At 46.1% G+C, this 247,595-nt stretch overlaps 1 protein-coding gene across 2 annotated transcripts; it reads left to right on the forward strand.

Moving 5' to 3' along the window:
* The first annotated feature begins 57,225 nt into the window (after nt 1-57,225).
* Nucleotides 57,226-239,644, forward strand: TMEM132D (transmembrane protein 132D). Of its 2 annotated transcripts, none has more exons than XM_064726457.1 (9): nt 57,226-57,939; nt 98,924-99,812; nt 129,650-129,793; nt 170,520-170,703; nt 208,910-209,053; nt 230,695-230,900; nt 231,861-232,134; nt 233,732-233,923; nt 236,617-239,644. In XM_064726457.1, exons 1-9 carry the CDS (start codon nt 57,861-57,863, stop codon nt 237,769-237,771), a joined length of 3,267 nt encoding a protein of 1,088 aa, XP_064582527.1. In that variant the 5' UTR covers nt 57,226-57,860; the 3' UTR covers nt 237,772-239,644. The 2 variants fall into 2 exon arrangements, with proteins under 2 accessions (XP_064582527.1, XP_064582528.1); XM_064726458.1 differs by lacking the exon at nt 57,226-57,939 and adding an exon at nt 87,881-87,985.
* Nucleotides 239,645-247,595: the final 7,951 nt, after the last annotated feature.

Here is a 247,595-nt window from a genome sequence, read left to right on the forward strand (position 1 = left end):
CGAGACACACATGGTATTCTTAACTGACACCCATAAAACTGAAATTAGTCAAAACACATTCTTCACCAAAGCTTGGGGCTTGGAGCATTTACTGCACACTGAATAAAAATCCCCACTGATGAGACTAAACTTTTGGTCTCCAGAGCAAAAAGAATTGAATTCGTCCTATCTTTAACATCTGTACTTCTTTGCCATAAGGTACAGACAGAATCTTGTAAAATAATTTTGTGCAAGTACTTGGGCTTGGTTATTTTTAGACCTGTAAAGCTGTGATTGTACAGGAAAATCCCCATAAATATCTATTTCTATACCAGGGATTGAATACCTGTTGATAGTCAAGGCTCAGACAGTGACAGAGCACAAAATCCCCTCTCTGGAATAACCTCAGGGCTGAGCTGAGGGACAGGCTTGGGCTGTGAAGTCAGAATTACCCAGAGCTTGGGCTCGGCGCTCGGGCATGAGCAGGAGGGTGCAGGAGGTGCTCAGCTTGCACTGAGCAGGTGGTGCTGCACAGGCCACGATGGATGTTCAGCAGAGCTGCTGCTCTTCAGACCCCCTTGCTCCCACCTGGGCACCTCCCAGCTGAGCTCCGACCTTGTGACAGCAGCACAATGCTTACAGCACTTAGAAATGAACATCCATTTTCTTACAAGCTCCCCTGACAGCATTGTGCTCAGGTAGAAGCTGGAGGGCTGCAGCCGTGTGCCAGTAAAAGTTTGTTTTCTCCTGCCAAGGAAAGTGCTGTTTTCAAGGCAGATTCAATTAAAGGCAGAGGATGTTACCTTGAGGAGCCACTCTGTTTACATTTCAAAGGGCCAGTCCTCTTCTTAGAGAGATCCTGTGTCATGCAGATCCTTAATGAAAAGCATTTGTTTGGCATTATACCTCAACAGCAAAGTAGATTCTCCCAGGACAGTTTGGCTGTGTGAGAAAGCTTTTGTGACTGCCCAGACTTTGCAGGGTCATTGAGATAACGACCCTCACATCTGCACTTTGCAGTGCCCTTCTCAAGGAAAACACAAAAAATACTCAGATCTATTACAAACTTACAGGATTTATCACCGCAGCTTGATTTTGATAACTTATTTTCCCTCTAAATTCCTGAACTCAACCTGAAATAAATTACAGGACTGAACATTTTGGTAGTTCCTCTTACCCAGTAACTTGAAGCAATGTCCCTTTCAGACACTGGCAGTGTCTGACTCTGGCCAGCAGCAGTGGCAGCTTTGCTCAGAGAGTTTTGGAAGGGTTCTCACCACACCAAGAAATGAAAACAATGGAAAAGTGACAAGGAAAATGACTGCAATCATGTTACATATTTCCTGGCTCTCGCTTCTCTTGTATGAGCATTTAAAATAAGGTACTCTTTGCCTCTACTGAACATTTCCCCTACAAGTTACATTTGAAGAATTTTTGTGATAAGAACCAGAGAAAGCTACAAGAATTTCATGTATTTAGAGAAGCCAACTCCCCTGCAATGTAAAATAGCTATAAAATTGCTATATATATATATATATATATATATATGTATATAAAGCTAGTGAAGCATTTTAGTACCCATCACTTTGATGCCTAGAAAATAACTGTAATTTCTTTGTTGAGAGATCTATACAGTCAGTTCTGTTCTGGAGTACATACCAATCCAAACCCCCTTCATCTAAAGGATCACTAAAATCTAAAAGCCATGCTTCTCTTGTTTTGTTCCTGGGATGCTGCTGCAGCCTGGTTTGGAGTGCTTGCTGAGCGAAATGTGGAAGATCCATCCCAAAACCCCGAGAGTATTTAGAAGGAAACACCGTAATTGAGGTTTATTTCTCTTCCCATCTCAGACCCCTCCAGAAGGGTTTGTCACACACAGACCCAGAGCTGCCAGCTCCACACTCAGTGCCTGGGCTGGCTCAACCAGGTGATTTTGGCTGTGCCAAACAAAGCTGGAAATGCTGTATCCTCAACCAGATGAGCTTGAATGACAAGTGACTCGTATTAGGAATTCCTTCTGTTCAATCAGCTCCCCTTGATGTGAGATAAAGAGACTTGATGAAAACAGACAGAATCCAGTTCCAGTCTCCTCTTGGGAGGAGTGAAGACCTTTTTTACATAGGGACAAATTCATTCCTGGCATAAGGCTTTTTACTGGAGTGGAATTATAGCAGGGATGAAAACAGGTCATCTTGTTTTGTACTACATGCTTCACATCAGTGATGAAATAAACTGGGTCTCAAAGGAGAGGTGATAAAAAGTCAGCCCTTGTGCTTTTTGTGATTTCTTTTAAACTATAAAACATCCTTATGCTTAGTTTTTAAAATATATTAGTTTGATTTATCACTGACTTATGCAACACTCCGTGCAATGACAACCAAAAGCTTTTTGTGGAAAATAGAACACACTCTGAAATCACCCAGAGCCAGCAAAGCACATGGACCAGCGTTCTCACAAAGAAAGCCAAAATCACCTGCTTTAAGCAGCCAACTGGAAGGAGAAAAAAGACCAAAGCAATAAAACCCAGCAAAGGCTTCTAATCATTCTTTGTACCTCCCTTTTGGTGTGCTTGATTTGAGATGCTTTAATGAATCCTCATTCTCCAACAAGTGCTGGGTACCTGTTCACTGGGAATCAGGCACATCACAGCAGTCACCCACAGGCATTTAGGGGAATATTCAAGGACCTCAAGCACAGCTGAATATTTATTTTATGATTCTATCCTGGTCTGAACTGCAGTTCTTGTAACCTGAATATCTCTTTTGTAGTACTCTGAATATATTTACAGTACTCCATAGTAATGGTTGCAAATGCTGCAGTCACACTCTCATGCAGAGCCGGCTGCACTGCTTTGATCATCCCATTATTTGGGTTATTTTACGACAGTTTTAAATGGCTGAGAACTGCACAGAGATGACTCCATTGTATCATTAGCCATGAACAGCAAGTCCATGTTAACAAGCTGTAACTACCCCTGAACAATGTAAACAGGAAGCCTGGTGCTGGAAATTCATTCTGATGATTTCCACTCTTCTCGCAGGTCACAAAGAGAGTCACAAATTAAAAAATGTCTTCACAAAGTGCCAGCTAGGAGTTTAACTATTGCTGGACCTAAGGAATAGAAATTTTCAGCCATTCTGAAAGGTATTTTATGTCGCCATTCACAACAGAATTATGTGAAAAGTGTCTTAGCATTTGAATTTAGTTATTTCATAAAAAGCTGCCCGTGATATGTGTGACATAATGCACAAAAATAAATAAATATTAAAAAACCACTTCAAAATCTTTAGGACTTTCTTGAATGTGGTTATAAGCATAACAGCCTTGGTTCTGTATTTCCATGAGTTCAGAGGGAAGTGCTGTGACTGAAATGCTGCCAGGAGATTCCTCTCTGCTACCCAGTTTATTCAGCACAGTAAGTATGTGGCCTAAACTCTTCTATAATAAGGATATTCTGGAAAAAACTAAATCTCAAATTCTGGCTATTTAGGCTATATATGGAGTGTTGTAAAATGCTATGTGTTGGCAGTGTTTGGGTGTTTGGTTCATTTGGGGTTTTTTGTTTGCTTCTTTTGTTGCTGTTCTGACTTATCCCAGAAATCTTCCCAATAAGTTCCTGGGAGCAGCACCTCAGGCAACATAAAAACCCAATTTTCTACTGTATGTCCCAGGCACATTGATATAATCTGTAGTGCAGAACAAATTGTGCCAATAATTATACTTGATTTTACGTAAAAACAACCTCTATAGAAACAAGAGAACAAATCAAATGAAAACACAGTTATCTGAACAAATGTTTTCAGTACTAGAAAGTGTAAGGTGAGCAAATTGCTGCCCTAAGGACAAGGTGAAAATCCCCAGCCCCCCTTTCCAAAGCAAACAAACAGCAGTGAAACGTAACCTGACGCTGGTTTCCACCAAGGGAGAACATTCTGCCCTCCACCTTTTCTCTGAGGTTGCCTTGGGTTGGTTTTTGTGCAAGCTGATGCTCGCGGGAGCTGCCCCGTGGCTCTCAGCTGGTGTGGGCGAGGCCGAGCTCTCCCGTGCCCATCAGTGCCCACCTTGCTCACAGCGCTCCCACCACTCGGCAATACCGACTCACAGACATTGTACACGTGGATCAAGTGTAAAAGGCACCAGTTCCAAGGGGCTCAGTCTTTAAGAGCCCTCTGGAAGCTGCAGGTTTTCAGTGAGCGAAGGTGTTTCTCCCCAGGTAACCCACATTTTAAAGCAGCAGACATTGAGAACTTTTAAAAAGCTGGGCATAATTGATTTCTTGACACTCACATACAAATCAATAATGTAACTAGAAACACAATCCAGAAAATTTAAAATGTAGTACTTTGTACCATCCAGGTTAACAATGACCAACTGAGACACTGCAAATTTGTGTGTTAAGGACTGGCTCTGGTATGGATTTAAGTGGGCTGAAAAACACAGCAAAGCACCACCAAAGCTTGTACCAAAGTTGTAGTTGGATTTTGTTTTGCTTTGATGAAAAACTATTTCACTTTGATTTTAGAGTTTCTTTATAGCTTTTGAGTGGCAGGCAGCCCTTTACATTATTAATAAATATTTTGAATTTAAAGTCTTTAAACTAAAAAGTTTTTTTGGGGAGGAGCTTTGAAAAACCAAGAAATAAAGGAACTCATCATAACACTTATAAGATAAAGCTGCTTATTTCACACTGAACTTTGGTTTAATGTGTCAGAGTCATGATTTTAATAACAAATTCTATCTAATGTTGAAATAAATGCCAAGGATGATGACTAGAGGAGCTCTGTCTTTATAAATCTCCCATCAAGCAAAGTGGGGGGTGAAAGTCTGAGGAGTGTAAAGGAGGGATCACTTCATTGCCTCAGAACAAAAGTCAGTCCTGTAGAGAGGCCGAGCCCAGACAGAGCTTGTGCCCTGAGCACTGGAGAGGAGGAACCTGCTCCAGCCTCCAGCAGCAGAGGGAAAGCTCTTCTGGAGGTGCCAGAAGCAAATCAGTGTGCAAGGATGGGAGATGCTGCCTCTGGCCCTGGGGAATCCCTCCAGATCTGCTGCTATTTTCTTTTATTGATCTGGATCCTTTACTCATTAAATAGGCTCAGTGCAGGGAAGAGTTTTCTGTTCCCCAGAGGTCAGAAGCAGCAAAAGGTCTGCTTGTGCTCCAAGCCCTGAGCACAGCCAGAGCCCAGGCAGCTGCGCTGGTCCAGAGCTGAGGCCTGGTGCCCATGCACATGAAATCCTCTCTCCAGGCACACTGACAGCACACACAGACATAAAACCATCCTCTTGTTGATCACGCCCCAAGGTTCAGTAGAACTGCCTTCAGAGAGCAGGAAATTGGGAATGTTTGCCAGCCAATAACCAGCTGGGGGCTGCAGGAAGGGCCACAGGAGGCAGCTCCATGGAGTGAGAGAACATGGGGACTCAGGAGGATGAGCCACTTCTGAGCCAAGGCAGGGGTGAGCCACTTCTGTCCCTAGGAGGGACCAAAAGCCCTTCCTTGCCTAATGGTGGCTCTACTCCTGCAGCTGCTAAAAGATGGGGCTGACAGATGCTGCAGAGACGGCTCCTGATCACTCTCCTCCCCAAATCCACACCCACCTACCCCAGCAGCTCCTTTGGCTGCAGCAAAAGCAACGGAGGGAACAAATGGTGCTTGAGCAGCTGGTGTCCTCCTGCCCAGGGGGACAATCTGTCACCTGCATGTCTGAATCTGCCTGAAGCACCCTCTGCCCTGGACAGGGACTAACTGGAATGTCATACTGGATACCAGCATGGTGTTTAAGGCTCCGCAAGCAGAGGTTTTCAGTAACTGGATGGCAGAAAGCACAGAGGTGTGTCACCCATCACCTGCAGAGGCCTTTGGAAGAGGACCCATATTTCCCAATTGCTCCAGTCTCACAGGAAGGGGAGGCATTACCCACCACCCCTGCCCATCACCTGGTGTGGGACCATACACTGTGAACTCTTCAGTGAAGCACAGTTTCATCTGGCAGAGATTTCTGCTTGGAAAACACCTGCCAGCTGTCACTCCCATTCATGGGGTCACTGGGAAAACTCAGGGATGTGCAGCAAAATTTTTAAGTCTCTTGCATGGCAGCAGAATGTCAGCAGAAACCGAAGGCCCCAGCCCACTGCAAAGCCCTTCATGACAGCCAGTACAAGTCAAGTTTCATGATTCCACTCAAGCAACACATGGCAGAAACAGCAGCATTGCTGTTAGAACCTGGGCTGGTGTTCGACATGCAGCAAGTTCACATTGTGGTAACATAAAATCTTAATGCACGGTAATAAATACCCTGGAAATAATTTAATAATATGCTTTGTTTCATCATAAATTGACAGGAACCAGTGAATTAAACAGCCCTCTCTAGGTCTTTTCACATGATAACTCTCTTAATAACTGTGGAGTATTCCACAGTTCACAACATAAGGGTTTTGTAAAGTACATTTTAACTTAAAAGAGCCTCAGTGTTTCTGCAGGGTTTATACAGATTGATCTGCAGTAATCTATCTAGAGTTCTTTGCCTTGATGAGAGATATTTGAAGTGGTCCTTACTGTATTCTGAAGCTTCACCCACTGCATAAAGAGCTACTTCTGAAAAAGCCCATGATGTACTGGGTAAAACATCAAGAGCAATTAGATTTAGCGAAATTATTCAGAAGAGGGCCAAGATCAAATAAACATTGCTTTTCCACAGCAGAGGGGAGCAGTCTCTCACTTTTTGCCTAACAACAAGGTACTGACGGCGGTGCTGCAACAGGATGGGGCCAGGCTTTGATCTCTGCAGGGGGCTCGTGTTAACCACCACTGCGGGCTGTCTGCAGGCCCACAGGTCAAGCAGGTATTTTTAGTTCTATTTCCAAGACACAGAAACATACTTTCTCTCATTTCAACAGCACAACTATTCATTTTGGGCCGGGGAGGGAGGGGGAGCTGCAGACAGATATATTGTTGAGATAAATCAAAACAAAGGAGACATTCGATATTTAGCCATTAAGAAAATACAGAATACTTCCTGTGTGACAGAATCCCTCCCACCCATTTCAATGGCTGTATCCCTCATAAAAGTTAACAGGGAAGAATTAAGGAACAACATTCCACAGCAACAGTCCTAAACACTGCAATGACACTAAATGGAGCATTTTGGATGTTGCTGCAGAGCATTTCAGCGGTCAGTGAAAGAAATTAAAGAGAATAATTCAAAATGTATAATACTGCAAGGACCAGAACAAGCTATTGTTTAATCCAACAGATAAAGATAGAATAAAAACAGGAATGGAGACATTAATTCTTGGCTGTTACTGTAGCTAAGCACGATTTGAGTTCATCAAGGCAACCTAATGACCAAGCAAGAATGAATCCCATCTCATCTCCTCTCCTGCCTTTTCCCCAAGGACACTGAGCAGGGCAGACAGAGGCTCCACCTGTTTCCTCCTTTCCTCCCCTGCAAAGGTCTGGGTGAAAGGGTTCTGGTGAAAGCTCTACTGGAAATAGCCTGTGTGTGGTTATGCCCCCGAGCCTGCAAAACTTGCACACATGAGATTCCCACCGACTTGGATGGGAATTTTGTGCATAATCATTTCAGTGTCTGACCACAAAAACCATAATTGGAATTAAAACATCAGCGGAATTGTTAAAAATCCAGAACCTTGGCACCAAGATAATATGGTTTTGCTTTAGACTGAATATATGACATTTACATTTATATGCCATTGTATGTGATCCTGGGCATTTTAGTAGATTTTCATGTACTTCACAGAAAGAATACATTAAATGCTGCCCTAAATGATGTAGTAAGGATATTACAAACACATACCTTAAATCAAAGCAAATTGCCCCCCCAACACCCACTCACCCATGAAAATGATTTTTAAAAGTACAGTGCAAGCCACAACTGTTTCCTCGTATTTATTATAAAAGCTTTCTCTCCCTTAATGTTTGATCTAACTATAAAAGGCAAAATCTGTTTTGTTAGTAAAGCTCAACCTTTGGCAGCCAGCAAAGTGACTGAATTTCCTACAAACAATTTCAGTTACTCTTGTGTTTACCACTGTGCTCGTTTCCCACAATCCCTCTGGGAGGAGACAATGTCCCTGTGCAGATGTTCAATGTTATAATTGGGCAGCATTCAGCAGAAATGTCATCAGTGACACAACACTTTAACAATAAAAGAAAATGAAACACACATCACAGGGGACTCCCATTTCAAAGCAAACCTTCAAGGATCTGAACAGGAAGCATATTTTCCATATTACAAGTTCTCATTTAAATTACAAAAGTACATTGGCATTTATTTCCTTAACAGATGAGTTTATCACCACTTTAGCAATGAGTATCAATGGCAACTGAAATTACAGTTCCTTTCATACTGTGCTTCTTTTGATAAGTCCTTTCCTTTACTTACAGCCTCTTACAGATTTCTTTTCTTCTGACTGTAACATCCAATGTTTTGCAAAAATACAGATTTTCATTGTACCAAACTGCTGCCGTAACACCTTTTCTTTTGCAGGACAGCAAGAACATCCCATTGCAGTGGCCCTGTGCCAAGTGCCCCTTTCCAGTCAGCTGCAGCTGAGTGCCTGCTCAGGGTCTAAGAGAGACAGGGAAGGGCAGACGTGGCTGCACCATTCCTGTGCTTGCTGAAGCTGAGGTGCCAGGGCTGCAGCCCAGGCGCAGGGCCCTGCGCTGAGATGTTTTCTGTGCCTGAATGATTCTGTTCACCTGCCAGCAGCACACACAGCTAACAGCAGTTGTTCCTTTCTAACCACTGAGCACCCACTCAGAAATCTCAGGCTCCCCAGGGATGTCTCCTCTGAGTCCTCTCACTAATAACCAGCCCTGTGGAGACCCAATGTGCTGGAAAAGCTGGGAAAAGTAATCCCACAAACTAATACTGGGGAAAAAGTCTAGAGGTTTGTCTAAAGCATTATGATTCAGGTTTTGTTCTCAGATACACATTGGGTAACTCTTACTATCTTTATTCACATAAGAATTCTGAGAAATTCAGAAACTGGGCAAAACTCAGCCCTATCCCATCAGCTTCATCCAGAAGACAAGTGACACTGGCTTTTCCACATTCTCTCCCAGGAATTACAGAGTGCTGCTTCCTGCCCTGCTCACTGAACATTACCAGGAGTGTATTTAGGTGGTACCACAGCAGCCTGCAGGGAGGCTGTGGGGCACACACTGAGGATACTGCCACCATGCACAGCACAATCCTGGGCCATTGGAGGCTGCCAGGATGCACTGACTGACTCAGTATTGATGAAGCAATACCCAGTTATTGTCAGATGCCAGGCAAACCCAGTGTGTAACAACAGCTACTATGTCTCACCTCTTATCCCCATGTGCAGCAGGGCACAATGTCAGTCCCAGATGTCAGCAGGTCCAGAAGGATGAGCCTCAGTTAAACCTGCCTCGGCTGGAGAAGGTTTTGCATTTGGCTGCAGAACAAACAAACAAATCTAGTTCAGTGCATAAAAGAAAACTTTGAAGTAACTTTCTTATGCAGTCTGAGGTACAATGTGCTAAAGGCTCAAATGAAGAATTGCAGGAGTCTGTACCTGAGGGGGAAAGGAGGGAGAATAAATTGGAGCAAGGAATTCACACAGTACACTTCCCTTCAAAGCATCATGTACATTTGCAAGCCTTGCAGCTGTCATTTGCATTTTTGTCATAAACATTTTGGTAACACAGTGGAAAAACCCCAGAGTATCCAGAGTGCATCCCAGCCACCACAGTTTGCTGCACCGTGTGTGTCATAGGGCCGGAGCCTGGCACCCTCCACAAAGCCCAGAGGGGTTTGGAGGATATTCTTACTAACTCAATGCACCCACAGCTGCCACCACTCTGGGGCACCTTCAGCTACTGTAACAGTTTTCTCCAGAATCAGAAGAATTTCCTTAGAATTTCCCTAAGTTTCCCCAGCCCTATCTGTGCTTTGCCCCTCTGGAAGTGTATAACCAAGTAAATGCTGATAAAAATTACAAATTTATCAAATGAACAACATACATAGGAGGAAGAACTCTTTCCATCTGCAGAGCTTCAGTCACCAAACTAACACCCTTTATGCTGCACTCCCACAGAGTAACAGCAGAATAAAAAAACCCTAAAGCAAACGCCTATCCTGTCTTTTCCCAGCAGAGCTTCGACCCTTCCAAAGGAGACATTCCTGAGATTTTATGAAGTCCAGCAGGAATGTGGTTTTCTTATTGATCTTACGTGGAAGTTGCACAAGTGCTACCAGCCAAGGATGATGGTTTGAAAAAAGCTGTGAGAGAAATGCCATTACATGCACACACATGACCTGTAATGACAGGGAAGGAATAAATATAGAGCTGCTGCCACCTCCTCTGCCCTCCTCAACCCAAACCACCTGCAGACGTGGCTGCTTTCTTAAGCTCCTGCTGCTCTCACTGGGTCTTTGCCCACCTTCTCCAATCCTTTCATCCAATTGCATTTTCCTCTGCACTAAAATCAAATACTTGTTCAGGGCTCTGTGTAGGTGAGGGCAAAATTCCATCTCTTACTTCATTTTTTCTTTGCTTCTCCAGTCTGTCTCCTGAAGGTTCCCTTAATCTCAGCTCAGGCTCCGTGCCTTCTCTCCTGCTAAGCTCTTACACTGACAGTAAGGTCAGAGTTTTGTCATGCCCTGTTCCTCTTTCCTGTACAAATGCAATCTGCAGACTCTGCAGCGCTCCCCATATGCTGTGCCTGTATTTTCCCTTTTAACCACTGGCACAATTGTCATGATGCGTGTTTTAGTGCCACTAGCCTGTTTCAGCACCACTGAGTGCACGGTCCTGGTTCCTCCTGTTTGCAGCAAACCCCACAAATTCAGTCCCTTTGGTGTGTGACATTTGTGTGACAGTGGGGCACAGCTGGGGGCTGAGGAGGAAATTATCCCATGTGGATCCAAAATAAATCATACAAATCCTGAGAGGAAAGGAAAGGGGGAAAATCGGAAAATGGCAGTAGGGAAAGGTGAGAAATCGTAAATAGGAGAAATTTTGTGTGGAAATTCTGATCATTACCAGATACTACATCCAGTACCTACTCCTAAAAGAGCTGACCCTGACACTGAAAATCTTTACATTGTGAAATAGAAAGTGATGGGAAGTGGATAAGATAGGATAACACTTTCAGGAAAGCAGTTATAGCCAGTGTTTTCCCTGGCTAACAGTATGAGATCCTGAGCTATACTCTGAATTTAACAGTGGAATTCCATAAGCAATGAACACTTTTTAGAAGTTACATTGCAGTGCTTATATAATGCATCAGATCTCAGTGTGCTCATATACTTCAGTATCTTAACAAGAACACAGCAGCTGGACATAAGGAATTCAAGAGCCTACCTAACTAATTCTTCTGTCATAATCCACAAACTAAGATTTGGCGTTTATATACTTTCAAATAAAATATCAAGGACAGTGAAAGGTGTTGAGAACAGCTTCAGAAATTTGTCTTAATTCCCCTACCATACTACAATGCATGTACATCTGTGCTGGCTCCAGCAGATGTTGGAAAGTTTGATTTATTTTTTTTTTTTAGCTGAAAAAGAGACAACCAGGCCTCTAACAGACCCTCTTTGATCTCACCTGGAAGGAAAGTTCTAATCTGGCCCTGAGAATCTCCACAGTTCAGGCTTAAAAGACAAAAGAGAGGAGAATGTGAAAAGAGCAGGAAGCAGCACATAAAGCAAATGGGCTTAGAAACGCAGCCTGGTTCCCGGGAATGGCACTGAGTGGAGTTATGTCCTTGGAAGGTTGTTTTTGAAAAAAAAGCTGTCTCAGAGATGTGCCAAACGCCCTGCTTTTGATTTGGGTGGCAGCAAATGGGACACGACAAGTAGAGCAGAGCAGAGCTGTTGCACTGCCCACAGCAAAGCAAGTCCCACTTAGGGGAGAGCAGGAAAAGGAAAGGTGATAACCCCCAAAATTGCCCACCCACAACAGAGGGTTTACAGAAAACATTCCTGGGAAGCTGCATCTTAGAGCACTTTGAGAACATTTATCCACACCTATAATATAAAAAAATCAGTGTCTCTCTGACTCTGTATTTTTGGGTTTTTTGCACACACAACAGAATTTTTTACATATTTATTTGTTGTAGTTCTTAAATCACAGTCAGAGATAAATGTAAGAAGTTAATAGGTACTGAACATCTGTAATAGAAAGTAACAGTAGCTGCTGTGCATTGGAATCTGTCCATTAATTGGATTGTTCTGTACAGAATGTTATCAACAGAACTTGTGCTTGATGAATGAAATGTGGGGTGGCAGGGACTGTCTTTAAGTGGGGTATTTGCCTGTAGCAATAGATTCATTCAGTTACCAGAGGTTTCTGTATTTACTTTTCAATTTTCCCAAGTTCCTCTTAATTTGCCCTTTTCCTCACAGACTGAGGACCTGGCAAACACCCCAGGTGTCCCCCAGAGGCCCCTGAACAGAAGGCATGAGCTCTCCAAGGCAGAATCAGCTGCTCCAAGGAACCTGTGCTGTTGTGCTGTGTACCAGCCCCCCCAGGAAAGGACAGTGACACTGACACCGGCTGTGCTCTGTGACAGCACAGCAATAACCAACATTTTGTGTGCATGGTCTGAAGCCAGCATTGCAGCCCTGGAGGCTGCAGCCTTCCCTGGGGATGTGGCGCTGGTGGAACGCGTGTGCTGCTCCAGCACAGGGCTCACCAGGCTGCACCCTCAGTCTTACAGCATTGCTCCTCCTCACTGCATGCATCAGGGAAGGAACTCCACCAAGTTATCTTTTGGGAAGCTTTTTAGTCCTTTCTTCCAGCTTTATTAACGAGCTGATAGCCAGGGTACAGCAGTAAATCCCTGCACCTTTCAAAAGTAGGTTAGCAGCCTGGCTAGGAGTGATTCCTCTCCAGCAATCCTGCCTCCTCCCCCTGCACACACCCTTTTTAATTGCACATTTTCTAAAATAGTCTGAGATCAAGATCAACAAATGTTCTTTCTGGTGCCAGCACAGAAACAGGAGTATGTCAAAATGCCCTGCACAAACTGGCATACAGTGTGTATCACTGACGGGATGTTTACACGCCTGCCTTTAACAAACGTGTTTCCAAGCACACCTTCAGAGCACAACAAGCTGCTCAAGTTTTTACCACACAATCTTTTTTTCTTTCTTTACTTTCTTTTTGGGTGGGGTTTTTTGGGGTTTCTTTTTTTGTGTGTGTGCTTTTGCTTTTGAATTGAAGTTGCTTGGGTTTTTTTCACTCTTTATTAACAAAGCAAATCCTGTTTTACTTGTTTACCCTCGAGGAATTCTGCTATTACGGTGATTTTCATAATTTTAATTGTAGTGCAAATGTATGGAAAAGTCTTTCTAAAACACGAGCTGTCTTACAATAGCACAGTGGTCCATGCTTGGGACCTGTTGTATTATTACTTGTAGAGTTCTTGGATTACTCCATGCATAACAAGCACTGCCAGAACACACAGTAAGTTTCACTTCAGAGGAGTCTGCCAGCTAAATCAAATGTTCAAAAATCAAAATTAAAAGATGTTGTCAGTGTTCTGAGTGGTTCTGATACTCCAGGCTCTGGGAATGTCCTCCCAGCAGCTCGGTGCCTGTGGTTCCACCCTCCTGCACCCTGGACAATGGGGCTGCACGAGGAGAGCTGAGGGCACAGAATGTGGATGAACGGCATGGGAAGGTAGACAAAAGGTTCTACAGTTTGCCAGGCTTTCCACAGCTTGCTTGTGGAAATTTTTGACACTTCAGATCACAATTGAGATACTTAAGCTTATTAAAAAAATTAAATATATATGTAACATACCAGTCTTAAATTTTTGCTTCTGGCTACACTGAAAATTTAAGTTATGGAGTCATTAACTAAAGAAAGGCATATCAGTTACATCAACATACATTGTATTTTTCTCACTAGAGGGAAAAGCTTTGTCATAAAAATATAAATCTTGCAGTTTCACATGTGAAACAGAAGGCAAATTAAACTGATAATATACACAAGATCTACTATATGTATGAACTGAGAGGCATTAAATAAACAGTCTCTTGTTAGCCAAAAGATTGTTTCAGTTAGTCAGATGTCAACACAAACTTTTGTACTACCCCTAAACTGACCTCCTGTAGACAGGAAGAGAAATCAAATTTGCATCAGGATAGTAAACATTAAACTAATCTTGACTTCCAGAGCTCAAATTTATATTTTTATTTTGACTTACTGGATATCAAGTGTCAGTGCAAAGTGAATGTCAAAGAACATTAGTTTTCAAACTCCTGAAAAGATGAAGAAAGCCCCTGGAGCAGTGAGCAGCACAGATCATGTTTCCTGTTCCAAGAGATTCTCGTTATAGAACTTTGATGGTAAAATAAAACTCTTTAATCTGGAGCATAATCCTGAAGATAGCATGCTAAAACTTGAAGGACACCAGCATGCAGATGTTCTGATGTTTTTAACCCTGGGCTACCTTGCTTGCCAAGAAAATTTAATCTCCTGACATGTACCTTCATGAAGAGTCTGCTGCTAATGGTGTCTGGGGGACAGCGAGGCTTCCTGCAGTCTGACCTGGAGCTGCTGCTGGGGATGGAGGAGAACGGAGCACTGGGACTCCTCTGGGGCTTGGCAAAGACGGGAGCCTGGCCTGTGGAAGTTTTCAGAAAGCCTTTCTTGAGAAACCTCCAGTCTCACATATATTGAATAAACAAGGTAAGGAAATGTTCTAGATTTGTGCACCTGACATGCAGCGAGCAGCTCTGGTGGGGGTAATCAGCCTGAAAGCAAGAGATGCCACTTGCCGGGTAAATGAAGCACACACAGAAGGTTTTACAGAGCTGAAGCCTATTAATGAAAACCTCACTTTTATAAAAACCTCCTGGGCTGTATCCAATCCTTCCTTTAAAACAAGGAAAAACTGTGAAAATTGGCCGTTAAGCAAAAAGCAAGGTATCATTGAATGAAGCAAACATGCTTTGTAGAGTGATCATAGCAGAGATTTCTGTATGTAAGCTCTAAAGCTCCAACAGCAGTGCAGAGTGAAGCACACCTGAAAACCCCACAGAAGGGGTGAACTGGGGAAGGATTTGTGCTGGCACTGTGCTGAAGGTAGAAATAACCTGTTTGTGGTTTAAATTGGTTAAGAACCACTGGGCCCTGCTTTAGGTAAGGTTCACTGGATGCTGCCCTGTGGGAAGGATGGGCAGTCACGGCTCCCAGCTCCAGTCTGCACTGTCATTCCCTGTGGAGATCACCAGAGCCAGCTCTGAATGAGGAGATGTGTGCAGGGCTGACCTCAGTGCCTGTGGGAGCTGGAGGAATTCTCCTCTGCTCATTCCACAAGAACACCAAAGAAAGTGAAGGCAGCAATCCTACCAACTGCACTTGTAAGCAGCTCATTTGATTAAGATCTCAGTTGAGCAAATGCAGTTTCCAACATAATCAATAAATCCATCCATGAAGTTTTCAAAAACCCAGCCTACCTGAGAGAATGGAACCAAAGCCAGCAAAAGTCTCTCATTCCACTCTCAAACTCTGGGATGTGGCCATGGGACTCAGTCTGGATCCACCCATTAGACCTGTACAGCAGGTCAGACCCACCCAAGTACTTCATGTGAAAGCCACCTTTCAGGATTTCACCATTTTCTGTTGGGGAGGGTTGCCTGTTGGTAATTTCTTTTAAAAGGCCATATTTCACGTTATTCCGTTCAGAGTGAGAAAGGGATGGACTGTATGGATTTTGGGAGGTAAATGTTACAATGGTTACAGATGCCAGCTACAGCAATGAAATCGGTCGGAAAGCCGACTGCCGGAGATGCTCGAATTCCTCTGTAATTAGCACATCGGGAACATCCAAATGCCAAACCCTGGCAACCCCGAGGAGCGTGCAAAGAAGCTGAGGAACACAGCAAAGATGTGACATCAACGTGACCCTGGCTTTTTACACAGTATCAGGCAGCTGGAAGGCTGGTGCTCCTGGAGGGGAGCAGGGGGAAAAAGGGAGCAAGAATAGCCCAAGTTATTGCTTGGAAATTTTAGCATTTTTATAACTGGGACTTTCTCAGGGTATTCTCAGTTCTCATTTATTCTACACTCCAACAAAAAGTGGGCTTAAAATGCAGCCCATCAAGCAATGTTACTCTCTTAGCTGATTTTCTGCTTCTGTGTTGTTGTTCTAGTAAATCTAAAAGCAAGGACAATGTACACTGCATAAATCCTTGTGGAATGCCAAATTAGAGAGGATAAGGAATACAAGAAGGCTGTTGTACTTAAAGAAAAGTAAAAAATCAAGAAAGCAGTAAAGCAGGGGTCAGGAATTCAGTTGGCCCGATTCTCTTCACAGGTATTTTTGTGTCTGTGTGTGTTTTGCCCTTCCACAATGGAGCTGTAATAATTTAGCCCTTTATTTGGCTGTGCAGAGCGCCGAGGGATGCTCAGTAAATCAAACAGGTGTGAAGTGGTTGCAATCAGCCTAACCCTTACTTTCCCCATACAGAGGTTTTGTACAAAGAAACTGTGGCTGAAATGTAGGTGTTTAAAATTAGATTTATTTTAGAGACTGAAGGGAAAAAACCCTCAAAGGATGTGAAGTGTTTTCTGCTAAGTCTAGATGTCACTGTCAGATTTCTCTGAATTAGAGGATTTCTTGGGGAATGTAGATACTGCTGTAAGGGTGCAGAAAAGCCAAACATGTATCTGCACCATTCACAAGGCAGCTTCTGATTCCAATCAAAGCGAGCCAGGACTAACACAAATGGATGATATATAACAAATGGAGAAATCAAAAGGTGGCAAAGCTTCTTGCTCCTTTCCCTGGCTCTGTGCAGCTAGCCACAGGCATTGTGACACCTTAATGCCATTCAGCAGCTAGAGGTAAGTGATCTTCCTTTCCTGCAGGCTTGCTGTGCACTGTGGTTCTGTAGTTTCTTCTCCATCTTTCACATTATTGCAGTGTGGGGTTTTTTTCCAAAAAAGGCATTTGATTTCTCTTTTGGTTGATCTTGTCTCAAATTAGATTCTGAAACTGTACTTTAGCAAGCCATCTATTCCCAGGTGTCTGATCAGCGCTGTGTCCTGGTCCCACCAGGAGCTGCTGCTAGGAATGTATCAGCAGTGTCCATTGGCAGCAATCACAGCCTGTGCCAGGGGGCTGCGTTGATCCAGGACCATTCCTGAACCGCTGGCTTATCAGTGCTAACTAGACACAGCTCAGTGACTTCCATTCAGCTCTGCAAAGCAGAACCATAATGCAGGTTCTGATTCATTGTACGCCTAGGTCTGCAATGATTTCCTGGTTTCAATTGCTCCTAGGTTTCCAAAAGATTTATAATTTAAATGGAAATGTTCTTACTCCAGATAAGCAGGGTGATTGTTCCCTGTTTGTTATAAGAGGATATAATTCCTAAATACAGGGAAGATGGAGCTCGTGTTTTATAAGGAGAGAACACTTGTTTGTGCTTGGCTGAAACTCTATTACACATCATTAGGGCTTAGTGCGGCACAGATGCTGAATGGATGTGGGAGGATATTCTTATTAAAAACGGTTTCACATGCCCCAACCAGAGCAGCTGCAGCTGTGAATTGCTGGCCCTTCTCTCTGTGATAACCCAGCCCAGGGTCCATTTCCCTGCAGGTTGGGGCAGTGTGACTCTGGGTGCCCCAAACCCTGCGTCACCTGCCCGGGAAGGGTTCTGCTTGACAGGCAGGGCAAACCAGCGAGCTGCTGGTTGTTTATAACAGTAACGTATAAACAAACATTCAAACAGGCACTACGAAAAAGAGATAACATAAATGGGTACTTCCAAACAGGCAGTGGTGTATCACTGCTTTCTCACAGGCAAGTTCTTGCTGACTCGTTCCCAGTCCTGCCCGAGCTGTAATCCCCAGGAGCCAGCACTGAACACAGGCTTTGCAGGGAGCAGTATCTGTGATTGGATCTGCTGACTAGAAAATATGTAAGGGCCGTGGTCCTTTCATCAGTTCTGACAACAAAGCTGCTAAAACAGGTTTAACCTAATTATGATAATCAACCAGACAATTTAAAAGAAAAAAGTAAGTAAGTGTGGAACAGAGTAAATGCCAGCAAAGAAAGAGGTGAAAGTTCCTGAAAGAAATTTAAAATATCTGTCTAAAAATATCAAACCATACCAAGTTTCTGGGCTCCTAAGAATGCCTGCCAACATTTCCACTAAGTAATTAATTTTGCCATACCACATCTTTATTAAAGAATAAAAAAAACCCAACAAATATCACCAATAAGCCTCTCTTTTCTATTTGTCTCTCTGCCTTTGTCTTTAGAGTCATTGATAAGGGCAGCTGAAGAGAAATAAAGTGCTATGATTTGTGGAACTCCCTCTTCCTGCTGATTTGCTGCTACTTCTGTGGTGGAACCAACAAAAAATTACTCCCCTACTATCTTTTTAACAAGGCCAGTGGAAAATAACCTTTGATCTAAAATAATCATCACTGGAGGAACATTTGGCATATAGGCTGAATGACAACAAAATGAGCTCCATCAAAGGAAGGGCAGCAGGAAAAGGAACGTGGGAGAAGGGCAGGGAGAATCGTTATAAATACAATGACAATAAACTCCATAGTTTAGGGCAGAAGGGCTGATACAGCCATGAGAACCAGCTGAATGTGATAAAAACTTCTCTTTTTAAAAGGATCATGCTATTTGTTTCTAAAAAAATAATCTGTGAACTGGCCTATCAGCACAAAATATGGATTAGGGCAGGTTTGGCTGGATTATTAAGTATCTAATTTACATCAGCTTTATCTGAAATCGTGTCCCTGACACACCACAGGAGAGAATTTGCAAATTCGCTGATGGGAGAGGGAGCTTTCACTTTTTAATTTACACAGTACATTTTCACTTCCTGGAGTCAGCCTGGCATTTCTATCCCTAAGTGCAGTGGCTTTGGAGTGCTCGAGTGCTCTCAGATGGAGTTCTCCGAGGTGTGTTCAGGTCCTACAGATAGCAAGGAATGTAAGGGAAGGAACAATTTTATATACATCTTTTTACAGTTGTTTTTAAATCAACCTTGTAGAAAGCATCCGTGTGGCAGGGTCCAGCACGGGAGAAATGCTCCAGCGTTGGGGAATGTGGGGATGCTCACACTGCCCCTCTGAGGCCACGCTGCAGCACGAAACAGGGATGGATTCAACAGCCCCGGCTCCTGCATTGCGTGCAAGGTAACTGCGAGGGAAAACAGCTCAGGGCCTTACAGGTGGTCAGGGAAGCTGAAAGTAGTGTAAACACTTCTTAAAAAGTCCTGTTCTTTCCAAAAACATCTTAGGCCTTTTTAGAAATCCTGCTTCTCTGTTGAACACTGAATAGACCAAGGAAATACAGTCTCCATACATATTTCTGTAAGTAAATCCTTAGTTTTGTAGCTTTCATGTGTACTGACATAGGGGATACAGAGACGATTGAGACAGAACTCCTGGGTGCAAAGATGAAGAACAGGTACCTGTGCTCACTCATGTCAATCCCATCACTTTTGCAGATAAACTGCAAGTTTGCTGATAATTCAGTATTTTTACAGACAGTGTATAAGCTTGTCAAACATCTCAAATTCCCAAATGGCCACTGAAATGAGCAGAGAAATATCTGTATGCTGCAGAATTGACCTGCAAATGTGTAGCAAGTTTGATAATGTGAGGACTGTTTAAAGACCTGAAAACAAAATGCACTTTTCCAGAGGGTCTTCTGCTACGAGAATCCAAAGGGGGTTTGGGCAGTTTTGGAAATGCAAAGCTTTGAACGTGTAACCCCCTTTTCAGCTGATTGCACAGTTGGCAGAGTGATTTTGTTTACTCCCATTTCCCCAGCCATTTTGAGGATTAATGTTTTCCAGAGAAAGATAGCCACTAGCAGATAGAAGGCTTTATTCTTCCACAGAGTTCAGTGAGCTGGGCATTTAACTTGTCTCAAAATTTACCCTTCTTAGTTACAACTTCAAAAAAAATCTTAATCTGCAGAAGAGGAATAATGGAAGTGTTCGACTTGAAAGAGGCACTGGGAAGATGTCTCCTCTGGGGAATGCTGGTGCTGCCTGACGAGACCAAAGGAATAGGAATGAACAGAGCAAAGGAGTGGAAGTCCCCAGTGCTGGAGACACCCGTGACACGAGGCAGGGCAGCAGCACGTTCGCCATGGCAGGGTGCTGCGTTTGCGAGGGCAGACACGACGTGGGCACACAAGCCGGACTGAGCTGGCCGCAGTTCCAAAGGCTGCTGCCCACGGGCAGAGCTGTTCTGGGGGGATGTTCCCTTTGCAGGGCAAGGAACACGGGAGCACCCAAACCTGCAGCCATTTCACCCTGCACCGGGGGGACGGAGCAGACACGGGGTGAGCTAACACATGTATCTGAGCCCCATGGAACAAATGAATGCACAAAGGGCTTCATGTGCTACAGCTCATTTCCATTTCAATATCCCACAGATATCCCCTCTGCTGATTGTGCCCAAAGGATGTGCTTTCAACTTAGTTACAATCTCTTCTATTCTGTTACACATTCAATTTCTATTAGTTTTTATATCTGCAGACTCCTATGTAACTTTCAGAATCAGGGAGGATTACCACACTGCCAGGGGGTGCTTAGCTGAAATGGAGCATATGGCTATTAATATAATTATGAATCTGTTGCTTTAGGCTACATTAGATTGCCTTTGGGGTTCTGATTCTTAAGAAGAAAGGATTGAACTATAGTCACCCTCCTTTGGTGCAGAAGATGTGGAATAAATAATCACTTTTTTTTTTAAATTATTATTTACATGCTTCATTGAGGTAACTTTAACATAGCAAAAATTTAGACAGGGTGCTGACTCATCACGTTATCTGTGGCACATTTAGCTTTAAGCATTTGTTTTTGTTTGCCTTCCTTTGTTAGAAAAAAGTTCATAATACCTTTCTAAGGCTTTGCAATTTTAATTCATTGTAATAAAATTCATATTTGTCTTTAGAATTGCCTGCTTTTCTTCAGTCCAGTGTCTGGATGCATTCATGCCCTTTTGTTCCCTGTTGCAGCAAAGGTGAGTTACTTTCTCGAAATAACATATTTCAAACTATTGTATCTTGGGTAAGAATAAACCGAAAAGCACTGGCCTGCAAAGAGAAGCTAAATTAACATTTTATAAGCTGGGTAACTTGAATTGCTGAGAGCCAATTACATCAAGCATCATTTGAAATCAAAGCTTCAAGTTCTCTCTCCAACACACTAACTAGCTTGAATTTAAAGCATCAGATAAACGGGGCTGGAGATTTGCATGTGTGAATAAGAGCTGAGTTAGAAACAAGTCTGAAGGGTTCCAGTGTACCGAAGATAAGCCCCAGATTTTCACCTGACACCTCCATCGAGCTCGGGAACAGGACACAGAGTAACCAAATTGTGTCGGGGTCTGGAAAGTGTCAAAGGGTTTTTAGGGCGAATGGAAAAGTGCTATTTGGAGGGATAGATTTACACAGAATTACAGAACTGGGTTTTCTAACTTTTGTCTCCACTGACAATCCCCCTTTCTCTTCTCAGTAAAATGAGAATAAAGGAATTTTCAGGGAAAGGGAGAGAACTGAGATTGCTTAGTACTTTAAGTCCCACAGCACGAAAAAACAAACCCTCCTTTACAAGTGAGAAAGAAAAAGAGTTTGAATGAAAAGATAGATTTACTAGAATAAGAGAATGTAAGCAGATACTGAAGTTCTGGAGTGGCTCTGATTTTTGAGGAATTAAAACAATCCCAAAAGAAGACGCTGTGGAGCCATTTTTTATTTAAGACCTCACGTTATGATGATTACTCGATATCTTTCCTCAAACAAGAATAACAACCTAATGTGACTGAGCTTAACTGGGAGCCAGGAAGGGAAGGTGAGTGATGGAGTTGGAGTATGTAGCCACCTGAAAATGAACTGTCAGCAGATCCAGATGACAAGAGGGAGATTAAAATCAAGCCTTATCTCGTACCTGGCCCTGTCCTCAGGGAGTTGCTCCCGAATGTGGGGTTGATCTTGTTTTACAGTTTGGCAGTGCTCAGCGGGGACTGAAACCACTGTGATATTATATAAACAACCCATTGAGCTCACACAGGGCTGAACATCCCAGGCAATAATACCCACTGAAAATACAGAAGTCATCAGCTAATTGCAAACTGCAGAGCTGCGTGTCTGAGCAGGCCCTGGAGAGTGCTAATATTAATCTGCAAGTGCAGGAAATAATTCTGCACAATGAACTCTGCTGTCTCCTAAGGCAAGCTGTTCATTTCACAGGTACCAGTTTGCAAACTGAGAATCCAGGCACTACTATTTATAAATATCTCAGGTGTAACCTCACTGCAGGAGACTCGCAGAGCACCTTAGGTAGTTTATGGCTCATCTTGTACAATATTTCACAAAGCTCACGCACATTTCCAAGGTCTCCTTCAAACTGCCACAGCCTGAGCGCCTTGTCCCACATACAGCAGATTTTCAAAGAACATTGAATCACACCCATGATTTCCCCTTCCTCTCCCTCCCAAAACCAGAGGCACATTTTCCCTGGAAGCGACACTTTGTCATAGGATTTTATTTTGATATGTCTTTTTGTCCTGCAATGTTTCACCAACCAGCAGCACTCTGCTCATCTGCACTTCAATGGCAGAATTCACCAGAGGTACAGGTTTAAATAGCACATCTTGAGATGGGAACAATGAGGGAGAGGGGGAATGGCCCTGCAATAAATAAATAAATAAATAAATGAAGTCCTATCACACACTTAAAGCCAAATGCCTGCTGGGACTTAGGTTCAAAAGCACATTTGGAAACTGATCCCTTGAGAAGATATGTTTGTTACGGTGTTTGGCCTCAGGATTTAAAAGGATTTGCTTTTAAGCTGTTACTTTACTGCAAGTATGTGACTGGAGGCCTCAGGTGTGAAAGTCCTTTGATAAAAGGGACCCCTGTGTGCCAGATAGAGCGAGTGAAAAGCATTAACACTCGCAGGAGCGGGAAGGGGAAAGCAGGGGAAGGTTGGGACAAAGTACATCAAGTTTAAGGCAAGCAAATGCTTGGAATGCAAGAGGGATGAGAAACCACAAAAGCCCTTGAACTTCTCGCTTTGCATACGAAAGTGATTATGGAGCAAACTCTCAAGGAACTGAACACCAAAGTTGCAAGAAGGGTCATTTCCAGTCAGTCGGGTGAAGCCCATCTGGAACCTGAGCACAAAGCCCTCCATAAAATATTATGGCTGGAAGGAAGGCCAGGGGTCACCCAGGCCCTTTGCTAAGCTCTGCTTAGGCCACTCCAGACAGACAAATGTTTATCTACCTGCACTTAAAGACCTTTAGCGGTGGAGACACTGCAGTTTCACCGCAGGAAACGTGTTCCAGTGCTTAATCTATTTCCATCAGAAAGTGTTTCTAAATGTGTGACTTGGGTGCTTTGTGCTGCAGCCCAGCCTGTTGCTGTCTGGAGGGGACAAAGAGAGGAGCCTCACCCCCTTCTCTTTGCCAGTCTTTCATGTGTTTGATGATCCTTTGGTGCCTGAGCTGTGTCGCTCTTATCACGCTGTGCTCCTCTCACACTGCTCGGGTTCCACAGTAAAACTGCATCTGCTCTCTTATCAGAGAATCTCTGCAGCATTTGCATTTTAGAAGTCAGGTGCACCATTTTTCCCAACCTCAAGATAATTCTACATTGTTTTCTCAACCACTCCCATGTAACAGAGAAACTTTTCTTGCATCTCAAAATCTGCTCTGAGAAAAACTACAGTAAGCACAGAAATATGTAAAACTCACACTTCCCCACAATCTGCTTGGCAGTGGAATTGAGCACTGTTGATTCAGTGCATTTTTAGTGCTCCAAAATGGTTACAACTGCCAAATCTGTGGGCTGCACTTCCAGTCTGCCAGACACTGGACACATTCATGGTGATTCAGCATCAAAAGCTTATGCTGGATAGTATAGTAAATATATTTATTGGTTTGTTTCCATTTGAAAATCCTGAAGAACATCTGAAACTAGAACTAGGCACATGAAGAAAAAAAAAGGCAGTTCACGTTGCATCTGAATTTGACCTAATCTGGAGTAACTACATGCAGTCCTAGAACAGAACCCTTCATTTCTCTACTGAAATAGCAAGAAATAATAGCACTACAACTTCTGAACTACCTCAGGTCATTCAACCACATATTTTTTTGTCAGGACCCATCAATTTCAGACTAACAAAGAATTCTCAGTTATCACAGCTACACTTATCTGTTGGTGCAACCACAAATAAGTTACAGGTGCACGGCTTCCATGGAAAATCAGGCTATTGACCTTCTGCGTGAGAATGTTCTCAGGGGCACTACTATAACAGGCTGTCAAACCATGTCGATGTCTTCCTCTGGAATGCTACACATGCATTACACTGACGGCAGGAAAAAGAACATTACAATTGGGTGACATTGTGTATTCTCTAGCAACTAATTCAGAGCTGCCTTGCCAAATAAACACTGCCTATCCCGTTACACGTTGCCCTGCAATCAAGTCCAAAGCCAGAATTCTTTTTGCAAAGTGCAGGCTGGTTCAGCTTTGGTGAGCCGATGCGCTGTCAGTGTTTGAGGTGCGAGTGAGGAGGGCATCACTCCGCCAGCCCGAGCACCGCCGTGTGCGCCCGACGGGTAGCGGTCCGGTGCCTTCCCACCCAGCTGTTCCAGGCTGTCCCGTTGAGTCCGGGATGCATTTGGGTCTCTCCGCCGTGCCGCTCGCACCCGTTCCAGCTGTCCCGGTTTGAGGTCCGGGATGAATTTGGGGTCTCTCCCGGCCGGCGCCGCTCGCAGCCGCTCCAAGCGTTGTGCGCAGCGCCGCCCCGTGGCCGCGGCCGCGCCCTGCAGCCGCTGGGAAGCCAAGCCCCAGTTTTTTATGTCAGCATCAAGTTATTCCATTTATGACAGGGAACAGGAGCACATACACATAATCTCACTGCTCACAAACTGTTTCCCTCTGTTGAATTCCCATTAGGGCCTCAGACATTTACTGAGGCCTCAGACATTTACTGGTGTCTGGATATGGGCTGTACTGGACTTCACGGGGGAAAAAAATGCAATCGGAACTTTCTTTTCAGTTTGAGAGGAAGCTCTCACATCTGATCATGGTCTGGGTCTGACTGTAATTGTGTAAAGCAGCTGCAGATCTTACTTTTCAGACAATTTAAATTTAATATTAGAAAACTGAAATGGCATTCAGCAACAGAGAAGGTAGAGCTCATTTAGAAAACTTTTATGTGTGCTGAAAATGCTGAACCACAATTTTTTCAGACCATCCTGTTCCAACAACATGTCACAGAGAATTTTGCAATTTCCAGACCTAGGTCATTCACTATAACCAGTTTCAAATAAAAATGCAATTCAGTTGCGTCTGGGATCCAAGTTGGAAAAATTGAAGTGATCCATGTAATCATACCAACAGAAATAATGACTCATTTTGCTTGAAGACAACACAGCAAACACTGATAAAAGCTGGCAAACACAGGACTGCTGTAAGATGATGTCCCTGCTCTGAAACAGGGCATAGCAGAGTGGATTAAGTGCTTTAAACATGAAGGAATACAGGTGGCTGACATCCCTTCTGATAGAGCAGCAACAGATCTAAAATCCTGGCAAAATTATATGATGAAGACAGAGGTAGAGGTGAGGTGCCTGATTTTTGGCACCTCTTGACCCTAAAACATTGCAGTATTTAATATTGGTGTTTTCAGTTTTGGCTAGCTGAGATCCTGTGCACAACAACATTAAATGCTAAAGGGAGCATCTCAACATTCTCTGTATTCCCTTTTTCCATTGATCTCTTTCCAAAGAAGGAAATTAAGCAGACATAATACAAGCGATAGAATACAGATGAAGAAAATGCTTAATCACATCAGACACAATTTTGAAATCAGCAGCCCATGCCTGCCGGGAAATATGGATTTATGTGGCATTTCAAATGCAACACAATCTTTTGCCTTTCTCTATGTTGGGACACTTTTTAGATTTTTATTCATTAGATAGACTTGCAAAGTACATCTCTAAAACATGATTCAAATCAAATCAGCTCACTGAAAGCAACAAAATGGGACAAGATAGTTGTGATACTTAGTTAAGGATGTTACAACATAGAAAACATAAAATGTTATTCCCCTAACCCTAAAGAATGATTCCCTAGGTCTCACCAAAGGTGCAGTAGCCCTGTCTGGTCACAGCCCCAGCAAAAGCACGAGGACAAGGCACAGAGATTGTGATGCTCCTCAGTCATCACCAGCTTCCAAAAATTTCGGACTCAGGATCTTTGAAACCAGTAAATATGCTTGAATTGAACAGTTTTTGGCAGTTGTTTCCTGCATGATTTTGTCCAGTCACTTTTAAACTATTAGCACTACTGGCTGACAAAATCCCAAATTCATATAGTGCCAGGATTGCTTTTGGCAACACAATGGACATTCTCAACATCCTGTTCTGAAATGGATTTCAAAGTTTTGCCTTGGTACCTTGAAACACAATGATCCAACAATTGTTCAGGGCTGAAAGCTTTTTATGTGGTCTCTATAGCACCATTCTGGTTCTGCATAAAACAATTTCATGACCATTTAAAGGTTGTTTTACTGCACTCAGTTTAGACATACACCGCATTAACGTGCCGAACTGACACCAAGGCGAAAGTATTTTCTTTTGCTGAGAGTTTAGACCACAGGCTGTTGAGGTGAGCCACAAAGAGAAATGTGAGAATAATTGCACAACCGGGCACGACAGAGGTGCTGCAGGTGAGGAGTGGGGACTGAAGGAGCTGCAGTTTGCAAAGCAAGGTTTATTCTGCGCTGAAGTCCCGGCTCTCCGGGGCCAGCCGTGCTGGAGGAGAGCGCAGGTGCCCAGCGCCGGTAGGTGTCAGCAGCCGCCTCTCCTCGCTCTGCCATCCTCTCCAACCTCTCATTGCTTCCACAGGCAGCAGCTCAGGCCCCAACACTTACAGCAGCTTCAGGCTTCTGTGGCAGAGACACCCTCAGCTCAGCCAATGCCAAAGGAGGAATTATCTCTGCAACTCGCATGAAAAGTGCTCCAGCCAGATATGTCCTAATCTGTTGTGTTGTTTTATGTGGTGTTTCAGAAATCATATTCATAGATCAATGAATTCAGTTACTTTAGTTCTGTGGATTTTACACTGAGGCTGAACCCAACATAAAATAGATTGGCAGATCGAGGCAAAACGAATTCCTGTATTCTACAAGCTGTGAACATTATATCACATCACCTCAGCATCCAAGGGCTGATTAATGATCCTGGCATTTCTGAACTTAGCAATTCTTCCTTGCTCAGATATGAGGCATTGCAGAAGCTGTGACAAGTGTCCAAAGTTCTGTCCACTTAATCTCATTAAATTATGGCCCACTCATTTATCTTTCAGCTGTGTTATTTAAGAAAGGCTGCATTTTCAGGCAGCAACCTGAGCAATGGCATCTCGGTAGGCAGGTGGGACATGCCTGAGTTATGGAACACTTCCTCCCAGAATGAATGCAAGATTACCTCGCAGAAGGTGCCATCGCTTTTCTTGGTGCCACAGCTCTGCCAGTGCTGATTCTCGTTATCCCCAAGGTCACAGAAGGGGCCTGGCAGGAATTGCAGGCCTTGTTTACACTGGGTTTCCCGTTCCCATCCTGCTCTCCATGACCAGAGCACTCCTGCAGCCCAGCCAGAGGCACTCCTGGATTACACAGGCCACTGGCACTTTACAGAAAGTTTTTGAATTTGGGCCATCTGCCATGTCCCATTAACTTCCACAAAGCCTAACTCCACCACGAGGCTTTGAAATCTCAAATCCTAACACTTGTTTCTTCTTGACCTCTTTTGATCTTTCTTTCTCCTGCCATTAGCTGTGAGTTCAGAACCACAGCCAGAACAATCATAGTTAAAATGACTGCAGTACTTCCTGAAAATGTAACGAAAAGGGATAAATAGGGAAATTTCATTTGGCTGGCTTGAGTACTGTACAAACTCCTGATACCTGGGCATTTGAGCATTAGGATCTACACCTACATCCAGAACAAAGAACTCTTATCAGAAATCTTGGAACAAAAAATTAGTGGATAGAATATTTGCTATTGAAAGTAGTAAAATAAGTGAAGTACTCAGGAAGTTCTGTTTGGTGAATTAAAGATTTTTTTTTTCTTATTTTTCTTTTTTCACAATTTTAAACTTAGGTGTAATATCACATTATTTACCTAAAAAAGTTAATGCTGCAAATGAGAGCACATGCATGGAAAACTCTGCTTGCTACTGTTAAAATTCTCTATCTCCTTTGCATTGCCCCATTGTAGCTTTTTTCTTCCATTTTGCCCATCCTTGTGACTTTTTTTCCATAGGAAAACTCTCGCTGATTTTTACAAGTGCAGTACAGGTTTCCTCATGGCCAAGGCTGCAGTCATTCAAAAGGAATTATCCAAACATCAGCATGTTCTTTAACACTGCCACCAGCCTGTAACATGTGAATATATTCTGGCCACAGAAACAATGAACTACAGCTCCTTTTTTTTTTTCTTTTTTCCCCCTACTCACTGGTTTCTTTGTTTCTACATCCCATAATCTTTTCACTCTTCTTTGGCATGTCCAATTTAGAGGAACCAGCACTCTTCCTCTTCTCATTAAATATGCTCAGAACACTTTGTATAAAATAAATAAAAATACTGACTTGTTTGAAAAGTGTGTATTTTTGATGGGAGGAGGTTTAAAGCCAAGGCACTAATTAGCCAGCACAGATGCAGGAAGTTAGATTTTGATGATGTGATCAGATGTAAAAGAAGAAAATACACAGTCAAAGAGGGGAAAATGATGCATTATACCCTCAAGAAAAGGATTTGATTTGTTTGGCTTTTAAAGTCAAGTGCTGAAGCCGAATGAGCTGAAGCCCAATTTTAATGCATGGAAAGAAACATCTGTGATGGGGATGGTCCAGAATACGCAACATATGGAATGATGAGGCAAAACCCCAGCTCAACTTCAGAGGGAACAGCACAGCCCTCCCCTGCAAGTGCAGATCCTGCAGAAGATGCCGTGCAGAGGGAGGGTCAGCGGCAGGCAGCGCACAGAGAGGTTTCAGATGTCAGGAGCACACCTGGGCAACATCTGGAATCTCGCCGGGCCCTGTGCTGAAGCTGCTCTTCTCCCTCCTGCAGCAGAAGCAGCCTCACTTGCTCTGGGAGCAGGGAAGGAGAAAGGCATGGCTCACAGCAGAGCTGTGAAGGGGCTCCTGCCCTCTGCAATTCCCCCTGTGCTGCCCGGGAGGGTTTGCTGGTGGTGCTCTGCCCACCGACCACCAGGCTCACTGAAGGCTGCTAAAGGCAGGAGGATCAGCACTCAGAGCGGGTCAGACTCTGTGCTGCTACTGATCTGCACACCCACCAACAGCAGCACTCTCAGTCTTCCCACTTACCCTGATTTACCCAGGGATTCATGTACTGAGCACTGCTCAAAGCCCTTCCATAACAACTTGGTTTTTTGCAAATATTCACCATAATCATTCTATTCTTCTAGATTCTGTTAGGACTGAGAGACAGGCAAAGAGCCTGCAGACACAGGCAAAAAGCAAATTTCTACTTCAGCCTTGTTTTCCTTTGCTTCCTAAGCTGCTGGACTTTGAAATTGCAAATTTCAGTCACAGCAGAAGTTTGCTAGAATCCATCACTACATAAACTGACAAAGTGCAAGGCAACTTCATTTTTAGCAATGATTTAGGCTGCTGCCAAAGCTTTATGCTTCCCAACAAAATGAGTGACAAATGTTGCATGCATAGCTCTTTCCTAATAATACAGTGTTCAAGCTTTTATCATGAATAGCAAAGGAAGCAGATATTTATTAGAAATCTAAAAGACTTTAAAGATAATTAAATTTGTTTACTCAACCACCCAGCTGGTTTGGCAGAAAAAGTAAATATTTCTTCGAATTTCCAAAATATTGTTCACCAATGAGAAGTTACTTCTGAAAACACCATTAAGAGGATTTTTACAAGGGGAAAAAGTGATAGGCAACATGACCAAAAGACCTTCTTAGGCTGAAGATCAGAAATGTCAGATGTTCTGCATTGGTTTTAGGCAAAGACATGTCAATCCAAATTCTGGTTTCTTGCATGTGGTATTTAAGCATGTGAAAAATATAAGACCATCTCCAAAAACTGTTTAATAAATATGTAAAGAGCCTTTTGGTAAAAGCAACTCTTACCTTTTCACAGAAGTTTGAAAATGTTTTTCCTTGACTTCCCTTGTACTTCTAAAAGCGGTTCTATGAGAGAAAGAAGTTAAATATGAATATCTTCTTATGTTTCTATAGTGATTTTCAAATAAATTTAATTGTCAGATCAGAGGAAGTAAATCTCCCATCATTCTTTTTTCCCCATGAATTTTGAGGGACAGTTCTTTGGTTTCAGAAGAAAAGCCAGTGAGGCATCCCAACTGCATATCTAGTTGATATTAAAAAGTCTTTCAAAGCCTTGGATAAAACTTTGCAAGGCAGGCCAGTATCATTACACCAGTTTTCCAGGTGCAGACTGACAATACCCAAACTCCTGGGTTTTTTTTAAAGTATGTATGTATATTCAGAACTTTTAAACATTACCCCTTATGTGTCCTGCTCAGGGCTGCCCAGTATCAGACACCAACTGAGTCTGGTTATTCTGATTTCCCAGTTTGTGATTACGATTTTCCCCTTGGCAATCACACATGAATATTGCTATTTACTCAATTATGCTTTTTGGATACCAAAGTGACAAACACTTCATTTAGTAAATAGCTACCATTAGTTGATACTCCTTGTAAAGCAGCGCAAACCACTCGGAATTAGATGTCAGAGGATCTTGAAGCAGGGCTAGAGGCCTGCCAGGAGCAGGGAGGAGGCTGGCACTCAGCAGTATTTACAGCTGCCATTTCCCACCACTAAGAGAGGAATGTGCTTTGGAGCTCCCCTGCACTCCTGCCTTTCCCCAGCCTCCTTTTAATGCCTTCTGATTGACGAGTACACAGCTGTGAATACAGCACGCTAAATCTGCGTGAATCACAGGGGCTGTGTGAGGTACAGCACTAACGTGCAAATGACACGGCAGCACTTAAGGCAGCTCTCACATGAAATATCCTTTTAAAGCTCTGAATATGGAACCAGGCAATGCTGTAATGGCTGGAGTGGAAAATCAGATCCATGCCTGTCAAAAACTAAAATAATTGCACCAGAAATAAAGGCAGACTCACAAGGGCTATTAAGGAAAACAGAAAAGAAGCTTTCTTTTAATTACTGAAGTGAGATATCCAAATTAATACAAGACTACATCTCTGTAATTGAAAACTCTACCACATAATATAATGTGTGCTAAAATAAAAGGCAATAAAGCATTAAAGTTCATGTGACATTTTAATCAGAAAGCCAAATAAATGCATTAGTAAACAGAATTGACTCAGGCAATTATTTTAGGTTTTAAAAATTAATTTGTTTACCATTACTTCATCCTTGAACTTGTAGCATTAATATCAAACGCTGTTTTCCAGCATGTCCATGAGAATATTCTCAGGGTATTTGAAAGCAGCTGAGAGGTAAGTGCTTACGAGATGCATGCTTATGAAAAATAACTGGCACCACTGCAATGTAACCGTGCTCACACAGAGAACAGGAGGAGGCACACCAGCAGACTTTACAGCCTCTGTGTAGCACCCCAAGGGCTGTACCCACGCTGTGACTCTGAATCCCAGCTGCTGGAACCCCAGAGAGCCCTCCCAGCCCTCACCTCACACACGGGGAGGCTCCAGCTCCTCTTTGTGAGCTGATGTTTGCGCATGGGAAGCAGCAGGGTTTGACTGGCCTCCTTTGCTGAGCTGTCAGCTGCTGGGCACAGCTGTGTTACCCCCACAGACCCTCACTTTTGGGACACCCGCAGATATTAGCTTAAAAGGACAGGTGGTATTTGGCTCTGACATCTAAACATTGGATCTTTGCAGAAATTGGACAGAGCTTCTCCAAAGGGAAATCCAAGAGTAACTTTCTCTAAGTCCACTAAGCCCTCAGCTTTCCATACTAAGGAAATCAAGTTAAGCTTTTGATTTACCAGAGCTTTGCACTTTGGTGTAACTGCTCATACCCACTTAAATCCAATATAATGGCCATGTTTGCCCCAAATTGTACACTTCTGATTTCTAGAGAGCCTTCAGTGCTACTGTGAGAAGGCTTGAGTCTTTACTTGAGTGCAATTAATTAATAAAGAAAACATACATGTACACAAAAAGCAGAATGATGGATCACAAGTTTTATAGATCCTGCTCTGCAGGATGCAGTCAATAGTGAAAAATGTCATTATTTCCTGGTTATGAAAAGTTGCCTGTAGATATTTATCATTAATATGCCAACTATTTGTTTTCATCTGGAACTGCCAATTTGCAAGCTGGGACATACAAAAAACTGATTCCTGACAACTGAGACCTAAGTTTATTGCAAAAAGTTGCTTAAATTTTCCTAACTATAAAAAATGACGGTCCATCTTGTGTGCCATGCAGGAGGCTATCACTGCTCATATTTTCTAGCTCAGCTGAAAACCTTGTCTGAACTCAGCTTCTTTCTGTGCCTTGCACTGGTCAGTGATGACAGGGCAGCCCCAGAACTGTTTCCATTCATGTCCTAGCAAAGCACATTAAGATTGTATTCATTATTTTCAGTGTTCCACTGGTCACACTACTGTTAGTTAATCAAGCAGTGTGCATTAACTTGCTTTGTGAAAAAGCAGAACAAACCTGCTGGAAACATCCCATTCCCACACCAAATCCACACACTGCTTATACACTCATTCATTATTTATTCATTTTGAAATACACTATTGAGATAGTCAAGATTTCCTAAGTTGTAGTAAGTATTTAAAAGAAAGTGCAAAGCTATTTTAGGACATGAAGAACAAAACATTTACTGTTCCTGTACTTTTTTCCCTAGAGTCCCTTGTATGTCAAAAAATATTTCTTCAGACAAAGGAAAGTATTATTCTTAGAAGACATCCCTAGGAAAAGAAAAACTCGTGTTCTCAGTCTTGGAGCTAAACTCCAAAAAGCCAGAATAAGCTGGAAATATCTGGTTTCATTACTTATTTAGGGGAAATTAGATCTCAAAATTCACCTACAGCCTCTTAGCACTGTCTTAGAGCTGCAGAGTAGACAAGGTAAGAATAGTTCATTTTCCTTTCAAAGATGATGTTAATCCTACTCTGTGCACATCTACCCTGACTAAGCACAGGGAAGAACAAGAGGAGACAAATGCTTCATTTGTTCTACCCTAGAACAGCAAAATATTTCAGAACAGAGAGGTCAGATAAAGAACAGATCCATTCTTTCTCTAAACAACTTTAAACCCAAGATTTACCATGACAATCAGCTTTCAAGACTTCATGTACAAAAAATGCAGTCTCAGAAGGCAGGCCTATTTCTTATAACCTTTGGTCAATAAGAAAAAAATCACCTTTTGTTTTGATCCAACAGAACCTGTTCTACAGCTGTTGTTTATCAGCTCAAGCACACTTTTATGAACCAAAATGCAATATCAAAGTGTCTGATGTGTTTTAGAGAACGAGGCATTATTGACATTTCCATATATTAGAAGCTGAGGGAAAATTGCATATTGATGATAGCAGAGTTGTTCCAGAAAAGAAGGAATAAGAAACCGTTTAAGATTTTATTAGATATTTTCTGGGTGTTGAACTACCCAACTTTAACACTGGCATAAGGAAAGCATTTCCTGGCTTTGGTATTTTTTGCCTGCCATTTACTGCAGATGCACATTTTACCAGGCAAGATGGTTTGGCTGCTTCCACAAATGGTCAAACCCTTCCAAAAACTCTCCTGATGAAATCTTAAGCCCAAACAGATGAACAGCAGGTTGTATCTTAGTTTCAATGCAGATAGATTTAATTTTTGTTAATATACCAGTCTTTCACTACCAGGCAGATATGTAAAAGTTCATAAAGTGAGCAAATCATCATAGAATTACAAATTGCATGGGTTGGAAGGGTTGAAGCTCATCCAGTGCCACCCTTGCCATGGCAGGGACACCTTCCACTGTCCCTGGTGCTCCAAGCTCAGTCAAACCTGGCCTGGGATCCAGGGGCAGCCACAGCTTCTCTGGGCACCCTGTGCCAGGGCCTGCCCACCCTCACAGTAAAAAAATTCTTTATAATATCTAATCTAAACCTACTCTCTTTCATGTTCTGTGTGATTTATTTCCCCAAAAGATAACTTTGCATTAACAAAATTAAAGCTGCTTTCCAATCACTACTGCTTCTTTTAAAATCAGGATTAAATGGCAATTACTTAGGAAGAAGCACTATGCTTAATTTGCTCATTTGCAGTGCTGCCAAGCAGCACACTAACTAGATAGTTATCAGCTGTAAAAACCTTATTGAGCAGAAACAGGAATTAATTAAGGTTGCACGTCTAGAATCAGAGGGTCAGCATCCCAAGGCTGCCTGAGGACTTTTTGTCCTGGAGGTGATTGCACTCAAGGTGCTCTCAGGAAGTTCTCTCAGTGGGGAATCTTTTATTTACCACTTACAGCCACCATACGACTAAATAGCATGATTGCAAATCAGGTTAAAACTGCTTATTTATTAGAAGACCTTAAGTTTTGAGTCCAGACATTCCTGTTGTGTAATACATAAAAACTGTCTGTGATGCCAGCAGTCTAAAAACAAACACTAGGGCAGCTGGAGCTTTTTATTTCTATTGTACAGGCAGTACCAAGCCATATCTGTAAGGGCTGTCTGCTAAGAGATCTCACAGAGTAGTAGTTACACACTTGAAGAAAGAGAACAGTTTTGAAGTTTCACACCATTTTGACATCATCCACTCAAATACAGCCTTCTCTTCTGGGATGCTTACATGGTATATTACTAAAAACATGTCTCAGAACTTGCTAATTACCCAGCTACTCAGGAAGAAAGCCTTGGCACACCAGTAAGAAATGGTCATACCAGTAAGAACTGCTCTTAGAATGTCAAAGTAGAAGGAAAACAGAAATGATAATTTAATTCCCATTTTAATTGAAATCTACTTTGGCAAAGAAGAATTAGAACCAGTACCCTAAAATGTGACCCTACCAACAGGCCAAAGGATGTTTTAAAGACAAATGAAGGCCACCCATGATGGAACCATGAGCTGACTGCAGTGCTTGCCCTTGCAGGGTAAGGTCAAACTGGTACCAAAGAAGAAGTAGAACCAGTACCATAAAACATGACCCTACCAACAGGCCAAAAGGACGTTTTAAAGACAAACAAAGCCCACCCAAGACAGAACCACAAGCTGATTGCAGTGCTTGCCCTTGCAGGGTAAGGCCACACCAGTACCAACCAACAGGCGCCATGTGGGCCTCGCCGGGCTGGCTCCCCCACATGCGGGCGCACAGTCTGCCCCGCCACTCATGCTCATCTGGCAGGTCAAATGAAGGAAAAGATTCCCTCCTGCTGCCCACCCAGCAGAGCAGGCTCATGGTTACCTGGAGAAGGCAAACTGGAGGAGCCATCCTGCTGTCGGGGGGTACTGTGGCCGTGACCCCTCACGCCCGTCAGGCCCTGTCCGGGCGCGGCCCTCACGGCCCTCACGGCCCTCACGGCCCTCATGGCCCCTCACGGCTCTCGGCCGGCCAGGGGTCTGGGCACCCATGGGCAGTGCCAGGGCTCAGGCAGGCTGAGGAACACAGTGCCAGGGCTCAGGACAGACTGAAGGACACTGTGCCAGGTGTGAGATGAGCTCCTGGCGTGGACCCTGCTCACCTGGAGCAGCCGGACTGAGCCGCGGATCCATGAGGGAGGCAGCGACATGGCGGCCACTTGGACAGAGGCATGAGGTGAGCTGGGATCTCCACAGGGACCTTGGGCTGGGAGCTGGAAGCATCCCATTCCCTTGGGAGGAGGGCTGCAGGTGGGGCTGCCCCTCACACCTGTGTGGGAGGACGGAGGAGGTCTGGAGCAGGGATGGTGGTACCCCTGGGGATACCCATGAGTACCTGCCCAGCTTGGCATTGGCATTTCCATAGACTAGAAGCTGAGGGAAAATTGCATATTGATGATAGCAGAGCTATGCCAGAAAAGGAGTAAGAAACCATTTAAGATTTTATTAGATATGTTCTGGATGTTGAATGACCCAACTTTAACACTGTCATAAGGAAAGCATTTCCTTGGTATCTTCTGCCTGGCAGAAGGTGCTGGCACTGCCAAGGTGAGTGACCTGTGGGGCAAGGAGCAGAGCTCAGAACAGTGAGCAGGCTTTGTAGAGAAGGAAAACTACACCAGGCTGCCAGAAATAGCTGCTCCGAACAATGCTGAGAAAATGCCTGCACTCCTTCTGCATATGTATGGGTGTGCTTGCATTGGGGTTTGAACTGACTGTGGGTTCTGTTTGAGGCATATCCCTCAAAACCAGCATTACACTGAATATCATTATTTATCAGCTTTATCCCCATTCTGATTTTGTAGAGTTGTTTCTATTTGCTGTTGGACCTGTGTGCTGAAGAATAGCCATAGCACAACCTAAATGTATATTTCACTTACCTGTTTAACAGACCGTGAAATAACACAGGCCACATAAGAATTTCACTTATATTAGGCTAGACCTTTTGTTTTCTTGTTATATACAGTGGTAGATTTATCTATGGTGTAATACAAACAGTAATTTATTGTAAATTTATGAGGAAGTCTGTAGAGGATCCAACTTTATCACAACAAACCTGATGAAACAAGGCGAGCTGATGCCTTGTGCTGAGGTGACTGAGGCTGAAAGTGCACAGCAGCACTGATGCTTGGTACACAGAGACCAGGAATGTCACATCTGTGTCACATCTGTGGCACTGCTGGCCTCTCAAACAAACCCTGCAAAGGCTGAAGGAAGGCGAGAGAGCTGGCTATAAGCATTTGTTTCCTCTTGGCCTTTTCTTCTGTTAGTTTGCCTATTAACAGAATACTCTGTCCCATCCCTGGATTTTTTGTCTGTCTTTCTTTTTTTCATTTCAGTGGTTTTGTTGAAGTTAGCATTCACTTCAAATATCACACACACAGCTGACATTGATTTCTAACCAGCAGTGCGGTTACATTTAGATGAAGGTGGAAGAGCCTTGGCTGGGAAGAGAAACCATGACATTTATCACAGATGCATGGAATGGTTTGGGTTGGAAGGGATCTTAAATCCCATCCAGGGCCACCCCTGCCATGGCAGGGACACCTCCCACTGTCCCAGGTGCTCCCAGCCCCAATGTCCAGCCTGGCCTTGGGCACTGCCAGGGATCCAGGGGCAGCCCCAGCTGCTCTGGGCACCTGTGCCAGGGCTGCCCACCCTCCCAGGGAAGGATTTCTTCCTAATGTCTGATCTAAATCTGCCCTCTTTCAGTTTAAAACCATTGCATCTCACTCTGTCACTACCTCATTTTCTGAAAGACTGATTACCTCCTCTTCTCAGCCACAGTGGTGCTGATCCCTAGAAATCCATGATGTATGCTTCTGACAGAAGGAATTAGATTTATCTGATCTCTGCTCCAAAAACCTATGGGAAATCGGTTTTCTTTCAGCATGCCACTATTTAGCAGTGTAACTGTTGAATGAGGCAGATCTTGCATCACTAAGAAAAACATAAGAATTTAACTTCTTGGAGAGTAACAGACTTTTTCCACACCCTTAAACTGAACTATTTTACTATTAAAATGAACTGTTTTGCTAATAAATTTTCTTCCAAAAATACCAAGCACACAATTTCAAAAAGGAGCAAATCCTCCCCATCACATCAACTGTTGATCAAACCGCTTTTGTATTGGGAGATAGATTTGGAATATTTTTTTCCCAGAAATTCATTGTACTGCAATAGACTTCTGAGGCATAATTAAAGGTAATAACTTCAAATGCACTGAAACTCCTGAGTGTTTGCTGCACACTCTCAGTTTTCCATAATTGAATAAGCAGTTAAGATTTTAGTCAATTTGTCTGGAAGTCTTTCAGTTCATTGGCTTTAGAAAATCTCCTGGGCTCATCAGGAAGTGCTGCACACCTCCCCTCATCCTTTCATTTTCTGGTTAATGCTCCAGCCTGTTTCCATGCAAAGGGCTGCTGCTTGAGACAGGAACAAAGTGCATCTTGGTTTACTTGCATACATTTACATCCCAATGAAAACCATCATGTTGAAAACATCTGAGTTAATTTTAGGCATTAAATTCAGCAGGAATATTCATATGAGTAAATATTTTCACAATTACTTCTGTCCCAGAGGATAGACATGAAATGAAATTTGAAGCCTAATCTACTACTTTTTTCTGTGAATAAAAATTTCATAGGAGAACATTGGTTTTTTCACTCTTTGCTTTTAAAAGATTAGTTCAAATGATTAGGTTTATTAAAGGGACTCTATCAAGGCTTAATTTAGGAATTGATGAGGTAACAATATAAAAAATCAAATCCATGCTTCCTTTGTGTTGCTAATCTATGATTTTCTGTAAGACTGAAGTTGAGCGTGTGTAAAATACAGTTTTGTATTTGGAATTTTTTATTCTCATGAGCTAGAAAATGTAGCAATGTGGTTTTTATTACTATTCTTTCTTTCATGCTTCTGTTTTTTTCTTCTACCCCATAAAGGTTTTTTGCATGTCTTAGCCTGAATGAATGTGTAGGTTCTTCAAGTGAAAAAATAAAAATGTCCATGGTCTGTATTTGAAAAAAAAAAGAAAATAACATTAAAAGAGGGAAGGACTAATTGTTCATATAGTGCTTACACAAATCCAGTCCTTCAGTTCACTTTTATATCCACATGGAATTGAACAGAGATTGTTATTCTCAGCGTCCATGCATAGATGTAGGTTTGAAAGTAATGCAGTTAAAGGCTGTGGAACTCAAGCTTTTGTCCTTTTTTGAAGTTCACATGATTGATGTAGATTATACTGTAATTTGTCCAGGAGGTACCGATGCAAAATTATCTGGAATTTATTAGATGACAGTTAAATCAGCCCCAGCGTGCCCTTTTGCCTTGCGGCCCAGCCTCCTTCCCAGGCTTTTGTTACTTTGCCATCACGAAGGGGGAGTCATCTGCTTTCTGCAGCTTTTTGGTTGAAGTGATCTTTTCATGTTAAATCAAATGAAAAGTATTCAACACTTAACTGCTGTTGTTGTTTTGCTACCTGAAGCACTTACCTGACAAAAAAATAATCACTGCAATATCCCGTAAGGCTTCCTCCATTATCAGATTGACAGCAGCATGCTGTTTTGATTCAGATTAGTGGCTCATGATGGCTGCTGTTAAAACTCTTGCTTTTCCTAAAAACTCTATTTTGATCTTCTTTTTGTTTTGGTGCGAAGGTGAAGGAGCTGGTCCTTCACAGAAGCTACCTAATAATTTTGCAGAGAAGAATTGTTTCAAAGACAGGATAATTCAAGTGAGCTGAATAAACCTTGCAAAATTAGGATGCATTTATTGACCAAAGATGTTTCCTTCACTTCTGTGGTTCTGCTGGCTGCAGGAGCTGCCCAAGGCCTGCAGCAGTGTCTCCCAGCACCCAGCCGTGCTCCTGGATTAGCTGTGCTCCGTCTGAGCTCCCTTCAGCCTTCCCTGCACACCTTCCACTGCGTGCTCCTGCTCTTCCTCCACACCTTCCTGGGCTTTGGGATGGAAGGAACAACAGGCTGAGCAACCAGAGCAGAGCTAGGCACAAATGTGAGTGCTTTTAGAGCTGAATGGAACAGAAATATTCCCATTCCTGCTGTACCAGTTGGAATTGTGTCCTACAATTAACAAAGCTGTGCTGATTTACCAGTGTGATAGTCCTGCTTAGAGGGGAGCTATAAACTCAGAGCTTGATCGATTTCTCCAAACATTAAAAAAACAGAGGTGAAAACACTGCTACCTCAATTTATCAAACTTCCAGCAAACATCAATTAAAAAAATAAATTTACACAGCATGTACTGAAATCATTGGCACAGAGAAAGATAAAATGGAAGCAAACTGCTGCAAAGAACCTCAGTGTCTTTTTCTGGTGACCAACATGGCAGTAGGGACAATGCCCTGGAATTGCTGTCCTGGGAGGCCACATGGCACTCTCCAAAGGGTCCAGCCCTAGAGCACCACAAGAATATCTGCCAGGAATGACCAGTATGTCTTACCTTGCAGAAGGCAGATATATTAACCAGCTTCTTTATCTTTATAATTTTAATATACAGTAAATCCTTGAGATGAATTCATAACAGATGTCAAAAAAGGGTTTATCCATGTGTTGAATTAACTGGGAAAATAACAGGAGAAAAAAAGGGTTTTTTTGTTTTATTCTTTATATCCTAACCAGTCACCATCTCTCCAGACTAACCTAGAACTTTTCAAAGCAAATTATTATCATATTACTTTTCCAAAAAAAGAGTTTCCCTATAGGCTTTTTTAAAAATTCAGCTCAGTCAAAGTGCTGGAGCCTTCCCTTTATTTTGTGCAGTCTGAAGCCACGTGCTCTCAGCACCCCCAGGGCAATAACTGCAGCCATGTGTGTGCTCTAGCGCAGGTTTTGCTATCAGCAGAGGAGAGCAGGGCTGGCTGCTGGAGCTCAGCAGAATTTCGCTCTGTGCTGACATCTGGGCTGGATTTTTGGTAAATGAGTGCCAAAAGGGTGACTGACAGCAAAAGCAGCAGCTGTCTGAGTGCAGGAAATGCTTGGGAAAGGATGCTCAGATATTTATTATGTGGCAGCAGGAGGACAAATAATTCCACCCAGTTACCTTAACGGATTCTGGGATACCAGAACCTCAACCAGGCTCTAAAAATTACTTAATATGAATAAAATATTTATGTTTTCCTTGTATAATGGATGAGTTACCTTAAAATAGTGCCATGTGAATAAACCCCTCTAGCTCAACAGCAAAATGCTCAAGTTGTCATCACGTTTCTGCCTATGAGACATGACTGAATCAGTTCTGCTTAATTCAACCATAAAAACAAAATCATGAGACCTGGGGATTTCAGTTACCCCCAGGAAGGGCACCCCAGCATGTGCAGAACTATTGTCTGTGCAGGACACTGCAGCTTAGGCCTGAATTATCACAGAGGTGCGATTTGGGTGTTGCCCTCAGAGACAGACCCGAAATATTTTTCTGCAGGATGTTTGCAGATGCATTGTGTGAATAAGTGAAAGGGACATTGAGCTGTGTATTAGTACTGGCAGTGGAACTGAGCAGCACCAAGTCTAGACCCTGTATTAAAGCAAATAATAATCAAAGACACGGCCAGTGAATATTTTGATACCAAGATTAGGGAGGAAATTACTTTTTTAACTGTTCAGCAAGCACACACTGAACAATTGAACAAAGAAGCAGTAAATTGTTATCAGCAACTCCAGCTTAAAAAGATTTAGGCCTGAGATCTGATTTGCTAATTTCTGAGGCTGAGGCCATCTCCTAATATTTTTTCCAATAAGCATTTCTAGTCAGGTTTTAGTCATCAAGAACTCCGTTCAGTTTAAGTTTACACTGGTCTTTCTTCCACTGGTCAAGTTTCCTTGACTTCTACTCAACTTGTGGGAATTTTGATTTAGAGACCAGTTCAAGAAGTAAATATCAGAAGTTGATGAGAAAATGCTTCTTTGTGCACTGCATAAAGGCATCATAACTTACATCCCCTCATTCTTCATTAATATGCAGTTACACAATTTATATACCACTTTAGTCATTAGCATATAAATTGCCACCAATATACTGCATTCCCAGTGCAAAAACAAACCAGTGTGAGGAAAGGAAAAGCTACCACAAAATGCCTTGTATTTTTATATCTATAGCTGCTTCAGTGAATAATAACCCTAGAGAGTCAAACTGATACACTTGGCTTCGTTATGTAGGAATGTTGCCGTGATCACTTCCTCACTACTATCAATGCCTTAAAATTTCAAATATCAAAATATTTTCCTGTCTGGGAAGCAACCAATATTTTTGTAGGACATTCTAAAGAAAAATCTAAAATCATGTTGATATTGTTTTACAATGTCACTCAAGCTCCAGACTGGAAAGCATTTTCTTCCCCACTTAGAAGAATGGTAAATTTGTAATTGTCTCTATCAATGACCTGCTTGCTGGTCTTGATGCCTTGGGTTAACACAAAAGTAGCTTTGAGGGCAGGAGCCAAAAGTTGTGGCAACAGGACTGAAGTGAGGACCCTTTTGAGATGGCTTGCTGCAGAGACATCTAGGTGTGCCAGCAGGCAGCCTCCATCAGGACATGCTGACATAGGTGGCAACTTTCCATTAAATTTTTGGGGGGTTTAAGCACAGCTGGAGATGTTTCTGTTACGTGGCAGATTCACAGTGGAAGATGGTAGTGGAAGTCCATGAAGCTCAGATGGAGATGAGCAAGCCATCACAAAAAACTCCAAAACAAACTGTAAAAAAATCCGTGATTCACTAAGTGAATTAGCCTAACTTTATAAAAGACACTTTATTTGAATTGCAATAAAAACACCAGCTTGCATCCTTTTCTGGTTTAGAGATGCATTATTAGCTTCTCGAGATCACAGTTTCAGGTAGTTCAATTGTTCCTCAAGAACGCTCTTTGTTTTACAAGAGCAGAGCTTTTTGACAGTCTTGTTCACGACATAATTAGAACAATTAAGTCATTTTAGGTTAACTTCAGCAGCAAAGAATCCCATAGACTTTAATAGGAGGAGGACTGGCTTTGAACTAAGCTTAGGCATGATTTTTTCTTATGCCTTTGAAGACACAAATAAAATAATCTCTCTCACATGGCTGGATTTGCTGGTTAATTATCCACAGCATCTGCAGCACAGAATCCAGTCGTGGTCTATTTCAGGTTTGGCAAGACAAATCTATGGCTCTGCAGTCAGAAAACTGCATCCTTGCTAAAATCACTGACATCTGGAATTGCCAAGAGCCAGGGGCTGGCCAGCGTTGGTGACTTTCCTTAGGTAAAAATGTATTGCAGGGTGACTGCACATTCATCACCATTCATGGCTGGGCTTCCCATCGCATTTGTTCTTGAAAATATCAGAAGTCTTTTATTTCTTCTAGAGATGGCATCTGATATCCTGTGAAAATGTGGAGGTTTTCCTACAATAAAATAGCAAAAAGATTTTGTGCTTTTTATGGAGTGTGAATGGCAAAATTCTCATTTGGAACCATAACTCACCACAGTTTTCAGAGTGCTCAGAAATAAAATCAGAGTCCTGTAATAGAGGCTGTCACAATGTATGTGTCAGATGAAGTGCAAAATGTAGATACAAATTGTAACTGTGGTGTCATTTCCCTCTCTATGGACAGATCTTTTTTCACAATCACCTATGAATACACATAAAAGTGACAGGAACTTCTCCCTTCTGGTCATCTCTGAGAGCTGGAAGGAACACTTTGAACATACCAAACGATGTCCCAGCCACAGTTTCCTTATGAAGTGGTTAAAATGAGCAATGGTTCTCTCTGATAAAATGTCTGTGTCATTTCTAGTATAAATATTGTCAATGATTATTTGCCAGTCTTTAAATACTCTGAGTATTATTTCCCCTGAAACTTGGCTTTCTGATTCCTTGGTACCATCCATCCTGGTGCAGAGCTGTTCATGGGAATGCTGGAAGTGCAACAGGGCCCACTTTGTCAGTGTTATCTCTGCAGGTCTCTCATTGAGATGGAGGCTACTTGGAGAAGGAGGATATTTCTCACCATTTTGGGAAGTGTTACTGATCCCTGAGGAAATGTGAACATCCCACACTCAGTTACTTTATTCAAGTGTAATTTAAAACCGGCTCTCAAGCATAATGGGATGTTACAGCCAATATTTATTTTTCTTTCATTAGATAAATAGTATTAAATTGCAATCCTTGAGAAAATTGTACAGACTGTATCACATTTGAATGTGTTTGAGCTTGAGTCTCGCTCAGGCAAATTCTCATCATATTCAAATAACCATCATTATGCAAATAAGAAGATCCTCATTGCCAAGCAAGTTTAAAATGGATGGTTGTTTTTTATCGTGATGGATTATCTTCCTCCTGGTAGCAGCTACATGCAGCTCAAAGGAGCTGTACAGGTCCTGGTTATTCTTCAGATTCCTTTTGCCAGTTGCAAGCTATGGTTTTTGCCAGGAAGGATGGACTTTGACTGTTCTTCTTCCCATGTATGCTGCTTGAAAAACAGCACAACCAAGCTTTGCTTATCACCAGGGATTTTGGTTTCTTGATTGTACTGAATTTTCATGTAACAAATAAGGTTATTCTGTGATAGCCATTTTATTATATCAGTACTGCCTCAAGGTAAAAATTAATTATAATTACAGTTCTGAAAACTGTAAATATAAGGCTGCAAAAGTCATCTTTGTGTTTTCTCTCTGATATACATGTTGTGGAAAAAGAATGGTAGCTGCAGTAAGTTACAGCATTTAGCCCAAACATAGGATCTCTACTATCAGAATACTTTTAAATACTTAAGAAATGGATTGTTATGGAGATGACAGTGTCACAAAGATATCTTACTCAGTTTGTCAGACTGTTAGCAGATTCTTCTACAAGCTGTGCAGAAAATGGCTAAATTTCAGTCCAATTACAGATACTGCAGATGAAAGGCAATGCTTCAGCTATTTATGACAAACAGAGGAGCACAGTGAAACATGACTCTACAGCCAATATCTGTTGCAGGACAATTTTTGCAGATGATGTTCCATTTAACTTAAGAAACATGAGTTCTATAAAATCAAAGAAATAAATTCATTAGAGCCCCAACATTTTCACATGGTACAGGATTCACTGCAAATTTACCAGTGCCATCTATATCGAAACGTACAAACTTCGAATTCTTCACTCAAAGCAAATGTCTACAATCTACCACATTAAATGATTTTTCATTTTTGTTTCTATAATATTTAGAAGACAAAAGGTCTGCAGCAGAAATAATTATTTCTGTCCTAACTTTACAAAGTTCAATTAATGCAAAAAACAATAAATAACAAAACTAATCCCCCTCATATTTGGATTAACTGCAACCCTCCAGGACCTTTCTCTGTTCTGTTCTCTTGGTTTTTCTGCCAAGCATAGTGAGGATAAAGAATTCAAAATAGGCACCTGGAAAAGAAATGCTTCATTCTCTGCAGAGCCATGAGAGAATGTGGAAGTGAGTTACAGGCCAGGCAGGCTTGCTCTGATAACAACATTGCTCTTATTTCTATTTACTGTCAATGTTATAGCTTCTGTAAATTAAAAATGCCACCAAACTACTTGAAAAGGAATTAGAATCTATAAATAGCTACTTTATGCACACTGTATCATTTCCAGTTCTGTTAAGCAAATTCATTTTCATCCTTTAGTGGAGCAGCTCATCCTAAGCAGTAATGTCTGCATGCAAGTATGTGCTACAGGCCAAAATCTGCTTCCATTTACTGCTCCCTTTTTAAGATCACTATCTTAAAGAAGTGCAACAGGATATTTTCTATGACCAGATTCTATCCCTGGCCATTTGTGTGTAATCCTGAAATAACAATCAGTTCCTGAGCATGACTGATCATAAGCAGTTGTCAGGGTGGGTTATTTATTAAAAGACTGATTTTTGTGCATTCTCTCATGTACATTTCAATTTCTTTGAAACTATTCTTTCAGTAAAGTTAAATGTCCCTCAGATTTCTAAATGAATGGAAGGTTTGTTTTAGAGCAGGTCTTCACAGACACATGAAATCATGAGATTTAAACTACTTTTCTAAGTGCTAAGGGATAGGGGTGCTGTTGACATATTAGGCTTTTTATCTTTAAAGAAAAGAACAAAATATCTGTGATAGGAGGATTCTTGTAGATACCTAATGCCAGAGGGAAAGGGCTTGGCAAGGGATATTACATTTGTTGTAGCCTTTCCCAACAGCACTGGCTTGGAACTCTTGCTCCCATCAACCACGGAGCAGATAATCAAAGTTGTACTTTTAGTCTTACACAGAGCTAATCCTGGAGTGCTGGAAGTGGCTTTGTTTGGAAGGATCAAAGATGTGCCCAAGTCTGTGTGCAGCACGCTGCACTTTGATTCAATTAGGAGAGGTGATCAGCTTTTGCAGCACTCCAGGGGTCACTGGATGGAGTTAATGAAGAAACAAAGGGTGCAATAAGGCAGAGGGGGCAGCTCTGGGAGGAGCAGCTCCAGGGGAAGGAAAACACCCCCAGTCTGCCCCAAGCCTTTTTTGTCATCCTAGGGATATGGAAAAGACTTGGCAAATGCTCACTGCAATAAAAATATACAGATTTAAAATTCAAAATTCCTTGTCCTGGGCTTGGAAAGAGAACTTAATGACAATAAACTGTTGCAGTCTACATTTTTTTAAAAAGCACAGCTGCATTACAAAAATATAGACAGAGTAGGATGCTGAGCAGGTGTGTTATAACTCCTGTTTATACCCAATGAAACTTTCCATGAGAAAGACACATCTAGCCCATCTTGCAGGAGAAGGGATGTACATGCACCTGCCATGATATTTCACATAAGGCAGGAATGTATTGTTACATTTTAAAAGGCAAAAACCCCCATACCAGATAAATAATTGTTTTGGGTTTTTTCCTTTATTTTTAAGGAAGGAACATGGTATTGTATTGTAAGAACCCTCTAACAGTTTGGATTTTTTATTGGGTTGGTTTTTTAAGGCACTGGCAATTATAGAAGCTTGGAGTATTTTCTAAACACAGAAGAAAACCCCATTGAAAAGCCGTCCAGTTTTGTTTCCATAACTGATTCTATTGGGGAATTGGTGGTGTTAAGGGAAAAGAAACAACTATTTTAGAAAATGAGGCTGCACCCCTTAGATGAAATAAATGAGCTAGAGCCTCTTTGTCATGATAGAGTTCAATTCAGCTTGGAAAATTCTGTGTATTTCCCTTCTTTTACCAGTGTGTTGTACTTCACCATATAACTCTACAAAACAGGAATTGAGACACCTCTCATGCCATCATCTTTCCTCTAAAAAAACTTTCTTGCACAGACTGGGATTAAAATTATTTTTCCTTTGGCTAATATGAAGGTTGTTAATTCCCATAATGCAAGTGTTGTTTATCTAACACAGGCAAATAATTTACTTATTAATGGCACATTTAATTGAATAGCTTTGCTTCTTAGTGTGTGCAGAGTGCATTGTTTGTGTCCTTCTTAAATAGCAAATAATTTCTTCACTGTCATCATTTCCACTGGCTGGAATGGATGTGTTTATTAACTGTTCATGCTGTTTGCTTTGCTGCATTTTTGGATAGCCAATAACCCCCTTTGCTGAGAAGTGCACGGCTTTCTTTCCTGTCATTAACTACAAGGACGTTAGAGAGAAATCACTTTTCCCTGACCAGACCATTTGCAAAGTTAACTCAATCCAAACTACCCTGTAGTGCTCTAAAATGGAATGCAGGGATGTTTCCCCCAGTGCTGCTCTCCCAGCTGTAATTCTGGCTGAGCACAGTGACTGCTCCTGTCCTGCAGCAGCAGAGTTACAGCAGCACCTCAGCACATTCTTCAGTTCAAATGTTGTGCCAAGCTCACAGAGAGAGAACAAATAATGAAAATGAAATCAGCTGCTCTTAAACAAAATAAGAATTGCAGAAGGATGTAGCTTACCTTGTGAGCTCCATTTCATAATGACAGCTGGTTTATTGCACCTTTTACAGGCCATGTGTTTAATCAATATAAAACTCTAATAATCTAACAAGATCCCCCAATGTTTTCTGACAAGTACTTGTAAATTTTTCTGGAATACTTCTTGTTAAACAAAGATTAAATGTGGCTATTAAAAGCGGGCGATAATGTTCCAGGAAGAGAGCTTTATTTCCACACATGAAATGGGTACTGGGAAAGGATTGGTAGGCTCTGTAAACTTAAAAAAATGAGGTAGTGACAGAATAGCTATTACTTTATATAAACAGTCAAATAAGCAAGGCTGCACTTGCCTTGGACTCCATGACTGAGATTCGCAGCAGTACAGAAAGCAAACAAAATTGTGTTCATTCCTACAGATCAGCACTTCAGGTAAAATAATCTGAATTGCATCAATTCCATGATATTAATTGATACTGTTTAATTAAATCATCTCAACATGCACTGCTGAGAGAATTACTCACTCTGTAATGGTGTCACTAACCTGGCAATTGTCACTTTAATTTTCTGGGTACAAAATAACTTGAAAGGGTGCTGGAGAAAAAAACCCTGCAATGATGCTGAACAAAATTGAGGTTTTAATTTGCTGTCTGATCAATAAGTGCCAGATCACAGACTCCCACAGATGATCAGCTGTGCATGGAAAGTCCTCCTGACCTGTTGTAACCAGCTCTATCTGCTGACGTTCATCACAGAAGAGAGCTCCAGTTTTTAACCTTCCAACCAGAGTTAGGAGGTCTCAGTGCTGCAGAGTAACTCCCTAATCCTTAAATAAATGCAAAAAGCACACCCAAAGCTTAGGTTTCTTTTAGGAAAGGAAGTGAAGCTGATGCCCATGAGCAAGAAGATCATCTGCATGATAGAAATTGAGCAGTGTGTCAGCAATTTGCAGTCACTGTTAACTTTGTGGGTGAAACAGAATTCTGTGGGATAGAAAAGCATTTCCTGGGTTTTCCTAGACAGATTTTGTGGCTCAGACTCCATAAAAAGCCTGATTTTGCTGAGCTTTGAGGGGTCTGATACCCACGTGCTGCTTTTCCTCTTGTAGATGAGTCCTAGCACAACAAAGGCTGAAAAGCACTTGGGTCTGGAAGGAGACAAAATAGAGCTGAAGTGTCCTGGAGTGTTTGGACAAGTTGAGAATCCTGCTTGTGTAATTCTGGTGAGTGTTGAATATAAAACTGAAAATCACTCCCTGTTAGCCCTCAGGTAAATGTCTTCACCACTAGGTTCAAGTGTCACTACAGTGTCATACCCCTGACAGAGACCCCTGATGGAAAAATGTGATTTTGCATTGCCATTGAAGACCATTCCAGACCTGCTCGGGCAAGATCTCAATGTTTACTGCACATTGCCAGTTATGTAATTCAGTGTTAAATCTAGATTTATGTGATTTTGAGATAAAGATTGCATTTGCTCTAATCCTGGGATAATCCTCGCTTATTTTTGGAGATCCTTGAAAACAAACTCTGTGACAAGATCTACCCATAGGTATTCTTAAAAACTTAAGATGATCAATTAACAGCAGCTCTCTTTTTTGGCAATTCTCTGGGCCAAATAAAGTCTTTTGATGCTCATCCAAAAATGTAAGAGGTTGCATTTTTCTCCTTGTGCAAATCACAAGCCAGACTTTTGAAGTTAATCATGTCTTAATGATATGTACCAATATGAGTTGGATGAGAATTGGGTGAAGTGCTTAAAACCAAGTATTGAAAGAATTCCCTCATAGAAACCACCAGCTAACTTCTTTGTTCCTGTTCTCCTGTGCATTCTCTCTAATGCACTGCAGCTGAAGGTTGCTGTGGGAAGGCCTCTCCTTACAAACAACAAACTGCTTCCAATGAGATATCTATGGATTGATGTGTAATTGATTATTTGGAAACTTTGTGCTTCTATAGGAAAAGGTGTCACTGGGACAGACCTTCATCATAGGTGATGTTTTCATCCTGGGGAAGGATGCAACCAGAGTGTTTTGGAGGACAGAGGTTGAGCTCCTTCCCTGGTGTTGTGGGGTGGCATTAATGTGTATTCTGGTGGCTGCAGAATTGTGAGCTGTGACTGCTCCTGGCAGCCCCTGTGTCACACTGCATGCCCCCTGAACTCAGTGCCGTGCATTTCAACATTTACATTCTGCTTTCCTGGGAGAAACTGAAAGAGAAATCCAAACTTTCATCTCCTCCACGTGGCTTTCAGTGGGCTCTTGGTTTTGCTGGCTAGCTTTTATTCATAAAACAAACGTAACAGCCAGCAAACTTGTGCCTCTTCTGTGGCTTGGGGACAGATAATTACAACAGCAGTGCTGTGGGACCGAAGGACAGCAGCTCCCTTCAGTGGAGTGTTAAGCATGCTAGGTAGTTCCTGGTAACCCTGGTTTAAAGTTAATCCATAAAAAGAAAAAAAATAAAATCAATCTTCTTCTTAAATTCCCAAACCATCTTATTCTCTCCATTAATTTTTTCTTCCAGCTTTGCTATAGTACATTCATTGCTGGTTCTAATCCCTCAGCTTCCCAATTTTGCATGCAAATTTGTTTCTTTTGCACAGGATCTTGTTCTCAGAGTTGTTGGTTTGGGGGTTTTTTTGTCACGCATTCACAAAGCTAGTGTAATTTTCCCCTCCCCAATTTCTTCTCCAGCAGCTCCAACTGCAAGGACAGCCAATGTTTATAGTGAGAAGGTTAAAATATTCTGGATATCTTCCGTTGCTTCCTCCCGTTTACTGACACTGCAGTTTCAATATGAAATCTACTATAGTGTGGAAGCTGTTTGCAATATAGTGTAAGGGCTTCCTACCATATGCTCTCCCATCTGTGATAAGAATGAGGCCTTTGGAAAAAAAGGCAACAATTTCAGTGTGACTGGAGTTGAACTGCATGCAATTTCTGCCTGCTTTGAGGAAATCTTGAAAAGTAAATATGTGCATTATACATGTCATGAATTCTTCTTCCTCCTGTTCATTCCCCACTGCTGATCAAGCATTTTCTGTGTAAAAACCAGTGGCTAAGATCCCTGGAGAATGAGTGGAACTGAATAGACCTCAGGAGCTTAGTTCAGTAATCAGTTTGCAGACACTTTAATTGCTCTCAGCCCTTCAGTGCTGACTGACACTTTGGAGAGGGCAGGTACAGATGTTAAACTTACACACAAGTGTCCCTGGGAGTCCTTCAAGACCTTTTTTGGAACCTGCTTGCCCTGGTTGCCTCTAGTATTTGCAATGTAAGGGAGGAAGAGGACTATGGCTATACTAGACAGCTTAAACACCCCCAAAACCACCAAAAAACCACAGAAGAAAGCAAAAGGAGGAACTGTTTAATTTAAAATGTCTTTATGGAAATTACTTTTAAATCTTACATGTTTCTGTATTGCAAATCTTTCCTCCTGATGTGTTTGATGTTCCTATCTCTTATCATTCTGCAATGGAGTTAGAAAATCTGGATTTGGAGGTTAAAGGTTGATTGTCTTCTACAGTAGGTTTGAATTTGGCTCTATGTAACTATTATGTAATATTGGCTCTATGTAACTACTCATTTTGCTACACTGGATCTTCCACTAATCAATATTTTATAAAGAGCCAATAAATTATTAACCTCTAATAGCATTACAACATGGATATAATAGTAAAAAATGTAATAATCACGTTACTGTTGGGTATTTCCTATAAGCAAATAACAGACTTAATTAGAGCTTACAAACATTTAACCTCCATTAAAAATCGATTAGACTTACACTTTATAGACCAACCCTAAATACACAGTGTGATCTAAAACACACAGAATTTGGTATGCAAATTATTGCAGAAAAACATACCCAATATTTTGGGCAACAACAATTCTTCAGTAGCCAACAGACATCTGAGATGGGAACCAGACAAATATTTCCTGTATAATTCAGCAATTTAAGTAATCCCATTCTTTCTGAAACCATATTAAGCAAGACGAACAGTCAGTGTGTTTTAAGGGACCCGGCTAACTATTCTTCGATATCAAGAAATTGAAAAGTTTAAAAAATAGAAATTTTGCTTTTTCCTCTAATACTCTTGGTTTACTGTTTCCTCATGCCATTGATTTCACTATAATTTATACATTTATGACGCACGTTCAGTTCAGACGCCAGTTCTTGTCTCGTTTTGAGGAGAAAACCCGTCCTGCTTTGGCGCCGGGAGCCTCGTGAGTAACTGCAGCACTAGGGGTCACTGGCACTCCATCGGCGGCCGCCGTCTGTGGCACACAGGGCTGCGTTGTGGCGCAGCAACGAGCCCATTTCCCTGGCAATTTCGGGAACACTGCTGCTGCCAAGCGGGCGCCTGCTCTAAGGTCTAACGTGTGCGCACCCGTCGGCACCATACGTGTTTATTCCCCGGGTTTTTGGGTTTCTCGTTCCCCCAGATTCCTGGGCTGTGCTCTTTATGTATTTCAGCCTAACCCACGGTCAGCTGTAAGCTCGTGTTCCACGGGGGCTGGGAAACTGCAGACCTGTGGATCCAGGTCACAGGAATCAGCCTGGGGCACTAAAATGCTTTCCCTGCGAGGTTTGTGCAGCACTGGGCTCCTTCTTTCCAAGAGATGTTGTGCATAGAACATCAGCTGGTTCTCAGAAAAAACAATTCTAATCACTAAAGATTGGGCCTCTACTCGCAGTATTGTGTTCTAGATTATATTTAGTGTGCTTAATGACCCTTCTACTAAAACATGTCAGTTGGTTTGGCATAAAAGTTGCATTTTTAATCCTGTTTATAGAATTGTTGTAATTTCAGTATTTTTTCATATTGAAAATGAAGATCTAAATGATGAATTAAGGAATCTCTTGGTTTTCCAGAAAAGGAAGCAGGCAGTACATGCAGGCGAGGTTTTCATATCTCCAGAGTAATTTTAAATGGGCTTTGCCTTCCTTGATTGCATCACATCCACTTGTCTTTAGTTACATCTCAGGTCAGGCAGGGTAACATCTGTTCTGCTGTTTCACGTTATCTGCTCCTACAAACCAGTGCGTTTCAGCTGCTCCCCTGGGAATGCTATCAGATTTCCAGTTGGACGCTGCCTGTGAGCACTGACATTCCAGCCACTTGGATCACTCTGCCTGTGGTAACTTGGCAGGTACTGGTGCTTTTGTACCTGTTCATTTTCTCACAATATTCAGATATTTCTTCTCATACTGACTTTTCCCTGAGGTGCACACATACTGGTTTGTTTATTTATTGAGTTTTCTCTGAGCTGGCCTCTACATCTTGTGTGATTTGTTCCTTATAAATCATTGTGCTTTATTGTGATGAGTGCAGTAACTTGCAGCCACAGCAGCTTTTAAAATCCTACTGTCAGATGAAGCAGGTTAATATATTAGTTCATTAATTCAAATCAAAAAGCCCTTTTAGATACACCTTTGCCTATTAGAGTGCTGTTGATTTGGCTGATAAGAGCCTAGCTGTGTTGATAAGGTCCTTTGTCACTTTTAGAATGACAAAGGAAATCATTTGGAACTGAGATATTTCTGAGTTTTCATTGGAAACAAGTGAAGGAGAGTGGAGATTCTGACATCATCTCCTTTCCAGCCGTTGTGCACTGACAGCAAGGCCAGCACCACAGAGCAGAGCTGTAGGAACGCTGCTCCCCACTGAGGCTGCTGTTTGATCATTTAGGAGATGGCACTCAAGGGGCACTGCCACAGCCAGCAGAAATACAGGCTGTCAAACAGATCTTGCTTTCAGCCTGGCCAAGATTTTTCAGTGACTCTGCTTTTCTCATAAACAGAAGCATTATAAGGAAATCAAGTGATTTCATGTTTTATTTCCCTATGTGGTTTGAGTGAACAGATGAGAATTAGTTTTAGTCAAATTAACAAAGATTTAATGCTTCATCCTGCTGTCACTGAAACAAAAATCTAAGTGCTGGTTAATGTCAAAAAAGCGTAAGATGCAGAAATTAAGAGGCAACTGAAGCGTGTGACTCAGTGTGGTCTTTGTGGCATCTCCCATTAAGCTGTTCTGATTTTCAGAGCATTTCTGTGGGAGCATCACAGCTGTGGCTGTGGCGCAGCTGGCCCAGATGTGGGGTACACGAGGACCCAAAGGAAGTCCCTTCCCCCAAAACTCTGCATTGCACAAACAGACAACAGAGCACAGGTAGATGTGCTGAGGAAACAAGGGATAGAAACATGAAATAGTAATGGAACAACTTGCACTGTGCAGTCACAGTACACCTGCTGCCTCATCGCTGCTCAGTGTTTTGGAGACAACACATGAAATTGTATAAAATTGCTGGGAGGTCAAGCTGATCATGCTGATGCCCTTTCATCTTCTAAATCTCTGACTCTAATTGTTCCTCTCTTTGAGTGTTGTGCAGTTGCAAACCCAGAGAATACATTTCAATGCCCTTTGTGCAATCCCAGGCAAAGGAGAAAAAAATAGGAGTAAAAATCTGTCTCTGTAAAAATCAATGGCAAGGCATGCACTGACTTCAGCAGCACCAGGATTTTTCCCTCAGAGTTTAATTGAAAGTGAAAAATATTTTTGGAGAAAAATGTCTAACTGCTCAGGTTAAAAGACTCAATAACATGCTCAGTTTTTCCAGTCTGTGGGCACTGAGAGACGAGTTTTAAATGCAACTGGCTTTTGGAATGAATTGTTTGCTTTCAGATCACTAGGCATATTCTCTATTTCCATGTCTGTTTATCTATCTCTATGGACTTATTTATTGAGATATCTGTATCTATCTGTCTGTCTCTCTATATGTGAAATACTGGGCAGAGGAACATTTTTGCTCATGTACCTGGCTCCAGTTTTCCCTTGTGCAGCTCTTTGCCATGTCAGTGGGGCTTCCCCCAGCCTTGTGCTTTTAGCCTGTCAAAGAGTGGACTTTGCTGCTTAAAAAAAACCAACCTCAAACAAAAATGGGAATTAATAAACTGATCAGAACAATTAGCAATTTTAATGACATAAAGTTGAGGTAACACACTGCAGATGAACCAAGAAGTCTCAGGGTGAGGATGGATCTTTTCATTACCTTGTTGGGTGCGGATTAATCAGTTTGCTCCCTTTTCCATTAGGTTTGGGTTTTCAGGTCTCCCCACTCTCTCATGTTTTCCTAATGCCAGTTCTTACTTCACAATTAGTTGTGTTAATCACCCAGAAGAGATGAGGCATTCTTGCCAAAATAACATATTGCTAATGAAACAGGAAGATGTTCTCTCATTATGAGTTGTATGAATTGCTGTGATTTCCACGAGCAGAGCGCAGGAAAGGTTTTCATCCCAGAAGCGTTGGCCAGGACAGAGTTTGCACAGCTGATGTGCTGCCACCTGCACTCGTGGGCACAAACTGGAACTGGGACACACTCTCTGCAGGGGCAAATTTCAGTGGCCTGACCTTCAGCTGGCACTTCAGTAAAATGCCCACTAAACCAAACGGGAGATTATTTCTGGGCAGGGCAAGAAATGGGTGCACTTGTTCATCTCTGAAGGGACTGAAGACAACAGTTTATTCAAAAGTCACTTGGCTTTGAGAGAGACTCGAGACCCATATCTGTTTTGTGAGGATCACAGGATGGCGGAAGATGAAGAGGAGGCTGTTGATGAAATATTAAGTGTCCATTACTACCTACTAGAAGTATAAGGTCTGTGGAGTGCTCTGGAGGGGAAGAGTATTGATGCATAAAATTTAATAATTAGTTAGTGACCTTTCAGAATTACTTTAAAAAACCTTAAGGAAAAGTAATAACTTAGATTAATTTTTTGCCTCTCACAAGATCAAATTAAAAAATCAGTCTGTTCAGTGAGTAGCAGCATCCTAGGCGAAGGATCCTAGGTTCCATAGTTTCCATATTTGGGCTGAAAAATGAAGTAAATGCTTCCAAGCCTATTGTTTCAACAACGATGTTGCAAAATATGAAGAGAAGGGAAATAAGCTAATTTTTCAAACATAGTATGTCTGGCATTAAAACTCTCTCTCACTCTGCATTTCTGTAGTGACTTCTGCCCTTCCTTCATTGAATGACTGCAAGGCCTTAAAAAAGCCAATGCACAAAACATCTCCAAATGGTGCACAAAAGAACTGAATGTAAAGGCATAGGGGCAGAAACTGTAGAAGTAAAAGAAGAGAATCTTGGTTTGGTTTTCTTATTATTCCAGTATCTTTTTTTCTTAAATTATTTTGGTGACTAAACTGCCCACACCTGTATCTGGAGAGAAAGCTCTTCCTTTGCACTTTTCACTTCTTTTGAAGCTTCTTCACGAGAACACAGATTAACTGGGTTGTTATTCTGGCACATTCCACCCTGAATGAAGCTGGACGCTGACTTCCTCCTCCAGAGCATGGCTGCTGTATCTGGGATAGAGTGTTGTTTAATAATGATTCTCCTATGTTGTACAACACTGCAAGGTTTGGCCACAACATCTGTCAATAACAGTTCTTTATCCTCTGTCAGGTGGGGGATATTCTGAGCTGGTACATTTCAGTGCAATGCCAGTTCTAGAGATTTGCTTCATTTCTGCTCTGGGGAGCCTCTCAGGAGCTGGGAATCCTTCCAAAGCTGACATGAACCTCTAAAATGACTTCACACCACCACACAAAATGCAGCCTTTTCTCACTGCATGGGTAATCGTGTACTTCTCAGTGTTGGCAAACAGAAAGTGTGCAAAGTTTATTTTGATAGACTATTTACAGCTTCAGTGTTGTGGATGTTGATATACAGACAAATGTTTTTATTGCTCCCAGACATGTACTCCGCGAAGGAAGAAAATGACTATAAATTCTTGTAGCTACTTCTTGTTTTGTTTTGCTCTGTTTTGTTTCGGCTCTGGTAAATTACATTTTGCTGCAATTCTATCTGCCAAGAGTAATATAGATCTCATTTTTAAGTTTGACCAAATGTTTGGGTTAGTATTGATACCCTCTGTAATGGAAAACCTGCGGTCAGTTATTTTCCCCCAACGCATCTGGAGACTATTTTAGACCAAATGTCGGTATTTTTGCTGCTGTTTTTGCAGCATGTACGAAGTATTCCATTACACGCTCCTCACATTATTTCGCTATTCCGCCTGCACCGCACTTGATTTGGCTCACGACAGTTGCAGTGGCTTGGGGAGAGCTGAAAGCACGGCAAAGTGGGCCGAGGGAAGGAGCCCAAGGCTCGCCACGTGCAGCAGCACGCTCATGCCAGCGCGTCGCTGCTGGCAGCCGCAGGGATGCCGCGGGTGTTTGGGTGCGTGTCCGTCCGTCCGTCCGGGCCGCTCGGGGATGCTGCCGGAGCGCCTCGGGATGCTGGGGATGCTCTGCCTGCCCGTGTTCCCGGAGCCGCCGCTGCCCTGCCCTGCCCGCCGAAAATGAGCCGGGTTCCAGCCCGGGGATCGCCGCTGCCATCTCCCGCCGCGCCCGGGAGGAGCGGCCAGGAGCGGGCAGGAACCGGGCAGGGGCCGGGCAGGAGCCGGGCAGGGGCCGGGCAGGGGCCGGTCCGCGCATCCCCGGCCCGCCCCGCTCCGCCCCGCTCCGCGCCCCGCTGCCCGGGGATTGGGGCTGCCGGGCCGCCGGGGGTGAGGCGGGGCTTGGCTCGGCCCGGTTATTTATTTATTTGTTTGGCCGCGCCGCGTTGTTGTTCTCGGCGGCGGCGGCTCAGCCGGTACCCGAGCAGCCCCCGGGATGCGGCGGGGCCGGCGCGGGCGGGCGGGCCGGGCCGCGGGGGCGGGAGGTGCGCGCCGGCCGCCGCCGCCGGCCCCGGCAGCCCCGAGCGCCGTCACCTCCTCCCGGTGATGTCCCTGTCGCGCGGAGAGTCAGACAGGTCAATGAGGAAACTGAGAACTTGAAAAAGAGCGAAAGGAAAAAAGAGCGCGCACCGCCGAGCCCCGCGCGCGTGGATGATTGCAGGGCGGATCGGCATCGCCTGAAGGAAAACTTTGGTGCCGCCCGGCAGCCGCCGCGCTGCTCCCCGCGATGCGGGCGCTGCCCGTGTGAAGCGAGCGCATCCCGCGGCGGGCGCTGCCCCGAGCCCGGCACGGACACGGACACGGACACGGCGCTGCCGGGCACCGCGCTGCTCGCCCGCCTCGGGCAGCTGCGGCTCCGCGCCGGCATCCGAACCCAAACTGACTCCTTATTTATTGCGGGAGAGGGGGGCTTTTCCACAGCATCCTCTGTTTGGAAGAAAGGAGGGAGGAAGGGGGAGGGTTAACGCTAAAGAAGTAAGTCTTCTCTGCGAAGGAAATCCCTTTTGCGCTTTCCAGATGACCTTTTCTGAAAATGTAGCTTCTCCAGCTGAACGGTTTTGATTTTGACTACCAAGTGTGTGAAACTGATCCCTAAGTGCTCCACAAACCGTAGGATGTGTGCTTCCGGGATTAGCAATATGGGGCATCTGTTGTCGCCTCTCCTCTTGAGCCTGGCAGCAGTTTTTTCCAAAGGTAAGTCTTAATCTCTTCTGTTTCACTGCATCTCGTTCCTTATTTTGCACAGCCAGCCCTTCTCCCCTCTCTCTGTAGTGCCTTGAGCGCTGATACGATTCGAGACGGAAAGACTTGGGGGAAGCCATGTGCTAGTCAAACCCGCAGAGGATGCGATGGGAAAGCCTGAATGGAAGGATCTTTCCTTGGCTGACCATGACAAACAGTCTGGCAGTTTCCTGAGGCATCTGTTACCTCCTTACTGTACTTTTGGTGGGGTGGAAGATGCTGCTGCTGAGCATAGCTCTGCTTTGGATTATGAAGGGTTTGTGGTATGGAAGTCTGAAATCCCCAGAGGTACAGGCTATTGGACTTGGTTGCCCCACCGTCACCTTCTGTGCCATTTTTCAGATTAAAATTCCTGTATCTCAGACTGGCTGGCAGTGTTTTACTGGACAAAAGAAACAGGTACACTGTGAAACATTTCAAAGCTTTGATGAGATGCTGTAGCAGGTGTCTGATATCCTGCATGCTGAACAGAGTTGGAATGTCCTGATGGCATCACTTCACGCAACTCAGTGATTCCTTCTTGGAGCCCTCGAGCTTGTTTACAGTTCAAATCAGAAAACCAGCACACAGGCAGTGCACATATTTTTGTGTGCATTTAAAGCTTCCTCGGAACTTAAAAGTTTCCATCGATGGCATCAGCCAAAAGGTGAATGCACTTTTTGCAATACTTAATTTAGATGATTCTGAGCATTCCTGTGAAATATAAATTAGGAGAAGTATACATATCCACTGAGCAGACACTGTGCATCAGCAGTTATATTTTGGCAGGAAAACAAAGTTTTCATGTGGATTAGTCTTCAGAGGGGAATCAAAGCATATGCATTTAATCTGTGATTCTGCAAACATACTGGTAAAGAGTCCTGCTTATAAATATCCCTATTAAAAAATATATTACTTATTCTTAATGCCCTTTTACACTTCCAGAGATCAGCACTTTTCTTTTTCATTAAGTGAGTTATTTTTACTAATTAGTTTGTATCCACAACTGAGCTCACTGACGGAAGGCAGAGTAACTAGCTCTCTATTTCTGTGATGCTTCCCTGTATCAAATTCCATTCTCCTCCTTTTTGCCTTAGAACAGGTGAAGAAAGAAAGGAACAAAATTATAAGTCTTCTCAAATGTTCCTAAATGCAGTGCCTACGTAAGTCCTGTTCTAAAGTTGCAATTGGAAATGCATTAGCAGCAGGGATTAGAATTCAGAGTCTTTTCAAGAGATTGCTTCATTCACATTGCACACCAGTAGCTTGTGATTGCCCAGCTAGGCTGTAAATGATGTATTTTGTTATAAGCAATATCATCAGTACTTTGGATAGGCTCACAGTGCAGTAAGAGTATGAACTTCATTTCATTCCCTGGCTTTTGCTGTGTTTGAGTTTGCTGCCCTAACACTGTATTCACATAATGTTGGACTGAGATTGCAGTTTATTCCAGGGTGGGAATAAATGGCATTTCAGTTTTACAAATACAGCATTTCTTTTATTGCCAACTCAGCAATTATAGCATTCATATGTGATTTCATTCTGACCTGTTACTTGCATCTCTTTTGAAAGATGTATTAGGAAAAATTGCTTCTCCCAAGGGGCTGTCAAGCCCTGGCACAGCTGCCCAGAGCAGTGGTGGAGTCCCCATGCCTGGGGGGATTTAAGGGGCTGTAGATGGGGTGCCTGGGGATGTGGTCCGGGGTGAACGGGGCAGTGCTGGCTTAGCAGGGGCATTCGATGGTTTTGGGGGCTTTCCAGCCTAAAGAATTGTGTGATTCCATGAAACCTGAGATCAGGAGATCCCTGCAGCAGCACTGGTGTTAGCTGTGCTGTGGATCTTGTACCTCGGGTATCCAAGACACCACTGCTGTGGGAGTGCCAGGGCTCTGCTGTTCAGTGACACAGATATCTGTCCTTAATGCAATTGTTTATTTTCTCTTTGGTGACAGCCTCCATCTGCACTGCTATGCCTTAACACACTGGAAAGACCAGAGTGTTCCAGAGATTTATAGTATGAACTTCACAGTGTAAAAGGTTGATTCCCACCCCCTCCACGCAGTACGATGAACAGACAAAAAACACATCAGGCATGATTACTACTACAGGGCATGTTTCTTTGATGCTTTTCTGCTGCTAATAGAAAAACTCTCTCATTTATGACACGATGACAAAGTTTTCCTAAGGAGATACAAAAGCTTTTAACATGCAACAGCAATCAGCTCTCTATTGTGTATAGGGCTGCTGCTTATTACTCAGAACCATGGCAACACACCTTGTACTGCACCGTTTCCAAATCTTTCAGGTAATAATGTTGAAGACTTGAGAATACTATTGTGATTTTGCTTTGCTTTTATCTTGTAAAACGCAGAGCTCCAGCCTGAGAAATGAAATGTTGTTTTCAATAAGGAGCTAAAGATCCTCTCAGGCCATCTTGTCAGTGATGACAGAATCCACGCGTGTTGATGCACTGTCAGTCTCACAGTAGGTGGATGTGTCAGGGCAGAGGTGATCATGCTCTGGAACTGCAGTTCACAGCTTTGTCCTCAGCAGAGTTTTCCTGAGTCAGTCCTAGGGGGCCAGTGCTGTCCCTCAGTCAGTTCAGTGTTTGCTGTCAAAGGTGGGAAGAAGTTCTTGGGAAGTCTTCAGTCAAAAAATAACCAGGTCCAGCTGATGTTAATGAAAACAAACTATATGCAACAGGCACAATAATGTGGGTGTTTTGTTCTCTTGCTTAAATGGAAATTCATCTGTTGCACTGGAGTACAATAGGAACTTCAATACTTTATTTGAGCTCCAGGTTCCATGCCTGGCTTAAGTCTAGAATAAAACCAGCATCTCCCATAAGATGCCAAACACTTCTGGCATGTATATTGCGAAACTAAAGATTGAGGAGCCTTTTTAATTATGAATGTCTCCATATAAAACCCGATTTCATTGATTTCAAATTTCAAGTTTAAGTTGACAGTAAAAACCAAATGAACATTTTAGTGACTTGTTCTGCTTGTCTTCTGCTGAGCATTTTGTGTTCTTCTGTGTCATCCTGGGCAGAAATCTTCCTGCAAGATGCTCTCTAATGATATTTCAGGCCATGGAGCTGCTGGTTTGATTTTCTTTTTCTCTCAATTTAATTGAAATGGAGGCTTGGCAAGTGTATTAGGCAGGATTTCCTTGTATCCCCTCAGGGTGTTCCCCATAGCTAGAGATGTGCAGAGACGCAGATCTCCTGTTACAGCAAAGTGACTGAAAAGTGGGAAAACAAGGAAACCAAACCCCCAAATGGCTAGTTTTCGTTCATTCCTCTAGGAAAGTGGTAGTATATTAGTAATGGGTTATAATTCTGTATATGGGATTAAAATCAAAGATTGTTTGATTTATGAGATGTATTTTTTTCCACTCCTTCTTGGTGGTGGCTAGACAAGAGTTCAGGGTTGAATTACAGTTCATGTTGACTGATTGTGATTGTGATGACGAGGGACACATTCTTCTTCTCAAAGTAACAGTGCTGGTGTTTCTTGTGGACAGAGCCATTCCTGGCATCAGCTCCAGCTGTGCAGTTGGTCTGGATGGGAAATGTGGTGCTTGCTGCTTTCACGTGAGCATAAAGTACACGTGTGGTCAGTAGGAGCTTTTCCTGTGAGCTCTGCTTACGGCCAAAAACCCCAAAGTTTTCTGTAAAACCCCCAAAATAAATTAAATCTTTCCAGCTTAAAGTTCAAGAAGTTTCCTTAAACCCAGAGTTTTTGTGCTTTGTCCCAGCTGCACTGAATTTGAAGTTGTTTGATACACTAAAAGGGAAGGGGAACACCATTTCCACTTTTTCACTCTTGCTGTGTTTCTTGCCACAGAGTATTTGTGGGAAAAACTCCATTCTGATTCCTTTTCTTTCAGTAAAAATAATAAATTCAGACTGAACAAAAAATTCCACAGCTAGACCCGTGTTTTATTTGTCAGCTGCAATACTGGCTTAATGTGATTTGGTTTCTAATATTTCCCTGTAATGTTCTCATTTTTTTACTTCTGTCTTTTCTTTTATTAGTTCCTTAGGACAGGCAGGCTCTGTGACACCAACCAATGTTTTAGATATTAATAAAAGCAGCTTTATTCAATAAAGATCAGTTTTATTTAATAAAGGAGAGAATCAAAAGATAATCTGATTTTTCATGCTGCATTCACATTAAATCAAGCTCCTGAGGTGGTTGTGGATGCCAAGTCTAGTGGCAGTCTATCACGGGTCCTAGGATACATAAACATGACTGCAGACAGATTGATTGCAGGGAAGCTGAAGAGGCAGCTGAGATTCATCACAAGTTTGGTTTATAAAGTGGTACATTAAATTACTTGATTTTCACCAGTCTTTGTAGTATTGCCTGCTGCATTATTAATGGCAGCTCCAAATGAAGTGGATTTTAAGTAGGTCCGAGACATGTAGATAACACTAATTATCATGAGCAGTTTAAAGTACATATTTGAGGATCTTAGGCTACTTTGCCCCGGGGTTGAAATGTGGGCACAGTTCACTGCAGAATGAGGATTGGCCCTTTCATGTCCCTTATTTCTTTTATTGAATAGACTTAATTCTGGTGTAAGGTGTTGGTCTGATGGTCCCACAGAGCCAAGGGATTGAAACTGTTTATCTTCCAAAGCACAGCCTGTGTGGTACCAATGCAAACTTCCATTTGCTGCTTTAGTGCTGTGCCTAAACTGGACCCAGGGGAGGCTGTAACTCAGAGCTCTGCGATGGAAGGAGTTACACCCTGCTACTGAGCCCACTGCAGTCCGTCAGGGCGTTTCAGTGCCTTCAGCAGGCTTCAATTCAGACTAGACAGAGTTTTCTGGAGTGGTATTTTTCAGCCTGTAGCCCACACACCGGTGGTGATTCATAGAACATCTGAGCAGTGTTGTGAAACCAGTGCCAGAAACCTTCTGCGTGCATGGGAGAAAAAACCGAGGGGAGGAAATGGAAGTAACAAGGCTGCTTTCAGACTGCATCCCAGTTTGTGCCTGCTTGTAAACAAAGACCTTTGTGACAATACCAAAACCAGGGCACTGTGTAAGATGCTCTGCATTTCTGTTGGGAGGTCAGATGGCTTTTTTCCTTGAAAGAGAAAACCAGTGTAGTGAGACTGACTGTGGTTACTCGGAAGCGTTGCTGTGGGCAGTGTGGTGTTGCCTGAGTGCTCCAGCCACAGGCACTGCTGAGTGTTTGTGATCCAGTGCAGCACAGGCTGGTTAAATCACCGCTGAGCAGGAGAACCCTGCCAGTCACTTATGGCATCTGCACCCTGGGGTCAATTCACTGCCTCGGAGCTTCCGCTCTGCACACAGAGAACGCTTGTTTGTTCTCACACCCTCGCTGCTGGGCTGTTTTCATCAAGAGAGAATCCTTGAGGGAGTTTCTGTGCTGCAGACCATTGTCTCCCTGGAAGTGGCTCAGCAAAATGCACTTTGGTTTCTTGTACAAGCAGTGTATAAAAGGTTGGTAGGAGAGTCATCAATGTTGCCATATTTTCCTGGATTTACAAAACAGAAGGCTTCTTTCCTCCTCCTCTAGTCACTCCACCTTCTCTTAGGCCCATCTGTCTCTGGTTTTAAAGTTACTTTGAATTGGTTTGTTTAGTTATTTGGGGTTTTATTTGCAAATAAAGACTTTGCTACAAGGATGTTTTGGTAGAAGTGTCTCAGAAATTGACTGCGGTAATGGTTTGTAAGCAAAACAGACCCACATCTGAAAATGACCATGTAGATTCTAAACTGTGGGAAGGGGAAGGATATTGAATAAGGTAGTTCTTATAAAAACAACGGAGGCAATCAGTTAGCTGGGTATGTATAAAAAAGCAGCAGGGGTAATAATAACAAGCACCACAAGCAGAGATGTGGAAAGATGTCAACACACTCTTTACCCTTGGGGGACACAGCTTTGAGATGGACTAAGGAGCAACAGGAGCTCCTCTCCAGCTGCACCAGGATGCTCCACATCTTGTCCTTTGAAGCGTTTGCTTTCAAGAGAGGCAGGCTGTGGAGCAGACAGTCTGCAGATCTCTTGCTGAGGAGCAAGGCAGATGTCCAGATAATCACACAGATGACTCTGCATGTCCTACATGCTAAAAAAATCCTCCAAGTCACAGAGTGTAGTCTCATCTAATGCTGAATGGTCTCAAAACCTTGAATTTTGTGGGCCCTCCACATCACTTGCTTTTAATTTATATTTTTAAAAGTGTAGTTTTATGTTTTCAGTAAACATTATGTAAATTGATTGTGCAAGAGGAGGAACCCAAAGCTGGCAGAGGTAACTAGTAGTGTCTGTGAATATTGACCTAATCCACAATATAGGGAAGAAGCAATCCCACTTAGTGTTCAAACCACTCCTGTACTAAAGATTCTGGATTAGCACATAATTGTATCCTCCATTTTCTGCTGAGCCATGGTGACTCATTCTACTTGTCTTCATGAAAATAATGGTGATTTGCATCTGCTTACAGTTGCAATATCTGTATTTATCCTTTAGCGTTGCATCTCTGTCCTAATGTAATCAGCCTTGCTTGGTTAATTTTGATTTGCTGGTACACATGGGGTAGTTATCTTTCTTGTCTGTGTGTGTCAGATTCCTACATTTAACTTCCTACTTTGCTGCCAGCACTGGGTATATTGTCAGGTTTTCCTGCTTGATGTTGTTTCTGTAGATTGTGTTTTGAGCTACTGTTGAAAGAACTATTCAGCTCTGCAAAACTTTGCAGTGTGATAAATCTGTAAATACACCATGTACCTGCAGTTACACTCCTGTCATCCTTACCTTGTTCTCAGACATAAGAATAGGATCTAGTTTGCTCAGGGTCACAGGTCTGTAGCTCTGGAGATGAAGAAGGATCTCTTTATGTGGTTCTCAGTGCAGGACTTGGGGCAGCATCGAGCAGCTGATTGTGCCCACACACTGCAAGTTCACTGCCACCCGTGGTGCAGAGTACAGGGAATACTTTTACACTCATTTTCCATGTGTGTGTTCTGTTTAGGATCTGTTAACGCAGGGTTTGTTAGGTGCTGTGCTCACCTGCAGAATTAGCCACTGAAACACTGAGCACACCTGTCCCTCCTTCTCTGGAAGGAGCACATGCAGAAGGGGCCAGAAAGGTTCTGCAGCTCATGCTCCCTTGTTCCATGTCCTTTGCACATTTCTGGGTTGTGAGCCTCCCCTGCCTTTGCTGTGCTCGGCTCTCCTCTGTGGCTGCCTGTGTCCCCTGCAGCACTGTCTGATAGGAGATGATTTCTTGCATACTGAACACTTGTGCACAGTGGGATTCTGTTCTGTGCTCCTGACTCTCTGACACCATCTGCCCAGCAAAGTGGTTTTAATGGGTTTCCACTGAGCCAGCCTGTACTACAGCCCTGGCAGCATGCTCAGTGTTTTTAAAAATAAACAAAATCTCTTCAGACAAGCCACACACGAACATTGGCATCTCCCACAAAATTGAGGATTTCATGCTGTTTGATATTTTGTGGAGCAGAAATATCTCTGTTTGATAGGCTCTGAAGTGGGAAAATGACTGATAGCTTGGAGTGGCCTTCTAATAGTACTGGTTTATTATTGTAAATGACCTTATAAAGCATTATTTTCCAGCCCATTTTTTTAAAGTCAGGCATTATTATCCTTTTACAAAAATACAATCATTTTACCTTGTTAGAGTTCTCTTCTTTATGAGAGCAGGGGAATGTAGTGGTTCGTGATGGTGATTTAGGAGTGAGGGTATCCATTGGCTTTCTGTAACCTTTGAAAAACCACTCCAGTTCCCTGCTTTCCCTTTTTTAAAACTCAGAATACAAGGTGTTCAGAGCAGAATCTGGTTTACTTGCAGCTCTGCAGCATCTGCTGTACATGTTACCACATGATAAGAATTAATTTCTAGCATCTGTGTTAAATATTGGGATGTGACATTCTGATTGCTGGACAACATGAGCTGCTCAGAGGCCTGTGAGAATAGAAAAGAAGAGTGGGGTAAGGAAAAAATAAAGATCTGATGAAAGCATGTGTGTGATTAAAATATTCTAAGGGATTGAGTAGATGCCATCCGCTGATGTTACAATGAATATGCTATCTAAGCCTTTTCAAACAGCAGCATGGTAAAGGGAACATAAAAAGGCTTTTATAAGAAGATGTAATAAAGATGGTTTTGTATTTATTTCCGTTGTATTCTGTTACATTTTCTATTAAAGAAAATATTTTCAATGTCTGTATTACCAATGCAACAAACCACTTATGAAAGAGTAAGTTTTTTTGGCAGATGGTACAGATCTTAGAAATATTTCATTCCTTCTTTGCCCCTTTAAGTCTTTGGCGTTTATTTTAGGCTCCTTCAGTCTGGTAAGTTGTGAACATATTGGGGAGTGGGGGTAATGAGATGGTGAAAGAGACTCTTGGCTGGTCCCTGTGTTATTGATGGGACATGGAAGTTGAAAGAGTCAAAAGGAATGGATTCTTCTGACTGGTGAGCTAACTTGTATGAACACACAGCGAACCAGACACAATCCTGTTCGTTAGCCTTTAGGTTCTTTCATTCTAAATTAGGTGGAGTCTGACTTGGAACCAATTTCATGTTATAAAAAACACAAAGAAAATATCACTGTGAATTCCCTTGACAAAGAAGGTGGCATTTCCTTGTCAATGCTGTCCACCAGGCTGATGTTTTGAGTGGTATCTCAGTGCCTTTATTGTTCTTATTTATTCATTTGTGTAAAGCTAACTAAGGTAAATACTTAAGATCTGTGATCTTCCACAGGTGTGTGCTGCTGCTGTTACCTTTTTTCCCTATTTGTCCTGTCATAACTTTGGATATTGCTGAAGATGCTCCCTGCTGTTTCAGCTGCAGCAGTTTACAATACAAGTATCAGCATCTACTGGGGCTTTGCCTGCCTTTTTATTTAGCCTCTTTATGAGAGCAGCAGTAGATCAGAGTAATGGTACAATAATCACTGGTGAAGCATGTATTTGTTTGGTTTTGTTCTATTTCTATGCAGTCATGTGCTGCTTTCATCCTTTCATCTATTCCTGTCAGAATTATGAGTTTGGTTTGGATCAGACCCTGAAGAAAGAGAAATGCTTGTAAGTGGAGAATACTAAATATAGCAGACCTTTGTTCCTGTATTTATAGTTTGGTGCTCAGAATGTCTGCGTGTGCATTATAGGTTCTCATCAAATAATCAAATGGCATCAATAATAATAAAACGACGGTTCATGAGGAGATTCTCTTCAACTGTTCTCCTTTCAGCAGCTCCAGAGGAGAAGGATGACTTTGGCAGCATATCTGCAGTGCTGCCAGCCCTGGGCGTTGGCGGCCCGAGTGAGGAGCAGGGAATTCAGATGGAGGTGCAGAGGGGGGCATTCCCAGACCTTGTAGGATTTCAGCAGTTTCCGTGGGTCAGATGACCATTTCTCAGGTAGTTAACTCTCCCAGCCCTTGGGTACTTATGGCCTGCAGCTAGTCTGGAAAGTTGTTGGGAGACAGTGAAGATCGAGGGATGATCAAATGCTGACAGAGTCCTGCAGGATGTTACTTGGTGTAAGAGGGCTTTTCCAGTGTCTCAGTTCATCCTGTGAAGTGCTAAAGCCATCCTTTGTTTCATAACAAGGAGATTCTCGTTGGTTTTCCGCCTGAGAAGAGCAGCCCTGTAATCCTCACATCTGTGCTGACTCTGCAGCGTTCCCTTTTGGGCCTCTCTCTGACTTGTTGCAGATGTTTGCTGCCACTTTGATCAATTTGTCACAAGAACTACACATTCTCTCCCTTGTTCTATCTTCTTCCTACAAACAGGCACGATCAAAACCTCCTCTGTGGAATTGTTGTGGCAGTCTCAGTTATCTTTTGTCCTTCTCTGACATCTGTCTTAGGAAGAGCTGATCGTTGTGTTCCTTCCAATCTAAATCTGACCGGTCCTTAGCAAATGTCACTTCCAGCGCCTCGTCATTTTCTTCTCCAATTTCTGAATCAATGTTTCTCTCAGACACTCAGCAAGTGAATCCCTCCATAATTCCTGCACTTTCTCCTGCCCCTTTATTTATGGGTCAGTGCTGCTGCTCTTCTCCTTCCAATACCAAGCCTTGTTTTCAGCAGTGGGATGAACAGAAGGAATCACGGAGGAAAACAGACCATATATAATCTTAGATTTAGAGATGACATTGAACTTTAGTACTGACCTATACGAGTTATCAGAAAATAATTGAAACTCTAGGCTGGGAGCCCAGAAAATTAAGATTGAGGGCAAGCAAGAAGAAATTTATGGAAGTTGGAAGACAAGAAGAAGAAATAATGATCCAACTCTGTGTTGTGGTGGTACTCTGCAGAGTAAGAACTGATAGTGAAGATGGGATTGTGAAAGTTGTGTGCTGGAGAAAATCAGAATAGCTGTGCTCTGTGAGCTGCTGCAGGCACACAGGGTGTGCACAGCCCCTCACCAGAGCCATCCCAGGAGGCCTGATGGGTTCAGTTACACAAATACTTAATCTTATCCAATGAAACTTGTATTCTACCAAACTGCAGAGTTGCCCTCAGAGTTGCCCTTAATTTAAATGAAGAAGACACAATCCCTTCTTTACACTTAAGTTTCAGACTAATACAAATATAAACTACCATAAATTTTCATGGAATAAATAAATAGTTATTTTGCTTATGCTGAATGCAAGTTGCAGCAGCTAAGATAGTTTTGCTAATTTTCTCAACAATCTCATGTGAAATGGTTTGTACTTTATTTCACCCCTCTGAAAGGAAAACCAGAACAACTGATGCTCAGGTACTCCTTTGCATTCAGTGGTTGAAACTAACTCTTTTGTCTCTGCAGTAAAATATTCTCACATGCATGCAAGCTTCGTCATTCTCACCTCTTCTTTCCAGTAGTAAAAAGTCTCTCTGCACATTCTGGCCTTTGCATAATGGAAGCTCTCACACTTTGCAGATCCTCTGAGTGTGTTCCCTTGACCTGCTGGCCGAGGGTGACACTGGGAAGGGTTTTGTTTCGTTCTCAGCTCTCACAATAGAACTTGTCTTCTGCCCTGCACAAGGAGGCATCAGCTGGGCCAGGGGAACGCTGCATTGTGTGCTCCTGGAGATGCCATGCAGCTCCAGAGGGGATCATGAAACCACACTGCATTGCTGGGAAAACTCTGCTAAGTGCTGTGAAAACACAGCTGGGAACAATAAGCCTTCAGGAGTCAAGGCCTACCTTCACAGAAACAATGTTCAGAATTTTTGTAATTTGGCTGTAGAAAATGGTTCTGACAGACCTTTTCCTGGAAATTAAAAAACCCCACTTTACAGGGATAGTGCAGGTGCAGTAGTTGACCAGTGGTGCTTTCCTGTATTTTGTGTGTTGGATTTGGTTCACTTAAACCTAGACTGTAAGCTGGAGACAGAAAAAAAATTATAATATTCTTTAGTGGGCTGAATCTGCTCTGAAAAGGAGCATGGATGGTAGAGCTGCTCACAGCAGCGTCAGCCTCAGCTGGGGCTGCTGCAATCTCTTTCCTGTGTGGCATTGGCATTTCTGCAGTTGAGTAATGAGCCATGCAGGGAGCTCGCAGAGACAGCTGAAAACTAATAATTTCTCCTCATTTATAGAGGTTGGGGTTTTTCGTTGCAGGCACCAGCTCCAGTAGTACTGCAGTTGCCTACTGAGGTGGTTGAGCTCCTTGATCTGCTGGAAAACTAACGGAGCAAAAAGAAAAGCTTTCCAACAGAGATGGGACTGTGAACAATCTCACCCCGAGGCCACACGCTCACCAGATCTCAGATGAAAAAGGGCTGAGTGCCTTCATAGGCTGCAATGAATGTTTTCTGTTTGTAGCATCTAACTGTACATCCAGTAATCTGTTCCCAGGCCTTCATTCTCACTCCCTTGCAGAGAGCATGATTATAGAGCCAGGTGATGTTCAATCTTAGCTGTTGTTCAAGCACAGAAACCAGGCCAGATGGAAGGAAGCTCGACAGCGATCACTTGGTGTATTTCTAATTGCCTTTGCAGCTGATAGGCCTCAGCAAGCTGACATCCCATTGCAGCCACAGAGCAGAGACGCCGGCTCTCAGTGCTGTGTTCAGCACTACAGACTGCTGTGGGATGGGACCCTCACACCTGCCTGTCACCCAGACACTGCCCAGCTCTTCATCACTTGGTTGGTGCCTCCTGAACTGAACCGAACTGGTTAAGCCCTAATTCTCCTCAGATCTGGTGTGGGCTTCCTGCCTCTGTCCCACCCCCAGCATCACTCCCAGCAGACACATTCCATGTGGGAGCTGTAGCTGTGCCACAGGTCCCACTGCTGCTCAGAGTGTGCAGTAAGGTGCCAGGACCCTTACAATGCTCACTGATCTGCAGCACAGTTACCTTTTCTGTCCATCTGGACTCTTAAGGCACTCAGCCTTTGGGTCCAGCTGCGAGCTCACAGGAGGGTTTTATTCCATTACAGCGGAATGGTGAGACCAGCATGAGGGCAAGTGGCTGTTTGAGTCATGGCCCAATTCCTAATTACACCTGTGTGCTTCCTTAATGGAATTCAAAGCAATGACGATGTTGTGTGAAAGCAGTGATATTGTATTTATTTTTAAATTCATTCGAAGGTGTCAGCATGTAGCCCTGAGGATGTAAAAGAAAGGCAGAACTTGTCAGCCTCCCTGGCTGCTCTGAATTACCCTGAACCTATTGGAAATGAAAGGTTCAGAGAGCACAGATGGAATAGATTGAAGCTTTGAGTGAATTGAAAGGGCAAGTTTGCTGGCTAATCATGATCTCTGTGGAGAGAGGGGTAGCTAATAGATTGGAATTGTCAGACATTGTGAAGTCCTCCAAAGAACTGCTTAAGGCATTTCACTTGCCAGCTCTAGCTTGTGTAGCTGCCTTCTCTTTAATTAAAATAGCTTTTGTTTCCATGTAGTTAAAATAAAACATGGAAGCATGTAGTAATTAGTGAATATGTGATGTAGGAACGTCCTTATCTTGGCTGATTGTTTTCCTGCTTTTAAGACAACATTGCATTAATACATCTGTTTAGCAACACATTTCTTCCCTCTTTAGATGAAGGCTGGATTTTTGGAAGCATCTGGTTTTAAATTTAGGAACCAAAATGCTCCCAGCTCAGTGGATAGGATCTTGTCTGGAGTTTAGGGATGCTGATGTTACTATTACAACAGAAATGGATGAAATTGATTAATTCAGAATTTCTGTTCCCCTGTATATATTCAATTTCTCTGTGTTATCTTCTGATGGCAGAACTTCTTTGTCTTGAAATGCAAAGTCAGTTGTGAATATCTGCAAGTTCTTCACTCCAAACCCATGTCCACGATGCAGAACTTAAGACTGCTTTAAAACTATCCTGAAACAGTTTTACAGATATTAGGTTCTTTCACATTTTTGTATGTTAGAGCCCAGCCTGAATTTTGTTGAAAGAGCAAAGAAGCCCCATAAAACCCTAGGAAATAGGGTGGCAGTCCTGAGTGCAGCAGGAGTTTCATATCAGAAGGCGAAGATTGGATTAGGGCATCAGGAATTTCAGGGGTTTGTGGAGAAGCAGCCAAATCAGGCCACCCTTTCCCTGAGACAAATGAACAACAAACATGTCCTGATGTCCTTTCCAAAGAGATTCCCATTGACTGGATTGTTAAGATTTTCACTGATCACAGCACTGAGCTGCATTCTCCCTTCCCCAGGACTACACAAAGAGTGCCGTCTTGAAAGACAGTTTTGTATGATTCCCAAATAATGCTTTCATGCTTCCTGTATACACAGAACAGTCCATATCTGCCTTCTAAAATTAAATTCCTCTTGCATTGTTTCAGAGCTGGATAATATCACAATATTCACTCTCCAGAAGATGATATGCAGGGCGTTCTGTTAAATCAGACATATTCCAAGCAGGCCAAACTTCCATTTTTTGGAAAACAATCCCTTTTCACATTAAGAAGTCTACATGTAGCTGTTCATTTCATGTGCTCTTACAGGCTTTGGGCAGGTGAGCTGATTGGATATCATTTTCGACACGCTGGCTACTGAGGCTTGAGTTAAACATCCAAGTAATTCAACATTTATTTCCCTTGGGACTTTCCTGGGAGTATCTGGTGGGCATCTTGTTCAGAGGCAGTTCTCCCTGGGAGGCTGCCTGTGTGAGGAGCTCCACAGTTACCATGACAAAGACCTCTTTTATTTATTTCTCCGGAGGGGAAGGCAGGAGCGGAAAGCAATCCCCAGAGGTGAACCTGGCCACTGCTTTGGAACCCAGCAGCACACCCTGGCAGGTGTGCATGGAGCTGGGTGTGCCTTGGCTGGGTCCTGCCTTTGTTTCCCTGCCCAGGACACACAGGCAGGTGACAATGCTGTCCAGAGTTCAGGTCTTAAAGCCACTAACCAAATTTACTGTTGTTACAGCCTGTAAGGCCCTCTAGTCTCTCCATTTATAATATAAACATGCAATTAGACCTTTTTCCATGGTTTCACCTTTGTACTGAGTTGGGTGTTGCACATTCTCCTTCTTTTGATCACCTTTCAAAGGGCAAAGCTTGTTTTTGTTGACTGTCACCTTGGTAATGAAATCTGCTGCTTTCCAGTTTGAATTTTCTGGTTTTCTGTTAAGCAGGTCCTGTTTTACCTTGATAAGGGTCCCTGTCTGTTTAGGTTAAGGACATCTTTAGTGCCCAGTACTGGGGCCTTTTTAATGCACCAAAATCCTGTCTGAGCCCTTCTGTGACACTGAAAAAGGACTTTATAGCTTTATACAGCCCAGTGCCTCTTCTGGCCAGAGGCAGCTCTGATGGAAACAGCTGTAACACTGGTAGCATTCCAATCAAATTCAATTGGGGTTGTGCAGCCACAATCAAAATCAAAACTTGCCCCTCAGTTTGAGGGACAGCAAGTCAGCTTTTGTGGTTCCCTGGGAATGGTATCACTGCCCCAGCATCCCTCTGCTGCTCACCTGCTCTAAATGTCTGTGTCAGTAACAAATGAGAGAGGCCTGGGCATAAAGGAGAATATTTAAAAGATCAGAAATTAAGTGCTTTAATAAAGTGTAGGGAGGCGCTGGGATACAATTCGATTTTGTTGTTATTATTAATTCAAGGGGGGAAAAATACTGTAAAATGAACACAACCTCAGCTGAAGTTTATGGCTTTGAAGGAAATGGTGCCTCAGAGGAGTGGTAGGACTCAGGCTTGATTAAACTGGGATTTCAGAAATTCTCTGCACTGAACAAAATAAAAAGGCATTCAATCTAATTAGATAGAATTGTGGAGGGAGAGGAGGAAGAGAGGTATTTCTGACCTGTTGGCTTTTTATATAACCTTTAATCCATGGAATGTGTTTGCAGGTATTTTGGTAGATTTATTTTTCTTCTCAAGGGAATTTGGCCTCAAATTGTAACCTTTTGATAACTTTGCTTAGGAAAATCTGAGGAGAAAACCTTCTCATGGTCCTGTTAATATATACAGTCTTTCAGGAGGCCTATTCTGTATTTTTTCCTGATGAAGGTTCATATTTTGGCCAGATCCTGTGCCTCTACAATTTCTTTTGGGTTAAATGGCTTTCCTGCAGTTTTGATTTCTGGAATATGCATCTCATCCTTATATACTTTTGAGGAGCTAATTGGTACTCACTTGGCAGTTGCCTATTAAGGCATGAGTATAAAAAGATGCAGAGATATGTTTAGAGATAGCTAACATAATGCTTTTTAAAATACTTTATAGGCACAGCTTTAGAAATGCCAGATAATATTTTTGGAAAATCTCTACTACATTGTGAATGTCCTCAAGAAACAGAAGAGGTTGCAATTATGTGCTTTGAAATGGAATTAATCCTTGACCCTTCAGAGAAGCAAAATGCTATTTGTGCTTAGAGACTGACACAGATTAATTTTGATCATTTACCAGTCATTCCACTCTTTCCATCTTCTCATTTACTTTAAGTTATCAGGCTTCAGAATTCCCCCTGGACTCTGTGATAAACAGACCTAGGCCAGGGAAATACTGTTCCCAGGGGGAGGATTTGGAGTGACCCAGGGACATTGCAGAACAGTTTCCAGTGCTGGTGTTCTTTGTCCTTTTGGTGTAAATGTATGTTCATTTAATCCCTGAAGGCCTGAGAAGCCAAAGATGTGCTTTTAGTACCAAATTTCAGTTTGTATGGACAGCTTGGCAATCAGTGAAAATACCAGCTAAGGAGCTGTCCACATTTCAGGTAAAGCCTGCAGGGAAGGCATTCTATGAAACATTGCTTAGGCAAGGAATTCCTGGTGCCATGCTGTGTCACAAGGTTAAACAAGGGTGACTTATCTTTCCTTTTCACAGCATTTTATTTCTAATATTGAATTGTGACGATTTCAGATCTGCAGCCTACGACAAAGGCTCAAAGCAGAGTTTGATTTATGGTGGTTGCAGCTTGTGTTAAAGCTCCTTTGCTGGTCTCACGTTTGCTGCTGTTCCATTAACGCTCCCTTCGCTTGCTGCTCATGCTGAGCGGAGCTGTTGCAGAGCACATACACTCTTTGTAGCTCATTAGTTCGGTGTCTGGGAGAATTTGGAAGGAGGAGAAGCCAGTGCTCAGCTCATGCAGAGCGGCTCGTGCTCCAGATGACGTGCAGTCACTTTGGATTCACATCTCTGCACTGGGGGCAGAATTGACCTCTCTCTGAGGAATTTCACCATTCCTTTAGCTCCTGAGGAGCCTGATTAAATTCCATTCAGTATGGATTGTTTTATTTCCAAAATTGTGAGGGTTTCCTTGAAAGCAAAATTCGTGGTTGGGACTGCTTCCTATTTCATTTGTGATTGGCTTGTATGAACAATTAACACAATGAACAATGACAATTTAAACAATGAGATAATTGTTACACTTTGTGACTGATATGGAGACATGATTTGATGTTTTCCAGTATGTAAAGCCGCCATGTGTTTGTTTCTTTTACAATACTTGATTCTGTTATGTCTAAATATTTAGTTACATCTATGTAACAGTGACAGAAACCACAGCAGAACATTCTGAAATAAATATGTTTTAGTAAAAGAAGCATCTGTATCCCTGCATTAATAACAGCCCACGTAGTAGCTCCAAAATTCAATCACTACAGCAGCTTCAGTTGAGGATTTGGCTGCAGCAATTTGTGTAATGGAGAAAACACCTGTTACTGAGCAGTGGTGAATGACTGGATTTTATTGGTTCATAACCAAACTCGGAGGTTAATATCTTTGTTTTGTGAAACAGATGTTTAATTCTGAGCCTGGGCAATTGGCTCTTTTCTGTCTGAAGAGGGAAAAACAATGGATGTGTTGGATTACTGCAGACTCTGTAATTGAGTGTGACAGTTGTAATGAATTAGCCTTTCCCAAAGCTTTTGGTGTTTGCCTCTCTGAACTGTGAATTTTACTGGACTTTCTCCCTGCAGGTGGCATGGCAACATTCTGTGCATGTTTCCTGTTTCTCCGATAGGACAGAATATCCAGGGTTTGCTGTAAAGTCACAGCCCCTTCCATGGGGGTAAAAGACTGATTCTCTGGGGTTCATCCCTCAGACTGTAACGTGAGAGGATGACAGGGAGGAGCCCCCAAAAAGAAATGCTGCAAATGCTTTTGGTTTTCCCAAATGCAGAAACAGAGCAGTGTCCAGGTGAGTGTCCCAGCGTGTGCCACAGCCCTGGGAGCACCAGGGCACTCTGGGGCTGGTTAATGACCCAGACACTGGTAAAGGCTCATTAACTGTGCCCAGCCTTCATCTCAGCCCCTCATCGTCCTCTGCTGATTAAAGCAGATGAACCCGTTACACAAAGGGGATGCTCTCTGGCTGCAGGTAGCACTTGCAGGGCTTCATTTTAATCTGATTTTCAAGAGCCCTGACTAAATTCAGCTACTTGTTACCTTGATATAACCGTGGAGCAGTTTCTGGGGGATTACTCTGGATTTACTTTGCTTTAACAGGAGACAGAATTTATCTCTTTAGATTTCAGCAGGAGGAGAAACTTTCTAATTAGAGTAATTTCTGCTTTCCCAGCACATGTATTTGATACATGTGCTTTCCCTGATCTTATTCACTTATATGGCAAGCCTTTATGGGATCTTGAAAAATTGATACCTGTTTTGTTTTAAAAATTACCTTAAGAAAACTTTGCATTTGGGTTCCTTGTTTTATGATTTAGCTTTTTGTTGTATCAAAAAAGAGATTTATCACTCCCATGGCATTTGGGGCTTTTGAGAAGTTTCGAGGATTTAGCTATAAACCTCTCATTTATTACAAAAACTTCACATTTCTGTGGTTTTGGAGGAACCCTTGAACATATTTGGGTCTTTAAGGTTTATGTCTAAAGACAAATAAAAAGAAATCCATAAAATTTCTGTGGAAGTTATTGCAATGACTTCTTTCTGAGACACCAGAAGAACAGACTGAGACTACAGTTATGAGAAGTATTAACTCTTAATCCCATAAGTGCAGGCTGAAAGATTAGAACTGTAATTGTTTTCTGTGTTGTTTTTTTCTTTGGTGATTTGAGTGGAAGGAGAAATTCAAGCAGGGCAAGGAAAATAGTTTGTTTAAATCCTTGTTATATATATATATATTTGTGAAGTTTATTGGAACGATAATATTTATTATAATGCCTTCAGCATCCTTAAATAAGGCATGTTACAAGAATGGGAAATAAGGTTATATTGGTTAATTACTGACTTTATTTCTGGTCTGTGTAGCCAAGAAAACAGGTGAAATATAGCTGCAAACTTGAAATTACAGACATGTTTGCATTTCCATCTCAGGCTCAACTAATAAAGCTCCCCAGTATTTTTAGAATGCTCTGCTGCTGGTAAAGTCAACAAAATCTCTGGAGTCCTGCTGGGGACTTGACCCTAATATCTTCCCTTCTGCTGCTTCCCCGAATTGGGGCTTTAGCTGCATTTGGCTCGTCCTTGCATCTCTGCTGCAGATCAGAACAAAGCTGTGTGACCCCAAGGGAGCTGGGGGAGAAGGGAGGCCCACAGATCACGTATTCCTTATAGGCCTGGCATAAATATGGATCTCTCCTTCCTCCACAAACCTCCAGTGGGAGGCCAGTGTGTCACTGAAGAGCAGGCACTGGAATCCCCAGATCCCACTGGATAAATGGATTTTACATGCAGCTCCAAGTGCAGTGGCTTGCAGTGGCTCAGTTACACTCACTGACGTTTTCATTCAGGCTCATTTCTTAATTCCAGTAGTATTTTTTGGCCTTTCTAACAATGTAGAAGCATTTTATGACAGAATGGGGAAAATTTATTCTCTTGATGCCTATTTCTTCCAAGGTGATGAAAAAATGATAAAACTGGAGTTTTGCTCTAAGTCCAGCTCCAGTTTTTCCCTGCTGAGAAAGGAGCTCCTGCACCAGGGCTGATGGATGGCTGGAGATGAGCTGTACACTGTTTTTGCAATGAACAGATTTTGCTTTTGAGTAACTTTGTCTGGAAGACATCCTTCTCCATAGCAAGGCAGGTTTGGAGGAGTGATCTCTGAGACAGAAAAGCTGTTCCAGTCCTGCTGTGTTTTCCTTACTTCATCTGAAGCACTGAGGCCATTTACCCAGCCTCCTTCAATGCATGTTGCTATAATCCATGTTTCTGTGGAGTAAAGCTCACCACAAATCTCTGCTCTCCTTTATAAAGCTGAGCTGGAAAATGCTGTGTTGAAGAGGTATGAAGTGCTGTATTGAGAAGCCCAGCACAAAAGTAATTTTTCCATTTGTTTTCTTTGCTAGATACCTCTCACTACTGAAATGCCTGCAGAAGTTGCAGCAGTATTAGCAAAAGGAAAGGGAGATGATGAGGAGGAATTAGAAGAGGAGTGGGAGTTCTGGCTAGCAGCTTGTCAGCTCAGATTCGTGTGTAGAGCTGGGAACAGCAGGATTGGCCCTCTGCACTCCCAGCAGCTACAGAACATTAGGGGAGAAGCTTTTGAGAAAAAAGGAGAAACTGCAGGGATGCAGAAGAGTGATGGTGCCTCTGGGTGTCAAAGACAAACAGGGATGCGCTCTGTGCAAATCCTCCACTGGGGGTTTGGGAAGAACACTGCAGGTGTTTGGGTTTTGCTGTTGCTGTCTGTGTGGATACACATGAAACTTCAGTGGCATTTTGCAGCCTGTTTTCCCTCATGCTTCCTGAGGCCATACCTTGGCTTTCCAGAATTATTTCATTCTATTTATTACTAACCCAGTTGTGACTTCAGCTCTTTAAGTGCTATAAATAAATGCAAAAATACCATCTCTTCTGGAGGAGGAGAATAGAAGGTGCTTTTCATTTACATGCTTATTTTTCATTCATTTTCGATATGTCTCAGTTCTCTGGGCTTCTGGAGCACAGTGATTATGTACATGTCTGTACTGAGGCTGAAATTACTGATTTCTTTTAGAGCTTCTCTGCAGTAGGTCCTGCAGACAGTTGAAGCTAATTTGATTGTGTCTTGCTGAGAACTCTCTCCAATGGCAGACTGAAACGTAAAGGATACAAATGTCATCTGTATTAGGGGTGTAAAACATCCAGCTGTGAGTGGGGAATGGCAAAGCTGTTATGGAACAGACACATTAAAGATTTTTAAACTGTAATCCGTGCCCAGGAAGTGACAGCTAACACAGAATCACTCCCCCAGACACCTCCATGGAAAACTTCTCCCTGGTCTTGGCTCATCTCCAGGGCAGGGGTTTGATGGGCACAGGAAACTCTCCTTGGAAATGCCTCAGGTCCTGGAAGCCAAGTAAGATTTGACCCTTGCATTAGGCAGAGCTCTGCTCTAAGCCCCAGGAATTACCACACTCCATACCTGGTTTATAACACAGGTGCCTGCTCTGCCTCCTGCTCTTAGAACTGCCTTGAAAACCCAGTGGTTTCAGAGGAAACCGCTCCTGCCACAGCCTTTCAAATGCTTGATGTTAAGTGTTGTAATTCTGCAGAGTAACACTGTTGTACCAGATCATTTCTATGTTCTTTGCTCCATTGCTTCCTTAAGGCACTGAGTTTTCTTGTTAATAATCCTGGTCAGGTGAAATATGGAAGAAATGCTGGATGTGACCCTTAATATTCAGTTCTCTAATGTTTTTATTGGCAAACTGAATTTCTAAAGGCTCAGAGCTACAATATTTTCTATACTGGAAGCAGCAATTTCCCTTCTACTGTATATTAACAGCCATATAGTAACATTTTTATTCTGTGCTAGGGGATAAAATGACTTGGACATTTTAATAACATCTGGCAAATCATTTTCATTTTCCCTCTTATATGATTAATAATGGTCTAGATAGATATGTAGATCTACTCTTTACTTACTATGTGGGTTCATGCATATATAATGTATAATATGGAGATGGGATGGATATAGAAAATAAGCAACAGTATAATGGGTTATAGTCAAAAACTCTAATCTGGGCAGTTAAAAAACTTTGAATGAAATATTCTGGGATTGGAATGTGAGATCAGTTCTGAAATGTTACAGTTCCAGTTAATCACACCTGCTCATCCAGCTCCCAGTGCCACGTCCAGGGCTTTCCTGAGCTCCCCAGGGATGGGGGGACTCCACTCCAGTCCTTGACAGCCCTTTCACTGCAGAAATTCCTCCTGATGCGCCCCCTGAGCGAGTGTGAGTCTTTTGGGACACTGGGCTGGGGCTTACCAGGGGTCAGGAGCACTGGCTTGGCCAAGGGGAGCTGCTGTTTGTGCTCAGTGAGGACTCGTGGAAATTCACACCCATCACAGCAATGATACCCATGGGCAGAGCTGTACAGCTGTGGTTACTCAGGTTGGTGTAGCACTCAGTACTGCTGCACAGAATGCAGCCTCTTGTATGATGGTGCTGATTTGTCTTGAAAATCTCCTTCAATAGATTTGCCTTGCAGCTGTGTTTCAGCATGGAATGATTTTCAGTGGTAATAATGGAATTATTACAGATTTGTACATCTGGATTTGCACCTTTTGATTCATTCCTGCTCCCACCTTTGCTCCTGTTTTTCCTAATGGAAACAGAACCTGTTTCACTTAATAGGATTTTTCTTAGTGCACGATTGCATGACTTGAACCTACTTGTGTAGCAGTGGCTGATGGTTTGTCCCTAGACAGATGCTCTCTCTCCCACTGTCCTCTGATGTTTGCATCTCATTTTGCTCTTTCTTCATGGTAGCTTTTTTCATAGTTTTTGTCAAACTGCACCCTTGTGATAAAGTGGGGATCTCTGCTTCCATGTGGGGAACAAGAGCAGCTCACAAAATGCTCCCCCCTTGCCTGTGGAGGATTATTTTCCAGTGCCAGTCTGCAAGCACGACATTACAAATGTACCCTAAGTCTCTGTTCATCACAGGTCTGCCAAATCCAAGATTTGAAATCAACTTGGTAAATATCAGTGCTTTGTTTTTGTTCCTGTGCTCCTTCCAAAGGCCAGCTGAGGAGTTCAAGCTGCCTGCCTTCACAGGCAGCCCTTCTCCAGTATTTATTTAGTGAGAGCTGCAGCCTGTACAGAGTAATCCCAGTGCAATATCAACTCGCAAACAATTTTCTAAAGCATCTTTAATGTACAGTGTTACTGTACCCAGAGGTGCAGGGGAGCAGTATTAATGCAGGCATGATAGTTCTGAGTGTTCATATGAGTCCTCCAGGAATAATAAACAGCTTGAAATAACAACCAACAAATTCTCCAGATGCTTTTTATCCATGTGTTGGCAACTGTGTTGATTCCAGATCAATGCAGGGTATTAAGACATTTATATGATTGAGCTAAAAAGCTGCCAGGTTGTGCAAGCATTGGGCTCATAAAAAATAGGAGAGCTGAGTAAAGGCAGTGGTGATCTGTTCATAAACTGCAGAACGGAACTCCCTGGTAACAGAGCAGATAGTGGCACTGGGAGCACGTGGGGTTTCATTGGGCAGGTGTGCTGGGAAACCCAGGGTGCGTGAAAGTCACTTGAGTACCTGATCCCAATATTGCAATATTCTGCATTTATAAAATGAGGCTCCTGGTAGGAGGGTCCAAGTCATTCCTTAGACAAAGCACACAAAGCCTTTGTTTGAGATGGAATCCCAGCAGAGCTCAGAGCTGGGCTTGCCTCTCTGGTTCCTGGGCCAGCAGAGCTTTGGTACTCGTGGATGGGCACCATGGAAGGCCTGGGGAAAGCAGAGAACATCCAGAGTACTCCTGGGGCAGCCAGCTGGTGCCTGGGCTGCTGCCATGGCCCCAAACTGGGACAAATAAACTGATCTGAAGATGATGGAGGCCTTTGGAGCCTTGCATAACTGGCTGTGTGGATATTTGGATCCGACTGTATTTTTTATTGCATGTATCAAAACCACATATGGTTGGATAAAATGAAGTTACAGCCAGTTTTTCTTTGAAATAATTTAATAATACGAAATTCCCATGGCAGCGTAAACCAAGGTAAGATATTGATGTAAATGCCTGTGAGGTGAAATGGGTTCTGTTCGGGTCTTGTACCAACCTTTTATGGCAAGAAAATTACACAGAAAGCTCCAAGCTTTCAAACGGTTTTGAAATATTTGAGATGCAAACTGTTTTCCTGCAGATGTGTCTGTAGCTGTGGGGGTTTAGAAGCTGAAAATCTTGGCTTCAGACCATTTGTTTTGGAAAGTGGCTTTATGTACTTCTTGGGCAAAACATTGTGAAAAACAGGAGGGGTTTTGTTTCTTTCCATTTGTATTTAATCTTGCATGTATTTCAGAATATTCTGGAAACACAAGTGCTGTCAGGTGTTTGAATTTCCTTGTTTTGCTTCAAGGACTGTTTTGTGTGAAAGCATGTTATTTGTTAGCTGTCATCTACTCCACAAAAAGTTTGTCAGCAAGTTAGGAGATCTAAAAGTATTTCTTTCATTTTATTGACCTAATTTCATTTTTAATTGCTTTTTCAGTTGACATCAAAATGAGGTAATATTCATCAAATAGAGAGACAAAACAAGCAAAAAGAATAGAGACTTTACTTTTTGGCTTTTATGCTCGAATCGTGATCAGTATAAAATATTTTTAAAGTGGATATTAACTTCTTCAGAACTCCCAGGCTTTCATGTCAATCACACCGTCTCTTCACAGGGATGCATTGCACAGTTTTAGCTGGATACTGAACAAAGAAAAGCTTTCTAAACATCATCACCTCAGGAATGTCCTGGAGTGACTTTATGATGCTCGTACGCTGGGTGTTTGTGTGCTTATGGTGCTGTGTGCTGCTGGGACAACGTCCCAGGGCTCATTTCTGCAGCCTTACTCCTCTGACAGATTTACTCACATGAGTAATCTCATGGGCTTAAATTGAATCCTGGCAGGAGTAACAACTGGGTGAGTAAACTAGTGATTATTTTTATCCCTTCTTCAGAAAACTGTATTAGAATTCTTCCCTCTTAAATATCTTCCCAGTGTCTCTTGCATCATTCAAGTTACACAGCACTACATAAAATTCATTACAACTCAATTATGAGGCTCATTAGGTAGGTAGTGGCATTTTGGCTATCGTACCAAGTTGTGAAACATATTCATTTATTATCCATGGTATTGTTAGAATCAGAATGGAACAATGAAACCAAACATAACATAGAAGATGGTTCAGAACATAAAACTGTGGATTTTTGCCAAGAGCAGGTTTTATGTAACCTGCTTTGAAACCTCCCTGTGCTGCGTTCATGGCTGGAGCACAGGGAGAACTGTCCTTTGGAGGTGATAATGAACTCAGAGCACCTTTGACAGAGTGCCACTGCATGCTGGCTGCTGCTGGGCTGTATCCTTTTCATCTCCTGAATCTATCCAGCAGCTAGAAAGTATATTTATCTGCCTGTACATCTTTAAATATGATCCAGCTCTTGCTTTCTGTGTTAATTAGCCCTGGTTTCCTCGGCAGAGTGCTAGCAACAGCAGAATCTGTGACAGGGACTCAAACTTCCCAAGCACTGCACAGAGCCAGCAGAGTAATTTGTCCTGTTTCAAGCAGGCAGGGACAGTGTCCCCAGCCAGGCTGGCATTTCCAGCATCCAGGAATTTCTTTACTTAGGGGCTCGTTAAGGCCAGTGCCTGCTGATCGTTCTCAGCGCTGACTCTGCTGCAAGGATGCTCCCAGGTGTGAGCTGTAACAGCTGGGTTAGGGTCTGGATTGAAGTGTTCTGCCTAGAACCGGGCGTTTCTCTTGGGTCTGGGGCTCCCTGTGCCTGTAAATGTTGTGTGTGGCTCCCCTGTGTGCCGATCCCTGCAGCTGACCATGGCTACCCTGAGGTGTCCATTTCACTGTGGTGGCACAGCAAATGCTTTGGGATGGAAGGGAGCTTGAAGATCATCCAGTTCCACCCCCCCTGCCATGGCAGGGAGCCTTCCACTATCCCAGGCTGCTCAGAGCCCCATCCTACCTGGCCTTGGTATCCTCATGTTAACAGAAGAAACTGTTCAAGCTTTTTCCTTATCCTGTTGTTTCTTGAGTCAGTTTGTCCTGAATCCCACCTTTTAATCCAATGAAATTCAGCAATCTCATACCTTGCTGTTATTTATTGAGTCCCAACATCAGGAAGTTGAAACTCCTTTAGGCTGCACCTCCTTTACACCGAGCCTGTGTCTCAGTTTGTATTGTTTGTATTTTGATGAGTTGTCCTATCATAAAACAGCAGATGGGAAGTGACAGCCTTGAGCTGTTCAGGAACAGGCACATCCCCGTTGATGACTGAAGGCCTCCTGAGGAATGCATCACAGGGAGCCCTGACTCATGCTCCTGTTGCAAAGGTGAAACCCAAAGCTGAGCTCGTCACGGAGGGCTGGATGTTGATTGCCCATGACGTGTGTGCTGCTGGGATGAAGCGAGGGCTGTGTCAGCCTGCACACTTCATCCCCACACTGAGTGCAGAGGCTCCCAGCGCCCACAGGAGAGAACAGCGCCGCTGAGCTGTGAGGAAATCAGAAGAGACTGCTCCCTTCCTTCTCAGGCAGCATCTCCTCCCAGACTCCCTGCTCTGGGACTTCCCTCTCCCAGTACAGTGGTCACAATCTGATCCCAGTTCAAGCCTGCCCTTGAGGGTCAGGGAAATGTGTGCTCACCTGCCAGCAGAGCACAGCACAGCACAGCACAGCACGGCACAGCACAGCACGGCACAGCACAGCACAGCACGGCACAGCACAGCACAGCACAGCACAGCACAGCACAGCACAGCACGGCACGGCACAGCACGGCACAGCACAGCACAGCACAGCACAGCACAGCACAGCACAGCACAGCACAGCAGAGCACAGCACAGCACGGCACAGCACAGCTCGGCACAGCACAGCTCGGCACAGCACAGCACAGCACAGCAGAGCACAACACAGCACGGCACAGCACAGCACGGCACAGCACAGCACAGCACAGCAGAGCACAACAAGCACGGCACGGCACAGCACGGCACAGCACAGCTCGGCACAGCACGGCACAGCACAGCACGGCACAGCACAGCACAGCACAGCAGAGCACAGCACAGCACAGCACGGCACAGCACAGCACGGCACAGCACAGCACAGCACAGCACGGCACGGCACAGCACAGCACAGCACAGCACAGCACAGCACGGCACAGCACAGCACGGCACAGCACAGCACAGCACAGCACAGCACAGCACAGCACAGCACGGCACAGCACGGCACGGCACAGCACGGCACAGCACGGCACAGCACAGCACAGCACAGCACAGCACAGCACGGCACAGCACGGCACAGCACGGCACAGCACAGCACAGCACGGCACGGCACAGCACGGCACAGCACAGCACAGCACAGCACAGCACGGCACAGCACAGCACGGCACAGCACAGCACGGCACAGCACAGCACAGCACGGCACGGCACAGCACAGCACGGCACAGCACAGCACAGCACAGCACAGCACAGCACAGCACAGCAGAGTACGGCACGGCACAGCTGGGCACTGCCAGGGTTTGCTCACTGTCAGGGTTTGCTCCTTGCCAGGGGTTGCTCCCTCCCCTGCACGCTGCCAGCCCCAGATAAGGAGTGTGGTGTTTGTTCTTTCCTCTCTCCGTGCTCTGGCAGTGTGTGTGTCCTGTCCCCCGCTCAGAGACACTAAGCAAGGGAAATGGTGCTGTGTAAGGAGTGTGCAGGAATTCCACTCAGGGTTTGTCCATGTGGGCAGGGCAGCTCTGGGAGTTACCCACCATTGTCTGCAGATCCTCCTGCAGCAGGGGTTCAGACTTAGCTTTTGGTGTTTAAACTGGAGCCCTAGTCCCACAAATCTCAGATTAAGTGAAGTCTTTTATAACGTGCTTTCTTGCATGATCACTTCTTGTGCTTCCTATTTGAGAAGATAATGGACTCTGTAAATTCTGCTATACGAGCACCTGTGTCAGTGAGAAACCATGCCCCAGAAAATGAAATTCTTCTGCTGTATTAAATGCTTGGATTCCAAGCTAAAGAAACCTTCTGAGTAAAAGCTACTCAGTGCACAGTTTCTCTATTAGCAAAGTGCTGTATACACTAAATTATATTGTGTGGCTGCCTCCAGTTTAGATAAGTACATAAATGAGATGTGCTGAATCTACTCTTTTCACGGGCAGCAGTTCAAACTGGGTGTTGCACTGCAGCTGAAAACGTAAAATGGACATTATTCATTTGAATGGCAGTAGTTACCAGTTAATGCTCACACCTTGATCAGGAAAGGAGCTCTGCCAGAAAAGTCAAAATTCCAGCAGCCTCCTGAAATTTCTGCCTGAATTGAGTGATGCAAAGTTTTGAGAAAAGTATTAAAATAATATGAGGAGGACATTGATTATTCCTTTGCCAAACTGTAGTACATTCCCCTCCTTTAGCTCTCTTCCCTTCAGTGTTACTGGCAGACAGAAGGGTGTACTCTGCACCAGTAAGCGCTGCTCTGCCTCTGACAGGATCCTTTCACACCTGTGTCCGGAGTTTGTGTGGGGTGTGTGTGACCTCTGGGCAGGCCTAGCCCTCGCACAGCCCGATGAGCACAGGGTAACAGCTTTACTGAAACCTGACCTCAGCATGGAACCGTGATGAGCTGCTTGAGCTGCACTATAAAGACTGAAAATCTCTGGTACTCGAGGCAGTGATGTGAACTCAGCCGGATTTTTGTCAACAGACAACAGACACTATCCATGAGACAAAGTCCTTGTGGTTTGTAGTTTGATTTGGTCTTCAGACATCGTTTTCTTTTAGTTCACTGGCTTCTTATGAATGCAAAATACTAATGCCAGGGGACCATCCCAGTTAGGGCTGAAGCAGAGAGGGGGGTTGTTTGTTTCTGGATTTTGACTGTGCTTGCCCATAGTTCAAGGTTTGAGATGAAAAAAAAGCAGATTTGATTTGAAATTAAATTTCTTAGGTTCTACTGAGATGCTAAAATCAAACATGGGCAATCCTAGAAGAATTCTTTTGTTTGGAGCTTCACTTAAATCAGAACAAATTAAAAAGTAGTTTAAGATGCGGAGAAATGGACTCTGAGTACAACCATGGAGCCTGTCAGCTCTAAGGTTCTGCTTGTCTGATTTTGAGCTTCCCTTATGCCAACTAAACCTAGTTTAGTGGATTACTCTGGGCTTTCTTGGAATAATTTAACCACAGCCAAGCTGCACTACACTGAAATCTCTTGTTACCGAAGTCCCAGGCAGGACACAGAGCCTCAAAAGCTGCATAATTAAAGGAACTGTGCTTTGCTTTACTTTCAACACTATTCTAACAAAAAGCAGATTTGCTGCTCACGTAGGTAAGACAGTTATGGCCACAGGCTTGGATTTCTTTTCTGTGCAGAATTCTGGGGTGGTGAGGGCAGTGATAGAATTCTGTGGTTGGCAGGGGTGGGGCAGGAGCGTCCCTGTGGGTTTGTGTCTGTGCACAGCCCAGGAACAGGCACTCAGCACATCCACACTGCAGAGATGAATGGTCTGATGTTTGCCGTGGTGGTGAACCCATGGAATTAGTTGTAAAGGAAACATAAATGCTCTCCACTACATCCCCAGAGCCTTTTAATTGCCTGTCACCGCACCATTCACAGGCATGGGGCAGTATTAGAACTCCTGTGGTCCAAAATGTGGGGTCTGGACTGCTGGTGCTGGAAGGCAAACAGTGCCTGGTACTGCAGCTCCTACACCTGTCCTGATGGAGCTGAACACCTTTACAGCTGATAGCAGAGCTGCAGCTAACACCAAATGTACCACATTCTATTTTCAGACTGCTCTAATGGAATCATAGAGACAGCTGAAAATTGTGATTAGTCTAGCACTTGGTCTGGGACTCAGCGAGCTACAGCTGAAACCAATCTTCAAAGAGTTTATTCTTTTCAAATGCTTGGAGAGTTGTTACTTCATCGTGAGCTAATGCTCATGAAGTCAAATGCTTCCTCTCGTCCTCGTCCTCTTAGAAAGTTTATGAGAATTTTTGGTCTTTGCTTCTTTCTTTCCTCGCTTTAAGTAATAAGAAACCTCTCCTGCTCAGGTCTCAATCAGACTGCTCGCCAATTAAGCTAATTGGCAACACATTTGAAACACTCCCTAATTACAGCTGCAGAAATTTTCAGAGAACAACCTTTCTGCAATTTTTCCTTCAATCAAAATGTAAAAAGCAATAAACCCCCTGCAACTCCTAACTCTTCCCTGATAAGACTCTTGAAATGCTTCCAGAAGATGTTGGCCAAGTGAGCCCTGGGCTGTGTGGCTGCCGTGGCTGCCGGAGGTGCCATGAGGAGTTCCCAGTGACTTTCCTGGCAGGAAATCTCCCTGTGCGTGCCTGTGTGCAGGCAGGGGTGTCAGGGAAGGCACTGCTGGACACAGCTGGTGCCACTCCGAGTGCTGAGCAGCACCAAAGCTGCAGAAGGCTCTCACAAATGAATCTAACTAGGAGCAGCTGTGGGGTTTTGCTAAGTCATGCAATCAGCCAAACCATCCCCAGGTGTGCCTTCTAATTAAATGCAGAGTTCTCCCTCAGTCCCCTTCATTTACAGAGCAGCTCCTGCTCACCTTCCTGCCTGCTGCAGATTTGAAAGGACAGCGTGTTGCACAAGGCCTGCAGATCCTGGTTTTAAACAAAGTGAGTAGTTTGGGGTTCTTTGGGTGGCTTTTTACCTTTGGTTGTGTTTTAGTGGCAGAGAATTCCATCTATCCAAATTAAGACATTAGTAATAACTGATGCTATCTCATTTGATATTACAAAAAATGGCTGAGCTACTTTGGTTTCTAAATGAGGCTGATGACCCTACCAGGGGAAAAAGGTGCATCTTCTCTTTAATTTTTGTATTTCCTGTGGGTTGCTGTTTTTGTGTTACTCCTTTCTATCCTGCATTATTTCTACTGAACTGCCTTGCCTTGTTTTCTGTCTCGGGAGCCTTTCCCAGCTCCAGCCTGCCCACAGAGGAGTAATTTGTTGTGTGAAGGGAGCACTGCTGAAGCAGGAATGGCACATGGGGGGAAGCCAGTGGCTCCTGGCACTGGGGAAATGCCAGCCTGTGACCTTCAGAGGGGCTGGAGGGCACCGGCCCTACGGGTGCTGTGCTGAGTGAGGGGCGCTGCCTGCCTTGGCTGTGGCAATGGTGCTGTATGGGGCCAGCCTGGGCAGCTCCCTGCTCTGTCCCTCATGGTGACACTCTGCACCTATTACAGATTTCCTCCCAAGGTATTGCCAGTGAATCTGCTCTGGCTCCTCCTGCAGGTGGAGTGGTTGGGTTCGAGATCCCTTCCCATGTGTGGAGTTCCTCACTTTCAGTGGCTGTGGGATCACTAATGCTCCTTGCTATTTGTACAATTTAAAGTGCTCAAGTCTTAAATTTTATATGTGGCACCTCTGTGAACCATATGTAATTTGGCAGAACACTTTTAATATGTCATCTTAATGCTTCTGATTTCCTTCACTTCCAGTGGTTTGTCTTGGTTGATTTATTCCTGGATATTTCCTAAAGTGCCAGGCAGTAAATGTCTGTACATTGTGTGATTTGTTCCATCAAGTCAAACCATTTCTCAGGGAAAGGGGTCTGAGGTACTTACAGACTGTGTACATGGGTATGTAAAGAAGCTTATCTTAATTTGTAAAACAAGAGATAATAATGTAAGTTAGATTAAGTAATCAGTACTTTCTGTTTGGTCTTAATTATATATTTGTTGTCTTCCAAATACAGGTTTAATCCTTCTTTTTGTTATGTAATAAAACAACAGTTGGTAGTGATTTGTGGATTATGATAAATAAGCATAGAAATATTTGCTCAACTGTTTATTCCATTTATCCAATGATTTGATTTTATCCAGCTAGGAGAAGGAGAGGTAGCTGCTATGTTCAGGAACAGCCACTCATAGGGAAGCAATGTCAAGCTTTAAAGGAGCTGCCTTTGTTACGAATGCACCAAATTAAGAAAATTAAAAATTCCAGTAGCTCTTGCACATGCCAGTGTAGTAGAAAGGTTGTGGATTAAAATGGAGATGTAGAATTACTTTTCTGAGAAAGGAATATTCAAAAAGTAGGAAGGAACTTAAGAAGACAGGTTGGAAGCTTTAAATTTTTTCTTTTCAATTTTAAAATGGTAACATTATCCTTTCCTATGCCTTTATTATGGGTTTTCTTTCCCTTTTGTAGTGCTGGGGTGCTGAAGGTATTTCACTTTGGATTGACCTGAGAGAATTGTTTTTAGGTTTTGATTAGTTTGGCTTGGCAGCTGAAAAATCAGTTATTCACACAGACTTAGAGCAGAATCTATAAAGTGCAGCAGCAGTTCTGTAAATGAACCCAGCAGAACCAAATGCAGTGGCCAGGGCAGGTTCCAAGTGGAGCTGAAGTGGGGTAATGCCTTTCTGCTGGGCTGCTCTTGCACACAAATCCCACCATCTGTCCTGCTCCACCTGGCACAAACTGCTCCTTATTCTGGAGACTTCAATTAGAGAACTTCAGCTTTTCATCTGTTATTTACAAGCAGTGATGTGAAGCATCAGTCAATTACACAATTGTACAATCAATTTGGTGCAGACTTGATATACACAACTTAATATGTTTGCTTGCAGCAGGGTTTGCACTCAGCTACACACAAACAGTGACATGAAATCTGAATTGAGCTGTTTCAGCTGTGCACATGCATTCATACATGCAGACACTCCCAGACATGGTGAGGATAATTGGCTGGAATGTGTGGAGAACCAGCCTTTAAGAGCTGCCTGTGACAGGGGCTTCTGTAAATGTGGAGACCTGCTTGGCAGAAAGTGCATCTGTAATTTGTTTTAAATGTGCTGTAATTGTTTCTGGGCTTTCCACTGTGTGTTTTCCACCACTGCTTCTGAAATCTCCTGGTGAAAGCTGCTCAGTGGGACTAGAATGCAGAGCTATTCATGTCCAAGGAGCAGGGATTTTAAGTATCCAAGGTAATTGCAGGGTCGGGGAAAATAACCTGAGCTGCTGAATATCAGAAATCCTCCACGCTCTCCAGGAGGAGCTGTCCTGCCCCTAAAGCACCAGAGCAGGCAGCTCCATGCAGTGGCATCCTCCTGGGGGGGTTCTGACTGGGACACCCAGCTAAACATTCCAGTTTCTGCTCAGCCTTCAGGAAAACAAGGTGTGTGTATCTTCTCTGGTGCCCTCCAATTTCCACACTCCTCAGGTATGAAAGGTGCCTGAACAGGGACCCATTTCTATCTTCAGCTCTTTCTGAGAGCACACTCAAGTATTTTTAAGCTGCACTTTCTTTATTGAATGTAAAATGTGTGACAGTAAAGTATTTAATGAAATATTGCTGGGTTTATTGAAATTCCTGGAAATTTACTGCATATGCCAGCGCTGTGGTGTTATTTAAATAAGACTTTAAAAGATTTTCTTAATTTTTTTTGTTCTTGTTAGTGAATGTAGCCATTGAAGATCAATATTGTAATTGTTGGTTGTACAAATTCAGTATTAGGCACAGAGCCTGCAGCAAGATGTAGAGTCACGATATGGATTAATAAAATGAAAATGAATTTAAAACCCCCCATACTCTGCAGAGGAAGAAGGCTCAGGCAGCAGCCACAAACACTCTGTGCTGCAGTTCCCAGAGCAGGGCTTGGCTTAGGGTGCACAGACATGGGTGCCTTAGGAAAGGGCAGCTCGGGACCTGCTCTGCTCCTTCTGCTGACTTGGGTCTTCATGCAATGCTTAGGATTCTTGTTTCCTCCCGTCAGTAACGGCCTGGTAGCAGAACTGCAGCCTCTGCACAGCCCTGGGGTCCCTGCAGAAAATGAGGAGGGGATTCTGCAGGCACACGAGGCAGAATTGATTGTCTGGTGAGCAGCGTAAGGCTGTTCTGCCAGTCCTGTACTTCTGCCTGTCGTGAGGAATTGTTCAGTTGATGTTGGATTCCTGGCACTCTGCACTCCTGTTACTCAGCCTTGCTTTTCTTTCTATTGGTTCCCAAACATAAGTGCATGAAGAAACGGTGTTTAAGTCAGGATATTCTTGGCAAGTATTTCAGCTTTCTAATTTTGTGGGTGTTCTTTTGCTCATATGTTTGACTATGTTTTGTTCTTTACACCTTTGCAATCTTCATGTATTGCTTTCTCTGGAAGCAGAGCCATAAGTGAGGAGGGGGCAGGGCAGAAATGGAGACACACGGAGTGGTGCTGCTGAAAGCCTCAGACATCTCAGTCTGCTGGACACAGCAGCTCTGGTCTGTCCTTTTGCTGTTAGAGTTCTTCAGCTTGAAGTGGCTCTCTCCTGTCCCTGTGTTCTTCATTGCATTCTCCTCTCCTGGCTCATTAAACACCTGCCCCAGAGGTGCAGGAGCAGGATGCTGTGTGTCAGGAGGGGGAGGCAGGGAGCAGAGCTCTGTGCCTGCTGGAGCAGTGGCACGCAGGAGGTGTGGTGCCTCTCACCTGTGTGGCACCTGAGCCCTGCAGCCTCTCACCTGTGTGGTACCAAATCAGCTGCAGCTGAAGCCCTCTGTGCCTACTGGGGCCCTGTGCCTGCACTGTCAGTTATCCTCCTCTGCCCCTCTTTCCCTGTTCCCCAGTGGTTAGTGTGGCTGTGAGTTTGGTTTATTTACTGTTTGCTTTTTTTTTTTTCCTGATTTTTCTCACTGTAAACTTTGTAGTGTCCATCACTGCTTTGCCCTTTCATGTTCAGGCTGACATCATTTTGTGAAACAGTGTCATATCCTTTTATCTAAATACTTTTCTCTGTAATTATTACTTTGCTGCCTTTTCAGGTGGGAGCTTGCCTTTGTTATAAGATCTTTCTCTGATCATTTTTGTATCACTTGGTAATATAAAGGTGTATGTGTTCCTTGGAGGCCTTTTTATTTAAATTATTTCTTTATCTGTCTGTCAGTGTGAATAATAAAACACCTTCAGGATTGCTCATCTCTGTCCTAATGAATGATGAGGTGTCATGTGTTCTAATATCAATCATTAATTTACAAAAGTTCGAATAAACTTCAGTAAAATGCGATATTCAAAGAAAATATTGTGTCATGAGCTGAGTGCTGTTGTCAGAAGGCTTTGTGTGCCTGTTGGTGAGGCCCATGAAGGCAGCCGGGGTTGCAGTGTGTGTGTGTGTGTGAGGGATCCCTGCCCAGCCCAGGCACGAGAGGGGCAGCAGCAGTGAGGGACCAGGGCTCTGGGGCTGTGCCAGCACTGCCTGCTCTCACTCTCCTGTGTGGGCTGGAAACCCCTTGGTGCTGACACTGAGCTGCCACAATGGCCCTTTAGGGCAGCCCCAAGAGCTGCTGGGGTCACTGCCTGCTCTCACTCTCCTGCGCGGGCTGGAAACCCCTTGGTGCTGACACTGAGCTGCCACAATGCCCTTTAGGGCAGCCCCAAGGGCTCCTGATGGTCAGGCTTGTGAGAATGATGCATTCCTGTTGGCTTTGGTTTATTGTCCTGCTTTGGGCAATCAGAGAGTGGCTCATGCCAGGGCTGGGGATTGTTTCTGTGCTGCTGGCTCTTCTCTGGTGGAGCAAGAGCTCCCTTTGCAGAAAACCTTCAGAATGTAACAGAACAAAGCTCAGATGTGCTTTGCTGGGCAGGCTGTGATGTTTCCTCTTGCAAAGGCCTCTGTTCAAACACATCAATAATGACTTGTCTTTCTGGTCAGGCAGATCCTCATGAAGTTTAAGCATCTTGGCTCAGAGGACTTCCTTCTTTGTCTGACTCAACACTGACAAATTCTTGGTTTCTCACTGCAGAGGTGATGCTTGGTAGTGTTCACAAAAAGAATGGTTTGAAAATGTGCAGTCCTTTTAGAAGTGATGGTGCAGGTGATTTGTCTGCATCTTTGAGAAGTTCAATTTGCTTTATTCAGCATCTGCTGTTGCTAAGTGTGTATTTTACTCTTTGAAATACTTGTTTGACATTATCTTACAAGAAATGAAGAGTCACCTTTTCACCAAGAAGCTTTTCAGTGTGGTCTGCAGCCTTGATGTCTAAATCATCTTTCCCTGACTTTCTAAAAAGGTCTGCAGAGAGACGCAGAACTGGAATGAGAGTTGGAGTAGCTGGGGAAAGAGGGAGAAGTTGGCAGGTTGGGAACAGCATTGCTCTTGGAGAAGAATGATAATTTCCCAAGGATGAAACAGTCACAGGCAATGTTATAAAGTGAAGCAGGCAGAGCAGTCTGAAATGCTAATAAGGAGAGGACTTAAAAAGAAATTGGCGATTTTGGGCCTTGAAGCCATTTTTCTTTTTAATTTGTTACAGATAAATGCATGACTCTTGGGTTGCAGGGTTCTATTTTTGCCTCCCTCTTTGTGACACATCGATTTGGCCTTATCACTGCTCTCTGGGTACTTGCCCTTTAGAATGCTGCTGGCTCCCAAAAGCAGGAGGCTTTTTTGGGAACTGTTCTTCAGTGGTGCCACAGCACAGGGAGGAGAGATCAGGGTTCTTGCTGCAGATAGGCTGCATTCTTTGATTGCTGATTATGCTGATTTTCCTCTTCCAAGCAAGTGGGTGAAGAATAATGGGAAATCAGTGTGAATAGTGACAGTTACTGGCTAGTGATCAATTGCTGTTTCAGCCTTGTGTTGCACAGCTGGGTAGGGAATGTTGGGATCACTGGAGAAGTCTAAATGCAGTCATGCATCCATAAGGAGAGGCTCCTTTGGAAGAACGCGTTCACCTGCAGGGCAGAAACACCCTTGGGCTGTAGCTGGGGCAGGGGGTGACCCTCACACTGTGTCTGTGCTGGGCTGGGATGGCTCAGCCTCCTCACCTGCCTGTGCCAGGTGTTCAGCAGGAGGGTGGGCTGGTTTGGTGGAGGTTTGGTTTTGTGTATTTATTGTGGGTTTGGGGTTTTTTAATTTTATATGGCAAAGCAGGGGAAGTCTACAGGAAAATCAGGCCGGTTTAGTCCTCAGCCTCCCCTTACTTCTTGCCACTGTCACAAAGCTGGTGGCAGTAAAGCAAAGCAAGCCTTAATCCAGAAGTGCAAAGTGCACTGCTGAGGAAGCTGAAGCTGCCACAAGGCTGGCAAAAGAAGGAAGATGGGGAATCATCCTTGGGAAGCTCCAGTGTGGCTGTGGAGGATGCTGGAACAGGAGGATGGAACAGGACAAGCAGCCTACAAACCCTTCAGGATGGAAATGATCCCACTCAGATCTTCAGTCTGAACCCTCTGTCTGTTGTGACTCAAAGGGGCAGAGCAGATCATCCCCCTGGTAAAAACTGGCTGAGCTGCACCTGGGGAGGGACTCACTGTGCTCATAGCATGGCTTTAAAATGCCTCCCTTCTGAGCATCAGCAGGTTCAGCCACTTAACTGGGTTAAAGCTGAAATACCTTAATTTTTCAGAAGTGAGCATGAAGCTTCATTGGAGCAGACATCTCCCACAACATTACTTTCCAGAGCTGAAAATATATCAGGCTAGCAGATTTTTTTTTCTCTATACTTTTGCTGAAATGATTTCAATTCATAACAAACCTATAAGAGCAGAAGTGTTCAGAAGATTCAAGGAGAGCAGCTGAAATGAACTAAAAAGGTAAAATTTCTGGCCTTGCTGAAAAGAACCACTTATCTCAATCCCCAAGATACAGCAACAAATTCCATCTACTGCATTACCAGCCTGAGCCTGCAGCTGGGAAGGCAATTTCCCTAAGAAGTTGTTCCCTTCAATTTACAAGAAAAAGACAATTTACTTTTTTTTAATAGTAGCATTATATAATTGATTGGAAGAGTTTTATATCTCATGAATGCTGGATGATTGTGGATTGAACTGTTTTAAAAATAAAGTAACTGTGAGGGCTGAAATCCCAAGGATCTGGCAATGGAGAATGGAGTTAGTGGGCCGGCAGATTCCTTCAATTTTCTGAAGCCATGGTCAATAACTGCAGTAGAGCTGAGCTGTGAGGAGTGGTTTGAGAGCTGCTGTTCCGTGACACTGCAGAAATAGAGGGGAGGCTTTTAGCCAGGGTGCAGTACGGAACGAGTGCCCTCAAGAGGAAGGCAGTGTGACTGAAGGGTGGGTGCAGCAGGGGCACAGGTGGTGCTGAGGGATTTGTGCACAGGCTTTGGCTGTGCAGGAGCAAATTGAGCGTGCTGCCTTTGCCTCAGATGCTTTCAGACTCACTGACCTACAAATGGTTTGCTTCTTCCATCAATGGCAAGTGTTTTTTAAACTGCATCAGCCAGAGGAAGGTTTACTAAGGACAGAGGACAGAAAACCATCCTGTGGTAACATTTCAGGTGGGCACAGACTGGAACCCTGAGCAGGAGGAGTCAGACAGTCCCTGTGGCACTGAGGAATGGTCACTGCTGGCACGAGCAGGGCACCAACATCAGCGCTGGCTGGTTTCCTTACCCTGCTGGATCCTCTCCTGGAAGCAGCGCTGCTGCTTCTGCAGCCAAGGTCTCTGTGTGGAGACATTTCCAGACACAGTGGCACAGCAAAGGTCAATGGCAGTTCTTGAATTTATCTTTTCTCTTGATGCTGTTTCCTTAAGAGCGCTTCAGTTCCCCGTCCTCTGTTTTGTTTGATGTACTTACAGTGAGAGCGTCACTGTGTCACTGTTGACTTAACATCCAGGTGGGTTATTCCAGTGGAACGTGGGTTATGAGGGTGTACATGGAATGTAATATTTAGGATAGATTATATAATTTAAATCTTTAAAACATTGCTTTTCTGCTGAGTCTCACTCAATAACAAACAAAATGGTAATCTTCTGCAATTCTGCCTTTGTAAAAACATGCATAATTTTTACAAAAATAGTCATGCTTGTAATTAAGGACGCTGATAGTTGTTTTTGTTTTTAATTTCCTATCCTTCTGAATCCTTAATAAACTTTCACGGTCAAAATCCAGATGGTACAGCAGAGCTCAGTGTTGTTTTTGAGACTTTTTTTTGTTTGTGCCAATTATAACTCTCCCCAGATAAAAGTTTAAAATGGTTTGGGTTTTTGGCCTTTGGCTGTTTGGAAAGCTGCTGTCGGCTTCCAGCACAAACCAGTTCAAATTCGGTGTGCATTCCCAGCTGGTGCTGGGGGAAGGGCACTTTGAGGGGGCCAGTTTGCCCCTGCCCAGAAATGGAAAGCCAGTGCCCTTATTCCAGCTGTGAGGGTGGTTCCTATTTTCATATGCTTTCAATTCACTTCTCTTCCTTTATTTTCCCTGTTTGTGTTGCTCTCCTGTTCTGAAGAGTCACTGATTTTCAGAATCTGAGGAACATTGTCCTGTGGGGATGGGGAATGCAGAGGAGAAGTTTTTAATTCCTCAGATAATTAAGCACTAAAATAAATGATAAAAAAATTATGAGGCGAAACACTCTGTTAATTTTAATATAAAAATAATGTACTTTTCCCTGTGGACCACAAGGGAGGGAGCTGCAATCAAAATCAGGGGAATAAAAAATTGAGTACTCGGAGATTTTTGCTCTTCAAGTTGCTTCTTTGATGCCTTGCTGTGCTTTGCCAAGATGTTGGGAGGAGAATGCAATGAGTGTGGAATTTATAAATGGGGAAGGATGCTGTGGGCTGGGTGAGCTGAGGAGCACACAGAGCAGAGCTCCAGCCCTGCCGCTCACGGCCCCAGAGCCAGCAGGGCAGGCAGGAATCTCTGCTGGGGGATTGTCCAGAAAAGGGGCTTGAGAAGCTGCACTTGCTGTCAGTCAGTGTCTAGAGAAAGAGTGGGAGCTCAGTGCTCAAAAGGCTAAAATGAAAGTGGTTTTGTGTGTGAGAAAGCTCTGCAGTTACTCTTTATTAAAAATGATCTTTGTAGCAGATCTCGGATGAATTTGCCCCCTCTGGGGGGTCACAGGATTTCAGTGCTCCTGCAGTTCACAGTCCCAGAGCTGCTGTGTACTGGGGCCATTTTCCTGGTCCTTCAGATAGGCTTGATTCACAGTGCTTTGGGGTTTGAGTGGACCTTCATTAAACTTTGTAATGTAAGGTTTTATTGCAGTTGTTTATTGGAAGAAGAGTTCCTCATTTTCAAGATGTAGAGAGGGATTTTGTGATGCTCTGAAACTCTTGTGTAATCTTTCTTCCTGGCCTCTTCCATTCTGAAATGGGTTCCTTCTGAGTGGAACCCTTATCTAGGGTTAGTTGGTTTCGGTTTGTTGCTGATTTTTAGGGGATTTTGTGGATTATCTTCTTTTAAGAAGCCAGATAGATTTGCTTTTTCATCTAGAAAGTCTTTTGCTCTTTTTTTTTTTTAAACTTCACTTTGTTTTGCCTTGTGTTAGGTCTGGAGACCCTAACCAAAATCACAGCTTTGGCATTTTAAGTGCTGCTCCTACATAAATAGTAAGATAAGTTGGTTATGTTTGCAGTCTATAGACAAAGGGTAAGGGGAAAGAAACACTTTAATTTTTGGACAGCAGCCCAGGAAAAGTGGCTTGTCTGAGGTTGGACAGAGTGGGCTGCAGCACCTAAATGGAGGATTAATGGTTAGGAGGAGTAAGTGGCATCAGTTTAGGCCACCACAGCACTCGTGAGCAGATAAATATTTAGGTCAGATGCTGAACAGAAAAATAAAGACTACTGAAGCATTTGTGAATTAGAGCTTGAGAAACTGGGTTGTCTTTGGATGCCTTTGTCCCCTTTCTGAATAAGGGTAAGGATTTGAATTTGCTGTGGGGAAAATAAAAAGGCAATTTATTTCATAATTAGGGTAGAGAATGTGAGCACAAAGGTCAGCTGTTCAAATGGGAACGGTGACACTGTATTTGCATCTGTATTTTTAAAGTTTCTGTATTCTTTGGGACTGCCAGTTCCTAGAAAGAATGCAGAGCTTGCCTGCCTCAGGTAATTGCTGGCTGGCAGAGTTAAAATAGGTGCCCTGCAGTGGGAGAGGCTCGGGGCCATTGGAAATGTTCTTTGTGTGCAGTGATGTACAGCCTCCAGATAATGCAGCTGGATGAGGGGACAGTGGAGGGTTAGGCAACAATGAATCCTGATGGTGACTTACAGAAAAACCCTTTATTCATGTGTAAAGTGAAATAGAGGGGACTCTAAATTGGATGCAAATACAACTCCTTTTGAAATCCTCCCAGAATGATGTAAAGGAGCTGTTGTGTAAATGGCTGTCGTGCCAAATATTTTTAAAGTGAAATTCAGCCTTGTGGAGGCAACCATTGCTTGAGAGTGCTGAGAAGGTTGAAGTGAACTCTGGGCAGTCCATTTGCAGCATTTGATGTAAAATCATTGCATTGGATTCCTGCACAGGTGGAGCTTGCTGTAATGATCAGATTTTTCAGATGTGCCTGTGCGGTGATCTGGGGTTGCAGGTGCTGACGGGGTCATTTTGTCTCTGATGATAAATGTTCATTGCAGTGGAGATGTGACCTTTGGCACATGGAAACCTCCACAAGCTACTTCTTTTGATCTGGCTGTCATGCAGAATGTACCATAAAGCATTGTTCTCCAAGCTGATTGGATAAATCATGTCAGCCTAGGCCACCTCCGCATGGACTGATGGAGTTTATTGCCACTAATCCCAGCTGCAGCACTGTCCAGCCCCTCAGTAAAGTCAGCCTGGTTGTGTCACAGTATGACCTGGAGATCTGATCTCTTAAACTCTGCTTTCCTTCCAACAGTGACCGAGAGTCGAGGGATCCTGGAGAGCATCCAGAGGTTTTCTTTGCTGCCCACGTACTTGCCGGTGACCTATCGCATCCACAATGCCGATGTTTCCTTCTTCCTTAAGGAAGCCAACCAGGATATTATGAGGAACTCCAGCTTGCAGTCCCGGGTGGAATCCTTTCTGATCTACAAATCCAAGAGCCCCCCCGTGTTAAACGCCAGCTATGGGCCTTTTTCCATTGAACAGCCAGTGCCCCAGGACTTAATGCTGCCCTCAAATCCCTTTGGATCCGCCAACAAGTTCACGTACAACTGGAAGCTGCAGGCCTACATCCTGAGCAGCAAGATCTACCTGAGCAAGCCGCGGGTGCAGGTGCTGTTCTACATCGTGGGCAGGGACTGGGACGAGTACAGCCCCGCGGAGCGGCTGCCCTGCCTGCGCGTGTTCGCCTTCCGCGAGACGCGCGAGGTGCGCGGCAGCTGCCGCCTGCGCGGGGACCTGGGGCTCTGCGTGGCGCAGCTGGAGCTGCTGCCCAGCTGGTTCAGCCCCCCCACCGTGGTGGCTGGCCGCAAGAAACAGCTGGAGAGGTCTGAGGGGAGCCCCGTGGAGCTCTACTACTCCATCCAGGCGGGGGATGAGAGAGGGGAGTGCGCCAAGGAGGACGTCAGGAAAAGCAGCGGCATCCGCTCAGGGCGCAACGACATCGACGAGTCGGGACCTCCCCTGCAGAGGATCGGAAGTGTTTTCCTTTACCAGACACATGCTGCCCCTTCTTTAACTGAAATGAGATTGGATAATAATATTGTCATCCAGTACGCACCAAAGACCGTCAAGCAAGGGGACATTCTGACTTTCCTTGTATCTGTTGCTAAAAACTGCACAGAGGATCAGTTCACACTGAGGTAAGGCTGCTTTGTGTTTCTTGGTACCTTACTTTTAGTTTCTCTGCTCTTGGAAGTCACTTTCTCTGTGTGAATGGCCTAACAGTCCATCAGTTGCTGCTCTCCAGTTCTCACGTTGCTCATGCTGATGCTGTATGAATTGTCTGAGGTGTATCTCACGGAGTGGAGGCCTTTTGCTGAAGTTCTCCTTTGAGGAATGCTTACAAAAATTGAAATTATAGAGCTGGGACAGATCTATGTACTAAGAGGCGATAACATCTAAATTCTTGAGAGCTGGAGTTTGCACTTCTCCTAATCTCCCACTGGACTCATGTTGAGATTAATGAAGCTTAAATCCACAGAGTTATTTACAGGAAATCAGCAAGAATTGGGCATTTAGGTAGGAGTCACATGTTTCAGCATCTCTCCCCAGCTTGTTGTGAGCTCTGTTCTGTATTGCAGGATGTTTGAGGCTCCTAAAGGTTATTGATCTACCAAAACAATTTCTGGAAGTGAGAAACTGCCCTGGGGGTGGTGGTTGGTGTTTGGATGTGACATCAGGTGCCACATAGGTTCATCTCATTCTGTGCAAGCACTGAGCTGTCCAGGGGCAGCTCCCTGTAAGCACCAGTACAATCCAAGCCAGACCAGCAAGGACTGGGCTGGAGCACAGGGCAGGTGTGTGTGCCTGCAAGGGGAACTGTCCAGTGTCTTTTCTTTCCAAGCTTGCCCCTGTGTTCAGCGCTGTAAACTGTGGGGCTGATGTGTGGGAAATGCATGTCTGCAGAGAACGTTCCAATTTTGATCCCTTACCAATGACTCGTGCCGCCTCCTCCTGAGCTGAAGGTCAGTGTCACACTCTGGCTTCTGGGGCGAGCCTGATTTGTCTCAGGTGTTTGTCCTAGATGTGGTGGGTGTGCCAAAGCTCCCAGAACGTTCCTAACGCAGCAGGTGCATCCTAGAGGGAGCAGTGCCACAGGCTGGGAACTGCACTCATACCCAGCTGTGCTGAGCACCAGGGACACTTCGGAGCTGCCACCTAAGAAATCCTGAGAGGACACTCCTTTCTCTGGTGGTTACACATCTCCCATGCCAGGCTGGAAATGGAACATTGGTGGGCTCACACGTCTGCCTTGGCTGGAGTAAGGATAACTCAGATCGGGCACCACTGGCCTCAGTACTAAGAGCTCAACCCAGTAACTTTTCCCCTTCCCCCAGGGAGATTTGTGGGGAAATGGTTTGCCCTAAAATCAGGACAATTTCCCTTTGCAGATGTGTGATGTATAAACTGAATAACCACAGCACTTGTGGTTATTCAGCACTTGCTGACTCAAGGGCAATTATTTCTTTTTCATCTGGGGGAGAGCAAGCACATGTCCTCACCATATCAGTTGCTCATCTTGTGAGTCAATCCAAGATTTAAATTGTGTCCTGAGTACTGATTTCAAGCAGACAATCCAAGTTCCTCATAGCAAGTGTTCAGGGATGGCTTTGTCTTTATTCTCTGCACCAATGACTTAATCACAGCAGCAGACATGGCAACTTGTACATTTGAAAATAGCTTTAAATATAAACATTAAAAGCAATTAAGGTAAAAAATGTTTATTGTTTTTACTTTGTAAATGTAGAGTCTTAGAGATCTCACTTCAAAGCTTCTCTGTTTCCATGAGCTGTAATCCATTAAAAGTGGAGCTAGTTACAACTATGATAATTGTTACATATGGGCTTATAAAATTTTCAAAAACCTTGCTTTGTTTAAATTAGGATGAAAATGCAGCACCTGAACTTTTTAAGGAATACTTCTAAAATGAATTTTCTGGAACAAAAAGGAAAAGATGTGTTTGAATTGTAGCTTTTTATTCAGAGATCTAAGGTAACATAAAACAAAAAATAAGCTAAAAATAGGGAGTGAATATCAGTTCAAAATGAAAAGTGTGGCATTCTTGTCTTAAAAACAGCGCTTTGGTGTTACCTTTTAAAAGCAGACTTTTGTAACAACTTGCTGTTGGTTTCTTGAGTTTTGATTTCTCGTGACCTCGTTTTCTGAGAGCACCTGGCTTTCAGCCTGTAAGCTGCTGCAGTGTCAGAGTGGGTATAATATTGTTTAATTGTGCTTCTAGGGAGCCACTCCTCCCTTGGATCTGGGTACAGCATCTCTGAGGGGTTTTGGGTTGGGTTTTTTTGGTCAGAATTGTGATTTCTGTGTTCATCCCTCCGTGGCATGTTCTCCATCTGTCTGGTCTCATTCTGATCATCTCTGATAGAGGAAAAGATCTCTTCCCCCCTCCCCCAATGTAATTGCTTTATGAGAAAAAATTGTATTAATTTTTATTTCAAACCAGTCCATTATTTTCCAAAGTTCTGCCTTGAGTGGCAGCAAGATTTGGAACTGTATTCATGAAGTGAGGCCAAGGGCTGCTGGCAAAATGCTTTTACCATTGCTTTTGCTCCAGTGGACTGGAAACTATGGCTTGAACAGATGGAAAATATAGGATATACAGGTCAAAAATGAAGAAACAGACATGCAAAACAGCCAAAAGTAAAAAATTACTCATCACTACTGAGTCTTTTCTGGTTCAGAACTATTGCGCCTAGAGTAAACCCCATCCCCTTTCTAACAGGAAATTGTCTTCAAGGGGAGCCTTCTAGAAACTTCTGAATACTAAAAGATTTAGGGAAAAGTACCCTTGGTTTTTATTTTGTGCTGTTCTGCACAAGGGAAGATTTAGAGGTGTCAATGTGGAACTGATGGACTGTTTTTAATTTTGGGAAGGAGTTGGCCCATAAGAGCCATGGCCTAGGTTTTGTTTTTTAATGAGCTCAGGAAATTAAAAATATTTGTCTTGACTCCATATGAGTGTGAGAGATGGAGGAAAGGAAGGAGATAAAATATAGATGATGGGTAAATATGGAATATTGCTGTAGCTTGAAAGCTTCAGCTGAGCCTTAGGAAACTGAGGGATTTCTCAGCCTCATTCAATGCTTGCTTCCCCTTTTCCCCCTTCTTTTCCCATGCTGCTGGCCAGGGCAGGCTGAAGGCTCTTCTTCCTTCCCATCATGGGTGCTGAAAGTTTCCTGGTGTTCATAGAAAATATTCCAGTCTGCCTTGTTTTGCTGTTTTTCTGCAGTCTCATGGTGCAAGTATTGGAAACTGAAGTGAGATCTTTATTGGAAGTGTTTTTGCTGAGAAAGGAAAACATGAAGTATAATTTCATGTCAGTCCTTCCAAATGCTCTCAGCAATTGCAGCCTGAAAGCTGTGGTGTGCCACAATTCCAGCTCCTGTTTGCAGCAAGCCCCAGTTGTGCTGGGATAGCCCTGTGCTGGCAATCTGTGTGTGCAGGGACACAGGGCTTTGCTGAATGCACCCTGCACATGCAAGTCTTTGCTTATTCGCTTTTGTTTGTATTGCTGGGCCTAATAAACATAACCTTCTGATTTGTTTTAAAGTCATCAGGATTGATACTTTCTGCTCGCAGCCTTTTAAATTTGTTTTCCTATTTCTGGAGATGAATCAGCAAAGAAATTAGAGAGTGAGAATTGCCTTAAGCTACTGAGTGTGAGGCCTGGATGCATTCATGAGTGGAAAAAAACAGCAGCTTTTTTTCTTTTTACATTTATTCAATTTCTAATTATACTTCATGAGTCCCGTGTGAGGGAATGATTGAAGGTTGAAATAGAAACTTGTAAACCTCCAATACTGGAGAAAAGTAAAGGGTTTTTTATAAACTATCAATGCTATTTCTGCATTTGTAAACCCAAATGGGGGTTGGACATCTGTAGGTACCAGTTTTATAAACTCTTGGGAAGCTTTGTGCCTTCCCTCTGGTATTTTTAATGATGATAATTGTGGGAATACAGGGACTGGTGTGGAATTGTTGTGGTGAATAAGCAGTGCTTATTGATAATTGGGAAGGTTTTCCCCAAAAGGCCCCAAGAGTTTGTTACATGAGCTTCTTATTCTGTTTTATCTGACAATCAATGGACAATAATCCAGCAAACATGAAAAGGGCTGCATAAATACATGAGGGGAGCAGAGTCCAGATCATTAGCACTCAATTTACACAGCAAGAACATTTGAACAAGACTGGCATTTTATCAAATTGCTTGTGTGCTCTTCTTGTGCTGGGCTAAATCAAATCTTATTCTTCGTGCTGAGCTGAATCACATTTAAATAACAGAAACAAGTGGTGATCAGGAAGGTTACCAGCACATAAAACTGAGATGGGCTTTTCTCTAGGCCTTGGATTATGTGGCTATTTCATGGAACCCCAGCCCTGAACTTGTACCTCCTCTGCCAGATTGAAAAGAATCCTATTGTACACTTTTTATTCCTTGTTCCTTAGCTCTGGTTCTGTCAGTTAAAACATCCTCTTCCACATTCTGGTTTAAACAGCTTCTAAAATCTTCTCATAACTGATTTTTTCCCCTCTCTTCTAACTGTGAGAGAAAAGGGATTAAAAAGAACCAAACAAAACCTAAATTATCTCTTCTTTTGAAATCCAACCTCTGCGTTTCAGCTTTTTCACTGCTCAGTCCTGATGTAAAAATAAGATTGAGGTAGGCAGGAGTTGGACACTGACCTAAGAAGATGAGAGTCCTGTGTCTTTAGTGTTTTGTGGCAATAACTGGTAATTTCTGTATTGTTTTGTGACAATAACTGTTCTTTCCCAGCACGAGCTGGTCAGAGGTGTTTGTGCAGCAGGGCTGGGTGGAATCACCCTGTGCCCCTGCCTGGGGAGGGGCTGCTCCAGCTGCCCCTGGGGGTTTCTGCTGTCTTCAGCACACTGTGCCAGTAGGAATTAACTTTCATAGCCTGTTTATCAGCTAGTCAAGCAAATATAATTTTTTCCATCTTCTGGATGGCAAAATAGCTTTCCTGCACTGCTAAGTGACTTGCTAATGGCCCAAAATTGTCAGTGGCACTGTGGAGACAAGTGCTTCAGAACTATTGACTTCCAGGGCACTCTATTACCTCCTGTTGCACTTGCAGATTATATTAAGAAGAAAATAGTTCCTTCTGTTAAAATTATTCCAGTTAACATCCTCTGCCTTGAGAATCAGCTCACATTGCCTGAGCAGGTGTCAGAAAACCGAGAGACAGATCCAGCAAAGCATTACCCACATGAGTGGCCTTTGCAGCCATCTGTTATTTCAGGTTTGCTGCACTCACGGCCTGTTCTCCTCCTGTCAGAGCCATCCCAGAGCCTGGCCCAGGTGTGCCTGGAGCTGTGGGAGCAGCGTGCGGGGGACACTGGGGCAGCCTGGGGTCCCTGGCCCAGGCAGGCTGCGAGGTGTGTCCTGCTGCAGGGGCTCTGCCTGCCTCCCCTCCTCATCATCGCTTGGAGACTGCAAACATCAGGGAGCTCTTGGCCCTGGAGCTGCACTCTCTGGGGTTGCACTGCTGCCTTGCTGATCGTGCACTCCAGAGTTCTGGTTCTGCTGCACTCTGTCGGATTTGGCTGGGGAAAGTAGCTTCCAATGTAACTCATTAATTTAGGGAGCTGAAGAACATTAGCAGAAATCAACTGAAGGTGGTTGTAGCTGGGAAATACAGGTTTGGGTTGTTTTGTGGGTGGTTTATTTAGAAAAGGGGAGGTTTGGGGTCCTACAAATCCCCTGGTTCGTGGAACAGGTGTCAGAAGTGTTGTTTTCTCCCCCAGAGCTGCTCAGTTCTCTGTGCAGAACACGTTAGCAGCTCCTTTGTGTCAGAAATGAACCAATATGAGAGGGGCTGTCAGGGCTGTGCTGGTAAAGGCAAGACAGATGGAGAGGGTGATTGGCACTGACAGGGTGTGAGCTGCCAGGCTGCAGCTGCTGCTCCTGCCATCCATCACACTTGGGGACGTGTCACACCTGGGATGTGCTCAGTGCCACTGCCCAAGGGCAGGGACTGCAGCTGTGTGAGTGACACAGGTGAGGGCACTGAGGGCTCTGCAGGTGTGTGAGTGACACAGGTGAGGGCACTGAGGGCCCTGCAGGTGTGTGAGTGACACAGGTAAGGGACACTCAGGGACTGCAGGTGTGTGAGTGACACAGGTGAGGGCACTGCAGGTGTGTGAATGACACAGTTAAGGGCACTGCAGGTGTGTGAGTGACACAGGTAAGGGCCCTGCAGGTGTGTGAGTGACACAGGTGAGGGCACTGCAGGTGTGTGACACAGGTAAGGGACACTCAGGGACTGCAGGTGTGTAAGCCCAGGTAAGGGCACTGAGGGCTCTGCAGGTGTGTGAGTGACACAGGTAAGGGCTCTGCAGGTGTGTGAGTGACACAGGCGAGGGCACTGAGGGCTCTGCAGGTGTGTGAGTGACACAGGTGAGGGCACTGAGGGCTCTGCAGGTGTGTGAGTGACACAGGCGAGGGCACTGAGGGCTCTGCAGGTGTGTGAGTGACACAGGTAAGGGCTCTGCAGGTGTGTGAGTGACACAGGCGAGGGCACTGAGGGCTCTGCAGGTGTGTGAGTGACACAGGTGAGGGCTCTGCAGGTGTGTGAGTGACACAGGCGAGGGCACTGAGGGCTCTGCAGGTGTGTGAGTGACACAGGTAAGGGCACTGAGGGCTCTGCAGGTGTGTGAGTGACACAGGCGAGGGCACTGAGGGCTCTGCAGGTGTGTGAGTGACACAGGTAAGGGCTCTGCAGGTGTGTGAGTGACACAGGCGAGGGCACTGAGGGCTCTGCAGGTGTGTGAGTGACACAGGTAAGGGCTCTGCAGGTGTGTGAGTGACACAGGCGAGGGCACTGAGGGCTCTGCAGGTGTGTGAGTGACACAGGTAAGGGCACTGAGGGCTCTGCAGGTGTGTGAGCCCAGGTAAGGGCACTGAGGGCACTGCAGGTGTGTGAGTGACACAGGTGAGGGACACCCAGGGACTGCAGGTGTGTGAGTGACACAGGTGAGGGCACTGCAGGTGTGTGAGTGACACAGGTAAGGGACAGCCAGGGACTGCAGGTGTGTGAGTGACACAGGTGAGGGCACTGAGGGCTCTGCAGGTGTGTGAGTGACACAGGTGAGGGCACTGCAGGTGTGTGAGTGACACAGGTGAGGGCACTGAGGGCTCTGCAGGTGTGTGAGCCCAGGTAAGGGCACTGAGGGCTCTGCAGGTGTGTGAGCCCAGGTAAGGGCACTGAGGGCTCTGCTAGGCACACACATGTGACCTGTGCAGGGATTCCTTTATTCATCAGCACCGGGCATTGCACACCCAGGATGTGCTGAACGTGTCCTTCCCAGCCCCTTGCACTTCCCTAGTTACTGCTGAAAAGTTTAGAAACTCTCTTTTTTGCTGTATTTTGTCTGAATATGTAAAAGATACATATATACATATTTTGTCTGAATATGTAAAACATTCTTGTAAAACTTTGGGTCAAAGAAATCTTCCTCTAATATTCTAGTAAAACATGAGATCTCATCCAGGTAAGGATTTTTTCCTATTTCCAAAGTACTTCTAAAAATAAAGTCTAAGTACATTGAGGAATAAGACATTTCATGGGAGGCAAAGTAATATTTGATTTGAAATTATTGGAAATGTTTGACTTTTCAAATGTTGCTTTCACATTTTTTAAGGGTAACATTAATCCAGGATGAGCACACTCATGTGAAATGCATCAGGCAATCTCAAAGTGCATTTTTGATCACAAAAAAAAAAATGGAACATTAGTTTTCTACTTCTAATGGCAAATCTGAGCCCTTTCAGATTTTAAGGTTATTACTTAAACAGCTCTGTCAGATCCTTGTAACATCTTGTAAACCTTGGTAATGAATTGTCCTGTCACGTTATCAGGTGTCAGGCTGCACAGCATCAATCACTTTGCAGCAGTTTCCTCTCTGCTGCTGGTCCCTCCTGGAGCCCTGGGCAGGTTCCACACACAGCACAGTGCCCCAAAGCCTGCTGTGAGCCCTGGCTCCTGCTCAGCCCTGTCTGTCTGTCTGTCCCTGGCTCCTGCTCAGCCCTGTCTGTCTGTCCCTGGCTCCTGCTCAGCCCTGTCTGTCTGTCCCTGGCTCCTGCTCAGCCCTGTCTGTCTGTCCCTGGCTCCTGCTCGGCCCTGTCTGTCCCTGGCTCCTGCTCAGCCCTGTCTGTCTGTCTGTCCCTGGCTCCCGCTCGGCCCTGTCTGTCTGTCTGTCCCTGGCTCCTGCTCAGCCCTGTCTGTCTGTCCCTGGCTCCTGCTCGGCCCTGTCTGTCCCTGGCTCCTGCTCGGCCCTGTCTGTCTGTCTGTCCCTGGCTCCTGCTCAGCCCTGTCTGTCTGTCCCTGGCTCCTGCTCAGCCCCGTCTGTCTGTCCGTCCCTGGCTGCTGCTCAGCCCTGTCTGTCTGTCTGTCCCTGGCTCCTGCTCAGCCCTGTCTGTCTGTCCCTGGCTCCCGCTCAGCCCTGTCTGTCTGTCTGTCCCTGGCTCCCGCTCAGCCCTGTCTGTCTGTCTGTCTGTCCCTGGCTCCCGCTCAGCCCTGTCTGTCTGTCTGTCCCTGGCTCCCGCTCAGCCCTGTCTGTCTGTCTGTCCCTGGCTCCCGCTCAGCCCTGTCTGTCTGTCTGTCCCTGGCTCCCGCTCAGCCCTGTCTGTCTGTCTGTCCCTGGCTCCTGCTCAGCCCTGTCTGTCTGTCCCTGGCTCTGCACCCCTCTGTGCTGGTGGTGCTGCATGCCATTCCCCACTGCTCTGCTGTGTGTTTGTGCCTCATTTTCCAGGCTGCTGCAGCCTCCCCCCTTCCTATGGCACAGAATTCCCCTGGGAATGGAGTGAAGGGAGCTGCTGGTACAGAATCACAGTTTGTGCTGCTTGATCTCTCCAACCCCATCACAAAGAATACCAATAGTAATGGCCCGGGGTGGATAGTTCATTGCACAAAATAATTGATGTGTATTATGGTAGATAGAATCTGATCTAAATCTATAACAACTTTAACTGGTGAAACCAAGCCCTGGCTGTCAGTGCAGAGGTTTTGCCTGTGGGATGCTGGAGCTGCACAGCCTGAGATGCTGAGCACCATGGCCAGACTGCTGGGGCCCTTGGACACTCAGGGCACACAGGGATATCCTTGGGAGCTTCACCTCTGGGGCACAGGGTTGGTGATGCATTTCTGTGTGGGATATGTTATATATGATGTGTAATATATTCAGTAGCACTGAGAGCAGGCAGAGCTTGTGCTCAGTGTCTGGGGGAAGGTGGCACATGGGGAGCCTGTGCCCAAGCCTGAGTGCTGGTTTGTTTGAGGGCTCTTTGAGTGAAGATGTTGACATGCCAGGGACAATTCTCCCATGTGCTGGGGAGGACAGCACCGTGGGTTTGGTGCTGGGCAGGAGCCTCAGCCTGGGAGTGCTCATGTTGGCTGTGCTGCAGTCAGAGAACTGAGCTCACAAAATCTGATATGGCCACTTCAGTGGCTCTCTGACCTCTCTAGCAACTGACTGGAGTAAGCAGGACCGACATCTGCTCTGAAGTAATGCAGGGACCCTTCACTTTCCTATTATTTTTAATTGTGGTTGGTCTGCCTGTTCCTTCCTCAGCTGTGCCTGCTGGACTCAGGTGCACTGTGCTTTGTAAAGGCTCATCAACAAAAGATATCTCTTCATAAATCCTGAGATCTAATGCCTGAAAGCTCTGAAGGGCTTGGGTTTAAGGATTGTCATCTTTTTGAGGAATTGCCTATTGCAAGTATTCATTACTCAAGCTAACAGATACTGAAAATGCCTTTAAATCACCTGCTGGGTTTTCCTTGCTTGTTTGCTTCATATATTGTTTTATTTCAGGGATAGGATTTCCTGCATATAGGTCCTGAACTTTTAGAGTTGATCTATGAAGGCTTTTTTCCTCTGCAGCTAGAAACGCTAATTGACTTTGCTTTATCAAATAAAAATAAATGAATTCTGTGTTGAGAGACCCTTTCTAAACCATGTCTGTGCTCCAGATTTAGCAGACAGTAACTGCTTTGCCAATCTGTGGATTGGAGCAATCTGTAAACAGTGAAAGAAAAATGTCACTCATCACCAGCTGAAGCCATTGTTGGTGGACAGATTTGAACCCAGGAGGGGAAAGGCAATTTTGGGTGTTCCACTGTTGTTCAGAGAGGTGTTCAAATAAACAGGGAGTGGCTGAAGGGGCTGGGCTGCAGCACCAATGCAAATTCTGGCACTATTTTTGATCAATTTTCAAAATGTTCAAAAAGTTTTTAAAAACCAATTTTTTGTGACCATACAGATGTTCAGCCCTCACTGAAACGTGCTAAAGAAACCAAGCTGTATGACCTGACACCTCTGCAGTGACTGGGGCGTTACTTTGGGACATGCAGGCTCCTGGCCAGGGTGGCAGGTTCCAGGAATTTACTGCAAGTTTCCCAGTATCTCTTAATAATGAATGAATGAATGGTGGGAATTTCCTTTATTGTATTATTCTAGCTTCTTGACCCATTTGTTGGAGGGAATATATTATTAGCTAAAAATTCCCAAAGTGAGATACCTGCAGAGAAATGCTCTATGCATGGCTATGAGGTCTTGTAATAATTAGGTGGATAAAACAATTTGGAATGCCTGAAAAATCTCATTATTTAGCTAGAGATGTTTAGGCTTTCTTAACCACCCAGAGTTGGTGATACTTTTCATCTGTGGGGGAGGATAGGAAGTGCTTGGCTGTGCACTTTTTGGAAAACAGACTTCAAATCTCAGTTTGGGAAGGTTTTAAAATAGGAAGCTGCTCACCACAGGCTTGTAAATGGCTGAACTAGGACCTAACTGAATAAATAAAGGTTGCTGCAGGGAAAGAACTGAAAGAGGGAAAGGAGGAGGGAAGGAAGAAGGGCATTCCCCAAGATAAATTAACATCTGTGAAATAAGACACTTCTAAATGTATGCTAATGGCCTAAATGTTTCCATATTCAATTAAGTAATAAGTCCCGAGTTGGCAATATCCTCCCCAAACATTCATTTACTGAGAGAAGGCTCTGCTGGGACAGCAGAGCACCATAATGAACTGGTGTGGGCAGTAAGACATGATAATGCCTACTTCAGAGGGAATTACTGCTTTCATAATGCAATTTACAACAAGAATTTACTTGTTAGAAGAGTTTTTTCCCTCTTCATTATGACAGTGTAATTATGGCTCCAGTGGCTCAGAATAATTTTGAGAGGAATGAGTTACCAGAGCTTTTGTACTGAGTGTTCTCAGGCACTTTGAACACAGGAGCAGGGGCAGTTCTCTGTAAATAATCATCACACGAAGCTCTCACAGGGCAGCAGCCTGCTTGCAGCTCTCTCATCCTCCTTCCCTGGGCCCCTCCTGCAATGGCTTCACGTGGTTTTCCTTCTTGCAGTGTATTTATCAGTTTGATATAAAACATCAGCAGCAGCCTGCTTGCAGCTCTCAGCCTCCTTCCCTGGGCCACTCCTGCAATGGGCTTCTCGTGGTTTTTCTTCTTGCAGTGTACTTATTTATCAGTTTGATATAAAACATCAGCCCAGTTGAGCACTGGCAGCTCTGGGGCAGTGCTTACAGATGTGGATTTACAGGTGCTGATGCCAGTGTCACGTGCAGGGCTGGCCTGAGTGGGTAGCACTGCCACTGTGAGCAGCCTGAATGTTCCATGGCCCCTTCTGAACAAGGGGCTCCATCCCTCTGCAGTTAGATCCTTTCAGAATCCATGTAGATGTAGTGCAGGATGCTTCCAGTGCCTGCTCAAAGCCACAGCAATTTATTAAGTTATTGTCTAGCTGACAGTCTTTCACTTCAGCCTCTGAACTTAGCTGAGTGCATTTGAGCATGGAAATAATCCTTGATGTTCTGTGCCCCTTCTGGTTGTGTTCAGGTTTCTGTCTGTGTTTTCAGAGCAGCCAGGCACCGTTGCAATAACTGCTCTGAATAGACTCAATGTTTGTTTGTTTTTCTTCCTCCATTGTCTTAGGAAAAGCCTGTAAGGATGGCACTTGGCAGAGATTGCTCTGGCCTTGTCAGACAGAAGCAGGCTGGCTGTAATGTGCTTTTTTCATTTCTCTGAGAGGCACCGAGAGATTGGCTGTGCATTTGTTACTTAAGACAATATTGGTAAAGCCTTTTTCAATTATGGCAGGCTTCTCATCTTCACAGTGTGGCAGATGTGGCTTTTTCTAGAAGCTGAGCTGGATGTGCTGCAGCCTGGAGAGATGGCTCAGCTGAAACAAAGCTCTCTGCTCTGGTGAGGCATTTATCCCAGCCTGAGATGAACATCTCCAGTGGCATGTGAGTCATTCGTGCATCACTGGCACAGGCTGGGGATGGCTGCCATTGCCCTGGACAGGGCGCAGGGAGCATTCAGATCACAGCTCCTCACTGGTGGGAGTCTCTGAAACCTGCCAGGGACATCTCCTCATGGCTCTGGGTGTCACCTGAAAAAACCAAACAAACTGTGTGTGTGAAGTGTAGAATGCATTCATAGAGGTGCTGACAAGAAATCTCAGTAGTCAGAGATGCTCTTTGGGGAACTGTAGAACATGCTGCTAAATGTGCTAGGAAACTTGGAAAAACTAGAAATTATTAGTATGTGGTTACCTGATGATTTGTATTCCTTAAATCTGAGTAAATGCTAAGGCAGAAAAAGTAGATAAAAAGGAGTTTTGCACTTAGAAGATTGATTTTATCTTTAGGTTTCATAGTGTTTTACAGAAAAACCTGACTGCATTTTGTAGTCAGGTGAGGCTGAATTGCCCAGTGTCCAGGAGAGTTGATAATTTCCCTTCAGTGCTACCAGGGTGCCTCACATCCTTGCTGTATCAAACACGCTGCCAGGCTGTGAAGATAGGTCAGACAATAGAGGGGAACAGCAAGGAATTTTTCTCCTTTTGTGATTTAATAGACTCTTCTGCTCTGTTTGCCCTCTGAGGGAGCCAATAGATTTAATACCCAATTTCTCTCATCTGCTATCAGAATGCAAATGTGATGGCAGATGAATATACTTTCAAGAATGCTTAACCTAATGGGCATGTAAAGCCTGGTAATTACCAGTTGTTTGTCTCGTCGTGTATAATGGTTTCAGTAATAGGCAGCGCCACACACTGAGATCTTGGTGTGGGCCAGGGCAACATTCCAGTGCAGCTTCTTCTGCTCTTCCACTGGAAACAACAACAAAAAAAATACAATGTCCTCATTGCAATTGTTCCATTTTCAGTACTCTGTGAGTACCAGCTGGTATAGCAGGTTAATAATCCAAATTTAGCATTTAATCCACCTTTGATCCAACACGTGTAGCAAATGACAGAGTTTTTGTATTGTATGTGCCACGCAGGCAGGGATGTTGACAGAGCAGACTTAGGGGCTTTGTGGCTGATGGAGAAAGGATTCAACCTGCAGGTCCTGGCCCTCCTGAGCCCCCTCTTGTATGGAAAAGAAGCAAACAAGAAACGCAGCTCAAGGTTCATTACTCTCAAATTTGACAACAATGATAAAAGATAAACTATAATGGAAACACTGCAGACAAAGTAGAACTCTTGCTCCCTGCCTGCAGCACGTTAAAGCCATTGGGGACAATAAGCTACAGTGGCCCGAGCTGGGCTGGGAGTCAGCACAGCAGCTCGCGTTGTGTTTCAGAATTCATGTTGTCACTGAGTGCCCCCGTTGTGCCCGTGCAAAGAGGCTGCGCTTGGGTCTGTAGCCATTGCTGGGTCTGCAGGCTCTGCCTGGGGCTGAGCGACAGTGAGAGCCGTGAAACACGGCCCTGCCTGGCTTTGAGAGTGGGAAAGAAAAGGCAGAGCCGTGGGCTGGGCTGGAGCCTTGGCACTGGAGGAGTGCCCGGGCAGGGATGCCAGGGTCGGTGCCAGCCCGGGCAGGAGCGGCTGTGGCAGCCCCCGGTGCCTGGGCTGCTCTGCCGTGCCAGAGGGAGTCATTTCCTCTAACAGGAGCTACAAAGTCTAATTGAGCCCGTAAATGTAACTCCCCCATCGCTCTTAAAAGTTAGGTGCAGTAATCATGGATTTTTCAACTGAGCAATGTAAAGTTGAAAATGAGCTGCAAAATGTGTTTAAAAAGCTCTATTTTCTAAGTGATTAGCTCTCACTGAATCTGTGTGGCAGCATGTGATCAGTAACAAGCCCAGCTCTATTAGAATACTCTTATTTATGACTGACCAATATAGACTCAGCTGTCATCACTTCTCTCTTACAATCTGTTTTCTAAATAAAATCACAACTTAACCATATGCTTGACAGAATTATGTAGCAGCTTTAGTGTGTTTATTTTTCACTCTGCTGTATACATCAGTCCACACTCGGTTTGAAAGTCTGTTCTTTATTGCTGTTGTAAACTCAGCTGGGCCATTCATGCCCCGTGGGTATTCAGAGAACAGGCATTCAGTCAGATTTGTCCAATGATGCTGCAGAGGAGGCAGCATTCAAAATCCTTGAGAGGTGCATCGCCCTTCCTTCACAACAATAATGTTTAAAGGGTTGAGATTTAGAGAAAATTGTTTGATGTACCTGTCTCTTTTTTCCCCTCTTGGCAATCAATATTTCTTACAGGATGAATTAGAAGCAAGTTGTTCAGATGTTGGGTTTCTCTTTGGTTTGGCCAGCATACAAACAGGCCGGGTCCCTGTGCCACAATGGTTTAATCTGTGGAGAATGTTATCAGCTGATTGGGGGAATTAAAACCTGGCCAGGTGCCCTACAGAGCTCAGCAAGCCACCAGTAAATCTTTGTGGTTCCCAGGGAAAGGTGGGCTTGAAGTCAAAACCCAGATATAAACAAAGAGAGAAGACAAATGTATGTATTTCAATCCCAGTAAATTGGACTTTGGTACATGTCAGAATTGCTGTGTATTCCTTTAGAGCTGAAAACTGCAGCTATTAAGGCAAAAGAAGTGATTGCCTGAAATCCTAATATAGACTGGGGAGAGGGAAATGGTGCTGCAGGCAGGTAGAAAATGACACCTCGTGGTGTGCCAGTCACCCACGCACACCTTGCAAACGGAGCCATTAGGGGAGAGCAGCTGAGCCCAGCCGGGGCTGATGGGCCTGGCATCCCGCTGCATTCAGCTTGGGCTGGGGCTTGGGGTTTTCAGTTTTTCTCTCTAGTTCATGGCTGATGCTTTCAGAGTGTGCCAGCACCTCCTGACTGTGCAGCCAGGCCCAGCTGATGATGGTGCTGTGTTCTCTCAGCGTTGAGGAGCTGCTGGAATTGGGTTATGGAGAAGTGTAGGGGGATGCAATTTAAGAAAATAAAGATAGTGTAGAGAGCAATCTCACCCCTAAGGAGCTGCAGCTGGGCCAACTATCAAAGATCAGGAGCAGGCCTGACTTTACCAGGCACAGCTGTACCCAATGAGAAGAAGATGCTCTAAAAGAGTGGGGTGCTGGGTGAGAAGGAATCTGGAGTCAGTGGCTGCTTTGTGAGGAACAGAGTCAGTGCTCTGAGAGCTGCCCACCAGAAACACCAAGGAGGTGTGGAGCTTTTGTGATAAGGAGATAGCAGTATGGAACCTCTGCAATAAGATGATAACAGAGAAGGTAAATCTCGGGTGGAGACTGCAGAGCTGGGAGTGGGATCCACGTGGGGGAAAGGACCACGAGCTGACTGCTCTGCTTGGCACAGCCAGCCTTTGTAGGCAGCGAGGAGCTGGAAATGCAGGCTTTTCTTCTCAGTACGTCAGTACATCTTTTAAAATGAGAAATATTTTCAAATATTTCAACATCATTTAGAGAAATGTATGAATGTGTACCCTGCTGTTTGACAGACACAGCTTGGAAAATGTTATTGACTATAGCACTCTTCTTCAGAGGTAGAGTCTGCAATATAAACCTCAACAACAAATCAGGCTAAGTGGAGTCTGAGTTCATCAAATACAGCACAGCAGCACAAATAAATAACATACCAGAGATCCTTGGAATCCCCAAAACCTCCTACTTCTGCGTCAGAATTAAATTAGTCACATAGCTGTTGTTCTGATATTAATACATGGTGGCTTTGAAGCACAACTCAAGTCTAGAGGAGTTCTGCTTAGTGATAGAGAATTTAAAAATAGGTTTATAAAGGGAAAGATTAATTTGGTGAAGTGACAATAATTTCAGAATAACAAAATGCTTATCCATAATAGATAGTGTCATCTCCTCTCTGTTCCTTTGTGTACGCCCTGCTTTTTATCTTATGCAAATGATGAACTACCTTGCACTGTCAGAAGTTTCACTTATCTTTACTAAGTGCTAATTAGTAACTACATGGCAGAGTCCCATTTTTAATGATGTGGAAACAATGCAGGTGGGGTTGGACAATAGTGATAGAACAGGTCCCTTTCTCTGCTGTGCCAGCTGCTGGCAGCCCAGGGAACCCTTCAGTGCATACAGAGCCCCAGGAGCTGCTGTGGCTCAGGACAGACAGACAGACAGACCTGCCTGGGACAGGGAACTGACACAGGGACAGGGCTGTGTGGGGCAGCTGAGCTCAGGGAAAGCAAATCACAGCACAGTTTGTTTTGTTGAGAGAATTTGGGGAGCTGCAGTCCCTTAAGAAAGCTGACAGGCGTGGTGCCTCCCAGGGTATAAGAATACAGCGTGCCCCCTGTTTCCATGGGAAATTTATAAGATCAATTATAAACCTTTGGTTTTGAGAAGGTTTATTAAATTGTTCAGAAGTTTTATGAAAACAAAGTATGTTCTGGAAGTAATATGGCTTATTTTGAGATCTATTATGGATGCTGAAAGTGTTCCCAACCTTGAATAAATCATATCACATATTTTTAACTACCTGTCTAGGAATTCTGAACTGAGAAATAGACATAATAAATAATTTATTGTGCAGACCAGGAGCAAATATGTGTATTACACCCTTTGATTTCCAAACACATCTTGCTGAGCAAAGGCACTTGGTTTAAAACAGCTTTGCAATATTCCCCAGTGTCTGAAAATCAACTTGTGTGCAATGGACCTGAGCTATCCTGAGTGAAATGCAGGGGCAGTTCCCAGCAACAGCAGTGGCAGCTTTCCAACCCAGCACTCTCCTGTTCTATTCTGCCAGTCCTGGAGCTGATTTTGGGAGGAGCTGCTTTCACATCAGCAGCTTGAAGAAGCTCCCATTTGTGTCAATGGCAACAGCCAAAATTTCTGATAGGAATTCTAAGTTAGCCAGAAAGAAATTAATGGACTGAGAAGTTCATCAGTCATAAATAAATGTGTCTTTATTGGGTGAATGCTGAGAGGAAAAGACCAGGAAGGAGACAAATGATGATCAAGGACTGGAGATAGAATGGGAAGCTCTTCAGGGACAGAAATGAGAATGAGGTTTGCTAATTTCTGGGCAGGGAAGAACATGCAGAAGTGGGAGTTTTCTGTGTTTAGGGAAATGGGATTTGGATAGTCCCTGGAAAACTACAAAGGAATGCATTCCAGAACTTGAGGATTGGTATAGAACTATTATTGGAATAAACCTCATGGGAGCAGGGCTCCCATCTAATCCATGGCTTCTGTGTGCCAGGACAAGAGCCCTGCAGGGAGCCAGTCTCTGTTTCTGGGCATGGCTTCAGCCAGACCTTTTTGGCATTGTTTTTCCAGCATGGTACAGAGCATTTCTCCTCTCTGTAAATATTTCTTTCCAAGAAGCAGCACAGAAATGCCCTTTTCCTCAGAGCCTTGCTGGCACCCTGCTTTTTTGATGTCCCTGTCACTTGCTTGGCGTGGCATGGGATATGATCCCAGTTGTTGCTCTCTCTCCCAAAGGTGAGTGATGGTATTGGTACAGGAAGGTGGCAGATGGAGGAGAGCAGAGCTCGTTTCCTTCCTCTCCTGTTCCAGCTGAGGAGGAGCTCTCTGCCACGATGCCATCGGAGCCCAGCAGTGCCAGGAGGGCAGGCTGAGGTGCCCTGTGCCAGGCAGGGGTGAGTGCAGCAGCTCCACAGCTCTCAAACACCTCCCCAGGCTGAGGAGCTCTCCCTGTCACTGCCGGCTTGGTGAAACCTCATCTCTGACCTTTGGAGGTGCAGGAGCCTGATGGGACTTGCAGCTTCTCTGCGTTCAAAGTGACTTCACAGAACATGAAACTTGTAAGAAGAACATTTAAAGTCTCTTGCTGGAATTAATTCTGATCTGACTTATACCCAATTTCATTCAAATCAGACAGTGCAGATGAGAGCTGGCAATTTGCATAGACACAGTAATTTGGAGAGGGCGTGCAGAAGAGCTTTTTAAAATCCACATGGAGTTCGTGTCCTCAGTCTCTGAGCATGAGTAAAATTGAGGAAATTCTGAATTCTAAGTCATTTTTTCCCCTCTGACTCTCTTGTTTGCTCAAGTCCAATTATTCAGAACCAAAATATCCTATTATATCATGGACTAAACAGGCACACTTTGCAGCTGTGTTGGGAAATGAATGAACATTTGAAAATGTGACTCTCTCATATTGCTGTATTATCATTAGTTTGAGTATGTGCTGCAAATAACATTTTGAAGACCAGGTTTCCTTTTGACTTTGAAAGAGACATGTAATGAGCTAAAATCTTATTTTAAATTGCATTCTGTTACTTTAAATGATATTTTGCTATAAATTTCAGTTTTGTCTAATATTGCATTTAGCCATCTTTGGTTTTCAGCAGGTGATAGTCTCTTGCTCCATCACCACTATCAGCAGCAGCTTCAGTTTTAATTAATTCCCTGTTCTGAGCACATCCCAAGGCAGTGCCATGGCACTGATCAGTCAGTGCATAACCAGATATGATAATGGCTCTGATAAGGAGCAGCACACCCAGTGACCCACTTTGCTCATGTCAGTCTAACTCTGCTCCAAGGACAAGCCCAAAGAACATCTGACACAGGTGCTTCCCTCCAGCTGCACCCAGGCAGCGTTCCTGGCAGCCCTGGGCTCTCCAGTGCTGCCCGTGGCCTCTCCTCCCTCCACAGTGCATTTCCCAGGCAGGTGCAATGAATTAATTAGTGCAGCCCCTGTGCTGCTGCAGAGCACACACACGAGCAGTGATGGCTCTGTCAGAAACTCAGCTTCCTGGAGGGAAGGTCTCCAAATTAGCCTTCGGGAGGGTCTGTCAGATTTATTTTTTCTACTTTTCTTTTTCAGTGTGTATCATTTTAGTAATTCTCCTCTAGCAGTCACTCCCAGACTACCCGGCAGATATTTTTGGAAGAGGAAAAATTTCTTTATTTAGCAGAAAACCTTGGGGCTGATTTATTGCCCTGTGTGCCTCCAGCCCTGGTGCTGGTGCTGATCACCCTTGGTGGCTCTGCCCGTGCAGGGGATGGTGCTGGCTGGCACAGGTGTGCCAGTGTGCCCATGGCAGTGCCATGAGGGGGCAGGAACAGCCTCCCCAAAGGAAGCTGCTCCCACACTCCCCATCCCCACGGACTGAACAGAGTAGGGTGGACTTCAGTGACTGCTGGGTTTCAGCTGGTTTTCCGCAAATTAGCCCCGTTAGAACAAGTAGCTCTCAAAGATGATTTCAATATGAGCGAATAGGGATTCCTGAAACACATTAGGGGGTTTTGTCACTGAGATAGGGCTGAATTACAGGCTTTGCCAGGGATCTTATACAATCCTAATGGACTGTAATCCATGTAATACGACAGGTTTGTGATGGAGATTACTAAAATATTTATCCCTGGCATCTTTCCTTTTTAATACATTTGTTTTCTCTCTCTGAAGTGAAAGCAATACATTGACAGCAAACTAGAGGTATTTCATCAGTCTCTTATCAGCAGCCAGCACTAAAGCCAGCCAGAAGGGTTGGGGTTTTGAATAGCATTTATTACACTGTGTTTTCTGTATTTCCTGACAAAGTTCCAGGAGAACCTTTGTAGCCCCAGAGAGCAGACTGACTCTTGCTTTTCCAACTCAGAGCAGCCTGTGCTCAAACACCTTTGTTCCCCCAGCCCACACTGCGCACATTTCCCCTTCTGCAGCTCTGCATTGTCACCTCGGGGTCCCCAGCCCAGCACGCTGATGAAGAGCAGATTTAAATCGAGATTTAAACACTCCCTGGGCTGTCAGTGCCTCCCCCAGCCCCTTCCAGGGCCGCTTGTTTTTGTGGCTGCTTTGCTCTTTGCTGGGAGCACGTGTGTCACGGCACCAGCATTTGCTTTAATTTGTTTAATCAGTGTCTCTAAAGTGCCTCCAGCTGTCCAGGGGCTGCTGTTCAAAGGCCTCACCTTTGGGATGGGGGCTCCAAAGGGCTCCCTGGAAAGAATCAGGGTGCAAAACACTCCAGAGGGCTGATTTCTGTGAGCTGTGGGCTGAATTCTTCCTTGCCCTGTTTGTTGATTCATCCTTTGCCTCTCTGCAGTTTGGGAATAAAACAGTGATTTTCAGAGCAATAGCCCCGTGTGCACGTTTTGTGCAGGAGAAATTCCAGCTCCAGCTTGGATTCTTTGTGAAGAATGTTCTTTGTGAAGCAGATGTCTGCCTTTCCCCTGTCTCAAACTCATTAAAAACCCCAAACCCACTCAAACAGTCTAAAACACTAAAGCCCCAGCCAGACCATGGCTCCGAAATGAGGGTTCAGAGGCCTCTGCTGCTATTGGCATCTCATTTGGGAAGTGGGGGTTCAATGGTTGACACCTGAAACTGACCCACATTCCTTGGAGTTTGAAACCACAAGGGGAGAGGCAGTGTCTGATAAATTTACAATTTAAGTTACTTTCTGGGCTCCTTTTCTGCCGTTTCTCTCTCTCTGTTGTGGTTCCTTCAGCCTCATGTTCCATCACTCTCATCCCTTCATCACCCAGCCACTGTGGGGATGTCTCAGTTGCCTGCTAAAACAGCTTTTATCCTCTGGTGGTTTCTGTCCCAGGAGCTGGCAGCCAGGGATACAGCGTTTTTCCTGTCAAAGGCAGCTGTCTAGTGGTCACTGGAGGATTTTAAAAGCAAATTAAATTAAGAGCGTTAATGTTTTTGGCTACTGGGCTTTTGCTGCAAGAGTGAAAAAATGTCAGTCCTTGCCACAAGTAACATCCTGCATGTCTGCTCATTAAAACTTTTAAAACCCTTTTTTGATAGAGCAAATTGGTGCCTAAAATTTCATGCACTGAACCTGGTGTCCAAGGCTACAAGGATTTAATAGAAAAGAGCAGAAAAATTCATGTGACTTGAATTCTTGCTCAGTCCATGTTTTAAGTTCCCTCATTCTGTTTCATGGTGTTTAACTTGGAGCACTGTGAAGGACAATGGGGGTTCTCACCCATTTGAATCCCACAGAGGGTCCTTGGAACAACTGTGCTGGGACAAGAAACCTCTCACTCCTCATCTTACACTGAGATGCACAAACAGAATAAAGCAGTGCAAGGACATGCATGAAGTGAGGCTGAGAGATGCAGTTACCATTTTTCAGGATTTATATGTGGAGAGGATCAGTAGTTCTTCTTGGAGAGCAATCAACAGGGGGTTTGTGTTACTCCAAGGGATCTCCTCTGCTTGTTTGGATCAGCCAAGCCTTTTGCTATGGCTCTTCAAGATGGAAATCACAACCAAAGCTGTGCCCTGGCATGCACTGGAGTTAACTGCTGCAGCTGGATACTGACAGCACTGCGTGTACCCTACATTAAGGGCACAGGATAATTCTGAGCAGTGTCATTTTGGTATTAATTGAACTCCCTTCTGCATCAGTGGCTTCACTGAGCTGTTAGGCTTTGCCTGCAGCAGAACTCCTTGCTGTTATTTAGCAAATGTTGCTTTGGTGGCCACTCGTGCAGATGACAGAAAGGTGGTTACATGTGGCATTATAAGAGCTGTAGTGTTCAGCCTGGATTTTATGTATATAACAAAAATTCCTATTTGAATTACTCAGTGAATATCTATTTTATGCCAACAGCAACTCTTTGGAGCAGTGCAGGCTTTTTTCATCCATTGAAGAATTTGCACCCTTTATTTATACAGTTCCTTTCTCTTTGCTGTAGCCCTGGTGCTGTAAACCTTAAGTAATGTCATCAGCAATCAGTGGAGATGCTCCCAGGAGGGAGGAAAGGTCTGTGCAGAAAAGGCTTTTCAGGCTGAGGGTTTTTGCAGCAAAGACTGCTCCATGGGTTTCTGTGCCTCAGCTGCTGTTCTCTGAACGTCTGACATGCGTGTCATTGAGTGAAGGACACATGGATCCGTGGGTTTAGTTCTGGCCAAGCGAATGGAACGGTCCAACTGCTGCTCCTGTGTCACCTCCTGCAGGGAGCTGCACGCAGCAATGGATGAGAGAATGCCTGTGAAAGAGAGCTAAGCGTTCACAATTTCTGTGATGTCCAGAAGATGATTTTATCTGCAGCTGTGAGAAGTTGCTAGGGAACAGAGCTAACTCATTTTTGCTGATGGCTCTTCGTTAGTGCTGTGGAGCAATGTTCCTTCCACTCTCGGCACTGCTGCCTCATTCTGCACGAGGATGTGACTTGGAAATGCCTCAGAACTGTCCTGCTGCTGGAGTCTGAGAGGAACTTTTCAGTGAAGAGCATTTTCCAGGTCACTTCCAGCAGCAGCCCGTTCAGCAGCAGTGCTGGCAGTCCCCAGGTGTCACCATGGAGGGCTGGGAGAGCAGGGTCAGTGTGGGGCCCTGGGAGGAGCACTGGGCTCACAGAGCCTTTGTGGGGCTCAGCCCCTTCAGCAGAGGACAGGAACATTTTGGGTGGCTGTTGATGCATTTCAGGCTCAGCTAGAAGCACCTGCTTTAAGATGCACACTCCTTGTCACTGAGCATCAGGCAGCTGGGGCAGTTGGGGTGGTGGCTGCTTGAGGAGGCCAAATTCCTGCAGTTTTGATTGCTAGCAACATCCCTCCTTTCAAGGCTTGTGAAAGGTCATTGGCCAGGCCATGGCTCTGAAGGAGAATTTGCATCCCTCAAAAACTGCCTCAAAGAGGCCCTGTACCAGGCACTGCTTTCCAGATCAACCCAAAGAGCTGGTGTGACCAACCCCATTGATTCCTGGTATATACAGAGGATATAAAGGTCTGTTCCTATTTCTGCGACGTTTTGGAACACTCATGGTGCACAATTCACCAGTTGTTTCTTGCTTTTTCTGTGGTCAATAGTGTTGTCAGCCAATTCAAATGAACCATAAGAATTCCCCCACTTGTTGCTTTCCCACTCAGCAGAAATGTGTATATGTACACGTGTACATGCGTGTATACACATGTATACATGTACACAGAAACACGGAGGGAAGGTCCCTACAGCTCTCTGGAAATGTTTTGTTGTTCTGTTCTCTTTCCTCCTCCATCTGCAGTGGAGGGCTGGGTGATCCATGCATCCCACGGGCTGCAGGGTTCTCTGTCCAACAGCAGCCCCAGCCCCATGCTGCTTGTGCTCTGGTGGCTGTTCCAGAGCATGTTCTTCACCTGTGAAATGGGGCAGATGGCACTTTGTTTTCTCTGCACAGAGTGCCCAGTACTGTGCTTTGTTTTTCCTGTCTTCCCTTAAATCTAGGTCTAATTTTAAAAAATTGCTGGTTGCACAAGCTGTGCTGTTAGCAGCTTTGCTGCTGTTTGGCCAGGAATAAAAGGGATGTGCTGCATTGTTTGCTTTCTTACAAGCAATTTAGAAAGATTTCAGACCCTACACATTATTTTTTGCATTTATTTTGGAAACAGTACTTTGAAGCAGTCCACGGGGCTCCCAACCACTTTAAATCAGCAGGCAGCAGTGTTTATCTTTGCCTTTCATTTCTGTAAGCAAACACCTTCCTGCACAGCCTGAATACAGAAAGGATTTGCTGTGCTCTGGCTGCTCGCTGGTGCCCAGAGCTCTGTCCTGCAGGGAAGGTGCTGGGCAGGGGTCTCCTCCTGCTGCTGCCTCCAGCACCCAGAGCAGCCGGAGATGCCGGGAGCAGGAGGGGCCCCGGGGCTGTGGGCAGCCTGTCGTGACCTGTGTGTGACACGGGGGGCCCAGGATGGCTCCTGCTGGGGGCTCAGGGTGCCGTTCGCAGCTGCAGGGTCTCTGCAGCTCTGTCTCTGAGCTTCACCCAACTCAGGGTCCTTCTGAGCAAAGCTCTGGTTCTGCTCCCGCTGAGCACGGGGCCCTCTGGTGCCTTGTTTGGTGAGTAAACAGAGGTCAGAGCTGCAGACTCTGTATTTGTTTCTGCTTTAAATCGATTTGTATGCATCCTTTCCTTTTGGCTCTCCAGAGACTTGTGTGTTTTACATCTTGCAAAATGTGTTTTAACAAGGACCTTGTTTGAAAGGCACAGGAATAAAATCTGAGTGTGTGTCATGTGTGCAGATACCTGCACCTGTGTGCAGGACACAAACTTCAACCACAACAGGCAATTTTTGGTAGCCCATGAAATGCACATTACAGACAAATCTATTTTATTTAACTCCTGGTATGCACAATTCAGCTTCTGAAGCCTAAATAGTCTTGTGGCCTTTCAATAATTAAATTTCATTATAAATCCACCTGGGCTATGTTTTTGTAATATCTCCCTTTGAATGGCAGTGGCTTGGTGGCTGTGTGGAATGGGTTTTCCTCCTGAAATGTTAATTAGGTGGAGAATGTGTTATGCTTTGGAAAAGCTGCATTGCAAACCCATAGATAAACAGATTGATTTAATTTTAATCTGCTTTCATGGTGATGCATAATGATAACTGGTTTGTGTCTCACAGGGCTGAAAACCACAGACCTTAATAAGAGTTTGTGGGTATATCATACAGCTTTAAATAGCTTCTGTTGTGCTAGACCGCTCTCCATAAATTATTCCAACTCCATCAGCATCTCAGGGACTCCCCATTCTCTTCTGCTGTGGATTTTCAATCAGTGCAACTATTAGTGTAATCTGAAGAAAGTTGGAGGTATCTGCTCTGAAAACAACTGCCAACACTGGTTTGTACATCAAGTATTCAATGGGGAGAGCAGAACCAAAAAAGCCTTGCAGAAGCCAGCTCTGCAGATCAAATCACAGCTTCCAAATCCTACCTTTTATAAGCCATGCCAAAATTAATTATGGAATTAAAGCCACACATTCAGATGGTTGGTATGAAGTGTCTTACTACATGACCTGTTTGTTGTGATCTCCCTTTCCTGCTGAACTGAGAAAGGTGCAATTCACTTCAGCCAGTCCTAGAACAGTTGGTTTAAATGGGCTCTCCTCAAACACAATTTCTTCCATTCAAAGAATTTTAGCTTTAAAGGTTTGTTCCTGATGGGGAAATAGTTTTTGGGTTTAATGGTCTAAATTTCTTCAGGGGTTTGTGGTAGATACACATCCAGGAAGCCTTTGTATGCTTGGTTTTCATGTGCTCCCAGCAAACATGCCTTAGGTCTGACAAAGATGGGTGAGTTGTGCCTGTTTTCTCAATGACAGCCACGTTTTATTTTTGACTGATGTTCAAAGAGCCTCGTTCAGGCTCAAATTCTGTCCTACATTAGCTTCAGCCATAAAAAGCAATGAAACTGCAGAGGGAGACAAAAGAAGAGGATGACCTCAAAGTGCATAAATTTAGCATTACCCCAATGCTGTACACAAAATTGAAAATGCTGGGAACACAAATTCCAGCCAGCCCTCTCTGTGCTGTGGAATGTTTAGTGTGGTCTCATCTACTGAGGGCTTCTCAAATGGGAATAGATTCTGGCCCAAGGGTGGGAGACTGGACAGACAAAGGGCTGGATTACCTCAGGGTTTTGTTTTCAGGGTGAATCTTGGCCTCATGCTTTGCCCTCTCACTGCTGTTCAGTCTGGTAGGCTCTGTAACATTTCTCATTCCCATTCCAGTGCTGTTCATGAGTTTGCCAGCTTCTCTGGCATCCACAAACCTGCTAGCTCATATTGCCTTCAATTCTGGTACTCCAGGGTTTAAAAGAAACTCTGTCCTGAAATAAAGCCAGAACATTTGTTGCTGTTTTCCATTGTTTTGTGCATTTGAATATGTTTGTTTGAGCACAGAGGCCTCAGGGAGGGGAGGAGGTGGTGTGCAGGCAGTGAAACATCAGGATGTAAATGTCAGTAGAAGTGTTCTGGTATCAAAACGGCCTCATTTAAGCAACATACAGCTCCAGCCTGACCTCAGATCCTGCAGAGATGTCTGCATTTAATGTAGCACAGCATTAACAGGATCATTCTGCACTTCTTGCCAGCCAGAGACAGCTCCCAGGGAACTCTGTGAGTGCATCTACAGCTTAGTCATGCCACAGCTGCTGGCTGGATTTTACATCCCATGGTGGCACCTGGCCCCACAGTCCCTGACTTCAAGCATGACATTTAATTCTGGTCTTCAGAAGGCCCTGAGGAGTCTGCAGCTCCTGCTTGCTGGCTGGGTTTGCCCTTAGCCCCTTGCAGGCTCGGGCAGGACAGACAAGATAAGGTGTTCCCAGCTCCAGGAGTTTGCTCTTGGATGCAGAGGGGATGTCACCAGAAGGAGCCACCCATGGCATTGTCCCCAGCAAGAATGGGCTCTGGGCAGTGAGAGATGTAGGGCTGGAATGCCTGCAGGGTTTGAGCAGGGACTGTTCTGCTGCTGGCTTACATCAGTGCCTTTGACTTCCCAGTGAGTGCAAACTGACCTGTTCCTTTGTTTCATGCCATGAGGAGCTGTGCTCAGGCCCGTTTCTGCTCACATTTGGCTTGTGTTTGGTCTGAAAGGGGCGGTGGGGGAAAGCCTGTCCCCAGCCCTCCTGCTGCCATCCCTGCTGCCCAAAGGAGGTGGATGTTGGCAGGGGAAGGCTGCCATCCTGCTCTGCTCTGCTCCTCTCCATGGCTGGGTCAGGGTCAGGCTCTGGGCATGAAGAAACACTGGAGATAAACAGAAATAGAAGCCCCTTCCAGTTATTTGTGAAATGCCTTGGGGAGATGCAGTGACAAGGCAATCTCAGAGGCCACTGTGATGTCTGGTGGGTGCCCAGGAGCTCTCAGAAGTGCCCCCTCTCACACAATTTATCTGCCACCTTCTCCTCGCTGCTGGTGACAAGATGACAACCAGCGGTAGCAGGGTGTTAACAGGCTCCCTTTTCTTTTTCTCCTTTGATGTAGAAAGTAGCTCTCTTTCTCAGAAGGACCATGAAAGGTTCCCACAGATCTTTGCCCCGAGCACTTACAGTAATGAAAAGCTAACTTCAATGTCACGAGTCTGAAGCATCTTTATTTAGAGCTGTTTAGGGCTCGGATTGCCTGTTTGTTTGTGCTGTGCTGGAAAGGGGGATGATACTTGTGTGCTCTTTAGGGCTTGGACTGCCTGTTTATTTGTGCTGTGTGTGAAAAGGGGATGATACTTGTGTGTTCTTTGGGGCTTGGACTGCCTGTTTGTTTGTGCTGTGTGTGAAAAGGGGATGATACTTGTGTGCTGTGAGCAGGGCACTGCCAGAGTGAGATGGGGAGGGGAACCCATCCTGGGCAGGGTGTCTGTGCCCATCCTGGTCCTGGGTGTCCATGCCCATCCTGGGCAGGGTGTCCACATGCAGGAATGACACAAGCTGAAAGCTGAGCCCTAATGGTTGTAAACTGCAGAGACTGGAGGTGCTAAAGCAGCCCCTGTGATAAATGAGAGAGGATGCTGCCTGCATTTTAATTGCAGTTGCAGCCTCTTCCATCACTAGAGTAAACAGAGTGTTCAGTGGGTCAGGGATGGAATTGGGAATCACTATCTTTATGCACTTAGGTAATGCATTTCCTTGATTTCAGTTGTGATGTATTGATTCTGGGAGTTCCTTCTGTGCTTTTCTTTGCTTCTCCGTTCCCTTGATTTGTACCCTGTCAGCATTGACGAGTTTTTAGGGATGTGGACTCCCAGGGGCTTTGTTTGCCATGATTGATTTGGTGCAAGGGGTGAGCTGCTCAGGAGCCTGGGAAACTGATGTGAGCAGTGATCCAGAGGTAAATAACAGCCAGGAAGGTGCTTAGCTGCATGGGCTCCTGGTTTGAAAAGAAACAGCAACCCCAAACCAGCCACAATTCCAATGTTTATGGCCTTCCTTTCCTCCTCTCCACCGAGCCGACTCTGCCCAAAGTGCAGTGATGGGCACAGAACACTGCAAGCACTCCTGCTGCAGCCCAGCCTGGGTGTGTGACAGTGTTCACAGGGGTCTGAGCATGAGGGAAGAGATGAGGAGCTGACTCCATGTTCCAGGAGGCTGATTTATTATTTTATAATATATATTACAATAAAACTATACTAAAAGAATAGAAGAAAGGATTCCATCAGAAGACTAGCTAGGAATGGAAAAAGAAAGAATGATAACAAAGGTTTGTGGCTCATACAGAGTCCAAGGCAGCTGACTGTGATTGACCACCCCAGTCTCCCTGGGGATGGGATCATTTCTCTGTCCCTGCTCTGGGCTGGTCCCCAGCAGTTTCCCTTCCTCGAGGTGGAGCAGGAGGGCAGGACCAGCTGCCAGTCGCCAGGAGCGGCTGCAGACCCGTGCTGGGGAATGTTTCACCCAGGCTGGGTGGCCTCTCTGTACCTCCCTCTCCGAGACATCGGAAATGGAGTTTAATTTCCACTCTGCTGTGACCGCTGATCTCTTGTCCTGAGGGATGTCTGCTCTAGCAGCACTGACTGCACCTGCTTAAAATTCATTTTGTCAAATTAGCATAGGAGAACTTGCACAGAAATTGGCAGCCTCCACGTATTTATTCTTCCAGGTGTGCTAAGGAAATTGCAGCCACTGCTATTGAGTTAGTGCTGGAGAAAGGAGATTTAATCCTTTTTGTTCAAGACAGTTGAAGGAATCCTTTGGCTTTTTGTTCTGAAAACATCTGTGTGGATCTTGTCCTTCAAAGATTTCCTGAGCAATTTCGTGCGGGGGCAGAGCTGACAGTGCTGTTTGCTGCTGTTTGCTGCTCTGCTGGCAGCAGCTGCTCAGACAAAAACCTCACGTACCTTTTGGGGTTTCTGCCCAGAACTGAGAACTTGCCATGGCACTGAGTGCATTTTGTGCATGAGAGTTTTAGCAAATGTAATTAAACTCTCATTTCCTGACACCTCAGGAGGCTTGACCACCATGGACTTCTTGTAAACGCATTCAGGAACCAGAAGTTACCAGCACCGGGGACTCCTCGTTCAGTAATTTGGCCAACATTAAATTTATACCTGAGGGGTAATCCTGTAGTGGCCTGAGGTACAAATTCTGGAAAAGAGAGAGACAGAATTAAAGAATGCCACACCTGATGAGAGGAATTGAAACAGATATTTGAAAGTGCATCTCTCTCTATATAAAGTCCCTCTTCTCCACTTGTAGTTAATAACTTTTTATTCTGGTTGTTCTTTCACCATGCAGCCCCAGAAGTATTTTACTAGCACTGAGAACTAGAAAGCACCACCTCTCCATAGGAGCCAGCCCAGTTTGCCACATGGCTTTTCCTGTTGTTGAACCTCTCATGCATGGAAACAGAGCTCCCCAAAAATCAGTTGCTTTAGGAAAAATCAGAATTTTTTAAAATAAGTGTTTTTAAGTTCAGAGCCGACAGGACAATGAAACACAACAGTACTAAAAGCAAATGTTGTGAACTCAAAAAGATGATGAAAATGAGAGCAAAGATAAGGATTGTCATCTTAGAGTAATCCAGAGAGGGAGGAGAGAAAGGGTGGATTTTGCTTGTAATGAGGCTTAGCAATGGCTCTTCACTCCAGCACCCAACTCCTTTCTTTTTCCACAAAAACTGGTACTTTCTGTGCCAATGCAACACCTTGCAGCCAGGAGGGAGCCCCAACGTGCCCAGTGGTGCCCAGAGTGTGGGTAAGGGAAGGGCAGGAGTGAGGAGCCTGCTCCAGAGCACACCCACCATCAATCCAGCTGGGACTGAAGCTGTAATTACCATTAGTTCAGTCAGATTCTGTCTTGATACACTTTCTTCAAAATATGAATGTCTTAATTAATTCTCTCATCTCCTTTCCTCGTCCTGCTGTTGAACTCTTAATGAGTGGTGGCATTTTCTGTGGGGCAGTAATGAGAACACAATGATGGAATAAGGAGCAGATTGAGCTGGCGTTTCTTGTCTGATTGGTGCAATATCTCCTTGTTTTCCAGGGCCAAGGTGAAGAGAGGTGTGAACGTTTTCAGTGTGAGAGCCAGCAGCCCCTACCTGTGGGACATCAGGGAGAGTGTGGATTACACTGGCAAGTATGCACCAGCTGTGGTTGTGTGCCAGAGGAAATCTGCTGCTGAGAACAGGTAGGTCATGGCTGCTTTCAATACATTTTAATGATTTTAATACATTTTCCTATGGTGCATGAGGAAATGCTTTTGGAAAAGCTGTGGCTGTCATTGTTTTTACTCATTGGTCAGTCCACCACACAAACGTTACTCAGTCCTAGTGCTCAAAGGAAGTGAAAACTAACAGAAAATGCTGTTGTCACAAATGATTTGGAAGAACTTGTTTCATATCTTCGAGCTTGACTGTGAATAGTTTAATTTTTTTTAAATTACCTTCATATGGCTGTTTGTGGTGGATTTTTTTGGTTTGGTTTATTAATTTTGCTTGAGGTTTTCTTGGTGGATTGTGTCCCTTTCCTTTCTTTGTTGGGTTTTTTTCTTATTTCTGTTTTGCTCTTTTGTGACTATATGAAAATGATGTTGAGGGTGAGATTTATATGAATTTTTGATCTGCAGAAGAAATAGATTTTCTGTTTGCCATTCCCATTCTGCAACATTGATGTGTCTTAAAATGCCTTCATCTAGCAGGTGGATGTTCCTTTTTTAATCACAACTCTTTGGTTTAATGAATACATTTTTATATAATGTGCTGCTCAGATTCTACACAGCTCCTTTGCTAAAGATGCTGAATTTTCCTCAGTTAAAGCAAATATTGTCATGTATCTGGCTGAATGGCATTGGGCAAAGCAGAAATGTGTGTGTATGCCAAGGTGGGAGCTCCCTGTGCTGGGCACAGTCTGTCAGATTCCTTAAAATCCCCCTTCAAAGCTACTGGAAAATGGATGAATATTTTCATTGACAGAAATGGGCATTGGATCAAAACTAGAGATTATTTCAGCAATGAGTTTTCCATCACACTTTATCTTGTTGGGCCCATGGAGTGCATTTGCCTGATTTCTGTTTCTCAGCAGGAAAATGTAAAGCAGCCTCATGGGGAAATTGAATCTTGGCAACTTAACTTCCCTTCACTATTCATCATCCGGTGGCAATCCTTTAAAATGACCCCTGGTACACAAAAAATAAATTATTATGTCATCTTTCATGCAGTGGTTGTGGATTCTGTGTGCTTGCGCAGGCTGGGTATAAACATTGCTGGATGTTTATTGAAATCTTGGGGTTGTACACAGATGTTGCTGGAAAGAAAACCCAGGCAGGAAAAGGTGTCTGTGTACCTCTCCTGTGACTCCTGGTTTGATTTGCTCCATCGAGTTCCCAGCTGAGATTTTCTGGTTTTCTCACTTTTGAGAACTTCTTCCTCCCTCTTTGTAACGAGTGCAAAGTATTTGCAATTCATTACCCAGTGTATTGTTTTCCTCATTACATTTAGTTGGCTCTGTTTAACTCTGTGTTTGAAGAAGCAAGATCAAGCATTACGTGGGGAAAGAGCACATTACATGTGCTCTACAGATTTTGGGAAATGATTTTGTCCTTATCTAGAAGTGTTTGATGTCACCAAATAGGCACACTGGGTCACAGTTAAGTAATGAGGTCCTTTACCAATTTTTTGGCCTCCGTAGTTCATTTAGAAATTACAGAAACTCTATTTGCATATTGTTTAATTTCTCCTAAAAAGCAGAGGTCTGATCACATGGATGCAAAGGTGGCAATGTTAATTAACTGCAGATTCAGTACCTTTGTGTTCCTGATAGTTTTACATGGATCAGAAAATAGTGTTAATAAAGCTAACTCAGTGTGACAAGTGTAATTTCACGGCTTAAGGAGGCACTTGTGCAAGTGACAACCCAGAGCAGAATGCCAGAGCCTTCCCAGCTCGGGGTTTGAAATATATCCGTCATTTTGTTTGGAGAGGTTCTGGCAGCGGCAGCTTATCGTAACAGGATTAACATATAAATATTATCACAGCCAGCAGGGTGTTTTCAGATGAATATTAACAGCAAATATTATGATTCTGTCTGGGAATAACTAATTAAGCCCATCTGTCAAATACGATTTGAAGTTCTCGTGCCTTGCTTATTACGGGCTGGCGACAGTGTTCCAGATTAATGGTGAAGCAATTAGAAAGTTCTCCCCAGTTCTTCTGATTTCCTTCTGAGGCAGTGATAATTCTGTACCACTCTAAATCCAGACCCAGGAGATGATTAGATGGGTTTACTGCCTGTAGCATCTGCACAGCACTGCTGCTGTTCCCTTTGAAGCACAGATCCCCCAGCCCTCTCCTGGCAAGCAGGTGACCAAACAAGCAAAGAGAAAATGCTGTGGGAATGAAGCAGTGATCAGAAATGGGACTGGGGAAACCCTTCCTGGCTGAGTCTGGGAGATGCATCCTAATCTGTGCCATCCTTTACTCCTGCCCTGGGAGCTCCTGATTTTATTTTTGGGAGTTCCCCGTGTAATGAGGTGAACGGAACAGGAGGGTGAGGTTCAGGAGTCCTGCATTTGCCGAGTGTTTCCTTGGCTTAGGGCTGTTTCTCACCTTACCCAGAATGGGCCTCTCTGCTGTGCAGGGGTGATGGAGAGCAGGAGCAGCCACAAGGTCAGGGTCTGGATTCCTGTTCTTGCCCTTGTTGCTGCGGGCCTGGCACTGTGCCCGCTGGGATGGGCCTGGAGATGAGGATTTATCGGGTTTTCCTCCTCTGCAGAACACCACTGGCAGTGCTTCCCTCCATCCACAGCTGCTGGGGACACATCAGGCAAGATGGTCTGGTGTGATAGTAATGCGTGTCATGATCCTCTTAGAGTATTCTATTCATGTTTATATTTTGGGGTAGAAATGTTTGTTATTCCCATTCCGTTACTGTGCTCTGTTCCTGTGGCAGGAATGAAGCCACTGATTCAGTCAAATACAAAATAATCACAGACAAAGCTTGGCCATCTCTGAGTAGAACCGTAATGAACATTTCCTGCTTTATCACCAAAAGTGTTTCAGTTATATAACGGATAATTTGCTTGGCAATTTCCTTCCCCTTTTTCTGGAAATGTAACAAGGACAGCATTTGTTTTGGTACTTTTCCTCCTCAGTTCTGTAGCACTGAAGGAGTTGCTGGTTTGTGCTGCCTGAAACCAGATGCTGCTGTCAGAGAAACGGATTCTCAGTTTGAACTGCAAGTGACTAAATCAGTTTGTGAGAACGTGAGCACAGTGAGAGACAGTAACAGGATCTTCTAGGCTATATTCTTCATTTATTCCTGCAAGTCTCATTTGTTCATGGCACTGTATTTCAGGGCTTCATTTTCTTAACACTTTTATAACTGAAGAAATTAACTTGATATTAAATAACAACAGGGGACTGGAAAATGTATGCCAACACTGCCTTTGATTTTCTACACAATATTTTCTTTGTATTGCATTTATGCCATTGTCCTTAGTGCCCTGTTTCTCTCATTTTCCCATGCAATTATTAAATATTTTCATGTTGTAAATGCAGTAGCTATTGCCTCACTCTCTTACTTGTTGCACATGCCAGTACATTTGATGGAGTCCCAAGAGTGCTGTAGTCCTAAAACACTTCTGAAGCCAACAAGAGCAACAAATTTAACATAAATAACAGCCTAATGGCCACAATAATTACACTCTGTCTCTTGCTGGTGTTCATCAAAATGCTTCATAAAAGCAGTTTAATGTTTTAGATCACCATTAATTTTTTTCCTTGCTTCCATGTGCTCACATGACTTTGTCACCTAGAAATGGATTATTGCTTGGAAAGAGAAATGTCTACTCTAAAATAAGAGAAAAGGACGTGTGATGTAGTAAAAAAAAATCCCTTTACATTTTGTCACATCCCATCCTGTGGGAATCACATGAACTTCACTTTGTCACTATGAAATAAAAACAAGAAAGAGATTGCAGAAATCAGATTTGAGAATGGAATCTACTCAAGGGTGATGTTTTCAGAGCTGGACAGGCCCAGTGGGTGAAGGGCTGGGCTAGGCTGGATGTTGGGGATTTTAGTGGCAACCCAGTGCATTATTTGTTTATGTGAATTCTAAGCAAAAAAAGATTTCTCCTATTCATTCTTTATTGCTGGTCTTATTATTGAAGGAAACAGGAGGGAGGGGAGAAAGGTGATGCTTTTATGTTCCAAAATTGCTTTCTGAGAATAATTACTCAGCCCTAAAACTTGTCTGTTCACTCGGGTTTGTTGGTGCTGATGTAATACATTAGGATATCTCTTGTTGGGCAGGTGGAATATGTTCATTTAACTCTGAAACAGCAGGGCTGAACTCCATTTCTGCTTCTGAGACAGGTGGGTAGTGATCAGCTGCAAACATATTTACCCTGGGTACTTCTGGAATTTCATGCTGTGTACACTTTGGGTTTTTCTGTTTCCTTCCTGTGCTATTGGAAACCTCCAGGCTTCCAGGAGTTTGTCTGTTGTGATCATGTGAAAGCACTGAACATCTCAGAAGTCATGTTTACATTCCTCTGTTTGAAGGCAATTAGTCACAAGCCTCCATTTCTCATTTTAAAGCTTAAATGTGCCCTCAGAGAGAGAACCCCTTGAGATGTTGAGGCAAAATAAATTTGTCTGAACCAAGCCTCAGTGCATTATTATTTTACATGCTGACCCACTTTTTTCCATTTTTTTAAAAATAAAACTATTTGATTTAGCAAGAAATGCAGAATCTTTCTTGAAATCATTCTACGCAATGCTAATACACTGGAAAAGATGTTTATGGTTATCATCTGGGATCAAGCAAAAGGAAAGAGATGAAATAATAACCAATTATTCGATAAAGGCATTATTAGCCAACTCTTTCACCTGTTGGTTTGAGACATTCATTTTAAGAAAGCACTTCAAAGGCACGGGGATGGTTTGGCACCTTAGGGGGCACAGCTGGGTCTGGCATTCACATGGAGCAGCTAACCCAGGGAACTGCAGCTCAAAGGGCAGAGATGATTCCCTTTAATCTCAGCTCAATCTCGGGCTCTCCCTGGGGAGCACGGCTGTTCCTGCTCCTTTGGTGTTGGGCAAGATGCTGCTGCAAGTGGGAAAGCTGAGAACCAGCACTGTCCTTTGAAGCTGTTACAGAAAATAAATTCCCTCATTCAGGAATTATCCTTTGGAAATACCAATGTGGGACTTGCATGGTGCCCCAGATGTGCAGATCTCCTGGACGGGAGTCCTTGGAGCAGGATATTGGCAGAGCAGCTAATATTCAAATGTCCAGGGATCACTGTGGGAGCTGTGCTGGCTCCCCACACCCAGGGAGAGCTGGGGCTCCCAACTCCAGCTCTCATTGCATGTGTGGGAATAATGATATCATTAATTAATGAGTAAATACAACTGCTAAAGATGTTGTGTTCCTTTCAGAGGGCTTTGCAGGAGGTCTCATTTATCTTGGCCATTCTTATGTTTGGCTCTGCTCTAGTGACAGTGTGTTGCAGGGAATAATGACAGACAGGGGCTGCAGGCTGTCCCTCAGGGCCAGGCTGCCCACACCTCCAGCACAGCTCTGCAGTCCTCCTCTGGTATCCAGAAACCCTGGGAGGAAATTCTGTGTTCTCTGCACTGTCACAGCTGAGTACAACCTGGAAGAGTGTTCCTTAATTTGAGCTGGAGCAGTTCCACGTTCCCATATGGCAGCATCAGGGTAACCCACCCCAGCTCAGCCAGCTGTGGCCTCAGGGCACAGCTTGGAACAGAGGAATTCTGGCTGCTTGTAAGGAGGATGCATTTCATTTCCTGGCCTAGTTCATCTGAAAGCACGTTACCCCTTGGTATATTGGATTAGATCCTACTGGGTTTTACTTCACTTACAGAAACAGTCATGGAAGGCAGGGCTCTGTAGGTACTTCATGTATGGGGCTCCCAGATGATACCAAAATGGAACATAGAGCAGATACTCAGTGTTCCCTGTTCGTGAACTCTGCTGGAATACAAGAGAAGCTGTGCTGGCTTCAGCAGCAGTGACTGTGCTGGCTCAGAGGTGGGGCTGTGCACGGACCTGAGGAGTCCTGGCAGGAGTTCTGATCATTCCTGTGCTCACACAATGAATGAGAGAGCCTTTCCTGATGCTCTCATGGGAGGAATCAGAGTGTCATTTTTGGCATTTCAGAGGTTCCCCAGACACAGAGCTGGCTGTGCTGTGCTGTGTGGTAATCAGGCTGTTCTCTGTGAGTTACCCATGCAGTGCTGTGGGTAAAACCAGGTTCTGCAGCACCGTGGTCAGCATCAGCAGCTGGAGAGAGCTCTCAGGGGCTCTTCTGAAGGTACTGCAGCTCTGCACACAATTGATCTGCAAACAGTAAATCATGTTGGGGCTTAATCCCCTTTCATTGGGAGCTCTTGGCATGAAGAGCTGGGAATCGGGTAATTGGAAGGAAGCAACCTAAGGTGAAGTAGTTTGCTGACAGAAGTCAGTTACAGAAAAGGCAGGTAATTCATGGATTTGCTGGGAATTTTGTCCTCTCCTCCTGGATGAGGTGCGGGTGTTTCTGTCACCTCCCTTGCTGAGCAGAGGCCCTTCTTTCTTTCTCATGTTGAAGTAGCTAAAGGATATTTCCAATACTTTGGATAACCTCATTCATATTTAGTGTCTGTATTTTTACCCTGGTATTACCCAGTGTAATAAATATAATTTCAAGCTTGAGGAAGAATTATTTCCCTTAAGAACCTTCAGGATTCATCATTGTTATGCTTGCTCTGTGTTTGTGGTGCTTAGCACTGTAGTTCTTAAACCTTTAGTAGCCCAGAGGCTAAAAATAACAATTCCAGTGGGACAAAGCCAGTTTGCTTTCTATTACAAAAGAGACAGCAAGTGAGTAATCTCCTGTCTATTAAAAATCTAATATTAAATGCAAAAGTGTGTCTTGTGAAAATATCTCTAATGCTGCTGTTGATTTTTTTTTCCCCTTGGAGGAAATCTTGTAAGAAGTAATACTAATTACTGAGAGAGTTGGAAAGTTGAGTGGATGACTTAAAATATGAGCTGAGGCTAAAAATATGCCTGTTGCTCTTGAGACATGGGAATTCCCATGTTTTGGGTGAAAAATTAAATCTGTCACATCTAAATGAAAACACGACCAAGTGTGGGCCAGAAGGTTAAGGGAGTTATGTAACACAGCCTGGCATCCTTCTAAATCACAAAGCCAGTCCAAGATAAATTCCAACTGCTAGTACAAGGCTGAGTTCACTGGGCATTTGCATGATGTTATGGCTTCAGCTCTCCCTGTGCAGATGCATCAATGGCACAGTTCTCTGGACTTATTGCTGGTGTGTGTGAGATCTCTTTTTTGGAGTTTCTGTTGGCTTCTGTGCCAGTAAAAGAATTTGGCTGTTTGGGAAGCCTTGTCTTTGTGGGTGTCACTCAGTCTGACATGGATATGTGTGTAAAAGCTGGGGTCTGAGCTGTGGAATTCCATGCAGAGTCGGGTGTGCTCCCTGGATATTCTGGGTGTCACCAAGGAGTGTGCAATGTGCCCCATTCCTGCCCTGGCAATCTGCACCTGCAGCAGCACACTGCAGCCTGGCTGGGGCTGGCAGCCCGAGGCACAGTCTGCAGCTGAGTTCTGTGGTGTTCTCTGGAGCTGAGTTCTGTGGTGTTCTCCGGAGCTGAGTTCTGTGGTGTTCTCTGGAGCTGAGTTCTGTGGTGTTCTCTGGAGCTGAGTTCTGTGGTGTTCTCTGGAGCTGAGTTCTGTGGTGTTCTCTGGAGCTGAGTTCTGTGGTGTTCTCTGGAGCTGAGTTCTGTGGTGTTCTCTGGAGCTGAGTTCTTGTGGCGGTCTCTGGAGCTGGTGCAATGTGCAGCACACTTTGTGTCTCTGTCACAGGCTGGATCTCAGTTTGCAATCCATGCTCGTTGTGTGAGTGATGAATCCTGTTCTGTGTACGACGGTTTGTCACTGAATGTGAGCAGAGGAATGCACAGAGAAAACATTCCATAAGTTAGACAGGAGGATTTTAGAGTGTGTGGGAGTGGGATTCAGGCTGTACATCCATGGCAGTAAGTGAGCTGGAAAGGGACCAGTGGCTTGTTGCATGATTCTCTGGAAAAGTGCAGGAGTTACTGCAGTGTGTGTTCCCTTTGTTACTCAGGAGCCCTCAGAGTTCTTCGTGTCAGAAGTAGAAATGTGAGTTTGTATCAGGTATACTTGGAAATGTGAGTATTTGCAGCTCTGCCTGTGATGTGAGAGTGGCCTAGGCTGGGTGTTAGGTTAAACATCAGGGGAAAATTCTCCACTGAAGGAGTGATTGAATTGCCTGCCCAGGCGGAGTCACTGTCCCTGGCACTCAGAGCCATGGTTTGGCTGATCAGGTGCTGTTGGGTCATGGCTTGGGCTGATGATCTCAAAGCTCTTCTCTACCCTGGGTAATTCTGCCATCTCCTATTCAGTGATGAGGAGTCCCAGTCCGTGGGCACGTGGCCCTGGCAGGGGTGCACCCACTGCTGGCTCCGTTTCCAGAAGGATCCAGAGCAGACCCAAGGCTGTGCCCGGGGTTCTGTGCCAGGGTGGCACTGAGGGATCGCCTGCACTTACGCAAATGTGCTCGTGTTGTTCTTAGTTCCAGGGGTTACCTGAAGCTAATATTCAAGCGTGCAATTAGCTGAATGGATGGCTACTATCTGCAGTGATTCTTGAGATAAATTTTCCCTGGCATGTTGCAGAAATGCGTGCCTGCCTTTTTGTCAGCTTTAGCTGAAATACTTGAAAATCCCTTCAGTGTTGACAAGATACCACCTTCTCTAGAAGTCTTACCTGTGACCCAGAGCCACAGGCTCCTTCAGCAAGTCCTTGGTCACAGGATGAGCAGAATCCTTGAAACTGGGACTGGAACAGGGCCTTTCACTGTGAGCTTGTGAAGTGCTGAGTGGAACTTCTTCATTTTCAGTTTATTATTACACTCTTCATTTAATCTCATACTAGAGAGAAAACAATTAGCTTGAATAATTTTCAATCCAAATCATCTATTCCTGAGTGGCAAATATTGTACCTGGAAACAGATCGATTATGAAGTGTTTCCTCTGAGATGCATTTTCCTGTTAATTGTTGAAGCAATTAATTTCCTTACAGACACTTGCAGGTCTTTGTGTGAAGTAGTGAAGGCAAGGAGAGCAGCAGGCCTGGAAGAGAACAAAAGATGCCTGTAAGAAATGAGCACAGAATGGATAAATAGGATGTATGTGGAGTGCATTCTCTGTGCTGTCCATACATTATGCACTTGTCAGCATCCATAGCGGAGGAGCTGTAGCAGCTGCAGAAATCAGGAGATGCTGGAGTGAATCGGGGATGCATATTCATGAGGAGCAGTCTCACAGGAACACACGGGACTTGTTCCACGGGACCATGGGCACAGAGAGTTTGGCAGACAGGCTCTGACAAGTCTGGCTGTGACACGTGTTTCAAAATAACATCTCCCTCGTGTCCTGGGATCCACAGGTTGGAAACATTTGGGTGGATTTTTATAGGGAAAACAAAGTTCTGGTTTGCACTTTGGATGCCAAACCCCAAATTTATCCAAGCTGTGTCCCTTGCCAGTCTTTGAGTCTTTGCTTGGAAGCATAAGAAACTTCATCATGTTCTTCTATTTCTGAGTGTTGATTTCCAATTCTAAACGTCTGTTAATATAAACAGACAAGGCTGTTCTCCTAAATTCCACTGCACTTGGCAAAATGGCTGCAATTTAACTTGGTGTTCCCAAAAGCTAGATACACCTCTTACATGGAAATTTATATCTTCATTTTATAGCTTCGTTTCTTTGCCAAGTTGTCAACTACTGAACGGAGGATGGTGCAACAAATAATTTTGAGTTGTCCTAATTATTTTGTAGCTTTCAAATCCCCATGTTATATTTCCATGATCTCACCAATATCTATTTTATGTTAGAGATGCATTTACACATTCAGTGCATACCTATTGTCTATATTGCAATTCTTTTTAGGTTCTGATAGATTGAATCAGGTTTGATTTTATGCACGTTCAATACCGAGAAGGCTGAGGAAGAGAGGGGGGTTGTGGATTTATTCTGCATTTGTTTTCTATATTTGAGTAAGATAAACCTCTGACTTAGCCCATAAGAGTCTCAAAGAGAATTACAATGTCTTGATGAAAAATTACTGTTTGTTCAAAAATCAAGACTTTGTTCTCATAAAGGACATGAAAATAAATCTTGTTTGCAGTGGCTCTCAGCAGCAAAGGATCAGGAATTTAGCTGTCTCCAGAGTTTTGGGATAAATGACAGTTTTAGAAATGCAGCCTTATGATCAAATCTCTGAGATGGTGGGAATCAGCAGTTGTTTTGTAAAAGCTGTATTTTTGCTCTTTACTTTAGGTGTGTGGATTTGGCACTCTCATCATTCTTATGTAATTCTCTAGGAAAATATCTCTTGTGCAGTGGTTTAAGGGATTAATCTTGTTTATGAAAAGAAATGCTTCTTCTGCTTCTTGGATAAACCACAAATAAAGATTTTACTCTTCAGTTGTAATCAGGACTTGTAAACTCACCCCAAAGTCCTAATGAACTGCTAATGATCACTGAGGTGCTTCCATCCGGAACCGCAGAGTTTAATTGTATGGAAATGCACAATTAGCAGGCAGGTGAAGGCTCCAGGTAGGAGCGTTGCTGTCAGGCACAGCCCTGTACCACAGGCCTGCTGGGATGGAGACGATGCTCTCACCCCCCTGTCACTTCAGAGGCTGAATATTTCATTTTCTATTACTAAAAAGATGTAGTAAATGGAACTTTTTAACTTGTAGTGGAAAAGGAAGAGCTGTGCCAGGGGCAGAGCAAAGAAGGCAAATATTTAGATGTGATCTAGAAGGAGAAGCAGGATGTGCATTTATGGAGATGCAGTGCAAACACAGGAAGGAAGGAGTAAATGACAGCGCTTCATTTGTCCCCCAGCCTGGTTTCAGTGCTGTGATGTGGGGTAGCAGGGCTGCTGTGAACTGGCCCATGCCAGGAACGAGCACTATCAGCACTGTGTTTACACATCTGGCTGTGGGGCACCATTCCTAAATACCAGTTTTCATGGCAAGCTTCCAGTCCCTCAGGTGCTGTGGCTTTTCAGAGCATAAATGTGTATTTAGATCCACCAGAAAAGGAGCATTTTTGATCTGTGCCCGTGCAGAAGTCTCCTGTTCTAAAATTAGAAAGTCAATTTGTCTGTTAAGCCAGGGGAAGAAGCAGCTCTACATGGCCTCTGAAATTAGCAATGGAACAAGCTGTATTGAACTCATCTGCAGCTTTACACTCCGGGGCAGTGGCTGCATCCAAGACAGACAGTATTTCCCCAGGCTGGCACAGCTATTTGACAAGGGAAGGAGGAGGGGGAGCAGGGAGTTGCTTTAGTCTGATCTCTAAGTGAAATAACCAGCTGAACTTTTAAAATCATCCAGAAGATTAAAGGACACTTCAAACAGTATGGTGTGTCAATTTATTCTGCTGAGTGTCTCTTCCTTAATTGTCACAAAAGGAAGACATTAAAGGTAACAGAGTCATGTGCTCTGCTAAAAGGTGCTGCTGCTTTAGAGAAAGGTGTTACTGGGGAGGAGAAATGCAGAGGGAGGTCTTTCATGCAGTGCAGAGCTAGGAGAAAAAAGGAAATAAGGCAACAATTTGAATGCATTTGATTTTCCACAGATAGTACTTGGAAAGGATTCAGCATTGTTGTAGATATGCAAGAATCTGTGTCTGCAGTTACAGTGAAGTGATGGCACTGCAAAGGCAGATGAGAGGCACTGACCATTAACAGCTTCAATCCCCACAAATTCTACAGAACTGCAGCCTGGTGAGGCCCAAGGGCCTGGAAAAGTCCAGAAGCTTTCAAGGCAAAAGTGTGATGTAGTTGCAAAGAAGTGCACACAGCTTTTGCTGCTTCCCTCCCAGAGGCCTGGGTAGAAATATGAAAGAAATTTGTGCAGCAGCATATCAGCCCTTGAGAATGATTTCCATGACTAATAATTCAAATTAAGTTACATACATGTATGTGATATTAGGCGATTGCAATTTCAATATATTGTAGATTAAATTCACCTAATATTTGTGCTGTGCGGGCCACGTCTCAGAGAATGTGCATAAAGATGTCAAGTCAATTTCTCAAGCTTTTTTTTCCCATAATATGAGATTTTTTTTCCATTAGCTCGTAATTTACATATTGTTTCTGCGCTCTGTGGATATTGCTTTCTTTTTTGTTTATACATCAACAATATTCATGCTTTCTATTTTTAACATTATAATATTCCCCCTATTTCAGGGGAGTGTCAACAGGCAAGTGGATATATTCAAGTGCTGTGGTGTGTTGTGCAGATTTTTCACTAATAATAGGTGTAGGATGGTTTATTTCAAAGGAGAGAACTTATGCTTATTTCTGTCATAAATACAGCCAGCAGTGCTGCACATGTGCTAGCTCCAGAATACATTTGTCATTTTTAATGAAGGAAATAAAGCACCTAACTACAGCTAGATCAGTTTTTCATTAATTTCATTAAGTTTTTTTCCTTTGGAGAAAAAAAGGGGATTTTAGCCAGGTTTGGAGAGCAGACAAGTCTCATGCTGCCTGTGCATGTGTGCCTTAGATTTGACAGCACAAAGCTGACTCAGAGATGGGCATTTCTTATCTGTGTCAGGAAAATACATAGAGTAGAGGAAAAACAGAACAGAGAATCTCCAGGCAGCTGAATGCTTATCAATAGGCAATTAGGGAAAAATCTTAAATAAAAGCTTGCAGTTTCTTGGACACAAGAGCCAATCAAGCTTGAGACAGTTCTGTAGGAAAGTGGCTTTTTCTTGCTCCATCCTCATGGAGTCTCTTCTTTTCCATGCTTAAGTAATTGCCAGAAAATCTTGGCTCTGTAGTGCAGACCTGGCTTTGGGGCTTAATAATCAACATGTGGGACTGGGGAGGAGCTGAAAGATGTGCTCTGGAAGGCAGGAGGTGCTGCCAGGTGTGCTCTGAAGGCAGGGGTAGGAATTCCCTTCCATTGAGAGGAGCTGAAAGATGTGCTCTGGAAGGCAGGAGGAGCTGCCAGGTGTGCTCTGGAAGGCAGGGGTAGGATGGATGCAGGCAGGCACTCCCAGTGCTCCTGTGTGGGGTCAGTGCCAGTCCAGGGTGTTTGCAGGGCTGGGTCCCCCTGAGGAGAGCACCAGTGCTGTGGTTAATGCTGCCAGTGCCAGGGCTGGACCTCCTGAGCTTGGGCAGGAGCTGCAGGTGCCCCCTGAGCTGAGGAACATCTGCCCACCTGAGTAACTGCTCTGTGCAGCTGCAGGTGCCCCTGAGCTGGATGAACGCAGCCGAGCTCACCTGGAGCAGCACACACACCAGCCGAGCAGGCAGCCACGCCTTGCCACCTCTGCTCCTCTCCCAAACCCAAAACACAGGCTCTCTCAAGAGGGACAGGGCTCAGCAGGGAAAATGGAAGTCAGAATCTTCAAGGTTAAAAAGTTCTGTCTAACCTTTCATACTATTGCTCAGAAGAATTATTTTTTGAAGTTAATAAACCACGTGCATTCACCTCGTATGGCTATTTCCCTCCCCAAACAAATTGCTTTTATTGTCAAAGCTACAAATTCGGGCATTGTGATCGATACCGTCGTTTTATGAGCTGTCAGGAAAGGGACTTGAAGATGCAGCTTTGCTTGATTGTGTAGGAATAAAGATTGATCAGCCCTGTTGCTGCTCCTGTATAGATCCTGGCTGATTCCCATCCAGAGTACAAAGCAAAGCACCATCCCCTCATCCCTCTTCAGAATCACATAGTCGATAGCTTTCCTTCTGTGCTTCCCTGGCAGCTCCTCAAGGTACAGCCCCAGTTGATGTCTGACAAAGGGCACAGAGGAGGAACTCGGGTGTTCTGGTGTTGGGGGTCTGTTCCCGTTCCACGTGTGCCCTCAGTGATAAAGGGCTGTCCCTGCTGAGGGGGAGCACCTGCCTTCCCTCCTGCCTCTGCTTTGGCTGGCAGGGAGCTGCTTTGGCATCAGAGTGCCAGAAAACAGCACTGCCAGTTATTGTGGTGGGTGCCCAGAAGGGCTCAGTGCCCGTGCCAGGGGTGCCAGGGCAAGGGGAGCAGCTGCAGGAGCAGGAGAGGCACAGGCTCAGGTGAATCCAGCTCCAGCAGCACGTTTGGGGTGCCCTCAGCCAGGGGATGACCCTTCATGGTTTGGGTTTCACATCAAGAGTGGGGACATCAATGCCAAGGTCCTGACACTGAGGGATGATATTAAACATCTCATGCTTTGTGTCTGTAAAAGCTTTTGACAGTTTTGGATAGGAGGCTTACACAAACAAATCTAGAGATAAGAGTGGCCATCATTCTGTGGCAAGTCCTGCTCTTACTTAAGTGCTGGGTTCCACTGGATCTTCTCTTGAGTTTGTACTTTTGCTTTTATGGTCTTACCAGGAGCCCTCTGGACCTCTCCCTGTCAAAGGTTCCCTGCCCTAGAATCCCACTGAAATGGAGTGGAAAGCCCATGAAAACCTCGCTGCATTTGCACTCAAGTGACATATGGCCATGGTGTTAATTTAAAAAAAAACCAAAACTGATGGTCCTGTAGTCTCCATGGAGACTGAGCATGCTGGAAGAGGTGGGAGTATAAAATATTTTCAATTTTAGGTTGAAAGGCAGAGATCAAAAGTTGTTCTGGTTAAAATGCTGGTGGGTGTCAACATGCCCAGTTGAATGATAAGGAATTTTGCACAAATGCTTTGCAAAATGTTTTGAAAATGAGATTTTAAAGCAGGTTTCCTGTAGTATTTTTAGTGGGTATCTGGAATAGAGCTGGATGTGTACTGTCTGTGCCTTTGTCACATTCCTACCAGAGTGCATGAGCAGGGAAGTAAAATACCCATCCTGGCAACAAGGAATCCTTGTTTTACAAGGCAGCATCCCAATTCTTTTAGAGGATCATAAAAAGTAAATGAAAGGAGACCCAGCAGAAATGGAGACATTCCATGTGATTAAGATGTCTGGCTGTCAAAGAAGCCAAAAAAAAAAAAGCTTTCCCAAGCTTGCTTTGGGGAGAAAAGAGCAGGAAAACCACATGAGAAGTATTCAGCAAAGGAGCAATAATCCTGTTTGTTGGTAGCTGGTGAATTTGCTGTTCCTCAGGCACTTGGAGAGCATCGCTGGGAAGGTGTTACTGGGGGAAAATCACCTCACTGGCTAAATGCAAAGTGGACAGCAGCAAAGGATGCATTCTGCACCTTTCTGTTCCCAGGTGACCATAGAAACAGCTTTGCTGACATCCAAAACACAGGGTTTGTGAGCTGGGGTTGAAAAATCACTAATTCAATGGTTTGCATCTGAAATGGCCCTGGGGGGTGGGACTGACAGGTACAGGACAGACAGTTTGCCTCCTAGGATGATTTCCATGGCGAGGGCAGTTAAAACAGCAGAACTGGCAATTCTGGCTGCTCTTGGCGCTTCAGCTGAGGAAAGTTTATTGAGTCCTCCCTGGCTGCTGGTGGATGGCACTTATTTATTTGAATTTTTTACAGGTATGGATCTGCTGCAAAAGCCAGGGATGTCAATGGGTTTAGCAGCCCGGGGTGGGGAAGAGGAGCAGCAATGGAGGGAAGGTGGCTGAGGGTCTGTGCAGCCATTGCTCTGTGCTGGTGCCCCTTGCTGCCTTTGGAGCCCTCACCCACTGAACTGACCCAGGAGCAGCAGATACAGGCTGGGGCTTCTCTTGGCTTCTGGGGGCTGAATGGGAATTGCTTGAACAAGAGTCAGTCTTATTATTTTGGGATGGGGTTTTGCCAACGATATAACCACAACAAGATTTCTTTATTAAAGTACTTTTTGAGCATTATTAAAATAAAAATTAAAAGGCCCTGCCCTCTTTCTCCTTTCAGATCAGAGCTGAACAAATACATAATTTGGGGAAGACAGGAAGGAAAAAACCACACATGAAATGCAAAAATGCATTCAGTTCTGTACCACTGTCTGCCTTGGAATTGGCTTCCTCTGTCAGTAAACAACTGAACAGATGGAAAAGGTCTGAAACAAAGGGAAAACATTACCTAACAAAAATGCTGGGTGCTTGTTACCTGGAGAGAGTGCTTGAGTGAAGGCAGATAGATGAGGGCTTGGCTTGCAGCATCAGGAAATGTGCTTTTACAAATCATGGCTCTTGGGTTTTGTTTTAGGCAATGTGGTAATCTTGAAAGGAGCAGGCATTTCATGCTGTAGGTGCTGGCACCACCAAAAATAGAAATGGCTTTGGTAGCTGTGAACTTTCTCAGCAGTCAGTGCAGTGTTTTTCTCATGCTGTTCTGTGGGGGAAACTCAATCAGTGCCTGCTTTGCCCTGCCTGGTCCTTTTGTTCCCTGTCAAACCACCAGGTGATTCCCTGGCTTTCTCCATTTGCAGGAATAATTCAGTAACAAGAATTTTTGCCTGTCATGGATCCCATTCTGTATTTTTTTGACCCTGTAATAGACTGACATCAAATTATGGCTTAAATTTAGGCACCTGGTTTTGCAAGCAGCACTTTGGACAGTAATTCTTTATTTCTCAGAGGCTGGGAAATTAGACCTATTTTTTAATTGCTTTGATTTGTTAGTACATTTATATTGAATCTGTTTATTCTTCCCCAACTCCCTCTAATAGAAATTAGACATGTAATTAATTTAATAATAGCACTCGGGTCAAAGAAATTATTTCATGCCACCTCTCAGTTAATAGGAATGAAGATATTTTATTTTGAAGACTATTGTGTATGCAGAAATTTTCCATTTGAGAAAGAATAATTAGCAGTATTGTTAAGTGAACTGGGTTTATCTTTGGTCAGCTTTGCCTTCCAGAATGAGTGAAGAGCAGAACAGCTGAAATGTTTTCTCTGCTGCTCAGTTCTGGCCTGGCACATGCAGTGTCCTTGGAGCAGTGCTGGTGCAGCCACTCTGATTTCTGTGCTTAGCCTGACTGGGAAATGGGAACTGCTCCTGGGGAAGGGAGCGTGCCCAGCTCCTGGGCAGGGTCAGCAACAGCCAGCTTCTGTGGCTCCGTGCAAATGTGAGGGGTTGGTGCACGGGGGCACATCCAAATGGACCCTTACGGCTGAAAATCTCTGAAAATCTCTGCTACTTCAGTTCTTATAAAATTCTGATTTCAGAATAGGAAGATGTTGTCCCTCTCCCCCCAAAACCCAACTAAACCCCTTTTGTCTGTGTTCAGACACAAAGCTCTTTAAAAATCACTCTGTTCACTTGTAACCTGTATTCGTTTGCCAAGGCTCTGAGTGGGTGTTTAATTTTATTTAAAGGACAGTGTGAATAGCCTCTGGGGCTTAATTTAGAATTTATACAATTTCCCACTTCTCTGAGATAAATCCTAGTGAAGGAAACATCTTTCATATATAAAGAAAGTTGTGATTTCCACCCCATTTAAAGTCATGTTTTATTTAGACCATTCTATTTCCTCTTCTCTTGGGGCAGTATCTGAATTCCTTGTCAGGTCATTAACTACATTAGATGCATTAGATGAAAACATTTGAACATTTTTTGGTCAGAGAAACAACATTTAATGAATTAATGCTGTGTACATATTCTCAGCGGGAGCTTTGTGCTCTTTTCCTGCCTGCCCAAAATTGCAGGAGCTTTTTGTCTTAATGGAACTGGAGTGGGCACTTGAGTGGGCAGGTCCCTCTGTGTGCTGCAGCTCTTCAGGGGCTCTGATGGTGAATTCTGAACCTTTTCCTGCTCACGGGCTGGGCTGGAGAGCTCAGCACTGAATGAGCCTCAGTAAATGTCATTTTGGGAGGGGACATGGCAGCACCTTGTGCTGGTGTTATGCTCCATGCCCTGGGCACCTCAGCACTGAATGAACCACAGTAAATGTCATTTTGGGGAGGACAAGGAGCAGCACCTTGTGCTGGTGAGCTGCTCCATGCCCTGGGCACTGCCAGCCCTGCCCTGCCCTCCTGTGCTGGCCCCAGCAGCAGCTCCCTGCCCAGGGCTCCATGGACTGTCACCTGCTTCAATGTGCCTCCATCTCAGGCAGCACAGCCAGGAGAGCTCTTCCCTCTGAGGCTGGGGCACATCCTGCAGCTGCAGGGGCTCTGTGGGGACACGGGAGAGGGAGCAGTGGAGCTGGCCCTGCCTTGGCTGCCAGAACAAGGAGCAAGGTTCCATAGGAGTTTGGGTGCTGCCCTTTCATTCCTGGCACAAGGAGCAAGGTTCCATAGGAGTTTGGGTGCTGTTCTTTCATTCCTGGCACAAGGAGCAAGGTTCCATAGGAGTTTGGGTGCTGCCCTTTCATTCCTGGCACAAGGAGCAAGGTTCCATAGGAGTTTGGGTGCTGCCCTTTCATTCTTGGCACAAAGAGCAAGGTTCCATAGGAGTTTGGGTGCTGTTCTTTCATTCCTGGCACAAGGAGCAAGGTTCCATAGGAGTTTGGGTGCTGCCCTTTCATTCCTGGCACAAGGAGCAAGGTTCCATGGAGTTTGGGTGCTGCCCCTTTATTCCCTGTCCCCCCACTGTGCCCTGCCCTTGCTGCCTGGCTCAGGAGTGGCTCTCAGTGAGAGCTGAGCACAAACACACACCCAGTGCTCTGGCTGGGTGTGCAGAATCACGGCTGGGGCTGAGGGATGCTCCAGTGAGAGCAGGAGAAGCTGGCATCACACAAAGCAAACAGCCCCGGTGGAAATGGGGGAGAGGAGCCACCAGCAGTGCACTGGTGACCTGCACAATGACAGCAGTGACCTCTTTCTTGGAAATGGGCATCGTTCACTGCTCACACCTGAGGGGAATTTGAAACTTGCTTTGACTGGTTTCTTATATTCCTATTGATTTTACAGTTTTCCTTACAATTAACAGATAAGGTGCTTTTCTCCCTCCACTCAGCATGTTATTTATCCTTCCCAGACAAGGGTTATTACATGCTGTCTCTTTTTCAGGCAAAATCCAATAAATTTTCTGATCTCTGCTGTAAAACTGGGGTAAACGGATCGTGCAGAGGAGTCATCTGTCATGATTCCTCCTTAGTGTCTTGCAGGAAATGAGCAGCCAGGAAGAATCTACCAAGGCTGAAAGATGGCATTTCCTTCTTTTAGCTCAACCTCCAGGAACCCAGCCTCAAACAATGGAGTTTATATGAAATTCTCAACTTATTTCTCTCTGGGCCTGTTGTTTTGTTTTGAAGAAACTGAAAGCCTCACAAGCTTTTGAGGTTTCTGTTCTTTTTTTTTTAATGCTTATTGGATCTTTGGCTGGAAAAACACATCCCTTCAGTGAGCACTGGCACATTTGTTCAGTTGCACTTCATTAATATGCACATACTTAGCCTGCCCTTGATTGCTCTTGCTGCCCCACCAGAGGTGGGGGATCAGCCAGTGGAACCAATATCCAGCTTTTGGCAATAGATAAAACCATGGGAAAGCTAAAAAAAGGAGTGATTGCTCTTCACAGACTGGGGTGGTTAGCCAAGGAGAGGGACCATTCTGGGACACCTCATACCTGAGTTCAGAGGGGTGGGTTTTGCATAATGACTGTCCTGCAGTGCTCACTTGGCAACCTTCCTCTGTAAGGTGCCCTGGAGCACAAGCTCTGTCCTTCCCTTGCTCCTGAGGCCCTGAGTATTTCAGTTTAACCTGAAATCTTGCTGGCATCAGTAGGATTTGGACACTTGCTTGAATTTCAGCAATTATATTTTCTTGAAGCATTTATTGGAAATGAATTCAGTGGCTGGGCAGCCTTGGAGCATGGGAATAATGTGGGCTCTTACAGTAAACATGAGAAAGATATTGTAGGGTGAGTAGAGGACTTTGGATGCATCAAATTTGAATTTTTCAAATTAAAAACTGAACTGAGATCTGATTTTCAGCAATGCTGGAGTGCTGTTGGGGTGGTGGTGAGGGGAGGGGTGGAAAGCTCAGTCCCGTGTCCCCAGGCAGGCACATCCCTGCTTTCATTAACAATCCTGACCAGGTGCAATTGAAATCCTTCTCCTTTTATCCCTGCTTGCTTCAGCTCCTCTTTCCCTGCTGCTCATCAGTGGTGACACAGAACAAAGAGAGAGAAGTTCTCAGTGTTTCTTACCTGGTTCCTTGGTGACCAACAGCAGATAAACCTGTCGAGGTCTCGGCCAGAGTTTCCCAGTGAGGAGTGAGTGGCTGTGGGATCAGAGTCAGGATCAGTCACTGCAGAGCTGTGCAGTGCCAGCCCCTCAGCTGTGCCCAGAGCTGGCACTGGGGACCTGTGCCAGAGAAACCTGCCCACAATTCCTTCAAACCCAGGCAAAAAGAGCCTTGGGATGGGGCAGGTCAGCCCTGGCTGAGGCTTTGGCAGCGTGGCTCTCCATCCCTGGGGCTGACATACTTTACATGCATTAGCTAGATAATGCTGTGTTCAACGTTCTGGGGGTTTTGCAGATTTTTAATAGGAAACTCCATAGAGGAGGCATTTATTTCATAAAGGAAGTTGATGCCAGTCTGGTCTGACAGCAGAGTGAGCCGATTAAAGTTTGGCAGACCCTATTGACATTTCTAATAAAGAAATCACTACCACAGCATTTTTCTCTACTTAAAGTAACAAGAGCAAGAATGGTGAAGAAATAAAACCTTTTGAGAGAAAGACGCTGTTGACAGCACCTTTTAAGTTCCTCCATTTAATCACAAGCGCTCAGCTTTTGCCACCACTAGAACCCATAAAATGGCAATGCTGCAATATATTCATTACTCCCCATCCTCTGGAGTGCCTGGGAATTGGGGGTGTGCAGGGGCTGGCTCACAGGGGGAAAGCAGAGCATGGAGAGTCTGTGGAGAGGCCGTGCCACAGCCACAATAAAATCGCCCTGTGCCACATTCATTCTGGGGCTGCTGATGGGCTCACTGGCTTGCATCTGCCGCTTCTACTCACACTGCAGGTTTCCCAGCACTCCATCATTGGGGTGCTTGGGGCGTTAGTGCCTCTGTGAGCCCTCCTCAGTGGGACTGAGCCCGGCCTAACCCAGGCTGGCTCCCAAAACCAGTCCCTGCCCTGCCAGCGTCCATCAGGGGAATGCAGAGGCAGGATGTGAGCCCTGCAGCTGATTTTCACAACTAAAGCCTACTTTGTGTCCATACCTTCAGGCAAATCAGACACTGGGGATGGTTTAGTTAATCCTTATCATAATACAATGCAAACTAGATTATTAATTGCACAGCAATAGCAATGTGGTAATAATGGTAAGAGTTAAATGAGAGTTTGAAAATGCATTCCCACACCTGTGTCTGCCCCTTGTACCTCGGGATAACCATTGCTCTGTTCATTTGGCTAATGAGGCCATCTCAGGGGGACCACTTACATACTCAGGAGCTGCTTATTTTGGTTTTCTCTGAGATTATTCTTCAGATTTTAAGCAGATTCCAAAGAATATCACAAAGTCATACTTGCAGCCTGATTTTGAACCCTCAGGATCAGCAGCAGTGCTGTAACTGGTGGATGTGTCCGGAGCTGTGTGTGCCTGCCCTGTACACACGTGTGTGTGTGCAGTGTCCAGAGCTGTGTGTGCCTGCCCTGCACGTGTGTGTGTGCAGTGTCCGGAGCTGTGTGTGCCTGCCCTGCACACGTGTGTGTGCAGTGTCCAGAGCTGTGTGTGCCTGCCCTGCACACACGTGTGTGTGTGCAGTGTCCGGAGCTGTGTGTGCCTGCCCTGTACACGTGTGTGTGTGCAGTGTCCGGAGCTGTGTGTGCCTGCCCTGTACACACGTGTGTGTGTGCAGTGTCCAGAGCTGTGTGTGCCTGCCCTGCACGTGTGTGTGTGCAGTGTCCGGAGCTGTGTGTGCCTGCCCTGCACACGTGTGTGTGCAGTGTCCGGAGCTGTGTGTGCCTGCCCTGTACACGTGTGTGTGTGCAGTGTCCGGAGCTGTGTGTGCCTGCCCTGTGCACACGTGTGTGTGTGCAGTGTCCGGAGCTGTGTGTGCCTGCCCTGCACGTGTGTGTGTGCAGTGTCCGGAGCTGTGTGTGCCTGCCCCGTGCTGCCCTGTACACACGTGTGTGTGTGCAGTGTCCAGAGCTGTGTGTGCCTGCCCCGTGCTGCCCTGTACATGTGTGTGTGTGTGCAGTGTCCAGAGCTGTGTGTGCCTGCCCTGTACATGTGTGTGTGTGCAGTGTCCGGAGCTGTGTGTGCCTGCCCTGCACACGTGTGTGTGTGCAGTGTCCAGAGCTGTGTGTGCCTGCCCTGTACACGTGTGTGTGTGCAGTGTCCGGAGCTGTGTGTGCCTGCCCTGTACACGTGTGTGTGTGCAGTGTCCGGAGCTGTGTGTGCCTGCCCTGCACACGTGTGTGTGTGCAGTGTCCAGAGCTGTGTGTGCCTGCCCTGCACATGTGTGTGTGTGCAGTGTCCGGAGCTGTGTGTGCCTGCCCTGCACACGTGTGTGTGCAGTGTCCGGAGCTGTGTGTGCCTGCCCTGCACACGTGTGTGTGTGCAGTGTCCAGAGCTGTGTGTGCCTGCCCTGTACATGTGTGTGTGTGCAGTGTCCGGAGCTGTGTGTGCCTGCCCTGTACATGTGTGTGTGTGTGCAGTGTCCAGAGCTGTGTGTGCCTGCCCCGTGCTGCCCTGTACACACGTGTGTGTGTGCAGTGTCCGGAGCTGTGTGTGCCTGCCCTGCACATGTGTGTGTGCAGTGTCCGGAGCTGTGTGTGCCTGCCCTGCACGTGTGTGTGTGTGCAGTGTCCAGAGCTGTGTGTGCCTGCCCTGTACATGTGTGTGTGTGCAGTGTCCAGAGCTGTGTGTGCCTGCCCTGCACACGTGTGTGTGTGCACTGTCCGGAGCTGTGTGTGCCTGCCCTGCACACGTGTGTGTGTGCAGTGTGCAGAGCTGTGTGTGCCTGCCCTGCACACGTGTGTGTGTGCAGTGTCCAGAGCTGTGTGTGCCTGCCCTGTGCTGAGAAAGAAGCCATGAGCCCTGTTCAGCAGATGCTGTGCTCTGCTTCTGACCCCTCTGTGGTGGATGACAGTATTTGCTGGTAAATTTAACTTTGGTTTTATCATCTGTATCTCTCACTTCATCGTATTTATCCATCACTTGCCAGGCCATTACTCACCTTAAAACAGGTATGACAGACAGAAGGGTGAAGGAGGGTTGTAAAGGATAGCAATGTTTTCCATCCCATGTGTCCATCTTCCTCTCCTCTGAAGGAACCAAGGCAATGTGGAAAATAGCTTTGAATTCTCCAAAAGTCTGTTTCCCACCTGACACTTCCCAGGCAAGCCCTTGGCTGCCACTGCTGCTGTGTATTTATGATCAAAGAGCACTTCAGTCATTCTGGATGGCTCCATAACACACTTGTATTGTCCAAGTACTCTGTCCTGCACCAAGATTTATCTGCCTCACCCGTGTGCAGCAGACAGACAAACAGAAGTAACCTTGTAAACCTTACCATTCAGATGTGAACTTTGTGGCAAATGCTTGTATCAGTAAACCTCAAATAACTGGAAAATCTTTTGTTTAAATTATCCTTGCATCCCCGAGGAGATGTTTTCTGTGCTAGTGTCATCTTCCTTCACAGGAACTTCTGTGCACGTGCTGTGACAGTTTACATGGAAAGGCATCTTTAATGTGCAGTTTAGCACCCTCCAACACGTTCCTAGCTTGGAAATTGGGTGTGCAAAAAAGATGCAAAAATCTAATCTAAAAATACATCCAAGTGTCAGACTAAATTAAAATTCATGCTTCATTAAATGGGTACAGTCCAACTTAAAGAAGTCTTGGTAAAAGCACAACTGCTTCTTCTGTTTGCTTTTTAGCCAGCTGGGGCTAAATCTCCTTAGAAGTGCCCATGGTATTGAGCTAATGGTGTTCAGCAGTTGTTTATTCCTAGTTTGCCAGAATACCTGATTCTGCTTTTCCTGCAGTTGTTATGGCCCATCCTCAAACTGATTTTAGGCTTTACACATTGCCTTTATGTTTGATCAACCATCTTCTTGCTGTGAGTTAGAATACACGCCAGCTGCTGCAGCACACCTGTGATTTACAAACTGTTACTGGTCTGTGGAATATAAAATATAAAATACTCCTTTGTTCACCCAGTGGGTGCTGTGTGAGCAAACACAGCCTTGCAGCTGCTGTGGCTGCAGGCATTCTGTGCAAATACAGCCTTGGAGAAAAGCAAAACCAAAATATATCTATCTATGTCTGGGCTGATTTCCCCTACCCTTTCATGCTCAGCACTGGGCCTTGCTCTAAAGAGGGATTTCAGAGCAGCAGCTTTTCTGTACAGGAGCTGAGGGCTCTGCAGGCTGGGGCTCTGCTGTGCTCCAACAGGGGCCTGAGCCTGGGGCAGCAGTGCTGCTGCTGATGTTCCACACGCTCAGGTTTGTGCTGCTTCAGCACTGGAGATACCAGGAGATCTGAGCCCACATCTGAGCAAGAGCCATGGCTGCTTTCAAGTATAAAATCCAGCAGAGTGCTTTCTGAAATAGGCAAGTTGGCTTTTGACACAGAGGCATCGATTGCCTCCCTGTCCTTTGAGTTCACGTTTTTACATTTCTTTGACTTCTGACACCTTGCAGATTTTTGCAAATGAATGTGGTGATAGACAGGAATAAACTGAATTGTGAGAGTCAAAGATGAGCCAGAGGAATGCAAAGTAGGTCAGGAAAGGGAAAGGTGATGGGGGCGTTGTGGCATGACATAAGGCACATCTCTGTCAGGTAACCCAGGGAGAGGTTTCAGTCCTACAGAGCAGTCACGGGGCATTTCCAGCCTTTATTGCTCATCAGCCTTCACAGCCCCAGCCAAGTGCACTGGTGTCTCTCCTTAAAGGCAGAGTTTGGCTCAAACCTGGGGCGTGCTCAGCTGGGAGAGCTCCCAGCCCAGCAGGGAGGGGAACAGGCTCTGTGTACCCTGGGGATCGGTGTCCTGGCTGCTCAGGGTATCCATCACCCTGGCATCTCCACGGGAACGGCTGGAACGCCTGGGAAAGGGCTGAAAGCAGATTCTGCCCAGTGCAAGGAGGGAGCTCTCTGTGGGGACAGTGCTGAGGCTGCAGAGCCTTCCTGGTAACAGAGCTTCACTCCTGCAGAACCTTCCTGTTCTGCTCTAACTCCTGCAGAACCTTCCTGGTAACAGCAGCCCTAACTCCCTGTTTTACTGCCTTGGTGGATTCCAGAATGCACTGCCACACTGTTCTCTGAAATATTGCAACTCTCCGAGGCCAGGGCAAGTTTTCCACTGAAAATGATAATGTTCTCCTTGCTTTATTTTAATTAGCATTTCAGTGGAAGTGAGGAATTTGCTGATTTATGTAATTCTTTAAAAGAGGGCAGGGCAGCAAACTTGAGAGTAATTTATTTTTTGACATATATATTGCAGTGGTTTCGAAGACTTTTTGCAGCAGTTTGCAATCCTTTTCTGCAGAGCAAAATATTCACCTCAGACAGTGGAATTGCACGAAGTCATCACTGGTTCATGCATTTCATGGTTATTTGCTATTTTTGCAGCCTCATCTGTGCATTTTTACTCCGTGGCATCCTGCAGGCACGTTCATTTCTATCTGCAGTGCTGAAGTATTAAGCAATATCTAAGAATATGTTTTCAGTCAGTTTAAGCAAAGCAAACTCTGTGTTCAGAGCTGCTGGCAGGCCCTGGGGCTCTGCAGGAGCGTGTCCCTCACCTGGGCAGCTCCTGCTCAGCCCCAGCAGGGTCCCGTGCCCAGGGGCTGCTGTGCCCTGATGCCCCCAGGCTGCCCAGGGAGGGAGGGCAGAGCTCCTGTGTTGTTCAGCTGCTGGCACAAATGACTGGCAATTGTCAGCAAGCGTTTCTTTTTCTCCCTTGGCATTTCCTCCGAGCAACACGTAGCATATACATTTCCTATCATTTGTAAGGCTTGCTTTTTCCTTCTCCAATTTTTTGTGAGTCGGCAGCAAAGTGCTGGGTACAGGGAGAGAACGCACAAACACCAAGGAGGTCTCCAAGGCCTGCAGCAGAACCCACGAGCAATGTTTTCAGGGCATTCAGATTTAACTCTCAGCTGTTCCAGCAGCGCAGGAGGAGATAAAAAACCTACAAGAATTTTGCAACAGCTCTTGAGAAGCTGAGAGCACACAAAACTCAACCGAAACAAAATAACATTTCTTACACTTGAATGAGTTTAGAATTGGTGTCATTTACTAGAGAAAAATAGAAAAGTGAAGGCAAGAATGCTAATAAATTCCACAGTAGTCCTTAGCATTGAATTATAGCAAAAAGTGAAGTCAAGGATGTGTGTGTGTTCATATGTGAAAGCCATAATTTATTTAAACTTCAGTGTGCCTCTGGTGCTTTCAGCTGCTGGATAATGAGATGATGGTGCTTCACCTTAAGGTCATACTTTACAATAAACTCCAGATATTATTATTTTCTTCTTGAGGTACCTCTAATATCTTAGGTGATTTTAAAATATTGCATAAGAATGTCAGACTGAAATTTGGACAGACAGCTGAGCAGTGGGAAAGGGCAGCATTGGTACAGAGTTTATTTATACAAGGCAAGCCATAATGTTTCACCTGGGAGAAGGTTTTTGGAAAGGTTTGGCTGCAGACAGGGAAGGTCAGTGCAGATCAGAGCTCTGGGATGAGCTTGCTTGGTGGCTTAGCTGCACCACAAATGACTTGGAGATGGGTTTTGTTTTGTCAGGATAAACATTTGAGGTGGGCAGGGCACCAGGAGATGGAGCAAAGCTGCATCCCCTGCTCTCAGTGCCATGGAACGCGTGGCACTGCCAGCGCACACCCAGTGTGTGCTGTCCTGAGCAGCTTTTCCATCACAGCCCTCTGTGCTGCTGCCCCCCAGGCCAGGGAACCCCTGGGTGCCCTCCTGCCCTCCCAGCACCCCCGACCCTCTGGTGCTGCATCAGCCACGGCTGCTAGCACAGCTCTGATGCACCATTTATCCCTGGTTTACATCTATTTCTTTCTCATCTGCACCTCTGAATGTGCTGTTTCTTCTGACATCTCAGCCTAGGGCTGACCTTTACCATTCCAGAAGAATCCAGGGCATTTTTAGGCTTTTGAGCAATGCTTGCTGCTTCATGTAAAACGAGCAGAGAACAGAAAGTCAGCAATGCTACTCCAGATCAGCTCTGAGGAAGGCTTGGGGCAGGAGCTGCCCCTGGTGAACAGGCTAAAACATGGCCAGGGCTCATGTTCAAAACCCAAAAGACACAGATGCAAACTGAAAATCCTGTAATAATAATGCTGACCCTTGCAATATTTCACCCAAACATTTAAAAACAGTATCTTGTTCCAAATGTTTGGCTCCCTAACGCTGTTTTATTTCCTTTTTCCCCATAGAAAAGTGATAGTTGCCTGGCACTTGTTTAAGAGTTTCATCTCTCACTGTACCAGACTCAAATTGAAGCAAGTTGCTCTTTAAAATTGGAAGTGTGAAAGGTTGTAGAATTGCCCTCTGGAGGTCAGGCAGGCACTCAGCTCAGGTTGTGCATCTTAACCTCCTTTTTCTGTGCTCCTTTTGCTGTGTTCCTGCTGAACAGGTAGAATCCCTGCTTTGTGGCTAGCTTGGTTCCCCACCTCTGTCACTGTCCCCCTGTCAGTGTTTGAAAGCAGAATTGCCCCTGCTGCGCTCAGGGATGCAGCTGGCCTGTGTGAAGATCTCCTCTGCTCCCACACTGGGGTGGATAATTGACACCAATGGCTGTAAAATCCAGAGCTCAGGGGCTGGTTTGTTGTGGGTTGTTTTTTTTTCCTCCCAAGCCATCCCTCTGGAAAAGAGTTTGATCAATGGCTGAGCATTTCACACTGGTATTAATAAATGCAGAATGTTAAAGAGCCACTTTAGGAATAAATAATCTAATTCAGTTCATAATCCTAACTGTTGTTTAAAAAGAAATAAAAGTAATAACAAAAACAAATTAGCCTTTATTTAAATATTAATCTCTGATGGTAATTGTGCCTGAATAAATATTTCAGTTGCAAAGAGTGGTTGTATTGTCAGACTGAGGGCTGTGCTGTGACTGAAGCAGTGTCCTGTGCTGCGGCTGCTGCTCTGAAAGCTCTCTGCTCTCTGTGACTGTCACTGTGCATTAGCAGCAGCTCCCTGAGTGATGGGGGCTGCTGAACAGGGCAAGGACATCCACTTGGCTCAGGCTCCTCGCTGGGGCTGCTCCAGTCACATCAAAATGATAGATAGAGATATATATATTCATAAAAACAGCAGCATTCACAGCTCTGGGACTTTGTGTTGTCCAGGAGTGCAAAGCACAGCTAAAAATTCACTGTGTTGTACTTTTAGGGGGAGCTGGTGTGGCTGATGCTCCCAGTTCCTGCTTCTCACCTAATCCAGTTGTAACACATGCACCACCGAGCTTTTCCTTATTTAACCAGGACTTGGATCTCTGCTCGTGTAAAAAACTGCATTATCAGCTACTGCTTTTATTTTTGTTCCTTTCTGTTTCCCTCTGGACCTTGTGGAATGCCAGTGCCCTGGTTGCAGACCAGAACTACCACCCAAAGAGTTTAATCAAAGAGTTGAGGGGCTTCAAAACGAACTAATGGAGGACTTCATATCTGTGTTTTGCACTGTCAGGAAGGCAAATGTTGCAGTGGCCTAGTGCAGATTTAAATGCAGTGGAGAGGAGTGATGTAGCTAGAAAAGAGCTCTGCAGTCTGACCCTTGGACTGGGGACTGCCATGGGCTGTGCAGCTCTGGAGCTGAGGAAGGTGGGATACAGGTACCCAAAGGTGAGACACAGATCCCTGACCCTTGGAATGGGAACTGCCATGGGCTGTGCAGCTCTGGAGCTGAGGAAGGTGGGATACAGGTACCTGAAGGTGGGACACAGATCCCTGACCATTCCTCAGGGCATTCCCCTGCTGGCTGATCCTTCTGTGTCAAAGGATGGGGTTCTGCTCTTGGAGGATCTCAGTGGTCAGGATTTGTTCCTTTGAAAATCTCAATTTAGCCCTGAACTGTTGCTTTTGGCCTCCAGTGACAGATGTGGAGCCCTGAGTCACACTGAGGATGTCAGAGATGTGCAGGGACGTGGCTGGCACGGGGTCACTCAGCAGAGCAGGGACACAGCCAGACGTCTCCTGTGCTCCCAGCTCAGTGTTCCACGTCAGCTGCAATTCTTCATGGCCGTGTGGCTGCTCCCGTTGCGTTCCTGCTTGGCAATGGCCCCAGTGCCATGGTGTCCTGAGGTCAGTCCAGTTGTGGCCCTGGATTTCACCTGCAGCTCCAGCAGTGCTGTGGCCGCAGTGGAAGTTTCTCTTTCTGCCGCCTGCGATTGATGAGAAGAGCAAAGGGTGATCATGTTTGTACCATGGGACCTTCTGGAAATAGGAGCCCCCTGTAATTTATGATTTACACTCATCAGGGCTGATGGAGGTGTCACTTTCTTTGTACCTATGGGAGAAATGTCTGCTCTGGAGCCACTCCCTGCTCCAATGCTTTTCATTTCTCTTTCTTACACAAACAGCTTCCAAGTTGTTTCTACTTCATCTTTTCTCCACACTATTCATCTGCCTACTTCTCACATTCATGTAAAAACTCTGGCACCAATCCTTGGCTGTCTCATGTTTTAGATTACTTTGCTCCTAAGCATTGGAAAAGTCTGCACCAGTAATTCAGATGATTTTGTTGCTTCTTGTCTTACATCTCCGCAAATTCTGCAGAACACAATGTTTCTTTTATGAACAAAGAGTGAGAGTTGTAAATCATTAAGCACAGAAATAAGAGATAGAGACATATTTTGTAGCGCTTTTCTTTTGGAATTGTCCAAGAGGAGTTTGATTCATTCATGTTATTCCATGTTTTTGCCATGAAAAAAGACTTATTCCTTTTCCTTGCTTCAGTTTTGGAGTTGCTGCTGTTCAGTGTGTGTCCTAGGATGCTCTGATACAGCAAATACCCGTATTGCATTTTGAATGTCCATGAGCTGTGCTGGCAGTCAGAGGCAGCCGTCCAGACAGGGAGTGTGCTGTGTGTGAGCAGCTGAGCAGTGGCACAAATGCACAAATGCCATTTGTTCCTGCAGGCAGTGTGGTGGGGCCTGTGCTGTGCATGTCTGGGAGCAGGAGCCAGGCCGTGCTCTCAGTCCTGGGATTGCAGGGTCATTTCCATGGGCGAGGGCAGGAGTGATTCTGTCAGTATAAATTGGTGAATTTACTGAGATGAAGTGCAGATTTGGGTGATCAACGAGAGCCCAGCTCAGCAGGACTCAGCTGCTGGGATTCATGGCTGTTCAGCAGAGCACTCCCTGCGTGTGCCGGGCTGAGGAGCTGAGTCGCAGGGAGAGGCAGAGCTGCTGTGGATGGAGCTGTGGATGGAGCTGTGGATGGAGCTGTGGATGGAGCTGTGGATGGAGCTGAGTCCCAGGGAGGGGCAGAGCTGCTGTGGTCTGAGCTGTGGATGGAGCTGTGGATGGAGCTGAGTCCCAGGGAGAGGCAGAGCTGCTGTGGTCTGAGCTGTGGATGGAGCTGTGGATGGAGCTGAGTCCCAGGGAGAGGCAGAGCTGCTGTGGTCTGAGCTGTGGATGCAGCTGGCACTCCAGGGAGGGGCAGCAAGCCATGGAATGGGAGCCGTGCTCAGCCAGCACTGGCTCCTCTGCCTGTGCTGCCCAGGAATGGGGGCGCTCAGGCCGTGCTCTGCATCCCTCCTCACACAGGCACCACCCCCTCCCTTCTGCTCCCAAAATTTAATCATTCTTCACCTCTGCTCTTCTCTCTAATTCTGCTGAAATTGGTCTAATGTACTGCAGGGAATGACAGGGACTCAGATGGACTGATTGCATAATCCTCTCTTTATTAAGGAGCTTGGAAGAAGAAAAACAACTCTCAAACCAGCTTGTTATAGCCATCTATGCCACTGCAGAAATGATTTCATCCTAAGCATTTTATCCTCTCTACTTTTAAACTTTCCCAGATATTGTGTTTTCCATTTCTTTCTGAGGCTCTTCCACTGTCCTTTTGCTTTGAATTTGCTCCATGTTTCCTGTTGTTTCTAATTATGGTCTCCTGCCTACCTGCTCTAGCAATTTTCTCTCCTTGACGGATAAATCCTTGAAATATTTGTGGAAAGTGAGCACTTTCTGCTTCTTGTGCCTTTTAAGCCTCACCTACTGATTTTTTTTAGAAAAATCACCAACCTACCTTCTGCTCTACTTGATGTTCCTTTAAGTACTGCTCATTCAGGCCCTCTGGAAATCTGGCAGATTATTTCTTCTGCCGTTTTTCTAAAAACCCTGCCCGTTTCCTGCAGTCCTCATGGCTCTTGTTTGTACCTTATCCTGCTGTGCAATGACAGCAGAACTAAAGTCAAGCAGCTTGAGCAAAGCAAATGGAAAACCATGCCTGAAAACCCATTTATATTCACAGACTGTAGTGATAATTCTGGCAGGGCTGTGTTTTAATTCTTCACATTGGCTGCTTTTAATGCCCATAACAGCTGCCCGTTGGATTTCTCCACACAAAGTCCAAGAACCGTGGTAGTTTGGAGGTTTGGAGTAAGTTCCCCATCCAAAATTTCCATTTTGCTTGCTTGGAGCAGATACTCTAAGCCCACATTTTTGGTGATTTTGTGTCCCAGCTCATACCCCCTCGAGGATTTTCATTGCAGGGAAAGAAGAGCAGTGTCTATATTTGCAAAGGTTCCATGTTAGCCTTGCAAAGAAAGGGAGTTTACATTCAATTAAGTCATTAAAGACTCATAATTGGACTAAGAAACTGTGAGGCAGTGGCAGTAAGAGTGAAAACTAAATAAGAGCGAGTAGTTCGAGCAGTCCCGTGTTTAGGTGTGTGCTGTGACATGTTACTGGAGCAGAAATTGATCTTCACTCACTGCTTCTCCCCCTTACGTGAATGATTTATGAACCTGTTGAAGCTGTTAATGATTACTAACATTACTGAATTCATAATTATAACAATTAGGGTGTCTCTTCCCCTGCCTCCAGCTCAATAAAATCGATATGTCTTTTTCAAGGGCTGGATGTGCACCTTTCCACAGTCACTAGCAAAGATTTCTGAGGCTCCCAGCAGGAGCAGGGCTGTGCTGAAGCTCAGCAGTGAATCTGCTGTCGGGGTCCCTGCAGACTGAGCTCTGCTCTCAGAGTGGCTGTGGAGCCCAAGCTCCAGCAGCTGGAACTGGGGAAGGGTGGGTGATGTGTTCTGGCGTCCCAGCTGACAGCATGGGCTCCTCACCCTGGCTAGGGGATATTTCCTGTTCTCAGGGGATATTTCCTGTTCTCAGGGCCACATTCCTGAGGATTCCAGGGAGCATTCCATGCCATGGCTGTTTTTCTGTCTCCTCCACTTCTCTAGTTATTAGTCTGATCATGTTATTATTTTTACTGAAAGAGTAATTTCCTTTTGGAAATGACAAACAAGTGCAGCCACGTTCTGGCAGAGTGCATTGAGGTAAGGAGGTGGGAGCCCACCATTCTCATCTGCCTCCTTAGATCAGGCAATATTTAAAGTCCATTTAAGTCTCTCTGCAGTAATGGGTTTGTTTACAGCTGTTTGGCTGGAGGTGATTTGAGGACACAGAAACTTGGAAGGAATAATTCTGGAGGAGGGAGCTGTTCCCAGCCATTGCACGTTCCAGAAGCTCAGTGTTTCACTGAGAGCACAGGCAGGAGGAGGAGCTGCGCTGGCCATTATCCCTGGCATGTCTGGGGTGGGATGGGCTCTTGGAATTGTGACTTCAGCTCCAGCCAGGGTGGCTCCTCCGGCTGCTTCAGCCATTCGAATAATCAGCTTCTGCAGAAGCCTTTCAGGGAATAGGCATTTCAAATCCCTAAGTGCTTTTAGATGGAGCTTGGTGAGGTTATGGAGAGATGGTTTGGTGTGGTGGTTGTCCTGGCAGGGAGCAGCCCGGCCCAGGGTGCAGCTCTGCTTTCTGCTGCCCTGGATTTCCCTCTGCAGGGAGGATCTGCCTGCCACAGGGCTCTCTGTGCTTGGGGTTTGCTGCAGCAGCTCCTGCGCTGCTGGCTGCAGCTCCTGCGCCCCAGCTGCTGCTGCTGGGGACACAGAGCCCCCAGGGACAGAGATCCAGCGGGGACACCCAGGGACACAAACCAGTGCTGCTGATTCCTGCGCTGATTGCTGCACTGCTCCCTGCCCCGGGGGGCTTTGCTGTCTCTGGGCACCCCCTACGGGATAATTCCCTGCAGTGTGACTACAGTCATCACCTGTCACTCCTATTATTGTTAATATTTTATATTTTTATTGTTTTTATCCTTCCCATCGCTCCCGAGAGCACACCCAGGGATTGCCAGACCCTCGTGTCCCCGTGCCCCTGCCCAGCCCTGAGCTCAGGGGCTGCACCAGCAATCCCCAAAAGGGTTGACTCCAGCAGCTCATGCTGATAACAACATGACTTCTGAGAGCTTTTGAACTCACACAGTTTTTAATGTCAGCAGTACATCAAAAGCAGTGATTTGGTTTGACAGGCCCTGGGACTCGGCTGCAGACCTGTCCCATCATCCTGTCTGCATGATTTCCTCATGGCTGTCGCATCATCCCAAGGTGTGTGGAGGGGAAGCATCTGCTCCAACAAACGTACCACAGCTGGAGCAGGGACAGGGTCTTGTCCTGATTGGTACAGACAGAGCAATTTACTGAGAAATAATCCAACTTGAGAAAGGTGCTACACCAGGTGGATTTCAAAGGTCTCTGCTAACCAAGATTGCCCTGTAATTCTGTGATTTAAAATATATTTCAGCCTAAAGCTCTTTCAGAAAGTTGGGTTTGGAGGGAGGCAAGGTGTATATTCTCTCTTCAGTTTATTTTTCATATTATTGCTTAAAAATAAGAAACAAACAGGATTCTGGAAGTTTCTGTTTTAATATTAAGAAAGGTGAAAAGTATTTCCTCTTTTAATTCTAGACTTGGCAAGCACTGAACAATTGTGTAAAGAAAAGTCTTTCTAGAAATTTTTACTTTAATTGAAAGGGACTTTGCAGTTTTGGAAGATGTATGAGTTCAGCAGAAATACTTGCTGAATAGTTCACAGCAGAGGAAATTCCTGTAGCTGAGGGTACTAATCTCATATATTGGATGTGCCTTGGCAGGTATCTCCAAATAAGTCACTAATTTTGAAATACTTGGACAGCTTGAGTCTTGTGGAATGTAATGCTGCTTTTATATATAATTGCATTTGTGGAACCAGTGTGGACACTAATAAGCAAGGCATTAAAAATGTGTTACAGATCTCACCATGGAGAGCTGCAGCTAAATGCTAAGGCACCAGTCTGGATTCAATGCCACAATTAATTTTTTTAAAAATTAGTGGGGGCATAATTTCAAAGGCATTCTGAATTGCAAAGTCTAACCCCACATATATTAATGCACAAGTGTAAATGTGCTGGTCCTGTGTGAGAGGGGTTTTCAGTGGGATGAGGAGTGATGGTGCTGCAGGGCTGCGTGCTGAGCACGGTGCTGGATCCCGGATTACTCCACAGTAAATATTTGCAGGGCTGCCTCTGGAGGGTTTAGCGTGGAGATCCTGGGTCTGGTCCCCTCCGAGCAATGCGGGGCTTGTGCAACTCCTGCCGTCCGCAAAAGGTTTCTCTCATTTCCAGGAGGCTGTGAGGGTGTTAACAGCCTGCCAAACTGTGTGTGAATGAGACATGGAGAGCTCTTTTAGGAATGCTCAGAGTGCTATTGATCCGGAGCTCAGCTCTGGGGATGCTGTGAATTCTCACTGGGCAGCACCTCCTGCCTCGTGTGCTGAGCTGTTCCTGACGGGAGCCTTTAGACCTGGCTGTCCTGCCCGTGCCATGGCAGCTGTGGCTCATTTTCCATTCCCCTGTTCAGCCAGCCATCTCCACACTGCCTGGTTATCCGGTACAGTGTGGGGTGAGCTGGGCTGGAGCGGCAGACACTGAGCTGGGAGCACCTCTGTGCCCTCCTCCTCTGCAGTTTTACCACATTGCCAGTGAGTTATCCCACATTTATTGTGATTTTTGTGCCGAGGACAGTAAAGCAGCGGGTGGAGAGAGCTGGATCGAGTGTATTTGCAGGGTTTTATTGGGCTTTGCACGGTCAGTAAAAGCATTTTTGTATCCTTCAGCTCTGCCTCCTGCACAGGAGCTGGGGCTGTGCTGCTCGTGGGGCGGCTGCAGAGGGACTGAGTCCCTGACTGCTGGGTGATTATCACATTTATTGGGGGATTATCACATGGGATAAATCAGTGTGATTTACCCTTCCCTTGGCACCATGTGGGAAATGATCTCTGTGTCTGCCACACCACAGGATGCTCAGAACCCTGGTTCTGAACTGAACTGCTGGCTCGGTGGGTAATTATGTTTTAAATTGATATTATATTAAGAGGTTTGCTAATTTTTGCTCACTTTTGAATTGAGTTATCTGGGAAAAGTGCTATCAACAGCTGGAAAATCATATAGTGAATAATTTATTTGACAATAGCAAAAAAATAAAAGTCAAATAAATAATTCAGCAAATATTTCTCAACCAACACTACTGATGTCAAACTCCAGAGAGATGGATCAATTTTTAAAAATAACTCTATTACATGATTAGCAGACTCATTTCTTGGTGATTTTTCTTGCTAGTTGGTTCACTTCATATGGTGATTCCCACAGAAAAATGACTTTTCAGTCTACCTATCCTGAATTTTTAATAGTAAGATGACACTGAATAAAGTTAAATTTTAATGTAGTGCTGTATGTACCACCTTCTCTTGATCCATCAGTGGTGAGCAATGATCTTTACTGTAGCCCAGTGCCATAGGTTCTACAGACATTGGGTTTAGAGTGCCCTCTCTGACCTTGGGATGGGCTGAGCCCCAGGTCTCACCTTCCTGTCTAAAATATTTTAGTTGCTGTTGTTTGTGTGATGTGTGGAGGATGGGCTGTCAGTGTGCTGCACCGTGCTGCTGGGTTTGGGTTAATGACATTCCTGCTCTTTGGGTGAGCTCTGACCTTTGCTCTGAGTGCCAGGGCGGGCTGTGGGTGCTGCTGGCCTGGCCTGGCACATGCCAGCCTGGCTGGGTGTGCTGAGCGCCCGTTCTGGAGCTGAGCCAGCCCCTCAGTGCGGGCAGGCACTGCCCTGCCTGCTGGAACTCCTGCTCCATGGCAGTTCCTGCAGCATTTGGTTTTTTACCTTAAGTACCAGTTGTAGGAACAAACAGTCCACGGAAAACCTGCAGTTGTTATCGCAGGTATAAAAGCCTTCTCCAAAAACAAGGTGAAAAATATTCATGATTGCACTCCAGCTTGGAAAGCAGAGGAAAAAGTCAATTGGATTGGATTCATTAAATAAGAAATGTCTCTCTGTAAGAGTACTGTGGGGGTTTTACCTTGTGGTGCCTGGGAGAGGGACCCAGAGAAGCTGCCCCAGCCTGGCCAGCCCCAGAGGGCTCCTGCAGGAGTCAGGGATTTTATTTACAAACAAATCTGGGTCTGCTGCGAGGCAAAACTGCACTGAGAGACACAAGAAACAGGGGAAGGACCCTACTGATGGGTGAAGGGAATGAGAGGGGTTTGTCTTTGCAAACCAGCTGAGGGTCTGCTGGCAGGGGAAGTTAGATACACAGAGGTGAGAAATAATGGGAAGAACCATGGATTCCATAGGAAATTCACTGGCTGGCACAGGGAGAGGAAAAGGGAGTTATACATGAAAAGGGGCATTGGGTATTAGGGGTTTGGGCGGTCTGCTCCTCTCAAGCACCTCAGGCAGTGGGGAAAGAGAGAGGGAGATGTGGCTGGGATAAAATTGGGATAAAAAGGAAGCTCCATCCTCCAAAATTTCCTCCGAGAGACCCATGGGGAATGCCCGTGGGCTGTCCCTGTACTCAGACAGGGTTACAGGATGCTGTGACTCCTTTTTGGACACCAGCCCTGGTGTTTGTGGGCTCCTGTCCTGGCGCTGCCCGTCGGTCCCTGCAGGACCCCCGGCACGAGGGGCTGTGGCACACGGAGCAGAGGGCTCAGTGCATCACAAGGGGCTGTTTATTCTGCAGAGATGTGAGCTCTGGCTCCAGCAAATGTGGACAGGAATGCAAATGTCCCTCCTGCCACAACAGTTTGACTCAGATGGGAAGGCTGCTTAAAACAAACAGAAAACCCTCACAAATAAAAGGATTCTCTCTCCTGAGACCAGGGTTGTGGATATTTTTTAAGAATTCAGCAAAGACTAGACAGACAATCTTTTCTTGGTGAAAATAAACTAAAAGATTATCGGGATTCTCTCCTGGCTACTTTAAATATAGATGGGATATATATATAAATATATTCCTTCTGGTACAGGAGATTTTTCACTCCGTGATTTCTTTTCTCTTAATATCTTCTAGTTTCCTCCTCCTTTTTTCCCCCACCCAAAATCTGTTTAGGTGTGAAGACAGTTTGTTACTGGGCTGCATGTTCCCAGGAGCACTGCAAAAATATGGATAAAATCCACTTTATTTAAAGACTTTGGCAGTGCTGGGGATCTGCTGCTCTAGGGGGGTGTAAATGCAATGCCCATGGGCTCTAGGGGAGCTCTAGGGCTGGGGAGGGAAGGGAAGGAGGTACCAAAATGCAAATATTCTGAAGGAAGGGCTGATTCTCTAGTGATCCTTTGATTTCCTTTCCACCTCCTCATTCTTGGTTAGGAAACAAGTCCTGTTCAGTGATGGTATCAGGAGTAATGGCTTAAAATTCCAGAAGGTTTGTGAAATCCTTTTAGTGAAATTGTTTGCATTCTGGGGAAAATACCATAGGAAAAGGATTTTTTTTCATTTTAAACAGAATCTGTATCAGAAATGAAATGTTTTTTAAAAAATACAGAGCTTTGTTCCAGCGTGGTAGTGCTTTGGCTTTTCAGGCACTTCTCCTGCATCTGCTGTGGGTTGATGTTGTTTCCTCCCACACAGGGAAGGAAACTTGGGGGTTTTATCTGAATGACAACACAGCACATGACCTTACTTTTACCCAAAAAATTAACTTCTGTCTGAAATGTCACCTTTTTTCCACTTTGTGCTGCATAAATCATCTCATCCCCTCTTTTTAGGAGAAAGTAATTTTCAGTTTAATTTTCTCTCCCGTGTAATGGTTTTCACAACCCCCTTCAGGCCTGCTGGGGTGAGCTGTGCTGCTGCCACCCTTCTCTGAGCTGGGAAGGTTTCCCAGTTATGCCAGGGACCATTTCTCCCTTTGCTGAGCTCTGCTGTGCCCCTTGCCCTGGCTGTGCAGCGTTTCAGGCCACAGACTGCTTTGGTGCCTGCAGGAGATGTGCTGTGCACCTTTGTGGGGCTGGAGGAGAATAAAATTCCCTTTCCTCTCCTCTGCTGTGCCCTGGGCTCAGTGTTCACTTTGCTGTGACCCATCCTGGCGTGCATATCCATGGCTGCAGGCTGCTCCTGTCCACTCCAGCCTGCAGCAGCCAGGGATGGAGCTTGGTTCAGTTTGTGATGGGAGCATTGCAGGGCTGCTCTGGGAGGTTCAGTTTGGGATGGGAGCATTGCAGGGCTGCTCTGGGAGGTGCAGGAGGGGCTGGGGGCACAGAGGGCACAGCTGGTGAGGGCAGTGTGGGATCCTTCACCTGAGAGCACTGCCCGCGTCCAGAGCTGCCCCTGGGTGTACAAGGTGCCTCTTTCAAAGCAGGGTGTGAGATCCCTCTGAGCAGGGATCACTGAAGAAGTGTGGTGCCAGCACTGGCCAAGGGTAGCCATGATATTTTCTGAAAAATCCTTTCCTTAGGAGTTTTCCTCCTGAGAAGCTGAGAGGCCTCAGGAGCAAAATGCAAACATTGATTATCTGCTGCTGTGGAATGCAACAGGTGCATCTGGGATTGGTCTCATGTGGTTGTTTCTAATTAATGGCCAATCACAGTCAGCTGGCTCGGACAGAGAGCCGAGCCACAAACCTTTGTTATCATTCCTTCTTTTTCTATTCTTAGTTAACCTTCTAATAAGATCCTTTCTTCTATTATTTTAGTATCGTTTTAATGTAATATATATAATAAATGATAAATCAGCCTTGTGAAACATGGAGTCAGATGTTCCCTTCCCTCACCCTCAGAACCCTGTGAGCAGTCACAGCCCAGGGCCTCGGGCACAGCCCTCTCAGAGGCAGGGGCAGCAGAGATTGTCTGAGCATTCCAGAGCTCCTCAAGCTCAGAACTGGGGTTTAGGGGCACCCTGCACACACCAGGCTCTCTGCCAGGGGTTGCAATGCGCTGGCCCTGCTCACACAATCCAGGGAACTGAGATTCAATGGTCACAGCTGCAGAAAGCAGCTTCTGATCCCACCTAGGGCACCATGAAATGAGGCTGCATTCAGGGCTAGTTTAGAAATCCTGCTCTCTTTTCCACGACATGAAGAAATGAGAAATTGAACACAATGTGTTCCGTTTTGGCTCGCTTTAAATTCCATCCAGGAGAGACGAGCACAGCGCATCCACTGAAATACAAACCTTGAAGATGATCAGAGCAGCCTCTTCAAGAGGCATTGGGTAAAGCTCTGAATTCAGTCAGCACAGTGGAAAGCTCTGAGGATCTTGGGAAGAGTCCCAGTCTGGGGCTGTTGTCATAAATGGTCTTCATAAAAGTGAATCCTTAGTTTCAGCTCTTTTCCCACATCAGCTGGGAAGCCTGCTGGGGTTTGGGTGCATTTTGGGATTCTCTAATCAGTTGCTGAAATGTTCCTTTTTTCCTGGTTGCACTCTCCAGCAGAAATGCCAGCAGTGCTGTGCCAGTCTGCCTCCTTGAGGATTATCCCACAGAAAGAAATTCTGCTCTTTCCTTTTCCCTCCACACAAGCACTGAAGCTGGCTCAGCATTCAGTGCTTCAGGAGTAAAAGCATTCTCAGGAGATTGAGATTTTTCTGTCTCTCTCGATGCCACTGGCCTAAGGAGCTCACCTTAACAATGCAATCTTCACTGCCTTTCCATGCAGTAGCTGCTTTTATAGCAAACTTTACAGGAATTGCATCAATTCCCTCTCCAGTCTTCCCTCTATGCATTTCTGCTGTATGGAACCCTCTGACACAAACCTGGAACCCAGGGAAGGACAGCTCCCAAAGTGTGGAATTCTGTGACAAACCTGGAACCCAGGGAAGGACAGCTCCCAAAGTGTGGAATTCTGTGACAAACCTGGAACCCAAGGAAGGACAGCTCCCAAAGTATGGAACCCTCTGAGACAAACCTGGAACCCAGGGAAGGACAGCTCCCAAAGTGTGGAATTCTGTGACAAACCTGGAACCCAGGAAGGACAGCTCCCAAAGCCCCCACAATGTCACACCCAGCCAGGCTTTGCTCTTCTCTGGGGCTTTTCTCTCTGGGATCCTGCCAGGGCTGGCTGCTATTAGACAACCCACTTTTGTAACTCTCACAACAAGCTCCATTATCTGTAATTCCTGGTTTAGCAAAGGACAAAAGGAGCTTCCCACTGACACTCACAGCAAGGTAGCAGTATAGCCAAAAATTAATTCTGAGTTTTGCAGTCCTCTGCTCCCTGCTGCCCTTGTTCATGGACCCCATCCAGAGCTTTGACCTTTCTTCTGTGACTGTGTTTTCAATAAACAGAAAATACTTTGGTGCAGTGGTTTCCCCTTTCAGGCAGTGATTCCCTTGAGGTTTGTTCACGTGCTGCTTTAGCAGGGAGGAGATGCAGTGTGCTCACTGAAGGGGTCTGGGAGTCAGTTTGGGCTGTACTTTCAGCCTCTGTTTGCCTTTGATCTGGTTGTGTTTCTCCCCTGTGAAATGGAGCAGTGCACAGTGATCCAGTCACAAAGTGTTACTGAGCCTCTTGAATTGGTGGGAAATAACCTGAAATCTTAAAACAAGTACAAATTATTAATTCATTGTTAAATCCATCATCCCACCAAATCCTCTCTTTGAAGGAGACTTAATCCAAGGTATTATTAATATAAAAGCAATTATATTCCTGGCTTATCAGTGATGTGAATGAACATTTCATTCCTTCTTTCTGCAGTGCGGAGGGTCCTGCCTCTGAAATCATGCAGATTGATTTTGAAATTGAGGAGCTGACTGACCTGCCTGAGACCCAGCTCATCACCTGGCAGGTGGAATATCCTGGAGACACCACATCAGACCTGGGCATCTCCAAGATCTACGTGAGCCAGAAGGACCTGGTAGGAGTTCTCCCTTTGGCTATGGTAAGGAGCTGTTTGGCATTCTGCAGGGCTTGAGCACTCCATAGCTGGGAGGGACAGAGGGAAACACCTGGAGAGGCAGATCCTGCCTTGGGAGGGCAGAGCACAGCTCCCTTGGAGGCCAGCTCCTGCTCTTGGGCTGCTGCAGTGGGTCTGGGGGCAGGAGCTGGGCTGATGGCATTTCCCTGCTCAGAAGGGTTTTGGAGTGCAGGAGCTGAGTGAGCTGATGGCATTTCCCTGCTCAGAAGGTTTTGGGTGCAGGAGCTGAGTGAGCTGATGGCATTTCCCTGCTCAGAAGGGTTTTGGAGTGCAGAAGCTGAGTGAGCTGATGGCATTTCCCTGCTCAGAAGGTTTTGGGTGCAGGAGCTGAGTGAGCTGATGGCATTTCCCTGCTCAGAAGGGTTTTGGGTGCAGGAGCTGAGTGAGCTGATGGCATTTCCCTGCTCAGAAGGGTTTTGGGTGCAGAAAGATGACAGAGTTGATGCATTACCTGCTCAGAAGGGTTTTGGGTGCAGGAGCTGACAGAGTTGATGGCATTTCCCTGCTCAGAAGGGTTTTGGGTGCAGGAGCTGACAGAGCTGATGGCATTTCCCTGCTCAGAAGGGTTTTGGGTGCAGCACCAGGTGTGCTCAGGCACTCCTCCATCGTGGTGCATCTCTGATCTGAGTGCTCTTACCTTGGGCTGGGACACAATAATCCTGAGAGACAGGATTGCCACTGAATCCTGACTCCATGACCATTTGAGAGTGAGAGAAGAAATGAAAGGAGTGGCATGAGCTCTGATTAATTTGAATTAGTGGGGAGCACAAAATGCAGTGTGTAGCCAGCTGTCTGTTCTACAGAAATGCATTCAAACAGGCACCCCATGGTCACAGTGGAAACCACAGGACTTGAAAATGACCTGATCCTTCAGCCTTGTTTTTACCTAAAAATGCCTGTTAGATACCCAAGTTTCAAGTACAGTCAGAAATTTGTGCATTTTCTCTGCTGTCCGTTTCACATTTCTGTGTTGTTGGAGATGAAGCACACTTGTGTAAGGTCTGGCTGTGCCTCATTTCTGTTCTCAGGCAATCTGTTAGAAAATATTGACACATTATTATTTAGTGCTGAAAGAAAACCAAAAATCAATCTCAAAGCATTTAAAAAAATGTAACCTGGATGTTTGCCTGGTGATAGCAAGTTAATTATGCCATTACTGAGGACTGGAGGTGTTCTCTGCACTTTGAGACTCCCAGAACTGGCTGCTCTTGTTATTTGTATTTACCAACTGCAACCACTGAGATGCTGTGGTTCTTTATTTTACCAAGCCCCCGTTTTCTCCCTGGTGGCTCACAAATGAGAGTTGTGCCACCCTTTGCATGGCTGCATCTTCCTGCTGAGCCCTGGGGAGCCTCTGCTGCTGTGCTGGGAGGGAAGAGGCTCTCCAGAACATCCTGGGCTGGGGCATCAGTGCAGCCCTGCAGTGCAGCCACGGGTTCTGCTGGGGTTAAGGCTGTGGGACTGATGTAATGTGAGATGCTGGGGGTTCTGTTCTCTCCATACATAATTGAAAAGATAAAAGGTTTCCTCCCCAGTGGTCCCAGGAAAGCAGAGTTCTCCTCAGGTGTGCCCACGAGCCGTGATTGCTTTATTATCAAGTGATATAGTGGCAAAATATAGCTCTGAGAACAAAAATAGCTGCTGCTGGCAGCTGCTACAAATCAGCTCACTCTCTTAATTTCCATTAAAGATGAAGAAAAGCCATTCTGCAGCAGCCCAGAGCTGTGTGCTCAAAGGTCACATGCAGCCTGTAGAGCTGGCAGGAGGTGGCATTTGCAGCAGGTGTGGGCACGGTGGGAGGAGAGGGGGCACAGACAAATGGCAGCAGTCCCTGGATCCCAACAGGCTGGGCACAGAAACCCTCCTCTGCACTGGAGTGCCAGGGAGGGAGCTCTGGGGATTCCCAACCTCCAGGTCTTTGTCCTGCTTCACTTTGTGCTCAGGAAATGATGATTCACGTGCAGCCCTTTGGGCGTCCAACTTTGATTAGTTTGGTACTTCAGTTTTCCCTGTGCTCCTTGCAAAGCTGGCTTGGCATTTGCAAATTAAAGTGAAATTTAAAAATAATTTCTCCTCTTCCATTTAGAAAGAAGCACAATGGAAATAATGTGTTATGTTATTTCGCTGGTTTTGGAGACAGGAATAATTTGGGTTGGTTTTTTACTGGTCTTTATAGCAGAACATGTAATTTCATGTGTGCCATTGTTTCAACCTGCTCCTGATGTTCTTTTTAAAACTTTAATGAATATGTTGACAGCAAGTAAACTGTTCTACTTACCATCAGCATGAGAAGCTGGATAAGCAGACCAAGTAAATAAATAAAATCAGTTGTGGCAGTAAAGAGGCTATTTATTATAAAGGAAACTTTATTTGTACTACAATTATTTCTGATAATTACAGGGATCAGCTGTCATGGCAGTGGCTGGCTCTGATGGATTCTATAAATACCCAGGGCATTAATGCCCTATAAATACCTGTGCCTGACACATTTCATTGGTAAATAGTTCATGTTCTGCTGGAGACTGGGGGTGCTTTCAGGCTTGGCTACCACAGTTCCCAGTGGGAATCTGGGGCTGTTCAGCCTCCTCTCCCCACCCACCCTCTGAGCTGACACCCAGGGTGCTTTGGGGTGAAATCTGAGCTTTTCTGAAAGCTGAGGCTCCCCCTTGGCAGGGATATAAACGAACAGATTGATTTTGGGGGATCTGTTTGGCTGGGAGCAGCCTGGGCTCTGCCTGGCAGCTGAGCAGTGCAGGATCACGTCAGCCAAACCCTCTGTCCCACTCAAATTCAATGAGGGAATGTTCCTAAAGACTTCACTGACAGCTTTATGAAAAAGAAAGAGATGTCTAGAGAGTAGATAAAAGCTTTTACCTTCCTAATTCATAGCTTTTAAATTGCAATTACAGTAGTCGGCAAGTTTTCAAATATTTAATTAAAATGTTACCCAGTGCTGAAAAGGAGCCTTTTTAAATCAAAATGATTAGTGAATCATGGATGAAATCTACTCCTAAGAAAGGGAGGAGCCGTTGGATCACTGTGACATTGCCAGCAACCACTTTCTTTTCAGAAATATATTCTATTGCTTCCTGAAATTAGGCAGGTCAAGGACTTCAGATGTCACACCACAAACCAGAGTTGCCATTCCCCCAGTGATGGCTCAGCACTGTGGCAGTGCCAGCTGTGCCCAGCAGCCCTGGCTTTGGTTTGTGTGCAGGGTGGAATGAGGAGTGCAGGCACCTGGCAGTGGAGCACATCCATGTCCAGTCCAACAAATGCCACCTTCTTTGGGTGTTTCCCTGCAGATTAATGACCACCCTGGGGTCCTGAGCATTTGCCATGGCAGGCAGCAGCTCTGTCCCTGCACAGCCAGACCTTGTGGTGCTGTGTGGAGCATGCAGTGCAGGAATCCCTGCTCACTGCAGCACACACACACACACACACACACACACACACACACACACACGTGTGGCTGGCTCCTCACACCCCAGGCAGTGACAGCCATGGGCAGATCTCCTGCAGCCCATCCTGTCTCTGCCCCCTCACCACAGGGATCCTGTGGAGCTGTTGCTGAGGACAGGAGGTTGGAATGTCAGGTTTGTCCCTGGAGCTGCACTGGGGCTGAGTGATGCTGTGATCACCTGGAACAGCAGCAGCAGCCTGGCTCTGTCGGGGGGCACTGAGGGATGAGGGCTGGGGCTGCTGCTGGCACAGCTGCTGACAGCCACCCTTCGGTGTGGGACTGGGAATGGGGCCCCCAGAGAAGCAGGAACAAGCACGGGGCGTATTTTCCTTAGCAATTACCCTTGCCTAAGAAAAATGGCTTTGCATAAGAGCTGCTCTTTCTGAAGTGTGAGTTACATGTGTTTTCTTTGATTAGACTGAACAGGGTTTGAGGCAAGTCCAATCCTTCACCCTGACAATCTCTGTGTTGCTCTGGAGCTGTGAAATGTAGAAGGACCAGGAAAACACGGCAGATGTGAATTTAGAGCAGGTTTCACCAGAACCTGTCCCTCCTCTGGACACAAGATTTAGAAGTGCTGGCCTGTTTTCACACTGCTGTAAAACCACTGTTATTACAAATGTTCTGAGTTTAAAACAGAAACAATTTGGTGGTGAATTGAATTTTCAGAGTGATGGTCTTGTAATTATTTTGTAATTTGATAATTTTTGTGGAGCCAATTTCAGCCAGCTGAAAGGGACCTCATTTTGAGTACAAATGCTGTGGGGAGCAGCTGTGGGGAACAACAGGGTTCCAGCTGTGTGATTCCAGCTGTGGGGCTCCAGCTGTGGGGAGCAGCAGGATTCCAGCTGTGCGATTCCAGCTGTGCAATTCCAGCTGTGGGCTCCAGAGCAGCCCTGTCCTTGCCTGGGCTCAGCTCTCCCTTGGCCTCCCAGCTGTAACTGGCATGCTTATGGAAAGATTGTTCCCTTTTGGCGTAATGAAGGGATGCTGCATTAATTGGTTCCCTTCAGATGAGTGATTTGAATGCAGCATTGCAGAAGAGAGGCAGAGCATTTCTCCCTGCTGAAATAGATCATCACCTCTGTGCTGCTGCTGGAGCACACCAGGCTGGCATCTCTCTCTGCAGCTTCTTGACATTATTTTTCGATGTTCTTCCTAATTTTGAGGTACAGTTTGATGGCTGGGGGCTTCCTTTTTTTTTTTTTCCCTTTTTTTTTTTTCTCCTGGGGATTTAAGGTTTTGAAATTATTTATTTATGAGCCATGAAAATCCCCCCAAAATGGATTTTAACAAGTGTGTAATTGGATAATTTGACAACTGGTAAGCTGAAGCCCCAGAGATCAGGAATTACACTTCACCACAGAATAGTGGTTCTTCATGTAGAATTAATTAGATTTCCTCTAGATTACAAGTAGTAAGAAGAGTAGTCAATTAAGAGAATTATTCCCTGACTTTTCCATCCTTCTTCAAGCCAGTGGTTTTAAGAATTCCTTTTCCTTTGTGAGATGTTCTCAGAGGCAGGATGGCAGTCAGAGGATCAGGGCCAGTGGATTGAGCGCAGGAATTCAGGGTATGACTGAGCACAGGAATTCAGGGTGAGCACTGAGCACAGGAATTCAGGGTGTGCACAGGGTGTTTTTAGGCATTCCCAAGAGTTCTCAGCAGCAGCAGCACAAGCACAGGAATTCAGGGTGTGCACTGAGCACAGGAATTCAGGCTGAGCACTGAGCACAGGAATTCAGGGTGAGCACAGGGTGTTTTTAGGGCTCCCAGGTGTTCTCAGGAGCAGCAGCACAAGCACAGGGGTTCAGGGTGAGCACAGGGGTGTTTTGGTGGCTCCCAGGGCCCCCAGAGCCTGGTGCTGCTCCCCGTGCAGAAGGAGCAGTGGATATCACACAGAGATGTGCCCAGAGGGAGAGCACAGGGACCCAAATCCCCCAGACTGGGTGAAGATCTCAGACCTGAATGTTTCCTGAATGCAGAGAAGATAGATTTTGTAACAGCACATCTGTTTCACTTCCATTGTGACCTTCAGAGAAGGGATGAGGAAAGAGTGAAACAGGAAATCTGTGCAGCTGAGATTTTGGAATACCTAATGTTGTTTTATAATCACTGATGTCATTTCTAATTGTGAGGAGAATACCAAAAAACCCAACAACATCAAAATGTGGAAAGTGCTCATTTTAAAAAGCTTGACATTTAAAGAGACTAAATTATAGGCATATAAGAAATGTAAATGTTAAATAAAAAAAGTCTGGTTCTTTTTCATACCACTTACTCGTAGTTTTATCATAAAATAACAGAATCACTACCCTGGAGTGGGATTCTGCAGAATTCCTCCCCTGGAGACACAGCAGTTACAGTTCAAAGTGACTTTGCCTGCAATGCTAAACTTCTATTTCCTCCACCCATCAGCTCCAAACAGAGGGAACATCAATATTGAAACCGCTCTATACCTGGCCTGAAAATCAGTCCTGACAGTTTGAAAATAACTGGCTGGACTTCCAAATGTTCCAACTGGCTGTAAAACCCAATAATTGTTATGTTATATAGAAATATGAAACTTACACAGTTCAATAAAGAAAGACAATACACTACAGTGATGAGACTTTCCATTGTAATTCAGGGTAAAAATTCCAAATTCTGGTTGTAGTGTTTGTGAGGCAAACCAGCTTTGAATTTAAAAATAATTCTCTCTGTTTCAGTGAAATGAAGGTGTGTTGTTTTCACATGTGTATTTTCTCTTTGATCTTAAAAAGATGTCAGAAAATGGAATTAAGTTTCCTTGTCAGAAGTGGTACAATCTAATATATGTATATAGCTCTTTGCTGATAAGGTGATAACAGGAACCACTAAAAAAAGTGAAAAGCTTAGACATGAGGGGGAAAACAAAGCATTTCAACATTTAAAACAGAGAGGAAAAAAGCTGAACATATGTAAAAATATGTAAAAGTATACATTAATTTAGCCCTAAAGAGGAGCAGAACAGAACAGATCTGTACTGCAGCTGGCACCAAGGAACCACAGCTCTCCTTCCTTCTCTGGGGATTGCTTGGGATGCAGGCAAAGCCAGGGTCAGGTTTGACAGGTTATGTTTAGGGTAGGTTTGGGTTATAAGGTTGGGTTTATAGGTTTGTTTATAGGATGTGTTTTCTGTTCTGTGCACTGTCACATGAGTTATGGATTTCTTATTGTGAAAAACTGAAATGTTTCAGACTTGGCTTTCTGAGGGTATTCTGAGCTGTGTCTCTCAGCTTTCACAGTGTGGGTGGCAAGTCTTCAGGAGAAGGCAAAGTCCAGCTCCAGTTTTCTTCAGGCATCCCAGGGCTGAGAATGAGGTTCAGTCTCAGAGAAGAGAATGGGAACTTCCTGCTCAAAATATTTTCCTTTAATTTCCACACATCCCAGTAATCCAGATTAACAGTCTAGGAGGAAGCATCGTCAGGGATCTCTTGGGAGATTGAGGAGGAAGGTTTTACTGCCCTGTCCTTGTCTCTAATGGTTTCTCATAGTCCAAAAGACTACAGAAATTGAGGTGAGAGGATGTGCTTTTCTGTTTCTCCTGATAACATTGCCCGGGGATATCAATGAAGAACACAATCTGCGCAGAAACTCTGAAAATTCTCCAGTAAAGGAAGAGCAGCAATTGGTTTTGTTGCATTGCCATTTATCAGGGGTGCTGAGGTTCCTTTCCGGAGCTCTCTCACATTCCCAGCAGAGGCTGAATGAACCAGAAGGGAGCACTCTGACCTTGGGAGCTGACCTGATTGCATCCCTGGCCATGCCCTCTGGGCACTGCCAGCCTCACAGCCAGGTCCTGCTGCAGCCCGTGGTGTTCTGTGCCCCAGGGACCTGTGTTCTGTGCCCCAGGATCCTGTGTTCTCCCTGTGTTCTCTCTGTGTTCTCTCTGTGTTCTCTGTGTTCTCCTGTTTCTCTGTTCTCCGTGTTCCTGTGTTTGTGTTCTCTCTGTGTCTGGTTCTCTGTGTTCTCCTGTGTCTCTCTGTCCCTGTGTTCTCCTGGTTTCCCTGTGTTCTCCCTGTGTTCTCCCTGTGTTCTCTCTGTGTTCTCTCTGTGTTCTCTCTGTGTTCTCTCTGTGTTCTCTCTGTGTTCTCTCTGTGTTCTCTCTGTGTTCTCCCTGTGTTCTCTCTGTGTTCTCTCTGTGTTCTCCCTGTGTTCTCCCTGTGTTCTCCCTGTGTTCTCTCTGTGTTCTCTGTGTTCTCCTGTGTTCTCCCTGTGTTCTCCCTGTGTTCTCCCTGTGTTCTCCCTGTGTTCTCCCTGTGTTCTCCCTGTGTTCTCTCTGTGTTCTCTCTGTGTTCTCCCTGTGTTCTCCCTGTGTTCTCCCTGTGTTCTCTCTGTGTTCTCTCTGTGTTCTCCCTGTGTTCTCCCTGTGTTCTCCCTGTGTTCTCCCTGTGTTCTCCCTGTGTTCTCTCTGTGTTCTCCTGTGTTCTCCTGTGTTCTCCCTGTGTTCTCCCTGTGTTCTCCCTGTGTTCTCCCTGTGTTCTCTCTGTGTTCTCCCTGTGTTCTCCCTGTGTTCTCCCTGTGTTCTCCCTGTGTTCTCTCTGTGTTCTCCCTGTGTTCTCCCTGTGTTCTCTCTGTGTTCTCCCTGTGTTCTCTCCCCCATGGTGTTCCCTGCCCCAGGGTCCTGCGTGTCCCCCCAGCTGGCAGTGCCACCCCTGCACCTTGCCTGGCCACCAGTGCCCTGTCCCTGCTGGGCTGGCTGGGAGCCAGGGGCCCCAAGAACCAGATCCACCCCCTTGGCAGAGCTCTGCTCCTGTGCTTGGTTTCTGTTTCTGTCCTTTCCAGATTTACAGAATTTCTTGTTGCTTTCTGGAGTGGCCAGCAAGGAGGCATGTTAAAGTTCAGTGGCTTTTTTATAATGGTTTGGTTCTCCTTCCTGAAAGAACTTTGTTATCCACATCTTAATTGCAAGAATTGCTGCCTGAAAGCAGTGAGCAAACATGAATCTTCTGGGGAAAAAAGACTTAGCAACCAGCCAAGCTGTCAGTAAAGCACATTGTGACACCTGTCTGGGGCTGCTGGTGCCTGTGGGTTGCAGATTAACCAGGTGAAGCTGGGGAGGCAGCTTGGCTGTGCAAACACAGAGCTCGGCTGGCAGAGCTGTTCTGGGATCCCTCTGTTGCTTTTCGTGCTGTTGAGCAGGGTGTGTGGCTGAAGGCTCTTGTGCAGGTCTCCACATCCTAACCCCCACTCTGGGCAGCCTTGGAATAACAACAATTAGTTCTTAAAGCACCCAGGGTATTGAGATGTAGTCACAACAGTGCTGTGGCATTTTAAACCCAGGTTGCAAGTGGGGATTTAATGTTCTCAAAGAAGGATTTGCTGTCTCTGAGGAGCCACCTGACCCTGTGGTTGTTACAGGTTCTGGACAGACCAGTTACATAACTGAAACCAAGGCAGAGAGAGGCACTGGTATGGAAACACATCCTGGGAACACTGGGTACAGAGTCAGGAGAGGGAACTGTAATTCCTCCTGTGACACGGGCTCTGTGCATGTGCCTGAGTGGTTCTGGCACAGCACAGGGATCTCCAAGCCCAGCTGCCCCTCTGTACATCCCCTCCTCACCTGGGTCAGGGCCCTGTGGGGGCTGGCCCCTCGCTTCTGAAGCAGCACGGGTTTTACTCAAATAACCTTGTCCAACAGTCTGAATCCCTCCAGCAGAAATTTCCCAGAGGTGAGAATGGAAGGAGAATGTGGATGCTCTGCTAAACTGAACACACCAATTACCTTACCTTCATACCTGTCTTCCCAGTGCCCTCTGCTGGGAAGTTCATCCAGCCTTCCCTGGATGGAATTTGATCACACTTGAGTCTGTGCCCTCCACCCGTGAGCATCTTCGTGGTGACCTTTGTGTGCTTTGCACATCCCCTGCACATGGCTTGGCAGGGGAGAGGCTACCCAGCCATGCCCTTTCAAAAGTCACTATTTCCACTAGAAATGTGTGTGTGTAACATCCCTTTAGAGCTGCTGCTTGGGGCACTGGAAGAACGAGGGGTGGGAGGGAGGAAAGGAAGGGTGGGAGAGCAGCAGCAGCTGCAGGGTGTTCTGTTAGCGGGGTGACATTTAGAAATACCTGCCAGTGGACTCTTATCTCCTCTCAGTCTTTCTTTTTTATCTTAAATGGATCCAATCAAGAGTTGCTTCATGGACAAATAGCTGGAAGAAAGCATTTAACTTGTTTCCTGCTTTTAAAAGTCTTTATGCTAAGAAGCTCTGAAAACAGTGTGTAAGTGCACAGAGTGCCTACAGCCTAATGTGAAATTTATTTCCTGCCCATGCAAGAGCCCAGCCTGGGACTGGTCCCCCTCCCTCCAAGCCCCATGTGGGAGGGCTGCAGTGAGTTCCACACTCCCCTTTCCTACCAGGGCCAAACATCACTGCCCGAGTGTGTGCCTGCTTTGTGTTGGATGGAAGGAGCTTTCTGTGACTCTGGGGAACGTCTGGCCCTTGGTCGGAGCAGGCTGGTGACCCCAAACCCACGGCAGGGCTCACAGCAGCAGCTTTGCTCTGGGCTGCAGTTTGACTTTTCACTGCAGGCATCTGACAAATAACTTCAAATGTCAACCTGTGAAAACCCCTGTGGGAAACAAGAGTTAGTCCAGCTGCTCTTGAAGGGAGCATTTTACCTGTCACTGAGGCATGGAGGCAGTGAGAGAGCACTCTGGTAATGGGCTCTGATTGGTTTTATTTACAGAAAGACTGATCTCTCTGTGGCCAAGGAGCAGCTTTTGGTTTGTTGTTTCTTTTGTGTCTGTCTGATTCTCTTTCCACATCCATTCTCTGCCTGTTGGTTGGAACTCGGGAGGGAAAGGCAAAGTGAACCTTTCCCACCTTGCTTGCATAAACAGATCATATTTGTTAGAGAAGTCCTCAGCACTGAGCAAATGGAATTATTTCTGGCAGGAGAGGAGCACAGGAATATGTGACTACACTTCTTTATGGCTGCAGAAATGACTTGCAGCTGCCCTTGTGTACTGTTCGCAGGGCAGTTGACAAAAGGAATGATTTTCAGAATTCACTGGAAAGAAAGGAAAAGAAGCTTGTTAATAAAGGTATGAGTGCAGGAGCTCTGAGTCACAGGCCTGTTGGCTTGTTCCTCCTGAGCAGGCTCCCTTTGGAGGCACCGAGACAGAATCACTCCTGTTTCACAAGTGTTCATGTGGAGAGATTGATGCCCCACTCCTGCCCTGGATATCAGTGCAGAAGTGTACGAAAAGATCATCAGGTGATCCTCAAAATGATTTTAAAAGATTGAAGTTGGCTATTTTTGTTCATGTGGGAGTGGCATTTATATTGTTTCTGGCTGGAGGCTTTCCATAGGAAAACATGAACTGAGCTTCAAAGGTGTCTGTCTATTTGCTGATTTATTTACTATTTCTAGGCCTAAACCAGTAGGATTTAATATTTTCCTGGATGCCTGCAAAGCACAAAGCCTTTAAAGCAGCCTTGGTTTGTGAAAGATTTCCTTCTGAGTCACATCCAAAGGGGAGAGGGAGCGTGGGGAGGGAAAGGGAAAGGGAGGGCCAGGAAAGAAAGGCATTTGTCAGCTATTAGTTAAATGCAGGTTTATTTGGAGAAAAGGGAATAAAGAGGAACTCATCCATCTGTACACATGAGTTACACCTTGGTGGCTGTGTGTAGAGGCAGGGCTGGTGCTCTGTTGTTGGTGCAGATACCCTGCTCACCAGGGCAGGGTGTGATACACCCTCAGGAGATTGAGTTTTACTGCTCCTGCCTCGGCAAAGAGGCACGCTGAATACCTCAGCTTGTGCATATTGCTATTGATTTGTAGTCTATTCCTTCTCATTTTCTTAAAAATGTGGATTTCAGGTGTGTTTCCAGTTACCAAGCAGGTCCAGTGCATGTGTAATTTCTGTGCTCAGCCTTAGGGGTGGTGTCAGTGCCTGCAGTCAGCCCTGGCACAGGATGGTCTGGGATCAGCTCCTGTGGGGTGTCAGCACAGGGCTGCATTTGGGGTGATGTCAGTGCTTGCAGAGGATGATGTGGGATCAGCCTTTGGGGTGAGGTTCCTGCAGGAGCTCCTCTGGGCTGTCACAGAGAGCTGCATTTGGCTGCCAAGGGTTAGGGCAGGGCTGCTGGGCACACTCAGGAGTGAGTGCTCACCACACTGCAGGCTCCAGAGGACACAAACTGAGACCTGGAGTCACCCTGGCTGTTTGCATACAGCCCCTCTGCGTCTCCATTTGGGAAAGCAGAGGTGAGTCTGGGCTGCCTTCACTTGGGCATCGCTGGGGAATGGATGGGAGCAGTCAGGGCATGAGGAATCCATTCCCAGAGGGGCTCAGCAAACCCTGCTCTGCCTGGGCACCCCAAGCCCCATTTCTGCAGGCAGGGTGGGCAATGCCCCTGTGCAGAGCCTGCCTAGGGCACAGTGCCCCCAAACACCAATGGGCCTGTGCCAGTGCTGGGTGCAGTGGGAAAGCAGCAATCTGTGAAAAGCCATCCCTTTGGGCCAAATCCTGGCCTGGGATATGCACACTGAATTTCCATTGGCCTTGACAGGCTGTGCATGAATACACTGGGGAGAGGAATTTCATCCTTAGTTTTTCTTTTCTTTTCTGCAGCTTCCTGCAGCTTTTTGGTTTCCCTTGGTTTAAGTAATCAAAGCATCCCTGCCTTGCTGCATTAAAAGGAATTTTCTTGAGACCATTTACTGCTTAGTTTAAAATTATTATTCTTGAAAATCAATTAAATGAGGTGTCTACCGTAATAAAATAAAAATTTTTGCTTTATTCACCATGCATTTGGTAGGTGGCTGATACAATAGCTTTAGAAACTGTGCCATGTGTAGTTACAAGAGAGTGGAACTTGCACAGAACACAGACATGGAGCACAGATCATTGACCTGAAATCTTTAACAATAAGTAGGAGTTCCATGTGTTAACTTGAGCATTGACCTTTTATCTTTGTTGAGCATAGGATCTGCAAATTAAATACCAATCAGTAATGAGAAATAGCCTGGTATTTGAGCAAAACCAATCAGCTGGAGCCTGGGCAGAGTAAAAGAGACTGAATTTTATTTTTTTAAAGGCACTGAGTCCCCCTGTTGTGGGCAGAGCCTTCCCCAGACAGGCTGGGCTGTGAAGGAGTGCTTGGTGTTCAAACCCTCAGCTGGCAAAGATGAGCATTGCTAATCACCAGGCTCTGAGGTGCAGCATGCAAACTCACAATTAGCACCTTCAACACAGGGGACATCTTGTCATCAGTCCTGGCTCTCATTTTGGTGTGAGGAGAGGGAGAAAGGAGATGGTTTCCATGCTGGGTTTGGCTGACACTTTATTGCTGCTGTTGAACTCCTACCTTCCCATCCAGGTGACTCCTAAAATCAGCCTTGGCTCTGCTTTCTTCTTCCTCTTAGAGCCTGCCCTGCTTCTCTGTGAGCCTGTTGTGGCCCAGGTGAGCTCTGCCCCAGCCTGGGCAGGGATGGGCACTCAGGTGGCCCTGCCAAGGCCTTTGCAGTCCCTGGGGCTGGGTACACAGCCCATGCTGCTTCTTGAGCTGCTGTGCCGTGAGCTTCCCACCTGGGCAGGTGCAGTCGGCGCCCTCCAAGCCTTTGCAGTCCTGGCTGGTCACGCCATGCTGCTCTCTCTGAGCCTGCTGTGGCCCAGGTGAGCTCTGCCCCAGCCTGGGCAGGGATGGCAGCTCAGGTGGCCCTGCCAAGGCCTTTGCAGTCCCTGGGCTGGGTACACAGCCCGTGCCCGGCACTCCTGGGCTCTGCTGTCCCCACATCCCAAGCCAGCCTGGAATCCCAGTGTCCCCTGGGGTGGGATTTCACACAGAGGGAATCCCATTCCATGGAATCCCCCTTCCCATCAGGAAAATGGTAATTCCCTGCAGGGTAATCCCTGCAGGTGTCAGGGGTGCAGAGCTGGGTGATTGCCTGTCCTCCTGAGCAATATCTTTGGCATGCAATGAGTGTTTCTGTGTCCACCTGCTTTGCAGGGTGTTCATGGTGGAATGGAAGCTAAGCCCCATTGATACAGCCTGTTTCTATCAGGGCATTGAGAAAGATTGTTTAAGTGTGTCAATGCTGATGAGTCAATTAAAAAAATCCATGCTGTACAGGCAGTATGGAAACAGCTCATTTGTTTGCTGAAGTCAGGTATTCAGGGGACACCAACACTGCCATCATTACAAAGCCTCTGCTGGGAATAATCAGAGTATCTCACTCTCCATGACAGTTTTTTGGAAAGCAGCTTGTGACAGACTATTTAATGAAGCAGAAAGTGGAGTTAGGTTTGCATTATAGAATACTGACATGAAATACCATTCTCAAAGAAAAACACCCCTAACTTTCTAGCTCCTCTTCTTCAGATGTCTTCATTTAAATGCAAATAGCAGCTTCATCCACAATGAAATAAAAAAAGCCTTTTTTCCCTGGGAAACAATAATGAGGGTAAATTTAAGTAATTTCATTTCTGTAATAAGATAATCCTTTTCAATGCTCGTGGTAATATTATGATAAAGGTTGATTTTAAAATTATTATTTTTGAGTAACAGAATGTATTTTTGGCTTTAGTAGAAGCAGGAATTCTGAATTCACTGTAACTGCCCAGATGCTGCTCCTGGGGTCAGGAAGTTCAAGGGTCTGATCTGGATTCCACTGAGCCCAGTGGGCAGATAATCCATAATATTATCTGCAACTAAATCTTGTTCCACCTACGCTTGATTTGCTGATGAAAGTGATGTTTTGGTTCTGGTGGGGTTTCCTTGTGCTGTTTGTGCACAAGCAGCTTTCAGTGCTCAGGTCTGGGGCACTTCCATCATTTACTGACCTTGGGGACAGGGCAGGGAGGTGACAGAGTGGCTGTGGGCTCCTGAGCAGCTGGTCTGTCACACACTGTCCCCAGCATGGCCCAGACTGTGCCAAGGGGGTGGATCACAGAACATTGTGGTGTGCTGTGCTTGGTGGCACTGAAATGCTGTGTTTGGTGAGCTCTCTGTTCCCCTGAGAGGCAGGGATTCCAGCTGGATAAACTGCAGTGCTTGTGATAGCTGGATAAACTCTACCTGTTTGTGATAGCTCCATCTGCACCTGCAGTGATTGCAGCTGCATAAACTGCAGTGCCTCCACCAGCCTGTTGTAGCTTCATCTGCCCCTCTCCTCCACAGTTACTCCAGCCCTCCTGCACCTTGCCCACCTCCAGCAGCTCCAAAGCTCTCTCTTAAGAGAATCCCAAACAGAAATGGTTCCTCTCAATGGAGTGAGGCCCAGGATAGATAACAGGCATGCAGAAAAGGAGCTACAGCCTGTAGGTAAGAGGAATAAGAATTTTCTATAGCAGTTTAACATCCAGAACTGAAAATGTTGCTATTTAGCCATGAAAGGTCTAAAGGCAATGGGATATCATGGAATATAGATAAACAGCAAGGTGTTTCCAGCAGGTCAGAGAGCAAAATATACTTTTATTATTAATATATCCTGTGTTTCTCAAAACTCAAATTGTGAATGCAACTGCTAACAGATGCCAGAGCACTTGTTGATAGAGGTCCTGAAAGAGAATGTGCTCCCTGGTTTCCAGGGGTTGCTCAGATCTACCCAGATGCCCTCAGCTGTCTGGGGGGGATTTCTGTCTAAGATAACCAAATGTCATTTTTCAGCCACGTACAGATCTCATAGAAATGAGTGGGAAGATTTGAAATCAGCAAGGACCATTTTCTGCAGCTGTTATTTATGGGCAGTATTAGTTCTAATAGCACTCTCAGCAACATGCAGAGTGTTTGCTTGGTTCAGTCAAGGCTTTCAGGATGGTTCATGTTCATGTCAGTTGTTCCTGGCTGATTCTTCAGATAACTGGGTTCTGTCCTGCATTTTGAAGTCTCTCTCAGCTCAGCAAGAGGTCAATAACACAGATTATGTCCAAGATGGTCACTGCAATATAATATAGATATACATTACCTGCATTTGGTTTCTCTTTCTGTTGCAAATTTTTCCATTGTTAGACTTTAATTTGCACATTAAACACATAGTTTCCCTTTATGAAGCCAGAAGGGTTTTCTTTGCAGTGAAAATGAGTGGCTCAATTACCCTCCTACTAATGGATAAAATGTAATTAACATTGTCTTGGGGCTAATTTTCATTTATGCTGCCATTCTGCGTAAGCTGAACATCATTCTCTGGAAAAAGTCAATGTGTCACTTTTATTAGCCCAGTTTGCACTTTAACACCAAGAAAATTAATTCCAGATACATTAAAATACTTAACTTGAAATCCAGTGGAATGATCTGAGGGCAGCAGCTAACTCTGACGTGTCTTTATGAAGTCCTGCATTGGGGGTGCCTGGTAAATGGGGTGCAAACCTTGGTGGGAAGGGCAGGGTGCAGGGGCAGCTCCCAGCCAGCTGCTGCCCTGAGCCCACCGAGCTTCGCACACCTGAACAGCCAGAAAACCTTTTTTGGGTGGGATTCCTTCCCATCAGCTTGTGCTCAAGGGCTGAAGCTGTGTGGTTGTGGTTGATTTTCAGGCCTGAGGAATTCTGCCAGCACATGTTGCATCCCTGTAGCACAGTGCAGAATGTTTAACAATACATTTTGGAGCATGTTTCAGTGTCTTGGAAGCCTGTGAGGAAAACCACTTCAGAAATGCAGGCTGTGCTCAGAGCCTCCAGTGATTTTTTGTATTCTGTGTTTTTAAATATCTGCTCCATGCTGACATGAGTGAGACCACGGGGAGGTTTGTGCTCTCGCTGGGATTTTGCAGTCAGCTGTTTGTTAGGAGACATTTCTCCATGTTCAGTTTGTATTTTCCTTTGCCCACTTTAACCCCACAGCTCCTGCTTGCGGTGCTCTCTGGCCCCTCAGCTCCAGCCCTGTTGCTGCTTTGGTTCGGATGAGCCTCATTCCCTGCTCGGGGAGATGCTGTGCTGTCAGTGCAGAGTTCGCTGCCACAGACCCTTCCTGGCAGCTGCGGTGCTGCTGCTGCCCTGTGCAGCTCACCCGAGCCAGCTGCCGGCCTGTTCACCACCGTCAGTGCTGCTGCACGTCCTGGTGCCTTTTTGGGAGCTGTGGGAGCAGCCAGAGCCTTGCTGCCATCCCAGTCAGCGAGCCAGCAACTGCAACTCTTAATTGCACTTTGGCAGAAGGCACAGGAGCCGCCAGGTACATGGCACAGAATGAAGCCTTAGCACAGCTGCCTCATTTCTGCACATTTTCAGTGTTTCCAGCTCTTTAGGCTGAGCATGTGTTTTAATGATTTAGGTCCAAGTGCATCAAATATAGGAAGAAAAAGAGCATAAGCACTAAATCCAGAGATAAGGCATGGTTTGCACCAAAGCAACAGATTTCTTCCTCTTTTCTGGATTTGAATGTAGTTAGAAAAAGAAATATGTTCCAGAAGAAATCCAATTGCTCTGGCATTAAATATAAATATATATCCGTGTGCGTGTGTTAGTGACAAGGCTGTAAAAGGCCTGCCTGACAAAGGGAACATGAAAAGACACTTTCTGTTGTAATTCCCAGCCTGGTCCTGTGTACAGATTATGTTAAGAAGCAGCTTCAAAGGGCAGGTTTTCCTGGCAGGATCTGATCCTGGCAGGAGCCCTCAGCCCACCTGCCCCTTATTGTGCTCATTAAATCCCTGAGCCCCATCTCAGCTCATTTCAGGTCTGTCAGCATTTCCATTTCATACCCAGCTCGTGGAATGCACTGGCCCCTTCCTTTGTGCTGCTCGGGGGTTATCAGTATGCTGTGGACACTATTGTATTTTACAATATATTTAAGAAGCAACAGGATTTTAAATTTGCTGGAACAGTTTTGTCTGAGGTGGTGGATTAGCATTTCAAATATTTCTTTTGTGCTAACCTCTTGGGTAAACCGTAATTATTTAAAAGCAAAAAGCTTTCAGAAATAGATGACATTGCTAATTGAAACAGTCACCAACGAAAAACTAATGTAAATGCTTTAAGTTACCCCAAACAATTTGTCTGTCTGTGGGGAACATTAGAGCAATCTGAGGTAGATTAACTGTGGGGAGGAGCAGAGGGAAACAGGGAGTCTGTAGCAACATTTACTAACTGGGAGCCAAAACTCATTTGTTACAAAAGCTGTACAGCCTCAGTCTTTGTGTTATCTGATGGTGTGAATTATTACTGTACATCATGGGTATCTTGCATAATTTCAGAATAGGATTCCTAGAAAATGGCATTTTATTTTCCTAGTAGGAAAGAACAAAACAAAATCCAGGAGACAATAAGAATCCAAAGAAATGCATTACCTTTGGACACCAAAATTCTGCCTAGTACTTTTGAGAAGATTAATTATTTTAAAGCAGTCCTTCAAGCTGATGTTTAAAATAGTTTTTTCCCGTAAACATCCAGGGTCACAGTGGTTTTAGACAGCTCATTTAATCTGCAGCTTGAATACAAACCCCAATTGCTGCATTACCTGGCAGCCAGAGCCAGGAGGGCTCCATCTCAGCACTGTTTGAGGTGTGCTGCCACGGGGGGTGAGAGGGCTTTCCCTCCAGCAGCATCTCCCTGCACCCTGGGAAGGGCAGGAAGGGCAGGTGATACCTGAGCATCCCTCAGTTCATCCCTGAGCATCCCTCAGTTCATCCCTGAGCATCTCCCTCAGTTCATCCCTGAGCATCCCTCAGTTCATCCCTGAGCATCCCTCAGTTCATCCCTGAGCATCCCCCTCAGTTCATCCCTGAGCATCCCCCTCAGTTCATCCCTGAGCATCCCTCAGTTCATCCCTGAGCATCTCCCTGCACCCCTGGGAAGGGCAGGAAGGGCAGGTAATACCTGAGCATCCCTCAGTTCATCCCTGAGCATCTCCCTCAGTTCATCCCTGAGCTCTCCCTGCACCCCAGGATGGCCAGGAAGGGCAGTTCCCCCTCCCAGCAGGGAATTCAGCCACCCCAGCTGCTGCTGCTCCCAGTGCACAAAGCAGAGGGGTGATGAAATCCTGTATCCAAAGGCCAGGCTCCAATTTGTTCATTTCTTTCCCACTGTAAGGACGCCTTCCTCTGTTCAGAACCTCTTTCCCCCCTTGCTGACCCTGGTTTGTGCCCTGGCTCTGTGGCTGCACTGTTCCAAGCACGGCCAAAGGCCACAGCAATGGAAGCAGAGCCAATCTTTGTTACCAGGTTCCCTGGAATCCCAAACCCTTCCCTGCAGAGCAGCAAGCCAGCACTGCCACCTCTGTACGGCAAAGCTGAGGGTGTGTTCTTCACAGGGCTGGGGATAATTGAGAATTGTTCAGAGAAAAGAGAAAGAAATGTTCTGGGCTGTACTATGGAGTTCTATCCCTCCATCCTAATGCAGTTTCAGAGCAAATCCCTCCATGTCATGTAAGCAGAGCATTAAAGCAAACAGCACTCAAGATGATGCTGTAAAATGTGCTTTAATACCACAATCATTTATTATGCTCCTGTTGTATCTTTCATAATAATAATAAATCTGAAAGCAAGTGTTTATGCAACATAAACCTAGCTTAAGGCAGACTGCAGAGTTTAGAAAGCTCCAAAAGCTGTTCAAAATCTCTCACAGGCTCTTAAAAAACTTAAATTCTCAGTGTAGGATTTTTCCAGTGAAAGCTGTTCCTTTTCCTCCCGAGGACAGTCTTTCCCTCAGGTGGATGAGAGGGATATTTTTATGTCCTGGAGCTTTGCTCTTTGATCTGTGTGAAAGCCTTAGGAGTGCCCACAGCCCCCAGAGCGCATCTCAGAGCCCTGGGTGGGGCTGGGCTGGGCTGGCTCCCACAGGCTGTGTCTGCTGAAGGCTCTGGTGGTGCTCTGTGTGCCCACAGATGGGCATTCCTGGGGCCTCAGCTGCTGGGAGCCTCTGATAATGCACACTGCATTTGGCCAGAGGGACAGGAGCACCCCAGGAGCTCTGCTGTCCCTGTAGGGATGTGTCTTCCTCATTTTGGGTTCTCCTTCTTCCCGTGTGTTGAGCCATTTGTGTTTCTGTGCTCCTATAGCTTCAAACAGTGCCTTGTCACTGCCCTGTGCTGGCAGGAGTGTCCCAGGCTGGGCACTGGCACTGCCCTGGGCTGGCAGGAGTGTCCCTGGCTGGGCACTGGCACTGGCACTGCCCTGTGCTGGCAGGAGTGTCCCTGGCTGGGCACTGGCACTGGCACTGCCCTGGGCTGGCAGGAGTGTCCCAGGCTGGGCACTGGCACTGCCCTGGGCTGGCAGGAGTGTCCCTGGCTGGGCACTGGCACTGGCACTGCCCTGGGCTGGCAGGAGTGTCCCAGGCTGGGCACTGGCACTGGCACTGCCCTGGGCTGGCAGGAGTGTCCCAGGCTGGGCACTGGCACTGGCACTGCCCTGTGCTGGCAGGAGTGTCCCTGGCTGGGCACTGGCACTGCCCTGGCACTGCCCTGTGCTGGCAGAGTGTCCCAGGCTGGGCACTGGCACTGCCCTGGGCTGGCAGGAGTGTCCCTGGCTGGGCACTGGCACTGGCACTGCCCTGGGCTGGCAGGAGTGGCCGTGCCTGCTCTTGCAGGGCATGGATGTGGGTTTGGTAGAGCACATTCTGTAGGGTGGCAGCAGCTCTTTGTCCCTGCAGTGACCCTCACTGTTCCCCTGCCAGTTTGGGAAATAACTGACAGCAAAGCTTATCCCATGGGAGAGGATGGGAAATTCTCTGTGAAGCCAGCCTTCTGTTGTATTTATAACACTGGTCCTTGTTCTGGCAAGGAACTCCTGGATGGTGGAACCACCCCTGGAAATGTCCTCTGAGATCTGCACTGCAGTCTGTGGGACTTGGGATTCAAAAGGAGCTGTGTACATCCCAAAACTGGTGTACATCCCAAAACTGGTGTACATCCCAAAACTGGTGTACATCTCCAAACTGGTGTACATCCTAGAATTGGAGTACATCTCAAAAGTGGTGTACATCTCCAAACTGGTGTACATTTCTGATGTGTTGTGCTGCTTCCAGCTCCCTGCTGCCCTGCAGGTGCCCCAGAGCATTGTCCTGTGCTGGAGAGCAGTGCAGCCAGGGAATGTCCGTGTCACATCTGGAGCTGCAGGTCCCTGTCCCCACAGGGCTGCGCTGACACTGCACAGCCCCTGCCTCTCCCACAGCAGGTCCTGCTCAGCTGGCTGGCACTGCATTGTATTTTCCATAATGAGGCATGATCTAGCCCAAGTATTTAGCATAATGGAAGAACAATAAAGCATTCTGGAGCTGTCAGCAGAAGAGCTGGATGCTTTACATGAGGTAAATAAACAGTGCCTCATTAGAGCAGGAGGCTGTGTGAAATCAGGAGGCAGGAATTGTATTACTTTGTTTCCAATGGGTGATAATTGTTTTAAACCATCGGAGTGAATAGGTTGTAATTCATTTGTCCCTCCCTTTTGTGTGCTGCTGAAGAAGACTTGAGAAATTGCCGTGCTTGTAAGCAGAGCTGTGTGTCTGGCACTGATAAATGTATCAAACTCCAGCGCGACTTTATCTGGGAAACAGATTTTGATAGCTTGCTAGGATTTAGGTCATTGGATAATTCAGTGCAAACTGCAAATCTTAATGCTATTGACAGAAGACAGAGCACAAATAGGCAGCACTTTCTATAAATCCCAGACCTGTAAGTAGCTCTCCTTCCACAGATTTATGGTAAATGTCCTTGAAAGCTGTTCAGGAAAATGAGCACACGGGCTCTGGATTGACAGGTTGGCTTCTCAGATTCATGGCACCCACGTTTGCCCCACAAGATGTTGTAAAAGATCTGGAACAGCTGTGGATCTGTGCAGAATGCAAACTTTGCAGGATTTACAAACTTTGTAGGGTGCAGGTCTGACATCCTGCAGTGCTCAGGGAGAACTCTGAAATTACTGGGGCCACATGGCTGCCAGCCTGATTTATCTGGGACTGGAGAAAGTTCCCCCTGCTCAGCTTTTTGAATGCTGAAATTGTAAACCAAGAGGCTGAGATACACTCAGACACCCAGGAGCGTGGTTTGTGTGAGGAAAGAAGTCAAAGAAATTTTGAGCATCAAAAGGGTGACATTAGGTGAAAAGATTGATGATTTTCTGGTACATTATTTGGTTTTATTTAGCTGTAATTAAAACAAACCCCCCAAACAACAACAAACTGCCCTTCAAGCACAGAGTAAGCCAGGTGTGTCCATCTTCTGCACAATGGCTTTCTGAGCCTTTCTTTCAGAGGCTGGTCATCTCCTCCATGCCAGGAATAAATCTGACATGACATGTATGATTGCAAAGTTGCTTTTATTTTTTCCAAAACTTCACGTCTAGCCTAGCATGAAACAGTCAGTGACAATGGTGAAGTGACATATGTCACACCTCAAGGAGAGTGCAGGCTGTGTGACAGACACTGCTGGGCTCAGGCTGATCTGAGCCCTGCCTGTGACGTGCTGCGCTTGACACTGCTTTAATTCAGCTGTGGAATGCAGGGAAAAGGCTCTGCCAGCACCTTCTCCTGCAGCTGTAAAAACCCCAACACAGCTGTGCTGTGTTCTGTCACTGAAACACATCCCTGGGGCTCGGTGTCATTCCAGTGGAAATCAAGGGAGTGAATCCCTTTGTTTGTGTTTTAGGGTTGGCAGAGCAAGCTGTGCTCATCACCCTTCCCTCACAGAGGAAATTTGGACACAAGGGTTGAACACCCCTGGTGTGCATTAGCACAGCTCTGCTCTCTGAGATGCTCATGGAACTCTGAGCAGGAACTTTGTGCTCAGGCCCAGCAGTTGCACTTCTGTACCTGCTGGAATTGCTGTAAGATTTTGACAGATGGAGAAATCTGGGGGTGGAAGTATTGGTATTAATCATTTTGTCAGATTTAAAATCAATTAATGCCTGCCTTCTGCTTGTTCTGTGATCATGGAAGTTTCCTGATTTGAGATTCATGTTTCAGAACTGCTCATTTCCCAGGAAAAATCAGAATAAGATTAGTAGGCGTGCAGTGTGTACATTCTCTGTAATGGCTGTGCTCCCTGTGATCAAAGGCACAGCTTTTCAATATGCAGTTGCACAGTATCATGATCAAGAGCTGGCAAGAATAATCTCATCAGATCCGTGTAGGCAGGGTGATAACAAGTTGTTTATAGGAATTAATAGTGTGAGCTTAAATTTTTAAGATTTCCCCATGAGTGTGCTTGACCTTTTCTTCTTCAAACACTGTCAGTTCATTTTCTGAGATTCTTTGGTTCTTCCTCACTTACTTGGAGCCTGAAGACAGAGTTCAGGTGTCACCTCTTGGTCAGGTGTAACTATGGTAACAAGGCAGGAAGCAAGGTTTGTGGGCTTCCAATGCATATTTTGCCTGGGGTTAATAATGACCCCAATATTGGCAGCACTTAATATCCCCAAGCAATTACAGAAGGAATTGAAAGAAAATGAATGAGGATATTCGTACTGATAATTCTGGACATTAGAGACCAGCTGGGAAGGAAATGAAGTTGTGTGCTAGGTGGGGAAAGCAGAAGTTCAGGTTCCAGTCTGTGCTTTTCTGAAGATCAGACATGGACAGGACGTGGCCAGGGTCCTGAATCAGCCCCTGGGAGCCCTCAGCTGGAGCCTGCTGTGGAGGGGACACGAGCTGCTGGCCCTGAGCTCTCAGCTGAGGGCTCAGAGCATCCTGGGCAGCGTCTGCATCCCAACCCAGCACAGACTGCCCTGGAGGGCTCTTCCCTCTCTTGGCTCTCAGCAGAGCCCAGGGCTGCCAGGGCAGCAGCAGAGGGGCAGGAGGGGCAGCCTGGTGTGCGTTATCAGGGCAGCTCTGCTGGGCCAGCCTGGCCGCTTCCTCAGGGACTCTGCTATTTAATTAGAGGTGGATGGTGTCAGTTCATTGCAGATGAGCTGCTGACAGCTCTCTCTGCATTGCTGTGGCCAGGGTGGGTTCCTGAGCTGGCCTGGGGCTGAAGCTGAGCTGTGCCCACCTGCAGCCTCAGCAGCCAGAATTACCTGTTCCTGTTCCTGCTGCTCTCCTGTCCCTGCTGCTCTCCTGTTCTTATTCCTGATGCTCTCCTGTTCCTGTTCCTGTCCCTGCTGCTCTCCTGTCCCTGCTGCTCTCCTGTTCCTGTCCCTGCTGCTCACCTGTTCTTATTCCTGATGCTCTCCTGTTCTTATTCCTGATGCTCTCCTGTTCCTGTCCCTGCTGCTCACCTGTTCTTATTCCTGATGCTCTCCTGTTCCTGTTCCTGTTCCTGTCCCTGCTGCTCACCTGTTCTTATTCCTGCTGCTCACCTGTTCTTATTCCTGATGCTCTCCTGTTCCTGTCCCTGCTGCCCTCCTGTTCCTGTTTTTGCTGCTCCCCTGTTTTTGCTGCTCTCCTGTTCCTGTTGCTCCCCACCCACCTGTGGCCTGGGATGAATAGGGATTAAACTGTGCTTTAAGTATTACTTCTCTGATTGCAATTTCTGGTCCTCCTCCTGAAATGGTTCCTCTGGCTGGTTTGTGTTATCAATGGGAATGCTTTGAAAATTGCTTTGGTGCTAAGGAGGAAAGCATTGCTTCACGGTGAGCATTCTGAAAGAGTGTTTGTACCCAGAGCATCAAATTAATTTCCCCAAAGAACAGGTTGAGCTGATCAAAACTAAAAATGATCATTGGTTTTGCACATATTTGAATACAAATAATTTAATTTCAAGAAGTCTGTTAAATGCAGCAGCTCGTGGTCATTTCCATATTTCCTCAAGCACAACGTAATTATTTTCTTAGACTCCATTTTCTTGGTTTTAGCCATGGAATGAGCTGCAGCATCCTTGTCTGGCATGCAGGCAGGTGTAACTCAGTGGCTGGGCAGAGTCAGGGCACAGCCTGATGTTCCTGATCTCAGTTCCTTGGGGTGCCAGCCAGGGAGGTGGAGCAGCAGCACATCATTCCTGTGTTTGCATTTTTCATGTTTCTCTGCAAAGCTTCTGATCCTCAGTTCAACTCCTCTGACAATCCTAATGGAAAATAGTTGAAAGCTTTAAAATATCTAAAATTTTTGCCAGATCTTTGTAGATTCTCAGAAATCCTTTAGCATTTGTGAGAATTGACAATCAGCAGCACTGCCCTACTGAGTTTTTAATACATTATATACATATATTTCTATTTTTTCTATGTGCCTATCACAGTGGTGAGTGAATTGCATTGCAGTGGCCCCACGCCCTGCAGGCTGGAGGATTGTGATCCTTTGCTAAGCACAGAGGAGCTTAGCCAGAGTTCAGAAGTGTTCTCCAGCCCTTTCAGGGTGTTTGTGGCTGGAGCAGGAGTCAGGGTCAGGGTCAGCTCTCCTTCTTCTGAGTCCTTTGGTCCCACACTTGGTAATTGCTGCCCAATTCCTTAAACTTGTTCTGAACCTCATCTCTGTGAGGGCAGGAGTCACAAACAGCAAAATAGACTGAAAATGCCAGGACGTGACTTGGGTTACAAAAGTCTGGATTTGTCCTCCCTAACAGCAAAGTTATTTAACATAAGAAGGGCAAAAAGGCCTTGAGTGTGAGGCTGCTCCTCTGGAGGGCTGAACAACCAGGATGGGAAAGCTCCCAAAGGAAGGAGAGCTGGTCCAGCACACACAGGGGATGGGGCTGCACTTGGGTGATCTGCTCTGCACAGCTGCATTTAGCTAACAGGTCAGACAGGAGAGTGCCCAATGTTCTGAGAATAACCTTTGTAAAAATGTTAGCTAGTGAAAAAGCAAACCATTTAATTTGATTATAAGGAACCTTACCAACCATTCCCATTAAGCCATACACCAGCAGGGGCTGTGTCTCTTTCTGAGTCCAGGCAGGTGTGGGACCTGCCCACACCTTTGAGAGACTGACACAGGCCTCTCTCCATGGGTAAATGTGAATCTAATTACAGGGAGTTAAAGCAGAAACCCTGACATTTTCAAAGCAAGGACCACATTCTGATGGGAATGGTTCAAGTGTGACACCCAAACTCAGATCCAGACTCTGCATTTCAAGGAGCCTGATCACTGAAGTTCCTCAACAGGCAGTTCCCAGGCAGATCACTTTTATTGAATTTTAATGGACTAAATTCACTTAATTACACCTGTAAAGAAGAATTTAGGTGAGTAAAGGCGCACAAGTTTGACAGTGTTGTGCTTTGGCTTTTTGTGCAAGCTGGGGCAGTGGAAGGTGTCCTGCCCGTGGGATCTGAGGTCCCTTGCAGCCCCTCCAGTCTGGGATCCTGTGTGAGTGGGATGAGGGGGCACAGCAGTGCTGCTCACAGAAAGGCAGACAGCAGTGCTCAGGATACCAGAAACAATATTTTCCTAGATAATTACATAGAATAAATAAGCCTGGTACGGAATTTGTTCACACAGTTGAGGAAAAGCAGATTTTAATTTCTCAGCATACAGTTTAATGTGAGCAGAATCTCTAAACAGAGAGTTGACACTGTTAACAAAGGTAATATTAGATTTGAATGAGAAACTTTGTATGGTTAATTAAAAATCAAAGGCACAGTTATAACAGAAGTAATTATCCAGGAGTATTAAATCAGTTGCAAGTCCAAGCCCATAAAAGAATTAATCAGGAATAATTTAATATTTGATATCGAGAGCTTATATTTTCCACTAATGTCAAAATCCATTCCATTAACCAGTACAATTCTTCAAGTCTATCTGCAAACTGGGTCCCTAAAGCAGGACAGGAGAGGAGCAATCCAATGGGAAGAAGCTTTAATTCTTCTTTTCCAGTGCAGTTCCAGTAAACAGAGGGGTGTTCCATTGAGGATCCCTGTGTCTGAGGCCAGGGGTTGTTCTGATCCCTGATCCTCTTGTGAATTCCTGCTGTGGCCTCTCTCACTCATCTTTTATTCTTGCCTCACCTCTTTGGCCCCCGTGGGGCCCTGCTCAGTTGTCCTGGTCATGCACAGGAGATAACTCGGGGAAATCAGAAGGGATGGTTTGCTTTTTGTGAGAGGGAGCTGAAATGCTGCGGGCACTGGGAAATTCCTGAAGCAGAAAGACACAAAACCAGCACTGAGTGCTGGGGAGATTGTGATCACCATCTAACTCTTCCTGAGTTACAGGAGATTGTGATCACCATCTCACTCCTGAGTTACAGAGATTGTGACCACCATCTCACTCCTGAGTTACAGAGATTGTGACCACCATCTCACTCCTGAGTTACAGGGGATTGTGACCACCATCTCACTCCTGAGTCACAGAAATTGTGACCACCATCTCACTCCTCCTGAGTCACAGAAATTGTGATCACCATGTCATTCCTCCTGAGTTACAGGAGATTGTGACCACCATCACCCTCTAGTTAACGATTTGACACATCCTCCTAGTCACAGAAATTGTGACCACCATCTGACTCCTCCTGAGTTCCAGCCTGGCTGAGCTCAGAGCAAGCCAGCACAGGTTCTGGAGAGCTGATTTTGGAAAAGAGGCTTTTGTTGAGCCAGGCTGCCCTTGTACAGCCAGGGTGGCTCAGGAGCTTGGTACAGATTGTGGCTGCAGGGCCTGGAGCTTGCAGTAAATTTTGAGCTCACAGGAAAACCTGACCAGAAGAAAGCAAAGTCAGGTTGTGTTGGTCTGATGTGTCTGGCAGTGTCTTGCAGAAGCAGCAGCATTTGTTATTGTCATCTACAGACTGCTGTCCTGCTTTGTAACCCAGTGAACAAGCTTGTCACAGAGCCCCGAGCCCCTGCAGCCATTTATCAGCTGGGCAGGCTGGCAGCAGGGAGATAAATGTGGGCACACCAGGCCCACATCTGAGGCACTTATTGATCACATCAAGGGCTTTATCAGCTCCCAATAAATGCTCCTCACCCTCCCCTTCCTTCCTAACTGTGAACTGAGCCCCACACAGCTTACCTGGAAAACCCCAATTCCTCAAGCAGGTATTTCTTACCTCTCAGAATTTCCAAAAGAAACCCCCAAAGACCTTGGGGTGCTCCCAGCTGGGTTTGTGTCAGCGTGTGCCCTGCCAGTGACAGAGGGCAGGTGAGCTGTCGGTACAAGCAGGGGATGTTTGCATTGGGCTCAGCAGAGCCAGGTGAGTGAGCCAGGTCCTTGCTGGGTGCCTGCCCTTGGGAGCAGCTCCCCTGCACCCGCCAACACCCACTGACACCAAAGGAATTGTCAGGTGCAGATCTCTGCATACACCAGATTAGGAAAGTTCTTCAGATGTCCTGGTACAAAATATGCAATTTGACGTCAAGTCCAGATTTATTTCCTTGAGGACATTGGGCTGATACCAGCACGAGTTCTCTACCAATCCTTCTGGAAGGATTAGATGTTAAACAAGAGTCACAGGACACACAATATGGTCTTAAAGGCATTGAATCTGAAGCAAGCATGTTCCCCAGGATATTATTACAAGATTCTTCATGTCTTTTTTCTAATGGCTTTTTGGATTCCCTGCTTTCAGCCTGCCACAACCAGCTTTACAAGTGTCCAACCTCTCTTTTTCTCTGTTATTAATGTTTTTTCCTATTGTGAAGCATTCTTCTGTCTGTCTAACTGCTTCTTAAGTTTATTGCTTTTCTGTGGTGCTGTTAGGGATTTTATTTCCCAATTGGTATTACTTTTTAACTACTCATGTAAATCTGTATCAGTTCAGATTCATGCAGAAAAAACAATTTGTCACAAATCTGTAAGGGCTAAATGATCAAAGCAGAGCTTGCAGGCTCACTGCTTTCTTTCCCAGCCTGCTTCTAGACCTAAAAATGTTTTATCTTCCTTCAGATTCTGATACTGCCCTTTAGCACAGCCTTTATCTGTGGCAGGAGTCAAGTGTACGGGTCACTTCCCTGGCATGGCTGAAACCAGCAGAGTTTCACCCATTTATATCCTGGCAGTTGTCACTGGCTGATCACAGAGAAGTTCTGAGTGAGTTGTGCCACTGAAGCCACAAAACCACCACTGTGGGCACAGAATTTGTAAGTAGGGGGATTGTTGGAAAGAAATCTTTGGTTGTTGTGTTCTATTAAAAAACATAAGAATAATCATTTTCTTCCTGAGACCAAGTGCAAAGATTTGGCTCCTGAGCTGCAGGGCTGGCAGTGTAGAACCAAAGTACCCGGGGATAAATGGGTTTGTGCCTGGAACGGGGTGTGGGTGCCCCTCTCAGACCCAGCCTGGAGGAGGGTGCAGGCTCTGCAGGCAGGAGCAGGTCCTGTCCCCTCCTCATGGCTTTGTGCTGTGACCCAGATTCTGTCCTGGCCACCGTGCTGTCCTCACCAAGGTCAGGCTCACATGTCTCTCAGCAGACTTTGGCCCCGTTTGCCATATGGGAGCTGGAACATCATCTTTGTCTGAATGTCCCCTTTGTTTATTTTTGTGTTTCTGTTTAAAGCTCAGCTGAGGAGCTAATTAGGAGGCAGCAGAGCCCGCGGGCTGCAGGCTGCCCCCTGCTCTGCCCTGAGCCTGCTCATGAATGAATTGTTGGGTTGCAGGCAGCTTTCCAAGGCCCTGTGATGGTCCCAATTTAGCTCAGGCTGCTTCTTGCCTGACATTCCTAAATGTGAATGTGCCACTCAAACTGCCAGGCCAGTCTGGGAGGAGTTTTGGAGCAGGAATTTGGTTACTTCTCATCCCAACAGTGACCTGAAGAACTTGAGGTCTCTGTTCCTTATAACCTTCTTCTTCTCTTTAGAAAAGTGAGAAACTGGAGGCTTGGGCAGCTCCTGCCCTCCCTGCTTCTCAGCTTCCCCTCTGGAAAGCTGCAGGAGCAGCAGCAGAACTGCTAAAACCATGGGAGAATCAGCTCAGAGTGGATGAATGTGTTGATAAATGGATTTCTTTATCTGAGAGGTCTCTTTCCCCTCTGTGGTTCTGGGTGCACCTTGATTTGCCTGCTTTGCCAATGGGTCCTGCTTAACCCCAGAAAGTGAAAGCAAAGCTGTGGGGGTGCCTGGCAGCCCTGCTGGGGCAGAGCCAAGAGGAAATCCTCCCCAAACAAACAGGTTTGTTTGTTTGTTTCCTTTCAGGAGCAAGCTGTGCTGATGAGCAGCTCCAGCAGCCTGTCTGGAGACTGAAATCAAGGATGCACACACAGCTTTGTGCAGTTACACTTTGGGGGCTGTGAATTAATTAGCAATTCCTCTGAAGAACCACAGCCTGACAACTCTGAGGCTTCCTGGGTGAGACTCTGATAAGCAGGGAAGGTGCATGACAGCTCCCTGGGCTGGTGGCAGCCTAGTTAGCCCTGCAAACCACCCAAACAGCACAGGACAGCTCCCCAGAAGGATGCTGGCACAGCTCCTAAGTGCTGCACATCACAGGGACTTTGTCCTCTTGAACCTGAGACAATTAAATTGACACTGCCTGTACAGCCAGGAGAAGTGAATTCCCATGGGAGGGTTTGGCTCCCCAGCTGTCAGGGTGGGAGGGGGACCTGGTGCCTTTGCTGTGCTGTCCCAGTGCCAGCAGCTCCCTGCCCTGTCCAGTTTGCCCCCAGAGACACAGAAAGCCCAGGTTTAGCGTTCCCTTCAGCTCAGGGCAGTCCCTGTTGGAGCCCTTGGTGCCCCATCCCAGCCCCAGGCTGTCAGGAGCAGGAACCCCCTCCCAGCACTCTGCATTTGCTGTGTTTGCCCTGCTGGACCTGCCAGGAGCTGTTCCTGCTCCAGCAGCCTGACCTGGCTCTGAGCAGGGCTGGACACTGCACAAACCCAAACCAAGCCCACAATCCCTGTTTAGAGCCACTCCAGCTGAGCCAGCGAGGCAGACAGAGGTAAGGAGAAGGGACACAACAGGCAGATGTGTTTTTCTCTCCCTGGGAGTGAGATGATTTATTTCCTGGCTCTTTTCATCACTCAGAGCTGTGGAATTGCATCCTGCAATCACAGGCAGTGTCCACAGTCGGGATTGCCTGTCTTTGCTGCACACCCTGGGAAACAAGGGAATTACCAGCCTGCTCCATGGGGCAGCACAGCAGCAGCCCTGACCCTGCCTCTGCCTGCTGAGATGCATTTCTGTCCTTCCTGAGCTTTTTCCTGAGCATCACAGGCTGTGGAATGACAAACCCCTCACTGCTGGTCATCTCTAATGATCCCCCTGCACCCCCTGCCTCTCCCTTTGCTCCTTGTCCCCTCTCTGCTGCTCTCAGCACCCTGTTACATCTTGAGCTTTTCTTCTTCCCCACCCCTCCTCCAGCCTCAGTGATAGATTCCATCTACACCCAGATGAAAGTTCCTTAATAAGAATATAAAATAGCTGGAAGGCTTTGCAGAAGTTCAGTCTGAGATGAAATATAATTAGGTATTTTCCTGGCTGCCTTGTGTGTGACAGTGGGAGGGGCAGACAGGCTCTGTGATTGTGCCACGTTGTCTTTTCCCAACAGCACAATCCAGCCATTGGCTGTTCTCTGTTTTTTACCTGGAACATTGTCATTGCTGGGCTTGGGGTGTATTTGGGGTTTTGTTTCACTGCTCATCCTTGCCCCATCTGCTCCCCCCAGTGATTCTGCCCCAGTGAGGAGCAGTGGCAGCGTGGCTGGAGGTGTCACCCCCATCACAGAGTCAAAATTATCCCAGGAATCACAGGCTCAGGAAGAAAGGGTGAAAAATATATCCTAGTATTGATTCTGCCACCCACTCCTTTCTAAACAATGGTGTGCAATCACATTCTGCCATTCAAAGAATCCATTTTCCCCTCTGTGGCAGCTGTGTGGGAGAGTGGGACCAGCAGGCAGATTGTCCAGAGGTGCATTTGGGTTCCTGGGCTGCTCCTTTCCCCCGTGTCAGCACACCTGCCCCTGGAGCTCTCCTGCCTGCTGCAGGAAAAAGGGAAACTGATTCAAGAGCAAGGACTTGAATGAAATGTGATTAATTTGCTTATATCCCCCTCCTCTCTGCCATTCCCAGGGAGTTCAGATTTCATTCTGCATGATGAAAGGTGCCCACATTAAACCAAACATTTAACCTTGGAGTTCATGTCAGTCTTTTCACATTTTCTCATTCAGCTTTCACCATGATTTCTCATACTTGCAGTATTTCAACTTGTACTTTGAACTCTTGTGTTTATATTAAAGGTCTCACAAATTAATTTGGGTTATTTCTGGCCACTGCTCCTTTATTCCCTTGGACACAGAAGAATTGCAGCTGATTTTTCAATAATTTTACCGGCGCATCCTAAAGAATCTGGAAACAACAGGGGAAATAAGGAAATCAGAATTATATTTTCTATATTTCAAGCTGTTTGCCAGCTCAGAGCTGACAATAATGCACTACGGGCGAGGAAATCTGCTTTGGAGCAATTCTGGTTTCTCCACACCACCTTGTATCTGGCCCCAGCAGCTGCTTCTAAAACTTGTACTTCAGCTGCCATAATCTCATCATTAAAGGTGGATTTAGGGTTTAAGAGGCGCTGGAGAAACCCTTTTCCTTGCAGCCAGGGGCTGGGAGATGACTCTGCATTTCAGGTGCAAGCTCAGCTCTGCTCCAGCTCAGCGTTAATCCCGACTGAGGGAGGGTTGGTGCCACGACCCTCGGCAGTGCTGGGGAGATGCTGCTCCTGCCTTTTCTCTCAGCTCCTGCCTCCCAGCTCCTCAAATCCCTGCTCTCTCGCTGCTTTTGTTTCCTGCCCTTGCAGTGGGACAGGAGGAAAAAGCTGAGTTTGACCACATCCATGAGAATGTCAAGCATTTAGACTTTATTGGTTTAGAAGCTTACTAAATTTAAACAGAAGCATTAACATGGCCTTAGGCTCTCTTGACAGTTATAAACTCTTCCTTGGGGGGATTTCTGTAATGCTTTCTAATCAGCTTAAGGAGTTAATTAAACAGCTGTCACTTAGCTGCTTAATTCTGAGACTTGATGCTAAATAAGATTTGAAATTGGTTATGCATGACTGGAGCATGGATCCTCTGATATGGGCAGGATGGCTGCTGCTTGGGCAGGAGGCAAATCCAGGTCTTTATACCTAAATAGTGAAAAGATCCAAGGTGGGACCCTGGATTAATGCTCTCCATGCTGATTAATAGAAAATACATTGAAAATGGAGAATTTAGGGAATGTCAAATGGGAGGCATTTCCAGGCAGCTGTTCAGGCCCGTTTGTGCATGCTCTGGACTGCAGGAGATTTCAGGGGGCAGTTTATTCTCTCCCTGATTGCACTCTGTGCATAACCCAGGAGCCACAATACCTCCTGAAACCCGAGAGGAGCATTCTTGATTTTTGAAATTAGATTTTTAGCCTGCAGATATATTCCCCTGCTCTAATGAGGAATGTCTCTGGAGATCTGCTGAGCTTCCAGAGCAGGAGTTGCAGTGTCCTGCTGGGGAGTTTTTAACCTCCTTTTGCCTGTGCATTGCAGCAGGACAGGCCCCTCTCCTCCGGAAGGGTGTGAGTGCTGGGTGGCAGGATCCCTTCAGGGCAGGAGAGAAGCAGCAGTGCATTTTACAGGTGATGAATGCAGGGAGGTAAATCCAGTGGAGAATGTGGTTGGACAGGATGCAGCGCAGGGGCTGGTGAGCATTTCCAGCCAGCTCAGAGCAAACTGCCAGGGACAGGCTCCTGTAGAGTCCCGAGGGGCAGAAGGGACCCCCTTGTGTCCCAGGCATATATATATATATATATATATATACACAAACTGTGTATACACAGACAACAGAAACAGACATTTGGAAAGATTTATAAAGATATTGTAAAGTCCTTTTTTGCACCCCAGGAAAGATAAGGCAAAAGATGTCTGAAGGGAAATTAAATTTCAGGCAAGCTACCTATTAAAATTGAAAAAACCTAATACGTACTCACTTCTGCATTTCAACTTAAATTGATGCTCACTGTGTACATCTTCTGAATATGTTTCTGCTGGAGGGCTTAATATGCTCAGTTATTTAATATGAATCTCTTCAGTGAGCAAAGAACACTCGCTCTGGCATCTTCTTTAAAGTATTACTGTTTATTTACCGTGGTAGCAATTTCAGAATAAAGATTACCTGGTCTTCCATTTCTATTACATGCAGAGACATGTTTTTCTCTGATTATTTCATTTTATTATTGGAGGGGCTCAGTGTAAGTGAATTATAGAGCTATGCTGTGTTAATAGTTAGAGAAAGTTCAGCACCTTTTTAATAGCTGCTGAGGGAATCAAAATTCACCAGTGAGACTGTGGCTGTAGCTGTGCAAAAGCATAACCATTCCCATCCCGAGGTGCCCTGACACCTTATCTCCTGTAATCTGTGTTAGTTATAGATAAAGAACATCATATTTCTTCGGGAGATTCCTTTTCCACTCAAGCAGCAAAAAGCAACAGTTATAAATTAGTAACTATTTAGATTTATAGCTTTTACATGCTGAGGCTCTGAACTATAAATCTCAGTGTGGCTAAGTAAGAATGGTGTTTGTTTCCTCAGAACGAAGCAGTGTTCACATGCCTTCAGCAGGGCATGTCCAGCCCTTCCTGGCTGCTCAACAGGGGCCTGCAGGGGCATTTATTGCACTGTGCCCTGCAGGGTGAGCTGGGTCAGTGTTGGTGTTTGTGCCCTGCAGGGTGAGCTGGGTAAATGTTGGTGTTTGTGCCCTGCAGGGTGAGCTGGGTCAGTGTTGGTGTTTGTGCCCTGCAGGGTGAGCTGGGTCAGTGTTGGTGTTTGTGCCCTGCAGGGTGAGCTGGGTAAATGTTGCTGTTGCTCTGTGCCCCTGTGAGCTGGGGTCAGTGTTGGTGTTGCTCTGTGCATTGTGGGGTGCAAAGCAGTGCCTGGAGAAGCCGTCCTCAAGTCCTTCTCTGGATAAAGGGAAATACCTTTTCCTATACCTGGGGAGGGGCAGAAATGTCTGCAGGCAGAGCACCCAGCTCAGTGACTGCAGGGCAGGACAGCCCAGTGCCACCCAGAGCCACTGTCATGGTTTGACCCGGAAGGAGTGGGAATTCTGGGAAGCTGTGGTCAAACCAATGAAGGTTTTGAGTTTCATACTGACACCTGGTGTAGCCAGTGGGGTTTGGACACACCTCCGAGAATACACAGGGGTTAAAAGCAGGGCACTGCCCTGGCATTTCCTCTTTTTGGACATCGCGGCCGAGGAGTTCAGACCTCTCTCCCTCGCCCGGCCCGCTGCTGCTGGGCGGGGGAGGGGCCAGCCATGCGGTGAGGCCTGGGGGTCTGGACAGAGATGGTGTTGAGGGGGCTTCGAGGATGGAAGGGTGGGGGAGCCCCAAGAGACATCGGGCAGCCAGCCACCCCCCCCCCCCCCTTCCCCCCCCCCCAGGAGAGCAGGAGAGCAGCCAGCGAGAAGGGGGGGAGGACTGCCCGGCCGCAGCGGCAGCGTGTGGGCAGCGTGCGTGGGAGCCGTCCGACAGACAGAGACTGAAAACTTTTAACCCTTTCTTGCATGATTGGGGCCTTACAAAAATGTCAAACCATGACAATCCACCCTTCACCTCCGAGAATACACTTTCTAAAATTATCAACAGGACTACAAAACACTTCTACACAACAATACCTTAGATTCACTATGACTATTTATCTACCTTAACTTAGTACATGCTTTCCTTATTCTTCTTGGTCTCATCTCACAGCTTTACCTCATCATTCTCCCGTGATTCGATTCCCGGTCAGGGAACCAAAAAATGTCATGGTTTGAGCCTGGCACAGAGCCAGTGCCCCCATGAAAATGCCCCACCCTGGTGTCTGCTGTGAGATGTGACCAGGAATAAGCAAAACAGGCTCCAACTTAAACATAAATAACACTTTATTACCTAAAACTACAGGAAAAAATAGGAAAGACTATAAGGAAAAGAGAAAAAAAATTGAAAACCTTACAAAAACCACTTTTCCTCCTCCCCACTCCCTGACTTCCCAATCCAATACATTCTCTCAAAAATACCAACTGCCCAGTCCGGCACGACACTTTAGTATACTCAAACATCAGTTCATGAAGAGGGAAAGGAGTCCTTCTTGTTCCATAGGCTTCTCGTGGAGACACACTGAGACCCTCGTGTGCTTCCCTGTCACTCCGGCACCGCCCGGAAAGTCCATTTGCCGTTTGTGACACGTTCCTTCCATGCTCAGTGCTCTCACCACCGAGACATGGCCAGAGCTGCTTTTAGGGTGGTCTTTCAAGGATGCCTTGTCTCACTCCAAAAAGGCACAGTCTCTGCTTTTGGGACAACTGTCCCCCCCATATATTTCCAACCCCCTGGGGCCGGGGGGTCCTCACAAATGAACCCTCCTGGTTTTGAGGCACTGCCTCCCCCTAAATGCAGTCTGTGTCACAGGAACAACTGAGTCCATGGCTACAAGAAAAGTCCAGCTAAAAGGCCACTCCAAATCATCTCTCCCCATCCAATCATCTCCACAATCTCCGGGCCAAAGTCTTTATCTCATATCATCTCTCATCTCCCTTCTTATTCAGCTTCGAGGAGGATTAGCATTTTTGTAAGGCCCCAATCATGCAAGAAAGGGTTAAAAGTTTTCAGTCTCTGTCTGTCGGACGGCTCCCACGCACGCTGCCCACACGCTGCCGCTGCGGCCGGGCAGTCCTCCCCCCCTTCTCGCTGGCTGCTCTCCTGCTCTCCTGGGGGGGGGGGAAGGGGGGGGGGGGGGTGGCTGGCTGCCCGATGTCTCTTGGGGCTCCCCCACCCTTCCATCCTCGAAGCCCCCTCAACACCATCTCTGTCCAGACCCCCAGGCCTCACCGCATGGCTGGCCCCTCCCCCGCCCAGCAGCAGCGGGCCGGGCGAGGGAGAGAGGTCTGAACTCCTCGGCCGCGATGTCCAAAAAGAGGAAATGCCAGGGCAGTGCCCTGCTTTTAACCCCTGTGTATTCTCGGAGGTGTGTCCAAACCCCACTGGCTACACCAGGTGTCAGTATGAAACTCAAAACCTTCATTGGTTTGACCACAGCTTCCCAGAATTCCCACTCCTTCCGGGTCAAACCATGACAGCCACCCAGTGCCACCCAGTGCCACCCAGTGCCACCCAGTGTCAGGGGGCTCTGGGCAGGGCAGGGACTCAGAGGTGCTCAGGGCAAGGCTGTGAGCAGCTCTGCCAGCCAGGGGCAGGGACAGCTGCCCTGGGATGGATGCACTCTGTGTTCAGAGCATCCAAAGGCAGCCCTGCAAAACTCAGAGACTCAGAAGAAATTCCTGGAGCTTCTGAGGCTCCTTCTCAGTTAGTGGCTCTTACCAGGGGAAATTGCATTTGCCTTTGGTAAGCAGAGCTCATTAATCACGCTGCTTCAAAGGCTCAGTTATTAAAGCTGCCTTTGCTTTATGCAATAATTGTGGGGGTCACACTAATGGATGCAGGGGAGGCAGGAGCTGTGGCTGCCTGGGGGAGCAGCTCTGGGCAGCTCAGCTCAGGTGTGAGCAGCAGCAGGTGGGTGCTGTGGCCTCCAGCAGCCCCAGGGAAATGGGATTGGTGCCTGAGTGCTGCAGCCGCGCTGGGAGCAGGGCCTGACGCTGCTGCTGTGACTGCAGTGGGTGCCAACAGTGCTGCTGGCTCTTGTGCTGCCCCCTCTGCAGCTCTGCGGGGCCCATGGGGGCAGCAAAAGGTGCTGGGGAACCTGGGTGCAGAGCCCAGACATGGGAAAAGGCACAGAACCTGGAAAGTTCATTGCAGACCTGAGCACTCAGTGCCTGAGCAGTGCATTCTGCACTGAGAGCCAACGTGTACTCAAGGCTGACTCTACAGGCAGATATTCTCACCCCTGGATGAATTGCAATTTAAAAATATCTGAAGGGCTTTTGTGCTGAGGGAGGGAGAGGATTTTCTTCTCAAGTTCTCTTTTTGTGAAATCCTCTTTCTCCCTTCCCTAAAGATCACGGGGAAGGATGGGGCAACCTTAGCAAAGCAGCTATCAAGTGACCAGGAGGGGTTTTTCTTTCTTTAAATATTGCTTTGAGTCTGAATAAAGTGTGTCTGTTTCCTTAAGTAAGAGGAAAAGGTCTTTTTGATGTGAATACTTTAGAGGAGAAAAATCTCAGCTTCTCCCCTTTAGCCCAAGAGGCAGTAGGAGCAGTCATCATCTTGGTTCCAATCCCCACTCTTGTCTTCCAGGAGTAAAATCAGGTCAGTCCCAGAGCTCAGAGTGGGAGCTATTTAGGTAATGAGAATTTAGCACCTGGGGGGCTTTGGGAGCCTTTATTGCACAAGAGCCAGCTGAAATCAAGAGCCTCTTGTTCTACAGGATGGTCCCAGCATCACAGGCACAGCTCTGAAAGGCTCAGAGACCCTCCCAGAAATGAGCAGGATCTTGCAGTTAGGGTGGGGGGACTTGGGCAGCAGTTTGTGCTCAGTGTCCTGGCAGAGACCAGCCAGTCTGTGGTGCCAGGCACAGGTGACACCCAGGTGACAGAGCTCCGGTTGGTCTGGTGCTCTTCAGGTGACCAGAACTCAGCCCTTTTAAATTAGAACTGGTAAATCAAATGGGAGGAATTGCAACAGGCACTGGTCATGACAGAGCTGGTTTTGTTTGGTGAGCCCAGACCCTCCCAGCATCCCCCCTCTGTCTGAGAGGGGCTGGGTTTGCACAAACCACTTTAAGAGGTAAAGAAAGAGCTGTGGGGAGGTGCTTGCCCACCAGGAGCCAGGGTAAATCCCACATAACTGAGGAGGGCGTGATCCCACATTCCTGTGGTGCACAGTGACTTACCCAGGACCTGAGACTGCCTCTGGTTCCCCTGGAGGCAGAGCCAGGGTGCCCATCAGGAGGGGCAGTGGCCTCACAGGCTCTGGGGTTCTGGCCTTCTGCTGCCCTGGGAGCAGTCCTTGCCACAGCCATGAGGAATTGAGGCTGAATCCAGGTGGTGCCAATGAATTAATAGCAGAATATATATCTGCTAAGTGGGCTTTGGTTTCCTTTTCTCCTAGGAAGCAGAGATCCTGAACACAGCTATTCTCACTGGGAAAACAGTGGCTGTCCCTGTCAAGGTGGTTTCTGTGGAGGATGATGGCACTGTGACAGATCTGGTGGACTCTGTGGAATGCAGATCTTCAGATGAAGACGTCATTAAGGTAGGATCAGGCTGCTCCATCCAGGGAGGCAGAGGCCCTGCAGGGCAGGGCTGTTCTCTAATGGAACAAGTCCTTTCATTTCCTGACTGCTCTGCTGCTGGAACACCAAGATTTATTATTGCTGGTATTGCTGTGTGGCTCGCTCCAGTGAAGCACAAACCAAACACCAAATCCCAATTTCCATCCTGCTCGTCAGGCACGTGGGGCTGGCTGGCACTGCCCATTGGGGGTATTTCCAGGCTGGCACATTTCTCCTGTGCCTCTGCAGCCCCTGGCTGTGGGTGCAGAGCCCTGGCAGTGCTGCTGCCCCTTGGTGTGGCTCAGGGCTGCTTTCAGCCACAGGTTTGGTGGCTCCCTGTCACAGAAAGTGAAGAACAGAGCTGGCCAGAGGTGTACATCATGCATGGTTTGTTCTGAGCTATCTCTTCTGGCAAAAAAAAAAAAAAAATTAAAAAAAAATTGCAATTTCTGTGTTCATTGGACTTGTTTTAAATAATTTCCTCATGGTAGTTCCTTATACATGAGATGAACCCCAGCAATTTCAAAGTTTGGTGTTTGTAATGCTTCCCTTTTAGAATCTTCTCAGTGCTCCTGTTTACCTGGTTAGCCACCATGTTGGTATTTCCTGATTAAATGTGTCTTTCTGGCTGTATTATTAGGAACCTTTGGGGTTTGGGGGTTTTTCTCTTCTGTGAAGCCTTTTTGGATCTGCTAAATCTGCCAAATATAGCAAATTGTTGGACTTAATTTAGATTTGGAAACAGAAGGAAATTATTTGTCCTTATGTTGTGGGAGTTAATGGACCAAGTCCTTACTAACTCATCTTTTTGGTGAATAGGGAAAAAAAATATTTTAAAGCCAATACATCATTTGGAAGACATGTAAAAAAGCAGTTTTGCTCTCTGGTGTTTTAGTCATTGCCTGTAGGGACATGGATGTCCCAGTCAGTGCTGTGTGTGGTGTGTTCACATCCGCACCCCATTAACTGGGCTGTTGGTGACAGCCCTGGATCAGGATCAGGGATCAGGACGTGCTGCTCCCCTCCTCGGCAGCACAGAGGGCTCTGCACAGCTGAATGAGGTGCCAGTTTAAAGTGAGCTCTTAATTGGAAATGTGTCTGGAGTTTGCAGTTTACCTGCTCTGGTTCAGAGCGAGCCTTGTTCACAGGCTCCTAATGAAGATAAAGATATATAATTACTGGCCAGCCTTCAGCATGCAGCAGTAATTAGAGTTCTGTTCTCTGGGCAGCAGAGTGGGGAATAGAAAATGGAAGGAAAACCTGCTTAAGATGCCCATTGAAAAATAAAGATTAAGATTACATTTCTTTGGGTCTTTAGTGTTGCTGTTTTTCAATGCAGCTGTCAAGTAGCATCTAACAGATTGATTATGTCTTCGTGGCTTAGCTTTTATTCCTGGTTTTTTGGTGTTGATTAATGAGGAGGTTTAGCTCATTTTCCTTGCAGAATGAGGGTACCTCATTCTTCTCTTCGTTTCAGGGTCCACATTTATTACTCACTTCTTTCATCTGAAACTTCAAAGAACTTTAAAGATCTGGTCCAAACTGCACTGACTCTTTTTGTGCCAAACTGCACCTACCTGAACCTGGTTGAGTATGTCAGAGCAGAATTCAGTCAATTGAAACAATATTTTTGTTGACAAATGATTATCAGAAATTACTTGGTCCAGCCTGATAGAATAACCAGAAAATGGAGGTGTGTTATAGACTGTGTTTCACTAATGAGACACAGAAGAGTTAAGGTGTGAATTTCAAAGTGCTGTCAAGTACTGACCATTTGTGGATAGTAAAACTTCTACTGAGCTAATGGGAAAAAAAGAGAGATTTTGAGCCAACTTTATTTTTGCTGAGTTTTTAGTAAAGAATAAACTCTCAGGATGATTTTAATCACGAATAAGAAGAGAAGAAAAATCAGCTTCTTTTAATCTTTCATTTTGAAAAGACATTTCTGTCTCCAAATGGCCATTTTTTCAGGCCTCAACAAAGCCTGGAAGTTTCCAAAGCAACACTTTCCAGTGCTCTGGGTTTTCAGTTTGAGTTAATTGAAAATCTGCATTTGCTTACCCTGAAACGAAAACTGCTTTTTGTTCATTTTGTTTGATCAGACACCTGAAAGTTGCCAGAAGTCACCCGGTGCTGGGGCCAGCCCTGGGAACAGGATTCAGCTCCTGTTCCCCTTTTTGTGCTGTACCGTGCATTTCCTAGAGGGCTCCTTTTGAATTCAGTCACCCAAAGCTGTGTGCTTTTCCTCCAGACCCCCTGCAGCTGATGGATTGGTGGATTGATTGATGATGGATTGATTGATGATGGATTGATTGATGATGGATTTCCTCCTGCAGCCGTGGCAGGGCTGCCCGTGGGGCTGGGCTTTGCCCGGATGGCAGGAGCTGCTGGGCTCAGGGAGGGGAAGGGGTTGGTGTTGCTGCTGGCACCCCTGGCACAGCCTGGGCACAGCCTGGGCACTGCCCCAGAGCCCTGCAGGGTGCCCAGAGCGGCCCTCTCTGGGAATTCCCTTCCACAGAATCACTGAAACACTGAATCACACTGAATCACACTGAATCACACGGAATCCCAGAATCACTGGGTTGGAAGAGACCTTCAAGATCCTCGAGTCCAACCCAGCCCCAAGCCCTCAGCTAAGCCCTGGCACTCAGTGCCACATCCAGGCTTTGTTAACCACACCCAGGGATGGGGACTCCACCACCTCCCCAGGCAGAACATTCCAGTCCTTTATCACCCTTTAAGCACCTTTTCCTGTACCCAAGCTGCATTTCTCTCCTTTGGCCAGCTTCCCCAGAGCTGTGCAGCCCGTTGTGGGGCTTGCCTGGTGCTGTGCTTGTCCTCTGCAGGCTCTGGCGTCCCCAGCTGTGCTGTGCCGGGATTCTGATCTGGTCCAGGGAAGGGTTGGCAGCTGCTCTGCTCTGACACTTTGGAGTGTATTAGAGGGGAGAGCAGCACACTTGGCAATTTGTAAAATATTACTGCAGGCTAATAAATCTTTCACTGACACTTAGTGTGGCTTTATCAGTGACAAAATAACATCTTTTAACCATGTGACAGACTTTACAGAAGCTGAAGTGTCAGAGCATGTGAAGTAGCCTGAAGCAGACAGTGTTTTAAAGCATGAAACTTTTAACAGCTGTTCCTTTTCTCCCTTACACTGGTGCACTTCAGGGAGAAGTTGAGTTCTTCTAAAGTCACTGGTGTGACAGAGTAAGAGATCAAAGGGAGCAGAGGATGGAGTGGGGGATGCTGTCTGCTCCTGGCTCAGCCTGGCGGCTGCAGATCTGAGGGCCTGGCTGTCCAGAGGGCTCCTGGGTGTCCCTGGGTCACTGAGTCCCGCTGTGTCCAGCTGGAACGGGCCAAGGGTGAGCTCCTGTGGGGCACTGACACACAGAATGCTCCAGGCAGGGCCAGTGCTCACCCCAGTGCTCCAGGATCAGTGCAGGGATCAGAGAGGGATCGTCCTGCCCAGGAGCAAGGCCTTGTTTGAGAAGCAGGGATCTGTCACACTGCCTAACCAGGATGTGCAATATTTTATATACATAATATATAGCATAGCTGATGAATCTGCGCCTTGGGAGATCTTCACTGAAGATCCAGGTTGTGTCAGGATTTTCCATAATATAAAGGGTTTCTCCCACTAGCTGAACTGCCTTATTCCAGCCCCAAAAAATTTTGATCCATCTTGGAAACAATCTTGATTTAAGTCAGCAAATGTATGTTTTTATTTTCTGCAATGTCTAAACATTTCATTTTGATAGAAAATGATGAAATCACATCATGTCATTTCAACTCAGTTTCAGTATTCCTGACATCAGAATCCATCTGACCTTTTCACCTTAGGATGGAGCAGCTTTAAAAATGAAAATGCTTTTTGTGCTCTGCTCTAGGAATACAGGACACACTCAGAAAAATGCACTGTCAAAACTAAGAGTTGTAATAATAACTGTGGAGTTCAGTTCATGTGCTGCTGGTGTTGGTTATGAAGGGAGAAGGCACAATTTTAATCTCTCTCTGGTGTGAAAAACAGACGTGGCAAAGATGAATTCTGAATGTGGAACCAGTACAACAGACTGGCACCTCCCAGGAATTGTCTGGAACTCACCTAAAGCTGCTGGAGTTACTGGATTTGTCTCTTTCATATTCTGCCAATTCATCATTCTGATGGGAGTCTTGGGAAGTAACGAGGTTTCTGTGGTGTTATTTGCTTTTTGTAATCATCCATGCTGAAAGCCCCAGTGGGGCTGCCACAGTCACTGTTGCCTGCACCTCCTTTGTGTTTTTGAAAGGCTAGAAGCTTATAAGATAAAAAACTTCTCTGTAATGGAAAAAAAAAACCCCAAATAATTTCTGAGTTGAGGCTTCTTCAGAATTCTCCAGAAGATACCCAGGAATCTGGGGTTTTGTGCTTCATGGGAAAGAATATGTGTGGAAGGGGTTGGTGTGGCTAAAATAGAAATACATGTGACATCTTTACAAGTAGAAATACATGTGACAAGATCTTTTCACCTGAGGATGGGGCTCATCTTCTGGAGTTAGAGAGAAATGCTGGTCAGAGCTGGGGTGTCCTGAACATCAGCTGTGGAATCCTTGCAGGTTCCCAGGGCTCTCAGAGGCAGCTGGAGGAACCAGGGGTGACTCTGGACATTGATCTGAGCAGGAGCAGGGGAGGCTGGCTGAGTAAGGAAGGCTGGGGTGTAATGAACCTGAATTTTTAATGCTGTCCTGCTCTGCCTTTGCTCTAATGAAGAAAGGAAGGAATCGTGCTCTAATGGCTAAAGCGGGGATGGGATTTAGGCATTGCAGGTTCTAATGAAGAAAGGAAGGAATCGTGCTCTAATGGCTAAAGCTGGGATGGAATTTAGGTGTTGCAGGTTCTAATAAGGGCTCAGCCTGCACACAGCCTGTGACACTCGATTTTCATTTCTCCCTAATAAGAGTGCACACCAATTGGATATCCTGGGTGGTTTCTGGGGTGCTGCAGTGACAGTGTGGGCTCTGGCATTCAGCTGGGCCAGGCTGGGCCATTGTGGGCCTGGTTTACCTGATCTGCCTCAGCAGACACACAAAAGGTGTCAGGACTGAATTACCCTGGCAGACAAAGAGCATTAATGCTAAATCCCCAAGGAGTGCTTTGGGATGTAAAATGTAATGCATGAGCATCCTCATTAGGGCTGTTAATAACATCCATAACCCTAACTAGGACAGAGCACAGGCTCTCCAGAAATCATTCCTGTTCAATTGCACTTAATCACAGCCCATACCAAATTCTGTCATGATAGAACATCGGTGGCTGAGTAAGGAAGGATTTAGAAATATTTTCAGATTTCTTATGTAACAGACTCTGTGCAGGTCAGTTGACTGGAGGATTCTTCTCTTTTATTCGCTGTCTGGACCATTTTGCATTTCTTTTAGATGGCGACTTTGGTTACCCATGGACTTTTTCTCTTTGCAGTTATATAAAAGAGCATGCAGTAGTTAAGGATTTCAAGAGAAAAGAAAGTAAAGCAGTGAAACACATGTGAAAAGTGCTGGAGATGCCAGACCACCAGGAGCTCCCTGGGTGCAGTTTATCAGCAGAGGTGACTGTGTGTAGCTCTCACTGTGCTTTACCTGTGTCACAGCTCTGCTCTCAGGGCTGGGTTCCTTTGTAGGACACACCAGAGCCTTGGTTTCCCCATCAGCTGCCCACAGAAATGCTGGACAGTTCTCCTGTTTCAGCCTGGGTTTGCAGCATCCTGTTGAACTGGTTATTGGATGACAAGCCTGATTTCTGAATCAATTTAGGCATTCAAATCCAATTAATTTAATTGCAAATTAGAAACCTAAGCACCTACAAAAAGTGGCTTTAATGGCTCTTCAATTTTAACTAAAAGTGTAACTGTGTATTTAGAGCAGGTGGGTATTATACAAAGCTGATATTTCCTCCCAACTTAAATAATCTGTTCCTTATAATAACTATTAAAATAATGTGATTATTTGCAAGCAGGTAATTATTTTGTAGCTGTAAAGGGGTTTTGTTTGAGTAAATTTAGGGCATCTTCTTTAGACTTGGGGATTTGAGTGCTCTCAGCAATTTCTTGGAGCATTTGTGAGCGTGTGAAAAGCTGCTGTAGTGTTTGAGACTTTGTGCAGACCTGGAGCTGATACAGAATGGGATCTGTGAATATGACGTTCCATTACATGCTCCATTTCATTGCACTGAGAGGCTGAGAGGGAGAATGAAACTTCAGTGATGAAGGGAATATCATTGGCCCTGCTGAGGAGGCTTCCAGAGGCACAGTGCATGGGACTAAATGATGTTTTATGCATTGTCTGTGAGCATTACACTAATTGCACTGGGCTGTCAGTAAAAGAAGAAGTCAGTCTCACACGCACCCACACACACAACTCTGTTAATGACTGGATCTCATTTCTGCCCCTGCAATCCCAGTGTAACCCGGTGTGGTTAATGGGATTGCTGTGCCTTTATGGGATGAGGAGAGGAGTTGTTCCTGCCTGTGTGTTTGTGTCTGAGCAGGGCTCTGCTGGCACTGCCCCAGTGAGAGCAAACAGCAGCCACAGCCGATTGCATCGTTCCATGCCACAGCCATGCCTGCCCCTGTTCCTTCAAAGCTCTTCACACTTGGTGATGATGCTGAGCTGGGTTTCAGCCTCATAACAAACCTTGAAAGGCAGTGTTTGCCCAGGGCTCAGCATCCATCCCAGGGTTTCACAGGGGCTGTGCAGGAGCAGCACAGCCCCTCTGGCAGGGCAGTGTCTGTGCCCTGCTGATTTCTGAAGACACCTTGACAAGTAGCTCTGCAAACGGTGCCCTTTGTTCCAGGTTAAACAATGCGTGTGTCTGATCTCATCTGGAGCTCCCTGAGCAGACTGGGCTGGGCACATTCCCTGACCCTGCTTTCTCTGAGCTGGGTGCAGGTGTGATTAACAGCCTCATCCTGGGCCCTGCAGCTCCTGAGCTGGCAGCTTCCATCTGATCTCCAGCAAGGCTCAGCACTGACAGGATTTCCTTTGCAGGCTGCTCGGTTGTTTTGTTGCTGTTGAGCGGATAGAATGAGACACTGAATGTCATAAGGTGTGCTCAGCACAGGAAAAGTGCAGGAAAGACATTTCTGGGGAAGAAGAAGGAATGGGGTGGCCCCAGAATGTCATTGCTGAGGGAGGACTGCCTTTCCTGAGCAGCACAGGCAGCAGGGAGGGGAGAACCTGCTCCGTGCTGGGGGGCAGTGTGTCTGGAGGCAGCCCCAGCGTGGCCATGAGTGCTGGCAGGCCTGTGGGCACTGCAGGCCGCCCTGAGCCCTGGTGATTTTAGCCCCAGGGGCAGAATGAGGGCAGCCCTGAGCCAGGCGCTCCTGGAGCTGGGCTCCCCTGAGCCCGGCCTGGCCTGGGGTCAGAGCTGCCCTGCAGGGACCTGGAGCAGCTCCTGGGGCTCCTCTGCCCTCCCAGCAGGGCCAGACTGGGCAGAGTCTCTGAGGTGGAGCTCTGACACATTCCATGCTCCTGAAGGAGGAAAACAAGGAAAAACCGCGCTGAAAACAACCTGACTGTGTGCATGGGTGTCATGGCAGAACAGAGGTCAGCTGCAGAGGGGGTTTTCTTGTACAGATATCAAATGAGTGCCAGCCTTCCGTGGAACAGACCCAGCTCCAGGATCTCCCACTGAGGAATTCTCTGCTCCACTAAAACCTGCCCAGCCTGGGGCTCCTGGGGCTTTCATCAGGCCTTCATTTCTTACAGGCAGATTTTACCCTTTCCCGTGCAATGTAGCCTGAAATACTGAAAAGAGCAGTTCCCAATTAAACTCCTGCCTAAATCCATTATAGCTTCTGAAGCCATTGAGACAGGGAGATGAAAAGAACCTTAATGATCCCAATATGTAAATAGAGATGTAAAAGTTTGTTTGGAGGAATGAAGGTTGGAGGCCAGCTAGGAAACCAAACATAAAGGCTCTTGGTAGAAATTGAATCACTGCATTAGTTATCATGGATTTTCATAAAAATAAAGTAATAATGCACATCCAAGTTTCAGTTGGTAAATACGAAGTGACAGCCTCTGAGTAAGGCACTGAAATTACATTATAGACCTAAAAAAGAATAATAGAGAAAATTGAGAAAGCATAAGAGGGAGTTGTAATAGAATTGGGCATTGGTATAAATACAAATCATGAAAGGGAGATTGATTTAGTGAATGATGAAACTCAGGAACTCGAGGTGTTAAAAAGATCATCTGCTCATGTGGTAAAGAATGCCTAAGGCTGCACAACTTTTAGCTGAAACAGCCAGATTTGCTTAAGGTAGATAAACTTTGAAATTGTGTGAGGAATTATGTACTGCCAGGGAGCTTGCTTCTGCAGGACACAGTTGCTGTATTAAGACAATTACCTTTGCTCATCAGTTTAGTCAGAAGTTTTACAAGGAGTTGTGGGAATAGGAGCTGCTGTTTCCAAGGAGCCTCCACAGGGACATTCCATGGCAGCCAGCAGAGGGGACCTGCAGGAAGCCCTGGTGGTGAATGGGTGTCCAGGCTGTTCTCTGGTGGTGAATGGGTGTCCAGGCTGTTCTCTGGTGGTGAATGGGTGTCCAGGCTGTTCTCTGGTGATTTTCTGCCCCTGCAGGAAGCCCTGGTGCACATCCATACACAGAGGGAGGGTGAGACAGCAGAGAGGAGTCCAGGGAGGAACTCTGCACATCCTGTAATCAGCTTTTCTCTTCTTTCCATGCTGGGGATCACCTCTGCTTCTGAAAAAAAAATAAATCTGAATAATCTTAGAGAGTCCAGAGCATCCTCCTGAGGCACACAGCCCTCGTTCAGCCCTGGGGATTGACCAGCCACGAGGCTTTGTTATTGCCACCATCAGTTCCCAAACCCAGAGCATGCAGGGAGTGTGTGTCAGCACAACATGCACTTTGTGTTCAGATGGAGCCCCTTTAGAGGCTGCCTGTTCTTTGCTCTTGCTTGTTTGGAGATAGTTCAGATACCAAGCTCCAGGACTCAGCTCAATTTCCAGTAAATAGATCCGTGCTATGAGTGCTTGTCAGGATGGAAGGAGTGTGAAAGCATTTGAGAGATCAAAGCAGCACGACTCCCATCAGAGTCAATGGGAACAAGCAGCTAAAATCTTACAAAATGCTTTCAAATTATCCTCCACCTTCAATTCCCTAGCCTCCCTGAAACCAGCTCCTGAAATATTTTATTGAAAGTGTTCTCTTGTCATTTCTCTGCAATAAAAGGAGGCTTGGAGGAGCTGTGGGCTCAGGCTGGCAGAGATCCTGTGCCTGCCCTGCTGTGCCCCCCTGGGCTGCTCGGGGAGCTGGCACAGCTGGGCTCTGTTACCTGGTCTGGGAGAAAAGCTGATGTTGCTGTGCTCTGCAGGGACCTTGGGCGTGTTCTGAGAGCGCTCTGTGCCCTGGGCTGCCAGGGCTGTGAGCCCCAGGGCTGTGCCTGGGCTGGTCCTTGCTCTGGCCGGCCGGGCACTGCCCCTTTGGGCACATTTTTATAGGGAGAGCTCCTGCAGCATCTGCCAGCACACTGAGCCTCGTGCAGGAACTGCAGAGCCCCTCAGAGCCCGCCCTGTGACACGAGCAGCCATGAATAAAACATGGATGAATAAACAGAGCACAAAACACCTTCTGTGAGGTCAAATGGCAGAGACGGAATAGAAACTGCATCTCTGCAGTGCTCACCTGGACTTCCACCCATTCCACAAGTGTGGGCTGGTTAATAAGTTTTTCTGGACTATGTGAGAGGAGCTGTTTCTGGCCTGGCTTTCCTATTTATGCTAAATGTAGCTGTTTTCATTCTTTGATTGATTATTCTCCAAGTCACAGTAGTGGGACTTCATTTCTCACCCCAGATAGCACTCCCAGCTAACATTGCCCCGCACTCTGTGGCCATGGGAGAGCTTTGTAAACAGTTAATTCCTTCACTCCCACAATGAGGATAATGCTGGCTGTGCTACAGAAATAGGTGATTATATGAAAAATGCACACAGGGACACTCATCTGTGTCATGAGCACTGAGCCCTCACTCTGATGTGCTTTACAAAGTGTTGCAGGAGGTTTTTTGGCAAAATGCTGAAGTGCTGTTAGATAATGGGAGTAGTTCAAATATAAAATGTTCATCAGCAGCACCATTGTTGTTTTTATTTTACCTGACTGTGCAAAGAAAGAGACAGAAATGAAACTATTGATCCATAGTGATTGTACTGTCCTTAACCAGGCTTTTGTTTAGCTGTTTGAGGAAAACAGGATGCCTTTTCTTCCATTTTCTTAGTACCTTTTTTCCTTGAATCTTCTTGATTTAATGCAGTGTGATCAATTTTCAGGCAGTGGTTTGTCTTGCACGTCAGGATGCTTCACAACTAATGCTATAAATACAGGTGGGAACAATATCTTTAGCATTTCTCACATCTGAGAAGGGAAGAAGGAAGTTTGAATAATATTTACTTTGTGCACTGCACACTTATTTACCTGCATGCCAGCACCATGAATTACTAAACTGTGTGCCCAGATGTGGTCAGGAGGGTGCTGAGCACTCAGGGGCTGGGAGGGGAGGATGCCACAGGGCTGAGCTCTGCTGCCTCTGCTGCTGTGCAAAGCACATCTCCCACTGCAACAGGGCCGTTTGCCTTTGTGATCAATATTGAATCTGAGCAACAAAGATGAAATACTTGTGTCCTTTTTTACCCAGAAAAACTCCATTTCTTGTGGATGGCATGCATGGACTACAGACAGGAAAAGTTGTGCATCCCTTATCTCACCATAAGGTGTAAGAATCACTGGACTTTTCCTACTGAAAAGAGCATGAAAAAGAGATTAAAAGAGCAACACTTCCAGCTATGGAAAACATTCTCGAAAGTCATTTGTGTGAGCAGATCTGAAATGTTACTGCAGTTGTTAATTATCATCTCAGCCCTCAGTGGTCCCCAGAGTTTTTAGTCAGATCCTGTCTAGTTCAAATCCTTTTCTGCACTGATGTCACCAGGCCAATCTTCCCCATCCTGCATTTAATTGTTTCTATCCAGCTTTGTACTTCGCCCTTACCTTTCTTCAATCTCATCTATTTATTTCAGATAGTTTTCCACACTACAAAGATCGTTTTGAATTCTAAGCTTGTTCTCCAGAGAACTTCTAACCCCTCCCAGCTTGGCATCATCTGCAAATTTAATGAAATTAATTAAATGAAAATTAAATGAAAGGCTCGCATTGACTTCAAGGGGCACTGGAGTGAACCCAGCCTGTCTTACATCTTTCACAAGTGGTTCAAGTGAAATACACTTATTGCTTCACAGGCCATTTCTGTAAGGGAGGAAGACGGATGCATGTTGAATAATTCAGGGTTCTCGTTGCTGACTGAGAGAGATTTAACTAATTTGTCAAAATAATGACCCCTGTTCACGGCAGGGAGCAAGTGCCTTTGGATGATGGCTGTCCCCAGAGAGGGGCTGGAGCAGCCTGGCTCAGCTCAGCCCTCGGGATCAGGGGATGGGCAGGGCAGGGCAGGCACAGGTGTGCAGGGCTGGGGGCTGTGCCAGGTGAGAGCAGAGCTGCTGCCAGGGCAGCCAGGCTGCACACGGGAGCCACTGAGCCCCAGCCTGGTGAGGACCCTGTGGCACAGCTCGGTGCCCAGAGTGTGTGGCACAGCTCGGTGCCCAGGGCCTGCGCTGCTCTCAGGGCACCCCGAGACGGAGGGCAGCTGGTTTTGGTGGCTCAGGGGGGCACAGGAATGCCCTCCCTGCTCGGTGTCCCCTCCCTGCTCACTCTGGTTCAGGGTGTCTCTCCCACTCCCATCTCTGGAGTCCCTTCCACAGCCAGGGAGGGTTGGGAGCATCCTCTGGCTCTGCAGCCTGTCCTGGTGGCAGCTTTCATCTGGCACTTGTGTATTGTGGCTGCTGTTGGAGCACAGCCCTGCTTATTTATGCTTCTCTGCAAGTGATTCTTGGCTTGAAAAGGCGTAGGACTCTTTCAGAAATTTTTCATGCTTTGCTGTTGCGTTATTTTCCCCCTGTCACTTCAAAGTGTTGGCCAACTTTCCAGAGCCTGCCGTGTGTGCATGAGTATATGTATATTGCAACAGACTTTTCCTTTTTTTCCTAAGTTGTGATGTTGGATATCTGAACACTTGCCAGGGGAGTAGAACCAGACTTTTCCTGGGCAAACTCTGTGGCAGAAAGAGGACAGGATCCTTAACTCTTTGAAGTCCTCCTGTTACCAAAATGAAAATCTCTTTGTCCTTGCAGCTCTGAAGTGTTCCATTGCTGAGATATTTGATCTCCTTTAGGCTGTGCTGAAGTGGCTGAAGGGCAGTGCCCTTGCTGGGGTGGTGTCTGAGTCCCACAGGGGATGCCAGCAGTGTTTGGGCATTGCTCTGTCCCACAGGGGATGCCAGCAGTGCACCCCTGTGCCCACAGCCAGCCCGGTGCCCGTTCCAGGCTCTGTGTACCAATTACCTTCCTGTCCTCACTGGTGTGTTGGGAGGGCTTGGCAGGGCCCCATCTCCAGCTGCTCCTGTCCCAGCTGTGCCCGCCCTGGTGTGCAGCCCTGCAGGGCCGGGCCGGGCGCTGCCATCCCTCTGCAAAGGGTGGCATGCTGTTCTGAGCCCTGCCTGACCACCTGTTGCTGCAGCACGGGCTGCATAATCAGAACTGACAATCCCTGTCTAGAGATTTCTTGGAAGCTGGAAAAATGAGAATGTTGTCAAAAAAATACCAACGCTTCCAGTCTGCAATGCAGTGATGGAGATGAGAGATGAGTGAATGCAAGGAGGCAGGGAATATATCAGCCCAGTGCTTTTTTCTGACTAATTTAGGAGTCCAGAATGGTCTGGAAGAATTTACGTTTCTCTTACAGCCTTAAAAAAAAAATCATTTTAAGCCAGTTTCTGTATTTCTTTTTCTTTACAAAGAAATCCAACAGCTGTTGGTTTGTCGAACCAAAGTTTAATAGCAGTCATGCATAAAACTACAATAAGGGTGGTAATTTCTTTTTTCATCAGTTGATGCAAAAGAATTTTTATATTTTATTTGGAAGCAATTTTCTGTAAAGTTATAAAAACCCTTTAAAGGAGGATCTTATTTTTTTCTAACAGAGCAAACATAAATTTCACTGGGGATGAGCACAGGGTGTGTGGAGGAGCTGCAGTCCATGGGGAGGAGCAGAGGAGCTCCAATGCACACTGCCCAGCACCTGGTGCTGGCCTCAGCCCCTGGAAAGCAGCACCTGTGTCAGGGTGTTTGTGCTCCCAGGTGGGGCAGAGAGCCCTGCCCGGGCACAGCCTGTCACACCTGGGCACAGGAATGGGCAGGAATGGCTCAGGAAAGGGAAAAACAGGAGCTCTGCACCAAGAGAGGCTCATTGACATAACTGTGTGATGTGTGATGGCAGTGCCAGCAGGGCAGGCACTCAGAGCAGGGCATGGGGTGTGTGTGCAGGTGTGCCAGGGATGCAGAGAGCCCCAGCTGGGCATGGGGTGTGTGTGCAGGTGTGCCAGGGATGCACAGAGCCCCAGCTGGGCATGGGGTGTGTGTGCAGGTGTGCCAGGGATGCAGAGAGCCCCAGCTGGGCATGGGGTGTGTGTGCAGGTGTGCCAGGGATGCAGAGAGCCCCAGCTGCGGCAGGGTGAGGAGGTCCAGTGGGCCAAGGATGCACATAGCCCCAGCTGGGCCTGGGGTGGGTGTGCAGGTGTGCCACGGGATGCAGAGCCCAGCTGGGCTGGGTGTTGTGCAGTTATCCAGATGCAGAGAGCCCCAGCCCCACACCTGCCCCTGGTCAGGCAGTGAGAGAAAAGGTCCCTCACTGCTGGAGCCTTTACAGGAGACACTTGGCTTTGCTCACACTGGTCCTGCAGGCTGGGGGCAGGGGTCTCACACACGGGGTGACAGCCCCTGGAGCTGGCTGTTCCAGGCTCTGTGTATTAATTACCTTCCTGTCCTCACTGGTGCCTCTGACCAGCTGCATCTGACCAGTCTGGGACCTGACTGTCCCCTTTGCAGCCTGGCTTTGGTGTTCAGCCCATTGGGTTTGTCACACTGCCCACCAGCTCTGCTCCCTTGGCCATCAGGTATTTATCGCCCAGAGACCAGTGACAGCCTCCCTTTCACGAGTGAGAAGCAGAGTTGTTGTTGTCATTCCTGCTCTTTTAGCTTTGCTGCTGGGGGCAGAAATGCCATTCTCAGTTCAGAGATGGGAAGCTCGGGGTGCTGGCTGTGCTCATCACTCCCCTGCCATGCTGGGATGGCTGCAGTGGGTGATGCAGAGAGAGAGGGAGATGGAACTTCATTAACAGGAGCAGGAAAGCGTTGTCATGTTTATTACAAGCAACTGTGGCTCCTACAGGGTAAAGCAGGAGGTGGGCTGAGCCCAGCGGGCTGTGGCAGCTCCTCAGGCAGTGCCAGCCTGGCTCAGGCTGTGCTGCCATCCTGTCCCTGACTGCCAGGAGCAGCCACTGGGCTGTGCCAGTGTCACTGAGCATCCCGGGCAGCAGGTGGGCAGGGAGCCTCCTCATCCAGCTGGAAACAGGAGCTGCAGCAGCCAGCAGCACACAGGGGGATGCTGTGGCAGCAGGGAGTGGGGAGCAGCAGGAGGGAAGGATTGGATTGTCTGTGTGTGCCCTGGGCAGAGCTGCACCCCCAGAGCTGCCCCTGCCCCAAAAACTGCCCAGAAATGTTGAAATGTTATCAGCACAAAGGTGCAGCTGGGCAACTCCAGCACCTGAGCTCTCCTTGTTCCTTACACATCAGGCTTTGCAGAATCCCTGTAAAACAAGGCAGAGCAGCCTGATTGTACAGATACATCAAAGGAGATTAAAGGCTGGATTCTGGAGAGGTTTAACACCAAACTCCCCTGGAGTTCAGTGGGAGTTTAACACTTCAGCATCCTTCAGAGCATTGATCTCAATAAATTACACAGCCAGCTAGCAGGTGTGTGAGGGAGCAGGGAATTAAAGCCAGGCTGGTGCAAAGTGCTGCTGTGCCTTCCTGTCCCCTCCTGCCCATGGGAATAGCACATTCACTGTGCCAGAGGTACCACGGCTTCCATGAGATTGTATTTTAATTGAGCAGGTTTCATCGTGATGATTTTGTTTTGATTTGTGGCCCCAGTTGATTAAGGCTTATTGGGGGAAATTTGGCAGGGTTTATTCAGTCAGAATTTGTACTCCTGTAAAGCAGCTTCGTGAAATTATGCTAATTTCCTTGGAATTTCATCTCTGACAGAAGAAAACAAGAAGAAAAGGATGCTACCAGGTTCTTGTTGTGTCAAGGAAACAACTTGTTTTGACATTTCCAAAATGAAATGTTTTGATTTTTTTCATTTTAAAATAACTTTTTCCTTGATGTTGTGGTATTTTTACATAATTTTAATCATTTGAAATTGAAATGAAAGTGAATTTCGTGACCCAAAAATGAAAGCAAATGTAGGTGTCTTGCAAGCCCTGCTGAAATGCGCATTCATCAGCTGGAGTGGCAGTGCCACGGGAGAGGGGGCACAGCACCAGGGACACACCAGGGGGAACAGGGCAGAATAAATCACAGCTGAGCACGGCGTGTGCAGAGACTCCAAAATGTGTTCCCAAGGGCTGGGCAGAGCTGCTCTGCTCTCACTGCCACCCCAGAAAAATGTAAAATCTGTGCAAATCCACTGCTCAGAGAAACGTGTGGTGGTGTTTGCAGGGGTCTCAGGATGAGGGAAGAGACGAGGATCTGACTCCATGTTTCAGAAGGCTGATTTATTATTTTATGATATATATTATATTAAAACTATGCTAAAAGAATAGAAGAAAGGATTTCATCAGAAGGCTAGCAAGGAATAGAAAAAGAATTATAACAAAGGCTTGTGACTGACTGAGACAGTCCGGACAGCTGGGCTGTGATTGGCCATTAATCAGAAACAACCACATGAGCCAATCCCAGATGCACCTGTTGCATTCCACAGCAGCAGATAACCATTGGTTACATTTTGTTCCTGAGGCCTCTCGGCTTCTCAGGAGGAAAAATCCTAAGGAAAGGATTTTCCATAAAATATCATGGCTACAGAAACTGACTGTTCTTAGTGGTGGAAACAGGGGCAAAAGAAACATGGAAGGGAAAAAGCCACTGAAGCTTTATGTGCCAAGTCTGGATTTTAGAAAGCAAAAGGTGATTCCTGAGGGGAGGCTGTTGATGAGGGGATTTTCAGGTGGTAACACCGACCCAGCAGACGTTGTGTCCCACCACAAAGGAGCTGATACACGTGCAGCTCCAGCTGGATGTTTGCCCAGGATTGTGAGTCCCTAAAATGTCCCATGGCGTGTTTCACTCGGGTATGTTCACTGAGGATAATGTATTGATGTTTGCCACAGAGCTGCACAGCAAACCAAAATAGTTCTTAGAAATTAATTGGTATCAGAGTTCCCTTAATCAATGTGCTCTCCGAGATGCTTCAGGTGGATTAGTGCAGTAAAAACCATTTTTCATGTGCACAGGTCTCTGCTGATATCTGTTTATAGCAGGGCTGGGTGGGCTTGCATTGTGTCACTGTGCAAAGGCTGGCAGTAAGCAAGGCCCTTAGGAACTGAGGGAGGTGTTGGGGTGGAAAATGCTGGAGTTCCTGATCCCTTGGGCTGGGCTCAGCATCCCTGGAGTTCCTGATCCCTGGGGCTGGGCTCAGCATCCCTGGAGTTCCTGATCCCTGGGGCTGGGCTCAGCATCCCTGGAGTTCCTGATCCCTTGGGCTGGGCTCAGCATCCCTGCCCTGCAGCTTTGGGCTGGGCTCAGCATCCCTGGAGTTCCTGCTTTAGGCTGGGCTCAGCATCCCTGCCCTGCCGCTTTGGGCTGGGCTCAGCCGTGCCCGGGTTAAGCGCGGCTCAGTGAAGGTGACTCTGCCCCCCCGAGTCATTCATTAGTGACTTATGGAGCTAATAATGGCCTCATCCTTTTGTACCTTGGTACACAGCTTGTGTTCCGGAGTCTTTTATAGCTCAAATGAGCTGCTTTTGCTTATTTATTTCCCCGCTCATTCATTTTTAATGGTTAGCAGAGCCTCCCCCATCCTTCTCCTGGCAGCAGTGATTTAGGCAGGGCTCATTATCATAACTTACCTTACTAAATATCCCCATTTGTGCTGCTAGACCCAGGAAAATGTGTGCAGTGCTAAATCACAAGAGATCCCATGAGCTTGCCAGGGTGGCAGGGCTGTGTTTGAAGTGTGTATTATACACAGAGAGCCCTCAGAGGGGGAAGGATCATTTACAGGGACAGGGATGGGACAGAGTCATTCCCAAATACTGATTTCTGTGGGAAATACCAGAGGCTTACCTTCCCAACTGGCCACCCTCGAGATGCACTGACCCAAACTGCTCAAGATATATTTTATTTTCAAAGATACATTTTATTTTCACAGACTTATTAGCTGTGACTTCCTAAGAGTTCCAACAGAATTACTGTAGCAGGAAAGCAGTTTCCTGTGAGGGCTTTACTGTTATCCCATGGGAATTTAATAATGATAATGAGGTGGGGAAAGACTGTTCCTGTTATTTCTGAGAGCTGGCAGTGAGGTTCTGGGTGCTTCCCCTGGGAGGTGGGATGTACATTCCCTTTCCCTCCCTCCCTTTAGGGCTTTGCATTCTGTTCAGCCAAAAGCTGGCAGTGGGTTTATGGGAGCAAAGGAATCTCAGCCCAAATTCAGGTGTTTCACAGACAGCCTGCACACAGGGGAGAGGGAAGAGCAGTGAAATGCTGTTAGGAGAGGGATGGGAGCAGTGCTCACTGGAGAGGCAGGGGCTGTGTGGGGTTTGTGAGGGGCCTTTTGCTGCTCCCCACGTTCCCCCAGGCTGGGGAAGCCCTGCTGCAGGGCCTCCAGGAGTTTAGTGTTTGATTCCACAGATAATGGGAACCAAAAGAGGAGAAAATAATAAAAACCAATTGCTCTGTTTGTGATCACACCCCAAGAGCATTCAGAAGGGGGGAGTTTCAGAGGACAGAGATGAGCCCTTCTCAAACAACACAATCAGGCTTTTCAGGTGAATGTAAAACTGCCTTGGAGCAGCAGTGCCCCTGGTTGTGTTTGTGTGTGCAGGAGGGGCACAGCAGCATCCCTGCATCCCCTGCTGGCAGTGACTGAGTCAGTGTTCCAGGTGTGCTCAGCCCTGCACTGAGCCCAGTGCCAGCAGGGCGTGTTTGCTCTGGACACGGGCACGTGGGAATGTCCTTGCTGGCTCTGAGCTGTGGGCACATGGAAATGCCATTTCTGGCTCTGAGCTGTGCTGGCACTGTGGGCACATGGAAATGCCATTTCTGGCTCTGTGCTGTGCTGGCAGTGTGGCACAGACAGACCTCTGCCCCCAGAGCCAGCACTCCCTGCTCAGGTCTGTGTTCACTCACAGGAAGCTGCCTCAGCTCTGCACTGGTGGAAGGAGAGGAGGGGCACCTGCAGGAGCCCAGAGAAGCCCAAAGCTCTTTTATAACCTGCCAGGTTCGTGCCCCAAAAAGCCATTCAGAGCTCAGTCCCTCAAGAGATGAAAGCCCCCTGTACTGAGAGAATTTCTGGGGCATCTTGTGAACACGAAGTAGTCTCCCCTAATTAATGGAGCCAGCTCAGTGCAGGTGTGTGAAAAGCTCCGGTGACACAAAGCCTGGAAAAGCTTCAGCAAGGGAGCACAGCACCAGAAGGGTTTAATGGCATTATAATGTCCTTGGATTGCAGTGGCCACAACACAGAGATGTATTCCAGCAGTCCATTAGCAGGAAAAGAAAATGGCTCTTTCTCTCTTGAGCCCTTGTCACCTTTGCTGGAAGCTGGAGTTGGCATCCCTGGGACAGCAGAACCCAAAGGCAGGAGGAGGGGAAATGAGAGATGGGGGAGTCCCTGGATTTTGGGAAGGAAGCAGATTGGCTTTCCCCACAAATCAGCCACCTCTCCCCAGGCCCTGTGTGGCTCTGCTGCATTTCCCAGGTGCTCAGTGGCTTTCTGGAGTGGCTGAGTGTGCCCAGGCTGGTGCTGGCCACCCCTGATGTGCCCCAGGAGCTGAGCTGGGCCAGGGCAGAGCCCTCTTGCCCTGTTCACAGCTCTGAGAACCCAGTCTCAGGAGATATTTCAGTTTTGTGCCCCCCCTGTGTGTTCCCTTGTGCTGAACAGCTCAGATGTGGCTGCAGGAGCAGGGCCTGGCTGATCTGCTGCCCACTGAGCACCTGATTCTGCACGTGCTGGCTGATTTATGGGCATGTTCTGGACATTGCCCCTGTTGTGCTGTTGCTCTGCTGGGCCTGCATGCCAGCTGCAGCAGAGCAGTGCAGTCAGTGATGCAGGCAGGGAGGGCTGCCTGGGAGCTCAGTGAGCCCATGGTGCTGCTGGCTTCACCCACAGCCAGGGAAACCAGCAGCTATCCCAAGCACAGGCACTTCTTCCTGACCATCAGTTTGTTCTGTAAACCATAATCTTGAAGGCACAAGGTCATGGTATTTATTTAATCATTCGCACAATAGTCTTTTAGGGATGGATTCTTTTTATAGCTCTCTTTGTGCAGTGAACCCTGATCAAGTTGGAATCCAGGTCTGTTTGCCTGCCAAATTTTCTTTCTCTTGTTATTGCTCGAGCATTAATGAATTTAGAATCTGAGAGTCTGATTGCCATCTCTGCCCAGCCCAGTTCAGCATTTCTCTCTGTGGCCTGGGAGAGTCTGTGCTGAGTTCCAGCCCCTGAGGCTGAGCTGCCCTTCACAAGCTCATGGCCCAGTAAAACCAGCAGCAAAATCCCCACCAAAAATCACTGTTCAGGCAGTGACACCTGAGCCAGGTGCCCTGGTGAAGGGCAGAGCAGGGGACTCAGGGGACATGCAGGACCCAGCAGCTGCCGTGGCAGTGCAAAAGCTCAGCTTGAGAACAGGCTCACCTGAGACACAAAGCCCATAAATCTGCTGTAAACAAACTCCTTACTCTCCTGCTGAAGCCAAGAGCAACTCAAGAGTTTGACCTTAGAGCAGAGGTGGCTTGAAGGGAGACACTGCAAGAGCCATGATAACCTTTCCTTGGTGTGTCACTGGGCTCACACAAGCCAGGATGGAAATGTATTTGCCATGGGTCTGTCTGTGAGGGGGTTGTTGTTGTTTAAAGATAATAACGTTAGGAATGCCAATTATCCTACAAAAGCTGGTGATATTTAAATATGATTTAAATTCATTCAGCATTTAAACAGAAAAGTAGAAAATGGCATTAAATTCAGACAAGGACGAGACTATACATTGCAGAGTGAGAAGTATGAAATACATTGATGGAATGGAATAGAAGGTCTGGCTGGTAATGGATTGTGGAAAGAGCTCAGGGTTCTAATAGATCATTCCTTCAGATCATCAGCACGGTAAAGTGGTAGTTAATAAATTATTTGACGTGTACATTCACTCATATATTTTAACTAACTGTAATGAACAGGTCCTGTCAGCTCACCTAGATCCTCGCAGTTACTGCTAAATTGCTTGAGTGAGATTTACTAACTCTCTGCAATATTGATGTCCAGAGCTGCAGGTGATAAATGGAGGGACACCAGGGCTGGCTCCTGCTGCAGGGCTCTGCCAGGCTGGCAGCAGGGCTGGAGCTGGGCCCCGGCCACCCCTGAGCCCTTCCTGGGAGGGCTTTGGTTGTGAGCCCCCCACTCACTGCCTGGTACCTGTGCAGGACTGCTGGGGAGCTCTGTCCCGTTCTGGGCTGCATTGGAGAGCTCTGTCCCATTCTGGGCTGGATTGGAGAGCTCTGTCCCGTTCTGGGCTGCATTGGAGAGCTCTGTCCCGTTCTGGGCTGGATTAGAGAGCTCTGTCCCGTTCTGGGCTGCATTGGAGAGCTCTGTCCCGTTCTGGGCTGGATTGGAGAGCTCTGTCCCGTTCTGGGCTGGATTGGAGAGCTCTGTCCCGTTCTGGGCTGGATTGGAGAGCTCTGTCCCGTTCTGGGCTGGATTGGAGAGCTCTGTCCCGTTTTGGGCTGGATTGGAGAGCTCTGTCCCATTCTGGGCTGGATTGGAGAGCTCTGTCCCATTCTGGGCTGGATTGGAGAGCTCTGTCCCATTCTGGGCTGCATTGGAGAGCTCTGTCCCGTTCTGGGCTGCATTGGAGAGCTCTGTCCCATTCTGGGCTGGATTGGAGAGCTCTGTCCCGTTCTGGGCTGGATTGGAGAGCTCTGTCCCGTTCTGGGCTGGATTGGAGAGCTCTGTCCCGTTCTGGGCTGCATTGGAGAGCTCTGTCCCGTTCTGGGCTGCATTGGAGAGCTCTGTCCCTTCTCAGTCTGAGTGCAGGCACTCACTGCTCCTCCCAGGTGAGGGGCTCTGTGGGCTCTCAGGGAGGGCTGGGGGGTCTGAGCTGTGGGGAGAGGACAGGAGCCTTCTCTGGAGTGGGAATTAAGAAAAAGCTGTTCCCTTATCTTAGATTATACCAGAACTGTTTACAGCAGGAAAAACCAGCCTCTTAAAGTGATGCTGAATTGCACAGGCTATTAAGGGCACACCAGGCACCTTTCTCGTTATTCCATGTTGTCCTCTGAACCTGGAGCTAGTTTAAGCCTAGATCTCTTCTCTTCCTCCCACTCATTTACCCAGCGTGTGGTGAACTTTATAATTAGTGAAGAGACTCATTAATTTTTTTTCCTTCTCCTCTTTATTTTCAGGTTTCTGACAGATGTGACTATGTCTTTGTCAACGGGAAGGAAATGAAGGGCAAAGTGAATGTCGTGGTTAATTTCACTTACCAGCACCTGAGTGCCCCCCTGGAGATGACAGTGTGGATCCCTCGTCTCCCGCTGCAGATTGAGGTCTCTGACACAGAGCTCAATCAGATCAAGGGCTGGAGAGTCCCCATCATCTCTAATAAGAGGTAGGTTTCATTAGGGGATGTTCATTCTGGGCTGTGCACTTGCCAGGGACCTGTCAGGGCCAGAGGATCTGAACATGCTCATTTGGCCTTAATGCAATTCTGCTGTAAATTTGAAGGTCACCAGACATTTATTCAATAGGCTCCTGCACTGGACTGGTGAGGGAAATGGAAGCTGCAGATGCATGAACCTGGATTGGAAATCAATTTCCTTCTGTAGCACTAACGGCTGAGATGGGAAGGGCCAATTGGTCAGGTTAGGCAGGATCAGGCACGAGGCAGCAAGGAGGCATCAGCAAGAGGCAGCTCTGGCAGGGCTGGTCGGTCTGCAGGCTGTTCACAGGTCCTGGCAGCTCCTGGATCCACTGCCAGTGTCGCAGTTAGCACAGAGCTGCTTCACTCCCCGTGGCGTGCAGTGATCAGTGCCCCACAGGCAGGACACAGCTCTGACACTGTCAGTGCCCACAGGACACAGGCTGGATGAAGCAGGTCAGAGCTGGCTGCATCTCTTGTCAGTGTAATTAAGAACAAGAGGAACAAGTTGATAAAGGAGGTGCTTGGTATTCCCACCTGCAAATGAAGCCATTTATTACAGGTTTCTGTTAGCATCAGAGCAAAGACATTTTGGTGGAGATGTGATTTCAAATTGTACTGTACAGAGAGGGATGTGTGTGTAGATGCAGGGAGATTTCCATGGCAACACCAAGATGTTTATGGGAAGATCCAGAAAGAAAAGAAGTGTGAAGGTCCTGAAAGCAAGGACTTGACATGGGAAACAATGGAAGATGCTTGGGGAGATGTGTGGTGGCAAAGCTGGGAGGCCAAAGATGGTCTCAAGTGCTGTTTCTGAGTTGTGAACATGGGAAACAGGACAAAAGTGGGGGAGAAGCTGCAGGAGCAGGCTGCAGGCTGAGGCCAGCAGCAGCTCTCAGCACAGCTGACCCTGTCCCTTGCTGTCCCCAGGCCAGCCAGGGACAGCGATGACGAGGACGAGGACGAGCGCAGGGGCAGGGGCTGCACCCTGCAGTACCAGCACGCCATGGTCAGGGTGCTCACCCAGTTCGTGGCCGAGCCCCCCGAGCCCGGGGCCCAGCTCAGCTTCCTGCTGGGCTCAGACTGGCAGCTGGACATCACCCACCTGGTCAGGGACTTCATGCAGGTGGAGGAGCCCAGGATCGCCCAGCTGCACGAGGGACAGGTCCTGGTCGGGCTGGAGCTGGGCATGACCACCATCCAGGTAGGGACATCACTGATGTGCTCATCACATCACTGTTCCTCCCTTAATTCTGCCACCATCCAGGTAGGGACATCACTGATGTGCTCTGTTCTTGCCTTAATTCCCCTTCCACCATCCAGGTAGGGACATCACTGATGTGTTCTGTTCCTGCTTTAATTCCCCTAAACAATCCAGGTAGGGAGATCATTGATGTGCTCTGTTCCTCCCCAAATTCCCCTGCCACAATTCAGGTAGGGAGATCATTGATGTGTTCTGTTCCCTTCAACTCCCCTCCCAGCATTAAAAACAGAAACTGGAGCCACGAGCTTCTGAATGGAACAGAATTGGAGCAAGAACCAGAAGACATGGCAGAGATGGTTTTCTCTCCTTATCTGCTGCCCCAAAGTGCAGTAGATCACAGTTTCATTTAATTTAATCCTGGCTGTCTATTGGGAGGCTTTTTCTGATTGTTTTTGTCTAAGGCTGCTTCTGAACCTGGAGCCAAGATTTGATCACAAGGCATGCAGCTGCTGAACAGCTCAGTGTTCTCCCAGCCTGCACTACAGAGCAAAGGGTAAAGTGAAAATTATCCAGGTTAAGGAAGTGAGACTGGAATACTAATCCAAATATTAATTAAAAGAGAAGGAAAAGGAGATGGGGGGAGAGATTATTTCAGTGATACTGAAGTAGAATACGTGTTAACAAACACTAGAACAGGGAGAAAATCTCTCTCCAAACAGGCTTATCATCCCAAAGTGTCAAAGCACAAAACAAGCAGCACACCTGTCGATAACAAGGTTGTCAAGGCTGCAGAAATGGGATTTGAGATTTTTGACTTTCTGCACAATCTGCAGAGATTTTCTGAATGCCTTTCTAAAGCCCTGGAATTTACAGTGCTCCAGCCAATGTACATAAAACTGTGGAAAGAAAAATCCAAGGGTAAAATCTGAGAGCAAGTTATATTTAAAGAATACCTCTTATGAGCTGCTTCAGAGATGCTCTGTACCCTGTATGGATCATTAAATTCAACTCCCTGCTAATGAGCACCGTGGATGTCATGTATCACTGCACTGACCTCTGTGTGTATTTTCTTAACCAAAACAAATTCTCTCTGTCAATTTTGCATTCAGTACCATGAGAGGTTGTTGTAGCAATACATTACCCTTCCTTTCCACAGCTTAGATATAAATACCATTTATTCAGTGGATTTTATATAAATCTACAGACTACATTATATTTATGCCACCTCAAAACATGAGGATTAATCAAATACTTAAATTTCTCATGAAGATTACATTTACAACTAGTTACTACATGTGAGGCAGATGTGTGTGGCAATTACATTTACAGACAGCACATCTGAAGCAGATGTTGGCACACTGCAGAGGGGAGTGGCACAGCTGATTACAGTTGACAGGTAAAAGGTGTTTTAAGGCCCTCATTATTGCAGAAGAGTTACAAAATGTGAGTAGCCCTTTTAAATCATATTTTAATGGTGTCTGCTGTGAGAAATCCCATTGCCATGAGCATCCCTTATGTGTGTTCCATGAATCCTGTGCAGTTCTTTCACGCGGTGCTGTACAAAGGGGCTGTTAGTAACTGCAGCTTTCCTTTCCAGATCCTGTCCCCCCTTTCAGATGCCATCTTGGCTGAGAAGACAGTGACAGTGCTGGACGAGAAGGTGACAATCACTGACCTGGGAGTGCAGCTGGTGACAGGACTGTCCCTCTCTCTGCAGCTCAGCCCGGGCAGCAACAGGGCCATCTTTGCCACTGCAGTGGCACAGGAGCTGCTGCAGTCCCCAAAGCAGGTCTGTGCCCAGACACACACACACCTTTTCTGTCCCATCCAGCACCCTCTGGATCCCAGGATATCCTGCCATGTTCAGCCTGTCACCACAGGTATCCAAATCACCCCTTTCATTCCACCTGTACACGAGAAAGTGCCTCATGTTGTGCCAGACTCTTCTCCTTTAGTCACTTCCTGTGAGCACTTTAAGAAGTCAGGGAGCATCCCTTTCATTCTGATTCATTACTAGAATGTGAATCAGCATCACTGACTCATTTCCTGATTCATGATTTCATAAACCATTTTTTTCCCTTATTACCCTTAGTTCCTTTATTAGGGAACCAACAGTTACCAAGGGCTTTTGGACTTTGCCATGGCCTCATCAGTCCCTGCTTGGTATTTGTCCTTGTGCTTCTGTACACATTTGAAATGTAAACTTGTTTTTCCAAACCAAATCCATCAGTCTGGGACTTTCATCAAGGATACACTGCGCTCTTAACACTTGAGCATGTTCTGAGTTTTAAAGGCAAATGGCATCCCCATTTGAAGTTTGGCCAACTGCTGAGGTACTTTAATTCATCATGGGCTGAATTAAGATCCCCATTTTCCTTGGGATGCAGGATGAGAAATAATGCAGAGCTGCTGTCGTTATAGGGTGATAAAAATGTGTAGTGTTCCAGGAGTGAAGGAATCGATGGCAGGCAGGTGGAGGGAAGGCCAGTGAGCTCATCCATGGCCCAGGGGGTTGGACAAAGGGCCCTGAGGCCAGCCCAGGGGCAGGGCTTGGTGCCACTCTGCCCCACTGTGTGCCCAGGGGCAGGGCTTGGTGCCAGTCAGCCCCACTGTGTGCCCACGGGTAAGGGTTGGTGCCAGTCAGCCCAGGGGCAGGGCTTGGTGCCACTCTGCCCCACTGTGTGCCCACGGGTAAGGGTTGGTGCCAGTCAGCCCAGGGGCAGGGCTTGGTGCCAGTCAGCCCCACTGTGTGCCCACGGGTAAGGGTTGGTGCCACTCTGCCCCACTGTGTGCCCAGCAATGGAGTCTGGGCAGGTCCTTCCTGCAGGGCTGCAGTCAGGGATCCACAAAAACCAGAGAGGAAACTCTGTGCCCCCCACACTGGCAGGGCTGGCTCTGCTTTCAAAGGCAGCTGAGTCCCTCCAATGCTCAGGATGTGATTTTCAGAGCAGTCCCTATAAGCAAAGCAATGCAAAATTATTAAATGATTATGCAGGTTTAAGCAACACAGTGGGAGGATGAGAGTTGATGACATAAATTCTATGCAGCCTTCAAGAAACAGCCAAAGATTAATAAACACAAAGCTGGGATTTATGACAGTGTCAGCAAAGTCTTAGGGCTCTGGCCTGAAATAGAGACAGAAGCAAATCTCCCATTGAAGCAGGGGGAGCTTTGTGGCTCGGAGGATTTCGGAATCAGGCCAGTAGAATCAGCACCCTGCAGTCCCACAGGACTGGAAGCTTATTCTCCATGCTCTGAACAGGTGAATGACTTTGTGCTGTGAGCACTTTAAAGGATAACGTGTTTGTTCTCTGTACATATGTGGAGTTAAAATGTAAATGCTGTCTGTATGAAAAACTGCTTATTTACAGAAACAGGACTTTGATATTCACAGTGTTCGCAAGTTGATTTGTTGGATGGCTGTCTGTCTGTCAGACTCTCACAGCAAGGTGATCCCAACTCTGACCATAGAAAAGCTCATTTCAGACAGTAAAGAATCCACAGATGAGGCCAGGTCTGTCTGGTGGGGATTCTGCAGTGCAGATACCCCAACCAGGACAGCTCAGACCATCAGAAGCAGGAATGAGATTCCAGAAGAGAACTTGAATTTTATATGTAAAGATCAATGTAGGAATACAAAGTTGTTTTTCAGGTGCCACAACAATTTTCAGTAGCCATTTGAGAGTCTTTAGAGGACCTGATTTTCAGAAATGGGTGAGCACATGTTTTCTGAAATTCAAAAATACTTTAAAATGTTTCAAGTCAGAAGCCAAAAGTCAAGGATCCCAGGAAAGCTGCAGCATGAGGCATGTTCTTAGTACCCAGGTCAGATTCATTGGCATTCAGTGAAAGCCTCCATGCACACTGGAGCACACAATCTGCATTGCTGTGACACAAGATTAAACTTTATTATTGTCTTGCTTTTAATTGCTAACAAGCGTAAAAATTGCCCTGGCTGTTTTCTAAAGAAGCAACTGATTGGTTTCCTCTACTTATACAATCTGCTAATTTAATTTGAGAGACAGGAATCAAGGAGTGAAGGTGTGGAGTCATGTGTGGACCTGTTTGCTGCATTAGCCATCTTTTAACATGTGCTTTGTGTAATGAGAGGAGACTTCGTATTTTAGGCAGTTTAGAAATAATGTTGGGTTTTTTTAATGTAAATACACAACAGTAAATGATCTCAGTCACTGGTAATGCTCCCTGACATGCAATTTATTATGGTGCTGAAGTAGATTCTGCAGAGCCCAGGGGATACAGCTCCTTTAAGCACCTTTGTGGAAACCAATCTTATTATCAACAAGTGTTTTAGATTTCTCTTCACACCTTGGCAAGATATTAATTTCACTGCTCTCCCTATTTATTTCTGTTCTGATCACTAATGGTGTGAGGATCCCGTGAGGAGGAGGGAGCAGACCAGAGCAGAGCGCATTTCCCTGAGGATCACTCTGAGTGGGTCTGTGTTTGTTTTATGTATTACAGGAAGCAGCCATCAGCTGCTGGATCCAGTTCAGTGATGGATCTGTCATGCCCCTGGATATTTATGACTCCAAAGACTTCTCCTTGTCAGCCACCTCTCTGGATGAGAAGGTGGTGTCCATCCACCACGACCCCAAGTTCAAGTGGCCTGTGATTGCTGCTGAGACCGAGGGCCAGGGCACGCTGGTGAAGGTGGAGATGGTGATCAGCGAGTCGTGCCAGAAATCCAAAAGGAAGAGCATCCTGGCTGTCGGGAGTGGCAGCATCAAGGTCAAGTTTGGGCAGAGTGACGGCAGCCCCAACGCCAGCGACAGCAAGCACAGGGGTGTCCAGCTGGAGGGCGACCGGCGCCACAAGGGCCCCTGGCCGGAGAGAGGGGACGGGCACTACTCCAGCTCCTCCATGGGCCACGAGCAGGGCAGGGCCGCCACCACGCACAGGTCTGTTCTGAGCAGGAAGGAGGACAGGGAGAGCCTCCTGGACGATGCCAGCCAGAACGTGCCCCTGGACTTCACCAGCTTCCCCGCCCAGGTGGATCTGCCCAGGGCCGCTGGGGACACCGAGGACAGCGAGCTGGTGCCGTCCCCCCGCGGGCTCAGCGACCTGGAGATCGGCATGTACGCCCTGCTGGGCGTCTTCTGCCTGGCCATCCTGGTGTTCCTCATCAACTGCGTCACCTTCGCCCTCAAGTACAGGAACAAGCAGGTTCCCTTCGAGGAGCAGGAGGGCATGAGCCACTCTCATGACTGGGTGGGGCTGAGCAACAGGACAGAGCTGCTGGAGAATCACATCAACTTCTCATCCCAGCAGGATGAGCAAATCACAGCCATCGACAGGGGGGTGGACTACGAGGAGAGCAAATACCTCCTCAGCACAACTGCCACCAAAAACATCAACGGACAGTCCTTCAGGGCTCCTGAGTCCACGTTCAGTGAGGGCAAGGAACAGAAAAGTGAGCCAACCGCTTCTCCTACCTCCAAGAGGAAACGGGTGAAATTCACCACCTTCACCACCATCTCCTCTGACGATGGCTGTCCAACTGTCAACTCAATCCTGATGAGTAACGAGGATGACATTAAATGGGTCTGCCAGGACATGGACCTGGGGGAGTGCAAGGAGCTTAAAAACTACATGGAGAGGTTACACGAAAACGCGTAATGAGACACAAAAGACTTTTTTGGTTTGGTTTGTTCGTTTGTTTGTTTTTCACTCACCTTCTGCCTTTAATTTTGGGTAGTGGGGCAAAGTGTTGTATTCTGACAGGAATCAGCTGGTGGATAATTACTCACTGGAGCCCCAAGAAGCCACCCAAAAGCAGCTGGGAGAGCAGAGATCCTGGACAGCTGTTAAAATTCAAGTCCTCTCTGTGCTCAGAGATGGAAGTGAGAGATGTGTGTGGGTTTTTGATACACGATAACATGAAAAAAAACTTAGAAAAATAATACAGTCTCATTCTCTGTGCTTTCCCAGGAAATCAATAAATATAACAAACTCCAGTGCAGTTTGGATAATACAAAGCTCACACAGCTCTGCTGTTCGATATTGCAAGCTTTGGTTAAAAGCAAGAGATTGGTCTGAGAATAAATAGATCCATGAGAAGAGCATGTCGTTCAGGCCACGTGCAGAGAATATCCATCCAGGAACATTCATTTAAAGCTGACAAAAACCAACAGTGAATGAAGCAGCTCCCAGAGCTGAGGAGTCATGATTTCCAAAGAGTCTGGAGGGGATAAAGGCGTAACTGGGCTGTTTACAAACCAGCATGTTTGCCTCCCAAGCACTGACAGTGGATACACAGATACAGTTCAAACTGAAACTCTCTTTTTAAGTAGATGCCAAGGTCATAAACTTTGCCAGCCAATTTTGGGTATTTGTTAATTTGTAAAATAGGAGAAGATATGATCTATACTCAGACTATCACTCATCCTAAGGAGGGTCTTTTGGAAAGTTTGAGAGAATGAGCTATTTTTAAAAGCCCGCTTTGTTTGATTGTCCTGTTTTGGATTTGTATTCCCAGCCCTTTCCCTGGAGCTCCCCATCTGGTATCCTGAGGGCACTTCCCCGATCAGTCAGCCTTGGAGCTGTGGTCCCTTCCCTTCCCTCCCGTGCACATCACTCCAGGGCTGCTCCAGCCGAGCACAGCCCTGCTGGTACCACACTGTCCTGGCCCTCCCTGCTGTCCCTTCCCAGGGCTGTCCCTGTCGCTGGGCTCAGTGCCCCGTGTGCTGAACTGCCCCCAGCAGCAGCAGCTGCCCCTCGCTCCTTCCCCTGCCCTGGGGAGCTGGGGGTGTTCAGCTCCTTGTGCCCCCCCTGCTTAGCCCAGCACGTTCAGAGGGCACTGGGAGGTCACAGGGAGAGCTGCACGTTCCACAGTGAACCCTGCACAGCTCAGCTCAGCAGATAGCGTTTGTTTCTCCCAGGGGTGATGGTTATCTTCTGTTTTCTTGATAAGGATGTACATACAGTAGGATTTCAGTGACTACCCTTCCAACCCGACGTGCCCTCCTGCCTCAAACCAGGACATGTCTTGTGAGGTCCAACAGCAGCCTCCAATGGCCAGTGGCAAAGTGCCAAAGCACTAGCTAAAATCCAGGTCATGGATTTGATATAGAAAAATATTTCAAGCTCCCCTTTATTTTCTGGAGTCAGTCCTTGCCCCCTTTTTGTTAAGTCTTCCAAGATTGAATCTAGGTTGCTCAGTTTAATACACACCCGCCCTCCCACAAACACTTAGATTGAATCCCTCTATATTTAGAATGTACTGTAGATTGTAAGAATGTAATATATATATTTATAAACATGCCAACTGTGAATAAAATTTGCATTTTAGTGGCTTCATCTTTTTTTCCTACTCCGCACGCCTCTTTCCTTTGGCTGTCAGAACGTTCACCCTGAGGAGCCTGGCAGCAGTACAGACAGGAGGGCTTTGATGGATGCAGGAGGCACAATCCACTCACAGAATTGTATTGGCAGTGCTGGGGGACCACAGGCAGCACCAGCAACCTGTCATGCTACAGATGTATGTGCACCGAGTCACCCTAACAAGATTTGGAACTATTTGCAAATAAATCCACGTGCTTTATTTCTAGCCTGAGAGCCCAGTATGTGAGTTTGTGGGTTTGCGGTCTGCTTTTCTCCTCTGGGAAGATCCACCTTTGGCTATGCACCTTCTAAGGGAGCAGGTGAGTGGACAGAGCCAATGTGCCCAAAACTTTGGAGATCAGATGGTCTTTGCTTTCTTACAGCACCTCTGCTCAAGGCCTGGATGACCCAGGGCAGGACGGGGTGCAGCAGTGAGTGCAGGACCAGTGCAGCCGTGACAGCACAGGACCAGGTGCAGCAGTGACAGCACAGGACGAGGTGCAGCAGTGAGGACAGGACAGTGCAGGCTCCAGACAAGCTCTGCCTGAGCTCCCAGGTGAGGTGAGCAGCCTTGGAGCTGCAGCACAGACAGGCAGCCTCCCCAGGTCCCTAGCAGGTCCAGCCCAGCCTTGCCTCCAGCTCTGGGGCTATTTTGGGTGCTTTTTGCACATCAGGACGTGGTGTCTGCAGTGAGGCAGGCAGGGTGACAGTGCCCAGGTGTCTCTGGAGCCCAGGTGCGAGTGCAGGTTTGCCTCCCCAGCGTGTGGCCAGGCCCCTCCTTGGGAGGAGCAGGTACAGACTGTGCTGGGAGCAGCCTGTCACCCTGCTCTGCCCAGAGCTGCCTGCTCCATCCCATTCCTGCTCCATTCCATTCCTGCTCCATCCCATTCCTGCTCCATCCCATTCCTGCTCCATCCCATCCCTGCTCCATCCCATTCCTGCTCCATCACGTTCCTGCTCCATCCCGTCCCTGCTCCATCCCGTTCCTGCTCCATCACGTTCCTGCTCCATCCCATTCCTGTTCCATCCCATCCCTGCTCCATCCCATCCCTGCTCCATCACGTTCCTGCTCCATCCCATCCCTGCTTCATCCCATTCCTGCTCCATCACGTTCCTGCTCCATCACGTTCCTGCTCCATCCCATCCCTGCTCCATCCCATTCCTGCTCCATCCCATTGCTGCTCCATCCCATTGCTGCTCCATCCCATCCCTGCTCCATCCCATTCCTGCTCCATCCCATTCCTGCTCCATCCCATTCCTGCTCCATCCCGTCCCTGCTCCATCCCATTCCTGCTCCATCCCGTTCCTGCTCCATCCCATCCCTGCTCCATCCCATTCCTGCTCCATCCCATTCCTGCTCCATCCCATCCCTGCTCCATCCCATCCCTGCTCCATCCCGTTCCTGCTCCATCCCGTCCCTGCTCCATCCCATTCCTGCTCCATCCCATTGCTGCCTCAGCTGCCTCTGGGGAACAGCAGCCACTAACCCAAGTTGCTCTGGTAGCACAAAGCACAGAGATGTGCTCAGAGCACAAACAGCCTCCAGCTGCAGCACTGGGGATCCTGGCAGCAGATCTGTGCCTGCTCAGAGCTGCCTGTGTGTGCAGCAGCTGGAACTGGCCACTCTCATAGGGCAGTGCCATAAATAATGCAGTTTATGTCTAGTGATCTTTCCCATGGAGCTCACAGTGCTCTGAGCAAGGTGTGTTCCTTACTGACCTGGGGAGCCCAGGGTGAGGTGCTGTGCCCAGAGTCACTGCACATCTGTGACAGAACCCCTCAGTGCAGCATCCTGAGAGTGACCTGTGGCCACCTGTATGCAAGCAAACACCCTAATTAATCTGCTAATTAGCAGAATACATCGAGTTCCTGCTGGGATTTTTGCATATGTGTGTCTTTGGGAGGGGGTGTTGTGTACATTCCCTTTTTGCACTGCACAGGTCCCACACTGCTGAGCAAAGCCCCCTGCACCCTGAGCATCCCAGGAGGAATTCCGTGTTTTAGGCAATCAGCTGAGATCCCAGCTGGCAAACAGGGTCCTAAATCCTGTTTCCCACCATTAAAGCAGTGCTGGTGTTGATGTGCTGCACACACACAACGTTCTGCAGCTGTGGCTCCCACTGGCAATCTCCTGAACCTGATAAAGAGCCCTGCTGACAGCAGGCACTCTCCCGTGAGAGTTATTAATTACCTTATTGTTTTCTTCTGTGCAGTTGCCTCTTGTTTTCATGTTTGAGTCTCTCTTCCTGTGAGCAGACTGATTGAGGCATGTTAACAAAAAAAAAGGAGATTTATCTGATACAGTTTGGTTCTTTTTAGAGACTTTATGCATGAATACAATCAGGAGTAGAAACTCGATGCTCCTATAAATCAGGTAAGCTGGTTCTTTACTCTCTTCTTTCATTTTAAAAGCCTCCCTTTCAGCAGTCTTAAATATATGGTGGTTTAGACCCAGCTGCATTAAACACCAGTGAGTTCGGAGTCTGAGCAATGCAGGTAAATAACTGGTTTGAAACAAGACTTCTCTGGAGTTGACTTCAAAAACCAGAATAGGAATTCAATCTCTGTGCAGCCTGCACCAAGCAGCTCCAGAAGCCACTTTCACACCTCGTTTGGGTAATGAATGGGATGTAAATGAAAGGAGCACCCCGGAGAGGCTTCAGCTCAGCTCTGTGTGTGCTCTCAGCTGTGCTGTGGGAGCTGCTGGTGAGCAGTGCAGCCTGGCAGAGCCTTCCTCCCACCCGTGGCACTGAGTGAGGGAGAGCCTGGCTGGGCTCCTGCTATTGATCACAGTCCAGCGAGCATCACTGAGGAATCAGCCCGGGGAAGGAGCTGCCGCTGCCAAATGGTGCGTTCAGAAACTGCCTCCAGCATTTCAAAAACTCCCAGAGATGAATTTATTTAGTCCTGAAAGCCCAGGACCTCTGTCACACATTCCTACATGTTCATTGTGGTGCCAGAGCCCGTCCCTGAGCGCTGCAGCCACACATCAGTGCCAGCAGAGCAGTGCCAGCAGCGCTCAGAGCTGTCCTGCTGTCCTGCTGTCCTGCTGGCAGCCCTCCCCAGCACAGGGGCTCAGCCCAGGGGCTGCCAGGGGGACAGGGGTGTCCTGAGCACAGGTGTGAGCACAGGGGTGTCCTGTAGGACAGGGGTGTCCTGCACAGGGGTGTCTGAGCACAGGTGAGTCCTGCACGCAGGTGTGAGCACAGGGGTGTACAGGTGCCAGCCTGAACTCCCCATGCAGCAGCAGCCATCCCTCCCTGCCCTGTCTGGCCGCAGCTTGAGCAGTCCCCTGAGCGCAGGAGAGCTCTAAACCAAGGTTGGGTATCACTGCAAAGTGCTGAGGAGACAGGATTTGTGTTCTGCTTCCAGTTCATTTCTGTTTGAAAGCTCCCAGGTGGGCCCTGCCTGTGCCCTTACCCAGCCATCTGCTTAAGCACCTCTCTGAGCAGCGTTTGCCTGCCAACACCCATCACCTTCCTCATGCAGAAATAATGCTCCTTCCACTGGAATCAGGGATGTGCTCTTTGGAAGCTTAAACAGGTGAAGCTCCAAGCTGGCAGCACTAATGGCCTGAGAGGAGCAGAGCACCTGGGCCCTGCTCATCCTCAGAGCATCACAAGGGCCAAGGTCACTGGAGTCAAGCAATGTGCCTGAAACAGGATCATTTTCTCCCTTCTTGCTGATGTGATATGAAGACCTCTGTCAACAAATGCTTCATTATGCAGGCTCCCTGCTCCAGCTCCGTGAGGAGCAGCAAATTAAGCAGCCCACGGATGTAATATTAATGGCTGGAGAAGCAGCAGTGCTGCTGTGCCTGTGTGCACTGCCAGTGCTCATTAGGAGATGCCAGCACACGGCCAAGGTGCCTGCTGGATTGCACAGGACAGGCTCTGCCCTGGCAGCCTGCAGGGACGCCAGTGTCACATTGGTTTGCACAGCCCCAGCTCGTGGCTCCCTGCTGGACTGCTCTGGGTGCTCACGGGGGTCCTGCAGGCTCCTTTCTGCAGCCACAGACCCTGCTCCAGCTCTGCTGGGTGTCAGCTCTCTGTGCCTGAATTCCCCATCCCTGTCCATGCTGGGTTCCAGCTCTCTGTGCCTCAATTCCTCAGCTCTCTGTGCCTCAATTCCCCAGCTCTCTGTGCCTCAATTCCCCAGCTCTCTGTGCCTCAATTCCCCATCCTGTCCATGCTGGTACCAGCTCTCTGTGCCTGAATTCCTCAGCTCTCTGTGCCTGATTCCCCAGCTCTCTGTGCCTGAATTCCCCAGCTCTCTGTGCCTGAATTCCTCAGCTCTCTGTGCCTGATTCCCCAGCCCTGTCATGCTGCCTGGCCCTGCTGGGTGCCACCATCTCCCTGTGGCACTGGCATGCCCAGGTCAGTGTCCCCAGCAGCAGAAGGCTGCAGCTCTGAGGTGTAACAGGACTGTGCTTGTTCATGTTCAGGCCTGTGTTCCTGGTAACTAAATTAGAGCTTCCTACAGTCAGTTAATGCACTAATGACAGAAAAAGCAATCCAGGAGCTTCACTGCTCAGCCCTGGTAATAGGAGGCTGCAGAGATGCCTGAGTGCTATTGGCAGCGTTTTCCTGAGCTCAGTGAGGGCAGAGGGGAGCAGAAATAAGGACAGAAGGAAGGGGCTGTCCTTGCACCCTCCCTGGTCAGCCCTGGTCAGCACAGTGAGCCTGGGTGCAGCCCAGCCTCCCCTGTCTCCATGAGGAGCTCACCCCCTGTATCTCCTGCCTCCCTATTTCCTCAGCAAACCCTTTGTCTGATGTCTGTGGGCACACGTTTTCCATCCTGTTATCATCAATCCAACCCCTAAATCACCGTGCTCCTGTTGGCCATGAATAACTTTTTACAGCTTTCTTGCATCACTCCCCTCTCCCAGGCCCAATCAATAGCTTTGCTTTTAGAGTTTGGCATTCCCTCCTGTGCTGCCCAGCAGGACACCAAGGTCAAAGCAGTCCCTCTTGTGTTCCTGCCTTCAGTACGTGCTGCCAGCCTGCAGAGGATTCTGCAACAGTGGAAAATCCTGTCTATTGATCAGCTCTGGACCAGGCTCTCCACACAGCCTTGGCTTTAACACTCAGGAATTGTCTGTGCAAGAGCAGCTGATGCAGCTCGAGGGGCATTTTTGGCAGGCTGCAAGTGCAGGATCAGAAGGATTTTTCCATTGCACTGCACAGTCCTTGCACAACCACCCCAGCTCCTGAGGAACCATGGGATTTTAATCATCTCTTCTAATTGTTCTGTCCCCTCATCTTCTGCAGAGCTGCTGTCCCCCCCTCCCATTGCACCATGAGGAGGGGCTTTAATTGCAGGGGTGCTCTTTACCCCAGCTGTAACATGGTCTGTGAGCTGCTGGGAATGAGTGCTGCAAAGAGGGAGGACAGACAGACAGACAGGCTGAGCATCACCACACAAATCAGCCTCAAACCTGGGAAATTTCCAGCTTTAGAGCAAGAGTCGGGACACGCTACTGAGAAATCTGCAAACAGCTAAATTTTGCCACTCTGATGCTCCTAAAGAAAATAACATCATCTCCTCCTTCGGAGTCTCACCCTTACATCTTGGAAGGCTGGTTCAGCTTCTCACCCTCCCCTGCAGTGCCCTGGGCTATAAACAGCCTCTCCTCCCTGGTGTGGGCTCCTCCGGAGGGGAGGCACAAAGGGAAAGCAGCAGAGAGGGGCAGAAAGGACCCACAGCGACAGGGGTGGCAAACCCCAGTCCCCAAGGGAGATGCCCAAACCCCCGAGAGAGAAATTCCATTCCCCAAGGGAGATACCCAAATCCCCAAGGGAGATACCCAAATCCCCAAGGGAGATACCCCAGTCCCCAGGGGAGATGCTCTCCTCTCACACCCATTACCGGTATCAGCTGCTGTGGCTGTGGATGCAGCAAGGGCTGGGAGATGCTGATTTTCTATCCCAAGGCAGCAGGAGGCCCTGAACAGCTCACACTCCTGTATTTCTGTGGCTGTAAATACACACGTGGGTGCCTCAGGTACATCCAGCACTGCCTGCCCTCCTTTCTGCCTCTAACTCATCCCTTGCTTACTACAGCTTCCCCACCCCCACTTGAATATTTTCACTTACTGTCCCTTAAAGACCAGAAATAGCTTGTCAGATTGAGACAGCTCTTGAGAAGTTTAATTTTCCTAATGCTTGTTGGAAATCCCCTTTCTGAATCTGCAGGAATATTAAGGTTCTTACCATGAGCTGGGCACAGAGGGAATTTGCAAGTAAAGCTGGCAGGGAATTGCAGCTGGGTGAGGAGAGGCTGGATGGGGCAGGATGGGTGTCCCCAGCCATGCCAGCATTGAGGTGCCCATCGTCCTGCCCTGCCCTGTGCCACGGTGGCACCTCTGTGTCCCCATCCGTGCCAGCTCCTGGGCTGTGCTGCTCACACAATGGGCTCTGTTAAGGGACCTGGAACGAGCTCCTGCATTATTCACTGCATTTATTGGGATACAATATTTGCAGCCACTTCATTAAATTCTCTTACAATGTCCTGTCATTTTCCCCTGTCTCCCTGCCAGTGCCTGGCTCGCACAGATAATGCAGCAGCAACAATGTGGGGTGTGGGGAGGTGGGGAAATGGATTTGTTTTCTATAAAAGAGGAGAGCTGGGAATGATTTCACTCACTGATCTGAGGATTCTATCTCTCTCTTCCCCTTTTCCTCTCCAAAAAAAAGAAAGCAAAAAGAGAATGAGCTTGGCACACATAATTTTTGGGTAATAGATCCAGGCAGTGAATACTCAGGGCAATTAAGTCTGAGCAAAGAGAAAAGCCTCCAGCCTGGGAGGGGTGTGCACAGCACAGGATACACAAACACTGATTTCCTACACTGAGCAATGAGCCCCTGCCCCCCTCACCTTCCAGGGTGCTCATAGTGCAGCACATCAGCCTCAATAATTGTTTCTTTTTCTTTTTACCATTCCAAGCTGTGCTGTGAGGAGGGGCTGATGGAGCACAGGCTCTCCTGGCTCAGGCCCTGCTGCTTGCCTGGCACTGCAGCAGTGTCACAGCTGCCAGGGATGGCAGGAGCCTGCTCCAGGTGGGGCTGCACATTGGGAGACTTTGGCTCAGCATCCAGAGTGTCCAGTGAGCCGCAGGGATGGGGAAGAATAAATGGAGTTTTATGCAGTGCAGTTCAGAAAAATCAACACACTGCAGTTCCTCCCAGGTTAGAGGGGTTTTTGGTTTTTATCCTGTGCACACAGTGTTTAAGGTGAAAGGGTTGCTTTTGAGCCCCTTGGCTGCATTTGGAGCAGCTTCACAAGGTCTGCTCTCCTCCAGGCTCTGCTCCCATCCCTTGGGGCTGTGCTGGCACAGCCAGGAGGGATCTGTGTCTGCAGGTGAGGCTCTGCAGCCACACATGCTGTGCATGAACACAGAGTTCATGGATTGCAGTGACAGAGGCAGCCCTCGGTAACTGTGTGCAAACCAGGTTTCACCTGTTTGCCTGTGCATTTGTCTCTCCTTTCATCATCCAATGCCAAACACCTGAGGAAAGGTCAGCCCTGACTTGGAGAGGAAAGCAAACAGCAAACAGTGGAGATGGCTGTGGGGTGCAGAGCTCAGAGCAGTCAGCTGTGATTGCAGGGACAGAGGTGCCCTGGGGCAGGCAGGCTCTGCCCTCTGCCCTCTGCCAGCACAGGAGCCACAGAGGGGGAGCCTCAGCCCAGAGCACAGGAGCTGTCACACAGCTCAGTGCCAGCCTGCCTCGGTGAGTGTGGGACACAAAGAGCACTTCTGGTGGTGGGAATAGTAAATACCTGATGATTTGTTGTTTTCTCTGGTAGCAGCATTAACAAAAGCTTGCCATTGCCGTGTGCTTTTAATGAGTCAAGCAGTGGTGATGGAGCCGTGTTTGGAATAATTCTGTGTTTTCTCAGGAGAACGCTGAGCCCCAGCCTTAACCTTCCCAGCAGTTCATGGCACTTGCAGCTGAGTTATTTGATTAAAATATTATTTTTACCAGCGCCTTGAGAGTGCTGCACAATGTGATTTATGCTCATTGTCAGGGTGTGTTTGTTGAGGCTCTCACACAGAATGAACTCTCCATTCATTGGCACTGATGCCAAGGGAACTGCTGTATCCCAAAATAATGGGGCAG

The sequence above is a fragment of the Zonotrichia leucophrys genome, chromosome 15 (genome assembly GCF_028769735.1).
Source record: "Zonotrichia leucophrys gambelii isolate GWCS_2022_RI chromosome 15, RI_Zleu_2.0, whole genome shotgun sequence".
NCBI lineage: Eukaryota > Metazoa > Chordata > Aves > Passeriformes > Passerellidae > Zonotrichia > Zonotrichia leucophrys.

Excerpts from the sequence above, each read along its gene's own strand:
- TMEM132D (XM_064726457.1), top strand. The coding sequence starts at position 57,861 with ATGTGTGCTTCCGGGATTAGCAATATGGGGCATCTGTTGTCGCCTCTC. Across the intron at positions 170,704-208,909 it reads GAGTTCTCCCTTTGGCTATG|GAAGCAGAGATCCTGAACAC; the intron begins GTAAGGAGCTGT and ends CTTTTCTCCTAG. Across the intron at positions 230,901-231,860 it reads CCCATCATCTCTAATAAGAG|GCCAGCCAGGGACAGCGATG; the intron begins GTAGGTTTCATT and ends TGCTGTCCCCAG.